At 35.9% G+C, this 243,793-nt stretch overlaps 1 protein-coding gene, 1 long non-coding RNA gene and 1 other non-coding gene across 3 annotated transcripts; all 3 read left to right on the top strand.

The window, feature by feature from the left end:
• The first annotated feature begins 673 nt into the window (after window positions 1-673).
• Window positions 674-46,581, top strand: LOC106506480 (uncharacterized). Its single transcript, XR_002339502.2, has 3 exons — window positions 674-902; window positions 40,657-40,721; window positions 43,451-46,581. It is a non-coding gene; the product is annotated as an uncharacterized LOC106506480 (long non-coding RNA).
• On the top strand, window positions 43,675-43,748 carry LOC146395532 (small nucleolar RNA SNORD28). Its single transcript, XR_014831632.1, has one exon. It is a non-coding gene; the product is annotated as a small nucleolar RNA SNORD28 (small nucleolar RNA).
• A 15,048-nt stretch (window positions 46,582-61,629) lies between the features above and the next one.
• On the top strand, window positions 61,630-167,093 carry EMB (embigin). Its single transcript, XM_021076596.2, has 10 exons — window positions 61,630-61,782; window positions 117,818-118,223; window positions 130,482-130,571; window positions 146,124-146,310; window positions 146,545-146,633; window positions 154,698-154,825; window positions 156,763-157,042; window positions 157,851-157,884; window positions 160,409-160,463; window positions 161,048-167,093. Exons 1-10 carry the CDS (start codon window positions 61,630-61,632, stop codon window positions 161,063-161,065), a joined length of 1,440 nt encoding a protein of 479 aa, XP_020932255.2. The 3' UTR covers window positions 161,066-167,093.
• The last annotated feature ends 76,700 nt before the right edge of the window (window positions 167,094-243,793 follow it).

Raw genomic sequence — 243,793 nt, 5'->3', positions numbered from 1 at the left:
TTACAAACCTAGAAGTATTCATGGCAAAGAATAAAATTAGTTTACACAAAATATTTCAAAACTACTTCTAGGAATTCCTTGGTGGACTAGTGGTTAAGGATTCGGTATTGTCACTGCTGTGGCTCCAGTTCCATCCCTGGCCCAGGAACTTCTGTATGCCATGGGCACAGCCAAAGAGAAAAAAAGAACAAGAAAAGAGTTCCTGTTGTGGAGCAGTGGAAACAATCTAACTAGCATCAATGAGGATGCATGTTCGATTCCTTGTCTTGCTCAGTGGGTTGGGGATGGGCGTTATTGTGAGCTGTGGTGTAGGTTGCAGATGTGGCTTGGATCCCAATGCTGTGGTGTAGGCAGGCAGCTATAGCTCCAATTTGACCCCTAGCCTGAGAACTTCCATATGCTGTAGGTGTGGCCCTAAAAAACAAACAACAACAACAACCCTCCCCAAAAAAACAAAAAAAAAAAGGAAAAAAAGAAAAAAAAATTTCTAAACAGCAAGAAAATCCTTAATCATTGTTAAATGATAAACAAATTGAGAAAAAAGAAAAAAGTATTAGAATCATATGTGGCAGATAAAGAGGTCATTTTTTTTTTTCTTTTTATGGCTCCACCTGTGGCATATAGAAGTTTCCAGTCCAGGGGTTGAATTAGAGCTGCAGCTGTGGTCTACACCACTGACACTGCAACACCAGATCCGGGTTACATCTGTGACCTATGCAGCAATTTGTGGCAATGACAGATCCTTAACCCACTGAGCAAGGCCAGGGATCAGGCCCACATCTACACAGAGACAACATCAGGTCCTTAACCTGCTGAGCCACAATAGGAACTTCAAGAGCTCATCTTTTAAACTTACAAATTAATAAGAAAATGGTGAAGATCCCAGTACACAGAAGATATGGGTAAGTTCACATATCCCCCACTTTTCTAAAGTTCTTTATGCCATTTTGCTCTTACAAAGGATCTATATTAGTACCTGCTTTTTCACTAATTGAAAGAAATCTAAAGAAGATTTTAACATTTATAAAAGGGGGGGCAAAAATCAGAGTCTCAGCATCAAACCACCAATTGCTTCAAACTCAGTCTGTGAGCATCCACAGTTTATCTTGATTTATTGTGTGTATCCATTAGCAAGATGTATCCTAAGATGCTTTTCTTTATGCCATATTGGCTTAGGAAAGGTTTCACAGGAGAAAGTTACTTTTGGATAGCTGATTTTCTATGTAAAACTTGTGTTACATAGAAACAACAGAGAAAGAGAAGCAAATTCCCATGAATGTGACAAAATATGCTCAACCTCAACCTTATTATGCCTGATAATTCAAGGCATTTAAATCCAAATAGCAGTGGACTGCCATTTTTCAACCAATAAACTGGCAAAACTTATACCTAATAATATCTAGGGTTGTTGACTACCTGGTGGAAAACCAGGGCTAGGATCATATACACTCTTGGAGTGTGATTAAATCTCTCTGGTGTACAATTTAGTGGCATGTACTGCTATAACTAGCAGTGTATATTCTCTTTGATAGAGCAAAGCCTAAGCTACATGTGCAATAATGTATGTGTAATGGTTGTTCATTGCAGTATTGTTTGCAAGGGCAAACTGAGAACAGTCTAAATAACTACTGACAAGACACTGGGTAAATAAATAAATGTACATCTGAATGATGCACTATATAGTAACTAAAAGCATGGGTAGAGATACATACTGTTGTGAAAAGAGCTCTAAGACAAGTTATTAAGTGATAAAATCAAGGTTCATGAATAGATAGTATGTATACTTGTATAATACACAACCCTTTAAAAAAGGAAATGTAACATAAAAAGATGACCAAGAAACGACTAATATCACAACCCTTTAAAAAATACAAAGATGACCAAGAAATGACTAATATCACAACCCTTTAAAAACGGAAATGCAACATACAAGGATGGCCAAGAAATGACCAACATCACCTACCTCTAGCAATAGTGTAGGTAGGGCAGAGGGAGACATTTAGTTTTCATTTTAACCCAATGAGTTATTTAAATCTAATGCCTTTGCACTTGTTATTTTTATGATAAATAATGAAACACAATATTTAGGTACATAAAGTGTAAGTTGAACATTAAAATAACTCTAAAAAGTTAGAAATGATTGAGTTGAGATTAGACTATAGGAAACTCATATGTCACAACTTTAAACTATATCCTCTAGCATCCCAATTCTTTTTGAGAACATTTAAAGTTGCCTCTTCTAGACTTTAAATTATTCTTTGGTATTTTATTTGGTTCTTTTCCTTTCCAAATTGCTAACTAACTCTCCTCTCTGGCAGGTTAAACTTTTTTTTCTTAAAAATTTTTTTCTTGGTGCATTTCATAGGGTTTTTGTACTGCATCTGGTTCTTCTTTGTCTGATGAGTCTTAATCCTTTTAGAAAGATTAGTCTGATAGAACTTTTCAAAATTTTTCTCAGTTCCTTGGCTTCTTGGTTTTTGGCTTATAATCAAAGATCAATTTCTGATTTGTGTTGTCCTAGAGAAGCTTAATGGAAGTTAGAACAAGATAAATAGGATACTAATTAAAAGTATAAACCTTGTGCAACCTTAATACAGAGACTCTAACCCAAAGACACTTCCAGTGGTTGATGTGGCCATTCATTCATTAAAATCAGCTATTTTTCTTTTGAATTGCATTACCTTTAATTCTGTAAATTGAATGTTATATAGCACCAGGCAAACTGCTGTGAGTAATTATAATACTCATTGCTGAGTGATGTGACTTCTTCAAAGCTAGGCTTTTTAGGGAAATTGCATGATTAGGTCTCTAGGTGTCTTGGCTTGTTCAGAGAATTATGTTGGCCCTCCAGGGAGCTAATGCATCTTTAATTATTTACAGGTTCACTCGAGACCCTATACAAACATAAGCACATTAGCTCAGTAGCTAAATAACAGTAACATGAAACATGGTAGACACATAGGAAAGATCTAGTAGAAGTAGGCAAACCCAGCTGCTGCCACTTTTAGGTCACATCCTGTAGCTTTCTCTGTCAGTATTTGGTTGACAATTGCAGACCTTGGTGCGTGTGTGCCAGTGCATATGTTAGGCCCTTCTGAAATGTAGGGGCCTTCTTAATTGCTATAGAGGAGACTGAAAAGCAAATGACATCTACTGTATACTGGATATCCTTTAGGTGAAAGGCAGATTTGTTTAAGGAAAATCATCTGCTGCTTTTAAAGTAGTGTTTAAAATTATGGGAGATCACCATGTGAAGACACAGACAAAGGGAGAAGTCTTTGTGATGATGGAGTCAGAGACTGGAATGGTGCACCTGTAAGCCAAGAAACTCAAAGGAGTGCTAGCAAACCCCAGAAGGTGGAAGATGCAAAGAAGGAGTGTCCCCTAGACCTGTCAGAGGGAGCCTGGCCCTGCCAACACCTAGATTTCAGATGCCCATCCTCTTAAACTGTGAGAAAATACATTTTTTAAGCCAAAATACATAAATGATAAATACAATTGGGAAAATATTTATACATCCCCGATGTAAAATATTTAGATGCACATTCTACCAATGTAAATAAAGTAGTTTTCTTTTCAACTCCTGCACCCATCTTTTTTTTTCACTCTTTAGGGAAAACAGTTGAATGTATGTCAGAGTGTGTGTATATATCCTAAATATTTATACACACAATATACATATCTTATGTATAATATACAATGCACACATGCATAAATAAACAAATAGACTATCCAAAACATAGGGGTCCGAAAATTGTTTAAAATAAGTTTGCTCTAGGACACATGGGAATGCGTAAAATTCAAAACCATCCAGTTCAAAACAACTTCATTTTGTCAGATTAACCCAGTTGGGGACTCTAGGCTCTGCTCCTCTGATTGCTGTTCTAGCAGTAACTTAATGGCAAAGTTTACTGAAATGGAAATACATGGGGTAACCTGTTGTTGGGAGCACACTTAGCAGCCTCCTAGGCATCCAGTGTTCCCCGCCCACACATATTCCCAGCCAGTGAATTTCCCGGCCATGACAACCTCCGAGGGGGATGACCCCTGTGCCAAGAACTCTTGGTCATGATAATTGGTGCAAGAAGGAGCATATGCTTTCAGCTAATCACATCAAAAGGGAGCACAGCTTTGTTATTCAGTGGTTGAGGGGAAAATAGCCTCTTTTTGATTGTGGCAGAGGAAGCACAAGGTAGTTGTCTTGTGATAACATGAAATTTCAAGCCAGAAAATAAAACAGGAGATGTAAATAAGGTAGAGAAGAGATACAGAGAGGACAAGAAACATTTATTTTGTGTCATTGCTAAACTGTGGCATTAAGCTATCTTTAAGTCTTTACTATTATCTAAATTCTCTTTATCGTACGAGCCAGTTTGGATTATGCTTTTTGTTACTTGCAATTAAAATTATTCAAATATATTAGAGCTAAAATGTTAGCTCATAATTGATCTATACTAGTATTTGCCAGAATGTTTAGGGAAATACTTGTTTGTTCACTCAGTAAGTAGACCATGTTCAAATACATTTGCAAAATATCGAGATGAATTTTTCACACTTTCAGAGATTCATGAAGTATAGGACATTTTAAGAAGTAATAAAAATTCTAATTATGATTATACCTACAGTATTTGTATTAATTAACCAAATATTTCCTTTTTCATGTAATATCCATTGAAGACCTATTAAAAATATTCCCTAGAATTAAAAATTCAGATTATCAGTATATTTGTATATTCTACTTTTCTCACAAGATTAGAGTCAACATATTTAGCCAGATCATTTGGACCTAAGCACTCCAGAACCTAAAAAATGTTAGTTTATAATTATACACACACACACACACACACACACACACACACAGGTGTATATACATACATGTATAATTTATGTATATTTTATATATATATATATATATCAACCTGTTTTCTATTTAGTCAAAAACCTAAGGTGTATTCAGTAACAAATTCAAGATCAGCCAGGCTTAAGATATCTTTGATCTTTACCTCAATTCAGCTTGTTGAATTTTGTTCATTTTATCTGATGTGACATAGATTATAGCTAAAATTAAAAAGATGATGTTTGCTGTGCATCTCATATTTATGTATCTTGGATTTTTTTAAATATTAGAGAAGCCTAATATGCCTGATTTTAACAGTAAATAAGTTTATCACAGAAATATTGGGGAGCTTGTGGAACTGTTGAAAAGGCTGGAAAACCAAACTAAAGTTAAGCAGCCAGGAAATGTGCCCCAAACCATGCTGCAGAACTGGTCCAGAGAGGAAACCACTGACACCCCCTCTAAGAACTAATGCTACTCTACTCGCAGACACCCGACACCAGCAACTGTGCCTGTTGTGCAATCTGAGACTGACTGTTAAACCACCATTATCACGCCCACTGTGCACCACACAACAGACACTTTAGCAGCTGCTGTGTTGCCTCCACTGGAAAGAGAGGAAGCTTAACTGAATCTGTTTCTTTTCTATGAGTTCCGAAGTCAAAATTCAGCACAGGCAAACAGATTGGTAGAACCTAAATCATACACTGGTACCCTGGCAGCAAGGGAGGCAGAGAAAGCATGCATTTGACATTTTAGCCCTAAACCGAAAGCTAGTTTCTTGCTCCTATCAAGACGGATAGGCTAGAGAATTCCTCCATCATAGGAACAAACTTCAAATAATAATAAATACTCATGCTTTGATTTGCTCAATATTAACATAAACTTCTATTTTTTCAATTAATCACAAAGGACCCATGCTTCCTCCTAACCTCATACAATGATTTCTCCCTCAAATAAACATCTCAACAAGGGAATAATCCAAAAACCTCATCATTCACAACACCTACTTTGAGGCCAAGAATTCTGGGTGACGTCCGTTCCTCTTCTAAGCCCATCATTATACTATCTTAATATTGTGTTATGCATGGTTTCAAATTACCCCCCAATCTACCATATATAAAAAAGAGGGAAAAGTGGAAAGGAAAAATGAGGGGAAAATTGTGATGAAGATATATAAATATATATAGGACAATACAGATAATAAAATGTGGGTGGAAATTAAAGCCTTTGTTTCTGGGGATGGTCACCAGGTCATTACTGGCTTCTATGACCATATGCCTTCAGCTAACATCTCTGCTAGTCAGGGTTTTACCTTGTAAGGTGACTGAAACTTCATTCCTGACAGAAACGTCCTTCATAGTCTATTTGCATGAGCTTGCTGTGGTCATTTTTATTTTATTTTAAAAAATTAACAGATTTTATTTTTAGAGTGATTTACCAAAAAATTGAGTTAGAAAGTACAGAGTTCCAAGAAAGTTTAGCATCTTGTATTGGTGTGATTCTTTTGCTAAAATTGAGGTCCCAACATTGATAGATTATTAACAAAAATCTGTAGTTTACAAGAGGGTCCAGTCTTTGTGTTGAAAGATCTATGAATTTCATCAAATGTACAATATCATGTATCGACTATTACCGTGTCATTCAGAGTAGTATTGGTACCCTAAAAATACCATGCCTCATGTATTCATCTCTCTCTCCCCAACTCCTGGCAACCACTGATATTTTTACTGTTTCTATATGGTTTGTCATATAGTTGGAATACTACAGTACAAAGCCTTTTCATACTGGCCTCTGTTTCCTTCATGTGTTTTTGTGGCTTGATAGCTCATCTAAAAAAAAAAAAAAAGTCACTGAATAATATTCATTGTGTTGACTTACCACATTTATTTATCCATCCATCTACTGAAGGATATACTGGATGCTTCCAGGTTTTGACAATTAGTCTTCATTAATTTTTGGCAAAATTAAGAGCCAGCCAAGAAGATCCCTTAGGTCCTTTCTACTTTTCTCAGAAATTACAATGTTAATTCCTCTCTAGAGTAAAAGTTTACTATCCTAGCCAACAATGGATCCACGTCCTAATTTTTTAGAGGCATGAGGAGTCCTAAAAGGCCACGTAGCAGTCTCTCATCCTCAAATTCAGTGGAATATTGCTATAGATTCTCTTGGGTCCTAATTCACCAGAACCTAGAATCTCAGAAATAGGAGACAAAAATTTGAAAAGGATCAATAGTTGTAAAGTGACATCCACAACCCAGATCAAAGGGTCTTGTATTTGCTCTATGGGAGATACCATACAAGCTCACACTTAGTTAGCAGTGCAGAACACACAACACAATCTCTAGTAACAGCCCAACCTTATGAGCCATTGTTTCTCAAGTGGCACTGGAACTGAGTCTTTAACAGAATATTCACCATTCTATAATAACTGTTATTTTGAAGTGATAGGGTAAATGGTGGGACAGGAAAGTTCAATGATATTTACTCTCTTCTTATAAAACAAGTTCCTTGAATACAAGCAATGTGGACTTGAATACTGTGGCAGCATACGAGGCTGTTTCGGCTCAAATACCCATATCATATTCCCAACTACTGATGGAAAAGACTAGTTAATTGGGTAGCATTCACTGCATGATAAGCAGTTCACATTGTCATGCTTGTTCCATTGATAGGACTTCAGTCTCTACAATGGCCTAGAATCAAATCAAGAGCTCTTTCTTCAAAGAACAAAAATGTTATTTTGCCAAAAAAAAAGAGATCATTTTGCTCTAAACCTGTGAACGTCTGAGGGGTAAACTAGAATGTGAGTATAAAGAACGTATTTAGGAGTTCCCGTTGTGGCGCAGCAGAAACAAATCCGACCAGGAACCACGAGGTTGCAAGTTCGATCCCTGGCCTCGCTCAGGAGGTTAAGGATCTGGCGTTACTGTAAGCTGTGGTATATAGGTCGAAGACATGGCTTGGATCTGGCGTTGCTGTGGCTGTGGCGTAGGCCAGCAGCTGTATCTCTGATTAGACCCCTAGCCTGGGAACCTCCATATGGCTTGGGTGAAGCCCTAAAAAAAAGCAAAAAAAAAAAAAGTAAAAAAAAGGAACATATTTATATTTCTAATAATGTATGTTTTAGTGTCATATTATGCAAGCACAGGCAACCAAAGGGTATTAAATAAATGGGAATGTCACTAGAAAACATTGTAAATAAATTAACATAATTCAATTATGTATAATACAAGAAAAGATATGCAATTCAGTATGAGGCTAACATAACCAGAAAGAACCACTGAAAAATAAAAACGGGGAGTTCACATTGTGGCTCAGTGGGTTAAGGATAGGGCATTGCTGCAAGATATGGTATAGGTTGCAGATATGGCTCAGATCTGGTGCTGCCGTGGCTGTGGTGTAGGTCAGCAGCTGTGACTTCAATCTGGCCCCTAGCCTGGGAACTTCAATATGCCACAGGTGAGGCCATGAAAAGAAGAGAAAAAGAGAAAGACAAATCCCTTTATTATAATACATAATTAATCATGTTAGATTATCCCAGTTAGCTTCTGCTTGGCTAAAAGCAATAGGAAACCTAATTAACACAGCAACATTTGGTTTTTACTTAACAAGCAATCTTAAGGTAGTTGGTTCCAGGCTTGGTTTGGTAGCTTAGCGGTATCTTAAAAATCAAAAGAGGAGTACCCGTTGTGGCGCAGTGGTTAACGAATCCGACTAGGAACCATGAGGTTGCGGGTTCGGTCCCTGCCCCTGCTCAGTGGGTTAATGATCCGGTGTTGCCGTGAGCTGTGGTGTAGGTTGCAGACGCGGCTCGGATCCCGTGTTGCTGTGGCTCTGGCGTAGGCCGGTGGCTACAGCTCCAATTCAACCCCTAGCCTGGGAACCTCCATATTTCGCGGGAGCGGCCCAAGAAATAGCAACAACAACAACAAAAAAAAAAACAAAAAAACATTAAAAAAAAAATCAAAAGAACTTATTTACAAAACAGAGACAAACTTATAGATTTCAAAACCAATCTTATGGTTACCATAGGTGTAACCATTGCAGAGAGGGAAGACTTGGGAGGGTGGGAATATCATATACACACTACTGTATAAAGTAGATGATTAATGAGAACCTACTGTACAGTACAGGAAAATCTACTCAATAGTTTGCAATAACCTACATGGGAAAAAAGAAAGGATATATTTATATGTATGGCTGATTCACTTTGCTATGGCTCTGAAAGTAATACAACATTTTAAGTCAACTATACTCCAATAAACTTAAATTAAAAAAAAACTAGTAAATTTCTATCCTTTAACTTTGCCTTCCTCAGGGCATTAAATGTCACCATCAGCCTCATCAACTCATAGTTGTAAATAGCTTTGTTGCTGTACCTACTTCAAAGTTTCCAAAGTAGGAATCTAGAGAAAAGGGGAAAAAAAAAAAGCCTTCTCCATTTTTTAATTAGAGGTGAAATCTTTCCCAGAAGTCTTCAATATGCTTTTTCTTCTATCTCAGAGGTCAGAAATAGATCACAGACCTGCCTCTAAAACAATCACAAGCCAAGAGAAAATGATATTACCTGTTGACTCATACTCCTTCATGATTCATCAATTGAGACCAGGATCTTAAAAGACAATAGGGATCTGTTTTCCAGGAGAAAAGGGGAATAACTGTTATATATGCAGCAAGAGATTCTGCCTCCATTATATTTTTTTGTGGATACAGTTTTCCTTATAACTATCTGAGAGTGGAGCGGGTCAGCTTCATTTTCTAGCTCTATAACCGATTTAATGATTTTGAAGTTATAATCAGAAATAATTTCACTAGTCTCTTTTCTAAAAGTTGGACTGATTGATGAGTTCATCTTTAATATAGCCACTATGAGTTAATCTATTATTTGCCCCCAAATCTTGCAGAGATGGGCACAGGGAAAGCATGACTTGGAAAATCTAATATATAATAAAAAGTTGAGGTCAAATACCTCCTCTAGTCTCTGGTCTTATAACAATAATAATGCCCACAAATGAGAACACCACACATAGAGGAAATAGCACATTAAAGAACACTCTAAGAAATACATTTTCATTATTATTTTTTGGTCAAAATTCTGAAATTGTGTGAGGGAACTTATACTGGGGTTCTCCAAAGAAACAGCACTAATAGGATATTATATTATCTAATATATATAATAAGGAAATGGCTGATATGATTATGGAGGCTGGTAAGTCCCAAGATTTGCAGGGTGAGTCAACCCTGTAGTTTTAGCTCAAAGGCTGGCAGGCTCAGGCACCAGGAAGAGTTGATGTTTCAGTGCAAGTGCGAAGGCGGAAAAAAAGCTGATGGCCCAATACAAAGGCAGGAAGAATCCTCTCTTACTCAAGGGAGGGTCAGCTTTTTTAATTCCATTCAGGCCTTCAACTGGTTAGATGAGACCCACTCACATTAGGGAGGGCAATCTGCTTCACTTAGTCTATGGGTTTAAATGTCAATCCCTCCCAAAAACATTCTCACAGAAACACGGAAAGCAATGTTTGAACAAGTATTTGGGCACCCTGAGGCCCAGTCAAGTTGACACAAAATTATTCATCCCAGACCTAGTGACTCTTCAACAAATTCTTGCAAACTTTAGAATAACCAGAGAAATTACACTGAAGGCTATTGAATGTGAACACATTCCTAATTTTTTTTCTGTGTTACAGTGTCTAGTTTGTGAAAATGACAATATTAAACGCAGTTGTTTGGCAATTTTCCCATCCTCCACTCTACTTATAGGCATATGTATTATGTCTACTATAAAAGAGAAATAAGATTTAGAGGTGAAGAAGTCAAAATGGGTCAGATTAGGAAAACAATGGAGAATAGGTATTCGCTGAGCAGCATGGACCAGAAAGGTGGATGGTGTCAACCCATGATTATAGGTAAATCTGAGCACAAGGGGAAACAGCTCAAAAGCTAAGGGAAACCTTAACATTCAGAAATAGTAAGAGCATGTTCATGCAGGTGGCAGACTAAATTCTACTGGTGTGTTACTTTCTTCATATGCTATCGACAGCCCCCAAATACCTCACAAGTCCCAAGAGAGGCCACTTTCAAACTCTGAATTGTGTCATAGTGGTATTGTGTTCAGGTAACCCTGATGCACCAAGAAAAATATGCACCGTGTTCAGTATACTCTGCTTATTTATCACTGAAGTTTAACACAAAAATCATTGAAATAAAAATGCATATCGCTTAAAGTACTTAACTAGCTATTCAGGCAATTTGGGTTTCTAAATCTATCCATTCTTTTGTTATTACACACACACACACACACACACACAAACACACATATTCTTTATCATTTTATTTCTAAGTAAAAGGTAAGCCCCAGAATCAGTATATATAATAGGATGTGTATGATCCTGATTTGTGCAATATTGAAACAGAGACTAGATAGAAATGTCATCTTTTTTCCATTTCATTTAATTTGGTATGGAAAAACACATGGTTTGTATCTAAATTGGCTTCAGTCACTAAGTACATTTCATCCAACAATATTTAGATATAATCTAAACCATCTTAAGTACTTTTTTGTGATGCAAGAGGATAGTAACTTCAATTTGAAAACATAAAATCTCAGGATCACAAAGTTTAAGTGTATTTCCCAGAATCTCATTTTCTAAAGTTATTAGAAAAAAAATAATGCTGATCAGAAGAAGAGAGGCTACTGCTTGACAATAAACTGGAAGTTTTTACACATTGCTGATCTGATTTTAATGAGGCAAGAAGAAAAGATTTGTAAGTAGTATTCCATAAAATGTTTAAAATGAAATTACAGTGTATCTTTTTATTTTTTAGAATTAGGAGAGTTAACTTTTTGAATGCTAACTGGCTCTGTACAATATTTTCAAGAAAGCTATATGGTGAAATGGAGTAGTTGAATGGCATGTTTTTGCTAGCTGGCTTCTAGTTCCTAGATTTCTTCAAACCTATTGTTTCCTCCTTTGTCTCAAAGAGAAGAAAGAAGAAACCTACATGGAATTGTTTAATCAGTTTCATTCAGCAAATGTAACTTCATCATAGGCATACCTTAAAAATCTTGGTCTGAGTCTCTAATATCCCTGTTATTAGTAAAGACTAATAATCATTTTGCTACTCGAAATATAGCCAGTGTTCCTTTTCATTAAGAAATGTGATCTTTGGAGTTCCCGTCGTGGCGCAGTGGTTAGCGAATCCGACTAGGAACCATGCGGTTGCAGGTTTGGTCCCTGCCCTTGCTCAGTGGGTTAATGATCTGGCATTGCCATGAGCTGCGGTGTAGGTTGCAGACGCGGCTGGGATCCCGCGTTGCTGTGGCTCTGGCTTTGGCGGGTGGTTACAGCTCCTATTCAACCCCTAGCCTGGGAACCTCCATATGCGGTGGGAGCGGCCCAAGAAATAGCAAAAAGACAAAAAAAAAAAAAAAAAAAAAAAAGAAAAGAAATGTGATCTTTTTGCTTGATTAATTATGTCACCTGCAACTTGTGAGGCAGGTAGAAGAATCTTCCCGTCTACCAGAGCAGTGCTTTCTGGCCTGAATTACACATACGAATTACCTGGGGATCCTGATAAATTCCAGATTTTGATTCAATGGCTCTGGGAAGGCATGAAATACTACCTTCTTAACAAGCCCCCAAATGAAGCTGATTCCAGGACACCTTTGTAAGCAGAAACTGGACAAGTTTGTAGACATGGTCAAACGTAAACAAGGATCTGAGAACTGTAGAAAAACTTAATGTAAAAAAGTGATATGTTTAGCCTGTTTAGAATAAAACCTAGGAGGGTCTCACAGACTCCCAACTTTACTCCACTTATGAGAAACACGACCTTAAGTTTCTCATTTTTTCATCAGTACATCAATTTTCTTACTCTCAAACTGGTATAATAATTTTCTTCCAAGAAGCTTAGTGTAACATTATTATTTTTATTATATTATTATTAAATTTTGGCTAAATGAAAGCAAGCAAGGGCTATGGTTGCTAATCTGGAAAAATGCATTAGCGAATAAAAGGACTGAAGAACTTATATGACTTTTAAAAAAAGTAGAATTGAATAAGAATAAAGAGGATCAAATTGAAATAAAGAATGAGTCAGTAGGGTATGGGCTATTAAACCCTTGATGGGATTTTCCAGGTATTGACACACTGGTAACTTGAATAAGAAGAATAGAAGAAAAGGTCAATTTGAATCCTTAAAGTGTTATGGGAGGCTGGGAGTAAGAAAATATATTATAGTGTCTGGCAAAATTTTTATATATCTTATGAAAGAAAAAAGAAAGACCAACTGACCAGAAGCAATAGGAAATAGAAGAAAGAGGTTTATCTGCAATTATTAAAACCAGAGAAAATTCCATAAGGCTATTTAAAGAAAGATTTATGAAATTTAGATTCAAAATATATTCTAATAAAGTATTACATATGATCAATTGTTCAAAATATATAACACTGACAAATTTCACAGGATATAAATATAAGAGAATAATTTAATATAAAGTGTAGGAATAGAGCAACTTAATTTTTCTTAGGAAACAGTTTTGGATGAAGAAAGTAGTGATTCAGGGTTTATGTTAATATAAAAAAATACAAAAATAATTTATGTTGTGTTTGAAAATAGATGATAAAGTACTGAGTAATTTAGTACTCTGGTACTCAAACAACTACAAAGGGAAATAACAAGAAGCCTTCTAAAACTTTGCTGGATTTATAGATATAAAAAGTGGTGATTTGTGTTGGTAGGAGTGCATGAAGTGAGTACTTTATATGCAGTTGATCAGAGTAAAAAAACGGTACCATTACTTCTAGCATGAAAATCAGAAATACATATCTTAACCCTCAAAAATTTTCATGTACTAATTACTCCCTAGGAAATAATCATTAATACATGTATAGATTGATATTGATTGCAACATACTTAAGATAGAGTTGAGTATCACTTTCACTTCCAAGAAACGGGAGGGGGGCAGATTACTTAAATATATGATAACAAACAGATACAGAAAATGCTGTGGAGTTATTTAAAAGCACATTTTAAAAAATATAATGGTAATAAATGATTGATATGTTTTTAAAAAGCAGGAAATATTCTTCTACCAGGAATATGCTAGACTAGATTTGCCAAACCTCATCCTGCTATATATCATATACACATACTAGATAAAATGTACATGTCCTTTAAAAATGCATATTGCTGGGAGTTCCTGTTGTGGCTGGGGGAAACAGACCTGACTAGTACCCACGGGGATGGGGATTTGATCCCTGGCCTCGCTCAGTGAGTTAAGGATCTGGCATTGCCATGAGCTGTGGTATAGGTCACAGACATGGCTCAGACCAGGTGTTGCTGTGGCTGTGGTGTAGGCTGGCAGCTGTAGCTCCTAGTCAGCCCCTAGCCTGGGAACGTCCATATGCTGCAGGTGCAGCCCCCAAAACAAAACAAAACAAAAATGCTATCCTTCCTTCTGAGACTGGCAAAAATAAATAAGCAAATGAAAACGTGTATTGCTGATTTGCAAAGGAATTAAGGTAAACCCAATAGGCTAAACATAAAGAGAATACAGGAATTTAAAAAGGTATGCAAGCATCACAACCAGAGATTTCCATAAGACAGTTCTGTCTCTGAAACACTGGGATTCAATTTCTATGACCATCTGGGATATGACAGACAAGGAGACAAAGCTTAGTGCCTGCTCAGTGTAGTGGTCTTATAGAGAAACCTGCTTAAAGCCAAACTCCAAAGGAATGTAATACCAGTGAAAGGGAAAATTAGGAAACACCTGCCTCTCAGAGGGTGCCAACTAGGAAATTTTTCTGCCCCAAACTTAGTGTTAGGTTGGGAAGAAAAATCTCAAGTCCATCTTCACATAAAATTGTAGTTTAAAATCTCATTATATGGAGTTCCCATTGTGGTGTAACAGGATTGGTGGTGTCTCTGGAGCCCTGGGATGCAGGTTCAATCCCTGGCCCTGTACCATGGGTTAAGGATCCAGCGTTGTTTCTGCTGTGGTGTAGGTTGCAGCTGCAATGTAGGTCACAGCTGTGGCTCAAATCTAATTCTTGCCTCAGGAACTCTGTATGCCATGCAGTGACCAAAAAAGAAAAAGAAAAAAAAAATCTCACTATCTACATAATATTTAAAAATGCAAACATTTTGAAAATTTATTTTATAGTTGTCCCTCATTGGTATTATATCCAAAAACCTAGCCAAAACTAAAGCAAAGAATTTTTGGAGAAATCCATATGTATCCTGGGTCTCAAAGAATTACCACTGAAAACATTCAAATAAACATAAGATTAAAACTATGACTATTGGGAGATCCTGCTGTGGTTCAGTGGTAATGAAGATGACTAGTATCCATGAGGATGTGGGTTCAATCCCTGGCCTTGCTCTGTGGGTTAAGGATCTGGTGTTGGTGTGAAAAGACTACCACAAAACTCATGAGGAAATAGGCATCATGAGTAGAAACATAAAATGATAAAGATTTCAGATATTATAACTATTATATAACCATAAAAACTATATTTAATAATTTTAAATAAATCAAGAAAAAAGGAAGTATGGCCAGGAATATAAATTAGAAACACACACACACACACACATATATATAATATCAAGCAGATTGGGAACTGAATTTAAGAGAACTTTTAGAAATTAAAAAAAAAATCAAGAAATTAAAAACTTCATGGACAGGTTAAATACTAGATCAGATACAGCCAAAGGTACAATAAGTGAATTAGAAGTTGTATGTAAAAAAAGTTATAAAGGATAAAGCACAAGAAGAAAAGGAAAATGGGTATGTGAAATAGAGACTGAGAAATAGTGTCAATATCTAATACAATCAACAAAAGAAAAATAGAATTAGGGAAAGGTTATATTCATGGAAATAATATCTGAGGACTTTTTAAAATTAATTTATTAATTTATTTTTTTGAAATTTTTATTTTTTTACAGAATAAAATACATACATTTAAACACAATTACATTCACACAGATTATTATATCATGGATCTTAAGAAACAGATTAAGTGACTCCCTCTGGAGAAGTGGAATGGAAAATATGCTGAGACAAACAGGAAATTTATTCTATACTTTATCCCATTTTGTATGGCTTTCATCTTTACTATTTAGTATTATCTATTACATTTCAATTTTTCTTTAACAATTAGCATTATATTAAAATTGTTATATTATGCAACTAAAATTTATAAAGAAGAAAGCCTTATATACCATTAAATATTTTATATAGCATAATAAAAAGAATAATTTAACTGGTAAGGATAACAAAAATAATACACCCTCTGAAAATAAGCAAAGTAGAAAATGCATAAATTGGTTAAAAAACAGTGTAACTATATAAATATGTCCTCACAATTTGTTACATCTTATTGATTCTTCAATATAGGCATTATGCCATTCTAGGTGATGTGATAAAGAAGACATTATAGACCTTACATTGTACCATGGAGAGAAATGTTTATTAATAATACAATTGTAGAACTATATTATTTAATTGTACTGTGGCATTATTTAATTATGATTATCATAAATTCTTTGATGGAGAGGAAATCAGAATCAGATCTAAGAAGACTTCAGCATTCCAAGAATGATGTCAAATGACCCCCTTCATGGTGGATTATGCACTTATTTACTATGAGATATATTTCTTCTTCAGAGATTCCTTGTTTGTGTATCAATTGTAGATTTTTGGTTCGCAGTTATTCTGGAGTTTTGATGTAAGAGTCTATAGGTATATGACATTGTTTTAAGTTGTTGTTCTCTTAATTGCAAGTTCATCTCCAGTGTCCTGCATTTGTACCTACCTCTTCTCATGATTTCTGATTTTGGTGGTATAATTGTGCGTGGATGATTTCGTATCTTTACTGTATAAATACCTTTACGGGTGAGCCTTGTCATTTGTGGAATTTTTGTTTCCTGTTGCTGTCTTTTCTTTTCTGCCTAGAGAAGTTCCTTTAGTATTTGTTGTAAGGCTGGTTTAGTGTTGCTGAATTCTCTCAACTTTTGCTTAGAAGTTCCTTTAGTATTTGTTGTAAGGCTGGTTTAGTGTTGCTGAATTCTCTCAACTTTTGCTTAGAAGTTCCTTTAGTATTTGTTGTAAGGCTGGTTTAGTGTTGCTGAATTCTCTCAACTTTTGCTTATCTGTGAAGGTTTTGATTTCTCCTTCAAATCTGAATGAGAGCCTTGCTGGGTAAAGTAATCTTGGCTGGAGGTTTTTTCCTTTCATCACGTTAAGTATATCATGACACTCCCTTCTGGCCTGCAGAGTTTCTGCTGAAAAACCTGCCAATAACCTTATTGGGGTTCCCTTGTATGTTACTTGTTTCTTTTCCCTAGCTGCTTTCAAGATTTTCTCTTTGTCTTTAATTTTGGTTAGTTTGATTAATATGTGTCTCGGTGTATTCCTCCTTGGGTTTATTTTATATGGTACTCGTTGTGCTTCCTGGATTTGAGTGATGGTTCCTTTCCCATGCTAGGGAAGTTTTGACTATCTGAGGATTTTTCATAATTCAAATTTATAAATGTTCAAGATGAAATAAAACATTTGGACATTTTCCTAACCCATTAATGATATTTAATTAGAAGTTAAAAATTCTTCACAAAAAAGAAAACCAACATGCCCAGACATTTTTACTGGTGAGTTCTGACAAATATTTTCAAGAATATTTTTTTCTTGGTCACACAAAAGGCAAAAAGTATTCCACAATGAAAAAAGAAGAAACACTTGTTAGTTCATTTAATGAGGTAACTACAATCTAGGAACTAACAGTATACAAGAAATGTACAATAAAAGAACATTATAACCAATTTCCCTCATAAACCTAAACACAAAAATTCTAAATTAGAAATTAGCAAATGAAGTTTAGCAATCTATGAAAAAAGATAACATAATATGAAAACTGGGTTTATTCTACGAATGCAAGGATTTTTAAAAAGGCTATAAATGTAATCCATCACATTAACAAGTGGAGGAAGAAAAGCAGATCATCATTTCAGGAGATGCAGAAAGTAAATTCAATAAAATTAAATAATTAACCTTAATGACTGTTTTAGCAAACTAGAAATAGAAGAGCTTTTAGTGTCTACTTATAAATCAGAAAACATTCTTGGTCTTTTGAGTAAAGGCAATTGAATGCAATAACTGATTACTCAGATGAAGGAAGCCAAACCAGACATGGTGAGTTAGCTACTTAAAAGCAGGAAACCAATAATTTCCCCAGGGCTAGAAGAATAGTGGGAGGTGTGTTTTCAGAGACAGGAGGTCAGAATCTCTGACAAATCCTAGAGTTAAGATCAGCATTGTCCACAGGGAAGTAGGTGCCATCTGTCAGGAGTTGTTTCTCCAGAAAAGAGACAAGCTTTGCTAGAGATACCACAGGAGACAGATACCCTGACTTCTCCCACTGCCTCCCACTGGAAAGCCTAGTGAGAAAGGGGAGGCCAAAGAAGCCTGGGAATGTATTTTCCTGAAATACAGGAGAGTAGAAGGGTAGAGCAGGAAAAAGAGGGACTAATTAAAGGAGGTGGGCTTCAAAGATATTTCAATTCTAGTTCTAAAACTTGGAGGTGGTGGAGTTCCCGCTGTGACACAACAGATTAAGAATCAGACTGCAGTGGCTTGGGTCTCTGCAGAGGCCTGGGTTCCATCCACAGCCTGGCACAATGGGTTCAAGGATCCAGCACTGCTGCAGATGCAGCTCAGATTCAATGCTGAGGGTGCGGCAATAAAAGCAAAACAAAACAGAACCAACAATAAAAAACCCTTGGATGTGATACATTTCTGTTTTATTATGAATGTGCATATTTTATACATATTATTTCATATGTATTCAGTATTTACTTACTTTTAAAAACAATGTACAAAATTGTATGTACAGTTTAATCTTATTGTTTTATGTACTTCTACATACAGTATTTACATAAATATGGAAATAGACATGGACTTTGAAAGAGAGAGAATGTGAATATGAGACAAAAAAGTACACCATATTACAGTTATATTACAGGAATTGAATTTGCAAAGAAAGAAGCAAATTGAGAAAGAAAATATCAATCATCCTTAGAGGCTATCCAAGAAATGCTCTGTAGTCTTTCAAAACCCAACTGCTACAAACTTAAGGAAGCATAACTGAATTGCAGTTTAACTCAGAAAGGGTATATACCTATTAACCACATTTATTCTGTTTCAGGAAATGATATCTTAACAGAATAGGGTTAATCTGCACAGATTCTGTAAAAAGGAAGCTTGAATAGAATTAAGCTATATATTTGTCCAATACTGTCTACAGGCAGAAGATAATTGGCTGACAGGAGTGAATCTTTGATTTTTTTTCTTTTGACATTAATAGGTACAACATAAATCAGAGAAAAAATATCGAAAGGGAGTGTGTTCAGATTTTAATAACGACCACTTCTGTCAATAATTTGTTTTATTTTTTACGTATTTTCTATATCTTTCCAATGCTTCTTAATGAGCATGCGTTATTTTAAAAATACAAAACCATCAATGATTAATGCACTAAAATGGAAATTTTAAAAAAAATTGTGACCTTTGTCATTGTCTTAGTCTGCTTGGGCTCCTATAAGAAATTACCACAGACCGAGTGGTTTGTAAAGAAGAGAAATTCATTTCTCACAGTTCTGGAAGAAATCCAAGATCAAGGCACTGGTAACTTTGGTATCTGGTAAGAGTCTACTTTCTAGTTCATAGCCAGCTGTCTTTTCAGGTATCCCTGCCTGGCAGAAAGGGTGAGGGAACTCCCTGGGTTCTCTTTCATAACGGCAACACCCCATTCCTAACGGCTCTGTCTTCAGGACCTAATCATCTCCCAAAGCCCCGCCTCCCTATAATATAACCTTGAGGCTTAGGATTTCAACATATAAATTTTGGAAGACATAATCAGTCAGACCATAGCAACCATGCTTATAAGCCAATAATGAAAGGGAGGGACAGAGGTAGAAAGCGAAGAAGGGTGATGGATCTCAGGAATTAGGGATTGTCTGGATATGGTAACTTTATTGCTAAAATCAAGACAGTACTGGACACAAGGAATTATTATTAGTAGTAGTATTTTGGCCATGGCTGCAGCATGCACAAGTTCCCAGGCCAGGGATCAAATGTCTTTGCTAATTAACTGAGAGCAAAGCCCTTACAGATTGTGACGCAAGAGATTCCTGGGTAGAGAAAAAAAGTAAATTGATAAAAGAAATTGATAGGAGGCCATGGAAAAAAAAATTCTAATCTCACTATTTTTCCTAGGACTGACCCTGTATTGCAGAGGGACAACATGTTTTCTAGAGCTAGTTTTCTATTAATGAAGTCTAACACAGAAACTTTCAAACCAAGTTTCAAAAAACAGAATATGTGTACAGATTGAGGTTGTACTTTATTTCCCCTTGTCTGTCATTATCTTGTAGTTAGGTGTATATTTGGGATTTCTTTGGGAAAGGCATATTACTATATTTGACAAGATTTTTTTCAAGTATCTTGGTCCTACAGAGTGGTTCTCAACCTTGGCTGCACATTAGTACCAATTGGGAGCATTTTTCTCTATGCCAATGCCCAGTCACACTTTGGACTTTGAGAGGGGGATGAGCATCATTATTTTTAAAGCTCTCAGACCTAAGAAACAGCAATCTTAAAACACCACAGTTCCTATAACAAACATAGATGCTAAGTTGATTTGTTACAACCGAGTTATCATTAGGTCAGATCAGTCTATAGGAATCAATCAGTGGTAAGGACTTGAAGTAATTTTTTTTTTCTTTTTCTTTTTAGGGCCACACTTTGCGGCATAGGGAAGTTCCATAGCTAGGGGTCGAATCTGAGCTACAGTTGCTAGCCTACACCACAGCCACAGCCACAGCCACACCAGATCTGAGCCGTATCTGTGACCTACACCGTAGCTCACCTGGCAACGCCGGATCCTTAACCCACTGAGCGAGGCCAGGGATGGAACCTGCATTCTCATGGATCCTAGTTGGGTTTGCTAATCGCTGAGCCATGAAGGGAACTCCGGACTTGAATTACATTTAAGAGAAGAAATATCATTAATGTAGAGTGGTGTTTGGTCCTGTTTGAGGCCAAGATATATGTATGGGCACGACAGAATCATGTTTAGAGCCTTTAAAAAAATGCTCTGGCCCCACTTTGTTCCAATTAAATCTAAATCTCTACCTGATTTTGTCCAGAGTATTAGTACAAAAGAAATAGTGATTCTGATGCTCAGCCAGGGTTCAGAACCAGCAGTTAAAGTAATCATTATGTGAAACGACTCTTTCAGAAGAGAAACTCTCCAGACTTAAAATTCAGAATAGATAAGGCAAAGCAATAAACAATCAAGCCAAAGTTCTCAAAAAACTGGTAGATAACAGGGTGTCAATTTCAATTAATTCAGCTATTTGGTTAAAATCAGCTGGAGTAAAATTTCACTTAAATTCCAGTTAGTCAAAGAGAATGAAAATTTTGAGTGTCCTTTTATAGAAACAATACTGTGGTTTTTTGAGTGCTGGACATGTTAGGTATGAAATACGTCCATTTGTTAAATGGCAAAGGTTTTGTTTTATTTTATTTATGTAATGTGAAATGTTTGGCCACCTGGAGTAGTGCCTGAAAGTGGATGTAAAATGGAAAATGTAGTCAGTGAGACTGATTAATAACCATGGGCAGAAAAATAGGCCAAGTGGAAAAACTTATTCATGTAATTGCTTCATTTTGCTGACTGCAAAAGAATTTGTTTTGGAAGTGATTTCAGCTATTTAACTTTGTAGATTGATAGATCAGAGAAAGGTCTTTAAAAATGACATTACACAATTTTGTTCATAACGTGAAAATAGTTTGACCTAAAAGATGTATGCCACTTTTTGTACCTACCTTTGTCAGGGAAAAAATAATTACTGTACAACATAAACAGTCTTTGTGAAAGGAAATAGGAAGATAGCAGAGTACTTTCCTGAAAATCATGGATTTAAAATGATTACATTTAAAAAAGACAAGGAGTTCCCGCTGTAGCTCAGCAGATTAAGAACCTGACATAGTGTCCTTGAGGCTGTGAGTTTGATACCTGGCCTTGCTCAGTGGGTTAAAGATCCGGTGTTGTAGGTTGCAGATGCGGCTCAGATCTGGTTGTGGCATAGGCCTGAGCTGCAGCTCCAATTTGACCCCTAGTCCAATAATTTCCATATGCTGCCGGTGAGGCCATAAGAACAAAAAATAAAAAAGACAACACTTATTTTTCTTTATACACAAAAATAGATGGGAAAAAACAGAAACTAATAATTTCATTTTCCTGATAACTCATGTTGACATAAAATATAATTCATGTACCTGAGAAGAAAATCCAAGAATTAAGGTAAAAATAAAACATAAAATTCTCCTCTAGCCTTTCACAGCCAGACATCTAGAATCTTCTCTGGAGATAATGACTGTTGACAATTTGAGTAGTGTCTTTCTAAAAATGATTTTAACATATATACAAGTTATAGAAAATATAACTATCCTTTAAAATCACAAAAAAAGGATGTTCAGAACCATGGCTTTGTGCTTTTTCCTGAGCTTTACTGACATATAATTGACAACGTTATATAAATTTAAGGTCTACTGTATGATGATTTAACATACATATACACAGGAAAATAATTACCTAGGTTTTGATGTTTTTGTTGAATAATTTATCTTCGAGATATTCCTTTGACAACTGCATTGTATGAATACTTCAGTTAAACAATCTGTTATCAACAACATTAATAACAAATCTTGGTTTATGTACTTTTGCAAGATTATTTGTGTGATTAAATTCCTGTCAGTGAAATTGCTGTAGAATATATTAATTTAACATGTTTTATTGCTGTGACAAAATAAATTCCAAAAATATATCCCCAGTTTATATTCCTACCAATGTTATATGAGGATGTCTAATACATCCTTGCTAACATTGAATATTATTGTATTTTTTAGTTTTCACTAATCTGATTGACCAACACTGAGCATCTCACTACTCCTGGCCATTGGTGTTTGTTCTTCTACCTGTTCATCTTGCTTGTATATTATTATTTTTTTCTCTCCAGAGACTGGCAAAGATTGAAATGACTGATTGTAGTGAAAATGATTGGAGAGAAAGAAACTCAAAGACAACTCAGTACAGTACTCTGAAAGGCAATTAGACCCAATATCTTTAAATTTAAATTGTTGTAAATTTTTGATAAAGCAAATTCTCTTTCTAGTAATTTTCCTACACAAATAATACATGAGAAAAATATCTTTATAAAGACTTTTTTTTTTTTTTTGGCTTCACCTGCAGCATTTGGAAGTTCTCAGGCCAGGGATTGAACCCTCACCATAGCAGTGACAGCAGTGACCCAATCCTCTGTAGTGACAATGCTGGATTCTCAATTGCCACACCACAATGGAACTCCCACAAAGATTATAATGGTTGTAATACATTGTTATTAGGAAAATTACAAGCAAACTAAATTCTCATCCACAGGCCTCAGAAAACATTTTCTGGCATATTACATATATTATACAATAAAATGTACCTGCTGTTTAAAAGAATGGATGTGTTTATATTGTCATGTGGAGACATTTATTTTATAGTACATACAATCAGAAAAGCATGGGGCCATTCAAAATAACATGTTCAATATGTACATTTTTGTAAAAAAATAATTTTATCCATAGGGAAAATATTTGGTTATTTTATATCTAAATGTTAAGAGTGATTACTTCTGGAATATAGGACTGCTGGTAATTTTCCCCTTTTTAAAAAATACATTTTTTGTACTTATTTTTTATGATAAGAACATCTTACCTTTATAACCAAAAATATCAGTGAAGTCATTTCCATTTTGAAAACTTAATTCCAGTTGGAAAATATTGTATCATTGTATTTGACATAGCAGTACTTTCTTATTCTTAGGTCTTGTGTAAGGTACTAGTAAAACTACATATTGTCAGATTTGCTTGGTTTTCTGCCATACAGTTGCAAATGAATTTAGACAGTACATACTACTAACTACTGCCCAGGTAATTGGCTTTTAATCTAAATCTTGATGCTCAAGAAGTATCAAACCAGCTTTAATAAAAAATATTCTGTTTCCTTGGATGGTATTCTCTACTTTTTATTATATTATTTATCAGCACCAGAATGTGATGACTGTTTCCCAGAGAATAAGAGAAAGATCAAGGAGAGTGAGAAATAATGAAACTAGATTCAGTTAATACTCTGGCTTGTCAGTAGCTTTCATGAAAGATTTGTTTGCTGAAGAAGTTGAACCCATTAGCTTAAAAGGGGATTAACTCTGTTAGCTCTAACAGAGCATGGACAATTAAAAGTTTATTGGAAATTAATTGAAAATAATGCAGTGTTGTGAGATGGGAGGACGATGATTTAAAGGAAGTTATACCAAGTGCTTTGAATTAGCTAAGGATAAACAAATGCAAACTACCATTTGATAAAGGTTATTATAAACTGATAAAATGATTCAAAATATAAGAATAGAAGATTGGGAAGAATGAGTGAATTTACAGAGACAAATAGCAAAGAGGTAAAAACACTAGAAAGAGGAACAGTGAGTGAGTGCATGAGTTGATGATATGGTTTCACAGGGGAAAGCCATTCATTTATGAAGAAATTTCAACCTTCAAAACACTACCATCTCACCAATAAGAATTTGATGAACTTTGCGTTTATGTGGGTTTTTTTTTTCTTCATTTTGTTTTGTTTCATTTTGAGGTTTGTTTTTTTTTTTTTTCTTTCTTCATTTTGTTTTGTTTCATTTTGATGGTTTTTTTGGCTTTTTTGCTGACGTTCTCACTTTATATTGTTTGCCTATGGAGCTTAAAGATTAAAGACAGGGTCAGTACCCAATTAAGACAGTTTGTGTTTTTTGTTTTGCCAGCAATATATTTTCAGATATATCAAATGTGAATACATTGAGATCATCAAGATGACATTATTCTACTCTTGTTCTGCATCCACATGTTTCACTCAAGATCTTAGAGAGCATATTAGACGGTGGTAAGCATCCTTGAAATACCAGCCAGTGTATGCTGTTGCTTTCTTTCTATGTGCCAGGAATTTTGTCAACCACTTTAACAGATAATACTCCTTCATATTATCACAACATTCCAAGAAGTAGGTATGATGATTTAGTCCAATTTAGATGTTACAGGAAATGAAACTTAGGAAAGTTAAGCAACTTGCCCACATTTATAAAACTAGGAGGCTGAAGAACTAGGAATTATATAGGAACTTTACAACTTCACAGCCACTGCTGTGTTCTCTTAGGAATGTTGATAATTAATTTACCAGGACTCCTGGCTTATAGACTATTGACATTTATTATAGTTTTACATATTTTCAGAATTTGAATTTTAAAGGAATAATGTTGATGTTCAATCTAATTAGTGAACAAGGAATTTCAAATTGAAGAAGAAACTATTTTTTTTAAGCCATCAGATTTCATTTTATTTTATTATTTTATTTATTTATTTTTGCTTTTTAGGGCTGTACCTGCGGCATATGGAGGTCCCAGGCTAGGGGTCAAATCAGAGCTATAGCTACTGGCCTTTGCCACAACCACAGACACTGCAACACCAGATCCGAGCTGTGTCTGCAGCCTATACCACAGCTCAGCTGGCAATGCTGGATCCTTAACCCAATGAGGGAGGCCAGGGATGGAACACATGTCTTCATGGATGCTAATTGGATTCCCTTCTGCTGTGCCACAATGGGAAGGCCTCGGATTATATTTTAAAAGTTCAGTGGGGGTGAAGAGTCTGGTATAGCAATATTATACATTGTTAGTGGAAATGTGAATTAGAAACATTTGTGAAGTAATCTGCAAAAATTTTTTTTTTTTAACTTTTGACCTTGCAATTCTACTTTTGGGATTTGAGCCCATGGAAATTAGAGCACCAATGTGAAAGAATATATATTCCAGAAAAGTTAGATGTTTTTTACTGCTTTATTTGCAGTAGCAAAATATATGGGACCATGGTGAATCTCTATCAAAAGGAGAATGATTAAATAACTTGTAGAATTTAGTTATAATACATATATATATTCCCACATACATATATACATGTATACATATATTATTTATATCTACATTTAAATATTATGCAGTTGTATAAGGTAACAGTTTTAATTTCCATTTATTTACCTGGGGAAATGTTCATACCCTATGACAAGTAAGAAAACCAAGCAATTTATGTAAGTTGAAGTGGCAAAGTCAAATTATATTTATAAAATTTATCACAGGAGTTCCCATTGTGGCTCAACAGTAATGAATCTGACCAATATCCATGAGGATGGGGGTTCAATTCCTGACCTTGCACACTGGGTTAAGGATCTGGCCTTGCCATGAGCTGTGGTGTAGGCTGCAGATGTGGCTCGGATCCTGCATTGTTGTGGCTGTGGCATAGGCCAGGAGCTGCAAGTATGATTTGACCCTTAGCCTGGGAACTTCCATATGTTGCAGGTGTGAACCTAAAAAGAAAAAAAAAAATCACAGATTTTATAAAGGGTAAAAATTTAAACATAAATTCCTTCAAATTCTTTGTGAATCATTTTACATGTAGATGTGTTTTTTTGACGTGTTTGTGGGAGAAGGTGAGCTCGATGTCTTACTCCTCCACCATCTTGATCCTTCCCCCAAATTCCTTAAAATTTTTAAAACAACATAGTGAATCATTTTGTGCAAACTATTTTTTTTTTTTCCAAGCCTGTGGCATGCAGAAGTTCTGGGACAAGGGATCCAATTTGTACCACAGTAGTGACAAGAGCGACAGCAAAGACAGCCCTGGATCCTTAATTTGCCAAGCCACCAGGGAACTCAGTATGCAGCCTATTTTTGTTGGCCCTGGGGGCACCGGTTCCAATTTGCCCTCTATGGTAGCCTGAGCTGGGGCAATGAAGAACTTGATAATACATCCCTGTTTTTGTATGATTAGGAAAAAATAAATGGGAAGTGATGGATTCTTTTACTCTGGAATTCTCAACAAAATTTCAAGGAAGCAAGAATAAAATCTTTACTGTATCATTTATGCCCTCCTCAGAGAAAAGGAAAAAATTCCAAATTTTTAGAATTCTTGAATAGCAAAAACAGAAAACAAAATAAAGTACCAGTGAGACTGGCATGGTCTGAAGCTTGTGGACTGGGCTGTAGATAATCACATGTGATGTTACTTAAGTCTAAATAACCCAGCCATTCTGATTTTGGGCCTCTGTGTCTTAAGACTCTTGGAACTTTGTTGTCAGACCACAGTTCTTCGATTTTGTGTTATGTCAGGGAGGCATTCTCTCTTGGATGCAAGTGTTAGGGAATCTGGCAGATAGTCTTTTTATACTGCCTTGTTTTCGGTTAAGTTTTATTTATTTTTTGGTCTATTTGTATTGAATTTTTTTTGTTATTTTGTTTTGTTCTGTTTTATTTTTTGCCTTTTTCCTTTTAGGAATGCACACGAGGCATATGGAAATTCCCAGGCTAGGGGTCAAGTTGATCCTGTAGCTAGGCCATAGCCACAGCAATGAAGGATCCGAGCCACATCTGCAAAGTACACTGCAGCTCATGGCAATGCTGGATCTTTAACCCACTGAGCAAAGCCAGAGATTGAATCCACATTCCCATGGATAGTAGTCAGGTTCAGGTTCGCTACCACTGAGCCACAACAGGAACATTTGTGTTGAAGATTTTGATACCTCCTAGCATCCTCTGAGGTTTTTTGTTTGTTTAATCAGCCGGGTTAATCAGCATTGCAGGGGAACTTGTGAGAAATGCAAATTCTCGGGCTTTGCCTATTGAAGCACTTATTGCCAACTGAGTGCCAAGGAATCTGTTTGTTTTTTGGGGTGTTTTTTTTTTTTTGGCACAAAAACATGAGTTCAAAATTGTTATGCTCACTGGAGTGAAGAGCCATACTTTGAAATGTGAGTCAGTGAATTTTCCTGTTCTGTGCTTTCTTCTGACATATGAATGAAATTGTAAAGCTTTTTGTGGGTATAAAATAAAAAGTAAGTTTTTCCCTATTCTTATTTTATGAAAACAAGTTAATTAGTCTTTAGAGTGGTCTGTTTTTAGGAGTTACTACTCTTTCATTTTTTTTTTTTCTTTCTCAGGAATCATTGGAAGATTTATTAGACACAAAAACTGGTCATTTTGGGGACACTGTAGGACAGTGGTTCTTAAAGTAGTCCCTGGTCCAAGGGGTTAATCAGCATTGCAGGGGAACTTATGAGAAATGCAAATTCTCGGCTTTGCCTATTGAAGCACTTATTGCCAACTGAGTGCCAAGGAATCTGTATTTTAAAAAACCTTCCTTCCAGATAATTCTCCTGCACACTCAGTGCTGAAGCAATAACTAATGAAGAGAGATTCGCTTGGCTTGTAAAATGGAGAGTTCTAACATTTGAGAGGGTTTTGCTTGGTTTACCTAAACCAAGCATTTGATGAGCCTGGATATATTTTGCAGAGGGAATTGTTGCTTTGACTTATCTAGAGTTCCATCTCCTTCTGAAAATTCTAAAGCATTTCAAGTATATAGTTTTCTCCTTTCTCTTAAAAGAATACAGGAAAATCTCACAGAAATTTAAAAATGAGTCAAAGCAAGATGGGAGGACTTTTGGTATGTCAACAATGAGGTATTACCAAATCTCAACAGTTATGTTCCTCTTTTGACCCACAGTCTGACTGGATAAGGACTATAAATAAACAGTACATAAAGGTACATAGTAAAATAGGGAGAAAATCATCGCTGGCCAAGAATTTTACAGTGACCTTCTGTTGGGTGATGTAAATAACTTTTGGACAAATTCTTAGATATTTTGCTATCTCAGGAGAAAATTAATAAATTAGGGAAAAAAATCTCAAATTTAATGAAGCTCCTGTTTTCATTGACTTATCTCACAGGTAACTTACCAAACTGTATGTACTTTAGAGGAAAAAGTACTTATATATTTAGTTCTGAGTTGAATTAATGGACTTCGTAGCTATGTGAGATGATAAGAAGCAAAGGAAGGCAAGTGATAAAAGGAACTGAATAATGCTAAAGACTTTGCTACTTTAAAACGAAACTGAAGTGTCTTTCTATTTAGTTAAGATAAAGTTTACTAACATTTCTAATCATGGGAAATTCTTGAATAAATGCATATGGTTTGATAGTTTGAGTGGAAATAAATTAAGTTTTCTTCCTGATTTTATTACAATGTTAGAATTAATGCTAGAATTTTTTTTATTTTATACTATACCCTAATTAATCAGAAGCCTCTAAATGCCCTTGTTGGTTTTATGGTCCAACATAAACGAATATAATAATTACTGTCTTTTAAAAAAGTTTTGTTCTTGGAACTTGAGATAGGGTTACAAATCATTATACCATTTAGGTAAAATCACACACTCCTGGAAAAAACTTTTTAAATTTCATATCCAACAAAATTTTAAAGTAATTATTGTTTCTCTGTAATGTTTCAGCTTAAATTAAATTTTAATATACTACTTAATTTTAAGAACTTGTATTAATATTGCATTGAGATAATTCACAAATAATCTCTGGATACACAAGCAAAAATTTTAATATATCAGCATACCTTATTGTTATGATATAGGGTGATGTCAGATAAGAGAATGAGTAGTGTGTACAAATGTCTTTAGCTCCTGTTGGTGCACATGTTAATTTTTACTACTTTAAGAAATTAAGTCAGTGTGAATATAGGCAAATGCATGCAAGATAATGTGTTTTCTTTATCAGGGCAAAAAGGAACAATTTTTTTTTATAAGTAAAATTGTTATGGTTCTGCCATAATGCCAAATTAAACTTTAAAATACAAATTTGAGAATGTGTAACAATTGGAAAATATCTGAGGGAAGTAAACTTTATTTATGTTACATAATGCTTGCATATAATGAGAATAAACGTGCAAATCAATGTTTAGTATTTTTTTGACTAAGTTGCTTTAATTTTAATGAGTTTATACATAAAATGTAAAAGGGCTTTCGAAGCTCTTATTGCAATATCTTATTTAGATGATCTAAGAAAAATAATAGTATTTGGGTTTTGTTTTTGATAGTGCGATAAGCCAATCTCTATACTAGCCTGCTCTTAGCAAGAACAGTAAAGTTATTGTCTTTCAGAGAGCAAGCTTCTTCATTTAGTTGAGACACTCAATGTTTTTGCTTTTGCTATGTATTTGAATAATTCTTTAACAAAATCTCATTTTTAATAATCATTTTGTCTTATTGCTTCTAATTATCAGTGTTTCTTACTCTTGTGCTTATCTTATGCCTTTAATTATTCATTGTCTTTAGGAGCTTACAACATATATTCATATTTACATCCTCTGATATTTCTTTTCAAATTTATTTATTTTTCCCCCCTAGGCTTGGAGTGTTAAAGAGTAAGCCTGAGTCAAGACAGTTGTGACTACTTATCGCACTGAAAGTCTAGTTATTTTTTCAGAAGCCTAGAGCAATTAGAGAGCTTGAGGTCACAAGTATACTTCACATTTAGCACCTCTGCTTTCTTTTTCAGTGCCTTGCTAGATTAGAAATAGCCCTTTGGACACCATTCTTTCACACTCAGGACAATACTGCCACCTGAGGAAATAGAAATTTGTAGCAACACATCTCTATAGTCTTAGAAAGTCTTTCAAGAGGTGCATAAACTAAGCACAGATGATAAATGATACAACATTTGTGGTAAAATAATCAAATTTCCATGTAAGAGTGGAGTGCAGAGTAGTGGACCAGCTTTAAATAACATGACCATTCCCCTTTGATGTCATTTTGGTTAAAAATGGAGTTGAGAAAGGCTTAATTACTTTGCCCTATTTGGAGAGAATTAAGCTGATTAATAGTATGATGCATTTAACTAGATATAGAAAATAGGAACATTTTCTGCATTTTTTATTGTACAGGTAACTACTAATGTTCAGATTGGTTTGGCATAATACAAATTATTTTCTGCCAGAAAGTAAACAATTTGTAAGTCAGAAAATTGTGTCAAATTCTGAAAGACACAAAGGATATCTTTAAGTTTACTATTTATGATTGTTGATTTGAAAATTAACTACTTAAAAACTTTGAGATTTATATACCAAGACTATGAGAATTCTGATACTTATGCAGTGTAACTTACTACATATTGAAAATTCATTCTTCATAAGGAATTGTTTTCAGAACTTCTTGTCTTCCTGTTCCCAGTAAGTAGCTTCATTTTGTGGTCACACAGAGGAACTGAGGTCTAATGTAATTCTTGTAGAATAGCGAACACACAGCTCCTATGACTAATCCCTGGGCAACAATTCTCATGTGAATAAAACAAAGGAACATTTTCTGACCTCTTCTGTTCTTTAACTTGTAAAGGTCATTGGATGCTACAGTCACAAAGCTGGGAACCCTCTGGGGACAAAGGGGAAGCTCTAGATTTCCTGGTCATTTGGGATAATTTGCTTTTCTCTTCATTTGCAGAATAACTGTCATCTGAAGACTCTTTTCTTTTTTTTTCAAAGAAGTGTCCCACCACCTGCTGCCTGTGTTCAGAGACCCACACATAAACACAGCCTAAAGTAGGGACACATTTACATGAACTTTCCCCCTCATTGATACTGGGAAAGCCCAGACCCACAGACCCTCTGGGGGAGTGTCTGGCTGCTATTGTCCAAGGTTTCTACTACCTCTGCTGGAAAATCACTGGTGGTGACACCTGGAACCAAACTTAGGGCTTTAGAAGAAGATGCATTTACTTAATTCTGCCCTTCACAGATGAACTCTCAGCTTAAGCTCCAGTACCTGATCCCTAGACAGACATTCAAGGGGAAAGTGGGCTCAGGGGTAAAAGAGCCTGGGGTGGAATTGCAGGGGACTAGGTGAGACTCTTGTCCTTTTAGAAGATGTGCTTTCCCAGTGTGGATCCATCGCAGCTGGGATGCTGAACTGAGTTGGGAGCCCACATGAGATTCCTGATGTCAGGGTCCTTCACCCTGCAAACTCTATTGTCGATACTCTTTTTGAGACCACTTTTCCAAAATTTAACCCTCCAACTCAAAATGGTAAAACTATCAAGATGTCTTTTCTGCATACAATATTTTTAGGTTTCCTAGATAACCATTGGACAGCCCCAAAGCTCTGCTTTCTAGCCATATGCAAGAAGAAATAAGAAATAAAGATCATATTTTTGCATTGTCCATATTCTTAATTAGCACAATATTTTAGTGGGAGTTGTTCTGCTTTTCAAGCTCACAATATAAGAAAACCTAATTTTGAATAGTCCTAGATTACTTAACTGCAATAATTATGCATGATTTATTACGGCTATGTTGCAATAATTATGTACTTTTCAGATTGGATAAAGACATATTTATGGTCATGTGCAAAGACTGGTACAATACATATCCACCAATTAATTTTTTTTAAAATAGTCATATCAACTGGTGCCAATGATAATATATATTTTATGGGGTGAATTTAAAGGGCCTATAGATATATCAGAATTCTCCAACTGTCCTTACAATGCTTGTTCCTTTATAGTATTCGCTGATAAAAGTTTTCTTAAATGAATATGTATTACACCTCAAAAGAGAATTTCATTCTCTTCCATTGTGATATTGCTTGCTACAACACCAAATAAGCCAGGCCTTTCAGTCTTGTTATCAACATCTCTTTTCTCTTTAAAACAAACCTAAAGGCCTCTAGAAGCAATATCAAAAGAACTTCAGTAAGAAATGCACCAGACACTGTAGATATTCTTGATACCACAGGAAATTGACTCATGGATGTTGCCCTCCCGAATGAGCTGACCTTCTCATAAACAATATTCTGACTATACCAAGTGAATGAGTCAGGATTTCCAAAACTTGTAATGTAGAAGCAGATGAATTCATGAAGGTAGACTGCATAGCTCAAGACAAGTAAAAGAAGTAATTGCTTGGGACTAAAGAGACTTAATAAAGCGATTTAATTGGGGTTAATTTAATTTTCTATTTTAATGAGCATGAAAGAAACCCCTTTTCTTTCTTCTGAATCTATTTCTAACCCTCGATTTAAGAGACTAAATGTGCAGAAACTAAATGGAGCATTCTGACTCTGAGTCCTCAATGTTGAGAAAAAAGTACCTTACGAAAGTTCTTCATACAGAATTGAAACTTGTAAGTTGCTAAGAAAAAAATACAAATAATGATTTTGTAAAAAATTATAATGTGCAACATTTGGCTTTGTCTATTAAAACATTCATAAATCGGTTATAATGGTTAAACCTTATACAAAATTACTTCTCCTCCCCCCAAATTACTTTTAATAAAGACCTTTATGTTTCATGATAGTGCAGTTATTTGTGTTGGTTCCATAAGAACTGGTCTTCTTTTCTACACGAATATCATTGGAAAAATCAAGTTTTTACTATTACTGTGCTACAAATTCCATTTAATTAGATGACAGATCCAATAATAAACACAAGTTCTATGTTTTGCATGCAGAAGTGATCCCTACAACATTCTTCAGGAACCTGACCTGATACTTGCTTATGAACTTGGGACTCTTAGCCCTAGAGGTCGGAAAGAATGTCACTTCTTGGCAGGGCAGAACAGTGAGAAATTTGGTTATCTTTTATAAAAAGGACACACTTAATATTACAAATATTGTAGATGAAATCAGGCGGGATGAATTGGATGGGCTAGTTTGCTCTCAACTGAGCTAATAAACATATAAAAATAAATGAAAATCATAGGGCTTTACAAACCTAATGACAGAAGTGAACTCTTGAATCATAGTATCATATTATTCAATTTAAAAAAAACAAAGAAGTAATTATCTATTGATCAATGTTTCTTGTTACATCTATGCAAATTAAATGGAGTCAAAGTAAAATATAAAATCAATAATACTGATTGAGAAAATTGTTAAGCAAATGCAGGTAGACAAATATGTCCTATAGGGGAGAAAACTTGACCACAAGGAGGACTGTAAAAGCAGAAGTGACACCTGGCACTGCCACTGTTGTAAGCACATGTATCACATCCCACCAGTGAAGAAAGAAAAAGAAAAAAACCCCCTCACACTTCACTATGATATAAATAATAAAAATAAAAGTCACTGTCTAGTTTTAGTCACTGAGTATTTCTTTAAAGTTGCTAACTTCTTGATGAAGACGACTCTATAGTTGACCTCTGCAATGCTATTGTTTAAAGAAATGTCATGAACTTTGTGAATATGGTAACCATGATAAAATTGGTTGATTTAGGGCATTCCCATTGGGGTTCAGTAGGTTATGAAGTCGACTGGAATCCACGAGGGTGTGGGTTCAATCCCTAGCCTCACTCAATGGGTTAAGGATCTGGTGTTGCCTTGAGCTGTGGTGTATGTCGCAGATGTGGCTCAGATCTGGCGTTGCTGTGGCTGTGGTATAGGCTGGCTCTGATTTAACACCTAGCCTGGGATCTTCCATATGCTGCAGATGCAGCCCTTAAAAGAAAAAAATAAAATCCTGATTTCTACCATGAATACACAAATGTGAGCTTGATAATCTTCATAATATTGTTTGTTTGCTTTAAAATACTCATTCTGTATTTTAATTTGTTGGGCTGGCTCTTCTGAAGTCTGACTTTCTCACATTTCTTTGCAAGTAAATGCCGCCTTCTATGTGTTTCCATATGCTTTTGTTTCTGAGCCTTCTTTTCATGCACCATACACACAAATCAGTAGGTGATGGAACCTGCAGCTATATTTGGGATTTTATGCTTCACTGTTCACTTTCAGAGGAAGAGAATATTTTTTTTCTAGTCTTCCTAACAAAGGACCTGAAATTCACCCAGAACCAATAAATGTCCTTTATATTTACCTTTACTTTTGGCAAGAAAGATTTAAATATTTCTAGCTCATTATTTCAGAACTCAATATTATTTCACTGCTAACCCTGATCTAATCTATGTTCTTATGTTGTCTTATGCCCCTATAATTGATTCAGTGACTCAGCAAGAGGCTTAATTTCTTAACAACTTGGGCCATGTGTTAGTTTTGTTATATCTCAGCCATTTTTCCCAGTAGTTTTGTACCACACCTCTGCCTGTCCACCTTCTATTTACTAACACAATTTCTAACACAATTCAAGTCAGTTTTACTCTTTGAAATACCTAATTTTAGGCCCTGCACAGATAGTTTGCCTGGGTTTGCACTGGTTTTTGGTTGTTAACATCCTTGGATTCTGAAAACATCATCTAAACTCTCCATCACCTCCAGCCAGGCCTATTCTCCCTGAGTCTGCTTTATAAGTACAGATTTCATTTCAAGTTCCAACTTCTTCACATCTAGTCCATTTCATGACAGTTAGAGAAGGTGTGCACTAATGTATGACAAATGGTAATTTAGGAGAGAAAACTGTTAATTCAGGGGGAGTTCAGGGAAAGCATTTTGAAGCAGAGTCAAGTAAGATCAGTTCTGATGATAGATAATTTATAGAGCATGTGGATGATGGAATGATGAAGTGGAAAATAAAGTAGCTATATACGGACATTCCAAGTAGAAACAGTGTATGCAAGAACACAAAGGCAAGGAATGAGAGGGCCTTGACAAAGACAGAGAAATAATTCAGATTGTTTGGATCATCAGTGGGGCGGGTGGTGCTGGGCTATGGAAATAGTGGTTAATGTAGCAGAGCATAAGCACTGTTGGGAAACGTGACACAAACTGGGTGACTCATGCACAAGGTGACCATTCAACAAGGGGTGTGGCTTCTCACTTATAAACAGGGCTGAATGTCACTGAATGTTAAGGTCATCCTTCAGTTAAAATCTTACTGAAATTATATTGACCTCTGATGACCTTCAGAGAGCACCAGCCAGATGGATTGATGGTAAGAGAAATCTGAAAGGGCAACAGAGCAAATCTGTGCATGAATCCCTACCATGTCATTTATCTATGGCTTCAGCTCCATCCAGTGATTTGTTTGTTCTCACTATGGTCAAAACCCTAGGTACAACCCTATTGGAACTATAAATCCAGTCATAATAAATGACAAAGGGCATTCAAGCAGAAGCAAGAAGCAAAATATTTTACAAGTGTAAAGATCAACGGCATTAGCCCTTGCCCTTCCAACAAGCTTCCCCAATATTTTCATGACGCAGCCCTGCCTGCCTTCCCTCTAGTTGAGTAGGCTTCTACTATTTGCTAGTTTCCCTAATGGTGATTACTTGAGTCTCTGGTCCCCAAACTGATTCATCCTGTTCATTGAGAGCTGTCATTTTTAGACTACTACTAATACATATAAAAGAAGCTGAGTTTTTATCAGGTAATAATAAATAATTGAGAAATTGTCTTAGGCAGAGTTTCCTTACCTGGGGATTAGTTAAGTACAATATGAGAAAGGCCCAAAGAAATAACAACTATATTACAAAGAATATAAAAATACTTGGAGCCCGGAAATCATAAGTTTACCAACTAATTCGGTGACTTGGCTGCTTTTTCTCACCTGAATGGTAATGGTCTTCTTTAAAAAAAGCTTTTAATTTACATCACAAGGGGAAAGAGCTGAGTACACATTAGAGAAAGCTGATAGCAATCATCTCAAGTTTCAGTTTCTATTTTCTGTAAATTAACTGTCGTTTTTGTAAACAACCTTTTAATGTCTTCATAAAAGTGTTTCTAATCCTACTGGTTTAGCTACTGTATCAAATAAATAGCCAATTCCATTGGGGAAGGATTAAAGCTCATAAGTGAGAATCAATATTTCATTTGGATAATGGCTACAAAAATCCCAACTGTCAAAATAAAAGCGAGATTAAAGCCATGATAATAACTCAGAAGACAGAGTGAGGCAGAAGTGTGAACTAAGGGAAATGACTCAACACATTCAGGAACATAAAACTGTGGCCTCAATTCCTTCTGACAGCTGTTGTGCTATCTGCCCGCTACCCACGTAAAGTGTATAAACAAAGCACATGAAGGGGACCAGGATGACGTGTGGTCAAATGCTTTCTGGGCAATGGATCTGTCTCAGTATTATCTTATTAGTCAGACTGCACTATGGGAATTTTTATTATTCCTGTAAAGCAGTGTGGTCTAAATGAATGGAGCACTGAACTCTCAGCCAGAGACTTGAGTTCTGTCTAGTTCAGGATATGTCACCAACTTGTTATGTGATTTTCAACAAATGGCTTCATTTCTCTCAACCACTTTTTTGGTAAAAATCCCCTGCTTTCCTTCAGGGGGCTGTGAGATGCTTGGTGAGATGGAGGCAACATGGTCTAAATGATACATGTGTCTAAAAGCAGCTGCTAAATTACTTAAACTGGGTAGAACAACACATTCTAGAGGAAGGTGGGCTGCATGAGAACATGTGGAAAGTGGGTACGCCATGGAAATTCCACATGGCCTATCAATTCTTCATTGATCCACACACCCTGAGCACCTGCATGTGGCAGGAACAATGCAAGATGCTAAGAATATCTAGGTGAAAAACGTCATTTCTGCTCCTATTGATTCTGCAGGCTTAAGGAACAGAACTGGTTTTATTTTCCTCCAGTCCCTTTGACATAGGCGAACTGAGACAAAAAAAAAAAAAAAAAAAAAAAAAAAAAAAAAAAAAAAAAGAAAGAAAGAAAAGAAAAAAGTCTGCATGTTTGGAAGAAAAGGACCTAACTAATTTCTAGAAAAAAAGAATTATGTTTAGAGTAGGATGGGGTACCCCAGAGAAGGAACAGAGAGACAGTGTGTGAAAAAGTTTAGAAAACGATGAGGTGTAACAGAAAGTACTGTGAGGTTATATGTAGGAGTTTCTGGGCTACTATGCTTCTGTTGTGAAGAGGACTTCCTTCATCCAGACTGTGTCATAGTTCTTTGCAAGAGGTTTTTGGTTGGTTTGTTGGGGGGAAGTATCCCCTTCCTTTACTCATCCACCTCCCTCCACCCCGAGTGATGTTTATTAAGATAATATTTTAAAAGGATATATATTCTGCACATCTCTCCTAGAGGATGAGAAAGCATTAAAGAAAAAACAATGCAAGATTTGGTGCTGTTACCTGAGGGCCTAGAGCAAGGAGGTGCAGTCACAAGGCAAAAATATCCCAAGGTAGTGGCTGATATGATTAGATGTAGTGGCTTTTAACTATATGCAAATGAGAAGATAGCTGTGAACGCCTACAGCAAAGGCAATAGTATTATGCAAATATAAACCTGGACTATAAAAATGTATGATGAATTGAGGTGTTATGAAGGGATTCTAGTATTAGACCTAGTATTAGACCAGAAACCAAGAAACATGAGCTTCTGATTTCTCATTAGAATGAAGGAGTTGCATTTACAATCCCCCGGGGTCCCTTTTAGGCTCTGTAGGTTCTGAGTAACTAGTCATAAAAAAGTAAGAGGGACACAAACAGTCCAGTTTCAAACCAAAAAATAAAATGGGAAATTAAATAAATTACTTCTGCCCTAACGATTGTTATTTTTTTTAAAGCCACATGATACTGTGTTGTACAATGAGTAGAGGCTCCAGAAATGAGACCAAAAACAAAGAAAATAGATTTCTGTTGATAGAGGTAGTGTGAAAACAGACAGACAACATGGCTGCAAATGAAACAAGATTCATAAAGAAAAAAGGGCCGATACCATGGCTTTTGTTTAGGAAAGAGGTTTTATCTACATCCAGCAGTAGAAAGGTAGAAATAGGAAGATAATATAGGGATAAATCAAAACGGAAAAGGCTCAAAGAAATGAGGTTAACAGGCCCAATGCAATGGACCCTAAGGCCTGGAAGAACAGTGGCAGGGAAATAATGATAGGACTTGAGACCAGCAGAAGCAGCAGAAAGCAAGAAATTGAAGGCAGTGGAAGGGAAAGAAAATTACTATTATTATCATTATTCAGTATTTTCCATGCAACCAAGATATTTTACATTCACCTCTTGAGAATGTGGTGTTTTCTTTTGAGAGGAGGCAATGAGATTTTCTAATGGCATATTCTTAAGGTAAATATGAAGTGTTATTTGAAGATAATTTCCCTTGCATCTAGAAGTTATTCAAAGGAGATTTTAGTTGCATCTCAGGGAAAAGAGAATAGAGTAGAATTAAGTAAAACAACTTCTGAAGCCAAATAATAGCAAAATACAAGCAATACAACAGGACATAAGATAAAAGTCCATGGATTGTATATATGCACTAACAGATTGGATTGCTACAAGAAAAGAGAGAAAACCAAAAAGAAAAGCAAGTAGCAAGTCAATAACAAATACCAATACATCTGGATAAAACTGTGATGGCTACACTGTATTTTCAGAAATGTTATCTCAATTGAACTTTAAAACTGCCTTGTGATGGAAGATGGCACCTTTCCTGATAATGTCAAAATTCATTTCTCAAAACTTGAAAAACTGGCAGTAGCACATTAAAGATGAACAAATTCCAACAGAAATAGGAATACACTTAAAGTAGAGGACATACCTTTAAAACATCTAAAAATTTTTGTTGGACAGATAGTACTTATTCATTATAGTAAAAAAAAAAAATTAGAAAATACTGAAAAGGAGAGATCACCTCTAAACTCACCACCCTTACTATGGGAATTTTCAAAAATTTATAAGACGGTGAATATAATGAATCCCCTTGTAGGACCACGCATGTTTAACAATTATCAACATTCTGACAATCTTGTTATCTATTGCCTCACTCTGTCCCAACACATACAGTGTGACAAGTGGTACTGAAATATTTTAAATCAAATTTCACCTATCAGAAAGTTCCCGTTGTGGCTCAGCCGGTTATGAACCCGACACAGTGTCTTTGAGGATGTAGGTTTGATTCCTGGCCTCGTTCAGTGGATTAAGGACCCGCATTGCTGCAGATCCAATGTTGCTATGGCTATGGTGTAGACTGGCAGCTGAAGCTTGGATTTGACCCCTAGTCCAGGAACTTCCATGTGCCGCAGGTGTGGCCTTAAAAAAAAAAATTGCCTATTATAAACTTCACCAGAAAATATTTCACTGTGCCTCTCGAACAGACAGGTTTAAAAATATATATATTGTCACAGCGCCATTGTCATACACAGCAAAATTAATTATTACTTAATATAATTTCTCTGATTTTCTCAAAAATGTATTTTAACAGTTGGGTTTTGTTTGTTTGGGAATGAGGATACGAATACGGATTTTGTGACAAGTCAAATTTTTAGGTCTATCATTGCTTCTCCTTCTACTTAGTTTTATGACTTTTATTGTTGAAGAAATTAGGTCTATTATTCTGAAGAATTTCCCATGTTTTGGATTTGGTTGATTGCATCCTTTGTGGTATCATTTGACTTTATGCTCTTGTTCTTTCCTTTAAATTGTTTTGCAACTTGGTAGTTACATCTAGTCTTGGTGTATAAATTTATTATATACACTTTATTTCTATAAAAATAAGATGTACTCCCTTTAGTTTTTGTAACTTGCTTTTATACTTCATATATCATATATATAAAAGAAAGCACTGGGGAGAAAACCATTGAGCCTTTTTGACTTTTAAAAATTTGGAGAATAATAAAATAATTTAAAAATATAATAAAGGTTTTAGGAGAAAAATTAAACAAAAGATAATAAAATAATTCTCAAAATTATAGAATTCAATGCAATGCTCTAGGAAACAGAAAACAAAAGGCAGGGAGAGTGAAAATCAGGGTAAGGGAGTTTAGTTGGCAAAAGAGGGAATATAAAGGAGAAAAGAAGCACTACACTGAAACTAGAAAATGTTACAGCTTTGAGGGTCCTGGATAGGATGTGTTGTTCTGGCTACCAAACATTCACTGTTGATTGTTCTAAAGCCTTGTCACATCCATTTCTCACATAGGGAGATCACAAAACACCCTAGCTTGGTGAATGAAGTTCAATTCCTAGAAGAACCACAGAAGGAAGGTACGTGAACTGCTGCCTCTCAGTTTCTCTGTCATCCTGGCTTCAGACATTCTGCAGGTTAGGGATCTCAACTTTCCTTTAGATTCTCAGCGAAGCCTGAGTAACTTTTCAAAAAATTCTTATAGTCTCCCTTCAGGGTAAATGGAAGTTGTATATGCATTGATGTCTGGGCACTGAAATTTTTCTCTTAACAGATTAATTCCAGCAAAAAGGATGGGGCAACTTATAAATGTTCACTCTGGTGTGGGGGAATCAAGATAGTGGGTCCTCTAATTGTTTAGAGAGAGGTTCTCTGTCCAAAAGAACAGATTCACTATTAAATCTTATTTCATAATGTCTATCACTTAGTACGTCCAATGTCATTCAGGCTCTCCCCACCCCCCTTCCCAAGAACTCAGCACCACTCGTTTACTTGCTGTTGGATGTCTTTGCCCTGGTTTGCCATGTAGGCCATTAGGCCACATTACATAGAAGTCTTCCTCATTTATATGTCACCATTGAGCACTCAAGGGCTGGAGTGAGTTGACATAGACACATGGCTGCTAGAACCTTTCACTCGATTTGAGAGTTACATAGGGTTAACTTGGGAAATAAGTTTGCTGACATCCCCACTACAAAATAGGAAGCAAAATGTATACCACCTCATCAATCTCACTCCAACTGCCAAGGTGCATCCTTACTCTGGAGAAAACTTAAGTTAACTGGAAGAAACATTTTGTAACAATGGAGTCACTGGAGAGATCCCTCCAGAGTGTGTTCTTATTCTTATTTTTCATACTTATTTCACATATTTTCTTTCTCCTTATTATCTCCAGTCTTACAGTAGAACTAAAAGATTCTTAACTAAGATAGCACATAAACACTTTTGCACTGGAGTTCCTGCTGTGGCGCAGCAGAAATGAATCCAAGTACTATCCATGAGGATGCAGGTTTGATCCCTGGCCTCGCTCAGTGGGTCTGGGATCTGGCGTTGCCGTGAGCTGTGGTGCAGGTTGACAGCTATAGCTCCTATTTGATTCCTAGCCTGGGAACTTTTTTATGCCTCAGGTGCAGCCTAAAAGGCAAAAATAAAAAAATAAATAAATAAAAATAAAAGCTTACCCCCCCCCCACTTTTGCACTAATACACAAAAATAGGTGAGGATATTATATATTATCTTGATCGCAATCTTCTGTGGATCACTCTGAGGCTGATTAGAAACTAGATCTGGTTAAATTAAGTAAACGAATGCATTTAAAAGGACGATGTTGCATAGCTCACACAGTAGAAGGGACAACAGAATAACCAAGACTTGAAAAAAAATAGAATTACGGCAGCTTTCAGCATTTCAGTTGGAAATCCAGAGACAGTTCCGTTTGAGTGCCACAACACAACACCACCATAGCATTCTATGCAAAGTTCAGATTCCCAGGAGAGAAAAAAAAATCTTGGTTTATTTACTACCTTTTAGGTAGGAGGGAGTGGTACACTGTGATTTATAGTCTAAAAGCACTGTATTACAGAAAGAAGGAAAAAGGGCTGCTAGGAAGATGACTGATATTCACACTACCCACAACTACTGGATCTGTAGAGAGAGACTGAGAGTGAGGCAATGTCATTAGCTGTACCTACTGCTTATTAAGTCTATCTTTATAAATGGACCTTAAATCTGAGAAAAGTCAAATGATGAAAGTAAGAATATGTGCATAAGACCTGAGTATTGTCATAGCAAGTATAAGGAGACATGATGGCAAAATTACCAGATGGAGCCAATATTTTTTTTTCTTTTTAGGGCCACACCTGCAGCATGTGGAAGTTCCCAGGCTAGGGTTCAAATTGGAGCTGCAGCTGTTGGCTGCCACGAGTTGCCAGCCTATGCCACAGCTAGAGCAACATTGGATCTGAGTCATATCTGCGACCTACATCACAGCTTCTGAACTCTGAGAAGGGGCCAGTATTTTAAAAGAATTATATATTTCAAATAAGAACCCAAAGGAGAAGATGTCACCTCAAAGTTCCTTAAAAAATGGCTGGAGATAAATCTTGTACAGTCCTTTGAAAATGGTATGTCAAGAAACTAACAAATAAAAATAAATGAAGAAAACCAGTAAAATGAAATATGAGGCATTAAAATGTATCATTAGAAACCAGATCAATAAATTAGATTAGAAATTTAATTAAATTTAATGAAGTGGAGAATTCTTATATCATTTGTTGTTGATGGAGGGCAGCCTCATTTGTTTTTTCGACCTAAATGTCTCTTTATCCACCCCAAATTTGACATTATTACTTAATACTGTTAGAGCAATGGAAAGTCATGTGTTTAGATTTGATTGTTGCTATAACAAATTGTCACAAACTTAGTGGCACAAAACCCAGCAATTTATTATGTTGTAGTTCTGTAGATCGGAAGTCTGACAAGGATCCCACTGGGAAAAAAAATCAAGGTGTTGGCAACGCTGTATTCCTTTCTGTAGGCTCTGTGTGTGAAGCCTCTCCCAGCTTTTAGAAGCCACTTACTTGTATTCCTTGGATTAAAGCCAGCAGTGGCTAGGCCTTCTAATGTCTCATTTCTCTGACCTTCTTCTGTCATCATATCCTTCTCAGACTGAAGCTGAGAAAGATTCTCTGCTCTTATAGACTCATGTGATTAGATTAGGGCCATCAAGATAATTTTCCTATTTTTAAGGCCAGCTGATTAGCAACCTTAATTCCATTTGCAACCTTAATTTTCTTTTGCATATTCACAGGTTCCAGGAGACGCAGACATGGACATCTTTTGGAGGCCATTATTCTGCCAACCACAACATGGAAAGAGTAGAAGGTAGAACCTTTTTAAGAAGCTGGGATATAATTGTTACTATTTTTCGATAAGAAGACGATACTATGGCCTATCAGGAGTATGGTGATATATACATTTTTTGCTCTTTCTAAATTTTTCTGTCATCAGTATTATCTTTAAGAAAAATAATGGGTCAGAAAATTGGATTGATATGATGATCATCTGTGAGGTACTACAGTTAATAGTATGTTAGAGTTCTAGTGGCAGTTTCTGTTAATGAACATTTTTTTAAAAGAAAGAAAAATAATAAACCTTGCATTTAAAACAGTAACAATATTAAGTATGTATATATAAATAAGAAACTTCACTGAGAAAAATAATATTTGAAAAAGATAGGCATACTAAGTCTTGAAATTCAGTTGTTTCAGAATTCATTTAGAAGTTAATGTTATTTTTTATAAAGTTACAATGGGAAGCATTTTTATTTTCATTTGGAATTTAACCACATTTTAACAAAATGCATTTGGTAAACAATCTAAACAACTTAAGACTATTTTGAAAAAAGATGAGATGGTGGGAAAGGATTTTTCCCATCGGCTATAAACGACATGCTTTGAAACTGCAACTCATAAAACTGAAGTAGATATATCAGAAATAGGTCATACCTAGAGCACTATTCTGAATCAAATACTACTGGTATATGTAAAACATGGTACCTGTTTGCAGAAGGAAGGCAAATAAATGTTTGTATTGGGTATTTGCCAAGGAGATCCAAGGTTTGATAGGGAAGAGAAACCTCAGAGTTCATTGAACTTGTTAAAAATTAAACACGATGGAAATTTACTCCTTCTTAGCCAAACTGTTATGCCTTTTAGAAAAGTTAATTTCTCATCATTGAAAGACATTTTTATTATTGAAAGTTGTCAGCTTTAGAAGTCGTGAAACTTCACTCAGATACTTATCTCACTATGTCTCAAAGGATTTTGATTTTTTTTAAAGATGTTTTTTCTAGTGTTCCCACTGTGGCACAACAGGATCAGCAGCATCTTGGGACCACTGGGACACAGGTTCGATCCCCAGCCTGGCACAGTGGGTTGCAGATCTGGAGTTGTCACAGCTGTGCCTTAGGTCACAACTGTGGTTCAGATCTGATCCTTGGCCTAAGAACTCCATATGCCAGGGGGCGGACAAAAAAGAAAAAAATAAAAGATATATTTTTTTTCTGAAATTTTTTATACCGCCAAAACTACATCTAGCATTTGGGAAATCTTATTTTAAAACTCCGTATATCCAAGAAACTCATTCAAACTCTCCAACTTTTATTTAACATCTATTAAATCTCAACCAGCCAGTCTACCACAGTCAAATAGGTGATTTGACAAAATCACATTTACTGACTTGCAAGCTTGGGTGCACTCTCCAGAAGAACCTCGGATAGCATTTTACATAGGGCAGAAGGGTGCCATCTTTTTAAGATTTAGGTTCCTACTGAAGGATTCTGAGGAAGCTTGCAAGAAAGGAAGACCAGTTCTGGGTTGGATGCTTTTTCTGCAGCAGGATTAGGAGAAGCAGGGATTACCTAGGGACTGGGTGCTATCATGAGGTAAGAATGGTACAGTAATTGAGTATCCCAGTTAATAGATGGGTGAGGATAGTAAGGCAGGTCTGGAAGCATTATTAGTAACAAAGCAGTGGTCATATAAAGAGGGGTCATGATGGCATTCTATAGCTATTTGACATTGGAGAAATTAATGTTTTCCTTCAACTTTTCAGTTGGCTTTATCTGTGTCTGTCTTCCCAACCAAATTGAAGGCAGGGCTACTTTTTTCTTTTTCAGCCCAAGCTGATTTTCAGTCCTTCTTCAGTTACAGACATATTTTACTCTTTCACAACTACAGAAGCAACCCCAGTTTAATTCTGTTAACAGCTTCTGAAAATAACTAATCTGTGATAACCAATTTTATTTTAACAATTCAACACAAAAACAGTGTGGATTTATGTGGTTGTTATTCAAAATTACGCTATGAAGACATGAATTCATGACTAGGAAAATTCAGTGTCAGTCTGTTTTAGAGTTTGGTGTCGAGCTTCAGCATAAAGGAGAGAGAAAATAAAACCACTGGAGACAAATTCTAACAGTAGATCAGATATGGAACCAGGCCATGGGTGGGTGAGGGAGAGGAGAAATCCTCTAAAAGTGTGAACAACTGAGCACATAGTACCATATTCTTCTTTCATTATCTTCTTTACATAGCTTTTTGCAGCCCAACACTGATATTCCAGTCACCATTTTCCAAATGCTTCCCCTCATGTCTTTCCTTCTTTTAGTCTTGAGGACCTTTGGAAAGGAGTCCTCCTAGTAAGTAGAAGACTCAGAGAAAGCAATGAATTCACCAGCTATGTTCTGTGCTCCTCTCTTCCATCCTTCCTTACCAACTTCCCCTTCCCAACCCTCTATCCCTCCCTCTTCTTTGCTCCAAGATACATTCCCACTTACTCCCCTCCCATGGGGAGAGATCAGTTGGAAATGAATACAGGCAAAGAAATATCAAGGGTATTCTATTCTACTACATAAGAAAGAAAGGGTTAGATTTGTGGATGAATATCTTTGAGGGGCTGCTGAAATTGGAACCAGGGCAATGCAGAATTGGCCTGTAAAAGTGTTTACATAACTACTAGATAAAGTCAACATAAAACTCCTAGGTAAGGAAAAAAAACATTAGCCCCAAGAGAAGGGTACAGAGAATAAGAATCTCTATATGTGCACAAACTGAAATTAAGCAGCAGAAAATTGGGATGGGCAAGAGAGGACTCATTATATTGACAAAGAATCTTATGAAATGTAAAGGGAAATTACAGAATTGTTCTCAGAAACATGAGCTCTTTGGAATTTCAGCATTTTGAAAGCATAGTTTTGTACAAGGTTTGGTAGACAAATGATCCTGAAATGTGAACTACATCCTAAAAAATGGAACAGAAAAAGCAGTGACAATTTGAGTCTACAGGAGTTATAATGTTGTGCTATTTAATATTTGTGGGGCCCTGTTGGTGTGGTGGTAAGAAGAAAGTCATGAAAGTTGAATTAAATCAGTGGTAAAAGATGTGCACCTTAACTATATTTTTGTTAGACATTATTAACATCTGTGATTTCTAGTAGTAACTTAAAGGGAAATTCATATTTCATATTGTGAAATAAGTTCTAAACACTTTTTCTATTGAGGGAAGGGCAGAAAACAAGTAGGATTGATTGACATATTAAAAATGAACTCGTTTAAATACCTGGTGCAGTGGAAATTTAGGGATTTGTCTTTTTGAGTTTGGATAAACACAATTTGAAAATGGTATTAAGGAAATAAGAATGCTATCTAATTTGTGGCATATTTGTATCTAGATAATATATTGAGCCCCTAACTGCAAAAGTTGAAACATTCTGGTTCAAAATATCTAACTACAAGATATTTTTCTTTAACATCCAAGAAATGTAATTAAAATCAATGACATATAGAAGAGTGTTAAGACATAAAAGAAAAAATATTTTTAGAGACTTGAAATGGTCATAGCATGAAGAAATACTATTTAATTGCCATAAAATGCAAATGTTTACATTAAGTAGAAAAAAAACCTTAGGTAACCTTTTCTGACATAGATACCCATACCCTTTTCTATGGGTATTTACAAATGAAATACAAATAACCTGATATATGACAAAGTGCTTGATAAGAGTCTATATGAGAGTAGGCATATGAGACTGTGACTCACTTGACTCAGGAAAACGGTAATATCATGTGATTCAAATTAGTATGTAATTTATAGTATTTACCCAGTGTTAACTGCAAACTGAATAATGTGTGATTTTCCTTTGAGGAGGAAACATTTTCATTAATGTTTATAATCACTCTTCCAAAGTTAATCATAAAGTAAAATAATATAGCATTGACTAATTTCATAAAGGTTGAGCGAAAAGAGAACAGAGGAGTAACTGTAGCAGGAATAAAATACAACACAGTTCTTCCTGATGGCTTTGCAACACATTATCCCTTGTGTATTACCATTTTCTTGTTTGTGACAGAAGCCTTAGGTATTCATGAAACATTTTACAACCACCCAAGTTGGTTGTGAGGTTAACCTCTTCATTAGCAAGTAATTTCTGATATGGAATTTTGATATTAATGATCTCTTTGGAAAACATGTCTCTGAAAAATTTTGAGAATGAAAACATCCTGCATAGAAATATCTGAAATGAGCAGCTATAGTGGCATCTCGGGAAGTTTGAAATCTTTTTGTCTAGAGTAGCCGAACAGCCTTTCAGCAGCATGTCCCAGGGGCTGTACTGAGGAGCTGAAACTTCCCTGGAGAATGTAATAAGGATAGATTGAATTTTTATTTTGGCTTAGGAAGCAACAAATGTTCCTTCTGGAGTTTCAAGAATTCAACTTAAAAACTCAGCCATTTCTGGAGAATAAGTACACTTTGGCAGGAGGTATACCTTGTAAATAAAGCAAAAATTTAAAAAACCCACTTTACCCTCCCTCCGCGCATATATTCACTGTCATCACAAATACCTAGGATATCTTTCTTTTCTTCTTTTTAAAAAATTCTTTTGTTTATTTTCATTGTGTTCATATCATTAAATGTACCACAGTGAGACTGTTTTCTCCCTGGTTTGTAATTCCCAAACTCCATTCTGCCACAAAATTTGGCCGAAAAATAGAATCCAGGGAGTTTTCTTGTGGCTCAGAGTGTTAAGGGTCCAGCATTGTGACTGTTGTGGCTCTAGTTGCTGCTGTGGCTCCGGTTACAATCCCGGCCCAGAAACATCTGTGTCATGGCTAAAATGATAAAAAATAAAAACATAGACATCCGGAGTTCCCGTCGTGGCGCAGTGGTTAACGAATCCGACTAGGAACCATGAGGTTGCGGGTTTGGTCCCTGCCCTTGCTCAGTGGGTTAACGATCCGGCGTTGCCCTGAGCTGTGGTGTAGGTTGCAGACGCGGCTCGGATCCCGCATTGCTGTGGCTCTGGTGTAGGCCGGTGGCTACAGCTCCGATTCAACCCCTAGCCTGGGAACCTCCATATGCCACGGGAGCGGCCCAAGAAATAGCAACAATAACAACAACAACAACAACAAAAAGACAAAAGACATAAAAAATTATAAAACAAACAAACAAACAAACATAGACATCCTGTTTAAAAGAAAAAAATAAAAGAAATTGGACCAAACGCATCATTCATAAATAATCACAGTGCTAAAAATCCTTTTACGTTTGAACTGTACATTATAGTTTTTCAAGCACTTAGCTGTAAAACTATCTCTTTTTACAAAATCCTTGGAAGTGTATGTGGCACTTTATCTTACACCCCTTTGACGGTGAGGAAACTGAGGCCCAGATTGGTTAGTGATGTGTTCAAAATTAAGAGCAATATTGTGATAAGTCAGTCAGTCACCTGGTACCTAGTCTCAAGTTCAGAACAACAGGCTATCCCACTATGCTCCTTCTGTGCCTAGGGCCTCTATGGCAGGGGTTTGGCTAGAAATTCTGGGCCCTTTACTAATGAATTTGAAAAGAACATGTTTACTCTGAAAAATTTAGGGGTCATCTGGGTGACAGAGTGAGAAGACAATTAAGGTATGCCTGACTCTGCCCGTCTCCCCATAGCCTTCTGTGCAGATCAGAGAAACACAGTCATTGATCTTCAACCATCTAAAACATTGATTTTGAGCAAGAGGTACTTCCTACAGGCATAGGAGATTTAGCTGAAACAAGGACTATAAATACGTATCTAGTAGCTGAGGAAAGAGCCTTGGTTAAATTATGTCTTTCAATTCTGTGATTTCTAAATTTGTCTCTTGGGAGCCCTCCAGGTTCTAGGGCACCTCTGGCTAAACCTATGCTCTAGGGTCCCTCTGGCTAAACTTATGCTCTAGGGTTGTTTTTGCTGTTGCTGTCATTTTCAAGGAAAAGAGAGGGACATTTTCGCAGCAATGCATGACCCAAAATAGCAATTCTCAATTCTGACATTTAAAACATGAACTCACACCTTGATCTCACTCCAAAGGTTCTGGTTTAATTGGGCCCAAGCAACAATATTTTTTATAGCCCTTGAGAGATTCTATTAAGACCGTGGGGCTTGAGAATCATTGTTCCCAGAAAATCGTAACAGACATATTTTAGAGGAGCTCCAGGGAAAAGAACAGAGGGCAATACAATACTACAGGCATTTAAAACTTTAAAAGAACACAGATTAAGAAAGCATACATACTGAGGAGATGTCAATTTTGAAAAGGGATTCAGAATTGTGATACATACAGGTTTTTAATTGGGTTGACTTGATTCTTCTATTCTTGGAAGCTAACACTTTACAAATTGTGCTGTGATAAAAGGGAGCTTTGACCACAGGTAAGAGGCATAAGAGAACCTTCAAAAAGGCAGAAGTGGGAGAGAAAGATCTGTAAGAAAGGGTGATGTTAGATTTTTACAATCTGAGTTGGGCCAAAAATAGGAGGTCAGGATTTGGAGATGTGTGATGAAAACGAGACCTGTGGTGAGAGCCTCCTAGCTCAAGATCAAGATATTGCTATGACTACTGCAACATATATCTTAATATTTCAGGTATATTTCTGAGTAGGTGAAATAATGACATTTCTTTTTTGTCTTAGAAAAGAAGGAGCAAAAGTCACTATTAATTTAACTGCTTTTTTCCTAGACAGCTTGCAGTGCTTGGCAGCAAGGCATAGTACAGCAATAGACCTGGAATCATACCCTGACTCAGACCATTTGTTGTAGTGAAGAAGAATTGTGCAGAATTGAACTGTGTGCAGCTCTTTCCTGTCTGCACCTCCTGGGTATTCCCTCTGTAAACAGAGGTGCCTACATGGCCTTGGAGGAATTCAGTAGAGCAGAGATGAGAAGAGAAAAAAGGTAATTTTAAATATGTTTTGATTTAAATCTAGACTTTTGAGAATACAACAGAAGGCTGTCACAGGAGCTGGGTACAGATGTCTGCTATAACCACTTATCTCTTCCCTGGGGTTTGTTATATGAAGGTGGCCAGGCTGGAGGAGGAGAAGTGGGGAAGAGAAGGAGTGGAGGCCTCCCTGTAGGAATTCTGGGGAGAAAGTCTCCTGGGTAAATAGTGATACACTTGCCATAACAGAGGAGGAGGCTCTGAAAAGCTTTTATTTCTTTTTTAATTTTTGTTTGTTTGTTTGTTTGGCCATGACACGCAGCAGTTTGATGTGAGTTCTGAATTCTCAGATCAGAAACTGAACCCTGGCTGCAGCAGCGAAAGCAATGAGTCCTAGCCACTAGACCACCAGGGAACTCCCTGAAGAGATTTTAAAGAGATTTACTTGGACCTTCCCACAGAGAATCTGGGGGGCTCTGGGAGTGACACCTAGATGTGTGCATGCATTTAAATGTCTCCCAGATGGTTTTGACATGCAACCAGTGTAATGGAAAGCATGTTGCCTGGCTGAGAGTAGGCACTCCATAAATGTTGGTCTTTCTTTCTACCCCCTCATTACTTTCATCATTACCCATGTGCCCTCATCGAGTCAAATCTATACTTGACTTGCAAAATGTCCACACTGGTTTCCAAAACTTTAATTTTACCAGATGAAAGTACTGCTTTTACTTTGTTATCACTATGACTGAAAGTGTTTACTATGACTGATGAGTTTACTCCCACTTTGAAAGTCAAGTCCTACATCTCTAGAATTTACTGTTTTCAACAAACTGATGTCAATATGCCTGTGCTACCATGACAAGCCCTTCAAGCTCTCTGTCTTAGGTGAATAAAGCTACATGAATCTAAGTATAATAGACACTGTCTCTTGTTTATTCAATTAATAGTTTCTATTATTTTTGAACTATCTTGTGTCAGCTGCTTGACATATGTAATCTCACCAATCCTCAAAGCACCCACAGAGAGTAGGATAGTGATGTTACTTTATCAAATCACGTTTTGTACATTTTTAAGAGAAGTGACTGTGCCTTGGGCCTTTTGGAGCCTTGTTCTTCAAAGTGTGGCCTGGGCCATCAACCTCAGGTATCACCCCTAGAATCTCAGAATTTCAGGCTCCACCCTATACCTCCTAGACCTGAAAGTTAGAAAGGGTGGTTTAACATTATCTTTGACTGGTTCACTAACACATTACAGTTTAGGAAGTACTGCAAGTGTAAGTGCTAAGGTAGTTTAGCAAACACTGTACACTCAGCTGTCTGTTGATTGAAGACAAATAATAGTCATTCTGGAAGGAAGACGAGGTGGCATCACTGTGGTGTATAAATGAAAAATATTCATTAGGTATATTTACTTTCCTATGAAGAAAAGCCATTGTGTTTTCTGTTTATCGTACCATCCCATTAAACACCCCACGAAGAATAAAACCACTAGCTTAATTCATTGACCCGTGATCTGTACAAACAACTTAAAGATCCATTAGATGAAGTCTGAGAAATTTCCAGATGAAGGATCACTACACTTGATTGGTTTCACAAATACTGTATTAAGGAAAGTCGTTGAAAACTAACATTATAACCTTTTAAAGAAAACCCCAGGGGAAAGCTTCATAGCAACCAAGCCTCGTTCTTATTTGGAGACTGTACTGAGACACAAACTTCATCAGGGAATTTTGCTCTTTCATTCACCTCATCAAACAGTAATATCAATCTCACAACAAAAATGCTCAACACAGCTTTTTACTCTGACCTTGGGAGACACTTTTTTGATAATAGTAAAGGTTATTTCTGTACTTATAGATGTCTATAGCATTAAATATATACATAGGGAGACAGGGAACCAAAAGCCTTGGGTCTAAAAATTAACTACATCAGAGTTCCCACTGTGGCACAGTAGGTTAAGAATCTGACTGCAGCAACTTGAGTCTCTGCAGAGGCATGAGTTCAATTCTGGGCCAGTGCAGCGAGTTAAAATGATCCAGCATTGCCATAGTTGTGGCATTAGGTCACAGCTGTGGCTCAGCTTCAATCTCTGGCCTGGGAACTTTCATGTGCCACAAGTGTGGTCATAAAAAATAAAAATTAAAATTAAAAAAATAAAAATTCACTACAGGTCATAGTACCTTGATAATTTCTTTTGAGATATTTGAAGGATAGATGCTATTTCTGAGTTTGACTAAAAATTACATTAAAATGGATATTTCAGAAGAATTTCTATTCATGTCATTATAGAATATCAGTAATATAACTAATTAAAATCATAATTAATAAAATCAATTACATAGAAATAAAAATGATATGACAAATATAAATATGATTATTTAATTTACCTGCTGTGGGCTGAATATTTGTGTCCTACCTTCATTATACAATAGGGTTAGTGCCCTTATAAGAAGAGACACTAGAGGGCTTGTTCTTTCTTTCTGCCATGTGAGGACACAGCTAGAAGGTGACCATCTGCAAGTCAGGAAAAAAGGTATCACCAGAAATTAAACCTGCTGGACCTTTATCTGGGGCTTTCAGCTTCCAAAATGGTGAGAAATAACATTTCTGTTGTTTAAGCCACCCAATCTATGGTATTTTGTTATGGCAGTCAAAGCAGCCCAGTTACCAATTTTCCCTTCTGTTAATCTCACAAAGAGAAAAAGTTAGCTCTTGGTAATGTGATTTATGGGGATCAAATATATGAACCCAAAGTTCTCTTAGAATCACCATAGTTTCCCAGAGTCCCTGTAAGTAGCCAGGTTCTTTACAGGGACATATTTCAGAGTCTCACTTATTGAATATACAATTTTTCTCAAGTTTACTTCTCTTGTTTCACCTCTCATGGAAGACTGAAAACTGTAAGAATAAAAAATATTAGAAGTTTGGTAACACTTCTAACAACATCCAGTGCTCTAGATATTGAGGGTCTTCTGTTTAGAAGGAAGAGACACAAAGTTAAAAATACAGCCCTAGTGCTTTATTTCAATATTAGATGTCCATCAAAAGTCATTAAGACCATATGAATGTGGGAGTTTCCATTGTAGCTTGGCAGAAACAAACCCAACTAGTATCCATGAGGATGTGGGTTCAATCGCTGGCCTTGCTCGGGGACACTCAGCAAGAGTGGCCTTGCTCAGGGATTCTCAGTGTGTTACAGATCTAGTGTTGCCATGAGCTGTGGTGTAGGTTGCAGATGTGGCTTGGATTAGGCATTGCTGTGGCTGTGGTGTAAGCCTGCAGCTGGGCTCCAATTCGACCCCTTGCCTGGGAATTTCCATATGCCACAGATGCAGCCATAAAAAAAGAAAAGAAAAAGACTATGAATGTGCAGAGATTACCCTTCGTTTGAAGAGGCAAAGATGAGATGTCTTTAGTAATGATTCCTTCTAACACTATAAAAACTCCATAAGGGACTATGTTCTCTGTACCACAGAGTTAGTCTAATGCCTGGCAAACACCATTGTTTTATATAGAATTTATACTTAGAGAAGGAATAGTGAAATAAACACAGTGATGAATCTAAGAGCTGAAAGATTTAGTTATCAGGAAAAATTACGTATACTTAGTGCAAATCTCAGTTCCTGTCTAATTGCATTTCTAAAGGAAATAGTTCATTGTTAGAATGTCAATACTGAAGAACTGTTGTACAAGATTTATATGCTATTATTTTTTTAAAAAAATTGAATGCGCATGGTACAAATGCGTACAGTATAAAATTCTAAAGTGTTCCTTCCGTAAAGTTCTCTAACCATCCAGTGGTTTCCCTAGCAGCAAATATAATTCTTTCTTTTTCATCATTTCTTAACTACTATTAAATGCGAGCATAATTTAATTTATTCAATTCAATATTGTTTAGGGGATGTTGCCCTGAAAACGCAGGTGTTCTTTTTTATAAGGTAAAGTTGTAATTAGAATAATTTGCATCCCACAGATGAAATGCTATCCAAAATTCAATGATCCAGAAGTGTTCTTTGAACATTAAAGCAAAAATTTGTATTGTTGTTTTTTATTACTCCCTGATGAAATTGGACTTGGCAGGAGTAGAGTCTGGAATAATGCCAAGTTTATTTCCAGAGTTTGCAATCAGATAGCAGACTATACCAGAGACCATGGAAACAGCATCGTGAATGATTACTGGGTCAGTGTTGGATATTTAACAGGGATTGTAGGCATAAAAGGAAACTAACACTTATTAACCAGTAATAACCAATATAATGTGGTAAAAGGATTCCTGAACCCCGGCTCAAGACACCTGAGACTGTTCCCTTCTTTTCTTTTTTTTTAAAAGAGTTGCTTTACCTTGGAAAATTGCCTTAGCTTCTCTGGGAAGTGTACCCTTACTTATAAAAATAAAATTTCAGGATTTCTTACAGAACCAATAATTGATAATTCTCAAAAGACTGGCCATAAGTTGTCTTAACCATTACCATATCTCTTTACTGACTACAAAGTGTCATGGAACCTAAAGTATTATTATAGTGGTTAAACAAAGAATTAATGAGGTTTTAAACTGATGTTGAACATGAGGACAGCCCTAAGTGGAAGATGTGTCAGAACCCCTTACTTCCAGGTAAACTCAAAAAATTTAGGATTTCTTGATTTAGGAGTTTAGGATTTCTGGATCTAGGTTTTCAGCAGAGCAGGCTGATTTTGATGTGTACATACTACTTTTCTGGCCTTTGTATGACTCTGTATCTGCATGTGTAGACTTTTTGGCCACAATCAACGGCAATAGAATCTTCTTGATATTATGCTCTAATATTGGGAAGTGAAGATTCAAAACAATTATATTAGATATATCTGGGATTTGAGCTCTGGAAACTCTCTGTTACTTTCTACTAAATATAGGGTTTCTCATCTAAATCTGTAGCAAATAGTAGTAACTTTAGAGTTAAGATTAAATGAGTGAATTCATTTTAAATGTTTAGCTCAGCACCTGGCATCAAACAAAAATTTAGTACATTCTTGTTATAGTTATTATGATAATGTTCTGATAGAAGACATTATTTTCTTTCTTTTATAAATGTGCTTGGAAGTTGCCCCACAAAATTGATTTTGGTTTTCAGCTGGGTGAGAATTCAATTATTGGAGACATGATGCAGAAGCTTTATATTCACATTCATATTTCCTTACCTTATTTAATTTTTTAGATAATGGCTTTACTGTGACAAAATTCATATACCATATAATTCACCTGTTTGAAATGTACAATTCAATGACTCATTATATTCAGAGTTGTGCAACCATTACTACAATCAATTTTAGAAAATGTTAATTACTCTAAGTCCCATACTCATTAGCAGTTACTCTCATTTATTTAATTTTGCTTGTAAAATTAGGGGAATGGTCATAAGATTGCTCTTGGAATAAATGAATGTTGAATAAACAGAGAAGTAGATGAGGGGAGAGTATATTATGCAAATAAGTTTGATAATATACAAATATTTTAGTAAAATGAATGCAATAAAATTCAATGAATCCTGTTTTAAATCTGTGGAGAAATACTCTCTGTGGAAAAGGGAACATAGAATTTCTTTTGACAAATGATGCCTTCATCACATTATCATTCTTTTTGGCAATTGTTATAAAAATATTTACTATTCTTGACCTAATAATGTTCTTCTGGGAATACATCCTTAGGAAATGATTCAAATTAGCAAAAAAAAAAAAAAAAAAAAAAAAAAAAAGGGAGTTCCCGTCCTGGCTCAGTGGTTAACAAATCCAACTAGGAACCAAGAGGTTGCGGGTTCGATCCCTGGCCTCGCTCAGTGGGTTAAGGATCCGGCATTGCCATGAGCTGTGGTATAGGTCACAGATGTGGCTTGGATCTGGTATTGCTGTGGCTCTGGCACAGGCCTGAGGCTATAGCTCTGATTAGACCCCTAGCCTGGAAACCTCCATGTGCTGTGGGTGCAGCCCTAAAAAAGACAATAAATAAATAAATAAATAAATAAAAAATTTTTTTTGATCTCAGAAATCCTGTGGTCTCCAAGACAACTTCATGTGTGGTCTCATAGTCCTATGGTTCTACAATAACTAGAAAAACTGATGTGTTGGCAAGAATGTGGAGCAACTGGAATGCTCATACAATGCTGGTTGACATGTAAAATGGTACAATTACTTTGGGAAATGCTTGAGTAGTTTCTTGTAAAATTAAACCCATACTTAACTTATGACCCAGAAACTCCAGAGTAAGTATTTATCCTAGAGAAATAAAAATATATGTCCACAAAAAATCTTGTACAAGATGTTGATAGCAGTTTTATTTATAATCTCTTCAAGCTGGAAACAACCGAAATATCTCTCAACACATAAATAAATGAACAAATCCATACAACAGAATACTACCTCGCAATATGGAGGAACAAGCTACTGATACCGATGACAACATGGATAAATCTCAGAAAATAGTATACTGAACCAAAAAAGCCAGCCACAAGCATAAATACTATATAATTAATTTATATCTCATTCTAGGACAGGCCAAACTAATATACGGCAATAGAAAGTTGGTAAGTAGGCTTGAGTTGGGGATTTGAACGAAGGATGGAGTTGATTGCAAAGTAGTTAAAGGAAAGTCTCTTAGGTGATGAAAATTTTCTATATTTGTATTGGTGGTTATATAAAAGCATACATTTGTCAAAACTCATTGGTCTTTATAATTAAAGCAAGCATTTTATTACATACAAATTTTATGTCAATAAAGTTGATTTTTTTAAAAAGCGTCCTTCAAATTCAAATAAATCTTCTAAACAGTTATTTGCAAATTTTCTAAATGGTTATTTGCTGGAAAATATTCATTTCAGTGTTCCCTAATACAGAAAAAGAAACATTAAGAAGTTGAAACAAGCTATGTAGCTAGCAGTGGAGTTATGGCAGAGTCAAATTTAGGTAACTTAGTGCTGAATAACACTATTCAGAGCAATTAACTTCTGATTTTATTAGAATATTTATTGGTATTTTATTAGAATATTTAATAATATTTATAATACTATTATTCAGACTACCATTATTCAGGGCAGTTAAAATTTTAATTATTAGGACCACATAGCAGCATAGCAAATGTTTGGGATATATAAATAAACATTTAACTAGAAAATTTAGACTAAAAAATGCTGATGTTGAGATTAATGGGAGTCATAAATCTAAGATCTACATTCTTGAAAAAAATCATACTTAACATTTTTAGCTGATTCTACACTTTACTGGTAATGTGCAAACAAAATAACCATAACAATAAAAAATAATATTGTCAGCTTAGGTAAAAGAATAGATGAAACATGTCTAGTTTAACTGATTATATTAAGTGATTACATTTCTGAAAGTTATTAGGTAAACTTAGGTAAAAGAATAGATGAAACATGTCTAGTTTAACTGATTATATTAAGTGATTACATTTCTGAAAGTTATTATCACTCTCTCTCAATAAGAATTCATAAAAGCCTTTGTGGAAATTTAGCATGCAAAAATCTTTCATTACTAGCATTACTATTAATATTATAAATACTATATTTGTTAAATAATTTCCTAGTCCATTATATTACTAAGTAAAACAAGCAGCATAAAGTATGGATCACTGTGCATTGTTCTTTACATAAATAATATTTTGTTAAAGTTTGGCAAACTCTTCAGATCATGCATTTTATTAATATATTAGTTTATTTTCAAGTTTAGCACCAGCCAAAAGTTGTAAAGAAATTCTTAATATATTACTATTCCTCAAGTTTTATAAATATATACTATAATAATGAAACTTTAGTAAAAATAAGCCAGCATCCCACAACAATGATCTATATTTTTCAAGCCTATTTGGTAAGGAGTAAAACAAAGGAAAGACAACAAGGATTTTTGCATACATTTTAGCACCGAAAAATACAGCAGCAATTCACCTGTTCAGTGTTCTTGGCATCCACAGAAAAATAATTGATACTGATTTCAGTTGCAATTGTACCTGTAATCTGTACTGTGTAAGCAATCCATGCTGTGCTTGCAAAGCAGCCATAGGTGAGACAGATAATATACACGATTTACATTTTGAAATTCAAGGGCAAGGATAAAGAATAACTGGGATTTGAGCTATTGAGGGTTGTCTCCAGAGTAGGCAGCAACGAAATAAGGTGAGGCTTAAGGCTGTTCTTTTACACTTGGTGAAGAGGGCAGCTTGATCGTGTCATTGCAGCAGCATTTAATCGTAAAAGTAGTCATTCAATAGACAGTGTCTAATATGGCAAGTCCCAGGATGAAAGAGAGAGAGAGAGATAGTATCTCTTCCCACAAACTAGAGTTTTCTTATGTTGTTTTATAAATGTAGCTACTGGTGTTTTTAGAATGGTTTATAGTTTAAAAAAACAGATGGCAGCAAGTTCTATTTGTTCTAATAAGTTGTCCGTAGAACTCAGGCACACTCGAAGTCCATACAATGTCTCATGTAATTAATTGCTTCACAACTGTAGAGTCACTATTGTCTGAATTAAACATCTATCCATAGTTACAAATTTCCCAGACAAAATCTTATACTTTGCTTTGATAAAACAGAGGAGAAAGAGAGTACTAGCCTTGAAGTATTTCATTTGTGGGTAAAGGAGAAAAATCTTGACAACGAAATGAAATAGTTGGAGCCAGAATGTGAGGGGACGATAGCAATGAATAGTAACAATGAAGCCAAGGAAGGAGTGGTCAACAGGTACAAAAGGTACAAGAAGTTTAAATAAAATGAGGTTAATAAAAATCTGTTGGGTTAATCATGGGGAATGAGGAGTGAAGGGGTGGGGAAGGAAAAGAAGGCGAATTTGGACAACTTAGAGTTTGGCTGTGAAAGGGTAGATGGAGAGAGATTTAAGGTCAGATTTTCAGTTGTGTGTGTGTGTGTGCACACGTGTGTTGACTGGTCTTAAATATGGAAAAGACATGAAGATATTTAAAAGCTGATGTGGTTGAGGCAAGGAAGAAGGATAATTGGTAGTGTCAATTTCCTAAGAAGGCAAAAGGTGAGATAATTCAGAGCATCAGTGAAAGGACTGGTCTTCAATAGGAAAAGTCAGTTCCTCCATTCTACTTTGAAGGAGGAGAAGATGAATGGAGAAGGAGATAAGATTTTTTGGATTTATTTTGGGGAAACAGAGGTAGGTCCAATTCAATAGCTACTTTTTTTGGAGCTGGGAGATATCATACTTAGATGTTTAGTATTAGACTTAATTTCCTACTTTTAAAATGGAATAGTTTGAGGATTAGCTGAAACAATGCATATGAGAGCACTACAGCATTAAGGGTTGCTTACAGTCTTTTTTTTTTTTTCCATTATAGCTCTATCCCTATAAATTTGGATACTATCACATTCTTTTGAAGAATTAGAAAAACTTTTTTTCCCTAAATTTTATGGTATTGCTTCCAAATCCTTTATCAGATAAATGACAATATTTATTATTGAGAGATATTGTGAGAGTAATAAATGTGTATAAAATATTTTCTTTTATTGAAAATTACAAAATAAATTCAACGGTTTATTTTACTATATGGGATGTAAGTGTGATATTCCTTATCACCGCATTCTCTTTCAGTGGTTTATTTTTAGGGTGGAAAGCTAATGATATCATGTGGAATGGCTAGGAGTAACTCCAATACACTAATCCCAAAGTCTATCAGATTTATGTGAAAATATCACAAGATAACCAATATCTTTATTTTGATGTTCTTCCATTTCAGCCCTCTCTTTTTTAATCTCCTTAGGACCCATATGCTTATTTGTTTTGCTGTGCTTGCTTCCACTTAGCAAATTTGGTCAATTCCAACATATGTGGTAAAAAAAAAATGATCTACTTCTTGCCAAATTATTTTTCAAGTTGTATTCACGTATGTCTGGAAGTTTTCTATAACCATGTTTTAGATTAAGCCTTCAAATACTGTGCTAATTCCCATCCCAAAGTCTTTTAAGGGCTACTTGCTTCTGTATAGGTTTAGCAATGCCACCCATTGCTATAATCTGTAGTTGTCCATTCCTGTTATCATTATATTTAAAAACAGACCACCCACAATTTTAACACTTCATTCAGGAATACGATTAAAACTAGATTAGAGACCCCCCCCCAAGTCTTTGGAATCATCAAATACAGTGTTTACTGTACTGAGAACTATTTGTGAAGCTTACTAGAAGCAAACTTTATGCCCTGCCATGTCCCATAGGTTCTTAAGATTGCAGTGCCTGTCAGCAGGCTTCCAGGAGCAGCATGTACCCTTCTTTGTGGGTTTTCTCTGGCAGATAGAGGCTGCTATGCTGGGGCAAGGTAGCTGCTGGCTGGAAGTCCTAGGAAATTTCCATCCCTTAGGAACATCTTTCAGTCACAACTGATAGGAGTTTGTATTTAAATACCCCAGCTCTCTTGCTCCTCCCTTGGGATAAGGCTGAGGTCATGCTCTACTTTGGGTCCCCAAACCTAAAGTAGTAACTTGCTTCATAACACCCTTGCCACTACGTTGTTATTACCTTACTGTCCTATTAGAGTTGTCTCCATTCCCTGTTTCATTTTCTCACTCGGCTACCAGTGTTTCCTGAGGTCATCTCCTATCTAAACTATTTACACTTGAATTCCTTTTTCAGGGGTTACTTATGAGGGGGACTCAGACCAAGATACTATCGCATGTTCTCACATATATTTTCCAATATAACAAACTTTCTAAATATGGTGGAGAGAACAGAACATAGAAAAGGAACATGTTGCCACTATTTTCAGAAAAATTAAACTTATGTCCAGTGTGAACATGATAGGACTCTTGAAAATATCTGAATTCACCTACATACATTACAAAACGACGGTTCTTCTATTTATTGGTGATTAGAATATATTTATTTTTCACCCATATATATTTAAAAAGTTACAACTATCATGCCAGGTATTCATTCATTCAATCAGAAATAGTTCTTGGACACCTACTCCTTCCTAAGTACAGTGCTAGGTTGTGAGGATAATATGGTGAGTAAAATCGATAAGGTCTATTTGTACTCATGTACTTCAGAGTGTAATGTATAACAGAGGTTATTAATTTTATCTTCACTCATTATTAAACTGTGACAAGTGGTACAAAAGAAAATATTGGGCCCTAGATGAGCATGTCACAGAGGGACTTGATCTAATCTGGGAGTCCAGGGAGTCAATTTTGAGTTCATACATAAAGCAAGATTTATGCAATGGAATGGATGGAAGGATGGATGGGCCCATTTCACATTTCAGCACAAAGCAGGCAACACAAAGGTGTCGACGACCTGTGGATTATGGAACTTTGGAAGATCTAGAACATGATCATTGCAGTTGGCACGAAGGGAGCATGGAGAACCATGAGCCTGGACCTTTCTTTCAGGCACCATTAGTGTTTTGTTAAGGAGTTTGGCCTTGGGTAACTGTTAGAGGATTTAAGCTGGGAAGTGAAATAAGATTTATATTTTTGTACAGTTGCTCCAGACAGTGTATTGGGAGACAAGCATAGATCACCTCAATGTCCAAGTAATTTGTGTTAAAGCCTAGAGCTCAAGTCCAAATCGTTAGAAATGTCAAACTATTTTAAAATACGTTGCATCAACCTGACTATTTAATAATACGTTGAGATTGCAAAGTGTTTCAAATGCTTACTTGAGGGTAGTTATAAAAGCATAAAATGAGTAGTCTGTCACAATGTCAGCACTATTCTTTATTTCAAATTCAAAGGCATCCTAATTTGCATTCAAGGTGTACACACACACACACACACATTTAGAGCCAGTAGGTTCTCTATTAACAAAAAATAAAGCAAAGTAAAAGCTCAATGGCAAAGCCTATTGATGCACAATGGCTTCCATACTTGCCACAGTTTCTGTGCTGCCTGTTCTTCATGCCAAGAACAATTCTGAGTAGGTGAAGTACGATGTCTTTCCCCTTACTTGTGAATTACAAAGCTATCCTTTTGTCCAAATTAAGATTGCATTCATTATAAGACAAATCCTGAACAACTGAAAGAAATTCTGTAATACAATTCCAGAATTTACATGAAATCATCAATTACTTCTCTATTTTCCCCTTCTTCCTCTTCTCCTTTTTGTTCTCCTCCCCCTCTTGCTTCATTCCCTGGGGACTTTCCTAGTGTCATTTTTCCACTGAGCCCCAAACTGTGGATCTAGCGAGGCTTTCAGAACTATTCTGAGGAGCTCTTTGCTTAACAAAATTGATGTGCTCATTTTCTCCTCTTAATCTTTGACCCACTCTCTCACTTTTATTCCTCTTGCCCAGAACAATTATGTCCTATTAAGGTGGGAGCTTCATGAGTCATTCCTCTCATAGATGTCAAAGAAAAACCATTTGGAAATTGAGAAATCCAATAAAGAAAATAACACAATCATAGTTACAAGCAATTATAAATACATTGTTACAAAGAAAAATGATTATTGATTAAAAACAAACAATGCTTTCAGAAATTTTACTCTTCTGGGCGGAAATCCACACTTTTTATGAATCAAAAGTGAAACTTCTTTATTACCAAATCTTTCCATCTGAAGCTCTTCAAACATTCAATAAATAAGAAAGTAGTCTCAATAATCACATTTATAATTTAAAAAATGGTGGAAACTTAAAATTTTAAGATCAGAGGGTCAGTGATACAATTGGAAGAGACTAATATGTTCTAATATATGACCAAAGCAATTATTTTTATTGCACATTGCAAATGAAGTTAGGAATTTTTGCTAAAAATGAAAATAGAGACATAAGCTATATTAAAGATTATAAGAGAACATGGAGTTCCCGTTGTGGCGCAGTGGTTAGTGACTCCGACTAGGAACCATGAGGTTGGAACCATGAGGTTGCAGGTTCGATCCCCGCACTTTCTCAGGGCTAAGAATCCAGGATTGCCATGAGCTGTGGTGTAGGTCGCAGACACGGCTCAGATCCACGTTGCTGTGGCTCTGGCGTAGGCTGGTGGTTACAGCTCCAGTTAGACCCCTAGCCTGGGAACCTCCATATGCCGCTGGAGCGGCCCTAGAAAAGGCAAAAAGACAACAACAAAAAGATTATAAGAGAACATAATAAAACACAAGTCAGAAATTTGAAAGCATACATGAAGAAACAGTTTTCTCAAGAGGCTAAGATAATCAAACCAAGGCAAAGATTAAAACAAAAAAGAAAACAAGCAAAACATCAGAAAACCTAATAGACTACTAGCACTTTAGCAGGTAATTTCATTGTAATGCCAACTAATAACTTTGTTCTGCTTAAGAAAAGATTAGATAGACTTCAAGGTCAAATGTTAGAAGAGACACATGCTTAAGGAAAGATTCTTCTGACCTATATTTTTTCTTTTTGCTCTTTTTTTTTTTAGGATTACACTACCTGCAGCATATGGAAGTTCCCAGAGCTGCAGCTGCCAGCCTACACCACAGCCACAGCAATGTGGGATCCCAGCTGTATCTGTGACCTATACCATGGTAAAGCTGGATCCTTAACCCACTGAGCAAGGCCAGGGATCGAACTCACCATCCTCATGGATACTGATAGGGTTTGTTACCACTGAGCCATGATGGGAACTCCCAGATTTTTCTGACTTATAATATAAATTATTTAGTACACTGAAGCTCAAAACTCTCTTTTAAATGTATGTAAATCTGATTTCAAACACAATAAAAATAAGCTATGCCATTAGACCAACTCTATAAATAATATTAAGTAAATTATTTCATTTTACTTTTTTAAGAATCTTAACTTCAGTCATATTGGGGATAAGAATTTTAATATTGATGATAAAATGAATCATATATTTTTAAATTAGTGGTTGTTGGCAATCAATTAATAGAATACAGCTTTTTTGGCTTACATGTGAAAGATATACCTTAATTCATGTTATATAATGTATAATGCTGGAAATTGTTATGTAAAAAAATGTATTTGAACAATATTTGCTTTAATAGTTTTTGTTTAAGTTGCATGGTCACAATGGTTTTGAAAATGTGCCATATTTAATTACTTTTGTTTTATTTAGTTATCTCAATTTTTCTAAGCTACACAGATACAAGTCTTGGCAATACACAGTATACAGACATGGGAGTGTTTTATGAGAAATGCAGTTGAATAGATTACTAAAATTTCGTAAATGTCTCATCTATGTCAATATAAAGGCAGCTAGATTATGGTAACTTTTTTCTTTTCCTGAAAACGACTATAATATTTAACTAATATAAAATAAAACCATAAATTATAATCTAGACAGTAAAGAAAGGAAGAAAATCTGTCAAAACACATTCAAAATTGTTACAGACATAAGTGGATATGTCTGGCTTAACAAGACTTAGAACTTCTTAAGCCTTTTTTACTTTTAGAAAGGAAAAAGATCTGGAATTCTTAAGTTTGAAAAGAATGATTAAAAAAAATAAGCATTAATTTAGCTAATCTCTTTGCCATGAGTTAGTCTGATTATCCATCTACATTCTTTATCCAATCAAACTGTATAAAATTTTAATAGGGAAAAAGAAATTTTACTGAGAGAGGAAAATAAATTTCACTAATTGAGGAAACTAAATTGAAGGGACTTAATAAATAAATGCTTTATTGGGTACTGTAATTAGCAATGATAACAGCAATACATAAAGCAAATTATGAGAGTAAAGTGATTTTTCTTCCTGCTAGGCTATAAAAGACGTTTTTCAAAGGGCACATTAATACCATTCCCTCCTTAATGTAAGCTTGGGCATGAGCCCAGGTACCATTTCTAGTATTTAACAAGGCGTTTATAGAAATACATCAGTAGTATTGCTCAAGGGGAGCTTTGCATTTCTAGTGAAAGGACTGAGTAGTCATTTACAACTTTTATTGAAATATTTTGGGCAACTTAGGAGAGCAATGAGGATATTCACTTAATTGCTCAGGAAAATTAATTCCAAATGAAAGAAATACATTTGCAATTCAAGAAGTTGAATAGAAATGCCAATTAATCACATTTTCTATTTAAGAAAAGATTAGATAGACTTTACTGTCAAGATGGTAAAAGGAATCCTGGTTAATATGCCTCTTCGTGTATACATTCTCTTTCTCCTTCTGTATACATGTACATACATATATACATATCTTCCTGCTGTGTATACATATATGTTATTATGTGTGTGTATATATGTGTATATATATAAACACAAAACTGAAAGATTGATAGATATATAGATAATGGTACAAATGTATAATTTTTAATATTATAACAAGAAAGTAAAGTGTTTAGATGTCTACCTGTCAGAAACCAAAAAGGGACATATAGCAATAAGCCAGATTAGAAATTATTAGGCCCAAGCAGTGGCTGTCACCTAGAAAATCCACAGTGGCCAAAGCCTTAGCACCTGCAGAGAGAGGAGCCAAGTTGGAATTATCTCTGAAGACAGAAGTTGGAATGCATTCAAAATGACAAAGGGAACTATTTCACAATGATAATAATCAACAATCAACCAAAATTTGACAACTGAAACTTGTGTGCATTGAACCAGAATTCTGCAATATATAAAGCAAGTCTGATATAATTACAGAGGTAAAAAAACCCTCAAATTTACAATTGTGGTAGGATATTTTAACTAATTAAGAAATTGATAGGTTAAGCAGAAAAAGTAGGTCTTGAAGTGCCCGAACCTGGTATTTTTTTAGTAAATAGATATATTCACAGATATATATGGTGAATATATCTACTCCCAGTAGAGAGATAAAGAGAATATATATATACACATATATACATACACACACACACACACACACACACACACACACACATATATATATATGCTGTGACTGTGGCATGTGGAAGTTCCCAGGCCAGGGATCAAACCTATGTCACAGCAGCAACCCCAGCCACTGCAGTGACAATGCTGGATCCTTAACCCACTGCACTATAAGGGTACTCCCAATAATGTACATTTTTAAGCACATATTTTGAACCTTTATAAAAATGAGTCATTAATTTGGACAAAGGTTTTAAGAGATTCAAAAGAATAACATTAAATAGTCCACAACTCTCTAGTCAAAATAAATTAAAAGATATCTATTATAACACAAAATTTTGGAAATAAAATAATACACTGCTAAATAAATAACAATGGTGATTTAAAAATATTTAAAATTAATAAATAGAAAAGACAATTTATGTTCCAACTGGGGGTCCTAAATTAATATTTGGATATAAATGTATAATTTTATATTCATTAATTAAAATATAAGACAAATTGAGATTAAATTTAGCAATTGTCTCAAATAGTTTGAAATGTCGTAAACCAAGGGAACATAAAGAAATACCAAAAGTTAAAGTAGACGCTAATAAAACAGAAGACGACAAGACACAGAAGCAATAACAATCAAAAATAAGAAACGATGATCAACAAAACTAAGAGATAATACACTGAAAAGAAAATAAACATTCTTATAATCATGGTAAAGAAAGCTAGAGAACATAATACATAAATATCAAAAGTGAAAGCATAAATGAAATTACAATTTTCTCAAACGATTAAATTATATGTGACAAAATAAGGCAAAAGAAAAAAGATTAAAAAAAACCCCAAACATGTAGAAAAGCCTCTTCATTTCTCTCAGAAGCAGATCCTCAAGACAAGTATTTGAGTGCAAGCAATTTATATAGAACTTGACCTTCCAAAGGATTAGCTGGGAAGTGGAGAAGCAAGACTGGGAAGAAAGTTCTTATGTAGGTTACCTCTGGGGGCAAATGGGGCTCAATCTCCCTGAAGACGGTGGAATGCTATGTGGAATACGCGTCAGACTTATTCTGTTTGAGGCGCAAAGAAACTAGGCTATTTATCCACACACTCTCATCTTTCACTTGTTGAGGGTTTCTCCCGGGGGCATTAGTTCCCTGGAACTGGTGGCCTGCTTTGCATGGAGCCGGAAAGTCCTCAGTCAGAGAATTTCAGGTGCTCCTAGTAAGAGCATGCACAGTGCAGATGAATTAAGGCAGGGCACCAACAGCTTGTGCTGAAGTGTCTACTCTTGTTATTTAAAGAATAAAAAAAAAAAAAAAACTTCAGCAGATGGCTAGGGGATAAGAGGGATGTGGTTCCCTCACCACAAGGCACCCAACTTGGGAACCCTCTCCATTGCTGAGGGCCAGAGAGTCTCCTCTCCCATTCCACCTATTAGCACTCAAAAGTTTTTTTTTTTTAATTTTTTTTTTTATTTGATGTGAGAATCAGTTCCAAGACAACTCATTTGATTTGGGGTAACCAGAACAGACTTTTTACAGGATGTGGAATACGAGCAGAGCAAGAGTTCAGTGGGTAGTAAGAAATGAAGAGGATATTCCAGGTAGAGAAGACTTGTATACAGAAAGTGAGCAGAAGGGCAGAGATGAGAAAGCTCAGTTCATGTTTTCATATAATGAGAGATCCAGGTTAAGTGGAGTAGAAAGGTTGATCCTGTGAGGGTTTTGTATGATACATTTCAGTGGCAGATTTAGCGAGATCTGGAATTTGATTTTAATGAACATTGTTAGCCACTTTAGTTAAGGAATTAACAAAGAGAACAGTCTTTTAGAAAGTTAAATCCATCAGGGAGGTCAGAGATCAGTGTGAGGACGCAGAGCTTCAGTGATTTTTGAAGTAATGTTAAATCTATAAACAGGAGTTCCCGTTGTGGCTCAGTGGTTAATGAATCTGACTAGGAACCATGAGGTTTTGGGTTCGATCCCTGGCCTCCATCAGTGGGTTAAGGATCCAGTGTTGCCATGAACTGTGGTGTTGGTTGCAGGCAAGGCTTGGATCCCGAGCTGCAGTGGCTGTGGTGTAGGCCTGTGGCATAGGCCAGCCGCTACAGCTCCGACTGGACCCCTTGTCTGGGAACATCCATATGCCGTGGGTGTGGCCATAGAAAAGACCAAAAAAAAAAAAAAAAATCAATAAACAAAGTGATAAGTGCCTATATTGAACTGGCTACAGTGCGGATGGATGGAAAAAAGAAAGGGGACAAATATGACTAGAGAGAGGATCACACAGAATTTTAGAATCTATTTTAGAACACCACCCACTTCCCCACCATTTTGAAGATCAGGTAACTGAAAAAGAGAGGGGAAGTGTCTTATCTGATGTCACAAGGCTAGTTAGTAGCTAAGACAAAAATAGATTTTGATCACTGGACTCTAGGCAAAGGCTATTTTTAGATTCAGAGGCTCCTTCCAACTATAGGCAAATGACTGAACTATGCTTGTTACATTTAGAATTTCCTGCATCCTTTCGGGTTTGAGGCTTAAGAAAGGAAATAAGAAATAACCAACAATCTTTTTTCTTATCTCACTAGAAAAAAAATTTCAAGCTTGGTAACTAGTTAAACATGAGGTTCAAAATCAAAGACTGAAAGACAAATGTATACTCTGAAGCCTTCATGACTGAGAAAATAAGATGGATTTTAACTGAGAAAGTGAAACTATTTTTGTAGAGATAAAGACATTTCCTCTGGGCTTGCTAAACTGAAGGTGACAACAGGATATACAAGTGCTTTTGATGAGCATCAAGATGGATAATACGATCAGGAGGATTTGAGACTCATCTGTATACAGGTGCTAACTTTATTTACATATTGACTGATTTCAGATGCGATTTTCGAAGTTATTTTATTTAGTCTAATTTCTCTTTTCTCTATCCTGAAAGACCTAGGATTGAATAGGAACTTCTTGTATAACTTTGCACAGTTTGATTAACATCTGATTTCCAGCTGCTACATACTAATACCTGCATCACATTTATAAATCTAAAGTCAAAGTTATTTTTATTTATTTTTACTTATTTATTTTTATTTAATTATAGTTGATTTACAATGTTGTATTAGTTTCAGGTATACAACTTCAGATTATTGTCAATTATAGGTTATTATAAGATATTGACTATTGTTCCTTGTGCTATACAAGAAGGCCTTGTTGTTTATCTATTTTATATGTAGCAGTATGTATCTGTAAATCTCATACTCCTGATTTTTCCCTCCCTCTTGCCTTTACCCTTTGGTAACCGTAAGTTTATTTTCTATGTCTGTGAGTCTGTTTCTGCTTTGGAAATACATTGAATTGTACTATTTTTTTTAGATTCCACATATAAGTCATATCATGTAATATTTAAACAAAGTTATTTTTAAAGGAAATTTCACAGAGTAAGACTTCACGGTGGAACATATAAGCAGAATATAATATCTGATTGCCTAATAATATCAAATAAATTCACTACCTTTTTTTAATGTCAAGCACAAATTATATTTCTTATTCTTTAGAGAATGTTTAGTAAGAATATCTTGGGAACTCCCATTGTGGCTCAGTGGTAACGAACCCAACTAATATCCATGAGGTCATGGGTTTGATTCCTGATCTCGCTCAGTGGGTTAATGATCCTGTGTTGTGGCTGTGGCATAGGTCTCAGATGCTGCTCAGATCTGGCATTGATGTGGCTGTGGCTTAGGCCAGCAGCTGCAGCTCTGATTCAACCCCTAGCCTGGGAACTTGCATATGCTGCAAGTGTGGCCCTAAAAAGCCAAAAAAAAAAAAAAAAAACAGTATCTTGAAAAACTATTTTTAAGTTTATCTAAATCTCTGCTCTATTAAACTGATTATGAATAGTATTTTTTGAATTGTTTTCTCTCTTTTGATGATTTTTTTTTAGAACAGTTTTTGGTTTAGAAAAAAATTTAGAGTGAGGTTCAGAGGTTTCCCATATACCTCTCATCCCCCCACAAATGGATAACCCCTCTCACTGTCAACATCACTCACCAAAATGGTACTTTTTTTTTTTTAACCAAGAATGAACCCATATTGACACACCATAATCACCCCAAACTTAAAGTTCCCATGATGGCTCAGCAAGTTAAGAAGCCAACATAGTGTCCGTGAGGATGCGGGTTCAATCCCAGTCTGGCTCAGTGGGTTAAGGATGATCTGGCATTGCCACAAGCTTCAGCATAGGTCACAGATACGGCTTGGATTCTGTGTTGCTGTGGCTGTGGCCTAGGCCTGCAGGTGCAGCTCCAATTCAACCCCCAGCCTGGAAACTTCCATATGCCTCAGATATAGCCCTGAAAAGAAAAAAAAAAATCACTCCAAACCCCGTAGTTTATTCTAGGGTTCACTCTTGGTATTATACATTCCATGGGTTTGGACAAATGTATAATGACATATACACTGTATCCATCATTGTGATATCATAGAATATTTTTTACTGCTCTAAAAATCCCCCAGGCTCTGCCTGTTCATCTCTCCCCTCCTCATTCCACATTTGGCAACCAATGATCTTTTTATTTCCTCCATGGTTTTATTTTTTTTCTAGAATGTCATAATAGAGTTGGAATCATACAGTATGTTGCCTTTTCAGACTGACTTCTTTCACTTAATAATATGAATTTAAGGTCTTTCTTTTTTTGAATACTTAGACCTTTATTTCATTTCCTGCTGCAGTCTCTAGGTTATATAATTGCTACCTATTTGTTCCAAGGCACATTAAGTTTTTATTGCTATTAGTGAAAGTTATTAGGCAGTAATTTGAATAGAGACCTAAACACAGTATGTGTTTGGAAAATGTTTGCTTTCTAATATATGTTAGCTTGAGTGATTTAAATTGGGAAACAAATAAACAAAAAACAAAATAATACGTCTTCTATATGCCAGGCACTCTACTAGCATTGCACTTAATCTGAAAACAGCTTACAAACTAGGTATTATTAGTCCCACTCTAAAGATAAAAAAGCTAGAGTAACTTGCCAATGTTAATATAATTACCAAGAGACAGAGCCTACAAATGAACCTAAGTCCTCATTCACATAATCATTCACAAGTTAGGAGACTAGGAAAAGTTGATCCTATATTTTAGCACAACACTTGGTGCTCACCCAGCTACCCACCTCTCCCTATTATCTTCCACTGGGCTTACCTTACTCACTGTGTGATTTGCCTAGTTTCTCAGCCAGCCCAGAAATAGCCCGATAGGCTTTGGATAATCCTGTTTATTTTGAGAATGTTATTCCAAAAAGTTTCAACATTGATATGCAGTCTCAGAAAGCCAAGAACTATACTGTGGCTCCTTGGAATCGCTATAGTTACACATCTAGGAAAGCTCATGAAGCCTCTTTATCTCCTAATAAATAGCTGAGTTGGAAAGGAGTCTAAGGATATCCCTAAATGTGAGTTACTGAGAGTTGCCTAAAGCTTCAACAGTAACTTTAGGGAATGCTTTCTGTAAATGTATATTAATTCTCATTAATGATCCTCCAAATAATGACTCATGGAGAACTGAGGTATTAATTCATTCAGCGGCAAATATTTATTCCACTCCCTATGTGGCCTTTGCACTGTGTAATGTTCCAGAGGTTCCCTGGAAAACAGGTGGACATGGTGTCTGCTGTCATGAAGAAAACAATACACAACTAAGTAAATAAATAAAATATAACTGCAGATTATGAGAAGTGGTAGAATAGGATGCTGTGATAAGAAGTGATATAAAAGGCTTTATTTTAGATTAGATGGTTAGGGAAGGTATCTCTGAGGATATGCCTTTTCAGCTGAGACCTGAAAGATGAGAAGGGTCCAATCTCACAAGTGGATAAGGAAGCAGAATTTCAAGCAGAGCTAATTGCAAGAGCAATGGGAGGTGGAGATTAAAACTGGCCTGTTCTAAGAACAGAGAGAAGGTGAGAGAAGCTGGAGCTTCCTGAGGAAGGATGATAAAAGTAAAAAGTGAAATAATTAATAGTTCTTATATCATGAATATAATTAAAATATTCTGGCATATTTGCAAACCACAAGACCCCTCTGTCTTCTAAACACCTCTCATTGTTTAAAAGTAAGAAGACAAATATCAATAAAAATGAACAAAATATGTGAACAGACTCTTTCCAAAAAGATAGAACATGGTTAACAAGCACATGAAACATCATTGCTCAGCAGAGGAACACAATTTAAAATTACAAGGAGATAACACTCCACACCAAAATGGCCCCAACCATAGAGATTAATGATGTCAAGTGTTGGGAAAGATATGGGACAACTGGAACTCTTGCACATTGCTTGTGGGTCCAACTACTTTAAAAAATAATAGGTAGTTTCTTATAAAGTTAAACATATGCTTACCTTGTGACACAGTAGACACAGTAATTCCACTGCTAGATTTTTACCCCAAATAAATGAAAAAATATATATCTATAGAAAAGCTTGCATACATATGCTCATAGCTGCTCCATTGGTAGTAGGCAAAATTTAGAAACCATGAAAAGGTCCATTAACATGCAGTGTATCAAGAAGTTCCTGTTGTAGCTCAGCAGAAATGAACCCAACTATTATCCATGAGGATGTAGGTTTCATCCCTGGCCTCGCTCAGCAGGTTAAGGATCCTGCGCTGCCCAGAGCTGTGGTGTAGGTCACAGACACAGCTCATATCCCATGTTGCTGTGGCTGTGGGGCTGGGGCTGTGGCATAGGCCAACAGCTACAGCTCTGATTCAACCCCTAGCCTAGGAACTTCCCTAAAAAGAAAAGAAGAAAAAACATGCAGTGTATCAATACAATGGCATATTCCTCTACAAGTAAAAGAAACAAACTACAAAAAGACACAACTACATGGATGAGACTCAAGAACATTATGCTGAGAGAAATAAGCTAGACGTACTATACACAAATGTGTGTTGTGTGTGTGTATGATGATTCTATTTATAAGAAATTCTAGAATGTACAAAATTATTCTGTGATGACAGAAAGTGAAAACTAATGAGACCCATGGTTGCCAGGACCTAAAAGTGGGGAAGTGTTGCCCAAAAGGGTCATGAGGGAACTATTTGGGGTGATGCAAATATCCTGAGTCTTGACTATGATGATGGTAATACGGGTAGAGATGATGGTAATATGGTTACGGTTTTTCAGAACTCATTGAACTGTACACTTTAAATAGGTACGTTTTATTTTATATAAACTATATCTCAAAGTTCACAAGAAAGAAGAAAACAGTGAATCAATTTGTTTTTGTTAACATTCATCATTATTATTTCTAAGATCTATTTTTCATGGTAAAGTAAACTAATCATATGTTTCCTGTATTTCTTTAAAAATACTCCTTTTTCATCATTTTATTATCCTCTACCAGTCTTAAGTTTAAAAATGATTAGTATTTTATATTACATGGTATAGAGCTATGAGAAAAATAGAATCTTCTGGACTAGATTAATTTCCTGGCACTAAGAACTTTGCATTTTTTTTTTAATTTGGGGTATTATTGTTAAAGAGTGGTGACTATGGATATTCAAGCAGAATTTTACAGGAAGATTTTAATTATCCTCATTGTATTTTTGTTTCTGCCCCTTTTGCTGAACTTCAATCTGCTCATTATTTTTTCTTATAGTTGATTTACAATGTTCTTTCAATTTCTGTTGTACAGCAAAGTGACCCAGTCGTTTTTTTCCATACTATCTTCCATCATGTTCTAAGCCAAGAGATTGGATATACGTCCCTGTACTGTACAGTAGAACCCCATAGCTTATCCATTCCAAATGTAACAGTTTGCATCTACCAACCCCAAACTCCTTATCCAGCCTACTCCCTCCCCTCTCCCTCTTGGCAACCAAGAGTCTGCTCTTCATGTCCGTGATCTGTTTCTGTTTTATAGTTAGGATCACTTGTGCCATATTTTAGATTCTACATATAAGTGACATCATACGGTATTTGATTTTCACTTACTATGAGAACCTCTAGTTGCATCCATGTTGCTGCAATGGCATTATTTTGTTCTTTTTATGGCTGAGTAGTATTCCATTGTATATATGCACCACATCTTTTTTAATCATACATTTTTCATCATAATATTTTAGATTTTATCATAGTATTTTAGATTTCTCACAGGTTTAAGATTAGATACGCCCCAAAGTTTGAAGTCTTAAAGCTTTCTGAAAAACAGAGCCTGAGTTATCAGTTACATCTTAAAACTTTCTGCAGAGGGTTAATGCCAGGGCAAGAAGAGTGAGGGAAAAGATGAGACAAGGAAGGACAGTGGTCCACTCCCAGCAGACACAGAAGGAAGCACAATATATTTCTCACAAGCAGTAAAGCAGTCTTTGAGGAAGGTCTTCAGGAACCCTTGCCTCTCAGAACAGTCTGAAAGAGCAGGAAAGGAGAGGAAATTATCTGCTGGCTTTTCCCATTTTCCTGACTCTAATTTGTCTAAGTTTGTCAGTAGGGTGTACACCCCCCCACTTCTGAGTTGTGCTATTAGGTCCTGGTAGAGCCCTGTCTCAGATCCCAGGGCACAAAACTTTTATATGAATCTGGGCACAAGGGGAAGAACCAGAGCTACTGTGAGTCCTATCAAGTTGGGCCCTAGTGCATGGGCTGCTGCATGAAGACTGTGCTAGACCAGCTGGCACCTGGGAGGGCTGAAACACCACAGTGCTGGCAGATGAAACATCAAGGTGACAATGGGGCATTCCAATGAGCAACCTGTCGAAGCCTAGAGGGGCAGATGTGAATGTGGGAATCTGGGAAGACACATAAAGTGGGTTCTATACTCTGGATTAGAAGACTCTAGAAGCCAATTGAGCATTTGTAACTGTAGAAAAACTTGTCCTTTAAGTTTGAGGGAAATTTGGTAGTGGTGGTAAGGAAAGACAGGAAATTTTTCCCTCTGGACTTTTTTGGCAAGGGAGTTTACTACTTCAAGCTAATAATATTTGGCAACTAATTGTACTTTTATCCTAAAAAAAATCAATATTTCTTATGAAGATACAGATTAAATTTCTTTTGATGGCATTACTATATTTTATTTCAACCATGAGCCCATCTGCACTATTTTATTAAATACAGTCAGACATTTCACACCATTCATCTACAAGGATCAATACTAAGGTTCTGGTTTGGTCACATCTGCAACTCAACCCTTAATTAAAAATGAAACAAAACAAAATAAAAAGAATCACTATAACATCATTTTTATATATGCAAGACATCAATTGATATAAATTTTAAGTCAAATAAAGCTGAACACCATCTACTGCAATGAATGTTCACCTTGGAGTTCCCTTCATGATGCAGCAGAAAAGAATCCAACTAGGAACCATAACGTTGCAGGTATGATACATAGCCTTGCTCAGTGGGTTAAGGATCTGGTGTTGCCCTGAGCCTTTGTGTAGGTCGCAGACGTGGCTCAGATCTGGCATTGCTGTGGCTGTGGCATAGGCTGGCAGCTGTAGCTCCGATTGGACCCCTAGCCTGGGAACCTCCATATGCCACAGGTGTGGCCCTAAAGATAAAGGACAAAAAAAAGTTCATCCTAAAGTTTAAATTAAGATTTAATTTTTATACATTAAAGATTTTAAATGTTAGGCTAAATCCATTTGAAAGTAAACAAATCCCACTTAATTTATAATTTTTGGAATATACATTTTACCATATAGAGTCATAAATATTTTTTTTAAAATATAGCTGTGTTAGAATTTGAGATAGCCAATTTAGTTATACAAGAAAAATTACATGGCCCTTGCTAAGAAGAAAAGTTCAGGCATTAGTAAAACCTGAATGGTGCTTCTTCATCCTATTTCACCTCATTTAGGGAAAGTACATTTGCATGTACTATCTCTGTTCTTTTACTTGTTTTTTTTTTCCCCTTCACCAAGAATGAACCAGAGAAAAATCTTGTTTCATTTTTTGTAATGCCAGAAAACTTTTTTTTTTTATCTCAAGGGGAAATTCTGGGGCACACATTAGTCATGGGTTGCCTTGGGAAAACATTCTACTAAATATTTTACAACAAATAATTATGATCAGTATGGATTATGTATTGTACACAGAATACTAGATAATTTACACAGGTGAGAAAAAAACCCACGGAAAATTGTATCAGAGAATTAAGGTCACAAAACCAGTCAGTGACCAAAGGAGGTCTAGAATTTTGAGAGCACGGAATCCTAACCACTAGACTACCAGGGACAGAATTTTGAAAATCTGTAACTAACTACACTTTTGTTTTCCCCAAATCCCTTCTTATTACAAGGGAATTTGGCCTGGATCTGATCTTAAAATTCAGTTGAAGAAGAAATATTCTCCCTAGCTTCATTCAGAATTATCCAACATATAATTTCAATTCTGAGGTTGGCAAATCAGGGTTTTCTAGGTCAGAGAATCAATCTCTTTGAGTCTCTTTAATCAATACTTTGGATAGTTTCAGAGAAACCAAATATTCTTGTTTGATTATAATTTGCGTTCTGCACCTTGGATCAATTTCTATAATTAAAAATTCTATCACAGACACTTTTCACTGGATACACATACACATTCACACATATTTGTGTGAACATGTGCACCAGCATATATGTCCACATGACATCACAAAGCTTGATAATGAAAAATCTGGTAGCTCTTCCTGAAATGAAATGTGGACGATGAATAACAGATTGAACTTGTATCATTATACTTACTCTAAATGAAATGACAGAGGTCTTTGGTTCCTAATTACTAATTCTAATTTTTTGTTCATGTATTACTCTGCAAGTTATAGTTTGAGATTGTGTAGAAAAATCCTTAATAATGTTAGCAGCATATTGTTAATCAAATATTGAGGAAAGTAATTTCCAGACTTTGAAGTAGAAAGACTAATGAGGGTTTTATGCACAAGATAGTAATAATCTGCAGACTAATGCTTAAATCACACAAATATATGTGACGCTACAAATATTTAGTCAATGGGTTTTTAACTTTTAATTATTAAAATGTATTATGGAATATATTATACATTCCAAAAAACAAAAAGTTAACAAAAATCGGAGTTCCCGTCGTGGCGCAGTGGTTAACGATCTGACTAGGAACCATGAGGTTGCGGGTTCGATCCCTACCCTTGCTCAGTGGGCTAATGATCCCGCGTTGCCGTGAGCTGTGGTGTAGGTTGCAGAGGTGGCTCGGATCCTGCATTGCTGTGGCTCTGGTGTAGGCTGGCAGCTACAGCTCCGATTAGACCCCTAGCCTAGGAACCTCCATATGCCGCGGGAGCGGCCCAAGAAATGGCAAAAAGACAAAAAAAAAAAAAAAAAAAAAATCTATATGCTTAGAAATAAAACGTTTGGATATAGTTAAAGCTGATTACAAATCTCTTTTTAATAGTATCACATTCCTTCAGCTTCTGAGGCTACTACTTTCATGAAATTGCTATTTATTACTACCAGGTATGGCATATTTTATATATATTATATTATATTATATTATATTATATTATATTATATTATATATATGCATGTATATGTACACATATAAAAGTTTTAAACTTATTTAAAAAGCATCATATATATTTTGAGAAATTTTTCAACATTAAATTTGTAAGATTCATCCATATGGATTTGCATAGCTTGGGTTTATGCCTTCTTTTTGCTATGTAAATTTCCTTTTATGGATCTATCAAAATTCATTTATGTATTTTACAATTAATGGACATTTCATATTTTTTCTATTACAAAAAGTAATGCAATTAGTTATTTTAATTAATAGCATAGGTGAATATTGATCTTGTGATTTGCCAAAATTCAGATGGCTTGTTTAAAGAAAAATTTCTACTTGCAGGTGTTTTACCATGATTTGTCATATTTTTAAAGCTTTGTTTTCATTTTTTCTTTATACAGCCATACCTGCGGCATACGGAAATTCCGGGGCTGGGGGTGGGACTGGAGCTTCAGCTGCTGGCCTACACCACAGCCACAGCAACATGGTATCCAAGCCACATCTCCAACCTATCCTGCAGCTTGTGGCAACACCAGATCCTTCACCCACTGAGCAAGGCCAGGGATCGAACCCGCATCCTCACGGATACTATGGCAAGTTGTTAACCCACTGAGCCACAATGAGAACTCTGCTATTTTTAAAATTTTAGCAGATTTATTTCCTTCTAGCACTTATACCTTCAAAATATGATTATTGTGTATAGATATTGCCTTGTATTCAATTTACATAAAGGAAAGAAATGGAATACTTAAAAACCAAATTAGGGAACAATTTTCTGGGAGCAAGGGAGAAGGAATTGTTTGTTTGGCTCGTTTAAAACAAACTGTGCCTAGAAAGTGCATAATGCATTTTGCTGAATAAATGAATAATGAATTTAGGAATATTATTAATCTTTTATAGCTTGAGAGTCCAATTTAAAATAGCCTCTGGTTTATTGTTTCCCAATTTCCTATTAAAATATGTATAAAGACAAAGCCCACATTACTATCAAATAGTGACGGTAACCCTACTTCTAGAATTTGAGAATACTTAATATGCATAAGTTGATACAACCGGTTAGAAAAATACAATGGCTGACCCTGTGCATCTACGATGGTACAACACTGCCTTCTGAAGGCAGCCTGAGAGCAGTGTGCTGGAGCCAGTTCATGGTGGTTTGAGATAATCAAGTGCTAAATTATTACAAATTCTGCAAACTGTTTGTTACAGGTAAAGCTTGAAACCAGCCACAGTGGGAGTATTTACATAATAGAAATCATCAAAGGCTGCAGATCAGCTCTATCTCCCCAGCTGGCTATGAAACATTTATCAACTCATCACTCCTCCTATCTATGCTCCCTTCCCCATCATTACTCTAGTCAGAATCCTAAATGGCTCTTGTTTTTTATCCAACTGGATACTGTAAATTTCAGAAAACAAAATGGGGAGAAGGAAAGCAAGGGAGCAGAATTTACAGAGGTACAGGGCGCCAATGGGACAGGAGCAGGTTAAATCCCTACAGTTAAAAGTACTGCACTGCAGGTCTGACATGGTTTGGGGAGGGGCATAATGGACAAATCAAATCAATCCAAAAACTGAGTTTCATTCACAAATCATACAGCTGCTTCTCAGGGAAGTGATAGGGTGGACGTTGGAAACCAACCACACTGTTTACTCCAGCTTGGCTTATCCTACTGAAATGGACTCATTCTATCTGGTCAATCTTATTCCTCATAATTCTGTCACGTGCACCAAAATTAGGTTATTTTTTACTAAATTCTTATCCTTCAAACTGTTTTCCTTAAATGGATTCCCCTTCCCCCTGTTTAGACTATCTGATCTCTCCCTCTCATAGAACTTTAGACTCAGGATCCATGCATTTCTTGTGTTACCTGACAGTACAGCCTTGTTTATAACTCTGTGTATTTTTAAAAAAGTTTTTTACACTGATATGTATTATTTTTATATCCCCACCCCCCTTTTTCTTTTTATGGCCACAGCTGCAGCATATGGAAATTCCTGTGTTGAACTGGAGCTGCAGCTGTTGGCCTATACCACAGCCACTGCAATGCCAGATCTGAGCCACATCTGCAGCCTACACGGCAGCTTGCTCCAACTCAGGATCCTTAACCTGCTGAGAGAGGTCAAGGATTGAACCTGCATCCTCCTGAATACTAGTCAGATACTTAACCTGCTGAACGACAATGGAAACTTCAATGCCCCCTTTTAGTTTATCTTTCTCTAGCTCAGTTTCTTGAGTCTCTCTAATCTTCCTATTGTGTCTGCTCAGTCTCTTTCATGGCAATTTGTTTCTGTGATTTCCATATGTGACAGTTTTTAGTTGTTAGTTTATTCTAGTGGGGCTTTTGTCCCCCCTTTCTTGTGAGAGTATACATGTGGCTCAGTTTTAAGGAACAGCTTTGCATTAGCTTTGCCAGGTGGCCTACTGCTAATCACTGTCTCAGGAACAATATGATGTATTAACAATATATGTTAATTTTACCCTCAAGTCCACCAATAGCCATAGGACTAGAATTTCACCTTATTTGGGGGTGTATTTTTCCCCCACAGAGCAGAGGCAGAGATAGATAAGGTTTCTTACTATCTCCCTGTGACATTGGGCAATTACAAAATTAAATCATCCACCAAATATGTAGACGTTTGAGGGTCTCAGCTCTGTCAGATCTGTCAGTTCCAAATTTTCTGTCATGCATAGACTCAAGGACACGTCCCTTGTCCCCAGTCTCACATGGGATGTAGAGCTTGAATTTTCTACTATAAAGTTCGCGGAGGAAAAGCATGTCACAGGACAGTTTCAGGTTCTACTCACATGCTTACTGTTTGTTTTTCAGTTTCCATTTTATTTCTCTGGTACCTACTAGTTTGCCTTTTTGTTAAAAACTTAGTTGTGCATTTAAAATAAATTTTATTTCAAAAATTGCACCTCACAAAATCAAATACCTCGGAATACACCTGACCAAGGAGGTAAAGGACCTATATGCCGAGAACTATAAAACTTTAATCAAAGAAATCAAAGAAGATGTAAAGAAATGGAAAGATATTCCATGTTCCTGGATTGGGAAAATCAATATTGTAAAAATGGCCATATTACCCAAAGCAATCTACAGATTCAATGCAATCCCTATCAAATTACCCATGACATTTTTCACAGAACTAGAACAAACAATCCAAACATTTATATGGAACCACAAAAGACCCAGAATCGCCAAAGCAATCCTGAGAAACAAAAAGCAAGCAGGAGGCATAACTCTCCCAGACTTCAAGAAATACTACAAAGCCACAGTCATCAAAATAGTGTGGTACTGGTACCAAAACAGACAGACAGACCAATGGAACAGAATAGAGAATCCGGAAATAAACCCTGACACCTATGGTCAATTAATCTTTGACAAGGGAGGCAAGAACATAAAATGGGAAAAAGAAAGTCTATTCAGCAAGCATTGCTGGGAAACCTGGACAGCTGCATGCAAAGCAATGAAACTAGAACACACCCTCACACCATGCACAAAAATAAACTCCAAATGGCTGAAAGACTTAAATAGACGACAGGACACCATCAAACTCCTAGAAGAAAACATAGGCAAAACACTCTCTGACATCAACATCATGAATATTTTCTCAGGCCAGTCTCCCAAAGCAATAGAAATTAGAGCAAAAATAAACCCATGGGACCTCATCAAACTGAAAAGCTTTTGCACAGCAAAGGAAACCAAAAAGAAAACAAAAAGACAACTCACAGAATGGGAGAAAATAGTTTCAAATGATGCAACTGACAAGGGCTTAATCTCTAGAATATATAAACAACTTATACAACCCAACAGCAAAAAAGCCAATCAATCAATGGAAAAATGGGCAAAAGACCTGAATAGATATTTCTCCAAAGAAGATATACAGATGGCCAACAAACACATGAAAAAATGCTCAACATCGCTGATTATAAGAGAAATGCAAATCAAAACTACCATGAGATACCACCTCACACCTGTCAGAATGGCCATCATTAATAAGTCCACAAGTAACAAGTGCTGGAGGGGCTGTGGAGAAAAGGGAACCCTCCTGCACTGTTGGTGGGAATGTAAACTGGTACAGCCACTATGGAGAACAGTCTGGAGATACCTTAGAAATCTATACATAGAACTTCCATATGACCCCGCAATCCCACTCTTGGGCATCTATCCAGACAAAACTCTACTTAAAAGAGACACGTGCACCCGCATGTTCATTGCAGCACTATTCACAATAGCCAGGACATGGAAACAGCCCAAATGTCCATCGACAGATGATTGGATTCGGAAGAAGTGGTATATATACACAATGGAATACTACTCAGCCATAAAAAAGAATGACATAATGCCATTTGCAGCAACATGGATGGAACTAGAGAGAATCTCATACTGAGTGAAATGAGCCAGAAAGACAAATACCATATGATATCACTTATAACTGGAATCTAATATCCAGCACAAATGAACATCTCCTCAGAAAAGAAAATCATGGACTTGGAGAAGAGACTTGTGGCTGCCTGATGGGAGGGGGAGGGATGGGGAGCTTGGGGTTATCAGACACAACTTAGAATAGATTTACAAGGAGATCCTGCTGAATAGCATTGAGAACTTTGTCTAGATACTCATGTTGCAACAGAAGAAAGGGTGGGGGAAAAAATGCAATTGTAATGTATACATGTAAGGATAACCTGACCCCCTTGCTGTACAGTGGGAAAATAAAAAAAAATATATTAAAAAAATTAAAAAAAATAAAGTAGTAAAAGCAAATTTAGATCTTTGAAAAAAAATAAAATAAATTTTATTTCAGATGATGTATCTAGGCAGTTATAGTGGTGGTAGGGGTTTCTAGTTATCTTAATCAGCTTTCCCACTAGAAATAGGAGGTGCATTTTACAGACCTTCATACTCAGAAAAAATTATTTGAGAAGTGAATTTATCCTTTAGCGAGAATAACAATTGCTAGTAAGCTCATTTTGGTAGAATTAGATATTGTTTTCTATGTTGACTACATACAACTTTTTTTTTTTAAAAAGGCACTACATAAAATTTTCCACTACAGATACATTCAGGGGATTTTTTCCCCCACAGAGCAGAGGCAGAGATAGATAATTTAGAATTCTTCCTAAATTTAATAAATAAATAAATTAATTAATTAAAAACTTCCTCCAAATGTAAAATATTACTAAGAATATCAGTAAAAGAGGGAAAATAAGACACATTGGAAGAATATGGCATTGTGGAATATGTGGGGAAGATATAAAAGAAATTTTTCTCAGCAAATGGGAGTTAATTCATACTCTGGCTAAAAACTGAGCTGTAAAGGTAGTTGTATAAATTGGACTGCAACAATTCTGATGTAATAGTCATATTTCAATTTATTTCACAAGCATTTGTGATGCATCTAGGATATGCTGTGGTGAGACCTGGGCAACCCAAACATAATTATTCTCAAGTATCTGACTATCTAGTGTGAGAACAGCACATATTAAAAAGAAATTAAAACCCAGAATAATGGTACGGTAATAACAGCATGTATGAGGGACAGAAGAAGTACAAGGAAGGAAGACTTCACTGAGGAGATGGCACAGTGGTAGGAACTTGAAAGACAAATAAGATTTGACATGCAAACTACCAAGGGAAGGACAATTTCAGACACAGAGAAAACACCTCACATGTTGATGTGCAGTGAATGGAAATGATGCTTAGGTGGGATCATCTATATTGAATAAGCATATATTAATATTGATTCACAGATTTAGAGGCAGAATCCCCAGTCATTAGTTGGAATATCTGAGTCCCTTACACGTTAGTTTGGTTCAGTTATTTATCAAGAAGAAACACATTTGAGAATGAAGCAGATATTTCATGTATAAGAAGAGCATCCCCTTAGGAAGTAGAATAAAATCCTAGAACTGGCTAGAGTATTCCACAGTCAAATGGGAAATGTGAGTTAACTTGGATGGAAGCCCGTTTGGGACCAGTACATATGCATGCCACATGTCAAGAGGGTTGATATGATCAGTACACAATCACAGGCTCCTTTTTTTCTCTAGACCTTTTGTATGTTTTGTAGTGTTTTGAGCAGAAGAAAGAGCCATGTTGAGCCGCATTACCTAGGTTCAAATCCAAGCTTCCCGGTTTGCCAGTTCCATGACTTTGGAGAAATTACTTAACCTCTGTGTGCCTTAATTTACTCATCTGCACAACAGGAATAATCTAGTAACTACTCTGGGTTCTTGTAAGGATTAAGTGCATTATTGTGCACACAAATATTTAAAAAAGTAACTGGAATTTGGTAGATATTAGCTATTTCTATTATTGCTGTGTAGATAGTCTGTTGATTTTGTCCCTCATTTTGTTACAAGACATCTGTTCAGGAGTTCCCAGGGTGGCTCAGTGGGTTAAGAACCTGACTAGCATCCATGAGGATTCAGGTTCGATTCCTGGCCTTGCTCAATGGGTTAAGGATCCTGCACTGCCACAAGCTGCAGTGTAGGTCACAGATGCAGCTTGGATGTGGCATTGCTGTAGCTATGATTTAGGCCGGTAGCTGCAGCTCTGATTACACCCCTAGCCTGGGAACTTCCGTATGCCACAGGTGCGGTCTTTAAAAGAAAAAACAAAAAACCAAAAAACCCGGCATCTGTTGAGAGTTCAATTGGGGGAAAAGAAAAAAAAACCTACATATCCGCAAATCAATATTATATGTATTATCTATGGGGTTCGGTCCAAAAGGACCTTAATCTTATCTACAATATTTTAAAATTTTTACACAGAGAATGAATGTATGTATTACTCTCTTGTGATACAAATTTACAATCATTACTACTCTCTATTTGTAGTTTTAGTTTAAAGCTAACTGTGATACAAGTTTTATCTTACCAAGGATATTTGTTTTATCTTTTGAGTTTTGTTCAGATCAATTATAGATATAATCCGTATTTTCCTTCTCCCATCTCAATTACATTTCCTATTCATTCGTCATTCATTCATTCACTCATTTCTTTAGCCTTCAGTCACTGAGTTCTATGTACAGACATTGCTTCTAATTATTTAAGATATGACTTATAGTTTGATGATCATAATTAGCAGATGGGCAAAAGAAAACAGAAATATAGTGTATACACACTTGAAGAATCTCAGCAGGAAATCAGTATTTCAGGAAAAATTATAAGGCTTGCAAGAAACACAAAATGATGATTATCACATGTGCATTCAGAATAGGTAAAATGCTGATGAAAGCACCACCCGGGCAATTTTAAATTTAGCTTGTAATGGAGGAGGGGATGTTTTTCAAATTTCAATATGTGATTTTTTTTTAAATAAAAATAAACTTAAATATAGCCAATCAAATATAAATCCTGAGTAGGATGTTATTTCTGTAATATATTGGAAAAAGATAAAAAAATTTTCTGTAACTCTAGGTAGAAGAAATGATCCATAGGTGACTAAATACAAAGCAATGAGGAAGAAAATAAAATTTATATTAAGGTTTTTTTGTGGTTGCTTTGTTTATTTTTTTGCCAATAAGAAACAAAAAAGATACTCTGAGGCTGAACTACATTAAAAACTTTTTTTAGTTGAAGCAACATTTCCTGATAACATCATATAAGTTTCATGTGTACAACGTTATATTCAGACTTCTGTGTACACTGCAAAATACTTGCCAGCAAAAGTCTACTTTCCATCCTTCAGCATACAGTTGACCCCTTTAACCATTTCGCCCTCCCCCGGCCCCCTTCCCCTCAATAGCCACTAATCTTGAACTTAATTTTTGTAAAAAAAATACTTGACTTAACCTGACAAAATGTTCTTTCCTTTTTTCTTTCTTTCCTGGCTTGCTTTCTCTTTTTAAAAATCGAAAAACACTTTTAGAAAGAATCTCCATTTCTCTATTCTGGCGGAAAATATGTAAGTTTTGGCATTTTGGCCAGTTTCATTTTGAAGTATCTTGATTTTACAAAAGTCTCATGATTTATTTCCATGCTGCTTTAAAGAAAATTTTCCCCTTCACTGAGTGTGAGAAAATTTATCAATATGCAAAGCCCCTGACCCCACACTTCCCAATATTCTAGTTGTTTCTCACACTCAACTAGCTTGTTTGTCCTTCCCCATCGTCATTTCGGATGTGCTCCCTCCTAGAAGATAGCTCTATATTAAGTTTACCAGCGCAGTTATTAGGCAACTCACGTAATAGCCGTCATGACTCCTTAAGTCACTCCAGCTCTTGTACCATTAATTTAAATGAACTGTTCATTTGTACTTGTTGCTCATAGACAGTGTCTTGGCTGAAGTAACAATAGCTAAATTCTTCTTACAGTAACTTTGTAAGTCTCTTTTTGAAACAATGCCATGTTTCTTTTGTGTTTTCTTTTCCATTCCCTGAATCTTTATGTCAGATAAAGAACAAGTATTTTATTTCTTCCCTAAATCTAATAGAGTCCAAAACCAAACAAAACAGAGATTTGGTCAGAATAAACTCCACCTGTAAAGGCCAATTTTTATTTGATTCTTACTCTAAAGATACTGACAAGCTCTTTGAAATGACTAGATTTGCTCTGAGGCTATAAGAACTATGTTTATTTTATTTGCTCAGGCAATTTCTTATCCTAAGAAAACATGCACTTGTTGTGTATCAAACCAGAAAGGAAATGGAGGAGGTCAAATGAGTTAAGGTCAAAGTTTGTTTTAAATGTGTACCTTAAAAATAGGCAGAAGTTTAATGATTTATTTTGTTTTGATTTTTAAATTCTCAGAATAGCCTTCTCTCTCAATCCTTTCTAGCTAAGGGCCTATTTTCCAATTTTCTGTGCATTCAGTAAAAGAAAAAAAAAAACCCACTATATATATACATATATATGTATACGTATATTTGTGTGTGTGTGTATATATATGTGTGTATATATATATGCACATTGTCCAAAGGTATTTGTGAGATATATTTAGCAGTTTTATAGGGAAGGTTATTATCATGACAAAAGAGAGACCTGAAAAAAGAAGTACGTTTAATATTGTAGAAGTACTTTTGGCAATTTCCTTTTTTTCAAGTTATTTGAATCTGTTGAGTGTGGAATGAGATGATTATAAAGCTATGAAAACAAATTTCTTGTGAGAATTTTTCCCTTGAAATGTGGGGGATACCACAAGATGATGTAAGACAAAAATGAAATTGAACATTTGGATATCCTGAAAATTAAGCTGAATTTAAGAACAGAAAGCATTTTAGAAAGATAAAATACATCTTTCTAAATTTTTAAAGTGGGGATCTACCTTCTCTTATCTCTATGCCTTTACTATGTATCTTACTACACATATTTTAATAGATCACAAATAGAAGAGTGTATCATTTCTTCTTTTAAAAATGACTTACCCACGTCAATTTTCCTCTATTCCTTTATTCTGTGATAACACTTAATGCCTGGAGAAGCACAAAGCATTATTGCTGCCTTCTGACTCCTTAGGTTTCACTCTTCAGTGCATCTAATAAACCAAGTTTGAACCTTCCAAAACACTATTTTTACAATAACACCCTTTGCTCAAGCATCATAAATGGTCCTCTACTGCTGCTTCAATGGGAAGAGAGCACTGATACAGGAATTTGATGTTGTTTAAAGTGGTTTTGTTTAAAAGATCAAAAAAGATAAATATCTCAAAGCAGTTTTACAATTGTGAAACACTGAACAAATAGAGTAGTATCCTATGTAAGTTTCAAATTTTCTCATAAATGGACTACTGCATATCTGTCTACCCTTATTTCCCATCACTGCATACTCTGCTCTAAGTAAACGGAACTCTCTGTCCCAACATGTCATATATATATCCCTATCTTTATTCCTGCTTGTTCATTCTCTTTGCTCACTTTCCCCCCTTTAATTCTATCTAACTGTCCAGGAAAACTCTTGATCTCATCCTGACCTCCTGTTTCATGTATCTTCGAGTCTCTACTGCATGGATTAGGTTTACAGCCAGATTATCAGACCCTGGAAGGCAGTTTGTGAACACACAGTAAGTATGCAATAAATAGCTCTCAGTGGGTTGGATTTGTGTCAATTCTTTCTCTTTCCTCTGAATGCTATGGCATTATTTGTTACTTTGAGAAGACAAAGGAACCTAATTAATGTCACTTGTGATGGTTAATTTTATGTGTCAAGCTGATTGGGCCACAGGGTGCCCAGGTATTTGGGGAAGCATTTTTTTTGTTTTTTTTTGGTTATTCTTGTGAAGGTGTTTGAATGAGATTAATATTTGGATCAGTAGACTGAGTAAAGCAGATTGCCCTTCTTAAAGTGGATAGGGCTCACCCAATCAGTTGAAGGTCGAAATAGAACAAAAAGGCTGAGTAAGAGGAAATCCTTCTCCTTGACTGCCTTTGAGTTGACATATCAGTTTTTCCTGCCTTCAGATTCAAACTAAAATACTGACTCTTCCTACTGCCTTAAGCAGTGGAACTAGGCTATCAGCTCTCCTGGGTCTCTAACTTGCTTACTCACCCTGCAGATCTTGGTTTCAGTCTCCATGATTGCATGAACAAATTCCTTATGATAATAAATTTGTATATGTACATATATATTTTGATTACTACAGTCACACTTGCTATAGCATGGCCCCTTTGGATGTTTCTTGTCAATGTGTTTTTCAAATACAGACTATTTACTCTTAAATCTCCATGCAAGCAAAACAAAACAAAACCAACCAACCAACCAAACAACAATACACCCAAACCAACCAAACAAAAAAGAATGAAAGAAAAATCAAAGGGCTAAAAGCACTACCATTAAGCTATACTCTAAGGAGAGAATATACAAGAACTTAAAAAAAATTACCATAAAACTAGCCATAAGCATGGATAACAATATTCTATCTAATTTAAATTCAAAAGAAAGAAATGCCTTAGGACACTCATTCACAAAGCCCAAGGAATAAATATTGAGTTTCAGTGAACATTTTAAGATATGAGCAGGTGGAGTTCCCACTGTGGCTCAGTGGAAATGAACCTGACCAGTATCCATGAGGACACAGGTTTGATCCTTGGCCTCGCTCAGTGGGTTAAGGATCTGGCCTTGCTGTGAGCTACGGTGTAGGTCACTGATATGGCTCAGATCCCACGTTGCTGTGACTGTGGTGTAGGCCAGCGGCTATAGCTCTGATTCGACCCCTAGCTTGGGAACCTCCATATACTATGGGTGTGGCCCTAAACAGACAAAAAACAAAAAAAGATATGTGTGGGTACTGAATATCAGTCTACTCTCTCTGAAGATACTTTGGGAGTATGTGCATAAAGTATACATTTAAACTTTTTAAAAAATGAAATACCACTCACTAGAAATCTTAAAATATGATCATTTCCATCCCACTAACTTGAATAGTTTAATATACATTCCCATCTTGATCTCAAGTGTTGTCCTTTTAGTGGCATTTTTGTACATGGACTGTAATAAAAATTGAAGCAGAGGCTCACTTTCTGAGGGGAACAATAGATTACAGATGTTAGTATTATTATTTTACTTTATCTCTATGGCACTGAGCCCTTGATTTATGTAGCTTCTCATGACCTTTGCACTGTATTTTGCAGTTTTGCCTTAGGTCATTGCACTGAACACAGGCTCCATAAAGTCAGTGCACTTTTTAGTTTAGCTCGCCTCATATTTTCAGCACTTAAAACTGTGGCCAGCCCATTGTAAAAGAGCAAAACATTTTATGGGTGAATAAGTGGCAAAATAGTGTGCAAAAAGAATTCAGCAGAGTTTGTTCAGGCAGATCTCCATTAAAAGATAGGATATGAGTAAAATCTTCATTTGTAAAATTTTGCTACCCTACCTAAACATTACAGGTGATATTAAGAATAAGAGTTCCTAAATATAGTTAAAGCTCTCTCTCTCTACACACACACACACAGAGATATGTATATCTGTATATATATATATATATATATATATATATATATATATATATCAGAAGCAAATTAATGGAATAAGTTACTGAAACTATTTTTTTTTTTTTTTGGTAATATAGAATCTCCTTAAGAACAGAACAACTCCTGTCACATGAGTGGACACCTAACTGCCTTCCCCTAACGACGTCCCTTTTCAGCAGGAAGCAGTCAGAGTGGTCATCGCCCCTTTTCCCCCCTGCAGTTAGAATCTCCAACTCTAGAGTGGGGGATTGAGGCAGAACAATAACTCAGGTAGTCAGTCTTGGAGGATGGGCTTTGATGCATTCTTTGATATGGCTATTGATTAATATTTGTGGCTTAAGGGCTCCAGGGAGTAACATGCCTTATTTACTATAGGGACTATACCTATGCCCAGATGGACATTAATCTCTAACCCCCTGTGACTCAGTCTACGGGAAGAGAAGGGCAAAGAAACCATGAGACTTACGGGATATTTCCACCCCACGATCCCTATTGGACAAATCTGATATAGGTAACTGGGTAAGGCCATTGGGACAAAACCACATCTTTCTGGACACCACATTGGTAATCCCCATCTTTAAGGGATAACAACCTCTATAGGACAATAGAGAGGGGGACTCTTTTTCTCCCTCCCAGTTGTCCTGGGACCTACTTGCTTTCCTGTAATAAAGACTTTGCTTGCTTGTTTAAAAAACAAAAAACAAACAAAAAACAGAACAACTCCTGTTAATTGTCAAATATAAAACATGTCATACTTGGCACCAGTAATTTAAGAGAATTCCCAACAATTCCAATGCCAATATTTTTTTAAAAGAACTTATACTCTTTTGTGGTAGAAACAAACAAAAGTTTCTGAAATTGTGTGGTTCCAGAGCAGAGAGGAAGAAAGCAACAAACTTTTAAAGTTCCTCATTGCCTATCTTTGGTATAAATTTGCAGGTTGCATAGCATGCATTTGTTAGCTGGATGGAAAAAAGTAAAGATTTTTCCTATTTCATAACTGTCAAACAAGTAAAATATGTAAAAATGTAAATGACTCAAAAATTCAATTAAAGTATAGAGAAGTATAGTAATTATAAAAAAATTAAAGTAAAACTGCATGAGGACATCTGGTGGTTAAATTTTTGAGGTATGGTATTTCCTTTTTTTTTGTTAAGCCACTGAGGTTGGAGGCTTTTGTTTTGTTTTGTTTTGTTTTGTAGGGCCACACTTGCAGCATATGGAGGTTCCCAGGCTAGGGGTCAAATTGGAGCTACAGCTGCTGGCCTACACCACAGCCACAGCAACACCGGATCTGAGCCATGTCTATGACCTACACCACAGCTCATGGCAATGCCAGATCCATAACCCACTGAGTGAGGCCAGGGATTGAACCTGCGTCCTCATGGATACCAGTCAGATTCGTTTCTGCTGAGCCATGATGGGAACTCTGAGGTATGGTATTTCTTAATGGTTGTCTTTGCTAAATTTTTTTAAACATAACTCCTGAAGAATAATGGAAAAATTCCAATTTTGCACTTCTTACCTATTCACATATTTTAACTTCTTGATTATCCAACTTCTTGGATGTCTTTATATGCTTTCTTATTTCATAGAGTGCAATTCTCTTGTCTTTGTTGTTTGCTTTTACTCCTCTTTTCTAGAGTTCCTCCCTCCCTTTCATTGTGTGTGTCTTGTACAGAAGAGATGTAGTTGTAACAGTTTTATTTTTGATTTATACACTACCTTCTATCATCTGGTACCTTCACTGATAAAGCGTTGAATGTACTAAGGTCTTAGTGGGGTGGGTTCTTATTCAATTAAAATAAAGATCTGTTTCCTCACTTAAGTTAAGGTGGAGGGGATCTTTAATCACAAACTATAACTGCCCATTCCTTCAAAAAAACAGCTTTCCTTATTTAAGAAGCATGGAAGCACCATCACTGAACTGCCCAGATCCCAAATGGGAATTTCAACTTTGGCTTCTTCCCTTTATTTCCTGTACTGTAGAGCCAAGTAATCCCCAAACCCCGTATATTATTTCCTAAATGACTCTTGAATATATCCATTTCTCTCCGTTTCCTGTCTTGTTTATTCCAATCCATTTTTCACCAAAAAAAGCCATGTTAGCTATTACTTAAAATCCCTGCATATTGCCCCTCCCTGTGTGATAAGGTATAAACTCTAACATATCCTAGAGGACCTTTTAGACTCCGGCTCCAGCCTTCTTCCTTCACCTTGGATTTCCTTATCACTTTCTTCCCTGCCCCCACAGCTCTACTCTCCAGCTATATTAAATTTCTTTTAGCTCCTTGAACCTATTCATTCATTTGTGCTGATGGATTCTTTTTCTTACTTCCTGGCATTTGCTCTTCTCTCTGTCTGGAGCACTCTTTTCTCTTCCTAACTCCTGCTTATCCTTCAGAATTCACCGTAGATGTTATTTCCATTGTCAAATCTTAACTGACTTTCCAACACAAGTTCTCTGAAGAACTCTGTTCTTGATTCCTTCACTGTGTTTATTCATTATTTTAAAGTGGGTGGTCCATCATACTACTATTTTTTTTAACAAGGAGGAATTTTTGTCCACTATTTCATCTCCAATACCTAGCATAGTACCCTGCTATGATACGCACTAATAAAACATGTTTGAATTGGTGAGTTCAGATATTTCCCTTTGGTTTATTATTTTGACTAGTTTGGGGACTTGCTTTTTGGAGAAGGGGCACTTCCTGTTCTTTTCTGTTTCTTCCAAGCTCTTATCAAAGATAAACTGATTTGTAATATACTCTTACTGATTTGTAATATACTATTGCATAGAGAAGAGAGTCTGGTGTAAACTGTGCTCAACTACAATTTGTAGAGAAGTGACTGGGCAGTTTAAAAGGAGAAGGAGTGAATTGGGGGGAGGAGTGAATGAGGGCTCAGGAGACTCAGGGAATTGAAAAGTCACAGAAAGCAGGTAGAAGGGTTGGTCCATGCCAAAGCCACCTGAGTTTGCTAATTGCCATTTATCCTCTATTGAAGTTAAGTTCTTATCCTCCATCAATGCTGGGAGACAGGGGCTCCCTCTTCAGGTCTTGGCTGGAACACACAGTAAATTTTGGGGACAGCTGCTAGTTTCTCTGGTTTTAAACTGTTAGAAACTATGTTTCTGTTTGTTTAAGTCATTAAAGGCCAAGGCTGAGGTCTACTCTAGAGGAGGACTTGGAGAAGGCTGGCTAGGGTTTGGTTGAGGAGACAACCTTTGTCTCTTTGAATACTTCTAAAAATCTCCTCTTTTTTTTTTTATTTTGCCTTTGCTAACTCTTCCACTCAATGGAATTAAAGTAAATTAAATTTATTAAATCTTAATATATAAACTTAATATGTATACTTAATCTTAATATATAAATTTAACACTGCTTCTTAGCTTACACTGATTATGTGTAGAATTTGGAAATTGGGAGGAAGTTGAACTGGTACCAAAAACTGATTCCTAATACTGGTTCTGCTGCCCAATAAAAGTTGCTCATGCATCTGGTTTATGCCTATTTCTGAAAAGTCCTTGTTAGTCATTCCTAGAGTGATTCTCATATCTCTTTTCTAAAGTGAGTAATCTGGCTTTCCATTTTTTCCTGCTCTGATCTTTCTTACTCTATGATAATGATTACAATCTCACATCTTACATTTCTGACAGTAGAAGGACATGTCTTTGTTATTTCACTAACTCAGAAAGGGCTGGTAATAAAACTTTCTTTATAGTAAGCATTTTTCTGCTCCAAGCTCAAAGAAGGAAGTTTTAGGGAGCATGAAATAAATGTTATCAGTCAAACTGAACAGTCTTGTTAAGCCAGAGGTTCTTTCTTTCTCTTATATTTATGGTCCCATCCTGATCAAGGACAAAATAATGCATGGCTAAATTAAGTAGCTTGAGATCATTTTTGAATATTTGATTCACTCATTAAATCATGTAGTTTACTACTAGTATAGTTCTTCTTCAATTCTCCTTTCTAACTCCATTTTCTGGTTTATAAATAAAAACACAAGGTCTTTCAAATAACTCAATTAATTTCTTACAGTTTAATACAGCCCTCTTTATGATACGTCTATTTGCTAAAATTGTATGGCCCAGGATGATATTTTAAAGCTCTATATAAGGAGCTGTGTTGTAATAGCACCTAAGATCTGTTCTTAAGTATGTTGGTTATGGGGGAGGTTATACCCATGAGGGGCATATGGGAAATGTCTGTAACGTTCTCTCAATCTTGTGGTTAATCTAAAAGTGTCCTAAAAATTTAAGTCTATAAAAAAGAAAAAGAAGAATGCTAGTTAGGTCTCGGTTATTATTTATACTCTGATAATGAGGAAAAGGGAAGTGAGGAAGGGACTGAGTAGTTGTTGTTTACACCAATTGACAGTAATCTCCTTCACCATAAAACAGTTAAGAACAATCTATTTTAAAGAGTAGAAGAGTGGTTGCCAGGAATTTTAAAGAATAGAAGAGTGGTTGCCGGGACTGGGGGATGGGGGAAGTGGAAAGATGTTGGTCAAAGGGTACAAACTTGTAGTTAGACGATAAATTCTAGGGATTTAATGTACACAGCATGGTGACTATAGTCAACAGTATTTTATTATATACTTAAATGTTTAAGAGAAGTAGATCTTAAATGTTCTAACCACACAAACACAAATGGTAATTATGTGAGATGATGGAGATTTTAATTAACCCTATTACGGCAATCATTTTATCATCTCAGTATGTTATGTATCAAATCACCACACATGTACTTCAAACTTACATGAAGCTATATTTCAATTATATTACAATAAAACCAGGAAAAAAATAACTTTTTATCTCTAAGTTCAGAGTGAGTGTAAGTTTTAATAAGGGAAGGAAGGTAAAGGAAAGAAGTTGACAGATTTTTCAAAGTAATCAGTATTTTCAAGTAAGTATTCCTATCATTATTTGATTATGCTTTCAATAGTTTACGGATGCTACCATTTTATCTTTGGAACATTTTTATCTTTGTAGATAAATGCTTACTTTTCAGGAAGCAGGGAAGTAATACTTTTAATGTAAAAATGCTTTGTTACTCTTAACAGGGCTTAAAATGGGGTGATAGCTCCTAGGTAATGTCAGAAAAAGGATGAGTTCTTGTTTCTAGAGAAAGGGATTACTTTGGGAGAAAGCTTTCTTAGAAAAATGAATTCAAAAAAGCATTCGAGAGAATATTTCTTTTGCAAAACAATTCCCAAACTCTTCCTTACCAAATCCATAAAATATGATTATAAATTGCATACAATTATACACATATAAGATTGTACTTAATATGATTCAAGTTAAATAAGATTGGGGAAACAACATAGATTTATATTCAAGAAAATGAATTTCATATAAAATCGAATTAAGAAGTCATATTAAAAACTACCAGTAGAGGGCAGAGAACAGGGGGAAAAGGATAAATGACAGGCTTCTAGAAACAAAATTTTTAAGTTCCTAGAACCTCTAAAAATGATTATAATAATAACAATAGTTCACATTTATGATGTGTTTACTGTGTGCTAGGCCAAATTAAATCTCATTTAATTTTACAACAATCCTACAAGGTGGGTACTTATCAATATCTAGTAGTCGGGAGAAACTGAGGTTAAATGATTAGTACAAGGTCATGTAGTAACTAAAATTTATCACTGGATTCAAATCCAGGCAATTTTCCTTCCGAGTCAGTACACATAATCACTACCTCTCCTCACAGATGACAATCTCTTTTTCTTGTGTGTACTTTATTACAAAGAAAAGTATATACAATTATCCTCCAAACTGTGAGAGAGAGAGAGCAAGAAGTTTCTTCCAGTATGATATATTTCCTAACTTGCTTCTACTTCATTATCTGGAGAGCTAGAAGTTTTTTGGCTGGTCTCATATGTACACCTTTGGAAATAAAAGTCTATAAAACGTGTTTTATTAATGCTGCAAACTGCCAGCACTATTAAGTTTTCTAGATAATGTGAAGTAATCAGCAGGACCTGTGTTGGTAACATCAGCAGTGTCAGGTGGGAGGTTAACCCCAGAGTGGAAGAGTAGCTGCATTAACCAAACACAGAAGAGTGATAGAGGACAGTGCTGGCGCTCTCCTGGTGGACCCCGAGTGACACCAGGTATAGGAAGATCAGTGATCCCAGCTTGTCCTTCAGCCATATTGGTACCAGGAGGAGGGTGCAAATTAAAGTAAAATGGTTGAGCCTTGACTGTTAAACCTCAGGCTCCCTGCACCACATCCCATTTCTAAACTGACTAGTTGATCCCCAGTTAGGGCCTGAGTTTCAAACCTGCCCTGGCACATATGAATTGTCAAGGTTAGCTGATTCTCCAATACAAGTGCACAGGAGAAAAAGTAGAAAACTGTTAAGTCAGTGCTATAAAATAAAGGAAAAAACTGAGACCCAAAGTCAGCAGGATTAATGGACTGGATAGAATAAGGGTCTAAAATATGCATGGTCAGTATTTTCAAGGAGATGCCATCCTACTTTCAATCAAAATTCAGTCAGACATTTTTGGAGGAATTTAGCAATTGTATTAAAAAATATACATGGAAGAATAAAGGTCCATGACTAATTTATTCATTTTTGTCTAAGGTAAAGCAAAGAATGAGAACACATCCTGATAGATATGAGACATAATATATGAGTTCCCATTGTGGCGGAGCAGGTTAAGAACCCGACATAGTGTCCATAAGAATATGATTCAATCCCTGGCCTCACTCAGTGGATTAAGGATCTGGTATTGCCACAAGCTGTGGCATAGGTCACAAATGTGGCTCAGATCTAGCATTGCTGTGGCTGTGGTGTAGGCCTGCAGCTGCAGCTCTGATTTGGCCTGAGAACTTGCATATGCTGCAGGTGTGGCCATAAAAATTAAAAAAAAGACATAGTATAAAGTCATGATAATGATACGATAATAATGAAACCAGTGTGGAATTAATCACAGATAGAAAGAGCAAAGAACATAATGGTGAGCTCAGAAATACACATACACACAGAGAAGCACATAATATATGAATTTTCTATATAACATTGAACTACAAATGAGTGCAAAAGTGATAGATTATTTGGTAGATGGCATTAGGAAACTAATATAATTCAAGAAAGTTAAGTTGGAACCATACTTCATATTATAGATAAGTAACCCCAGATGTATTAAACATCATAATGAAAAGTAAAATTACAAAAAAAATAAAGAAAAATTCCAGAGAATATATATGTTGCCTTGGGTTAGTGGAAAATCATATTGATTAAAATTCTAGGATGAAAAACCAGAAAGAAAAGGAGATTGAGAGAGAGAATTTAACGTAATCAAATTAAAAAGCTATTTTAATGAGGAAGAAACAAAGTTAATAAATAACTAAGAAACTACAAGATATTTGCAATGTGTGAAATAATCTAGGGATTGGCAACTAGAAAATGCAAGAAATTCTTGAAAAGCAACATGAAAAAGACAGGAAATCCAGTTAAAAAGTGGACAAAGGAGAATCATAAACAACTTCCATCCAGAGAAAACTACACAGCTAAAAATTCTGTAGAGAGTTGCTTACCTTTCCCTGTCAACAAAGATGGGCAATTTAAATCAACGAGATACGATTAGTTTGGCAAAATGTTGATAGCTGGATATCACCAAGTATCAGTAAAGCAGTGGGAAAGGAAGTGTAAACTTGTGTAGCCATTGTGGAGACCAAAGGGACCAGACAGAGTAGAACTAAAACTGTGTACTACTTATACTACTTACTTAGTCATTCTACTCCTGGGAGTTTCCCAGAGAACCTTCTACACAGATCTATAAGCAGACATGTATGAAGTTGTGTTCATTACAACATTGTTTTGAAAGCAAGAAATATGTTACAACTTTGCTGTTCTTATAAGGATAATAAAATTTAAAAAGATGATCAAAGCATACCAGGAATAACAGTGTGGTAGAAAGAAGCACTCAGATGTATTTGAAGAGCAGGGATAGATTTTTAAAATAATTTTAAATGAAAAAAGTAAAAAACCAGCCAAACCAACAGAATACAATCATTTAGTTACAGTCAGAACACCTATTTTCCCTCTACCTATCTTAGGTTCCTTGGCTGGGCCCTATAAATTAGACTAACAAAATGTAGATTAACAAGAGAAAAACAAACTGAAGTTTATTAATCAGTGCCTCGTGCATACATATGGGAGCACCCAGTGATGAGTAACTTGGAGGAAGTGGTTAGAACTTGGGTTTATATAGCATCTTAACAAAAGAACAATACATTTTTAGAGACATGACAAGAAAAAAAGAAAAGGACTTTGAGCTTCTAGGGGCACAAATTGTGGGAAGGCACATACATGGGGAAAATAATGGTAGATTAGGCCTGTTATAGCCAAGCCTGCTAAATAGATTCCTCTAGTGCTGTCTTCAGGCTAATTGTCTCCTGTGAGTAACTTCTTTTCTTCCTGGTCCAGAGGGCAGAGGACACCTTTATAAATGTATGCTCTGCTTTAAGTCAAATAGAGGGAAAGCAGAGAGATTTTCTTGTATTTGCTTCTTCTCAGTTATCTTCGGCTCAAAATAATCCTTATGCAAAGTGGCATATTTTGGAGTAGAATATTCTGCTACCCTTCAAAAGTACTTAAGACCATATGTCCACCAAAATGCTTGGGTGGTAAGTTGGGAAAGGTGATGGAGGCAGGACTCAAGAGCTAAAAGGAAAAAGTAAATACAAACCAAGAGAAAGTCTTTACATCCTGAGAATATTTTTCAGACTAAGATTAACTCAATTTTCTGCAACTGAGTTTTTATAAAGTAAGAAAAATACAGCACTTTGCACAAGGAAAATGGAAAACACTTGAAGGAGAATTTGATTTTTATATGTAACTAAATTCATGTTGCTATGTTTATAAATTATAGAATATTATCAATATATTTTGAAAAACTATTACTGTTGAGAAACTACTTTGAATAGTAAATTTTCTCTTGTAATTTAATAAAAAATTTTAAATTTGAGGTACTGGGCAGAAGGAGCCTTAGATTACGAGCCACGAGCAAGATGGTTTGTATGACTGTGGGAAGCCAGGGAACAAAGAAAATACTGTGAAGATGTTCTTTTCTACAGTGCAAATTTCTAGGTCGATATTCAACATCTAATTTATAAAAATTAACAAGAGGAAGTCAAGGGTAGAAAAAAAAGGGGTGGAAAAATTCATTAAAAAAAGGAAAACATTTCAAAATCCTTGAGTTTTAAAATAATCAACTGGTATTCTCACTGTCTCCATAGTTCACTGTGATGCAAACACTGGCATATACATATATATTATAATTTTATATATATTTCTAAATAGGTGGCTATACACACACACACACACACACACATAGAAGTTATATATAGGTACCTATATGGAAATGCATAAACATTGCTAACTGAATGTTTAAAACTACTAAAACAGTAATTTTGTATCCTCAGTGGTTTTTTTGTTTGTTTGTTTCTGTGAAGTAGAATCAGTCACATTCAAATGAATTGTGATTTCTAAGCCACTGAAAGTAAATGAAAACTGAAATCATGTTTTGGTCAATTTCTCATGGGAAACTAGTAGACATTGTCACCAGGGAAAATGAAACGTTTACTTCCCCTCCACCTAGTTTTATAATGCAATAGACACATTCAAGCTGCCCAAGAAAGTATAAAACATTTTTAGTCATTGTGCTATTTGTACGATTTTATTAAACTGTAATTTGTCTAAGATTGGATATTTTTATGAGTCTTTTATGGAGGTTGCTTATGTTTTTAAAGTTTCCCGTTAAATGATTTTTACAACCTTATAAGAACATATGCTTATGAAGAGATGGTATGCTTAACTCTACTGTGAAATAATGGAATTATAGAATATGTTCATAGTCCATTTCACAGTTAGTTAGTTCAAATTTAATTCTGCAATAATTCATACATACACAGGTAGATCCCATGTATGAAGAAAACATTAAGGCTCCATCTGATGCTGATGCCCTTTTGCTCCCACCACTACTATACTTACATTGTACCACGTGCCTCCTCTCTCTTAGTAACCACCGATCTGAATTTCACACTTACCATTCCTTTGCTTTTCTTAAAGTTTTATTGTAAGTATTATTTAATTTTGCATATTTTTTGACTTTAAATAAGTGGCATAATTTTAGGTAGCCCTATGACAGTGATGACTCATAAACATTTACTTAAATCTGTACATCTTTTGCTAAAAAAAATTTTTCTATATAGGCGTCTTCCACCCTATACTATATATTTCCCTTATTAAATGTGATTACATTGATTTTTGGATCCTCAACCTAGACTATTGACATTAATTAGCTTGGGTCTTGGTTCAACTTTCTAGCATATTAGATTTCCCACCTGAAGCTTTGCTTTCCCTCAAGTCTTGCTAAGAATATTTTCTCTGTTTTCATTCAAATGATAAAAATATTAAGAGGAGAGTTTCAAGGACATTGTAGAGACATACGCTACTATGAGCTTCACCTTAGTATGGCCTTCTGGTTCAGTTTATATGTTGCTTTGCTGTGTTACCAAAGTGTTCTCAGAAACATCCTTATCACACATTGCTGTAATTGTTTATTTACTTATCACTCTCAACAGCCAGACAGTAATATCCTTGGTGAAGGGACAAAGCCTAATTCAATTTTGTATTTTCTGTGCAATCACAATTCCTGGCACGAAATAGGCACTTGATAATTATTTACTGAATGTACAAGCTTAATTTAGAAGGATAAATAGGAATTCAAGAGATGAATAAGGTAGGAAAGCGTGTTTTAGGCAGTGGAAGCAATGAAGGACAGGGCAAATGGAGCAAAAACGGGAACTAGCTCAGTACTATTAAATTTCCTTTAAGGAATTCATGTAAAACCACTGAACGGCAAATAAGCCAACCATCAGATTGGGCCACAACTGAAGCATCGCCAGAAGTCTCAATAAAATACTACAGGAAAATGACAATAGGGACACTGACTCTTGAAAGAAATGTTCATATTTTAAAAGGCATTAAGGGGGGGGGTGTCTTTTCTAGTCTTTCATGTGTTTTTAAGCAGTTTGGTGTGACTTTTAAATGAGCTGGATAAACCATCATATTTTTCTCTTAAAAAAGAAACTCAGAGCTAAGATATTTGAATATTTGCTTTTGTTCTCTTAAGTGAAGATTTTTTGACACTTTGACTTCTACATTATTTCTTTGTTTCTCTCTTCCATCTTCCATCAATGATTTTTGTCCTTGTAATATGGTTGAAGGGAAAGAGGGAGGGGATGAAGAAGAAAGATGGAGGGAGAAAGGAAGAGAAGGAGGGTGGGAAAAGTCTTATAGATTTTCTTCCCAAAGATTCTGATTCAGTAGATCTGAATTGGACAGTATTGTGAAAGTATATTTTTAGATATTTCCAGAACTGATGATGATATGCAACTCGAGTTGGGAACCATCATCAAAGAGGTAAGGGATAATGAATTGATAGATAAAGGAGCACAACCACAAACATCATCTATAACACGAGTCTAGTGTAAGTTACTGATCCGCCATTAGAATATCAATGACACCTTCAGTCAGGATTGCATCAACAAATATCTGTCTGGGTTTTAGATCGCATTCTACTGCTCTCTTCCTGGATCACCTGTAAATCAAACACCAGGAAATTTTCTGACTTAATACATGTGCAACAGACTGGCTGTTTCCTCAAAAAAAAAATGTTGATATCTTATTTTTAGAATTTCTCAATATTTTATCTGCAATTAGAAAAATTTTATGGCAGCCAGAGTTTTTCAACAATATTTCTATTGACTTATTTCTCTCTGTACTAATTAGAGTATAGGCTTATAAATTCCATAATATAAATGAGAGAAATATAGCAACAAAGATTACCTATAAGAAAATGCAAATTGCAGAGACTGGGTGGGTATAGAGTGCTTATAGCAGGAAGGATCTGTTCAAAGGAAAAAAGATGACTTAAAATTGGAAGCTCAATTCTCACCTTAAGAATCACCTGGAATAGTATTCCAAAGTATTTCATAACAAAATACTGAAAATAGGAAAAACCTAAGCAAAACAACTGCACAGCATCAGAAGCTGTAATAAATTTCGAAGTCAGTGCTGTCATGAATATAATATAGAAGTATTAAAGGAGAGCATTATCTATTTAGAGTCTAGATTTTTACACCAAATTAATTACAACTGATTACAAGGTTAAAATTGGACTTTGCTGCAATGGTTGTATTTTGAGACACCTTTCTTTTCAGAGGTTTAAAATTATTTTCTAGTAAAATATCTTTAAAAATCAATAGGTTCACTGACGTGTAGTTTTCAAACTACAGTACATTTCTTTTTTCTCTTTTTTTACTATATAGTTTGCTTTGAGAAAAATGGGGATTGAAATAAGTTTAGGTTTGATCCTAGACTGAGAAAGTTGGAGTCTAGATGGAATAGCTACTGGTATTTGTCAGGATTATGTTGTTATTTCAATACCACTAATTAGTTCATATACAGAAAAGTTCTGATTATTTATAAGTTTTATACACATTTTCTTTCTTTCTTTTTTTTGATTGTGCTTGTGGCATACAGAAATTCCCAGTCCAGGGATAGAACATGTGCCTCAGCAACAATGCAAGCCACAGTAGTGACAGTGCCAGATCTTTAACCTGCTGAGCCACCAGGGAATTCCAACATTGTTTCATATTTTGAAGGGTATAAACATTGAATTTGCTTTTTCATGGGGAATTTGACTTTAGTCAAATATTCTGATTTCCTTAATAACACAATTTGGAGATATAAATTTATTAAATGGAAAATTTTGTCATATATATGAATTTGAAATACATGAATATATACAAACCTATATAGATTTTGTGTGTGTGATCTGAACCGAAGTTATGTATGTAAGACCATCTCGTTTGCTTCCATTCCCTGAGGGCACTACTTTTTTTCCCCCCATTTTTTAAAGTTTTATTGCAGTATAGTTGATTTACAATACTATGATAATTTCTGCTGTACAAACAACAAAGTGATTCAGTTATACATGTACACACATCCATTCTATTTCAGATTATCTTCCCCCATAGATTATCACACAATATTGGGTAGAGTTCCCTGTGCTCTACAGCAGGTCCCTGTTGGCCAGTCATTCCAGGCACCACTTTTTGTATTTGAGATTTTCTGAATATCCTTTACTACAGACAAAATAGAATTAAAGAAAATACTCTAGACAAAATAAGTGTTTTAGATGATTAATTATAATTTGGGCAATAAAGGATATTAAATAGATAACTAGAAATAATACTTAAAGTCTAATGGCATGTAATTATTATATGTACAATATTAATGAAATTCCTCATTAGATGAGAATATAGAGAAAAATACCATGTTATAGATCATTCTACATATGCAGTACAGAATGCAGCAGTAGAGCTATCAATGAATATATGAAATAGTGAAAGTTAAATATAATTTTCATAAAATGGTTTTTGCATTTACTCTCCTTGAAATTGGTAGTAGATAGATAAGGTATAGATTCTACCTAATAGAGAATAATCAGTACCTCTCTCCATGTATTACATATGTGCATGCATGCGCGCGTGCGCGCGCGCACACACACACACACACACACACACACACTCAAGTTAACTATGGATATTTAGGACCAGACTCTATTTGGAAGATTTGGGAAATTCAAATTTTAGAGAAAAATTTGGCTACTGCTGTCAAATAATAACTCCAGGAGTTCCCGTCATGGAGCAGTGGAAATGAATCCGACTAGGAACCATGAGGTTTCAGGCTTGATCCCTGGCCTTGCTCAGTGGGTTAAGGATCCAGCGTGGCCGTGAGCTGTGGTGTAAGTTGCAGACATGGCGAGGATCTGACATGGTGTATGTAAGCCGGCAGCAGCTCCTATTAGACCCCTAGCCTGGGAACCTCTATATGCCGCGAGTGCGGCCCTTAAAAAGCAAAACAAAACAAAAAACCCCAAACAATAACTGAATGCAGAGAATGCTAACTCAGTCATCAAATACTAACTCTAGGGAATGTATATAAATAAAGTTGGTGGAATGGCTGAAATTGTGGAAGAAAGTTAATTCACCCAAGGAATTTCTTTAGTAACGACAGATTGGCAAAGAGTCCATCTTCTCTTTTACTTTTCTCTTAAAGTTACCTGTCTCCCCATTGATAAATTTGAATTGATTAGAAAGGTGAAATTGGAAGGCAGATGTCTAGAATTTCAGTTCCTTGAGGAGAAATGCTACCTGATCGCAAACTATTTCACTTGGTTGAAATAGGAAACATAGGTAGTGTAAGGCCATTGGTAGGTACAATCATTTGTTTGAAAATACTCCAGAAATTGCAAAATACTGTAACTTTTATGATGAGAGGTAATTAAAAACAAAACTTTGCTATGTATTTATAGCTATTTCTGATAATATTTTAAAGTGAAAATGATTACTTAACTTTAAATATAAAACATTTTCTTTATGGTTTTAAAAGCTTTATTATATTAAATAATCTTTTAAAGTTTGAGGTATAGTTGATTTACAATAGACTCATCTATTCAGGAAAATAATTAATGAAATATAAGGTACATTTATTTTATACATTATTTTATACATTTATTTTATACATTATAATCTTTTAAAGACTAATCTACAAAGTAACCTTCACTAATAAATGCTGATGTGTGAAAGAATGCATGGCCTTCGAAATCAATACATGTAAACTATGAGTTCTCATCTATCACTTACACTGAGAATGACCTAGAAGCAAAGATAGAGCAATGCTTAGTTCCTTTGCATGTCAGTCTTTCCTTAACTTATCAGTAAGCTGAAGGTAGAGAGAAGGTAGAATGTGCATGTGTTAAAGGCAAATTAAAAAGAGCTGAATTTTTGTGCAGCATTTTCATCTACTTAGTAAGAACCAAATATATATTTATATATAAGCTAGGAAATGTGAATCATATAATTTCAGTGATTCTGCATATGAGTTAAACCTCATGTATTTGCATCTAATCTGGTATTGCACAATATAAAGATGAATGGGGGCATTTCCTGTTGGCCTAGTGGTTAAGGATCCAGCATTGCCACTGCTGTGGCATAAGTTCTATCCCTGGCCTGGGAATGTCTACATGTCATGGGGACAGCCAAAAAAAAAAAAAGAATGGTAAAATTCTTTTTAATAATTAAAAACAAATTTTTCTTTACTTAGGACAACATTACATAGAAAATAAAAAAAAAAAGACATGATAAGGAAGAGACTGCAGAAGAAGGTAAAAGCTTTACAGTTCAGTACTGAAAATGGAACTTCTTCCTGTTTTTTGAAAAAGGGCCCCACATGTGCATTTTGCATTGTGTTCTGCAAATTATGGCGCTCTCTCTGCCAGATCACTGAGGCCCTGGAGAGGATACTGCAACGGCAGGCGGTCAGAGATTCCGTCTTCCAGCTGCTGCAGCAGACACTCTGACCATCCTTCCTGGCTCCACCGTTGTGACGAGCCTCTACACAAAGATTCTCTTTGCCAGCTTGCTGGAGCCAACTCACTTGGACTCACACCACTGCCCCGGTCTACCCTGTTTACTTGCTACGCCAACCATGGGGCCAGCACTTCTCAAAAGTTTTATTCACAGCATTGCCAAGACAATAGAACTCTTTCCCTTGCCTAAGGATCCTGGGCTGAGCCACAAACAGACGGAGAATGTAATTCATCCTCTCAAAGGTCTGAAATATACTGAGAACCCACAGTACTAGCTCTACACCTGGCTTCTCCACAGACCCCATGATCTCATTGAACTTGCTGGCTACTTTTCAGGCTGTCACTTTGCCAGTGACTTTGCTGATGACTCTACCTGTCCTTTTTATTTCTGATCCATGCGGAAGCTCATTATAGAAGCCATGAACTGAGATCTCTGGTGTTTGGAACCTGGCAAAAAAGGTTGAGAAACTGCAATAGACTCTACTCTCTTACGCAGACTTTAAAACTAAGTCTAATCCATCTGTATGTTGTCTCAAATGCATACCATCCCACTTTTTTTTTTTTTTTTTTTTTTTTTTTTTTTAGTGGAGTCTTTATTTTTTGTACTGATTTGTTGGTACTCTTTTACTGTTAAGGATATTAATCCATTGTAGATGACAGACTGTACATATTTTCTCCTTATATCTGTTTCATTTTTATTTTGTGGAATTTTTCATCATGTATATATTACCTATTAAAAGCTATATTGTTAAAAGTTTTATTTTGCTCTTATTTTAATTGGAATTCCTACAGTATTCAGCAGTTAAATATATATTTTTGTTGTTGACAGAAACCCATAATTATACAAAGAAAGTTTCCTTCTATTCCTAACTTACTGAAAGTTTTTGGGTTATTACTGTTTTATTAGAAAAATGGATGCTGAATTTTTATCAAATACCTTTTGAGCACATATAGAGATAATTATATATTTTCTGTTAATATAAAACAGTAAATTAGATGAGTAGGTTTCCTAATGTTGAATTATTCTTGTATTTGAAAATATCCCCCATTTGAACTTGTGGTGTTACTGCTAAATTGCTATTGTGGTATATTGGTGGTACTGCTAGATATACAATGTTTACATTATTAGGCCTATATAAGTATATTTAACAGCTGATCATTTTAGCATATTATTTTTATTTTCCCTCCTTTTTTTTTGGTTGCACCCACAGCATGTGGAAGTTCCCTGGAGAGGGATCAAACCTGAGCCATAGCAGTGACCTAAGCCACAGCAGTGACAAAGTGACAATGCTGGATCCTTAACCACTAGGCAACCAGGGAACTCCTTTTTCTGTTTTTTTTTCTTGTGTGTGTTTGTATGTGTGTGTGTGTATGTGTGTGTATATCTATTGCTGTTGTCAGCAGTTGCCTCTAAGTACAATTTTCAACAAGATCAATCACATCAGGTAAACTTAGACATTTCAGTTATTTTCCTGAAGACAATCCTCCTGGAGACTGTCTTTTTCCTGTTTGAGCTGGTTGTACTCTGGGCTTAAAGCACAAAGTTCATTCTAGAGGCCCATTTTCCTTCTTACCAATTTTTCACCTTTTTTTTCTGGCTTGGGTGGATCTATTGTTGATGGCTCCCATCTTCCTCTTACTTGACTGACCGCAGAGGTAGGGGGAGGAGAACCCTCAACACGTGACTCTCCTCCAGTCTCAGTGGATTGTACTCTGTACCAGTGCCCATTTGTCATGCTAGGATCTCCCTTCAAGGTTGTCCTGATGATTTCTATGTCTGTACTTCCTCCTTTAATTTGATTTATTCTCTTGATTTTGAGGAGGACTTTCTTCAATAGCTTGCTAAGAAAAAAGTGTGCACAGGAGATAGAATTTTTTGAAACAGTTCATACCTCAACATGTTTTTATTTCATTTTCTATTTAATTGACATTTCAACAGGGCTTATAATTCTAGGTTGGAAATATTTTCTTTCAGAATTTTGGGGGTGTTTCTCTTTTGTTAAGAACATCAAAATCATTCTATTTTCTGACCATTTCCATATCCCTTCCCTTTCTATGGAACCTATAGCATTTTCTCTTTGTTCATTGTGTTCTGAAATTTCACAGTGATGTGTATTGGTGTGGGTCTGTTTTCATTCATTTGAATAGGAACATGGTAGAACCCTTCAGCCTGCATTTCTTTCCGTTTTAATTTTTAAATTATTTAATTTTTTATTTTTTCTTCTCTGTTTTATTTTTCTGATATTTGGATGTTGGGCCTCTTGCACTAATCATTTAATATTATCTTTTTTTTTTCTCTTCTTACAGCTATCTTTGTCTTTCTGCTCCACTTTCTGTGAGATTTTTCTTAATTTTATTTTCCAAAACTTCTTTCACTTATTCTATTATGTTTTAAAATCTGATCTTTTTCTTCCTAAATGTTCCTTTATATAATAACTTGTTCTTTTTTTTTACAGTGTAATATCATCTTTTAATATGAGGGGTTTTATAATTTTCTATTGAAATTTTTTCCTCTCTGTATATTTTTTACTTATAAATCATGTTTCTTCTGTTTTGTTTTCTCTTTCCATATTAAATATTTTCCTTGGGTGTTTGGTAATCTTTAGGTGTTCATTCTTATTTGAAATTGTGGGGACCAGAAATTTATTTAATCCCTCTGAGCACATGTTTGGGACTTTTTAGACTTTAAACTTTACTTGGAAGATTATCTTAAATAATATGTTTTGGGGGGGATCTTTGGGCTGGTCAAATACACTTGAAAATATTCTTTCAATCTTCTATCTGGAGAGCAAAGGTAATGGTCCATTAGTAAAGGGTTGTAAGCATTCAGCATTCAGTATATGTCTGGACACTGACCCTCCTGTTTTCAGCAAAGTACTATGTGGCCAAATTTCTGGGGGCAAAATCAACTAGTAGAGTTACAGTGAGCCCTGAGAAGTGTCCCACAGTTGATTTAATTGTCTACTATGGTCACCTTTGAATAAGGTGACTACAAATAAGTAATTTTGAATAATGGGCCCAACAAATTATGCATCCAGTCTTGAGTATCCACACCCTCAAGTCTGCAGATCTGAGGCCAAAGACCCTCGTTTTTATCCTCGCCAGTTGTCTCTGAGGATGGAAGATGGGCATTTGCTGAGGGATTTACAGTCCAAGTGGGGATCTAAGGATCTGACTGTTTCTAAACTGGACTTCACAGAATTCTCTGGTACTGCCTTTCAACTTCCTTCTCTCTCCCTCCAAAGGTATCTGTGCCTAAATCTAGCTTTCCGTGAGCACCAAGATCAGAGCCTGTTGGCAGCTGACTTTTCTCTGATACTCCTCTATGGGGCTAGCCACCCAAATCCAGATCACTTGTTGGCAAGCGATCTTTTATTCATCCACCAAAAAAGTTGCTCTTTATCAACAGTTGAGCACCCCTGGCCTTAGAATATCTCTGTGATAAGGGGAGGTACTGGAAGACCTGCACTTTTCTTTCTGCTGATCATACACTTTACACTTCACCAGTAAAACTGTTCCTTAACCCATTAGAGTGACTTGGTAGCAGCTTCAACAAAGCACAGCTCCAAATGCATTCATTCAGCACTGTGGGGGTGAAAAATTTGCCACCCCAAAAGTGTCTCTTTGGAATGAGGATGAATTGAAGCTGGTTACTTAAAAGAAGAAGAAGAAGAAGAAGAAGAAGACTCACAAGTCTTCCTTTTTACTTCCCCCTTAACTGCCTAACAGAATTTATATAAAGGGCCTGTTCCCAAAATAGAGCTATTGCTAGAGATATCTGCGAAGAATATGGGCTAGGTGTGCTGGACAGAGTCAGCATGGCCTAGAGAGCAGAGTCCTTCTGTTTCCCATTGTATCTGTTTGACCCAGCAAACTTATCTACCAAACATTTGCTTTTCCAACTTTATATCAATTGTCTTCTTCCTCTTTGAAGTCCCAAACTACTATTCCCAACATTCCTCTTTTGTCTTTATGTACTAAAAGTGAAGGTTTTAGCCATTCTGGGCTAGTTACTTAGTTTTTCTGGGTCTCTCTTGTATATATGTGGAGAGAGGTATTAAAATTTTATTTCAGTTTCTCCTGTTAATCTAGTGCCAATTTAATTCTTAAACCAGCCAGAAAAACCTAGGAGGGTAGAGAAAATTTTTTTTCCCTTCGTGACAACACAGACTAGAAAAAAAAAAAAGTTGTGAAATATGTAATAATAATAGCAACAACAACAAACATTCACATATTTTGTTTTATCATTAGCAATACTGTCAAGACTTTAATCTCACCTTTATAACATTGGCAGATAGGTATTGTTTCCCTATTTTACAGGAAAAGAGACTGAATCTTGGTGGTGTTAAATGATATTCTCAAATTTACAAAGGGATTAAGTGGTAGTGCTCAGTCTTAGAATCAGTGCTTCCAAATATCTTCTTAACCTGTGTGAACATGCAAGGCTACCTCTTCCACAGGCTGAGTTTCCTGTTTTTTTATATGGCATCCCCATTTTTGCTAATTTTTGTCACCGAGGAAAGCTAATCCTCCTACCTTTCCTTCTTGGTCAAGAGTTCCTTAACAAGTAATACTAAATTTATTAACTAAACACTTTCCTTAGCAACCATTAATCTGCCAGAATGACTACAAAGCTGCTTTGTAGCAGAACACAAATCAGGGTTATGATTTATTTATTTATTATGCCACATCTTCAAAACTATTTATAGAGTACCTAACAGGTTGTAAAAAGTGAGATAAAGTATGTTTTCTCTGCAGCAGTTTAATGAAAGAGAAATGAGGATGTACAAATAGCTACATATCCAGTTGTTGAGATAAACTAGTTTTATTTAGCTTGTCAATCTTATTTCTCAAAATTTTTAACAACACAGTTAAAAAAAATGTCATGGGAGATGATATATTGGCTCTACTTCAAGATAAAACTCTCTGCATGAAGTCAAATAGTTGGATAAAAATTGAGACTTTTAAATCATTTATAGTGGAAAATGTCCTGCACCATCCCCCCTCCTTTACCTCTCATTCCCACTGTAAGGTTGAAATCAAATTTTATAGATCAGGCTCTGACATTTTTATCTCTAAAATGTAACATGAACTGGATCTCTTGAGAATCAGACAAGGTATGAAATCTTTACTTCCATTTGGCTAAATAATCAGATTATTGGGCATATTCAGATGATTTAGTTTTCTTTTCTCATTCATGTGTTTGGTAATCTCTGTTCCCCATAGTTTTAATTAGACATTGTCAACTCCTTTAGCTAGCTTGAAACATGAGAAACAGTCAGGAATATTAAATAAATTAGAAAAGAATAAAGAATAAATTGAATATTAAATAAATAACAAATTAATAATCCATTTAAATGAATGGATACTTTACTGCTGCAGAAGCAGACACAAAATGAAATTCTAAAATTAAAGATGATTGGATATGACAGGAAGATGAGTCATAATTACTATTTATAAATACATCAAAAATTCAAACAAAAAGAGAAAGCAAAACATAGTAGAAGAAATCATAGATATTTTTATATTGTTTTTAAAACATTGAAGGATTTTCTAGGTATGACAAAGGTAGAAGCCATTTTTTTTTTTTTTTTTAGAAAGACTGGTTAATCTGACTACATAATACATAGTTTTTGGTGATAATGTCACAAGGCAAAAGGCATACTGGGAAAAGTTTTCACTGAAAATGATACCGACAGTGAGAAGTTACCCAGGTAGGTTTGGTTTATCCTGACGCCTCTTTTCCTGATCTGTAGGCAGCTGCCTTCTCTCTGTGTCCCCAACAGGGCCTTTTCTCTGTGCGCACATCCTTGGTATCTATTTCTCTTCTCATAAAAATGTCACAATGGATTATGTCTAAGATTAATCATAGTGGATTCTGAGTCCACCCATAAGATCCCATTTAACCTTCATTACCCATTTAAAGGCCGATACTGGGGGCTTAGAACTTCAACATTTGAATTCAGTCCACAATACTATGTTCTGGCAAAGGCATCCTCTTCCCTCCTTATCAACTAATCCCCAGTACCAAGTGATAACAGGGTATCAGGGCTTGGTCTTTGACTCTTCATCTTTACGTTGGGATGTCCAAAGTCACCTCAGTCACAGTGCTGAGTGAGTCCCATGGCAGATGGTCTGTATACCTTTAAGCCATTTCTAAACTAGGAGGCTAGCAATAACTTAGCAAAGGAACTGTAAGATGCAAAACTGTATTACAACAAATCTCTAATAAATGTATCCTTAACTCAACTTCCTCTTAGCAGGTTCCCCAGTCAGCCCACCATCTGACACATGGGAAAGTGTGATGCAAGAGAAGTTGCAGTAGAAATAAATGGTCATACTAAGTAGTCTCAGTTAAAATAGCTCACTTTAGCAAACTTTACAAATTAAAAAAACATGGAAAATGAACATATTACTAGCTTTGTCCCAGGCAAGACTTGCCTCTTCTGGGGTTGGATGGGGTGTCTGCATCTGATATGAGTATAAGGTATATTAAGTTGAAGGAGTATTGGCTTTTGTTTCAAAGAATAAGTATGAAGAAAGATTGCCTGTCATTAGTGGATAGGACTGGGGTGGAATATTGACATATTCAGGACTTATCATATTTTGAAAACCCTTCTATATTTGGGGAAATGTTCACATTATGAATCCTCCCTCCCAAGCATTGAGGCCAAAACTCAAATACTAGCTCTTTTGCAGCTAGCATTCAGGCATGTGCCCTAGCCTTTGACACAGCCAGGAGAGTGAGACTGACTGAGAGACGAGCAGGACAGCGCTCCCATTTGGCTGGTGTAGGCAGCAGCAGGAATTGCAAGAACAAGTTTCTGATGCCCAGACAGCACCAGTGATGGAGCAGAAGTGGATGTGGGGCACTAAGTCTCTGGCATTTCATGTCTGATGGGAGAGGCACCAGTGGTATCTATATCAGACCAGTATACTGCATGGTTTTTGGTGTTCCCAGAAGTTTATCCTTGAGTCCGTTTCTTCAACAATCCCAAGCAGTTCCTAATTAAGAGATTATTCTTTCCAGTTAAACCAGTCAGACTAGATTTTGTTGTTTGCAATATCTGTACATCACATTTTAACATATAAAAAACACGCATCTGGACTTATAAAAAAAGAAGTACAAATTAATTAAATTGTAAATGTATGTAGTTTTTCAACTGTTAGATTGGCAAAGATCAAAGATCTGATTTGCTGGCCTTAATATAGGGAAACAGGCCTTTTCTTTGTTGGCAAGAATGTAAACTAACATAATTTTGAAGGAAAAGAATGGTACAATATCTATCAAAGTTTAAAACACAAATACCTTTTAATAAAAAATATTATTTCCATGATTGTATTCTACATATATACCCTTGTATGAACCACTAAAAATATACAATGATATTAATTTTTTAGCTGCTTGTAAACTGAGGTATTAAAAACAATACAAATGTAGTCAAGTGAGACTTGGTAAATATATGATTGAACATGCATGGAACAGAATAATATCAAGCTGCTTAAAGGAGAAAGCTCTATAAGGAGAAATAGATATATTGCTTAGGTGGAAAAGCAATATTTGGGACAGTGGGCACAGAATGCCACCATCTATGCGAAAAGGCCTAAGCACACAGAAACATTCTGCATAGATTTAGAATATCCCTTGAGAATGTGGCACAGATAACTATCATTTCAGGGAGGGAATCTGGGTGAGGGACATGACAAGAGATGGTTACTTTTCAGAAAATACCCGTTGATTCTGAGGTTTTTTTACGGCAAAACTATTCCAAACATTAAAAAATAAAATACAAGAAAATTAATCAGATAAAGTTAGTAAGGCACATAAAATAGTCAGCTTCATGGGAAGTCTAAGTATTTCAGTATAGGTATAGTTTGGGTGGGGGGAGATGTTGAAAGATAAGTTAAAGAGTTATTTAAGGCCCTTAGATACTGGATAGTAACCTGACAGAAAAGGTAAGTAATTAAAGATAGGAGGTGGAAGTAGAATCCTGTTTGGAGACAGAATGAGAGTTCCAAGCACAGTGCAAGGCTTCTAATTTAAACCTACGAAGTCCTGGAACAGATAGGAATGCATTCAGCTGTTATGAATCCCAAATCAAAATAACAGTGCTGTAACCAACAGTTATCATTTGATACAGGTCTGGAGGGGGGCATCTCAGGGCTGGTGCAGTAGCTCAGAGATGTCACCAAGGACCCAAGTTTCTTTTTTCTTTCTTCTTTGCCATTCTTGGAAAAGTTGGCTAGTCATCACATCATTGCAAAGTTGCCACCACTGATGCTGGCATTACGGTTCTATTCAAGGGGGGTAAAGGTATGGGGCAAAAAGCCTTCTCCATTTAAGGCTTTCTCTTTTTGATGAGGGAAGCTATTCACAGCAGATGTGCTTTTGGATTTAATTAGCTAAGATCCCTTTAGACACAATATTATTAAGGGGAATGAGATTTTACTCATTGTTTTGGACCAATTATGATTTATCTCCTGGGGTGTAGTAGAGAACTTCTATCCCTGAGATCAAAGAATCTCCACATACTGCTTAAATAATTTAGCAATTTGTGTGTGTGTGTGTATACATACATGTACATATATACACACACGTTTGTGTTATATATATATATATACATTGTATATATATATCTGCATGTCTATATGTGTAATGCACATATGTAAATATACATACATACTAATGCATATATATATATTTATTTTTTTCCCTCCAGAGGAGAGCAAATGACTGTTAGACAGTCATAGGTCCCAACTTAGAAATGATATAAACCTCTGAGTAGCTTTGGAACTTTTTCATCTATCCTTCTTAATATTCAGAGATAACTAGAGTGGTTTTCTTTCCTTCCACATCCACTCCTGAACTTTTTAAAGCATAGATTCATTTTTTCTTACAATGTAACTAGAATCATATCTGATGGGCTGCCTTGTATTAGTTTATTACCATCAACTTAGTGACTTAACCCAAATTTATGATTTCACAATTTCCATAGGTCAGAAGAGACAGGCACAGTTAACTGTATCCTCTGTTCAGGGTCTCACCTAGCTGAAGTGCTGACTAGGGCTATGATCTCATCTGAGGCTTGGGACTTCTTCCAAGCTCACTGGTTGTTGGGAGAATTCAATTCCTTGGGGTTGCAGGACAGAGATGCTCAGCTCCTGGAGGATGCTGCTCCTCTGCCTCATGAGGAATGTCTCCCTCCAGCCTGCTAACACAGAGTCTTATCAAATGTAACCTAATCAATATAGTGAGCACCATCATATTCACAAACCTGCCCACATCCCAGGGTCACCTCGTGTGACCAAGAGTCAAGAATCTTGGGGGTCACTACAGAATTTTGCCTATCATACCTCATGACTTGCAATTGTACATGAGTTATGAGACTTATCTTCTACTAATTGGCAGTAGCAAATATCCACCTTTATTTTTAGTACTTTACATTTTACTATCTGATATAATATTTTTCTCCAGTAAAATTTCTTAAATATTATTTTCAATAACAGGAACCCACCTCACATTCCCACTCTCATTTTCACACTTTTCACTCAACCTTGGCTTAAGGAAAAACATATTTTTTTCTGGTATTATTTTACTATTATTAAAAGGGAAAACAGAGTTTTAGGGAAAACAGAAAAAATGTTTTTCCTATAGTGAGCCTTCAATAAGAAAAAAACAGAGCACACTAAAATAACTATTTTTTTAAAGACACTGAAGGAAATACAAAGACCTGTAGAACTATTTCCAGGTATTGAAAAGAGTTGTAACATAGTTGGGAAAGAAGGTATAATCACGTAACAAGTTGAATATCAATATAATTTTTAAATGGAGATTGAAATCAACAATGAAGATCAAATCACAAGGCTGTAAATTATTGTCAAATTAATCCTACAGACAGTATGAGTCCAGAAGAGAATGTTTGGATAATTTATTGGGGTGATACAAGCTACCCTTAACTTTGGTGGCTTAAAACAATAGTGTTCTTATACTTCACAATTGTGTGGGCCAGGAGTTCAGGTAGGGCTTGGCTGGGCAATTTTTCTGCTTCAAGCAGCATCATGTGTTACTCAGCTAGACTTGTCTGAGGCTCCAAGAAGGGTCTCTCACAAAATCAAGCACCCTAGTACCTTTTGACCCCTCTTTCTACATGGCATCTCATCCTTTCAGACCCGCTATATAGTTTGGGCTTCTCACAGCATGGTGATCTCAAGGTAGTCATACTTCTTTCCTGGCAACTGTCTTGTAAGAACAAGGAGGAAGGAAGTGGATACTGTTGTGGTCTGGATCCGGAAACTCACACAGTGTTACTTCAGCAATATTCAAAATGTCAACAAGAGTCACAGAGACCACCCTGCTCAAGGGGAGGAAAAAAAGGACCCTCTTTCTTCCTCAACACACCTCATAATAAGGACAGTGTCAAAGCAGATATGGCCAAATTTAATCCACCATGGAGGGAAAGTCTGAGCTGGACCAGAAAGATCAGAAAAAGCTGTACATGGAAAGTAGCATATAAACTGGTTTTAAAGGATATGGACTATTTGAAAAAATGGGGGAGTTCCCATTATGGCTCAGTAGAAATGAATCTGGTATCCATGAGGACGAAGTTTCGATCCCTGGTCTCGCTCAGTGGGTTAAGATCTGGTGTGGCCGTGAGCTGTGGTATAGGTTGCAGATGCTGCTCAGATCTAACGTTGCTATGGCTGTGGTATAGGTCAGTGGCTACATCTCCGATTCAGTCCCTAGCCTGGGAACCTCCATATGCCATGGTACGGTCCTAAAAAAGACCAAAAAAAAAAAAAGAAAGAAAGAAAAGAAAAGAAAATGGGCTAGGGATAAGGCTAAAAAATGTTAAATACATAAATATAAAAAAGTAGTAATGGGTAAAAGCCTTTCCAAATGTTTAGCAAAACAGGGATTATATTTCTTCCTCAATTAATTTTTTCTAACAACAAAACCAAAATGGGAATTAGCCTCAATATGGCAAGTGATTTTTTTTCCTGTTCATAAACATGTTGATTTACTGGAGAAGATGATTTTTCTTTAAAAGAGGTCAATTTATTTGGCGAGGTGAATTTGAGCTTAAGGACTTTATAGGACTAATTGGGGAAGGTCAGAGTTCACCTTGTTTTGAGAAGTGCTTACTGTTAAAACTCTCCTAAGGTATAGGGAAATGTTTGTAGTTAGTCTTGGGACGGGATGCAGGACAGCAAGAGGGGAGCGTGATTTAGCAACCAGTAATCAGGCAGTTTAGGTTTAGTGAGTCTGCTCAAGGTCCTAAGAGGGTCATGATGTAAAATGTTTAGTATTTCAGCGTCTCTCATAAGGCTTTGATCATAAAGCTTTAATCATTATTGCCATAATTATCTGACTGGGAGGTTTTCCTTAGACTTGTAGTTCATAGATAAATAGCTCTCTAGGGTGTGTATGTGTGTATGTGTGTACGTGTGTGCACGCATATGTATGCTCCTTGCAGTACTTGCATTGAACACAGTGCCTGGCACTTGGTAGATACTAAATATTGCTTAATGAATTGTATTACTCATGTTCTTTCAATACAAATTTAAATAATCTACATTTTCCCTCAAGTTTTGCCTATATAACATTAAACTAGAAACAGGAATATTTTCATAATACATAATTAAAATTAATCATTCCTTTCTGAGGTGATCATAGCTCTTGTTTAACACTTCAGTTTTCAAAATTTGTATCTAACATTTTCTTTCAATCTTTTTTGAACACTGATATATTTTGAATTTATGACTATCAAACCTGACATAGGACAAAGGAAGTGGGAACAAAGATCATGAGAAATGTTTACTCTAAAAGTAGCTTTTGGAGTTCCCACCTAGCTCAGTGGTTAAAAAAATCCGACTAGGAACCATGAGGTTGCAGGTTCCATCCCTGACCTCGCTCAGTGGGTTAAGGATCTGGTGTTGCAGTGAGCTGTGGTGTAGGTGGCAGATGCGGCTGGGATCCCCTGTTGCTGTGGCTCTGGTGTAGGCCGGCAGCTATAGCTCCGATTAGACCCCTAGCCTGGGAACCTCCATATGCTGCTGGTGCGGCCCTAGATAAAAAAGATAAAAAAATAAAAATATCTTTTAATGTGTTACTACATCCTGGAGAACCATCACATCTTACCACCCCTTTATGTTGTAATGTAGATTCTTCCTCCCCTCTCTGATAAGGCAAGTAACTTTCAGTTTTATTTTATTTGGTCGGGAACATTGAAAATTTCAAGTAAGTAAGGGATAGCATCATCTTAAACTGTCTTGGAGTCTGACTAAGGTCAACAGGCTTGTGCATTTTATATAGTACCTACTTTTCCACAGTTTTGTTTTTCAAGGTCTAGGTGGCTTCTCAAACACTGCTAGGCTAAGCAAACAAAAGAAGAAGAAAAACAACACCGTGGGGCCCTGGGATTCTGAAACCTTAATCTAGAAAGAACCAGTTGAGCCTTCAGAGACTTGAGCGGTTGTGTGTGCGCACGCAACAAGCGTACGGAACTGCTGGGCAGAGCAAAGACAGATTAGTGGAGGATGCTGGGCAGCTAGCTGGGTAGTTCCTTCTACCAGTGCAAATATAAGCCTCCTTATTTAACTAGGAATGGGCTGGCCTAGGGAAGCTGAAAAGTGTTCTCCATTCTCCCCTCTGTCCCACCAAAGTGAATAAGTGAACCTTACTTCAAATGAACTGTAAAGTGTAGCCTGCAGATATACCCTTTAAATATGTACATAGTACCAGAGGAGATGGGCTAGGCGTCACCTGTCCAGCGTCTTTAGCAATCTCCCTCCCAATCTCCTTTAGCAACCCCGGGGGGCGGAGGGGACGGAGGTGGGCGAGGACGCGGCAGGGTGCTGCCTGCTGCACATCCGGGCTTGCCTGCTGCGGGCTGCGCGCTGCATAATTGATGGAGGGCTGGGCGCAGTTCTGGGTCGGTCACCGGCGCTGCGAGTGTCTTGGGGTAGGAGGGCAGGACGGTCGGCCCCTCCCACTCCGCCTTTTCTCAAGTGTCCTGCTCCAACTCCTGGCAGCCGGCTAGTGTGCAGAGCGACTCCAGGCACCGACGGCGGTGCGCGAGGACCGCGCAGACCCGCGGGCGCCATGCGCTCTCTCCCTGGCCTGCGAGGGCCCCAGGCACCTTCCCTGCCGCTGCTCCTCCTGGGCCTCCTGGCCGCTGTGCGTCGGAGCTTGGAGGACGGCCATCCGTCAGGTGTGATGGTTGGAGGGCCAAGGAGTGGGCGGAGAACGCTGGAGAGGGGCGCGCGGGGATCGGGAAGCCGAGGAGCCGGTTTGCTGGCGACCGCGGGTGGGGAACGGTGGCTGCTTCTGCCCATTGGCCACGCTTGGGTTATCTAAACTGGACGGGAAACTGGTGCAGCTTGGAGCTCCTCCTCTCCAGGCCGTGCCTCTGGAATGAACAGCGCCCCGAGAAAACGGGGGCGTGGGTAGTGGGGCATTGTCTGGGTCTTCCTAGGAACAGGGCGCGAGGGTGGGGGCGGGAACTAAGCAGCGACTTGGCCTCTGCTTAAGTGGCAGGATTTCTGAAGGCCCCATTTCCCAAGGCCAGCTCCCTTCGTTTGAATAGTGATAGTGAGGATTAAATTTCACCTCCTTTCCTGGCAAGCTTTGAGGATGTTTTTTAGAGCTGACTTGAAATAACAAGACAACAACCAAACAAACAAAGCCCTGAGACTCCAGGCTAATGTGTATATATGTATCTTCCTTTAACCATGGTCTCTGAAAACAAAGAACATGTTTTGTTTTGGTTTCGATGGTAGTTTTGTTTAAGACACTCTGAACTAAGAGGGATTTATGGGCAAAACATTACCAAACCAACATCAGAATTGCCATTTTAGGTCCACTTCCTTATAATTACTTTTTATGATGAAAGTATTCTGTCTAATCTACTTACTAATGCAAGTTCCTGTGTTATAAATGTCCTAGTATCAGTGGCCAATTAGGATGATAGACTACCTCCCAAGGTGACAGATATTGCCCATCAGTAACTAAGAATGTTATCCTACACAAATTTTTAACTTTTCATAAGGATTAATTTTTAACCTTTCATAAGGATTAATTTTTATGAGTTTATAGCATATAGATTCTTATAAGATACTTTAAAGATGGAAAGATAGTCAAATAATAAGAATATTCATTTTTTAAACAAATGTTCTTTTAAAGGCTTAGCTGTTAACAACCTGAACAAAACATTTTGGTTCGCCTCAGTTTCTAAATTTCCTTTTCTCACCTTCTAGGCACCTTTCTCTTTTTCATTCATATCAATTATAAAGAATGGTCAAGGGCATTTTCTTCACCCTGAGGGTATCCCTGATTCAACTATGTTTCACATGACGATAGTGAAATTCTGACATCAGGGCATTCTAGGTGTGTCCTAGAACTCTGGTTCCCCACCTGGCTGTTGGAATTACTAGTGAGCATTAAAATTACTGATACCTGGATACTCTAGTCAAAAACTGATTCACTTGGCCTGGGATTCAGCCTGGACATGAGGAGTTTTATTAAAAGCTCCCATGTAATTTTAATCATGTGATCCTAAGTAGGTTGAAAATCACTGCTTTAAAATGATACAGCCTAGAGAGCGCACTGTTGGGTAGGTATTTATTTTGTTGGTATCACAGAGTCAGATTTAAATTGACACTTAGAGTGGGCTTCTCAAGGGGAAAAAAACGTAGGAAACAAATGAAAGTGGAATGAATTAACAAAGTTGTACTTAAATAGAATGATGTATGTATGGAGTGTAAGTCCTGTCCTTTTAGCTCCACGTAAGCTAAATTTATGGAATAATGTGACATATTAAAAGCATGACGTTAGCATCTCATTTTACGGCAGGATTAAAACTTGTGAGGCAATCTCATCTCATTTTATAGATGCTGTACTGATCTATGAATGTTCTTTTTTTTTTTTTTTTTTTTTTTTTTGTCTTTTTAGTGCCACACCTGTGGCATATGGAGGTTCCCAGGCTAGGGATTGAATCCAAGCTACAGCCACAGCAACTCCAGATCCGAGCCATGTCTGCAACCTACACTACAGCTCACGGCAATGCTGGATCCTTAACCCACTGAGTGAGGCCAGGGAACGAGCCTGCATCCTCATGGCTACTAGTCGGATTTGTTTCTCCTGGGCCACCACGGGGACTCCATGATCTATGAAGATTCATTTTCCTCTTTGCTAAAGACCATTGTGAAGTGTACTGGCTATTTTTTCACTTGGTGCTTTTGAACTACTCGGAGATATGTGTTCTATAAGGATTTGGGCCAAATTTTAATAATAAAAATGGTTATCCTATTTTATTGTAAATTTATCATATTTACCATGTAAAAACTGTGTGCCAGGCATTGCACTATGTAGTTTATAGCCCTACGGTTAACTTTTATTATTCCTGACTTTCATATGAGGAAATTGGAATTTAGGGAGGCTAAATAATCTGTCAAGTACACATGATTAATTAAGCAGTGGAGCAGGAAATTTAGCATTTTTCAGTCTGGCCCCAGATCTGACCCAATACTCATTTGTCTCTCAGAGATACTTGGGAATGTGTATGAAAGTTTGGAATCATGACAGAGAACAGAGTGAGTGGATACAAATGCTTAATTTGGGCTAAAGTGCACACTGGCTCAGTCTCAGTTCTGGAATGAAGTTAGGCACAAGGACTCACCTTAACTCTTTTAGGCTGTTTTAATTAAATAAGATAAGTAAAATATCTTTATGAATGAGAAATATTACATAAATAGGAATAAACACCATTATTATTACTCTGAAGGGGGAACAAATTGAAGGAATGGGTCATGCTTATCACTTGAAAAATGTCTGCAGTGGAGCCATTTGAATGATCATTTTTAACTTTTAGAGGATATTGCTTATATGTTCCCTTCATCAATCCCCTGTTTTTTTAAAGACTCCCCCCAACCCACATAGTAACTGCCCACTAATAAATATTTGTTGGAACAAATATTATTAGAGTACCCACATGTGTCTGACATTGCTAATCTCTAAGTAGAAAACTTCAGCAGTTTTTAAAGAAACAGATTAAATATAAGCCTATCTTTAATAGGGTTGTATCTGATGCATCAAAATTTTGACCCTAAATTATAACATTTAAAATTACATTATATATACATTTGTTAAGAATTGTCTCTTCCTGGTCTTCATCCCTACCTCTAACCCGTCTCCTTCCCTTCCTTCTGGGAATGGGTTCTATAGCATTAGGTGGGGAAATGCAGAGGCATCCCCCAGCCCCACCCCAATGAAGGGACCCAAAGAGCTCAGATCAGGAATTAGAAAGTGAGCCCAGTCAGGATGGCATCCAGGTAGGAGGGCAGCCCTGTGTAGAGTGTTACAGCCTAAGCATAAGAAGTGGGCCTTCCCGCAGAAGGGCGGCCTGGCACCAGGCCTCAGAGCTTCCCAGGGGGCTAAGAGCTTCTCTGCTGCAGTGACATGCAGTGTCTGATCCTGAGCACAGGATGAAGGTAAAGCATGCAGGAGACAGTGCAGGATGTTGGAACCTGAGTAGGTCAGGAAGACATCTCTTTGGGGCCAAGAGTGGCAGCTGCATTGGGAGATGAGTAATATGAGGAGGGATTGATCAAATAAACTAGTAAGGATAATAGAACCTAGGTTTTTCTCTAGAGAAGGGAACAGAGGAACAGGGCAAACTAAAATGAACCTAATGGTGTTGGACTGAAATTGGTAGTATTAATGTAAATTCATGACTTTAAATATTTGCCTATCTATCTTATGTCTGTATATATATCTATATAAGTAGATACATAGATATAAACATGTATATGTTTGAATATCTGTTATATATATATGTCATATATATTTATAAGTGCCCCTTGAACAACACAAGAGTTAATTTACGTATAATTTATAGTTAGCCCTCTTAGTGTGGTCCCTTTGTATCCAAGGATTTAACCCACTCTGTACTGTGTAGTAATGTAGTATTTACTATTGAAAAAAATCCACAAACAAGTGGACCTTTGAAGTTCAAACTCCCATTTTTCAAGAGCCTACTGTATATATGTATGTATATTATACCCATATATATGTATATGTTGCATATGTGTGTATGAATATGCATGCATGTATTCTTAGATCTGTCCACTGAGATGGAGCAATCATTTCCCAATAGTGATGGGCATACTTAGAACCCAAATCTTGATTCTAAATATATTTTTTTACTAATAATTAAGACTTGTAGAAATGGCTGATTTCAGGACTGGAGCAGCAAAAGGATAAGATAAGCCTGGAACACCTTGTACCAGAAAACAATGAAGTAGTCAAAGAATGTTGGGTGATATCAAAGGGATATAGAAGCCAGAGTGAAGGGGCTCCCACTGGAAAAATATGGGATAAATTGGGTATCAAAGTGAATAATAATATGAATGGACTAGTATCCATATCCACTGCATACTGTCCATTGAATTATATAGGTATTCATGAATACGTACTGAACTAAATTAATTAAATGAATTTAAAGTTTGATGAGGCACAAAATATCATGTACTTTCAAAGTAACTTCCCACATAATTGGCACTGATGTAAAGGGAAAAAAGAGTAAGTTTAAGTGGAGAAGCCTAGCAGGCACCACTTTAATCAAATGATCAAAGTGAAAATCATCAGTAAAGAGAGAAATAAAAATTGTGTGTTATCTGACAGGATGCAGTGAGAAGAACACAACATCATTTCTGTAATACTCCTGCCAAAGATGTCTACTCTGAATCTAATCGTTATACAACATATATCCTGAAACTGTCATAAATGTCAAGGACAAAAGCTGTTCAGAGTGAAGGAGAGTAGAGGGACATGGCAGCTCCTGGAAGCATGTGATCCTGAGCTGAAACTGGCTAAAAAGTACACTATACAGACTTTTGTTGAACTTAGATAAAGTGTAGGATGGTAGTGCATAAATGCTAATGCAGTTGTGGGGGTGATGTGGGTATGTCCTTTGTAGGAAATATACTGTAATGTTTCCAAGGTTGAACAGTCATTAAGTCAGCAGCTTATTTTCCAGTGGTTCAGGGAAAATACTCTTTATTTTGTACTTGAGACTTTTCTGTTAGTTTGAGATTGCTTGAAAAGCAACAAAGAATTTCAACTGTGAGAAAAAACTTGCGTTAACACAGACAAACCACAGGGATAGTTGAGAAACGATCATCAGTTTGTTAGGTACTATTTTCCAAAGGGTATTTGTCTTCAAACAGAGACAGGTTATAAGTGTTGAAGCTGTTTGTCCTAGATTATAATCTTTGCAAGTTACTTTTAAAGAGCTGGCCTCACATATTTCACAATATTAGGTGAGCCTTAGAAATAATCAACTTAGGACACACACATTGACGTAGAAGAAAAAAACCTCACAATGTTTTATTAAAAATAGACTTGCTACTCCTAGTAAAACATAATCACTATTCATGAATAAACATCCCAAATAATATATTGTTAGTATAGAAATAATAGATGTTATTTTTAAAAAGTGTTTCCTTTTTAATTGAAAATAACACTTTTCTGACATTTAAAAAGTTGTGGTTATATCATTACTAATGTATCCCTACTCCCAAGGTAGAATCCTTTTTACCATAGCCATATAACTACATAGTTCTGAGATCCTGAAAGGGAATTTAAATGTTTCATCTGATTGATCTTGAAGCCCAGAGTGCTTCTGTGATTTAGCCAAGAGCCTGGGGCTAGCTAATATCTGTAACTGGTTTCCTGGTTTGCATTTTAAAACTCCGCCCACCCTACTTGATGCCTCTTCCAAAAAGATCCTCAAAATAGGCCCCAGGCAGGAGGGTGTGGTTGACAAAGAAGGGCTGCAAGAAACGTTCATGCTCTTAAATATCTGCACTTAAGCTATACGAAACAGGACCTCAGGGCCGCAGGGACATTTGAAGATTTTTAAAAAACATCCTGTACAGGGTTGAAGATGTACCTGTTTTGAAATCAGGGTTTCTCAACCTTGGCATTACTAACATTTGGGGCTGGATAACTCTCTGTTGTGGGGGGATATCCTGTAGAATGATTAGCAGCATTGCTGGCCTCTACCTTTGTAGTGGGTGAGTTGTGTCCCCCCAAAAAATATGTTCAAGTCCTGACCCTTGGTACCTTTGAAATTGACCATATTTGAGAGTTGGGTCTTTGCAGAGGTACTCAAGGTAAAACGAGGTCATACTAGATTAGGACAGACCCTTAATCCAGTGATTGTGGTCTTTATGAGAGAAGGAAGAGGGAGGTTTGGATATAGAGACCCAGACACACAGAGGGAAGATGGCCACTTAAAGATGGAGCCAGAGGTTAGAGTGATAAAGCTGCAAGCCAGGGCATGCCAAGGATTGCTGGCAACCTCCAGAAGCTAGGAAGAGGCAAGGAAGAATTCTTACCTAGCATCTTTAGCGGGAGCAAGGCCCTCCAGCTTGATTTCAGGCTTCTAGCCTCTAGAACTATGAGAGAATAAACTTCACTTGTTTTAAATCAGCATATTTGTGGTAATTTGATAGAGCAACCCTTGGAAACTAATATACTCTACTAGACAGAAGTAGTAACCTCCAAGATGTGACAACCTGAATGTCTCCAGACATTGCTAAATGTCCCCTGGTGGTGGTGATGGCGTGGGGGTAAAACCACCCCTAGTTAAGAGCCACTGAACAAAATACAAGTCTTATCAAAGAGTGGATGAAACATTAAAAAAAAAAAAAAAATCCAGTCTCTAGAAAGAGCAGAAATCCTAGTCAAACCTTTGGGTTTTTATATTTTTAAGAGTTTTATTTGGTATAAGTTTCAATGTTAAAATATTTTAATGACCCATGTAGAGATAGTCTGAAACATGCGTTTCCCCAATGTCCCTCAAAATATATTTTCTTGTGAAAATCATATTTTGAAGGAAAGTTCAATTTGTATCTCTATATGACTAAGTTTTAAAAATAGTTTTATAAGGCTGTGTACAAATGCACGTTGTTTTTGTCATTAGGTTTTTTAATTGTTCTTTTCTTTTTTTTTTAAACTAGTCTAAAAATGGCCTTTTTGTCCAGCAGTTCCCATACTATGTAAAAAAAAAAAAAAAAGAAAAAAAGAAAAATACATATATATATGTGAGTTCTCTCTATCTGGACTGCTGCCTGTCCCTGACATAGAAAGTCTGACTTATAAATGTTCCCATCAGGAATTTATTTTCTTGCCAAAACTCCTCTCCTCTTCTCTTTTCTTTTCTTGACAAATTCTCTCTGGGGTTTAGGAATCAAGGTGGCCTTATTTCCCAGCTCTTTGTTTTACTACTGCAGTTATGAACAGGGGATAGGACTACTATATTTCTAGAACCCAGAAGTAGAACTCTAAATGGACCAAGCAGAACCCTGCAGGCAACTATAATGGTCAGCAAGGAGATGCTACAGACCCATGTTGACATCTTCTACTTTAAGAAGATGATGTCCTGTGTCAGTGTGGAGAGGTTACAGAAGACTAACATTTTCCATAGTTCCATAGAAATGGAATGATGTTCTGACAAGGAGGGATTTGTTAGCAGCTTTTGGCTACAAAGAGCTCTTTGAAAGAAAGAGATCTCTGCAGGAGGTACCCTTTTGTCTGCCATTAACCTCAAACCAGGTACCCTCATGCTCATCTCGGCCCTAGCACACCTTTCAAATCTTTTGATGTCTGGCCCTAGCACACCTTTCAAATCTTTTGATCGCAAAATACCTTGCCTAACCTGTTGGTTCTTTCCATAGATCAAAGAAGTAGAAATGAAGAATAAGTAATTAGCAGATGACCAGATCTTTTCCCTAACTTCCCCTTCAGTAATTTCGCAAACTGTGTGAACGAGATAGCATCTCAAGAAAGGTCGTGAGGAGTTGACAAGCCTGCATATGAGCCTGCGCACAGTGAGGGATGGCCACAACTCTGACCACCCCCCATCTCAATGATTAACTAAGATGATGTCCCTCTTTCCCTTTAAAACACTTTCATGGCTCAGCAGAATCTTTGGGACGCTGTTTTTGGGGAACACTAAATCCACCAAATCCCCAGACTGCCAAAATTCTGATTAAAAGCAACTTTCTACCAACTTTTATGAGTAGAGATTTTCAAGGAGTGATTTGGTAACATAAATGCATTATTTATAAGCAATATTGGTAATCAGATATTTTAATGCTGTAGTTCAACTATATCATGGCTTAAGTGGCTTCGCAATTTGGCATGGGATCTCATGATTATATATAGTACTGCTTCCATGGGGAAATGTATTTTGACTTCCAGAACTCTATTTTATAAATAATATACATTATCCATTCCCAGGTTATTGTGTTTCTGTAACTGGGTTACACATAATGCTACATATCAGAACACTAAAATTAAAATAATTTTAATTATACAAGTTGATAGCAATCAATACATTGGATGAGAAAGAAAGACAGGGAATGGTATTCACCCTATTAATAGCTTTTTCTTACACCTTTCTCTAAATGATGTCCATATCCTTCCAAGAATTTAAAATATAATAAGAGATTTTTGGGGAGGTTTAGAGAAAATGCTTATTCTTAAACAGAGGTAGAGTTGAACTTATTTTCTGACATAAGTAAAAGCAAATCTTAAAACCCAGTGCAGTTTTCTCATGTTGCTTATCCTCTTTTTTTCTTCCCATTTACTTCAGTTAAATAGGGCCCCAAAGTTAAATATGTGAAAATCCTACCTTAATATTAAGGTGAGGAGTTCCCCTTGTGGCTCAGTGACTAGTATCCATGAGGATGCAGGTTCAATCCCTGGCCTCGCTCAGTGGCTTAAGGACCCACTTGCGAGGGTTGCCATGAGCTGTGGTGTAGGTCTCAGACATGGCTTGGATCCTGTGTTGCTGTGGCCGTGGCATAGGTCGGCAGTTGCCGTTCTGATTCAACCCCTAGCCTGGGAACTCCCATATGCTGCAGGTGTAGCCCTAAAAAGCTAACAAACAAATAAACAAAAAATTGAGGCAAAATTTTAGCATGTTTATTTCATTTAAAATGTTAATAACATAAATTATAAACCTTTCTAGCAATGTCTACTTGAAAATGAAATTGGTGAAAGATACCTCAATAGAGACCATTTTGATATTTCACATGAAAAAATAATAGGTGAAAATCAGAATGTTACTCAGTTATTTGATGCAGCACCCTCATGCCCAATCTCCCAGTGAAGGGAGAAAAATCTTTGAATCTCTGGCACAAGTATTAGAAGCTACAGTTTTATGTTGGTGTTGTGGCCACCGTCTGTAAAGGAACGCTGAGTGGAACCTCTCAAGCAGTGATTAAGAGAGGAGTGAGTATGATAACTAGAGGAAGGCATATTATGATCTTGGCACCATCACTCAGTATTACCCAGCCTCCTGATCCCCCCTTCTTTTTCTATTAAATGAAACTCCAAGTCACGAGTCAGGGGCAGAACTTGGATCAGGATACAGACTCCTGCCTCTCCATTTTGTACTTCTTTTTGTGACTCAACTTAATCCTTTCAGGGAAGTATCCAAACCACATCTGCCTGAGTCTCCTGCCAATTTCCTTTAAACACCAACGTCAGCTGAGTCAGCCTCCTGCCAGCTGTCCTCCTACTGAATGCAATAAGGTTTACATTCTCACTTTTTTGATTAAAAAAATATCTTGGCTAAACAAAGATATATACTATTCTAACACCTCCTGCAGAATGCCCTGCTCTTGAGGCTTGGTTTTTCCTTTTCCTCCTATTCTTTCAACTTTCATAAGCTTAGATTTGGCCAAAGTTAAGGCTCGTCCCTTTTCTCTCCTTGTTCTAATGTAGGTCCCAGGTGGGCCCACCATACACATCCTGATGATGCAAAATGAGAAAATAACCCCATCCTTAGAGCTCATCTCCTTGGCATTATCTCCATCTCTATTCCACCTCCAAAGTCCCCCAGAAGATGTAGCTCATACTCTGTAGCTCACATGCCAACTTGTATACAATACACAGGCTAGTTATAGTCAATACTATGAATGGGTGCTACTCTGAAATTTTAATTATTCTCAGTCACAGATTGTGGGCCTAAACCGATATTATTATGATCTATATAGCTCTCCAGCTACATAGTTTACTTAGATTCATCTTCCTTTTCAGCATCCTTATTTAAGTAAAATAAGCACAAGAATGATGGCATTTTTTCCAGCTTATGTCACATGTACTACCATGGATACTGTACATAATAATAATAAAAATGATAATAACAATAACAATAATAAAAATGTGAGACCATTTCAAAAGGGTTATGGGCCTGTTTCAGGAATAAAGAGTGTGGTGAATTTTGACAGAATTTTGCTTTGCAGTAGGCTAGGCCAAGAAAAAGGTCTCCCTAGCAAAGGAAGCAAAGATATCAAAGTTTATGTTTGCAGCCTTCACAGACCAGGTTATATCGTAGAACAGTTCCTTGTTTCCCATCTGCACCTTCCGGCTTTCTGTCCAGAAGTGAACAGCATCTGCCTTGATCTTCCCGAGGTATTTTCTCTTTAATACAACCTCTAAGTGAGCTATGCCCAATAATTTAAAAAAAAAAAGATTTCATGCTGACGGGAAACTTTTTGGCAGTGGTGTGTGTGGGTGTGTGTGTGTGTGTGTGTTTGAGAGAGAGAGAATGTGAATGAATGGAATGAATGAATGAATATCAGGTGTAGGTAAAGGAGAAGTTTTGTATTCCCGAAAGCCCAGTGAGAAACTCAGGGCATATTTTCCTAAATAATCATTGTCAGAGGTAATGTGATTTAGGTATGTTACTCTTTAAAGGATTATTTTATGGGAAAATACATCCTGCTTTCCACAACGGAATTACAAGGGATCAAAACTTTGAAACATGGCTTACTGGAGAGCTAGGTTCTGTGAGGTAGATTGTTTATTAGGCAATATTGTGAGGTGAATGTAACAACCACTACACTATGGAAACACCTAATGAGGCAATATTGTAAGAGCTGTGTATAAGCTGAAGCAACAAAAGTGATCGCTTGCTTTAATAACATTTTTCACACATATAAGGAAAGAACTAGAAATCTAACCTTACACTAAGAATAATTTTCTGAGCAGAGTATTAAAAATCTGGAATAAAAACAGGCCCAGGTTTAACTTAAATTCAAAGAAAAGTTTTAAGAATGCAGCCAAAGTTTACAATAACAAACCTTCCTCCTTCTCTGACTTGATTAGGGTAGTATTCATGGCAGGTAAAGGCTGTGCCCAAAAGTCAAAGAAAGAGTAGCTAGTGTGGGAAAAAAAAAAAAAAAAGAAAGAAAAAAAAGAATCTTTGAGGAGAGTAGGACAGGTGGAAATGGAAACCGTGTTTCTTTGATCAAAGTTTTCAAAAGAAGAGGTAAGTGACAGAGGAAAACCCTAAGTCAGTTTGGTATGGGGCCTACTAGACTGTCACCATAGCTGGAAGGCAAAGAGCAGCACAGACTCTCACTGTATCCATTTCATCCTTTCTGTCCTCTAGTGCCTGGCACTTGCTCTCTCTCTTCATCCTTTTTTATGCCCTTTGTTATGGTCTCTCTGTCCCTTTTGTCTTCTCATCTTCTCTCAGATGCTCTATGTCTTTTTTTTTTTTTTTTTTTTTTTTTTGGTCTGGCACTCTTACCTGCTTTCTCAGTGTCTTCATGTATGTTTTATAAAGAAACGACAAATTGTAGGATACAAAAAGGAAAGGTGGAGTTCCCGTCATGGCACAGTGGTTAACGAATCCGACTAGGAACCATGAGGTTGTGGATTCGGTCCCTGTCCTTGCTCAGTGGGTTAACGATCCGGCGTTGCCATGAGCTGTGGTGTAGGTTGCAGACGCGGCTCAGATCCCGCGTTGCTGTGGCTCTGGCCTAGGCTGGTGGCTACAGCTCTGATTCAACCCCTAGCCTGGGAACCTCCATATGCCGCGGGAGCGGCCCAAGAAATAGCAAAAAAGACAAAAAAAAAAAAAAAAAAGGAAAGGTGTTTTTTTGGAGTTCCCCTTGTGGCTCAGGGGTAACAAACCCAAATAATATCCATGAGGATGTGGGTTCCATCCCTGGCTTTGCTTGGTGGGTTAAGGACCCAGCATTGCTCTGGCTGTGGTGTAGGTCAGCAGCTGCAGCTCTGATTCAATCCCTGTCTAGCCTGGGAACTTCCATATGCTACAGATACAGCCCTAAAAAGACCAAAAAAAAAAAAAAAAAAAAAAAAAAAAAAGTAAAGTTTTTTGTTTTTGTTTTTTTTTTTACGCCACTTGATGTAAATCCGTGGGGGTTTTTCAGTAAAAAAAGAACACAAAAGAATTGGAAATTTTGTTGTATTTAAGAGCTCTGTATATTTCTGCATGTCTGTGGAACATGAAAGACTTAGTTGATCAGAGCTTCCTGAAGACATTGTTTTTCATGAATAGTTTATTAATACCATTTTGGCTGCTGTGAACTAGTTTTTAGACAGTCATTTGATAATAACTGGTAATCACATGTTCTTTTTCTTATAGCTTCACCTTTTACAAGTCCACCTATTCAGGAAGAAATGATGACAAAATACTCGAACCTTTCCCTGGAGAGTCATAACATATCCCTGACTGGTAAATGTATCATGTTTCAAATAATATAATGTCCAAATAATTTTTTATTTTTAATTAAGCCATTGTATTTTGCCTCATAAAGTACTAATCCTTGATCAGAGTCTGGTGGGAGAAACACACCAGTATCTCACGCAGTTATAGTACGGTGTGACGGGAGTCTAATGTGATGAGGACAATGTGCTCTGTGTGCAGGGAAGAGGCAGCTGGTCCAGGCATGGGAGGGTTAAGAAAGGCTCTCCAGAAGGACACCTGGGAAGAAGGGAGGGTTCATCTCGATTTGCAGATACTCTTAAGTTTTCATCACATCTTACTGGCACATCCATTCAAATCATTCTGCACTGAGAGGAGATTTCATGTACCTACTGGAAGACCTTTCAGGAAAGAAATTAAAGATGCTATCTGTGACACTGACAGTGACAGTGCTATGGCAAACCTTGTAAAGAATCCTGAAGTAAAACTCAGTTCTGCTTTCTCTTTTCAGTTTTGTAGTTCAGTGTTTTAAAAGAAATCTCAGAGTTCCTTAATGAGTGTGAGTTTTAGTAACAATATTGAAGTATAGAATTTTAAGCCCGTTTATTGAGTCAATACGTTTTATCCTATTATATGTCCAGTCTTTAACTGCCCTCTAGTCTTAAGAACTGTTTCTCTTTCTGTTTCATATGAATAAAAGGTGTTGCCCTCCCCCCTTTCTGATACCAGTGGAATGTTGGCAGTGAGTTTTCTAATAAAAGATTATGTTTATGACTTTGTGTAACCCTTGTTTGTCCCCAAATGTCTTCATGCCAGTATTCGGAGGTTGTTCCTACTTGTAAAAAGTAATTACAACATTCCTGTGTTTCTACTTGTTCTTTTACCTATTGTGTGTTCTAGTTATTGGTTTCCTTTGTTCAGATGGAATGTTTCTTTGAGAGAGCTTTATGTGAGAACAGAATTTTGCAAATCCTTTCACTACCTTGATTATGCTGGCAGCAGCATACCCCTCACTTATCCGGTATAACTGGAGCCTGAGGAAAAAAGGATCAGGTGTCAAAAGAGAGAGAAAAAGTGGATTTTGTAGTAGATGTCAGGCTGGTTATTTACTTACCTGTTTGGTATTTACTTAGCCTATTTGGAGGGTCACTCCTAACCACTCCTTTATTCTGATCCTGCTATTAAAACCAGTATTCCTATAATGTTCATGAGAGTAGGCATTCACCATTGTCCATTACTCACCTTCTGCCTTGGCCTGATCAAACTGTAGTCAGGCTATTCTCTTCCTCTAGACCCCTTAATTTCGACTGGCTCCAAGTCTGAGAAAGCGGTAAATGCATGACCACAACCCAAGTGTGCTGTCTGCTTCCACTCACTGGACTACCTCATTTTTTTCTCAAAATGTCCTGCTAGCCCACTTACTCCTCCCTATAAAGGAAAAGGTTTTTTTTTTTTCTTGTCTTTTGTTCTTTTAGGGCCACAACCGCAGCATATGGAGGTTCCCAGGCTAGGGGTCTAATTCGAGCTGTAGCTGCTGGCCTACGCCAGAGTCACAGCAACACCAGATCTGAGCCTCGTCTACAACCTACAGCACAGCTCATGGCAATGCCAGATCCTTAACCCACTGAACAAGGCCAAGGATTGAACCCGCAACCTCATGGTTCCTAGTTGGATACATTTCTGCTGAACCACAACGGGAATTCCGGTAAAGGTTTTTTCTTTCTTTTTTTTTTTTTTTTTTTTTTTCCTGTTTGATTCTGAAATACTTGTAGAGCCAAAGCTTGGAGCATTTTTCCTATAGACTTTTGGAATAAAGACTCTCCTTAAGTCTGGATTTGTTTTTATTTGACAAAAGAAAAGATCTGACATTAATTTTGAAACACAGGATCTCTGAGGTGTGACCTAGATGTGACCCTTCTCATGTAGGTTATTGTTCTGGTTGTCTTGCCATCAGGAAGTTTGGTTTTAGGAACTGCGTTTATTGAAAAATAGAATTTAAATCTGAAGATGCATGTACACTTAATAGGAACCACAGGCTTTCTTCTTTCTTCTATCACTAGGATTTTTAATCTACTTCATAAATAGAATGTTTTCACATTTTGTCATATTGTTTACTTGAATTGTACTTAGCATTTGTGTTGTTACTTATTATTTTCTCTTTCCCTCTGGCCATTTTACAAGATGATCTGTTAGGATAAAATGTTTCTTATAGAGAGATCCAAATGTAGTACATTAGCTGCAGATTTGGGACCAACATGACAACATCTGGCCCAGTTCTTAGCACACTTACTCAAAGATGCATGAAACTGGGAAACAGATCACTTGCCTGGGAGAGTGGGGAAAAACATGACCTTTGATTCATGAAAGCCTAATTGTTTATTTGCTTTATGTTTTTAAAATGTTACTAATCATTTACTTAACAGACACATGGTATTGACTATGTACCAGGTATGTATTTCTAAATATAACCTAGTTTAAACCTTATAAGAACCCTAAGCAATGGGTGCTATTACTATTTGTAATTTGCTGCTAAGGAAAAAGAGGCACAAGGAGGATTAAGTGACTGACCATGGTCACAGGTGGTAAGTTGGGAGTTTGATTTTGAACCCAGACAGTCTGGCACCATTATACTGTGCAGCCTTTCTTAATGCCCAATTACTCATTTCTTTCAGCAATGTCATTAACACAATTTTTAGCAAACTTAAATTAGTTTTGAAACCATGTAAAAAGTTTCAAAAACAATGAAAACAAAGCTATTTTCATCACCCTTTGCTAAATTGGTTTGTCTTAGAATGTGCATCTGCTGAAATAATGAGTATATTTGTAAAAGTATAATTGACTAAGAATAAAGTGTTTTTTTCCAGTTGTCTGATAATACTGGGTTTCAAAAATTGATCTTTTAATAATGGGCTATTTTTATATCACTGTGTGAGGTTTTCCAATGTCAATATTTGGAGTTCATTGTATTATAGCAATTAGAGTGTTCATTATTTTATTTATTTTTTCTTTCTTTGTGCATATTACAGTGTTTGGTGTCCCCATCAGTATGTTATAGTTTAACCAAACAGGTTAAAAATCAAAACAGCAGCTGGCAGTTTACTTGACCACCCTGGTAATGTTGGCTTAGGCTCTCCCCAGCAGCACATTTTATTTACCATTTTGAGAGATGAACTGCTGTCCTGGCAAAGACCTGGTAAGACAAGGAGGTAGACAAAGCTGGCCTTGGAGCTACAGATCTGTACATTAAGGTACAGAGTAAATTTGGAAAGATTAAGGAAGATCAGGAAAGGTGGCCATGTTGCTTAGACCATCTAGGCAAGAATTCTGGGTTAGGACCACTCAGATTCCAGGTTCAAGTGTCTGGTCAATGAGATTGAGAAAAAGAAAAGAAGCAAGTGTCCCTTATATTTGGCTACTCAGACCTTTTGTTGCAGAGAAGATCCTAGAATGACTCCAGTGAGGTGCAAATGTTTATGATATTTCTCAGAAGCAGACTACCACTCATCAAATCTTATGTAGACTCTTGATGTACAGAGGAAAAAATGTGAAAACTAATACATGCAGAGAGTGAAAAAGGTGGAAGAGGGATCTACCATAGTGATGCCATTGGTGGTAGCTATTAGCAACTTTTGTTTCACACTAGGGTTTCCCAGCATAAATACTGACATTTTGGGTTGGATATCTTTAGCGTTGGGGGGAGTACATTTGGGACATTATAGGATGTGGAGCAGATCTCTGGCCTCTACCCACTAGATTTAAGTAGCATCCACCAAGCAGTGACACCTGAAAATGTCTCCAGATATTGCCACATCTCCCATGGGGGCAGAAATATCCTCAGTTGAAAATCCCTGCTCTACACGTAAAAAAAGAATAGCTGTATAACTCTTCCCTGTCCCTTCAACATAGGAAGACAGATGATTTGATAATCACATGATGATAACATTTAATAAACAAATCTCACCTAAAAGTTAGATGATCGTGCTGAGTAATAGGCATGGAACCTCCTCACATAAGTGGGACAAGGAACCTGATCAGTTATAATCTCGTGTTTTCCCTTCCCTTTTGTGGATGTTCAAATCCTACCAGTCTTTGAGAATCAAGTCAAAGCTTACCTCTTCAAAAAAGCACAAATAGAGAAGTACTGTTTCTGTTTCTCTGATAAGTATCTACCATTTTAAAATTATTTTAAAATAAATAATTAAAAAAAGAATGTATACATGTATGTGTAACTGGGTCACCTTGCTGTACAGTAGAAAACTGATGTAACACTGTAACCCAGCTATAATAGAAAAAATAAAAATCATCATAAAAAATAAATTCATTTTAAGAAATATTAAAATGTTATTTCCAGCAACACAGTAAATTAGGGAATCTGAAAATTCTCTTGCCACACAAAGGAAATCTAAAATATAGCAAACTTTCTTTTAAATATGTAGCTAAGTACTGTTAACAGATATAATTAACAAACCAATCTATAATAGGAATGGAAAAGAGTTTTACTTCAGCCAAATGGAGGATTATAGTCCAGGAGACAGATTCAAACAGCTCTTCCCATAATAGGGAAGGCTTATAAAGGCAAAAACCACAAAATTAACATAAGTTGTCAAGAATTCTAACTGGAGCTGGCAAGAAGTAAGGGTGCTTGTTAAACAAAGATTGGTTGGGGTGTGAAATGGCTGCATAATTAACAGTGGAGACCTTGAGACTCTAAGGCTACAGCTGGCAGCTGCTAGGCATTTTGAGAACTGCTGGTGGTATCCTTTTAATCTGATACAGTTCAGAAAATGTAAGTTCTCAGCGATGCAGGAACCATTTGCAACCATATGCATGATAGCCTCCCAGCTGCATTTTCTTTCTTTCTTTTCTTTTCTTTTTTCTTTTTCTTTCTTTCTTCTTTTTTTTTTCTTTTTGGTCTTTTTAGGGCTGCACCCATGACATATGGAAGTTTCCAGATTAGGGGTCGAATCAGAGCTGTAGTTGCTGGCCTAAACCATGGCCACAGCAACATGGGATCCAAAGCACATCTGCGACCTATGCCATAGCTCAGGGCAATGCCAGATCCTTAACCCAGTGAGCGAGGCCAGAGATCAAACCCGCAACCCCGTGGTTCCTAGTCGGATTCGTTAACCACTGAGTCACAGCGGGAACTCCAAAAGAAGAAATATTTGAAACATGAAAAACTTGAGTAAAAATATGATGCTATTTAGAAAAAAAAAAAACAACCACTTTTTGGGGGAGTATCTTCAAGGTACACTGTGAACTTACTCAGTGGTATATGTCAAGAATATCTCAATAAAACTAAAAGAAAGGGGGGAGAAAAGAGAAATCATGTTTGAGATACAGCCAAATAGAACTTCTGGGGATAAAGACAAAACTTGTCGGACTTGACTACTTAACTGCTTCTGTATCAGCTTGCTCTCTTTTGCAGTGGTAACCTCTGCTCCGTGTGTGTGTATGTATGTAACCAGAGAAATTATATATAGTATTGTTTTGTGTTCTTTTTTTAAATTTTATTTTATTATTTTTTATCTTTTTAGGGCCATAACCAGTGGCATACGGAGGTTCCCGGGCTAGGGGTTGAATCAGAGCTGCTGCCTATAACAGCCACAACAACCACGGATCTGAGCCTTGTCTGTGACCTACACCACAGCTCGAGGATTCTTTAACCCACCAAATGAGGCCAGGGATTAAACTCGCATCATCATGGATACTAGTCAGGTTTTTAACACGCTGAGCTACATGGGAAATCCGTTTTATATTCTTCAATATGGATGTAAACCCATATGTATCATTCTGAAAACTGCTTTTTTGTCATCCTTCAACATTAGTTCGTGGCATTCTTGCCATATGACCTATGGATCTAGCTTGTTTCCTTACTGTGTGCACAGTATAGATATACCAGCTTCCTTGGATATTTTTCTGTTAATGTTTAGTTTACTCATTTTTTTTCTCATAAAATTGTAAACCATGTAGCAGTAAACATTTCTACATGTCTTTTTGGACATGGTTGTATGTGTTCCTCTAGAACAAATACCACAAGTAGAACTGCTGAATTAGAAACTATGCACATTTTTAATAGATACTTGAAAATTGCCCTCCAGAGTATCTTGACAATTGGCCCCTTCCCCTACCTGCATATCTGAGTATAATTTTCCCTAGATCCTGACCAACCTTGATAGCGTTAAACTCTTTGCTATCATGAGTGTGAAAAGCTGTACCACTGTTGTTTTCATTTGCATTCCAGAGTGAGAAACATTTATATATGTGTGTACTTACTTGTTAGTATTCTTTATTCATTTTCCTATTGGGCTTATATATGGTTCAGTTTATTTAAATGAGACAGCTCTAAATTTTTAGTACCAATCTGCGCTTTGTATAAAAGTCGTAAATATTTTCACTTGTATTTAAATTTTCATTTTTTTTATTGTGTACAAATCTCATTTATATATTTTCTATTATTTTCATAAGAATTTTTAATAGGAATTTTTGAACCTTTAGTTTTTTAAAACCATTTAAAACATAGTTTCATGTATTCTGTATGATAGAGCACTAACTTATTATTTTATATAAATCCCAATGTCCTTTATTGAATCGTTCTTTTTCCAACTGCTTTGAAATACCACCCTAATCATCTTCCAAATTCCCATATGCTATTTTTTTTTTTTTTTTTTTTTTGGTCTTTCTTTTAGGGCCGCACCTGGAGCATATGGAGATTCCCAGGCGAGGGGTCTAATCGGAGCTGTAGCTGCTGGCCTACACCACAGCTCATGGCAATGCCAGATCCCTAACCCACTGAGCAAGGCAGGGATCGAACCCGCAATCTCATGGTTCCTAATCGGATTTGCTTCCGCTATGCCACGACGGGAGCTCCCCCATGTGCTATTTTACTTTTCTACTGCTTAAATGTTTTTCAAACTTTTTGCAGTGCTACCAAAGTAAGGAATAAACTTACCTCATAAACTGATGATACAAAGCATGCATGTACACACGTCAAGCAGCATCTACATCTAAGAGATGTGCTGTACTTTGATAATTTCTTACAATCTATTAAAAAACAAATCTAATGGTAGCTTAATCCACTAACAGTTTCCAACTTGCAATAGGAAAAAATTCTGCTTATTTTATTCCATTAATTTTATTGGTGTTTTCCAGCATCATTAACAAATTAATTTTTGAAACATCACATCTTTGTTCTTTAAAAAAAATAGCTTTTCCTATTTCCTAGAGTTTTACTCTTTCATATGGATTTCTTTTTGGAATCAAGTTCCATACAGGTATTTTCTGGATTTTGACTGATGTTTTCGCTCAATCTGTGTATTAACTTGGGGGAGAATTAGTATTGTTATGATACTGTATTGTCACCTGTGATTTAGATCTCATTTGCCTTAGGATATCTATTACAGTCAAAATTTCCTTTTTTTTAAAATAAAAATTGCACATAATTAAGATGTACAACATGATTATATATAAATGTGTTACTACTACAGTCAGGCGAATTAACATATCATCTTTTCACATAGCTGTTTTCTTGTGTGAAGAATGCACCCAAAATCTCTTAGCATATTTCTTGTGTTCAATACAGTATTATTAAGTATAGTCTTCATGCCTGTACAGTAGCCCCTAGTCTTATTCACTCTACACAACTGCAACTTTGTACCCTTTGATCAATATCTCCTTATCCCCGCCCCTCCTCAGTCCCTGGCAACACCAACATTCTCCTGCCTGCTTCTGTGAATTCAACTTTTTTTTTTGGATTTTGCATATAAGTAAAATTACATGGTATTTGTATTTGTCTTATTTTACTTAACATAATGTACATAATGTCAGGGTCCATCCATTTTATCATAAAAGTCAATTTCCTTCTTTCTCAAGGTAGAATAATACTCCTGTATGAGTGTATGCATGTCACATCTTCTTTAAGATTTCTTCTATTGGACATCTGGGTTGTTTTTATATCTTGGCTATTGTGAATAATACTGCTATGAATATGGGGGTACAAATCTTTCTTCCAGATCTTGATTTCATTTCCTTTTATTATATACCCAGAAATGGGATTGTTGGATCATATGGCAGTTCTTTTTTTTTGGCTGTACCCCTGACATATAGAAGTTCCCAGGCCAGAGGTTGAACCTGTGCCACAGAAGGGACCTGAGCCACACAGTGGCACTGGATCCTTAACCCACTGAGCCATCAGGGAACTCCTGGCAGTTCTATTTTAATTTTTTGAGGAACTTCTCTACTGTTTTCCATAATAGCTTTATCAACTTATATTTATACCAACAATGTACAGCAGTACTCCTTTTTCCACATCCTAACCAACGCTTATCTTGTGACTTTTTGATAACAGCCATATTAACAGGTATGCAGTGATAACTCATTGTGGTTTTGAATTGTATTTTTTCTGATGATTAGTGATGCTGAGCACCTTTTCATACATCTGTTGGCCATTTTTATGTCTTTTTTGAGAAATAGCTATTCAGTTCCTTTGCCCATATTTTAATTGAGTTTTTTGTTTTCTTGCTATTAAGTTGTTTGAGTTTCTTATATATTTTGATTAGTACCTCAAATCATGATTTTGATTAATAACTCCTTTTCAGATCATGGTTTGCAAATATTTTCTCCCTTCTGTACAGTGTTTTAATTTCCTTTGCTGTGTAGAAGCTTTCTAGTTTGATGTGGCCCCATGTGTTTATTTTTGCTTTTAGTGCCTGTGCTTTTGGGATCATATCCAAAAAAATCATTTCCCAGACCAATGTCAAGAAGCTTCTTCCTCTGTGTTTTCTTCTAACAGTTTTATGGTTAGGATGTAAGTAGAGTTCTGGAATATGCCAGGAACTTAAAGAGGACAAATACGAAGACACCCTGAAATAGTCTGGTTAAGATATTACTGCTAGCACTGGACTTTCAATGTCTCTAGAATAAAGGTACATGGTAGATTTGGGATAAAATCGTTGAATAAATGTAAGGCACATAGTAGGTGTTCAATAAATAAGCACTGAATGAATGTGTAAATGAACAAATGATGTCTATCACTGCTATAAACCTACTGTTGCTATTGTGATTAATTTTTCAATTCTGCCTAGGTCCTGAAGTCACCTTCTCTAACTTAAAAGTCCTAGGTAGGAGACTTGATTAGGCAAGTGTCACTCACAGGGGTAAGGAAAAGGAATATCTGGCTTTTCGGCTTCCATAGTGAGTAAGTGAGGGGGTTTTGCCTCTCACCAAAACTTGGAAAAGGTGTTCAGATTTTGGTTATCCAGATATAATAGTCCACTGCTATAGTGTTGGATTAACTCTGTGTTAATTATGTGGAAATATTACTAACCTATATGATTACTAAAACAGTTTAACTATTTGCTGTAGTTTCTCTATAACTAATATAAACAGTAGTTGCAGTACTATTTGTTCTATTTCTTTTGCTGAGAAAAATATATTTGATTATTGGATTATGAATAAATGCTATATCCTCAAATTAAATATTACATTGTTGAAACAAAAAGAAATAGACCTTTCTAAAATTTGAATGGAACCATAAATCTTTTTTCATTTTTCTTTAAAATGATCTTAGAAATTAGTTTAGAAAGTATAGAAATAACCATTATAACTGAAGTAGAAGAAAATAATGACTGACCAGTAGAACTTCTTTCGGCCAGCATCTTTTCTTGAGTAATTTAAGTACATCTTCCAGAATATTGATAAATGTTTGATGAATTATGTTCGGTTAACCTGTCTTAATTTGTGTAGAAATTGTCCCTTTTTCTAGTATTTCTCTCTTTATTTTGAGAATACCTGTATAAAATTCCCAAAGGTTTCACATAAGCTATGTTCATATAACACCATAGTTCATAAGTCTTCAGGAATTTCAGAGGGAGGACTTGGAGATTTTATATACTTTATATATGTACATATATGTGTATACATATAGACACACATGATTTTATTATATATTTTTATAATTTTTATACTCAAGTTGAACTTATATCCTTTTGGGTTTCTCTGTACACATTGGTGATTTTACTTTTTAAGCACATGAAATTCAGAAGCCACATGTTTTTTAGATTGTATCTCAGTATCACACTGGTCAGATGACATAAATCACCTGTTGAAGAACTAAATTTAAAAAGATGATTATAATTCTTTATTTGAATATGAGATTTAATTTGGGAGAGCAATATTCTTACATTATTTTACAAATCTGAATATGCAGTGTAAGATATATTTTATTGTTATACAGAGGAATTATTTTATAAAATCAATTCAACTCCATATGGTAGGAAGCATGACATTAATGGAGCAACAGCATGTTAAAAATAGGACTGATTGCCCCATTTTTATATAGGGGTGTTAGACTCATGTTAGAGTGGCTTTCTGGCTGTTTCTGTAAGGATTCTGCATTTTCCATCTATGTTTTAGGATGTAGAACTGATTTTTCTAGGGACCTTGTTGACTTATATGGCAATATGAAGGAGAGCCACATTTATCATGTCTCTCTCCGCTTCAATCAGAGTCGCCCCAGCTTACCAGTGCTATGTGTTGTAGTGTAGTTAACTCTTTTTAATAAGAGTTCCTACTTTTATAGCATTTGGGAAACACTGTCCTATGTACAAAATTTTAATTGACTTTTTCCGTTTTTTTTAATTTTTTATATAAGAACACAGTAGATTTTTATTTCAAGTGATATGACTCCTAAATGGACCAATTACGATCTAACTATTGCCATTTCTCTGAAGATAACAAATGACTTAAATAAAAGTCCATATACTTTTTTTCCCTTCTAGTTTTATTGCGGTATTACTAGCAGTTACATCATTATCTAAGTTTAAGGTGTACAGCATAATGATTTAACCTACATATCATGAAATTATTACCACAATAACTTTAGTGAATATCCATCATCTCATATGGATACAAAATTAAAGAAAAAGAAAAAAACTGTCCCTTGTGATGAGAACTCAGAACAACTTTCATATGTAACATACAGCAGTGTTGATTATATTTATCATGTTGTACATTACATCTCTGGTACTTATTTATCTTATAACTGGAATTCAGTACCTTTTGGCCATCATCCAGTTTCCTTTCCCCCAACTCCTCTCCTCTGGAAACCACAAATCTGACCTCCTGAGGCCCCTCTTTTCTCTATAGGTTGTTTTCCTTTCAAATGCCAAGCATGGGGGTACACCAGTCCAGTTCAGTCTTCTCCATGCAGTACCAACAAAGGCTGTAAGTTCTATGAACACAGACTGCAGAATGCAGACCTCTCTATATGTGTGGAATCACAGAGGGAGGACTTGGAGATTTTATATATTTTATAAAGTATGCCTTATTTCACTGGGCATGGGAGTTCATCCATGTTGTCACATAATGCCAAAGGAATTTCTTTCTTTTTTAAGGCTGAGTGATGTTCGATTGTTTGTATATACCACATTGGTTTCTGTCTGTTCATTCACTGATAGTTGATAAGGTTGTTTCCACATCTTAAACAACAGCATCTTGGCTATTGTGATATAAGAGGTATCCAGAATAGTCAAATTCACAGAAGCAGAGAATAGAGTGGTAGTTGCCTGGAGCTGAAGAGAGTGGGAAATGGGGACATATTAGTCAAATGTACTAAGTTTCACTTATGCAAGATGAATAAGTTCTAGAGATCTACTGCATAACATTGTGCCTACACATAAGAGTATAAGTCTCCTGTTAAGCGTCACTACCACAATTTTTTTTAAGTATTGTCACTATTATTTTTTTTTTTTGCAAATGAAAGGTATCTAATAAGAGCAGATAAATGATCTGAGTTTTACTTTTTATTGATTGATTGATTGATTGTCTTTTTAGGGCTGTACCCGTGGCATATGGAAGTTCCCAGGCTAGGGATTGAATCAGAGCTGTAGCCGCTAGTCTGCACCACAGCCACAGCAACTCAGGATCCAAGCCACGTCTGTGACCTACACCACAGCTCATAGCAACACCAGATCCACAGCCTGCTGAGCGAGGTCAGGGTTCGAACCCTCATCCTCATGGATGCTAGTCAGATTCGTTTCCACTGAGCCATCTCAGGAACTCCTGAGTTTTACTTTAGAAGGACAACTTATATGTTGTTACAGAAAACATGGAGAGGAAAAGAAACTTGTAGAGAAGAGAAGTTGGGAGGTCATTTGTTTGGTCCTAGTGAAAGATAATGAAGGTGTAGGGGAGGAAAAAGTTTTCTTTGACCCTCTTCGAGTCCCCGACTTAGATCTAAAAGTTAAACTAACAAAGATAAATCAACAGGAGAAAAGCATACAAATTGGTATGTTTTACATGCCACAGCATCCTTCATAAGGAAATGAAGACCCAAGGAAACAGTTAAATTTGAGTATTTTTATGCTAGGCTTGATGAAGAGTGGATAGTTGTGGGGGAATATGATAGATCAGAGAGTATGTGGTAAGTGTAATAAACTGGAGGAAATTTAACAAACCCTATTTATAGAATTCTTCTATGTGTCCCTTTGTCTTTAGGAGCTAAGGATGCTCCTTTCCCCCAGTTATAGGGAGGGTACCTCTCCCACGAGGGTTTTATGACCTGTTTCAGAGGAGAAGGGCAGGGGGAATGTCAGAGGGAGCTTCCTGCTTCTGTTTTTACAAAGTACTTCAGTTGAAAATATTCAGTAATACCAGGGTATGGCATTTTGGGGGTAGTGTGTCCTCAATCCCACTGAAGTGCTATAGGGTGGAGACAACTGGGCAAACCTGATTGACATTTAAGAGATAAGAATCAACTGGATTCTAAAGATGTGAATTCTTAGGGATCAGGGTAGGAGAAGGCTAATGCATCTCCCTAGGATATTCTGAGTTTGAAGAACCTTTGGGATATCTAGGTTTAGATGCTCAACAGACAACTGGAGATGTGGGGGGTCAAGAAGTTTTGAATGGAGCCAAAAAAAAAAAAAAGGTTTTACAAATAAAGGATATTAGAAATAATATTCGAATCCAACAGGGAGTGAGTAAAACCCCAAGGGAGCAAAGCCCCAAGGGAGATAGACATTCATAGGGTAGTTGGAAGAACTGGTGTGGCTATTAAAATGTTAGGATCATGAAATAGGAGCGGAGTAAAGGGAATTTCAAGGAGTCAGTAGTCTCCATCAACAGCTGATATTTCGGAGACATTAAGTAAAACAGGAGCTTTGCAAAGAGATCATTAGGTTAAACAGGTCTTTTTTAACCTAGGAGAAAGCACTTTCTATGTTTAAATATATGCTATATATAAATGAGAATGCTATATTTAAATGAGAGTGTGGGTGAGAACTGAAACTGTGTAGAAAACTCTTTTAAGAAATTTGCTAACAAAGTTTCTTTGACAGACAGGACCAAATTTTAAAGGTATCCTAACAGCTAAAGGTGAAGTGAGAAAAAAAACTACAGAAAACAGAAAGCTCAGGACCAAATACAGTAGACTTTGAATCATTTTCTCCTGTTCCTAGTACCTCATATAATTTCCGCACGTACATATGCTGAACCATATAAATTCCTTCAGTTTTACTGACTCAGTTTTTCCTCTTTATAAATGAATCTTGTTTAGGTCTTTCTACACCTACGGTTTTTGTTTTGTTTTGTTTTTTGGGCATAAAGTTCAATTCAGCAATTTTGGAATTACAGGAGGAGTTATTTCAAGCAAGTGCTCACAAAGCACTTCACACTATCTGAACTTCACTGTTTGCAAACTTTGCACCTGATCATTGCTTAAGGAATCATTTTTGTAAAGTTTTTTAAAATGTAATTAAAAGTGATGTTATGCTATTTTAAGTTATATTTTTTACTTTCTATATGTTGGTTCTCCATTCTATCCACTTTACATCTTCTTCTTCCTTTTTTTTTTTTTTGGCTGTGTCCATGATCCAGCCCTTGCCTCAGTGACAATACCAGATGCCCAAGCCATTGCACCACAAGTGAATTCCCTGTACTCACCTTTTAATAATACTATATTATTAAGCATGATATTTAATAATACTATATTATTAAGCATGTAATGCACTGCCATCTCCTAAACACAATCCTTTTCTTCCCATTAAAAGTAACCATCACTATTCTGATTTTTGTAGTGACATATCCTCGCTTTTTAAAATTGGAGTTCCCGGGAGTTCCCGTCGTGGCGCAGTGGTTAACGAATACAACTAGGAACCATGAGGTTGCGGGTTCGATCCCTGCCCTTGCTCAGTGGGTTAAGGATCCGGCGTTGCCGTGAGCTGTGGTGTAGGTCGCAGATGCAGCTTGGATCCCGCTTTGCTGTGGCTCTGGCGTAGGCTGGAGGCTATAGCTCCGTTTCGACCCCTAGCCTGGGAACCTCCATATGCCGCTGGAGTGGCCCAAGAAATGGCAAAAAGACCAAAAAAATAATAAAATAAAATAAAATAAAATTGGAGTTCCTGTCATGGCTCAGTGGTTAACGAACCTGACTAGTATTCATGAGGACACGGGTTTGATCCCTAGACTTGCTCAGTGGGTTAAAGATCAGGCTTTGCCATGAGCTATGGTGTAGGCTGCAGACGTGGCTCAGATCCCGAGTTGCTGTGGATGTGGCTGTGGCTGGCAGCTACAGAAAAAAAAAAAAAAGAAAAAAGAGACAAAAAAATTCTTTTATTACCTAGGTGTACATCCCTAAATATTCCAGTTTTTACTTTTTTTAAAAAAATGTTTTTTTTTTAGTGTCTTATTATCATTTTTTAGGTTTATCTCTCTCCCTTTTCTAATTTACTGCTGAAAAATCCAGTTCATTTATCTTGTATACTTTTCTCACAATCTGGATTTTGTTGTTTCTTTTATGTGGTGTAGTATAACATGAAAAATTTATGCTCCTCTATTATTTGATTACCAGTGATATACTTAGTGTAGGAAAAGCAGTGTGCTTGATTATTTTTCCTTTATTTACCACTGTTCAAAAAAAAAAAAAAAGTTAGCTCTATGTATTCTCCCTAAGTGGGATGTATATATATATCTATCTTAATACATTACCTTTGGCCTTGTACTGATATTTTAAATTCAGTGAAAATTCTGAATTGTAGGATGTTTATTTGAATTCTTCTGTTTCATAACTGTATCTTTATCCCATCTGTACAAGTTCTTAAGTATTAATAAGGCTGGGAATGATAGAATTAGTAAATCAGACCCCATTATACACAAAATATTCTATATTCTTGAAGTGACTACCAATAATATGATTACTGAAGAGTTAAAACAGTCATTCCTTACTCTTCCCACTAGTTTTTGTTTGTTTTTACAATGCTACTGTTTCTACACTGTCAGAGGTATTTCTTTAAACATTACTCTATCCCCTAAATCTTTGTCAGCTAGAGATTTTAAGCAGATTAAGATCACAGCCTTAGGCTTTTGTGATCCCATTATTGTAACAAAACCTTTCTTCAGCTGTGCCTAAGAAAGAATAATAAAAGGACCCAAATCTATGTTGACATAAGAATAATTCTTCAAAGGAATGTTACATTAGGAAACTGTTGATAGAACACTATTATTGATGATTTAAATTATATATTGGATTTCCCCTAAATATTAACTTTTACATGTTTTTTGTTTGTTTTCTTTCTTGGCTAACAGAACATTCCAATAAGCCAGTAGAAAAAAATATCACTTTAGAAAGACCTTCTAATATAGAACTCACATGCCAATTCACAACATCTAGGGATCTGAATTCAGTAAATGTGACTTGGAAAAAAGATGATGAACTACTTAAGAATAATTATCTCATCAATGTAACAGGAAGGCTCCTGTATACCCAATACATGTGAGTATACAAACTTTTAATCTGTATAGCTAGATAAAATTAGTTAAATTCTAAATATTTTTGCTAACTGAGCATTCTTTCCTTTGCTGTCGTTTGAATGTTATGCTAATATTCTAATTTGCATATTTACATAATTGTTTCTATTTTTAAATTTTGATTAATGGTTAAGTCTTTTCTTTCATTAAGAAGTGCTTTGAGAACTAAACCTATAGTAATAACTTAAATTATCTTTAGGTTCACCATCGTTAACAGCAAGCAAATGGGAAGTTACTCTTGTTTCTTTGAAGAGAAAAAGGAACAAAGGGGCACATTTAATTTCAAAGGTCAGTACTAATAATTTATAGAATAATGACTTCAGCATTATATTCTTACAATTCTAAATCCTCAAATTTTAAAATTGTAATTATAATACTAAGCATAATACAGCCGAAAGAAAATCATCATATACTTCCCATTGAATCAGAAGTGGTGACCTTGAAAATGGAGATTCCCAATTTCTTCTCAGTGCTGCCTCCTCCAGATTAAAAGTACAGGTTTGAGTTTGCAGGCTGCCAGGTTATTTCTGAGACTCTTGCATCTGTCTATTGAATTTATTTATTTGTTCAGCTCTCTAAAGTCAGAGCTTCTATAATATTCCTCTTGGTGTCTGGCTTATTATATTCCTAGACTGTGAGAATATACTTTAGTGTTCTGCATCAGTGGCTTCAGGACTTGGGATTTTAGATACCCATGAAATTTAGAAATAATAGGGAGATGCACAAAGGTTGCCTGCTTTTGATTTCGTCAAGTAAGGATGAACCTGAGAATCTAATCCACAGCTCTCTCCTGTGGGAAAAAAAAACAACTCAAAGTATTTTACCTATATCATCCTTAAACCAAAACTTTAAAGGTCTCAGTTTCATAATAAAGACTAGTTGTTCAAGTAGGGCAATTGTCTTCACAGAAATCCCACATTCTGTGATGGATTAGTGAATGTCACTGTCCCTGCTGGTATTGGGAAATGCAGTCTGTTGCCATATTAACTATTTTGGGCTTTGCTCCACATTAATTTCCCAGGGTACATGAGAAATTATTTTCTACTTTCCCTAAAAATTGTGAACTCTGTTTAGCTGCTCTAACAAAATATGGATACTGTCCCCAAGGTCCCATCAACAGCAGAATGGCCTGCTTTATCACTGCCATGATTTAAGATGGTTCCCTCCTTATTCCCTCCCCATATTCCCTCTCCACTCAGATTCATTTCCTTCATGTGGCTTTGTAAATGTTCCTACAGGATAAATATAATAACTCCTTCTATTTATGCGCTTTGGTCTCTGCAAAGGCAGAAACTATCATCTTTTGATTATTTTGATCATGTACATTCTCTTTTAACCTTCTTTCCTCTATTTGCCAAATTTAATCTAGTGAGGGACAGATATATCATATACATTTCATTCCCTTCTTTCTTTCTTTTCTTTTTTTTTTTTTTTTGTCTTTTTTTGTCTTTTTTTGTCTTTTCTAGGGCCGCACCAGTGGCATATGGAGGTCCCCGGGCTAGGAGTCTAATCAGAGCAGTAGCTGCCGGCCTACACCACAGCCACAGCAACGCCAGATCTGAGCCAAGTCTGTGACCCCACCACAGCTCATGGCAACGCTGGATCCCTAACTCACCGAGCAAGGCCGTGGATTGAAACTGCAACCTCATGGTTCCCAGTCGGATTCATTAACCACTGAGCCACAATGGGAATGCCCCTTTATTTCGTTTCATCACTTCCCTTTTTCTTTTTCTTTCTTTCTCCAGTCTTTTTTTCTCCCCATGCCACCCTAATGAGCTAACTTATGCTAAACACATGAGGACACACATGCCCACACACAAACACATAATCCTAGTAAACATTTTATTGAGGCTCTTTTAAATGTGTAAAGAAGGTCTTGAAGAAATACTTATCAAATCTTGAGGCTCAAAATGCTTCCAGGAGATTCAACTTTAAAACTGCTTTTTCCCTTCTTCTAAATAGCACTGTTTTCTAGAAGTATGCACTAGTCATGCCTGTTCAAATTATAAATATTGAATATATTACATTTTTTTGTTAGTAGTCTTATAACTAATTACTTAAATTATTATTTGGAAGTGATCATTCTGTCCTCTAATGTGAAGATTAGTGGAAGCATTTTAGTTTTCAATATACCAATACATTTAATGCCAAGAAGCCTTAAAGAAGGCCTCTTGATTCGTACCTATTTTGAGTAACTAGGTTGATGCTGGCTGGCGTCAGAAGTACTTATACAAGATCTAGGTTTGAAATCAAATGCTTGAGGAATTTAAAGAGCCACTGAATATTTACCTATTTGCTTTTCATAGTTTTCTCAAAGCAGTTTGGTTCAGTTTATTAGTTTTAGATGCCCCCTTAACAATGTCACTTTTACATTGTTACACTGTTTTAAAGATTTTCCATACAATTAATAAGTTGAACCCTTCTAGATTTTATTTGGTAAAACAATAATTCTCTTTGAGTATTGCTTGGAAGAATCATTTCATTTAAATATAATTTAAAGGCATCTGAGAAACAATTCATATTATAGTTATTATTTAATTACATATTATAAGGCTTTCTGAATGGTATATGTTTTTATAAATATCCTATTTTACTCTTTTTACACATGGATTGCTTATAGCTTTTGCTAAGAAGGATTATCTTACCAATTGAGTGTGGATGAAAATCCTATTTTATCCTCTATTTAAAATTGAGCTCCCCCCACCCCCCACCAAAAAAAAAAAGTCCTATTGTTGACTACAGATTCAACTAAAGTGCATGAGACTGAGTCCTTGGAGCCATTTATCAGCAAAGTCCTTCCTTCTGCCTTAGGGAAACAGGTTGATTTATTACTACAAGATTGTAAAAGGGCTTCAACATCACTGATTAGTAAGGTGCAAAAAATCTGCTGACTTTGGCTCTGGATGACAGTGTAGGAAAGACAGCAGGAGTCACACTGGAAGCTTGCAACTACTAATACGGTAGAGACTATCTTTCACCAAGAAAGATGAGTGATGATGTACAAAGTTTTTCAGTAGTGGGTCAAATATTCTGACGTAGATGCTGAAAATTTCTATAATAATCATCAATGTTAAAGATCTCGTAGTAAAAAGATGCAGAAATTTACTTGGTAGAGGAAAAGTAATATGACATAAAACTTCTTGGAAGACATGATGAGATTTGATAGTACCGTGTTCTATGAAACCTGCGTTGGCTCCACCCTCTCTGCTCTTTGGGAAGCATCCCAGGAGTCAAAGTTTGGCAGAGTAGAGTAATAGAATCAGTTGGAACTTCAACCTCAAACTCCAGTGGTCAAGCCTAGTTAGCTGTCTTTGACCTATATGGAAGAATCTTTTTCCTAATTTCATGACACCTAAAACCTCTGAGCCAAAAATGACATAGGCTGATATTTTCTAGTCCACAAATCTGCAAATATAAATCTCTAACCTTACAGCTTCACAGGGCTTCTACTTTTCACTGAGTGGATCCTAGACCTCATCTTGCTAGACACTAGTATGAATCAGCAATTTCACCATCTTCAAACCTGGATTCTTTCAACCCCAGAGTTCCAAAAGGTCAATAGGACATATTACAATGCTCTATCACTGTCCTCCTATTCACCAATATTTCTAAACATAGGCAGAAGCCCGGAAACAACCATTACCTGTGGAGTAGTTTGAACAAATTAATGTTCCCTGAGCACAGTGCATTTTGTAATTTAGATCCTTACTGCTGTTATCAGCTATATAAAGCATAATAGAGCAGTGGTTAATGTCACTTGGCCATTAATTTAGGGGATAGTCAAGAAAACAGAAGAGATGAAAAGAAAGTGGATTTTGGGTTTTGCTTCCCTGTGGTATGTCTCAGTCACTATCAGTTATTTGTAGTCTGTACCCCAACCTTAACACTTAATTGGGATGGTTTAATAGTGTACCCATGTGTTCCTCACTCTAAACCTCATAAAATACCCAAGATTTTTTTGAAAAGTGTCCTTCAGCTACCAGTTACACGTCCCAAGCCTCTGCCGCTTAGAGACTTACAGCAGAGGAGTGTATTTTCTGCCAGGTTTCCCCCCCTTAAAGGTTACTTTTCTTCCACTTTTGATTCTTAGCCTGTGGGTGAATTTCAATATTTTGATCATATTTTAACACATTTTCCTGCTGAAACATGATCTGATTAATTTCTAGGAAGAAACATGCTGAAATTGAGAAACAGGATAGGTATCTGGGAGATCAACAAGCTGGGAAAGCAGAAACTGTGCCCTTACCTAGTGTTCAGTGGGACCAGTTTCACAGTCTGCCTTCAAAGCAGTGTTTGTTTTAAGGTGAGCTCAGCATAGCTCTAGAAGTAATTGCATCAGATCCACACTATTAAAAAGCAGTGCCAAATATGTACATATTATACCTTTCCACATGGAACTCAAGATGGGTGGCTTGGCTCCATCTGAGGTTTGGAAGGAAACTTGTGGCTTCAGAAAATAAGCCCTACTTTAGCCAAGCTCAAATCTCTACTTAATCTGCAGGTTTTTATTTGCGGCCTCTCCTAAAGTAGGGTTGATCTTTCCAAGTGGGACTTTATCCCTCAAGTCCTTCTCTATTCTCATACTTCATTTAGTAATAAAACACCACCAGATGTTGAGGATATTGGAAAGAAGTATAATTAGAAACTGGTATTGAATTGATAGTGTTTTGTCAGGAGCCCTAAGGATAACTCCATTCTCACCTGGTCCAATCATTCCTCTTCACAATGAAATTTCAAATATGGACATATACACAATAAAGAGACACTGAAGAAAAGAAACATCTGTTATTTATTGGCCAGCTGTGGCCACAAACCTTGCTGAAATCCTTGAGTGGCTTCATTTTCCTCAGTTAGGTCTTACTGGCCTTAAACCAGAGCAGAGTCACTTATTCTTTTACAGTTTAAGCTCAATTTGGTACTTACCACTCTAAGTAGGAGTATATATCCTCCTGAGCCACAGAAAAGATGCTGAGCATGAGGGCGAGTTATTCGTAACTCCACATTCCCAGCCCAAGAAAACAGGGCCCAATCAGTGCTCTGGAACTGACCCATCCAGTACAATCTTCCCCTCTAGGACTGGAAAACTGGGGGGTTCATGAGAGGAGGGAATTTAATACCGAGGTCACCAGGGACTTCAGGCCAGACCACTGACCAGCATTCTGCTGCCTTTGCCTTCACTGTCTAGTAAGGAAAGAGGCTCTATCATAAGGAAGAATGAAACAAAATATGACGTTCCATGGTTCAACCTAATGTAGGCCTTTAACATTGTGACATTTAAATGTATTGTCTCCTTTCTTAGAAACTTAAAATATAGTTATGTTAATATCAGTACATGTGGTCAGCCTTTTCTCTTGGATCCTAGAGCTGCTTCCAGTTTTCTTATATTGGTTATTTTCCTCCATGAGACTGATGTCTGGTCTACGAATGGCCCTGAAGGGGTAGCCACAGACTAACAAAAGTAGCTTGATCTAATAGGGCAGAACACTTATGCAAAAGACCCTCTTTTCTTTTAAAAAATGTAGTATATAAAAATGTATTATTTAAAAATGTGTATTATTTAAGAATTTGGCTCATGATGTGGCATAGTATTAGTTGTTTTATTCTGCCTTTTCTTATTAAATCTAGTAAGTGGTGAATGGACCATTTCCTTTTTATTCTTAGGTTTATAATAACACATAAAGTTATTATTCTGTGTATCCTTTCTGCTCCATTTACCACACTGGAAACAATAATTTCTTTCTAACTTTTAACCACTTTCACTTCTTGTTATGGTAGGGAGCAGTAATTAGGTCCCCTGATTTAAATTGTTCTAATTTATGCTTAAATTGTAATCCTTATACAAACAAAATCTTACTCGCCTGCTTTAGCCAAGGACTTGAATGAGGGTTTCAAGCAGCAAAATTTGTTTTACAGCTTCCTGAAAAGTTTTTTATAAATGTTATTAAAGGATGGGTTGGTGCCATCACCAGCACCTCAAAGCTACTGCTTCCTCATTCTTCTGGGCCTTGTATCCTATGAATTCATCTTTTATTTTTCACCATTTTAATCTCTTTTAATTACCGTTCTCTGATGGGCTGGGTGTTCTGTAAAGACTCAGTTTGGACCATTTTCCTCACTGGGGGGTGTTGAATTCAAATGAATTTCCAGTTCTTTTATTCTAAGTCTCATTTCTTCTCTATTCCACATCGAGAGCTGGCCATTTTTACACATGACAATAACCCATGCTATTAAGCGGGTTGACGTAGAAAGGCTATGGGCATTACAAGTTGTAAAAAAGCTCACTTAAGAAAAGGAGTACCTACATGATCACAACAGAAGTTTAAATTTTGTGGTGTTTACAGCAAAATAATTTAGGTATTATGTTCTTGTACTTAATTCTTTACAGTAAAATTGTAAGGGAGGATATGACCTACCTATGTCCTCAACACTAGGAACATTGAAGCTATTAGGCTAATTCAGATATTTCCTGGCCCCAAATCTTTGTCACATCATTGTCACATTGTGCGGACTACTTCAATCACTCATGATCTGACCTTTGAAATGGACATGAATTAATCACATTTCCCTTATGGTTCCTCAGCCTAAAGGTGACTAACAGGGAGTATGGGACACTAGTAGCCCCTCAAAAGGAGTCCTCGGAATATCTTCTGATAAGGTCAACTCACCAATTTTTTCTGGCTGGGACAGCTTCAATCACACCAGTCACATGCGGTCACTTCTCCCATCCCTTAGGAAACCCTAGTAGTACTTCACTAGTGCTCATAAACTATTAAGTAGCATGGTTATAAATTCTGATTAGTAGTTCACATCTTTGGTTAATGTAAAGTTGTAGATCATTCAATTTTATCAAAACACATTTCTTTGATTATGAAAAGTATAAGAGCCATTGACTTACAGATTGCTCTGTCATCTTTCTTATGAATACTTGAACATTTACACTTTCACTGGTGATATGCCATCCTCATTTGCATCTCTTTGTAATTAGCAGTGCCTCATTCAGCACTGCTGGTCAGATATTACTGATGAAGGAGAGGGTGATATGTGCAATTGTATTTAGGTCCATTTTAAACAACAAGGAAAACTGAAGACTTCTCATAGTCATTATTGCAATCTCCTAAAGATTGAACCTCTAAAGAAATCCAACCCTATCCCCCCCATACAAGTGGTTATAGAAGTGAGAAATTCTCTAGTTATTACCAATTATTTCCCCCTTCCTCATCTTTACAATTCACACATCCAGGAAATGCCTATTTAGCTTTGGGTTGTAGAAAGTCAAGAACATTTAGAAAATGTATTTAATCTAGAAACCTAAATTTGCAATTAAAATTGATCTTTCTATTTTCCATCCTGATCCTCCCCAAAATAAAATTCAAAAATAGGATACCAAGCGACTATCAAACAATATCTATAAAATTTTTCAACACGTATTAAAAATTTAGACATAATTTCACACATTCTTTTTCTGTTGGCTAACCAAACAAAAAAGAAAAACAAAGTATGAAACCTGCTAAAGTTAGTAAAAGAAAAAAAAATCAGCAAAAGTCATCTTTGTTGATAAGTCTCCATCTCCAATGTGAATGTACATTGTATAATACATCCTGTGAGGTCGATCAGAAAGAACTGATTCCACCATGGAGACTACTGGTTGGCTTTTTATTACTTTGCTTATGTTCTTATGTTTTAATTTTCTTTCCCAGGTTACTCATAGCCTTAAAACATTTTTTTTTCCTAAATTTAGTGGTTATTTTTATTTTTTTACTGATGGCATTTATCAGTAAGAATATCACAATGAATAAAAAATTTATCACAATGATTGTTTTTTGTTTTTACAAAACCACATGAAGGTGTTTTTTTAATCTCACTTTCTTTCCTACTCTGTAATCTTTCTCTTACATTTCCTTTGTCCCTTTCTCAACTTCCCAGATTTTCCAGCTCTTCATAAATCCATGTCAACTAATGATTTTAACTCCTGAATATTTTGTCTCCTTACTCAAGTGCCATCAAAGGGTAAACTATGAAAACAAATGTGCAAAAGTAACTTAGTAGGTGGAAGGAACAGGCTTGAAAGCATGAAGTTTCTGATCTGAAGCATGTAATAGTTTATTATAAAACTTTTGTTACTAGGCTTATTAATAGAAGACCTTTCTTCTGTTTCTACATTACTGATAATTATATTGCACTATATACCCTACTACAACTATACATCCTAATTACTGTAAATTAGTTCATTTGTAGAAATATTACAGAAAGAAAATCTTATTAGTGGGAAAATGAAAGGAGAAAATGTCTCCAAATTGAATACATCCCTTCTATTCAAACTCAGTAACTTACATTTCTCTACATTTTCCTTAGTTCCTCAACTTAATGGAAAAAACAAACCATTGATCACATATGTGGGGGATTCAGTTGTCTTAATGTGTAAATGTAAAGACTGTTTGCCTTTAAATTGGACCTGGTACAGCAGTAATGGGAGTGTACAGGTAATACCATATTTTTTGACTTGAATAAAACAAAATAAAACTTTTGCTAAATAATAAAATTATAATATACTCAGAGTTCTTAGGACTATTTATATTTCTACTATCTTGTTCTTTAGTATATGGTCATGAACAGTGAATGGGAGTTGTCATTTGATGTTTTTAGCATGTTACATTACATATCTGAAAATACTCTTAATGTTTCATTAGCTATTACTTTGTTTTTAGACTTAGCAATTTATTTAAATTCTATACAAGGTAGTTACATTTCATTTTTGGTTGACAAGTTTAGACATAACCCCAACTAAAATGATTTCTTTTTCTTACCATTCCATGAAAGTAATTAGAAAAAAAAAGGAGTTTTCTCTTCCTGTTTCTGCCTCTGGAAACATTTATGATAGAATGCAATACAATGTTAGCATTGGAGAAAAGAATGAAAATTTGGTAATGTAAACTTAGGTTCTGGGTTCTTTAGTAAGTGTCATTGACCTCTTTTGGGCTTCCAGAGACCTTAGGGAAAACCAAATACTTTAAATTCCTATTAAAGAATTAATGGCTTTTCAAAGAGCTGCTATTAAGAACAACATGAGTATTAAGAAATCACTTCTGGCTCTCTTTCTGCCTTCCAAATAGTCTCTAATAGCAGGGAAAATTAGGATATTGCCCTTTAGGGGACACCCTTCTATTGCTCCGGGGCCAGTGAACAATGAAATTAAAGTCCTATAAAGGCAATTCTAGAAGGAACAGTATGAGACACTGTAGATCTTACAGTGAAATATTAAATTCCTTATTAGACAATATTGATGCTATCATAGGTTTTTTGACAACAGAGGAAGGACTTTAAAAGGGATTCAGTGATAACACTGGTTTGAGTTTTCAAAGAAATAGCTCTAAGTCACTTAGGAATAAACTTAAAGCATTAATATTTGTACTATCTTCTTATTGATGATTAGGATAATTAATCATTCTGTGTATGTAGATATATTTTAAAAGCATGTAAACTTATAAAAACAGCCATATTTTTTGAAATGCATAGCCTAATTTATACATATGTGATACTAGGCAAAAAATAGATTTAATCTAATTATGTTAAACTTTTAGAATGTAGTCTCCATTTGCTATACTCACAGAAACTTCATCAGATAACCTCTAAGAATATTTGAATGCAGATTAGCATTATTGATCAGTGCAGTTGAGTGATAGAGCAACAAAGACATCAAATGGCCTGAGAATAAAATAAAATTATTTAAATGGATTAAATAAATTAGTGCCAAAATAACTTAGTACAGATGTTAAAAGACTAAGGAAAACCCAAGGAATCTCAGAAACCAACTTGTCTGAGAGAGAAATTCAGCTATGAAGAGACAGAAGGTTTGCAGACCACATCAAACAGGCTCATGGGGATGTCTACCATTCCTTTACATCGGCTTGAAAAGGCCTGAAGATGTCATTCTCACTTCCAGTCTGAGGAACTCCCAATACCAGGAGCCAGTGATCTTCCTTTACAGGATTATCAGATTTAATAGCTTCATTAATAAATAGTTGATTTAATGAATGTATGCCTGCACTTGTGGAGGAGGAAGTATTTTGAACAACTATTCAGGGATTAGAATGTGAAACCTTAATAGCTGGAATTTTTCTTTATTTCTAATTGCCAGAGAATATTTATGCACAGTGACTTGCACACTGTAGTTTCAAACACTCAGTGCTAAGTACTTAAAGCAGAGCATACTTTTCTTTTGTTGGCTACCTCAGAGATTAAACTCTGATAAGACTTGAGCTCTGTTATGTACAACTTCTCACAAATTTTAATATGTCTTTTCTAGTAAGCATTTTTTTTTTTGGCAATATCTTATAGCTTTCACTCAAAACTAGATCATTCAGGACATGTATCTTTATGTAATATGATAGGAATGGATTTTAATGTCTCCTTATACTAGGTTCCTGTTGGTGTTCAAACAAACGATAAGTATGTGATCAATGGAAAAAACGCTAATGAAACAAGGCTCAAGATAATGCAACTTTCAGAGGAAGATCAGGGATCCTACTGGTGCCATGCAATATTCCAACTAGGCGAGAGTGAAGAACACATTGAACTTGTCGTGCTGAGTTATTTGGTACCCCTCAAAGCATTTCTTGCGATAGCTGCTGAGGTTGTTCTTTTAGTGGCTATTATTCTACTTTGTGAAATGTATACCCAAAAGAGAAAGAAGCCATCAGGTAGGATTTCTTTTTTTAGATAACATTCTCATGTTATGATTTAATACATTACAGTGACTCTAGAGTTTTTGGGAAAAATCTAACTTTTGTTATTTGTGGTGGTATTTATGTTAATATCAATGGTTACAGTGAGCTACGAGTTTATATTGATCTTCCTGTTTCAACTTCTTAAAAATTTTTAGTGTTAAAACATGCCCTTTTTTTCCCCTTTGATGTTACTGGTACCAACACATCAATTAAGTAATACGTACTTCGGTACTGGAATGTTAGGAAATTCTGTAGAAGTTTATATAAAAGATCTCAAAAACAATTATTCTTTCACTTAACTCATTTTTTAACTCATTTTTTAAAAGTTTTATCAAATATTCTGGAGTTATATCCAGAATATCAAATATTCTGTCAGTTTTTTGTTTTCATAGCCTGTGCCTGATGGATTACAGGCTGAGAAACCAGTCATCCCCTAAGAAAATTCATCCTACATTCTTTTTTCCCTGATTTTATACTAAATTGTTAATAACCTAAATAATTACAAATCAGTCGATCCTGTTTTGGCAAACCCAGGCACAAAACTATGCTTGTTCAAAACTCCAGATAGTTTTGCAGTCGGGCGAGCAGGGAAGGAGGTGGACATGCTGGAGGCGCAGCCGTCTAAAGGAGCACGCCTCTCTCTGTCTCTCTCATTTCAGAGCAGGAAAACAGCACAGGCATTTGGGGGTGTTGAATTCAGGGGAAAGCTGATTTGAACATTTATGCTCCATTAAGAATAATAAACCAATCTTACTGGTTCAATTTTTCTTTTGTTACACAGATGATGGGAAAGAATTTGAACAAATTGAACAGCTGTAAGTATTATTTTTTTACAGTTTAATTTTCACTTAAGTAAAATACAGTTAAATATGAAATTAAATGTCTGCAGTTAGAGAAAAAAGAGTACAAAGTATGTGTGTTATCTTCTGTATATGTCCATGCTGTGGTAAAGAGTGGCATCTGGCATTCATCTGCTTGCAGTAGAATCCCCCTCCACCACTTACTTTCACTTGTCTGTGCTTCACTTTCCTCCTCAAAAAATGGGTTTAATAATGTTACTTACCACGTAAGTTTTTTGGATTAAATGACTTCCTGTATGTAAAAATGCTTAGCACAGGCTTGGATGCACAGAAGGCACTCAGTAAGCAAAAGAAAGTATTATTTGAGCAAAGTAATGATTCTCAACCCATCTATATTTTTGATTTTAAGGATGCTCTTTAAAAATACAGTTACTCAGGGAGTTCCCATTGTGGTTCAACGGATTATGAACCTGACTAGTATCCACGAGAATGTGGTTTGGATACCTGGCCTCGCCCAGTGGGTTAAGGATCCACTGCCGTGAGCTGTGGTGTGGGTCGCAGATGTGGCTCGGATCTGGTGTTGCTATGGCTGTGGTGTAGGCTAGCAGCTGCAGCTCCAATTCAAGCCCTAGCCTGGGAACTTCTATATGCTACAGGTGCAGCCGTGAAGAGCTAAAACAAAAACAAAAACAAAAAAACAGTTACTCAGATCTAACTAGATCTCTCAGATCAAAATGTCTGGAATTGGTGCCTGGTCATCTGTATTTCAGTGTCTATCACTGATTCTGATTCTCTATCATATTGAAAATTACTGAGATAGAATTCTATTATTATTTTTGAAAGAACATACACCGTGCCACTATTTCTCTTACAGTATCCTTTGTTTAGAGTTGAGCTGAACATGAAAAAAACTGGGAAGAAAATTATTAGGGATATCGTTTGGTTTGGTGAAGGTGGGAGTTGTTGGTTCTACCAAGCCAGAGAATTGAAAGTAGAGCCCACTGCAGGAGGTGCCCCCAAATGGGCTTAAAGTCCAAGTAACAGAACCAAGGGCTGTGGGCCAGAACATGAGATGATATTAAAGTATCCAAAAGAAACCTGGGAAATAGGTGCTCTGAACAACTCTTACCAACCCATGACACTTGAAGTTTATCTTCATTAGTCAACAGGGGCTTGCTCTGAGGTGTGAGTGCTATAGCCACAGTTCATGAGCCAGAGGGAGGCAGACAGTTGTCATGTAGATATTCATAAACATTAAATAGTTACTCATGGCAGGCAAAATATACCAACAGGATATGAGCTTCTAAATTAAGGGTATAAAATAATTGTATCAAGAGTTCCGTAACTCAAGAAAGGAAAAAAGTATTGTTTTAGAATCAGAGATTCTCATGATTGTAGGGGATTTGAACCTCTTTATGGAGAACGTGGACATCTTATTTATATTGATTTGAATGTTTTATCTTTCTGGTTCCCATGTATTGATTACCTTTCCTGTTCTTGGTTTCCTATAAAAAACATGACAGTCATTCAGATATTTGAAACAGTTACAACACCGCCTGGATTCTTTTGTTCTCTCAGCTCAGTCTCCCCAGTGCTTCCATCCATTCCCCTGCAGTCACATTTCTCATCTTTAGGTTATTTCAATGTCTTCAGATTTAACACAAGAATCAAGGGTAACTACACTCATTTAGAGCAACCTTTTACCAATGCTTTTTCAGAATTTTTAGCTAGAGGATAAATTTTTCTTTACAGGGAATATTATTTATCAATACATTTTATACATGATGTTTATATATGTTTTTATATACCAGAGATTCATGGAGTTTCTTGGTGAAAAATGACTTTTAAAAATAATTCTAAGTGTATTACATCAAGACAAGCTAGTCATTTTAAACAGTTCAACGAGGAGCTCACTCATTTATCTGAACCACCCAGATATTTAACCCACACAATCTCACCTACTTACCCCCTCCCCCAAATTTTGAGATAATTGATTAGGTGGCTGAATTTATTATCTGGGTACTAACTTAATGAGCTCCAGCCCGCTCATAAGGTCTAGAAGGATATTAATTATGTATCCTTGTAACTTAGTTTAGTCTTTCTTGTCTTAAGAATCGAGCCCGCATTGTGGCCTTACTCTGGTGCATACTGGATAGATAAAGAACCACATTTAACCTCTAATTCAGTGTAACGAGCATGTTCAATTACAGAACCTATATCTCACATATTGGATGAGCTCCTGATTGGCTATTATCATGCATGTGTCAAAGCAACATATAAATTATGGCCACATACTCATGATTGGGGAGAAGTAGTTCTCTCTCTGCATAAAATAAACAAGGCTTTATCACTGTGATCTGTGGCAATAGTTGCTCTCCAAGCAATGGCATGTTATCAAAGTCAACATTATGAGTAAAATATTTTTCAGAAGAATGAATTCTGTCTTCATTGACCTTTTACATTTTAACCTGATGGTCATGTGATAGGTGGTGTATGCAATGTAATCATACAGTAATTTTCTTTTTTGTTTTCCATACAGGAAATCCGATGATAGCAATGGTATAGAAAATAATGCCACCAGGCACAGAAAGAATGTAAGCTGCTTCCAAATGATATTCCAAATAAAAGCTAAAATTCAATATGCATAAGCTATCTATTAATTCATCTACCATTTTTAGTTTCACAAAAGACCTAGTCATTCACTATGTGCTTGGATATGTTTTTCTTACATTATAGGGGAATATACAGTTATATACAAATAAATGGCATATTTTTTCTATCATAGAACATGTAACAACCAACCTAAAAGTAAATCTACTGCACTGCAGATATATATATATATATATATTTTTTTTTTTTTTTTGTCACCACAGGCTAGTTTCTTTTACAACTTTTATACAGTCTTATTATTATCCTATATTATTCTCATAGATTCCCATATACTTGGTACTGTGAATGAACTGGTATTAGTTTACTTTCTTTCCTGATTAGAATCAAAATTTTCATAGTTCATCAACTGTTTTTTTCCCCTGAGTATTCAGAATAAGAACTGTTGGGTTTGGCAGTAGTTTGTATCACCTCTTCCCAGAAATTTTTGCTTTGCTAAAGTGGGACAATGAATTATTACAGAATAATCAGGATATGCTAATTATGCTTCATTATGTTTTATGTAACTCAGGAATCTGTGAGCCAGTGAATGCGAAACATCATGTCAAGAGCCATGGAGACATGGGAAGATGTACAAAGAGTCTGGATTTCAGCTTTGTTTATGCTTCCTGTTAAGAACACCTGGAATTTTATTTTTAAAAAGATGATAAGTTTATGCAAAATGCTCAGCAGTAGCTTTGTAAATAATAATATGCTATTTCAGATCTAAAGATGTATTTTCATTCTGTAATTATTTTACATTAAAGCAAGGTAAATTGTATTAAATATGTTCTATGAGCTGTAACCCAGGATAACTAATTTTATTCTGGTTCTCAAGGGACACAAAGAACAGACACCAGCAAAACTAAATAGTACACAGAACTACTGTCACTTAAGACCTGTTAATAACCAAAGAATTCATTAAAGACAAAGCTTTTGCCATTTGTCTTAAAAAGTTTTTTCTCAATCATGTTTACTATGTATAGAAGTATTTGTTACACTTTTCATGTAAAGTTCATCCTTCAGTCATATTGGAAAAAAAAAATGTCCTCAATGGGAAATGAGTACTTTCTGCCTTTGTTGGTGATGGTTACTCTACAATCTCCACAAGAAAAAATACTTTCCCCCCAAAATACTGGTTTAAAGCAAGGAAATAAAAAACCATACTCTTGCCCAAATCTCCATCACCACAAAAGCAGATTTCTCAATCTTATCTCACTCATCGCCACTGCTTTTCCCACACCAGGTTAAAGTGATTGTTAGTCTTTATGAAGAGCCTTTTTTTTTTTTTTTGCTTTTTAGGGCTGCACCTGTGACATATGGAAGTTCCCAGGCTCGGAGCTGCAGCTGCCAGCCTACGCTGAGCCACAGCAATGCCATATCGAGCCGTGTCTGCAACTGACACCACAGCTCATGACAATGCTGGATCCCTGACCCATTGAGTGAGGCCAGGAATCAAACCCACAATCTCATGGATACTAGTCATATTTGTTTCCACTGCACCACAATGGGAACTCTCTGGAGAGCATTTTTTTAAAGCCATGGGTTTGGGATTAATTAAGTTATAACTGGTGTTGATGTTGTAGGGTGTGGGTCCATACAGTCACAATATAGCACTGCTATAGGCATGCTTCTGTGCTTCACGGTTTCCTAGTGTCCATGACTGTCTAAATTTCTAAAAATGTGTTATCAGTGTTTTATGATACTAATGACTTTGTATGAAGTCCAGAAGTACCAAAGTACCTCCATATTGTTGCAAATGTCTTAGACTTTTCTTAAAAAAATAGAATACTTCACTTCTATCGCATATATAACTGAACTATTTTACAAAAATCACTGTAACCAAATCCAAAGACATCTGATAGACATGAAAAGTCATCAGTGGCTTTGTATGGAATATTAATATCATACGGCAGGACTGGGTTAGGTTGAAGAAGATGATGTGAAACTTGCTGGGGGTTCTTGGTGCTGGTGAGTCCATTGTCCACCTGCTCACAGTACAGCAAGGTTCAGAACAATCATAGGCAGAGGGAAGAGTGTAGGATGGCAAAGAACCCATAATCTTGGTGACTAGAGGATTAAAGCTTGGAAAAGAGGAGTTCCATTATTTGAAAAAAATACTTCATAGAAATTTACACAATGCTCTGGCTGAGAAAATTCTAATTAAATTCTTGTAGTTAAAAGTATACTGTATATGACATCTTAACTAATATTAAAAATATTACTAGTATGAATAAGACACATAAAGTGTGACCTGGAGTTTACTCATTATTTTGTTGCAGTGATGTTCTCTGTAAATCATGTTATCTATACATACAGGTTTTGTTGAAGAGATATATCCTTTAAGTAATGGCAGATTTCATCTTATTCTTCTTTTTTGTCTTTTGACCTTTTTTAGGGCTACACCCATGGCATATGGAGGTTCCCAGGCCAGGGGTCTAATTGGAGCTGTTCCTGCCAGCCTATGCCAGAGCCACAGCGATGCCAGATCTGAGCCACATCTGTGACCTACACCACAGCTCACAGCAATGCTGGATCCTTAATCTACTGAGCGAGGCCAGGGATCGAACCCATAACTTCATGGTTCCTAGTAGGATTGTTTCCGCTGTGCCCCAACGGGTGCTCTCACCTTATTCTTTTCTTTGAACCATAAGCCATGGTTTAAGAATTTGATTAGATGATCTTGGCTGGTATATGTATGATGACAGAAAACCAATCAGTTGACTTAATTAATCTAAATAATTTGAATTCAGTGAAAAATTAATTCAGATCTGCTAAGTTCAATTCAAAACAGTATATTTATGACTGGATACATACAAAACAAAAACAATTTGTATTTCATATGCAATATGCATTCTCTTTTGCCACCACTATTTAGGCTAAAATAGTTTTCAAGCAAGAAAAATTGCTGCCCCAAAGTAAAAATAATCTGACATATTTTTAGAGTAAGTTGGATTTTTAAGTGTAAATTCTTGCTATTTTTCCTGGCAAAGACAATTAGTTCACTTCAGTACCTTTAAGCAGAAAAGGTACTCAGAAAATTGAAGTTGAATTTTGGCTTTTCAGAGTCTCTTTAGAGGACTTCCAGAAAATCACTTGACCATTGTTAGGTTAAAAACAGAATGCTTCTATTAACTAATCTCACATAGATGAATGGATTAAGTAAAAATGACCGATTGTAAACTGACTGAAAATACAAAGCAAGCAGAAAAGCTGTAAGTAGGACCACAACTCCATGTTTACATCTCAGACATCTTGGGAAAGACTTTAAATCTTTCCAGCTAACAGGGTTTTGCCACATATTAAGTAGATTTAATGATGTCCTAAAATTCCGATATTTTCATACTCAGTCCATGCTCTAATGTAAATCTTCTCTTTATAGTCTTTTTCCTCAGCATCTAGTTACCTAGGCCCAAACCTGGAACTCATTGTTTGGTTTTCTTCTCCTTTATTAACTAACCCTTATTGGTAATGAATCTCTGTTATTTTGGCCTTTTTAATTAGAGCATTAATCCACCCAATGCCTCCTCCACCCAATGCTCAACAGCTACAACAGCTAAGGTCTTGATTTTCCTACCACAGTCTCATCTTTGGTTAATTTTTTTTTTTTTTTTTTTGCACTGCTGCTGGGCTGTATTATAAAACACAAATCTCATTATGTAACTCAATGTGGCAACTTCCATGCCAAACTTTTGTAGTCTCACCTCTGCCATATCTTAACATTGCCGTTTTCCATACTGATAATCTTTCTCCACTGTCTTGACTTAGCCTTGACATAGAGTCTGTGCAGAATGCTGCCCCTGTGCTCCTCCTTTTAATGAACTCAAGTTTAGCTTTCAGGACTTTAATCTGATATTACAACCTGGCCGATCCATCATACCCTGTTAAGTGTGTATCATCTTATATGCTCAAATAACCCCACATTTCTTTGTGTTTATTATCATCTACTATAAATATGCATTTATATGTCTCCTTCCTGGACTCTTTTATTTTTGTGTTTCAGACCTACCGCAGAGAGAGTACCTTGTAGGTGTGATGAAGTGTGTGGGGAATGGATAAATATATAGGTAAAATCAAATTTCATAAATTCAGATTTATTTTTAGAAAAACTAAATTGTGACATCAGAATTAAAATATTTTAACAGAGATAAGTAAGCCTTTATAACTTTAGTGTTTGCCTCTCCTTCTTTGAAAAACAAATAGTAATAGAATAAAAAGTCATGCCAGATTTTACTGTGTAATAATCTAATGAGAAAAGGAGTTTTGATTCCTAAACCAGTATACAGAGTATGTTGCTTTCAAATTATCTAAATTCTTATTGTCCATTATTTTTCACGAGTATTTCAAATGTTAATCTTGTTTTTATCTTTATCCTTTATTTTAATAAGATAATGTATTGACTTTATAAAGAATCCTAGCACTTGTAGTTTTTTGCATGTTACTGTAGTGAGTGTTGGTATCAGTGTCTACTTCACTTTCTCAATGTCTTCCTGCAAATACCTCATAGTACCTTAGAATATCCCAGAATTCAATTCAAATATTTATCTTGAACAAATCCATTTTTTAGAACACTTTCATTCTTTAGTTTTGATCACTGAAAATTTGTCTTTAACCAAATTCGTCAAAAGAAAAAAATGTAGTTCTGCCCACTTATTCCCTTGCTCTTCATCTTTGAGACATATAAATAGATTTAAGCAAAATTATTTATTGAATATTTTCTTCTTTACAGAAATTAATTTTCTCCAAGTTATACAATGAATTAGGGAGTTAGTTCACACTAGCATTTTTAGGTGGGAGCGAGTTCAAGTGTGTGTTCCAGTATTAATTAAAAGGCACACTGACCTATTATAGTCTGCTCTGAATGAATAGTTACTGAATGAATGAAAAATAGATGAATAACTCAGTTATTTTGGAATCTTAAATTATACATATTTATGTAATATCTACTTTGATTTTGATTAGTTAACTGAATTTATATTACTCTAGTATAGAGTAAAAGAAAACTGGAACTATCTATGTGCATTTCTTTCGCATGATATTTGGGAATATACTTACTGTGTATCTGGAAGGTCATTTACATGATCAGTTTAACAACCAAGGTCTTTACTGAGGATATATCATACCATTAAAGAGTAAAAACTCACACTTGATTGCTTAGCATGTGATAGGTACTGTGATACCTTGAAATGTGTTATCTCACTTAATTCCCACATCATCTTATGCTATAGAAACTATTATCATCTACTTTTTTATAGATGAGGAAACTACATATTTAGAGATTAAGTGTTTGGAGCTGGGATTAATATCGAGGGAATTCCTCTCACAAGTCTAAGTTTAACAACTATGTTGAACAGTTTGGCCTGCTACTTAGGTGCTTCTTAGAAAAATGAGGCTATTATCTACTGTCTTTTTAAAAAATTTCATTCCTTTAGATGGTCAGTTAAGTAAGCTCCATAATATTATTCTTAAGGCTTATAGAACCTATGCTATGACATACTTGTTCCCTGCTGTGTGCTGGGGAGTCAATATACTTTTATTTTGAGAGTCTTTCTTTTTTTCCCTCATTTTACTTCTCAATAACCAGTGTGACCATAAAATTTATCATCCAAACACTGAGAATGAAAGAAGGTGCTGCTTATAATTTTACCAGGACAGACAGAAAACAAACTATCAGTCACATTTTTCAGCCTGCTGGTAGGAGCTAAGTACGTTATAGATGATCTAGCCTAGGCACAACAGTAACATCTGTAAATCTGAATAATAAACAGATTTACTTTCAGGGAAAAAACTATCTCTTTAGCAAATGCCAGATGAATCGCACTATGGAAATGTGTCTATAATGAGACAATTTAGTAAGCTTAAAAATTTATTACTTTCCTAAATTCATGTGATGAAAAAATGGTATGAGCATTCAAAAATGTGATTCAAAAGTTATAAGAGAAGCCAGGAAAGAAAGTCCTGTTTTTGATGGCCGGTGAGATGAACTGGATAATTCTTTGGATTTGCTTACCTTCATGATTAACTGTGTGTTAATGATAATATATATGTGTATCTCAATGAATCAGTAATGTCTAGCCTTTACAATGAAATTTACTTATGAAATCAGTGAAGATCACTCATAACTGATATTGTCAAAATTACTTTTAATTATATGATTAACCTGTAACATCTATATTTTTTCCATTTTCATTTCCTAAATGGAGGAATGCTAGGGAAACATGTTTAGGGGATTGGCTAAAATCTGTATATTATTTTGGTGTGTTATCTATTATGTTTAAGAACTTTTCATAAAAATTGATTTTGCTGTTCAATTTGTAATTTACTTCAGAAAATAACACATATTCTTATTTTTCTAAAGTTTATTTGATAAACAAATGAAATTTAAATTTATTATATATGTAATAACTATAATGCTATGTAATGCTATAAAAAAATCAAAAAATATGATTACATGAACTGCATTTGTGTCTCTTTAAGACAGAAATTTGACCATAAACTTAACTTAAAAAAAAAAAAAATCAAGGACCATAGATTCATTATGACATATTTCCTAATAAATGTAATGTTTTCTTTTTTTAGCATGTGTCTAAATTTTCATTAATATCTTTCTGTATCATGTATATAGCACAGAAAGTGTTTATTAGAATATTTAAATGTTTTGTTGCATTGACTAAAAAGATATGCCTAATGTGTAATTAAATCCAATAAAATATACTTGGGGTTAAAAATTTAAGTAAGTATTAAAAATACATTATCAAAAATTTTTAGTAATCATTTAAATGTGAATTTACAGGTAACATAATAGAAAACACTGATATTTTTAATTTGCTCCTACACACAGGAAAGTCAAGTTTCATAAAACAATTCATGCTTCTTGAGTCCAACAAAAAAGTGTGTTTAGAGCTGGAATTCTGTATTTTGACATATTAAATAAATAGGAAGTAGAAAGGAACTTTTGAAACATACCAAGATATATTTGGAAAATTTAAAAAACAACTATAGCCTTGACATAAATGGACATTTAAAATGAAGTTAACGTATTGAATATATTTGCTTGTTGTCCTGGGTAATTTGTTTCAACACTGTAATGTCATTGTCAGTTCATTTAGAAAAAACGGTTATAAAATATATTTCAAAATTTGTGTTCTATAAAAATGTCTACTACTACAAAAGAGAATCACTATTCCAAATAGAGCATTTTAATGATCCTAACAGTGAAGGAAAAAAGAAAAACATACGAGGGAGGATAATAGCATATTTCATTATGTTTTGACTCTTACATTAATTGAAATAATTAAATATGTGTATATATATATATGAAGGAAATTATAATATTTAATATATACAATGTGTGTGTATGTATAATTTATATGAAGTGTTTGTGTTGAAAGCATGTGAGGCCAATTTAAAGGGAGTAAGTAATTATATTTGGGCAGTGACTTAATTAAAAATACAACGGTTGGGGAGATCCACTTCTGGAAAGCTGGAGTAGACATAGTTCCTCCTTTTCCTCCCCCTAAGTACTGCTAACAACCTTGGGCCTTATTAAACAAACAGTAGATAATTCTGAAAAGTTAAAAGTAGAATGCAGACCTACTAGGAACTTTGAGACACAAGGTATGATATACCAATGAGGTTCCTATTTCTTTCTGCTTCATATATCCTAGACTAGTGCTAGAGAAACCAATGGCCTGGAGATACCAATGGGTTCAGATACAGAAAGCTCCCCTCTCTTTAGCCAAAGAATCAGGCAAGGACCAATCTAGCAGGGCAGAAAAACATTTAGATAATAACTTCTATACCAGTCCCACCACCACAACCAGCAGAAAAGGTTGGGTGAGGGAGACTTTTATCCCACCTGGTACCCCTCCCATTCTTAGTGCAAGCCTAAATTCACACTTCCATCCTCCTCCCCTGGATGTCAATGGAGGCAAAATAAAGAACCTGTAATTCCAACTCTACCTGTTAGTAACCAGGTGAAGTACATATACCCTTTCCCATCAAAGTGTCCCATAATACATAAAATATCTAGTTTCCAATAAAAACTTTACTTCTTATACCATAAATCATGAAAATTTCTACTTGAATAAGAAAAAACAATCAACAGATGCCAATATCAAGGTGAAAACAGAATTACCTGATGATGATTTTAAAGCAGCCAGCATCAAAATGCTTCAGTGAGCATTTATGAACAAATGAAGTAATAAAAAGCAAATAAAAAGTATCAGAAAATAAATAGAAGACATAGGAAGACCCAAATAGAAATTTTAGAGCTGAAAACTGTAACGACTGAAATAAAAAAAATGAAACTCAATGGATAAGCTCAACAGAGGATGGAAGTGATAGAAAGAACAAATTAGTAGACAGATTGAAGACAGAACAAAAGAAACTGCCCAATCTACAACATAGATAATCTAGACTAAAAACATGGACAGAGCCTCAGGGGCCTGAGGGATAACAAAAAAGATAAACATTAGTGCCATTGGAGTCCCAGTAGAAGAGAAACAGTAGGACTGAAGTACTCCAAGAAATAATGGTTGTAACTTTTTCCAAATTTGGCAGATGCCATAAAGCTACAGATTCAAGAAGCTGCACAAATTACAAACCATAAATGCAAAGAAATCTATGCCAAGACACATTGTAATCAACGCTGTGAAAATGAAAAGTAAAGAAATAATCTTGAAAGCAGCAATACTGAAACACTTATCTACTGGGAGAAAAAAAATCCAATGACAGTGGGTTTGTCAAAAATCATAAAGGACAGAAGTGTCAGAGTGTTTTGCAAATGCTCAAAGTACTGTAAATCCAGAGTTCTACATATGGTGAAATGATCCTTTAATAATGAACTGGAAATCAAGACATTTTCAATGAGGGACTAAGAAACTAAGGAACTTTGTCACCAGCAGATCTACCCTTAAAAATTGGCTAAAGAAAGTTCTTTAAAGACAAAAGCAATGATAAAAGAAGAACTTCTTGAACATCACAAATACAGAAAATAACAATGGAAAGAGTAAAAGTATAGATCAATGCAACATACTTTGTTCTCTTGATTTTTCTCTATTATTTTTTAGTGTTAAAGCAAACATTACAACATTGTCTCATTTGGTTATCAGTGTAATAGAAAGGAGACATTTAATATAATTATGTTATGAATGGGGAGTAAAGGGACATAAAAGTAGATAAGGTTTCTACATTTTGCTTAAACTGGTAAAATATTGACCTCAGTAAATTGACTACTTCTGAGCCTCCCTCATGAAGGAGCAATCTCAGGGTTGTGCCTCTTCTCCCAATTCTGCAAAGTCAGCACGGCTGATCTTCCATTTTGTGGTCCTCTGGGGAGCTAGAATTTCTCAGCTGGACTCCAGAACTCTCACAAAGGAGCAGATGCAGATTCAGGGGTGAACTGGCCTTCAGTGGTGGTGTGGTACACCAGCCCCTCACTCACAGAGAGAGATTGGGTGTCCCCACCAACCAGCCCTTCACCAAGCTCTGGTGTGGAGATCTGCAACAATAAGGCCAGCATTTAGCCTGGCCCAGAGGTATCAGAGTCCTGCCTGGCCATCCTCACTGCTGTTTCTGCCCACTTGACCTCCCATATCAGCCCCGTACCTGTATCTGTTCGGATATCCACCCAAGAAGAAAGAGATATTCCTAGAGGGCTTTGAATAAAGCTTAGGCAGAATGTGCTTCTGTAGCTCTCCATATCCTCAAGGAGCCAGCTCTGACCTGGACTTTGGACATGACTGGCCCACTAGGCTTCTGACCTGTCATCAGCCTACTCTTGCTAGAGGCAAACCCATGGCTCCTAAACCTCTCCGCTCATGCCTCCACACATACTGCGAGGGCACAGAGGGCTACCTAGCTGGGATCAGAGTGGTGGCCTGGCCTGGATTTGCCTATCCTTGGCCTCCCTTGTTACCTTTGGTTTCCTCCAGGTAAATGACCATAGGCATCTCAAGTGAGACCTGATCCAGCGCCTGTAGCGTCGAAACTGGCTGTTCCTGCTGTCTTCCCCAAGGCCACACAACACATGTTCACTTGAGGGTCTCCAACAAAGTGAGATGTAGGGAGCTTGTCTAGAATGTGGGTGCCTGGTTACCTAGGTTGCAAGTCATGTTGGCCTTTCTTGCCAGGGAAGTGAAGTCACTTCCTGAGGTCTCCTTACCCAGGCTTCCTTCTTATACAAAGCTGCTCAAGGACACCTCTGGGATGCTGACTGCTCAGCCCCCACCCCAGGCCAAGTGCAAGCACAGTGACACCCACACAGCCCACCCCCAAATCTCCTGGGAGGTCTGGGCCACCATGGCCCCAATTCTGAGGATCCAGCTGGGTTCAAACCCAGCTTCTCCTCCTCACCAGCGATGTGACCCTGGTCAAGCCACATACCTCTCAGAATATTCCCATCCTCTATCTGCACAGTGGGGTCATTCTGGCCTTTACTTCCTGGGGAAGCCGTTAGGTACATAGACCTTTAACAACTAACAGTGCCTATAAAACCAGTGGGCTGGTATCTCATGGCGTCCCTGCACAGGCGTAGCAAAGGAAAGATGCCATAAATGGCTGGTGTAATACAAAATACAACTGAGACAGGCCTAGGTCTGCTCTGGGATCTAGGGAAAGTCATTTCCCCTCCTGCTTGTTTCCTAGTCTCACCATGGAAGGGTTGAAATTTGATAAAATACAGAGATCACCCTCTGGCATACAACCAAAAAAATAAAAAAGAGGAAGTAACATTTCCTAATAGTTTTTACAAAATAAGTTATCTTTACACTAACATCAACAGAGGAGAATGGTGGTAACCAGGGGCTGGGGCAGAGAAGGAAAAAAGGAGTTATTATTTAGAGGGTAAGGAGTTTTAGTCCCGCAACATGAAAAAGTTCAAGAGGTCTGTTTAATAACATTGTGAATATACCTAATATTACTGAACTATACACTTAAAAATGGTAAAGATGGTGAATTTTATGTACTTTTTTTCAATCACAATTTAAAAAAAAAAAAGAAAGGATAAAAAAAGACCAATAAATCCTTTAGTAGAGAAGTAGGAGAAAATCTTTGAACCTAGGATTTGGTAAAGAGTACATAGGAACGACATCAAAAGAACAATCCATAAAAGGAAAAAAAATTAGTAAATTTTACTCCACCAAAATTTGATCTTTTACACTGCAAAGGATATTTATAAAAGGATGAAACGACAAACTATACACTGGGTGAAAATATTTGCAAATCACATATCTGACAAAGGACTAGGTTAGGACATATAAAGAACCCTCAAAACTCGATGCTAACACAAAACAATCCAGCTAAAAAATGAGCAAAAAACATGAAGAAACATTTCGGCAAAGAGAGTATATAGAGGGCAAATAAGTATATACAAAACATTCAACATTACTAGTTATTATAAAAATACAAATTAAGATCACAGTGAGCGATCACTAAATACATATGAGAATAGCTTTCTTAAAAAAAGCAATATTGACAATACCTAATGCTAACAAGGATGCACAGAAATGAGATCTCTCATATATTGCTTGTGGGAGTGTACAGACATTTTGAAAGACGGTTTAGCAGTTTCTTTAAAATAATAAATATGACCAACCCAGCAATCACATTTCTAGGTTTTTATCTCAGAGAAATGAAAACTTAGGTTTTTCACACACAAAAAAATATATAACTGTACATGATTGTACACAGCAGCTTTAATTGCAGTAGACTCAAACTGGAAGCAACCAAACTGTTTTGATGGGTAATTATTTCAGCAAATTGTGCTACATCCATACCATGGAATATTGATCAGCAATAAAAGTGAACAAATTATTGATATATGCAACAATTTAGATGGATTTCAAGGACATTATGCTGAGTGAAAAAAAACATCTCAAAAAAAAAGTATGATTCCAATTCCACGACATCTGTGAAATGGAAAGATTATAAAGACTGAGACCAAATTAGTGTTTACGAAGGAATAGGAATGCTAGGGGGTGGATGTGACTATAAAGAGGTAGTATTAAGAATATCTGTGGAGTTCCCTTCCCGGATCAGTGGACACAAATCTGACTAGTATCCATAAGCAGGCAGGTTCGATCCCTGGCCCCACTCAGTGGGTTAAGGATCCAGTGTTACTGTGAGCTGTTGTGTAGGTTGCAGATGTGGCTCGGATCTAGTGTTGGCTGTGGCTATGGTGTAGGCCAATGGCTACAGCTCCAATTCAATCCCTAGACTGGAGGTCACCATATGCCACGGGTGTGGCCCTAAAAAGACAAAAAAAATTTTTTTTTAAAAAAGAATATCATTGTGATGATACATTAGTTTTGTATCTTGGTGATTACATGCACCTGCATATGTGATAAAAAAAGCATAGTGCTATACATATATGATATACCAATCTTGATTTCCTTCTTCTGATATTGTGCTATAATTATTTAAACTGTAATCTGTGGGAGAAATGGGATCAAGGCTAAATGGGACCTCTCTGTACTATCTGTGGAATTCCCTATGAATCTAAAATTTTTTCAAAATAAAATGTTTAAAAATGTTTGAAACAACTGAGTAGCCTAAGCATTAAATTATTAGAATTAGAAAAGAATATGGTAGAGCACTTTTCCTTTTTTATTTTAAATTCACATAGAAAATCAGTCTAAAAGGTCAGTTAAAACCATTGACAAAAACAAAGTATAGGGTTAGTTACAAGCCCAGGTGTTCACATTATATCATGTCAAAAAGAAGAGAAAATTATTTTTTATTCTTATTTGAACAACAACAAATGTTTATAAATTCCTTCCCATTACTGAATTATTGATAGTATTTATGTGCCAACTTGAGAAAGATCATGTGAGGATAAGAATCTTTTCTGTGCTATTGGGCTGATAAAAAAAAAAAATGTTGCCTGCCATTCCAGTAAACAAAGAATGTTGCTTGCCATCAAGCCCTCAGCCACAGCAGCTGCCCCTAAGGGTGCACTGAGGGGAGTTCAGGTTGGAGAAAAATAGGATATTGGACCTCGGTAGTTAAAAAGCACACCTAAGAACTAATTTCATTGAGCCCAGACTCTTGCATCTTCCCATACACAGAAAAGCACTACAATGTCTGATTCTAGTCATGAGAAGTAATCTTTTGATATTCTACCACATTTGTTTTTCAGCAAAAATTCCTATATATCCTGGCTCCTCCTTTACCTCTTTGAAACGGTTCCTCAGAACTATCTCAGAGCCTTCATCCAGGGCTATCATCCTCAATAATGTCCCTGAATAAAACACAGCTCACAACTTTCAGGTTGTGCATTTTTCTTCAATTGGCAGTAGTTATATAAGAGATGGAAATTGTATACAATCTTTTCATTGTTCCTAACCACAGCTACAAGACTCACTTCAGTTTTCTGCTAACAAGAACAACAAAAAGCTGTTTTATTTTGGAAATGAATACATAATCAGGTTGAGTCAAAACCTTGCCCATTTATAAAAGCATATTTGCATACACAAAATACCAGAGTGTGTATATATATAATATTCATGTCACCACCCTATCCCAACTATATTTATTCACATATGTGTTTCTTCGAGTAGGGGTTCTGCAGCCATTAGAGCATTACTATGTGGAGCAGAAGATAAAGGTGATCAATCAGGGTTCACAGTGACTGAAGTGACAGGAGACAGTTTGTGGCCAAGACAGCACTGGGCAGCACGAGTTCACAAATCAGACAGATATCTGCTTCTGACGACACTGTTCTAGGTCAGGTAGCTCAGGAAGCATTGAACTCTATGCTCTAAGAAATATTCTATGTTTTTAAAACTTCTGAAATTCCAAAAATAATATCAAATGATATTCTAATTTTTCTCTCAGTGATGCCCTGAAGGTTCCTGAGTTGGTGCAAACAAAAAATTTTTAGTTAAATACAAAAAAAGTTTAGTTTAAAACACTATACAAAATAAGTATATTTTATCTAAAGAGAAATCAAAGTTTTGTGCTTTTTAAAGTGTTATTAAAGTGTGCAAAGAAGTGACAGAAACAATAAAAATTTCTATGGGGAAAAAAAACACAAGTAAGAAAATTAGTCCTCAGTCATGGAAATCATATTTCTGTTTTCACACCTACTAAGAAGTGCCTTGCTATTTTCTATGGTATTGCTTTGAGCTTAACAACTCATGGTTGAAAGTATAGTTTGAGTTGATGATGCAAAAACGTGTCCATTAAAATCAGTTGTAGAAAGAAATGATGATGATCCTTTGTGAAACGGCAGTAGATACTGCATCATTTTGGGCACTCAATCTGGTTTTAAACCATGTGAAAATAAATATATCTGTCATTCTTACCTGTTTTGTTTTGCTTTTTTTTTTTTTTTTTCGGTCTTTTTGTCTTTTCTAGGGCTGCGCTCATGACACATGGAGGTTCCCAGGCTAGGGGTCTAATCAGAGCTGTAGCTGCTGGCCTTCGCCAGAGCCACAGCAACACGGGATCCGAGCCACGTCTATGACCTGCACCACTGGCAACGCTGGATCCTTAACCCACTGAGCGAGATCAGGGATCGAACCCTCAACCTCATGGTTCCTAGTCAGATTCATTAATGACTGAGCCACAATGGGAACTCCTTACTTTTCTGTTTTAAGCATAGAAATTTGCCAAAGTACTAATCTTTCCTATGTGTCCCTAGCATTGTGCACACAGACTAAATGGGCCCCAATTACTATAATAATATATTTCAGAAAAGCAATCATTCTCCATAGGATTGACCTTACGCTAGAAACTTGTCAGCCCAAATGAGAGTTAATAAAAGACAGGGGCTGAAAGTCCTTGCACTGGGCTGATCCAAGAAAGAATGGTGCCAAATGAATAGACTATGATACAGCTGAATTTAAGCAAAATCCTGGGAACTGTGGCAAAATGGTTTATTTTCATGAGCTTTGAACCACTGAGATCACAGATAAGAATTTACATGTTCATTGTCTATCACTTTTCCTTTTACACTACACATAATGTTTAGTAAGTTATATCCGGCAAAACTGTTGCTAACCAGCATCTAGTGAGGGAGAAAGTTGGGCATCAACCAGCATTCTCCTTTGCTTTAGCCTCAGAAACCCCAAAAATTTACCTTTAGTTAAGGAAGTTAAGGTATTTAAGAGATCATAATTCAAAGCTAGCTTGTGTATCTGGAGCTAAATCATAGTTGTGCTGAGAGGAAAGCATCCATTTATTTCCATGTCTCTTCCCAAGCAATTTTCTACCTCAATCCTAGTTTTGAGCATCTTGAAAGGCAGAATAGGAATTGCAAGAATGTGGGAATTAAATTCTTGAATTTAAATTGTATAGAGCATTCTTTTCACTTCATTTCATATCCTCTTCTGTGACAATACCGAGAGCATTATGGCAATGTGTTACTAAAATTCTCCTTGCTCATTTTTTTAAGTATATGTTTGTATGAGGCCCTTAGCACCACTTAAGATTCAACTAACAGTGTTATGACAAATATTTTATATATAATATTTCATTCAAATCATAGGAATGACTCTAAGTGCTATTAGAAAGGCTTGTTTATGCCTTCCACAAGCAATTCTTGAGGATTTACTTTGCTTAGCAGTATGCTAGCCACTGGGAATACATGGATGAAAGACGCAGATCCTAAAGAATTTACAGGCTAGTGCTGGGCAAGAAAATAAGCAGCAACTTTCAGTCCAACGTGAAAAAAGCTCTCTTCTTTGTTGAATACTTTCTACAATAGAAACTGAAAAGAACATTCAAAAGAGACCTTACCTAGGTAGCCTTCATTAAAATAGTGATCTTCCCAAAGGCCTTAGTGCAGAAATGAACACTTTTTCAAAAATTCTCAATTTTAACAATTTGACAGTTTTTCAGAGTCCGAGCTCTTATATGCCAGGTCCCTCTGGTTTGTTCCTCCAACTTCCTTCTAAGGCTATGACGCTGCTGTCTCAGCTGTACTGCCTGGGTTTTAATTGCCACTATTTTGAGCACAGCCCTACCTAGGCTGAGGCAGGCACTCTGAATTTTGGAAGAGGCCTCTTCTTTCTCTCTTCTTCATTCTAAGATGTGGAATAGTTCCATGTTCTTTATTCATCATGACATAGAACATATACAGTGTTACTGAAGGCTTGACCACACTGGAAGGAAGTACAGCATAAAAAATAATTTGTAATTATTCCATGGTTGCAGCCCTATACTAAAAAGTTCTAACCTGACTTCATTCCTGTTTAAATCCAATCTGCCTCAACCAATAGGGAAACCTCAGTGTCTCTCTCAGAGCCCAGGACTCATGTTCAAAACACTTAAGGATAAAAGCTTTTCATGATTTCATAATTCTCTGCCTGTGGTACACTGCTGGAGGCTCATTTTCTTCCTCAGAATTGACATATTTCTAATATGATTGACTATGTGATAATTTATTGAGAGAAAATTCCACTCTTGACCATAAAGCAATCATAGCCAAACAAGCCAATAGTAGTATAAGGTCAGTATGTTTTCAGAATCTTGAATTGTATAATGCAAGATAATATCTTGCCAAAAACAGTAAAGTTCAGATGGGATACAAAGAACTCACTATATCTACATTTTGGTCTCTTCCTATCGAATTTTTTAAAAGACTAAATTTAGGGTCTAATCTCACTTTTCCTCCTGTTTTCTGAGTGTACAAATGAAGCCAACAACACAATAATTTACCCAACAGAACTTTGAAGGCTCTACGAGACCTTTAACAAACTCAACCATCAAAAACATGACCAGTGCCATATCACTTTACTAGCCTAACTAACCTGGGCATAATAGATAGGATGACAGTATAAGAATGGTAAAAAGGTAGATGCATGTATAATCAATTATTCATATGTTCATACATTCAAGAAATACATATTGTACAACAGTGGCTAGAATGGTTTCTGGTCTGAGAGATAGATTGGCAAACAAATTGAAGTGCTTACCTCATCGAATTGAGCATCTAGTTGTGGAGGATAAACAAAAAGGCAAATTAAAAAATTATAATATGGGGTTCCCGTCGCGGCGCAGTGGTTAACGAATCTGACTAGGAACTATGGGGTTTCAGGTTTGATCCCTGCCCTTGTTCAGTGGGTTGATGATCCGGCGTTGCCCTGAGCTGTGGTGTAGGTTGCAGACTCAGCTCGGATCCCGCATTGCTGTAGCTGTGGCGTAGGCCGGCGGCTACAGCTCCAATTGGACCCCTAGCCTGGGAACCTCCATATGCCGCGGGAGCGGCCCAAGAAATGGCAAAAAGACAAAAAAAACCCAATAATAATATACATTAACTAGGATTAATAAATGCCATAAAGAAAAAATAAAGCAGATGAAGAAAGACTAATTTGTGCTTTTATTTAAGATACTGGTTAGAAGTCTTTTCTGGAGGAAGTCCAAGCAGAGACCAGACTAAAATGATGTATATACCTGGCGAGTACATGACAGTCTGAGGGACAGAAAGCACATAGTCTCTAAGATAAGAATGTGCTTGATGTGTCCAAGGAGCAACAAGCAGTCAGTACAGCTGGAACAGACTAAATGAGGATGAAAGATAGGAAATAAGGGATAAAATTAGCCAAGTAACATGTAGGCCATGGAAAGGATTTTAATTTTATTCTCAATCATGTGAAAAGTTAGAATTAGGTACAGCTGCAAATGATGAAATATTTATATTTAGACTAGCTTAAGAAAGAAGATTACTTCTCTTTTCATAGAAAGAAATCAAGATATATGCATCAAAAATTTCAAAAAATTGTCAAGGATACAGCTTCTTCTGTCTTGCTCTTCAATCATTCTCAGAATGTGGTTTTAGCCTTAGGACTTGAGATGGCTGAAGGAACTCTAGCTATCAACTCCACATGATCCATCATCAGAAAGTTCTTGGGAGCAGGAGTTCCTACTGTGGCACAATGGATTAGGAATCCAACTGCAGCAGCTCGGGTCATGGCAGAAGTGAGGGCTCGATCCCCAACCCAGCGCAGTGGGTTAAAGGATCGTGCACTGTTGCGTGTAGGTTGCAGGAACTTTATGCCGTGGGTGAGGCCATAAAGAATAAAAGGAAAAAGAAAAAAAGAAAGTACAAGGGAGCAAATAAAATCTTCGGTTTATAAAGTTGTATTCCAGAAAGTGTTTGAGAAATTTTTTTTTCCCTTTTAGAGCCACACCTGCGTTATACGGAAGTTCCCAGGCTAGGGGCCAAATTGGAGCTGCAGTTGCAGACTTATGACACAGCCACAGCAACATGGAATCCAAGCCACGTCTGCAATCTACACCACAGCTCACAGCAACACTGGATCCTCAACCCACTGAGCAAGGTTAGGGATCAAACCTGCATCCTCATGAATACTAGTTGGGTCCATAAACCGCAAAGCCACAAAGGGAACTCCTGAGAAATTTTTTTTTATTGAAGTATCATTGATTTACAATGTTGTATTACACAGCAAAGTGATTCAGTTAGACATATACACATATATGTATATACATATACATATATACACACACACATACATATTTTTTCATATTCTTTTCCAGTATGGTTTATTTTACAGTATCCTGAATATAGCTAACTGTGCTATACATTAGATCCTTGTTAGTTACCTATTTTATATACAATAATATATATCTGTTAATCCCAAACTCGTAATTTTTTTCCTCTGGTACCCATAAGTTTGTTATTTATGTATGAGTCTATATCTGCTTCATAAATAAATTCATCTGTGTCATATTTTAGTTTTCACATGTAAGTGATACCATATGGTACTTGTCTTTCTCTTCCTGACTTCACTTAGTTTGGTGATCTCTAGGTCCATCTATGTTGCTGTAAATGGCATTATTTCTTTTTTTTTTTTTTTTTATGGCCGAGTAGTAGTATTTCATTGTACAGCATACCACATCTTCTTTATCCATTCATCTGTTGATGGACATTTAAGTTCCTTCCATTTCTTGGCTACATTTTAAATAGTGCTGCTATGAACACTGGGGTGCATATATATTTTCAAATTAGAGTTTTATCTGGATATATGCCCAGGAGTAGGATTGCCAGATCAAATGGCAGTTCTATTTTCAGTCTTCTAAGGAACTTTTATACCATAGTGGCTGCACCAATTTACATTCCCACCAAAAGAGCAGGAGGGTTAGCTTTTCTCCACACCCTTTCTAGCATGTTTTATTTGTAGGCTTTTTAATGATGGCCATTCCAATTGGTGTGAGGTGATACTTCATTGTAGTTTTGACTTGCATTTTTCTAGTAATTAGCAATGTCGAGCATCTTTCCATGTACCCATTAGCCATCTGTATGTCTCCTTTGGAGAAATATCTATTTAGGTCTTCTGCTCACTTTTTGATTGAGTTGTTTGCTTGTTTTTGTTATTGAATTGTATGAGGTGTTGACGTATTTTAGAAATTAAGCCCCTCTTGGTTGCATGGGTTGCAAATATCTTCTCCTAGTCCGTAGATTGTCTTTTCATTTTATTTATGGTTTTCTTTGCTGTGCAAAAGCTTGTAAGTTTGATTAGGTCCCATTTGTTTACTTTTGCTTTTATTTCTATTACCTTGTGGGACTGATCTAAGAAAACATTTGTAAGATTTTTGTCTGAGAATGTGTTACCTATGTTCTCTTCTAGGAGTCTTAGAGTGTCAAGACATTTATGATTACATTCCATTGAATCTAACTTAGTCTTATGGCCACACCTAGTTCTGAGAGAAAGTAGAAGATATAGTGTTAATTCTAGATATTTGTGAATACATCAAGGGTTAAGCCCTCAAAGAAGAATGGTAAATGGATATTGGTGGAAATGAGTAGACGCCAACATAAGAGCTGTTGGATAGTGTTGAGCAGAAGCATGATATGATCTGATTTACATTATTTATTTATTTATTGTCTTTTTAGGGTGGCATCCATGGCATATGGAGGTTCCCAGGCTAGAGACTGAATCAGAGCTATAGCTGCCGGTCTATGCCACAGTCACAGCAATGTAGGATCCGAGCCACGTCTGCGACCTCCAGCACAGCTCACAGCAACGCCAGATCCTTAACCCATTGAGCAGGGCCAGAGATCAAACCTGCAACCTCATGGTTCCTAGTCGGATTAGTTAACCACTGAGCCGTGATGGGAACTCCCTGATTTACATTATTAAAAAATTGCTTTGACTGCTGTGTGACAAATTGAGGATGCAAGAGTTGAAGCAAAGAGACCAATTGAAAATCTACAGTAGTCATCTAAATTCTATTAAAGCCACATTAGTTATGGTTTAAAAGTATGTAGTTGTAGGGTCTACTTTGGAACAAGCCAAATACCAGTTGTTGGTGTCACTTTGCTGAGTTTATCTTTCCTTAACTATTCAGTTAATATTTGCTTCAGGACTTCCTGTTGTGGCTCAGTGGGTTAAGAACCTGACTAGTATCCATGAGAATGCAGGTTCGATCCCTGGTCTCGCTTAGTAGGTAAAGGATCTGGTATTGTAACAGCTTGGATTTGGCATTGCCGTGGCTATGGTGCTAGCCTGGGAACTTCCATATGCTGCAGATGTGGCCATAAAAAAAAAATTGCTTAAAAAAACCCCACAAAGTTAATTGACAATATAGAAGTCTTTTTCTGAATCCCTATTTGAATGAAGTACACATCAAATCTCATTGACATAAAATTCTATCTGTATATTAAACATATAAACTAGTACAAAATTATAATAAAACAAATTAATATATGTTTGGTGATGTTAGCATTGTTTTAGTGAAATTACTGAAGTCAATGTTAGTTACAGGAGGGCATAATCTCAGTGCAAAACATTTTACAATCTTCCTCTTGCCAGTCTACATGGATTAGAATGTGAAATATTACTTCTCTTTCCAGTGAGAGTCCATACAATAGTTGAAAGACGTAAAGAGAAAGATAGAGGGGAGAGAGGGAGAGGGAATGGGAGAGAGAGGAGGAGGGAGGGAGGAAGGAAGGAATGAGGGAGGGAAGGAAAAAGGGAGGAAGGGAGGGAGGGAGGAGGGGGAAAAAAAAGGAAAAACAAAGAAAAAAGTAAGTCATTCTTATGGAGAGCCACGGCTAAAAGGCAGCAAGAAATATAATCGGATAGGGTTACTTATATTTTGATTGTTTTCCTGTTATTTCTCATATTAACCATACCTACTAAATGTTTTTTAATAATGTATGAATTTTTTTCACTGAGGAGAGAAAGATTATGCTCTGTTTCTGAGCAGACACATCTTCCAACTTGGCTAGGAAAATACAGTTTATGTTTTGCGTGCTGGAGGGCAAGGTAGATGGAGAGAAAAATATGAAAAGAAAAAGAAGCTAGGAAACAAGTCATTATTTTTTTCATCAGCTAAAGAGGATTAAATTTAATTTCCAAAAGGACTTAATGTTTGGTATCTTGATACCAAGGCCAGCTATCTGTGCAGTGGTCTGATTTGAAGAGTATTAGACAAATTCCATCAATTATAAATACTTCCTTCACTACAGTGAAATCATTTATTTGGCATAGTACCACTTAGAAAGTCAGCGACATATAAAAAGGAGGGCACTAAAAATCAGTTTTATAAAGAAAAGTATGGTGGGTGATATGCGGCCTGCTGTAAATGTTTGTATATAACCCAAAGAACACCCAAGTTTATGAATCCATAAATAGGTATAAGTCCCCATGGTTATAAACTCGACAATATCAAAATGTCTTTTTACAAAAGCATGGCTTCCTAAAATTTTTTGAAATGGGCATCCAAACTCTTGATTATGCTTCATATAAATTGAGTCAAGAATAGAAAGTATTTTATGCTGTGAAGAAAAACTCAAGCATTTAATAGTTTAAAATTTTATATACCTTTAAAATGTCTCTTTGGAAGAATATAAAATATTGTAGGAGCTGAAACCTGATAATCATTACATTTATCAAGGAAAAGTTCACCGCATGTTATCAAAATGCTAAGCGGCAGTTCAATTTTAATGAATCATTGATGATTAATTTAGTTGAATTTATTCCTTTTATAGAGAAAGAGAAAAAATATTCTCTTGCTTGTATGTTGCTTCTAGTCATATAATCACAGAGTAAATATTTAATTACAACTAAATAAAAAGGTAGAAACCCAATGGACAAATAATACTTTTAACTAGTGAATAATTAATCGAGAAATTTTTCAGGGAAAAGAAAGCATAGACAAAGTATAAAGATGGGAAACACAAGGCAAAATCAAGGAATGCTAAACATTGTGACACTAATTATTAAAAGGGAGGATAGATGTAGGAGGCTGAAAGTTAAGTGTTGGTTGATGAACCTACAAAAGTATATTGGATCCATGATGTGAAAAATCTGGAATAAAATCTTAAGGAATTAATTAAGAATTTATTGATTAAACACAATTATTATTCATTAAATGACATGCCTTGACTTTGGATAATCAAGGTGATGGTGGCCACCTAAATTAAACACATCTTTCAAAACTGTACAACATGAATGACAATGAAAACTACACACATCTGAAGCCTTCCGTGTAAATAGAAAACATAGAACAGTACGACTTCAACTTACCAGTAAGTAGAAAAATAAGCATCATTTTGTAGTGGAGCTATTTCTTCAGTTCCTACCAAACCTTTGCAAAGAATAAAGGGTAGATGAGAGACGGCAACAGAGGACCCAAGACTGAACTAAAATCACCACCAGAAAAAAGAAAGTCTACACCAACTGCTAAAATATTGCAAAAGGACCCTGGTATATTTAGAGCATTGGCTATTGATAAGGGACTTGAAAGTATGCAATTTGGAAAGTTATTTCTTTTGGGGAGTAGAGGATACAAAGGAAGAGAGAAGTGGTCTTTGTGCAGAGTAAAGGAACAAGTAGGGAGATATTTGAAAGACAAAAGAAAGAAAATAATGAATTCAAACACAAACACCATCTTCCAAATGCTATCAATTAAAAAAACTATTTTCCTACAGTGACAGAGGGGTAAAGAAGAGTCATTCTTCAACAAAGAATATTCTAAACCACTCTAAACCAGTACATTTGCTCATGAAATGAAAGAAAAAAGCAGTTTTGATCACAAAGCTAAAAAGAAGACCACAAATGAGAATAAAACTATTTTAGCTGATGAAAGCTTCCAATATATATACACAGAGAGAGCAGATGGAAACTAGCTAATATTCTGAAATCAAATATTCTCAAACATTTGGTGATATAACATAGTCTCTGTAATAGTGAATTAAAGATTTAAAAGAACAGAAATGGGAGTTCCTGTCGTGGCTCAGTAGTTAATGAACCCAACTAGTAACCATGAGGTTGCAGGTTCAACCCCTGGCCTCGCTCAGTGGGTTAAGGATCCAGCATTACCGTGAGCTGTGGTGTAGGTTGCAGACTCAGCTCAGATCTGGCATTGCTGTGGCTGTGGCGTAGTTCGGCGGCTACAGCTCTGATTAGACCCCTAGCCTGGGAACCTCCATATGCTGCGGGTGAGGCCCTAAAAAGACAAAAGACAAAAAATAAATAAATAAATAAATAAATAAAATAAAAGAACAGAAATGTACCAAAACATTATAATATATAAATTATAATATGTAACAATAAGTTATTATAATATATATTATAATAAAATAATTAAATGGTAGTTGATTGCTCTCAAAATAGAAACAGAAGAAAAAGGGAAAATAATAAATGAAGAATTAGTTAAAAGATGTCTGAGAAACAAAAGTAGGAAAAACATCGAAGAGAATAAATACTGAAATAAAGGAGAACAATTCATCAGAGAGGTGATGGTTGAAATGGACAAGCAGGGAGTTCCCACTGTGGCTCAGTGGAAATGAACCCAACTAGTATCCATGAGGATTCAGGTTTGATCCCTGGCCTTGCTCAGTGGATTAAGGATCTGGCGCTGCCATGAGCTGTGGCAAGGTCACAGATGTGGCTTGGATCCCAAGTTGCTGTGGCTGTGGCATAGCAGCTGCAGCTGCACTTCTGTTTCAACCCCTGGCCTGGGAACCTCCATATGCTTCAAGTGTAGCCCTAAAAAGGAAAAGAAAGAAAGAACAGAAGGAAGGAAAGTAGGAAGGAAGGGAGAAAGAAGGGGACAAATAAAGATGATCCACATAAAGATAACTGAAATTACTGAAGAAAAAAAAACTGGAAAAATATTAATATCTTATATTTATTTATTGGACAAAAACTTTCCAGAAATAAAACAGACATAATCTGCAGGACTTCTCAGTTAGTTATCTATGAAAACTGGTCCAGAATAATCAAGCCATAGACATATTTCAGTACACTACTGAAATTATCATTATCATATTGAGGCTGCAGATGAAAAATTTCAAACATTCAAGGCATTAAGGATTACTTCTTAAATAATCTAAGAGAGCATGAACTTTATCTAAATAAGAGGTGATTAAGGAAACTCTGGCAAAAGAACTGATGGTTAGCATTTAATATTTTAAATTAATGATCTAAAACTGAAAAAAAATGCAGAATGGAGGGTTAAATAATAAAATAATAATATATTTTTAGCTGGTAGGAATAATATAGCTAAAAGTAGGAGGAGGGAGTGGAAAGAGGAAAACAGAATAAATCCATTAATTGTTATATAAACAATAGGTATAGTTAAAGAATACCATTGCAAACTAACTAGAAAGTAAAGTATTAAATAAGAAAACCAGAACAAAGGGGCACTTGAAGAATTATAAAGATAACCATTAGGACAAAAATTCAAAGTTATTTATTTTTTAAAAATGAACATTTAAAAAAAAAAAGAACATCACTTAGAGAAAGCAAATATAATAGACACAGTAATTGTAACATAAATATTTGGACAGAGTAGAAACCAAACGTATCAGACTTTTAAATAAACATGCATGGGATTAATTCACCTATTGAAAGAAAGAGATTTTCAGTTTAACTGACAAAGCAAGAGTCAACTCTATGATCTATCCAAGAGTACACCCAAACAAAGGATTTAGAAAGGTTAAAAACAAAGGGATAGAAAAAGGTGTACCAGGCAAGGGAAACAACAGGAAAGGATGAGTTGTGATTTTGACACCAGACAAATAGCACTTTAGTTAACATGTGTTAAACATGATGAAGAAAGGTATTATTTTACCTCAAAGCCATAAGTTAAAATTAAAATATAATAATTATGAGTATCTATGAAGCAAATTACTAACTTTATAAAGCAGACACTATAGACAATGTAAGTCTGCTTACACTGATGGAAACAAACTTTTAAAAATAAGAGACCTTTATACACCTCTCTATGTTTAAAAGGACAAATAGTAAGTATATAAAAGAAGTGTACAACACAATTAACTAGGTAGATCTTACAGTCAGATATTGATTTCTACATCCTGATAAAAGAGAATAGACTAATAACATTTTACGACAATGCAATAAAGCTAGAAATTAGTAATAAGGTATAAAACCAAGAATCTTTACATCAAGGATAAAAGTCTTCTATTAAACAACTGATTATTTTTAAATTGGGGTTTTATTATTATTTAGGTATAACAAGGTCAACAGATCAGATACTGAAAAGATAGTTTGTTATACTCACAGATCCCAAAAGGAAGGGGCATGCCTTGCTTTGAAGGAGGTCACATAAGGGTTAATTAGAAGTCAAAGCCAAAAATACATATATATAGGTAAGAACTTTTACTGTGATCTCTGTTGGAAGGAACATGTGTGGCTGTTTCAGGGTAAAGAGGTTTAGGATTGTCTAGTGCAAATAATTTCAGCAGATCCTGAAGAAAAGGGGCTGTCTCTAGCAGTCTGGAACCTGGCACTGGGGTGTTCAGGGCAGGTAGATAGTGGCCCAGACTGAGAGCCTGAAAAAAAGGCGATGAGCATGGGGTTTGGATTGGTTGGTTTGTACATGAAAGGCATGCTGCTCCAGATAAATTGTTCACTACCTCTAGAAATTAGCCTTGAGAGGGAAGGGCAGTCTCTCCAGAGTCAGTAAAGCTCCAAGATATCAAAGGATCAAAAATACATAATAAAAGGAGTTCCCATCGTGGCGTAGTGGTTAATGAATCTGACTAGGAACGATGAGGTTGTGGGTTCGATCCCTGGCCTTGCTCAGTGGGCCGATGATCCAGCGTTGCCATGAGCTGTGGTGTAGGTTGCAGACTCAGCTCGGATCTGGCGTTGCTGTGGCTGTGGCGTAGGCCGGCGGCTACAGCTCCAATTGGACCCCTGGCCTGGGAACCTCCATATGCTGTGGGAGTGGCCCTAGAAAAGACAAAAAAAAAAAAAAAAAACAAAAAAACAAAAAAATACATAATAAAAGACACAATTTATATACTGGTGAAAGAGGAAATACAAACTAAAATTAAAGAACTTTTAAAATTAAGTATTAAAAAAAAATCCCACTATAGCTGGTACAATAAGGTAAGAAAGTAATAGAAATTCTTACAGGTGGAAAGGAAGAAATAAAAGTGTTCCTATTTACTGACGGCATTATTTGTTTATGTAAAATATTGCAAGAGTATGAAAAAGAAATTCCTAGAACTAAAAAGTGAACTCAGGTTACAAGATACAAAGTTAGCAGACAAAAATTAATTCACATACTAAGAATGAAACCAAAAAACACGTCACATACACTCGCTCCAAATAAAGTATAATTCTTAAGCATAAATCTGAAAAACTGTATAATATATGTAAGGTGAAAATTACAAAATATTGATGAAAAAGATGAAAAGACCTAAATAAATGAAGAAGTAAATTATGTTCATTGACTGGATCCTCAATGTAACAAAAAGGTCAATTCTCACCAAATTGATCGGTAACATAATATCTATATTAAAAAAATCCCAGCAAGGTTTTTTTTTTGCAGACATAGATAAGTATATTCTAAAATTTATCTGGAAAGTCACTGGACTTAGAATGGTGAAAAAAATTTTGAAAAAAAAAAAAAAAAGATCTAAGTGAGAGGAGTGATTCTACCTGGTATTAAAGCCTTCTATATAGCTAAAGTAATCAACACTGTGTGGTACTGGTGGAAGAACAGACATAATTTTGCAAGCTTAGTTTAGAAAAGATGTAATAGCAATTCAATGGAGGAAGGACAGACTTTTCAACAAACTGTGCTGGAACAACTGAGCATCCATAGGGGAAAAAATAAACTTCAGTCTAAATCTCATAGCTCATACAAAAATTAACCAAAATGGATCATGAACTTAAATGTAAAATGCAACTCTATCAAATTTTAGAAAAAAAATAGAAAAAAAACTTTAAGATGAAAAATTCTTAGATTTTACACCAGAAGTATGATCCATAGAAGTAATGGATCTTAACAATGTTCTAAATTTTTGTTCTACCCCCCAAAAAAGTTTTGCTTTACAAAACCTTTGCTCTAGCCTGTGAAGAGGATAAAATGACAATCTGGAAATTTGGAGAAAATATTTGCAAACCACATGTGAAAAAGACTTGTAGTTAGAATATATAAAATAAAACTCTCAAACCCAACTCTTAAATAATAAAAAATCCAATTAGAAAATTGGCAAAACACATAACAGACATTTCACTGAAGAGAATATACAGATGGCAAATAAGCATGTGAAAAGATGTTCAACATCATTTGCCAGTAGGTAAATGCAAATTAAAACCACATTGAGATAGTGCTACGCATGTACCAGAATGACTAAAATAAAATAAAAAAACAGTTATAACATCAAGTGCTAATGAGGATGCAGAGAAAAAAGACCACTCATATATTGCTGGTGAGAATGTAAAATGGTACACTCTGGACAAGAATATGGCAGGTTTTCATAAAATCAAATTTGTAATTACTATATAACTCAGTAATTAAACTCTTGGACATGTATCCAAGGGAAACAAAAACTTATGTCCACACAAAATCCCGTACATGAATGTTTATAAGAAGTTTTATTTATAACAGCTAAATTTTGGAAACAATTTAGATGACCTTCAATAGGTGAATGGCTACTACTCTGCCATAATAACAAAAAGAATGAGCTACTGTTATAAACATCATCTTGGATGGATTTTAAAGTATCACACTAGTGAAAAAAAGCCAGTCTCAAAAGACTACATGTTGTTTGATTCCATTTACACAGCATTCTTCAAATAACAAAATTATAAAGATGAGGAAGAGATTTATTTTTTGCCAGAGGTTAGGCTAATAAAGGGGTCTTTGTAACAACTGTTCTGTATCTTGACTGTGATGAGTGGTCACACAAATCTATACAGGTGATAAAAAGGCACAGAATTAAATACACACAAATAAATTCATGAAAAACTGGGAAAATCTGATTAAGGTTGATAGTATGCAAATGGTTACCACTGGAGGAAGGCGAATGAAATAATCTCTGTATTTTTTTAAACTGTATGTAAATCTACAATTATATTAAAATAAAATGTTAAAAACAATCACTACATCTCAGAATTTATGAAGGATCATTGAAAAATGTATAACCTTAAACACTTGTATTAATAAAAATGAAAGAATGAAAATTAATATAACGCCCAACTTAAAAATCTAGGAAAAAACCACCAACAAGCAATGCAAATGCATAAAACATTGGTTTATATAGAGAACTAATAAATATAAAAATGGAAATTAAATAAGACATAAAATTGAAAACATTTTATCTAATATATAGCTCAAAATCCTGTTGTTTTTAAATTAAATCACTAACAGATTTAACTAGTAAAATGGAAGACAACACCAATAATAAGAGAAAAATGGAAGAAAACAGAACACGTAATAAACGACGAAGATGAAATGAGACATTGAAAAAAAAACATATGAAACTGCTGACACTTCCTAAAAATAAACATGAAAACCTAGATTAAATAGATACTGTTTCTATAAGATAGCGAGTTATGAAGAAGAAACAGAAAATTTTCTAGTACTCTACAAAAAAATAACTAGTCAGATATTTTCTCAAGAAATTTCACTTTTTCAAGCATTCACTTTTTCAAGCATTCAAGAGAGCCAGCATTAAAGCCCAGAGCCCTGCCGAATCCACCTCCCCACAGCATTTCGTGGGAGATGGGATTAAGATGGTGGAATAGAAGGACTGGAGCTCAACTTCTCTCCTAAAAAACAACAAAATTCACAACTAAAGGCTGAGCAATCTTCACCCAAAGGGAACGGAAACCTTAAAAAAGATATCCTACTCCAGAAGAAAAAGAGGACGCCACATCAAGAGGTAGGAGGGGCGATTTCACGATATAAATAACCCCATACCTCCTGGGTGGGAAGCTCCACAGACTGGAAACTAACTGGTTCACAGAGACTCACCTACAGGAGTGAGAGTTCTGAGCCCCACATCAAACTCTCACGTATGGGGATCTGGCATTGGGAGAAAGAGCCCCTGGAGCATCTGGCACTGAAGGCCAGTGGGGCTTGTGCGCAGGAGCTCCACGGGGACTGGGGGAAACGGAGACACCATTCTTAAAAGGCGCCCACAGACTTTCACATACACTGGGTCCCAGGGCAAAGCAAAATCTCCATAGGAATCTGGGTCAAACCTGACTGTAGTTCTTGGAGGACATCATGGGAAAACAGGGGTGAATGTGGCTTGTTGTGAGGGAGAGACATTGAAGGCAAAGCTCTCGGGAATATTCAGCAACCATGCCTTTCTCTGGAGGTAGCCATGTTGGGAAAATCTGGCCCCACCCATCAGTCAGTGCTGAGAAGCCCCAGGGCAAAAAACAATCCAGGTGGCATCACAGCCCCACCCCTCAGTAAACAGGCTACCTAAAGACCCCTCAGGTACACAGCCACCTCTAATCCCATCCAGAGACTAAGCCCCACCCACAAGAGGGATTAGAATCAGCTCCACCTACCAGTGGGCAGGCATCAGTCCCTCCCATCAGGAAGCCTATAGCAAGCCCCCATACTGACTTCAGCCACAGGGGTGCAGACATCAGAAATAAGAGAGGCTACAACTCTATTATCTGTAAAATGGTCGCCACACCAAAAACCTATAAAAATGAAAAGACAGAGAACTATAACTCAGATGAGGGAGAAAGGAAAAACCCCAGAAAATCAGCTAAGCAATGAGGAGATTCTCAGCATCCAGGAAAAAGACTTTAGATTATTGATGCTGAAGATGATGCAAGACGTTGGAAATAAACTGGAGGCAAAGGTGGATAACTTACAGGAAACACTGACCAAAGAGATACAAGATATAAAACTTAAGAAGAGATGCAAAATACAATAACTGAAATAAAAAATTCACTAGAAGCAGCTATCAGCAGAATACAGGAGGCACAAGAACAAATAAGCGAGGTGGAGGACAGATTAGTAGAAATTATGAATGCAGAACAGAAAAGAGAAAAATGACTGAAAAGAAATGAAGAAAGTCTCAGAGAACTCTGGAACAACGTTAAATGCACCAACATCCGTGTTATAGGGGTGCTAGAAGGAGAAGAGAGAGAGAAGGGGACAGAAACGATATTCCAAGAGATAATAGCTGAAAACTTCCCTAACATGGGAAAGGAATGACCCACTCAAATCCAGGAAGCACAACAAGTACTATATAAAATAAACCCAAGGAGGAATACACTGAGACACATATTAATCAAACTGACCAAAATTAAAGACAAAGAGAAAATCTTGAAGACAACCAGGGAAAAAAAACAAATAACATACAAGGGAACCCCAATAAGGTTATCAGCAGATTTTTCAGCAGAAACTCTGCAGGCCAGAAGGGAGTGGCATGATATACTTAATGTGATGAAAGGAAAAAAACCTCCAGCCAAGATTATTTACCCAGCAAGGCTCTCATTCAGATTTGAAGGAGAAAGCAAAACCTTCACAAATAAGCAAAAGCTGAGAGAATTCAGCAACACTAAACCAGCCTTACAACAAATACTAAAGGAACTTCTCTAGGCAGAAAAGACAGCAACAGGAAACACAAATTCCGCACATGACAAGGCTCACCAGTAAAGGTACATATACAGTAAAGATACGAAATCATCCATGCACAACTATGCCACCAAAATCAGAAATCATGAGATGAAGTGGGTACAAATGCAAGACACTGGAGATGATCTTGCAATTAAGAGAAGAGAAAAACAACTTAAAACAATCTCATATACATATAGATTCTTACATCAAAATTTCAGAATAATTGCAAACCAAAAATCTACAGTTGATACACAAACAAAGAAAAATCAACTCAAATACAACACTAAAGATAGTCATCAAACCAGAAGAGGAGAGAACAAGAGAAGAAGGGAAGAAAAAAGAGCAACAAAAACATATCCAAAGCAATTAATAAAATGGCAATAAGAACATACATATCAATAATTACCTTAAATGTTAACGGACTAAACGCCCCAACCAAAAGACATAGACTGGCTGAATGGATACAAAAACAAGACCCATATATATGCTGTCTTCAGGAGACCCACTTCACTTCTAGGGACACATACAAATTGAAAGTGAGAGGATGGAAGAAAATATTTCATGCAAACGGGGATCAAAAGAAAGCTGGAGTAGCAATACTCATATCAGACAAAATAGACTTTAAAATGAAGAATATTTTAAGGGACAAAGAAGGTCATTACATAAAGATCAAAGGATCAATCCAAGAAGAATATATAACAATTTTAAATGTCTACATACCCAACATAGGTTCACCACAATATATAAGGCAACTGCTAACAACCTTAAAAGGAGAAATCGACAATAACACAATCATAGTGGGGGACTTTGACACCCCAGTTACAGCAATGGACAGATCAACCAGACAGAAAATCAATAAGGAAACATAGGCCCTGAATGATGCATTAAACCAGATGGACTTAATAGATATATATAGACATTCCATCCAAAAGCAACAGAATACACATTCTTCTCAAGTGCGCATGGAACATTCTCTAAGATTGATCGCATCCTGGGCTACAAGTCCAACCTCGGTAACTTTAAGAAAATTGAAATCACATCAAGCATCTTTTCTGACCACAACACTATACCACTGGAAATCAATAACAAAAAAAACCTGAAAAAAAAAACCACAAACACATGGAGACTAAACAACATGCTACTAAACAACCAATGGATCACTGAAGAAATCAAAGAGGAAATTAAAAAATAACTAGAAGCAAGTGACAATGAAGATACGACACTCCAAAATTTATGGGATGTAGCAAAAGCCGTTCTAAGAGGAAAGTTTACAGCAATACAAGCCTACCTCAGGAAATAAGAAAAAGCCCAAATCAACAAGCTAACTTTACATCTAAAGCAGGTAGAGAGAGCACAGACAAGATCTAAAGTTAGTAGAAGGAAAGAAATCATAAAGATCAGAGCAGAAATCAATGAAATAGAAACAAAGAAAACGATAGAAAAGATCAATGAAATGAAAAGATGGTTCTTTGAAAAGATCAACAAAATTGATAAACCCTTAGCCAGACTTATCAAGCAAAAAAGAGAGAAGACTCAAATCAATAAAATTAGAAATGAAAAAGAAGTAACAACAGACATCACAGAAATTCAAAGGATCATAAGAGACTACTATATGCAACTATACGCCAATAAAACAGAAAACCTAGAAGAAATGGACAAATTCTTAGAAAAGTACAATCTTCCAAGACTAAACCAAGATGAAATAGAAAATATGAATGGACCAATCACAAGACCTGAAATTGAAAACATGATTTAAAAACTTCCAACAAACAAAAGTCCAGGACCAGATGGCTTCACAGGCGAATTCTATCAAACATTTAGAGAAGAGCTAACACCTACTCTTCTGAAACTATTTCAAAAAATTGCAGAAGGGATACTCCCAAACTCATTCTATGAGGCCACCATCACGCTGATACCAAAACCAGACAAAGATACCACAAAAAAAGAAAACTACAGGCCAATTTCACTGATGAACATACATACAAAAATCCTCAACAAAATACTAGCAAACCACATCCAACAATCCATTAAAAGGATTGTACATCATGATCAAGTGGGATTTATCCCAAGGATGCAAGGGTCCTTCAATATGGGCAAATCCATCAGTCTGATACACCACATTTACAAAATGAAGAATAAAAACCATATGATCCTCTCAATAGATGCGGAAAAAGCCTTTGACAAAATCCAACACCCATTTCTGATAAAAAACCCTTGAGAAAGTGGGCATAACAGGAACCTACCTCAACATAATAAAGGCCATATATGACAAACCCACAGCGAACATTATTCTCAATGGTGAAAAGCTGAAAGAATTCCCACTGAGATCAGGAACTAGACAAGGATGTCTGCTCTTGCCACTACACTTCAACATAGTTTTGGAAGTCCTAGCCACGGCAATCAGAGAAGTCAAAGAAATAAAAGGAATCCAAATTGGAAAGGAAGAAGTAAAACTATCACTATCTGAAGATGACATGATACTATACCTAAAGAATCCTAAAAACTCTACCAGAAAAATGTTAGACCTCATCCATGAATTTGGCAAAGTCACAGGATACAAAATTAATACACAGAAATTGATGGCATTTCTATATACTAATAATGAAAGAGCAGAAAGAGAATTTAGGGAAGCAATCCTATTTACCATCACATCCAAAAGAATAAAATACCTAGGAGTAAACCTACCTAAAGAGACAAAAGACCTGTACTCTGAGAACTATAAGCCACTGATGAAAGAAATCAAAGATGACACAAATAGATGGAAAGATATACCATGCTCGTGGATTGGAAGAGTTAATATTATCAAAATGACTATACTACCCAAGGCAATCTACAGATTCAATGCAATCCCTATCAAATTACCAAGGACATTCTTCACAGAACTTGAACAAAATATTTTAAAGTTTGTTTGGAAGCACAAAAGACCCAGAATAGCCAAAGACATCCTGAAAAAGAAAAACGGAGCTGGAGGAATCAGGCTCCCTGACTTTGGACTATACTACAAAGCAACAATCCTCAAAACGGTATGGTACTGGCATAAAGACAGAAATATAGATCAGTGGAACAGGATAGAAAGCCCAGAGTTCAACCCACATACCTACAGCCAACTCATCTATGACAAAGGAGGCAAGAATATACAGCAGAGAAAGGACAGCTTGTTCAATAAGTGGTGCTGGGAAAACTGGACAGCCACATGGGGAAGAAGGAAATTAGAACACTCCCTAACACCATACACAAAAATAAACTCAAAATGGATTAAAGACCTAGATATAAGACCAGACACTATAAAACTCTTAGAGGAAAACATAGGCCAAACACTCTCTGACATAAAAAACGACAGCAACATCTTCTCAGATCCGCCTCTTAGAGTATTGACAATAAAAACAAAAATAAACAAATGGGACCTAGTCAAACTTCAAAGTTTCTGCACAGCAAAGGAAACCCTAAACAAAACGAAAAGACAACCCACAGAATGGGAGAAAATCTTTGCAAGTGAATCGACTGACAAGTGATTCATCTCCAAAATTTATAAACAGCTTATGCAGCTCCATACCAAACAACCCCATCAAAAAATGGGCAGAAGATCTAAACAGACAGTTCTCCAAAGAAGACATACAGATGGCCAAAAAAACACATGAAAAGGTGTTCAACATCACTCATCATTAGAGAAACGCAAATCAAAACCACTCTGAGGTATCACCTTACACCAGCCAGAATGGCCATCATCAAAAAGTACAAACAATAAGTGCTGGAGAGGGTGTGTAGAAAAAGGAACACCAGTACACTGTTGCTGGGACTGTAAATTGGTGCAGCCACTGTGGAAAAACAGTATGGAGATTCCTCAGAAAACTAAAAATAGAACTACCATTTGATCCAGCAATCCCACTCCTGGGCATCTATCCAAAGAAAACCACGACTTGCAAAGACACATGAACTCTGATGTTCATTGCAGCACTATTTGCAACAGCCAAGACATGGAAACAACCTAAATGTCCATCGACAGAAGAATGGATCAAGAAGATGTGGTACATATACACAATGGAATATTACTCAGCCATTAAAAGAACAAAATACCAGCATTTTTAGCAACATGGATGGACCTAGAAATTATCATGCTAAGTGAAGTCTGTCATACAATGAGACACCAACATCTAATGCTTTCACTGACATATGGAATCTGAAAAAAGGACAGACTGAACTTCTTTCCAGAACAGATGCTGACTCACAGACATTGACAAACTTATGGTCTCTGGAGGAGAGAGTTTGGGGAGTGGGGGGACGTGCTTGGGTTATGGGATGAAAATCCTGTGAAATTGGATTCATATGATCATTATACAACTACAGATGTGATAAATTCATTTGAGTAATAAAAACAAAGAAAAAAGAAATTTCTATAAAACCTTTAAAAACAAGATTTTCCCAATGCTACATGAAATTTAATTCTTTTTTATTTTTTTTATTTTTATTTTTTTTTGTCTTTTTGCTATTTCTTGGGCCACTCCCGCGGCATATGGAGGTTCCCAGGCTAGGGGTCTAATCGGAGCTGTAGCCACTGGCCTACGCCAGAGCCACAACAACGTGGGATCCGAGCCGCGCCTGCAACCTACACCACAGCTCACAGCAACGCCGGATCGTTAACCCACTGAGCAAGTGCAGGGACCGAACCCACAACCTCATGGTTCCTAGTTGGATTCGTTAACCACTGCGCCACGACGGGAACTCCCTTTAATTCTTTTTTAGATGAAAGTATAACAATGATGTTTAAATCTGATGAGGTCAGTACAACAAAGTAAAATTGTAGTCCAATGTCACTTATAAATATTATCCCAAATATATTAAATAAAATGTTGGTAAAGAGAATCTAATACCATGTTAATAAATTAATATATAATACATAAATGAGATTTATTTCAGGAAATCAAGGTGAGTTCCATATTTCAAAATGTAATAATATAAAATACTTAGTAATCCTACTTCTGGCAATTAACTTTGAAGACATAGTTCCAAAAAGACCAAAACTTTTATGTTTAAATTGAATTACAACATTATTTGTAATTGAAAAATATTAGCAACAATCTAAAATACTCTAACATAAGTGATTAGTTAAATAAACTGTGGGGTACCTACACAATGAGGAACCATGCAGCTAGATAAAAGAATGAGCAAGCTTTCTAGGAAGTGATGTGGAGGGATTTCCGAAATATATACTAAAATTAAAAGAGTAAAGAGAAAAGGATTAATGGTAGTGGCTATCTTTGTGTAAGAAAAAAAGGGGAAATAAGAAAATATAATAATATGTTTAATATAACAAAAAGAAACACAGGAAGAAATGCCAGAAACTAGTGAGACTGATTACTTACAGTGAATGGGTGGGATCAGGATGGGAAAACTGAGGGTGTACAAATGAGGAAAAGGAATGTGGCAAAGAGTGATAGTTTTCCAAATATATAATTTGTATAATTTGGACTTTTTGGAATGTTGTTTTCCATTACAGAGTAAATGAGTGAATGAGTAAGTAAAATAACACATAAAATCAACAGAGATTGAAAGCGCTAAAATGTAATAACAGAAACATGTCAATCTAAGTGTATTTCAAATACATACCATAAAGCACACTGAAAGGAACAAAAAAAGAACACTCGTAACCTTTGAATAAATAACTGAACTACATACCTTAAAATGAAAAAGACGGCTAAACCAATGTCGAACTCTAGTTACTAGTTTTCCTCCTTCAGACCCTCAATGGGATGGGTTGGCAGTTTTGAAACTACTTTTACTATATTCTAGTATTGACCAAATAAGTAAATATATTGACAGTAATCAGATTCACATATCTGTGTTTAAAAGGTCAGAGTTAAAACTTTAATATGTCCCCAAATCCCCTTTGTGGATTAAAGGAATTTTTCTCCTGGCTGCTGGGAATTCTGCAGGCTGACAACCCTCAACTCTCAGCTATCTATGGGAATTGCCCTTGGCTAAATAGAACCGCCTAGACAATTATGGAGTGCAGATCCAAACACACAGTTTACTACTTTACATAACTTTTTGATTCTCAGTTTAAATACTGTGCATGAAAAATATTAATCTAGGGTTGGCAATCTATGACTCAAGAGCCAAATCCAGACTACCATCTATTTTTGTAGATGTTATTTTGTTATTGGGAAGTTCCTGCTGTGGTGCAGGGGAAATGAATCTGACTAGGAACCATGAGGTTGCGGGTTCGATCCCCAGCCTCGCTCAGTGGGTTGAGGATCCGGCATTGCCGTGAGCTGTGGTGTAGGTTGAAGACACAGCTCCAATCTGGTGTTGCTGTGGCTCTGGCGTAGGCCGGCAGCAACAGCTCCAATTAGACCCCTAGTGTGGGAACCTCCATATGCTGTGCATGCAGCCCTAAAAAGGACAAAAAGACCAAAGGAAAAAAAAAAGTTACTGGTCTACATGATGTCCAATTGTTTATATATTGTCCATGTCATCTTCCCTCTATATCTGCACAGCTGAGTAGTTGCAAGAGAGACCATATGGCTTGCAAAGCCTGAAATATTTGCTATCTGGCCCTGTCCAAAAAAGCTGACCCCTGTTTAACTGCAATATTATAAATTTAGTTGTTGTAAAATATGCATCATGGTAAAAGGACTTACAGCACTTAGGTCAACTACATTTTATCATCTTCTCTATAATTAACAAGAAGGAATTCATTCAACATGTATTTTATGTTTAGTGAAGCCAACATTTTCTAACATTTCTTGTATAAAATATTGGTCTCTATAGATTTTTTTTTTAAAGTTTCCACAGTTAAATAATTTTGAGACATTGTATACCACCTTCCTCTCCTGGAAAGTCCCCATACTCATTGTCATGATGAAGGTCCTAAGCAGCCAGACTTCCCATACTTTCCATTTTCTTTGTTAAAACATGTCTCTATGACCTGTGATTTTTTTTTTTGTCTTTTTAGGGCCACACCCATGGCATATGGAGGTTCCCAGGCTAGGGGTCTAATCAGAGCTGTTGCTATCGGCCTACACCAGAGCCACAGCAATGCCAGATCCAAGCCGCGTCTGCAAACCTACACCACAGCTCACGGCAACGTGGGATCCTTAATCCACTGAGCAAGGCCAGGGATTGAACCTGCAACCTCATGGTTCCTAGTCGGATTCGTTTCCGCTGTGCCACGACAGGAACTCCTGATTTTTTTTTTTTTTTTTAAAGCATATAATAGTCCAAACAGGAAAAAAATTATAGCCTGTAATCTCACTTTAATACTAGTGAAATTAAAAAAAAATTAAAAACAACAGTAAAAACTACAGATATACAAGGATAGATGACTAAGCAGTATGGAAAGTTACAGGATTAAAAAATAAAAATCTCCTTATTCCACTTTCTCCTCATTCTACCTCTCAAAGGTAGTCACTATTAAACATTTTTTTCTGAGCCCTTCCAGTTTTTTCAAAAAGAAAATCGAGGTGAGTCTTCTTGTACATTCTTCTTGTTGTTTTATACAAAAGGGAGATCATCTGATACACCATGTTTTGCACCATGAATTTACATCTGAATATGTACTTTGGAGAGATTTAACTCTTCGCATTCATTTTTATTTTCTATTTTGGTAGGTATTCCCAAAGTCATTTAATCAATCTTCTGTAGATGAAACGTGTTTTGGATTTTTTTTTGTATTTGGTGTTTTGTTGTTGTTATGTATTTTTGCAAATACAAAAATGCTAATGTTAAATCCCTGTATACATATTTTGATAAAATTTGTGATTCTACAGAGCAAAATCTTGACAATGGGATTTTTAGGTAAAAATTTTTAATATAATTAAATCATCATTAATATATAACAGTATAAAAGTTGCACTGTTATATACTCAACAATGAATGATGTAATTCTTTCTCCATAATCCTACCACCAACTAAAATCCTTTTATTTGAGAAATACCTTTAAATGTCTCATATTTAAAGATAAATATTGAGGAAATACAGTGCTATGTTATAATTGCTCCTCTTTTTGTGAAATAAAGCACATGAATAGTGATATAAAAAATAGAATATGAATTAAGAAGCACATATTTACTACTATTTACTACTTTATTATTTATTGTTTTAAGGATATTATTTATTCCATGATATTTAGAAAGTTGAAATTTATAAAGATGTATCATTGAGTTCAAGAAACTTAACTAACATTGATTTCACCTGATTATTAAAAAAGTTATCATTATGTGATTATTAAATTTATTAGTAATAACTCCTAAGAATTCCTTCTAAAAATTAGATGGCTCAAATACCAGAGAAAGTATATTGGTGTCTTGTAAATGTTATTTTTATAATTGCCTACATTTGTTTGCTAGAGTCAAATGGCCAGGGATTTGAAACATATCTCATGACTTCCATTTGTTTTCCTGTTTCTATTTCTTAGGTAATAATCCTATTGGGTATTTTAGATTTCTCTCAGGAATATCAGATTCACATTAACAACAGGCTAACCATGAGCGGTCAGAGCCATGAAAAGAATCAGGAGAAGGGTTAGGATTTACATTAGAAAGACTCCACAGGTTTTCCACCTGCATTTCTTTCTTGTGTGTCTCCTTTATTACTCACATAGAACACTTTCCTCTGACAACTTCTGTTCACCAAATATGTGGGGTTTTCTCCCCCTCACACTAAGCAATTTTCTGTGACACTAGCTAGGTGTCTTACAGCTTAACTAAATTATGTCAAACTGAAGATGGTACCAGATCTCACAGGTTAAAAGCTAGTCCCACAAGACAGCTCCAGCCCTACCTCAGGTGATAATTGAACGTAGTAGGTCTGTAGGTTACCCATAACTTCTGTCCAATTTGGCTACAAATCAAAGGTTCCCATGACTCCCTCCCTAGGTTCAATTAACTTGCTAAAGAATCTGAGAGAACCCAAGGAAATACTTACATTTACCAGTTTATTAAAGAATATGATAAAGGATACAAATGAACAGCCAGATGAAGACCTGTCTGTCTCTCTGTCTTTCTGTTTATCTATCTAGGCCCTATCCAAGGGTTCCCCAAGATCACCAAGAGCTGCAAAAAAAAGTGTTCCAGCTGGGAAAAAGGAAGAGGGCCAGGATTTCAGGAATGAACATAACATTTTCCCTGAACAAGAAAACTAGACTAAGCAACACTCATTCCTTTCAAATGAAATTGAAAAAACAAAAACAAAAAACAAGAAGCCTTGGATAGTTTAAGACATTATTGAAAATGATGGGATAGGAGGATGTGGAGTTCACCTCTTCCCACAAATATATCAGAAATACATCTACAGATGGAGTAGTCCTCACAGAAAAACAGAGCTGGAGGAAACTGGTTCCTTGATTTCACACTTTACTAAAAGCTACAGTCATCAAAACTGTATGGTACTGGCATAAAAACGGAAATGCAGATCATTGGAACCACATAGAAAGCCCAAAAATAAATCCACGCACCTGTGGTCAGTTAATCTATAGCAAAGGAGCAAGAATATACAATAGAAAAAAGAGAGCCTCTTCAATAAGTCATGCTGGGAAAATTGGACAGCTATATGTAAAAGAGTGAAATTAGAACACTGACACCATAAACAAAAATAAACCTAAAATGGATTAAAGACCAAGAAGACCAGATACTATAAAACTCTTAGAGGGAAACATAGAACACTCCGACATAAACTGCAGCAGTATCTTCTGTGACTCACCTCCTAGAGTAATGAAAAATAAAAACAAAAGATAAACAAATGGGCCTAATTAATCTTAAAGGCTTTTGAACAGCAAAGGAAACCATAAACAAAACAAAAAAAACAACCCCTAGAATGGGAGAAAATCTTCACAAATCTTTACAAACAATTGACAAAGGGGGCTTAATCTCCAAAAATATATAAGCAAAATATACAAGCTTTGTACCAAAAAAAACAAAGAAACCATTTAAAAATGGTCAGAAGATCTAAAAAGACATTTCTCCAAAGTAAACTATACTCCAATAAAATTTATTGAAAAAAAAAAAAAAGAAGAAGAAGAGGAACCTTTTTGCTTTGACTTTTGACAGTTGGAAATATGGAATTTTCCAACACTTTCTGTGAATTCTTAACTCTGGCTCCATGAAATGTCAGGAATTAGTTTAGAAAAGCAAGAGCAGCCATGGCCATTTAAACAAATTGTGTCACAAAATCATAAAAAGGGAAGCAACAATAAGAAACTATCTGGTTCTTATCACCTTTAGTAAAGAGAGTATCTTAACTTTCTAAATCAGACAAAAGCCACATTTTCGAAGGCTGTGACAGGCAAGATTTACAATCTCCTTTACATGTAAATTCTTATTGTGTCATTACAATTGACTATATTACACAAATAAATGCATTTAGTACCCAATGCCAAAAAGCCTTAATTTTTTTAAGAGACTGGCTGTCTCTCTAGAGGAAGACCATAGAAGGTTGTTTTATGAAAACAACTATAATCCTGTGAGATAATAGAAAATGTCACTGAACCAAACTTGGGAATCCACAAGTCCCCAGGCAGTAAGCTGGGTAGTGGTGAAAGAAAGTGCAGTGTTTATTGTAAGGCTCCAGACAGGGAGTCAGGGCAGCTAATACTTAAAAAGCCAAACTCCTTGATCGGTTTCAGGTAGGCATTTTTAAAGACAAAGCATGCGAGCACAATCACAAGGTTTGTGTTCAGCTCATGCACAGTTCTCTGATTGGTGGATTGTGAGAGAACAGGGAGATGTCACAGGGGTTAATAGTACTAATCCTCAAGCTCCAGTAGGCTTGGGGCTCTGTGCTCATGATCGTCAAGTACTTAATTTCTTCCATTTGGTTGATGTTTTAGCATCTGTAAAACAACTCAGGAAATGTGCACCAGATACTGTTATACAGGCCCTTAAGAGAGAAACTAAAGCTGAGGACATGGGGAGAGGGGTCTGTCCCAGGAAGGCCCCATAGGGTCCTGCTTATTTATAGAAATACCCATAGAACTGGCCTCTGTTCCTAGTTCCTTGACAGAGCTCCTAAAATCCTTGTAATTTCCTACGTGATAAGAACACTCAGAGCATCTTTTGTTTTAATGAGGTGACCTTTATTGTGGTGAGCAGTATGAGCTTGGATTCAGTAACCTTAGTAATAACGAAGCATCTAGATTAAATAACTTGCACAAAATTGGCCAACTAGTAAGAGACAAAGCTGAAATTAAAGCACAAGTCTATTTTCCACTTCAGTGCTCTTTTGCCTCAATATGCTGGCTGTTTAATTACAACAGGATTTATTCTGCAATTGTTTATTGAGTGCAGACTATATGCTTGATAATCTGTTTGGTTTTGAAGCAGATATAAAAGATGTAAAACATACCCTGAGCTTCTCATGTATTTATAATCTAGTTAACATCTAGATAATTGAGAAATAATGTAAACTAAAGGAATATTGAGAGAAGGAAGACAGTGTGACTCAGAAAGGTCAAAGGTCAATTGTGAAAGAAGATCCAAAAGGTGGGTAGGGTATGAATTATTAGAGTGAAAGGCAAAGGGAAGGTACTTGAGATAAAAGGTACTCTTTGAAGAATATCTTACTTGGAGTTGTGGGCATATTAGTAAATAAGATAAAACTAGATAACTGAAACTGAATGCAGTAGACATTTGTTCATTTCCTGACATTTATTTTTCCTTCTGCTGTCCAAAGTACTCTTTCCTGTTTTCAGCTATGAGGCTTGGATGGGATAACTTCACTCAAATTGCTTAAACTAATAAATCTGTACTACTTCCTATCCTAAATGATTAGTACAAAGTTGGGCAAATTAAAGTCAGTGATACCACTTTTATGTGGTATCTAAAAAAATACAACTAAGGAATATAACAAAAAAGAGACATACTCACAATATAGAGAACAAACTAGTGGTTACTGGTGGGAGGGGGAGGGGCAACATAAGGGTAGGGTTTAAGAGGTACAAACTATTATATATAAAATAAGCTATAAGAATATATTGTACAACACAGGAAATATAGTCAATATTTTATGATAACTATAGAGTATAACATTTAAAATTATGGATCACTATATTGTATACCTGTTAATTATGCAATATTGTACATCAACTGTATCTCAAAAAATATGATAGAAATACTCAGTTACACACAAAAAATAGTGAGACGAAAAGATATCTCTTTCTTTTTATAGGAGGTGAGGTCTACAACTTTGATAACCATTTTCCTATCATGAGGGAAGGGTCCAGATATTCCAGAGACAACTAGGTCAAGTCTGAGAATCAACATGCCACTTAAGAAGGCAAGAGGAAGAAAAAGGAAAAAAGAATGTTATTGGTGATATAGTTTGTGCTGGATCAAGCCTTACCTGAAGATGTCATTGCTACTTTCTACAAAAAAAAAAAAAAAAATCTCACCTTTTGTTTAAATCATGAAGGAAGGGAGAGAAAGAGAAAGGGAGAGAATTAATTGAACATATAAGTCCAAAAATAAAATGTTTGGTAGATTTATAAGGTCATAAACAAGATCTGTTCATGAAGGATACCAAAATTTAGCTTTGTAGAATATCTATTCTTAGGAGGTATTAAAGGAGTTAGGGTGGGAGAAGAAAATATAGTTCATGTAATAGGAGTTAAGAGTGACAAAAATCTCTATCAGAGGTCAATGGCAGATCTCGTTTTTGAGTACTGCATCAGCCAGGATGAGATGCTTCTGGAGCCTAAAGATTTGAGATCTACTGCCACTCTAGTCAAATGAGATTAAGACTACTGACCCTTATTTTCTAAGATCTTCCTGTGCATGTTGTGGTTTTTGGCCAGCACAGGCATCTCAAATATGCAGAACTTTGGTTCCTATTCCAGACCTATGATTCAACATTTACGTGTTAATGAACTGCCCAGGTAAATGAAAGTGGAGTGTAAATTAGCTCTGCCCCTAACCTATACTCAAGGGTGACACTATCCCTTGAAATGACTATCTTTTATTACCAGATTATCCTTATAATCTCTTTTCTTTCTTTTTCTAGGTGGGTATTGTTTTTATTTTCAGAGCCTGCAACAGTTGGTTAGCAATGCTAGCTAAGTTGGTACAAACTGAAGCCTATGCCACCTCCCTTTTCAGTCACTCAATCAACAGAATCCTGACAAGGAAGATTAAAGACCAGTTCAGATGTGTCTCAATGTGAGGGAAGATGCCTTCTTTTTCTCCTCTCCTCCCCACATTAACTTCCCCATTTTGAAAAGCAGACCTTCCTCGACCTCTTTTTCCTAAGTAAAAATCCTACTCTTCCCTCCAGATCAATCATCTCTTCCTATATACCATGTTGCATTTATATGAATGGTAAAATTCATTCATTCATTTGTTCATTCATGCTTCAGGCCATCTGGATTTGATGAAGAATCAAAATAGGATACAGCTCTTTAACAGTGGGTGCGAATGTCCAGAGCTACCACCTGTGTCCCATGTCTTGTTTTGATAATGACATTCTGATAGTACCATCCTCTTTCCCTTTCTCCATCATGCCTTTTCCATGTTTCTATTTTAAGAATACAGTGACAAAGGGGAGCAAATAAATGTCAGTAGAGAAAAGGAAGTAAAGAAAACATAGTCATTGTCCATATACCTCTGTATTTATAGAATTGGTCTGTTGTATTCAATCAAATCAGGTCTCTGGGGATAAGAGACAAGAGATAAGCCTATAGAACAAGAGAATCTACCTACATTTTCTTCCATAGTCATTCCTCTCCCCACACATCCTTACTTCTTAAATGGAAACTTTGAATTTTATCATTTTGGTGACTCTCTCCCTCGGTCTGTGGGAAATTCAACTGTCACCCTCACATGATGTGCTTGAAATGATTCACACATCCTTGGGGTGTTTGGTTGGGAGACCCAGACAGTATCATGAAGCACAGACTCCCAGAGAGCTGTGAGTATGCTGTGACTAAGTGATCACTTAGTCAGGTTTTGAAAAAAAATGAGAAAAATAAAATTAATTCAGTGAGCTGTTCAGAAAACATTTACTAAACCTAGAGTATTATCTTTCATTCTGATATTATGCCTTTCCTATATTTTGCTGTTAGAATATCTTTTATTGTATAAAATGATGGCTAGAAAAGGTAGTTTTAGAGAGCTTTAAACAAATTTTCCTTGGCTAAATAATCAACCCTGAGTCTAAATATCTATATATAAATTGGGCATTTGTTATGAGATCTGTAGGAAGTGGAGGGCCCTATCCATTGGTCCTTGTCTGGGAAACTGTTTTCTTCCTATCAAGTCATGTTTAGCCTAACCTTCCAACTGCAAGGATATAAATCAAACAGCAAACATTTGGAGGAAATTACAGGGCACAGCCCAGCAGAGAAGGAAGTCATTCATAAGGTGGTGGGTAATAGGTTTTTCATATGACAAGAAAAATCTCCCAAAGTATATATTTTGTAGATCTGAGTAGTAATTATAAGACAAATAGATAACTAAGTTGTAGACATGCTGTTGTTAGGACAGCATGCCTGAATATAGCTCTATTCTTCAAAAAACCAGCAAGGTCAAATAACAGGATCAGCAAATGCAACTCTGGGACAAGGAAAAAAAGACTTGTACAGTCTCTTAGTTACAGCTCCTAAGTGTATGTGTGTTTCAATGCCTTGGTAAGGATGGAAGTTAACTTGAGAACATTTAAGATGACCCAGGAGGCAATTTGGGACCTCAGAATGCATTAAGGTCATCATTATGAACACTTACTATCATGGTACTAACCTTACCTAGCTGCAAAACACTGTCTTTTACAACTTTAGGTTTGGATAGGTGATTTATTTTAGTGGATTCCCAGAACATTAGACTTGGAAAACGTACAATTCACTGTCCTTATTTTAAGGATAAGGCAGTTGACAGAGAGTTTAAAAATTTTTCCTGTGGTCAAAGGTCTAGAAAAAGGCAAAACTGGGACTTCAGTTTATGTCTCCTGATTCTAATATAAAAAAGTTTTATTATACTGAAGTGGTTCTAATACATTCCAAAATGAACATTCAAAAGCAAACGAACATTTCAATCAAAATTATTAACAATGAATATAAAATTGTTAAAGGTAAATGCTCTAAAATTAAATTACCAGTAAATCTGGATTCTGCTAGATTTGTCAACTACAGCATCACATAAACATGTGGCCTCTTTTAAGTACATAATGCAGAATTTACCATTTATTTATTTAGTAAATATGTCTTAAGGCCTTAGACAAAGGTAAAATCTAGGATATCACAGTAGAAAATGTATCCCGATCTAAAAGAATTATTACTTCAAAGATTATTTTCAAAGTAGAACTTTAATATAGTCCTCATTTGTTCAATTATTAATTCTTTCAACAAATATTTTCTGACAATGAACTCTTCTAGGTATTGTTGTTGGCATTGTTCTAGGCACTATGTATACAACAGTAAACAAAATAGACAAAGTTTCTTTCTCTCTTATGGCTTACATTCCAGATGGGGAGGCAAAAAATAAATTAAAAAAATATTAATTGTATGGAAAGTTAGAAAGCAATGAATGTTATGGAAAATTATATTGCTGATAAGACGGGTGTTTAGAAGAGCTAGGAGATTTGTCATTTTAAATGGGATGATCATGCAGTTATCAATGAGAGAGTGCTATTTAGTAAAAATTTGAGGGGAGTGAAGAGCTGTATAAAGATCTTTCCAGGCATGGAAAACAGTTAGTACAATGTTCTGAGATAGGGGTATACTTGGAATATTTAGAAAACAGCAAAGGAGCCAGTGTGACTACATAATAGTGAACAGGAAGAGCAAGGATGAGAACCAAGAGATCACATGGTAAAATTATTAAAAATCACTGATAAAGAGAAAAATATTTAAAACCTTCTCCTTCTCTGAGGTAGACTGAAGAACTTACATTTGAAGAAATAAAAATAAAGATGAAAGTGTATTTTTCTTAGGAAACAACACAAGGAAGAATATCAAATACTTAAGGAAAAAAAAAATGGTTTGGAAAACAGAAGAGGAGGCATGGTTTCCACCTCATTTTATGAGATCAAGATTACCTTAATATTTACAATACACAAGGATATTACAGTAAAAACCCCAACAAACTATGGACCAATATCTCTCATGAATACCCATGCCAAAAGTCTTAACACAATTTTAACAAATCAAATCCAACAACATAATAAAAGAATAACATATCATGACCAAATAGGATTTAGCTTAGAAATGCAAGGTTTGATTAACGTTAAAAAAAAAAAATGTAGGGAGTTCCTGTTGTGGAGCAATGGAAATAAATCCAACTAGTATCCACAAGGATGTGGGTTTGATCCCCGGCCTTACTCAATGGGTGGGAGGTCCGGCATTGCCATGAGCTGTGGCATAGGTCATAGATGTGGCTCAGATCCCACCTTGGTGTGGCTGTGGCATAGGGCAGCAGCTATAGCTCTGATTTACCCCTAGCCTGGGAATTTCCATATGCTGCAGGTGCGGCCTTAAAAAGAAGAAAAAAGTAATTTACCTTAGTAACAAACTAAAAAAGTATATGAACATTTTGATAGATGCAGGAAAAAGCATTTTTTAAAAAGTCCAAGAATCACTTCTAATTGAACCCCCCCTTGAAACTAAGAATAAAAAGGAAAATCCTTAATGATAAATTGTATCAGTTAAAACCACAACTAACATTGTACTTAATAATGAGAAACTAAACACTTTTTCTCTAAGATCATGAATAAGGATTTCTAGTCTCAGTACTTCTATTCAACATCGAGTCAGAGCAATGAAAAAAATAAAAGGTGCTCAAATTGGAAAGGAAAATGTAAAACTCTTTGTAGGCAGTATGATAGTCAATATAGATAATCCTATGGGATCAACAAAATAACCAACCAACCAACCAACCAACCAAGCAAAACACCCCAGAAAAATTAATTCATGAGTTTAGCAAGTCTGCAGGATATAAGATTATATATTTGTTTTTTTAAGACTGCACCCATGGCACATGCGGGTTCCCAGGTTAGGGGTTGAATTGGAGTTGCAGCCACTGGCCTATGCCACAGCCACAGCAATGCCTTATCAGAACTACCTCTGCAACCTATACCACAGCTCACGGCATCATCGCTGGACCCTTAACTCACTGAGTGAGGCCAGGGAGCGAACCTGCGTCCTCATGGATACTAGTCAGATTCGTTTCTGCTGAGCCTCATTGGGAACTCCTAACACATAAAAATTAATTGTACTTTTCTATACCATCAAAGACCACAAATAATACATATTGGAAGTACCCCACAGATTTCTCATATTAATGATCCAGAGCATGAAACATCTCCAACATAAAAATCATAATTTTGTTAATATGTTAGAAATGCAATGAGTGGAAGAAGAAAAATGGAATTCATCCCTCCATTTTTATTTACTTTCTATTAATGAAGGTTTCCTTGAATATTCCTTCTGAAAGTCACATTTTTCTTTGACCTCCATCATTCAATGGTTAATTTCTGATGTGCATTAGAAACGTGTGCCTGCAACTCTTCTCTATAAACAAATGCCTTTTTTTTTTTTTTTTTGTCTTTTTGCCTTTTCTAGGGCCGCTCCTGCAGCATATGGAGATGCCCAGGCCAGGGGTCTAATCAGAGCTGTAGCCGCTGGCCACGGCCACGGCCACGGCCACAGCCACAGCCACAGCTATGCAAAACAAATGGTATTTTCAGTGCAAGAAGTGAGACAGCTGTGTCTCATTCCTTCTTATGCTTAAGTCAGTATTTCATACAAATGAGAACCCAATGAATAGTTTAGAAATATTTGATATTACAATATTGGTATCACAACAAAAATCTCTATCACACCTAACTTTGCTTTAGAATTGGAATATATTCAATATTAGCTTTAAATGCCCAAAAGAACATTCATCTTGGAAACTACCTTCAATCTCTGACATATAAGAATGTCTCATTTTTTTAAATACAGAAAATTTTCCATGATAAGTAATTAATTTCAGTATAATTCTGAATCAAGCAAAATTGGAAACAGGAAGAACTTAAATCAAAAAGTGTATGATTAAATAAATTGGTATATACTCAAAGCATACATGAAAAATAGAGATGCTAATGATTATGTAGGGGTAGAAAATTCAAAGTAGATAGTGATGAGTGCAAAAGTCAAAACACTTGTCATTATAATTACAATGCTGGTAAGCTTAACATAGCACATAGAAACTGGTAATAAAAATGCTTGAGTTTTACTTTCTATTTTCATGGTGGGGCACTAGTTCTTCATTTCAAAAATAATCAATTTTGTAATAAAATTACTTTATAAAAATTTATATGGATATTTATATTTGAACTTAAAGTTCAAATGTTATATAATAGTTTTGAAATAAAATTTAAGTAATATTGAGGTTTAAGTCTTTCTTAAAATTTCTATTTAAAATATTGAACCATCATTACAAGAGTCAAAAATATGAAATGATAAATTTATTAAGAAAAGTAGTATACGAAATATGTATGAAAAAGACCAATTATCTATACCTCAGAAAGAAACACTGGGACCGGATTCTCCTTGCTTTGTAAACTGAAATTAAGATTTAAATTCAAAGGGTAATAACTGTGTCACTTCATAGGCAGCCAGCAGGTGTCATACTCACACTGTCTTTTGCAGTATCACAGATTTCCTACTGAAGCAAGCAGTAGGAGTTTTAAGACATTTTTGAGATATTCAATAAAGTAATTTGAAAATAAGGTGAAAATACACAGTACTGTTCTTAGAGTTGTGAAAAGGAATAATTTTGTTTGCTTGTTTTCTTTTTAGGGCTGCACATGCGGCATATGTAAGTTTCCAGGCTAGGGCCTACGCCACAGTCACAGCAACTCCAGATCTGAGCCTCCTCTGCAACCTACACTGCAGCTCAGGGAAAGGCTGGATTCTTTACCCACTGAACGAGGTCAGGGATTGAACCCACATCCCCCACCCTGGATAGTAGCCTGGTTTGTTTCCTCTGAGCCACAGTGAAAACTCCGGGAAAAGGAATATTTAAAACATGCTTCTATATCTAGAACTATAATGTAACTTCTTTATTTACTGATTGTGATATGGCAAGATCTGGAAAGTAATTTGGCATTACTTATAGTTGAGCTAAAAAATTCATACTGTTTTTAAGAGAGTTAAAAAAACAAGGCAAACAGGCATAAATATTAACATGATTTCATAATGTTTCAGGTGGAAATAGTAGTATAACTGATCATTACAAATATATGTGAATATATAATGTATATATAATGAAATGGGTACGATGATACACATTAAAGGATCACAATTTTAAAATATATATATATTAAAGAGTATCACATTTTTAACAGTGATTATTTCTGGATGATGATGTATTTAAATGTTTTTATATATGTTAAATATTTAAGTAGCACAGATATCAACAATCCTCTAATGACCTTAGAAGGTAGATGCGATATTTATTAAACTCAAGCACAGAGCAGATAAATGCCTTGCTCAGCTCATAAGCAGAGGAGCTGGGATTTGAAATCAAGGAATCAGATTCCATATTATACCTCCTTTGCTAAACACAGAAATGCCATTTGGATGGAAGATGACATTTTAAAGCAATAATTATTTTGAAAATTAGATGGATACACATCTTAGTCCATGGAACTTAGATGTAATGAAATATAATATTTCTGTCTTTAACACTGTTTTAGATCTAGTGGGTTCTTCTGTTGTTCTCAGGCCATTCTTGACATCATAGGAGTTGCTTGGCTGCCTCCATGTCCCACCAGCTCAGGGAACTCTTTGATTTAGTCTACAGTCCTTTCTGTCCACGCACAGAAGATATGTTATTTTTTTTTCCTGGGGTCTTGCTGCTTCTGGGGTATTTTATTTAAGTAACCCTGTTATTCTCAGATCCCACGAATTTATACGTGGTGTTGATTCTTTCTCAGGCCTCTCCGGGCTATTGAATACCTGTTCTCTGTCTTCCAGATCCTCTGATTTCTTTTACCTAATGTATTCCTCTACTGAGGAGATGAGCATTAAAAACAAACAAGCAAATTAAAAAAACAAAACAAAAAACTAAGTAGTTTGAACATGGTAAAAGGCAAAAAGGAGGGTATGGAAGAAAACATCAGGAAAAAATACCAATTAAGATTTTATAAGTACTTTCCAACACATCAAGAAATATTAAAAGAAGAAAACTAAATTTTAAAAGCCAAATGTATACCTATTACATCAGTGAATGTGTTTTTATAGATCTCATATTGCATTATTAACTCAGATGGAATGCCCTGCAACTTCTAAGATGAATGGGAATAATTTTACTTGTGGATCAGTTTAAGACTAGCTACATGAAGATTGTCATTTTCAAATTTCTCTTCTCTTTCTTTGTTTCATAAAAGAGAGAGCAAGAGCAAGGGAAAGAAAAAGAGAAAGACACTCATGATTACTCCAGGACAAATTATCATTTTTCATGCTGCTGCTATTTTCTAGCTCTCCACTGTCTGGAGCCATTGCTTTATACTTCAGTGGGTCTCATTGCTGAGCTTTGTTTTTTTAATTTTTGAATGCTTTTTCAATATTTACATCTTCTTAGCAGCTTATCAGATATGCATTCTCCAGCTCTCATTAGCATGTGTCTGCAGTGGCATCACTCTTTCATAACATTGAAAGGATAAACAGATTGAAGGGCTAAACTGGATGGCTTTGCCTCACTGTTAGATACTAAGTTGTGTAGGGTGCTAGCTAAATTATTTAAGAAGTTGCCATCTGTGAAAGAAATATAGGCATTCTGAAGCTTGGGCAATAGCTTTCTATTATCGGTGGAATTGAATTATGGCACTTTGCCTGGAAATCAACATATGGGTACAGCCAAAGTTTTGTTGTTGTTTATGTTCATTTGCTTGCTTGTCCTTTGATGTGAGGCAACCAAATACGGTCAATGAACTGTGGAATGAAAGGTAGATGTGTTGTTAAAATAGATGTGCAGGACTCTTGTAGCCACCTATTTCTTGCTGCAGTAAGTTTTCATATCTGCCGAGATGAGGATGTACTATGCATAAGTATAGCCTTTTGGAATATATTTCCCTATATATGAAGAATGCTGATTTTGGAATTAACAAGGAAGATTTTTTTTATAAGAGAGACCATGGGTAAAAGTACTGTTTGTTCTTCATACCTTTCAGAAATGTTTGTCCATTAGATGGAAATTTGCATATTCCATAAAATGAAATTTCTGACAAAAAAATGACTGCCATCAATGACTCAAAGGCTCTTAGAATTTTTTACCTGATAAATAAAGCTTTGAAAAGAACTGGCCACTTATCGAAAATGTAATTTAAAAAGTACCTTAATTGTGAAATCATATGGAAAGGCTTCCAATTAAATATATTTAGTTCTGAACACTAAAAACTTCTAGATTATTCAAGTAGCCATCAGCTGTCTAGCCATATGGTTTTTACTTTCCTGTGAATGCATGTAAACAACGCAACTTTTATGTAAAAATTACATTAAATATTAGAAGTATATTTGTGTGCATTTTATATTTTATTTCAAAATTGCTGGAGTTTTTGGTAAGCTTCATTGATTTTGGTAAAGATTAAACTTTTCCTTTCTGAAATTGAATCTTAGACTCAAACTAATTTGAAGTTAACTTTTGGATTTTGAGTGACAATAATTATTTCAAGTATGTAAAATTTACCTAAAATTATAATACCAACAATACTATATGGTTTTTTGGTTACAATATATTTTGTCCAAATGTTTCTAATGAAAAATAGTTGTGCATGAAAAGAAAGTCTTAATAATGGTCAAAACAACCAAAATCAAAAACATATAGTACTGGGAATTGGAAGGCAGCCAGAAGTGAAGGAAAGGAAAAAAAAAAAAAGGAAGGGAAATACTCATTTCATGAAGGTTGACCAAATTTTCTGAGTCAATGTTTCAAGCTTCTCATAAAATCAGAAAAAAATGGACCCTTGAATGTCTATAGCCCACATGAAATGCAGCTATGCAGCTTAAGCATAGCTTTTCACACATATCTTTTCTGTGGGAAAAATAAGTGTGTGGGATAATGGGCCAGGATTATCGATTTTTAGCCAGGGAAGACAGACTCAGTGAAGATTTTGATATAGCCCATTCTTCCTTTCTTCTGATAATACAAGACTGGACTCTTAAATCTTTCTATGAAGGCTAGATTATTTGAATATTTACTAGTTCTTTTTTACATGCACAAAGGTTTTGGTTTTGGTTTTGTTTTTAACACATAATTGGTTTTTATTTTCTTCCTTCCTTTCCCTTTCTGTCTTTTCTTACCCTGTCTCCCTTTTTTGTAAGGGTAGGGCCTGTGGATGCCAAAGAAGAAATAGCACTTTTTTTTTTTTTTGAGAAAGAACTTACTTTTCATGTCTCAAAACATGAAAAAACATCTGCTCTTTCCTCTGGAAAGCTATCTTATTGATTCTACTTAATTCCCACTTTCACGACTTCTTCAATTACTGGATAAACATCAGATATTTTTGCATAACACATAATCAGAGGATTGTCTGATTGGTCTTGAACTTCATAAAATAAAAAACAGTGATTTGTATTACTCTATGTGTCCTTTAAAACATTTAAAATAATTCCGTATTTTAAAAAATCTCTACAGAATTCACAGTATGATCAACAGACAATTGATGGAAATCTCTTTTTTATAAGATCAAGAGGTAGCTCCTAACTAGACAGATAATAACTGAGTTTTGAGACTCTAAGATAAATGGCTTAACACTACAGTGTGAACTAAAAGAATCTGCTCTTTATTTGCATGTATCTACAGATGTCTGCCCCTGCCCCATCTTCTTTAACTGTACACAACGGTCACTTCTGAAATGTTAAGGAAACTTTGTCACAAGAACAAGTTGTCTTAACTACCTAAGTTTGTTTCCCCAAGGTCTGTGATCTTGAGCCTAATTTTGCCTTTTCTCCTTTTTGTATTCCCAAACTTTCTGCAATGGAACCACCATGCAGAAATGCATTGATATGTAACCACCTTATCAATACTATTCTCTATTTTTGTGGATTGAACACTGATTTATGAAAGCAGTATCTGCTGAGATGAGTAAGCTTTTATTTATAAAAAAAAAAAAAATTCTTCCACAGGTTAGTTTCCAGAAATAGTAATGCATTTCTATTCTTTTCTCCACTCTTTCTTCTGTTCCTTTTTCTTACATTTATGGTTCAACCAGAGGGAAATCAGAAGCTCAGTCAATACAACATGCTCTTTGATTGCAAAGACTTGCCCTAACTAAGCACTGGTTTCTCTTTAGATTGTGGCCCAGGCCTGGCCAGTACAAAACACTTAATAAATGTTTGAATGAATGACTACATATAAATGGATGAGGAACAAAAGAAGCTAATTGGTTCATGAGGGAATTGAACTTGTAACCTGTGTTTCATTAGTACGTCTTTATATCCAAATGTTATTGTCTGAATTCTATATTTTTCATAAAGCAGTTTTAGCTGCAACAGTTTGGATTTCCCAAATATAACTATTTTTCCTTTTTTACCATTTAGTAAAAAAAAAATGTGGAAATACTTTAAAATAAAAGTTGAGCTCAGACAAGAGAACTAACTGTGCTTGTCAGGCTGCACAATCAAGTCTGTGCATGAATTCTGACAGAGCAAGAGCTCTCTTGGGCCCCCAAATTGTTGAAGGACATGGATTGCAGCTTATGCACACAGTCTTCTGGGGATAAAATCAGCCACAGACAATGTCACACTGTGCAGGAATGTCCCTTGTCATTGAAGGATGCATCAGAGTGAGCTCAACTGTTGAAAACTTATTTGCTCAATTTTAAGCCACAAAGTATTAGTGTCTACCTGTCTTGTACCTCATTCAAAGTCTCCTCTTCCACAATAGCACCAACAGTAAAAAAAAAAAAAAAAAAAAATCCCCAGTCTGAGATATGGAAGGTTCCTAGAATCTGAATTTATCATGTTATCTAGAAAAAAAGTTTGGACAATAGTATCTTATTCAATAATTATTTCACCTAGAAAGAATAAATTACCACATGAATTTAACATTTTCTGAGTAAGTGTGAAGGTTTCTTCTAGTTACAATGTTTTATGATTCTAAGAAGGATATTCTTTAATAGTTGAATAATGAGTCATTAGTGTTTCCTGAGTATATTCTATGTGCTAGACACTGTTAAATAACATGTCTTATTCCAGTTCATTCTCAGAAAATGTCTGTTAGGAATGCAGTGCTTCATGCCCGTTGACAGGTGGGAAAGTGGAGTTCTGAAGAGTAAAAGGTAGAACTGATCTTTGAACCCAGGCCATTTGACTCGAAGGCCCAAGAGTTAGGCCCTCTGTACTACTAGCCAAAACACTGAAAGCTCTTGTTTGTTATTACAAGAATCTGCCTGAAATAATTTTATTTATGAAGTGTATAGATTTAATGGAAATTTTAAAGATAGCATTTCTAAACTAAGAGGGACAATTGTAACAATTTTAATCTTCATAGATTCCATCCTCCCTGACGAATCCTGAAAACATGAGAAAAAATGGAGAGGATAAAAAAGGAATTAACAAAGAATCAACAAACACCATCCATGAAGGGTAATAGCACATTAAAAAAAAAAAAATCAGCAAATGAACAAAAACCAAAACTCTCAGAAAGAATGAAATATTTCTGAGCAGAATAGAAAAGCACAGCATCTTATAGTTCCTCAAGGTCCTTACACCCATTGGAAGCCCAGAAGCCCTCCTACTGAAGGGAGAATTTTCACTAATATTTTTAACTTGGGGCAAAGCAGAATGATGATCCCCATCTACCCCCACAGAGCACACTTGCTGAAGAAGCACAGTGGAGACCCCTACTGGTAGAAGTGAAGATAAAGGAAGTAACAGCATTTGGAATTGAAGTCCCAGTGCTACATTCTGAGCTGGGGAAATGATATATCAGAAATACCAGTTGTATTTCTCCCATAGGATTGGCCTACTCCTCCACTCTACCCCGATTCTAAACTTGGAGGAGTACAGAGTTTCCAGATAAAATACTTATACAATAAACAATTACTCATTGTTTATCTGAAATTAAAATTTAACTGAGTAGCTTATATTTTTATTTGCTACAGGAGGTATGGTTAAACATGAATTTAAGATAAACAATGACTATTATTCAGAACATACCAAAAATTGCATGGAACATACTTATATTAAAAAGATACTGCCTTATCTGAAGTTCAACTTTAACTGTGCCTCCACTATTTTTCTTTACTAGGTCTGGCAACTCTAGTAAGATAGAATCCCTAGTATAGGACAAATAAGTAAATCTTAAGATTAAAAAAACAAACAAACATCAAAACAGAGGCCACGTAGTCTAACAAACACAAGCTGGAAAATACCAGATTGACAAATATAGAACTCAGACTGAAGAACATACTATAAATGGATATACAATAGAAAATAAAGCCTGAGATATGTAATAATATAATGCTAAGAAATAAGACAGTAAATTACAAACACTGTGATCCAAAAGGATAAGATATTAAGAGTGGATAAATCTGGGTGGTAATTATTACTTTTTTCCTAGGTGTTGTTCTATGTGTTTTTTTAAAAATAAAGAAATCCTAAGTATACATATATAATCTCAGTTATCACTTAGAACTAGAAAACTAGAAGAAATGGGAAGAAGGCTTATGACATATTACAAATTGTTTCATTTCACGCGGAGAAATGAATCAGGCTGTTTGCAGGGAAAGAAACAATAATGCACACATTGGGCACAGAGATAAAAACAAGGCAAGAAGGAGGAATTTAAAAAAAGGAGTAAGAGAGAGTCGAAAAAAATTTCTTCTGCCTAAAGTTCATTTTAGACATTTGACAGAAAGACAGCCTTGCATTCTAAGATTATTTCATGGAACAATCCTCATTTAGTACATTGTATGAGGACTGGTTAAATTTCCACTTGATCATCGTTTATTTTTGGAACTTGTTTGCTGATTATAGGAAAACAGGGAGAGTTACAATTTTCTTATCCCAATTTTCCACTTTCCCTAACAATGGTGACCGTTCTCAGAGTAAGAAATGATAGACTTGTACCTGGGGACTGTCAGTGATGCACGATGATCTGGTATTTCTAGACACCCCACTCTCTACTGTTTTTCTTAACTACTTTCCCCAGATCTTCAACAAAGCTCGAATATCTCATTCTGAAGTCCTGGTTATGTTATCCAAGCTATACTTAACCTAAAATGGCTAAACAGATTACTAAATTAAATCTAAGTAGATAAATGGGAATTTGGGGGCTAGAGAAAGGGTGTTTTGTTTTTGCTGCTGCTACAATTATATAAAACTGCAAAAAATAATAGTAACAATTATAATGCTGATGAATAACGGTGATGAAACTGTAATTGTTTATATGTTTATCTACTTTTCATACAGAAGTACAATTCATGAGTCTGTTTTCTTTTTAAGATTACCTAATTTACATGTATGAAAATATTTATAACAATCATAATTACAGTAATTTTTACTTCAGCTATAAATCTTAGGAACCTCGCCCACATTCCACGGGAATAATAATCTCAGCATGTATTCATTCCAGCCACCTGCATCACCTCGAAATAAATTTCCCGACTCCTGGCTTTAACTGCATCTGGTCAATTACACGAGACAAGTCAAAGCAATTTCCCCACGACTGCATTCATTAACCAGAAGACCTCTCACCTGCTATCTCAAAGCAAGAAGCTAAACAGTGACCAAACCAAGGAACACCTGCTGCATCCGGCGCTTCTGTGACTTTACCCAGAACCGTCATTCTGAAGTATGACTCAAGCTACCTAGCAAACCAACCTTATCCTCACGGAAATTTCCCCCAACCCAATGATCAGAATCACAATGCTACTATAGTCTTAGGGGCCGACAAAGAGAGTGGGACTCGGTTCCACTAGAGATGCAAGGGTGGGAAAAACTGGGGCCTGGTTTAGGGAGGGAACAGCACATGCACCTACCGGAGTCTGTAGTTTTCCAGAAGTCCAGGGCACCAGGTCAAAGTCCCAGGATACAGGCATGGGCTACAGGGGGGCCAGTTCTGTGTCTGGCAAGGTCAAAGGCTGCAGCAAGCCAAATTCATGTTTCCATTATCTTGGAGGTCAGTAGTTCCTCCTGGCAGCCGTGAAGTGTCTAGAATTTGTCGCAGGAGATTATCATTGCTCCTCAAGCCTTTCCGCTGAAGGACAGCCTCGAGGCATTGCTCTTTCTGACCCAGCACTCTGCAGTGAGAAGCTGGCATCTTTACCCAGGCCGCTTCATCAGGAAAAGTTCTCTTTTTAACACCGTGGTAAGATGCCTGACGGCGGGGCCGAGGCCTGGTGGGGTGGTGTGGAGAGTGGAGTGGAGCTTCCCAACAAAGCAAAAAGGAACCCGCAGATGGAGCCAGCAAGATCGTCTTGTGGCTTGGGGATGTTGGAGGAGTAAAGTGCACGTCCTGTGGCGGGATAGGGAGAGGAAGAGCTTAGATGCGCTCAGCATCAGGGGAGGCTCTGAGAAAGGCAGCATCGTCCCTCAGGCGTTGCTACCAACCTTTCTCCCAGAGACAGCGCGATTTCGTGGGGTCTCGCGAGACTGCGAGGTCTGCCACGCAGTCCTAGAACCGTCTCGGCGCTCGAGTGTCTGAGGCTTCTTGTGTCACAGTCTTCCTTAGGGAATATGGCCGGTGACACCTATCCAGCAACTCCAGTGCTCTTTGATCCCAGCCCCTCCAGCAAGGTGCTGGGGCGGGGAGGGAGGGGGCAGGCTCTAGTCCTAAGGCTGTGCAGGGCCGGAACCACCTGAGGCCAGAAGGGGAAATAAACTGTGCCTGCAAGTGCTTTAACGCCTTAGCTTTCTAGGGAACCTATGGCCCAGGGCAGCGACTCAGGATTCTGGTGGGAAACCCTGGGGCCCCAGTTCCAAGTTTGTTGTCCCAAAAAGTTGAGCACTAACCGCAGTTCCTCTATCCTGTAGGGCACTTGATCCTCCTCTCCGCAGCTGCAGCATGTCTAGAATTTGTCCGAGGAGACCATCCACAGGTGAGTTAAAAGAAAGAATACCTGAAATTTTTTATAATGATTATCATATCACACCTGCTAAAATAGCAGGGGAGAGAGATACGGATTGTCAGCTAGCAGTGTTACTTTGGAAAGCCCCTCCTTTTCATGATTCTATACAATGCTGCCTATTTGAAATATTATTTTAAAATAGCCATTATTTGTAGACTATTAATTATTTGCTTGGTCTTTTTTTTTGGGGGGGGGGGCATACCCATGGCATATAGGGGTTCCCAGGCTATGGATCCAATCGGAGCTGTAGCCACTGACCTACCAGAGCCACAGCAATGCTGGATACCAAACCCACTGATTGAGGCCAGGGGTTGGAACCCACCTCCTCATGGATACTAGTGGAGTTGATTAACCACTGAGCCATTACGGGAGGAACTCCTGTTTATTCTTTATTTAGGTATTTTTGCCTAGATTTTTTTTTTTTTGGAAAAATTAAGTAAAAAAAGATTTTCCTCTTTATGTCAATGGAGGGCAAATGCTGTACTTGGTTATTTATATTTCCTGTGATTGGTATCAATATTCTAGCACATAGGAAAGTAAAGTATATAGTCAAAATAGAACAGTATTCTGAGAAGTGTAAGTCAGTATTTCATTCTTGGAATAAGTTTAGTTAATGTCTAATAGTCGTATTTTCTGAACAAGTTTCAGTTTTGGGTAGGGAGATAACAAAATTTTATTGACCCAGGTGGGGTCATCCATCCACCCATTGGTCAGAGGAGAATCGAACCCCTTAATTTACAGTCTTAATAAGGATGTACTCAGTAAGGAAAGGTTATTTCTTATTTATTTATTTATTTATTTATTTGTCTTTTTGCTATTTCTTGGTCTGCTCCCGCGGCATATGGAGATTCCCAGGCTAGGGGTCGAATCGGAGCCATAGCCACCAGCCTACACCAGAGCCACAGCAACGCGTGATCCGAGCCTCGTCTGCCACCTGCACCACAGCTCAGGGCAACGCCGGATCGTTAACCCACTGAGCAAGGGCAGGGACCGAACCCACAACCTCAGGGTTCCTAGTTGTATTCGTTAACCACTGCGCCACGACGGGAACTCCAGGAAAGGTTATTTCTTAAAGCAAAACTAAGATATTTTTATCAGTTTTTATTTTTATTTATTTTTTTATTGTCCTGGACAAAGTGGTTTCCACTGAGGATAGATGGTCATTAGTGTCTAAATAGCTTTGGTGTCTTAACATTCTAAAACTGTTTTTTTTTCTACTCACTGGTACTTTATTGACTCCCATTCATTCTTCATTCGAAGGTGCTAGAAACTTCTCCAAGTTCAAATATTTTATCTTAGATGACAGTAATCAAGGTCAGTTTTTATAATGTGATGTAATGAATTGCATTTGTGTTGTAAATTTTTTCATCTATTAAAAGATAAACTGAGACACGTTAAAGTTTTTCAAGAATTTGAGCAAATGTCAGTTTAAATTGAGTGGTGGCAAGCCAAAAGTGTTTTGCTGACAGGACCCAGGAGAAAGACTTTTATAGAGCAGATGTGGTAGCAAAGCAAGAGAATTGATTGTTTGTAGCTTAAGTTGTGGCCTACTTGGGAAAGCCTAGTTTCCTGTTTGTGATAAGTTGTTTATAAATTTCATTTTCTCAGATACAAATGTGTTTACAGGAATTGCCTCTGGCTTAGATTTTGGTTTGCTTACACAGGCTACATTGGAGTCACCTGGGTCTAATGGTATCCTTGTTTAATTAGGTTAACACTTCTTAATATCATTAACCAACTGAAGAAATGAGAATAGGTAGTAGCATCTTTAAATACTTATGTCTAGGAATATATTAGAACTATGTGATGCACTGGAAAGAGTAAGAGTTGTTTGATTACTAAGAGTTCAGTAGGCTTCTCTGCTACCTGAATTTTGATATACTGTAAAGAAAGAAGTCTCTTTTATGAACTCATTCTCTCCTGTGTTTTTTATTCTACCTATGTGATGATGAATCCTACGTCTGTATCTAGGGTAGACTTCTCTCCTTTTGAGCATTAAGTCTGTTTGACCTACTGCTTACATGACAATCCTGCCTAGACATCTTTCTTCCCCAGCTTTCTCTTTTTCCTGTTGTCTAAATCTTAATGGCTAAACTACTGTTTGTCAGGCACTGTTAAAGGTTTTATAGTGTCAGTACTTAAGGAATTTATAATGTGGGAGAAAATACAGAAAAATAAACAATAAAGTCTAAAGTTTAGAGAGAGGTTGCTATGTGATCTGTGCTGTTTTAAGTATCCCATAGGTATCCCATTTAATTCATAGGATAATCCTTTGAAGTAGGGGCTCTTACTAAACTGACATTGTAGATAAAGACATTTATTTGCAGATATGATAGCTAATTTGCTCATGGTCATACACCTAGTAAGTAGTAGAGCCTGGAATGGAACTCAGGGACTTTATGTTTTCCAAAGGTGAACCTTATACCTAGTTATGACAGTTAGTAGGTTGTGCCTCTTCACTTTATCGTGTATCCTCTAGAACTAATTTCCTATCTTTCCACTTAATATGGCATTATTGACACATAAAGTGAGGAAACTCACTGTAAAAACACAATATTGATCTCTCTTTTTTCTCCATGATTGTTTCACAAGGTAGAAGGAACCAGGAGCTTAGGTCTCCAAATGACTGTTATGTGTAGAGCTGCCCCGTACTGAAGAGTGATGTGAGTGAGGGCTGTGTGTGAGCTTACATGCTTAACAGTATACAGCACTGTTTATGATGAATAATACAAAGAGATAAAAGTATTTTCTCTTACGGCTGAAAATCACAGAATATTCACCATTTATTCCAAGAATTTGGAAGTAAAAGAAATAAAAGGAAGGCAGTAATAATGTCAAATTAATATTATGTTTCGAAAGGGCAACATTTGAGCGGTGGGAGTTAGGAGAAGGTTTACTAGCAAAGTTGATATCAGTTATATAAAACATTAAATAAATTCCCAGTGAAGGCTGAGTATTTTATAGAAGAGTTCTTTGTCTTGCAAATTAATATCCACCTCCCTACTCCTTTGAGGCAGACGTCTTAAAGGTAAATTTTAGTGAAAACAAATGCAGGTAAGAATAAAAAGTAATCTTTTTATGGTAGTTTATATCTGATAGATGCTATTTTCTTGATGAAACTGTGTTTAAATTAATCTTCTAAGAGTAAATGAGGTATTGGGAATTTTACAATTGATTGTAGAATTTAGTAAATTACACATTCAAGTAAACTATTGGACCTATAAATCACTGAAAGAAATGCATAATTTTATAACTTTACAAAATATATTTTGTGAACAAAATTTAATCTATGGTATTGGATTAAATTCCTGCAATGACATTACCCGGATAAATCTATTCATTGAACACATTTGTCAGTACAATTATTTTTCTTTGAGTGCATGCATGCAGAGAATTATTCTCATTCTCTTAATAGAATAGCTCAGCCAAATGTCAGAAATTGGATTGAGAGTGGGAAGAATAAGATTTTAGTTTTTTTTTGCTTCTTCTAGATGATAAATGAATTTTCACAACCCTATCCACTGTACCTTTAAAGGTTGCCATCTTTAAAAAACTTATTTTCTGAAAAGGACTAGGAGACAATAGAAGATGCTCAGACAGTTGCTTCCTATTTTTCCCTAGGGGAAAAGTAACTAGATACTGTACCTGCCTTTTACATCTGGCACAGCCTGTAGTTTAGCAGTTTATATTTAATTTATCTGTACACTGCTCAGTAGAGCTTAGTATTAAAAAAAAAAATGTAACATTAGGTTAACACGATCGCTTATAAAAGTAGTTCTAAAGAAAGACTCTGAATTCCATTTGGATTTCCATCTGAGATTTTTAATGCTGATGCACCAGCAGATGTTTACATGAACACTTGAAATTGTTCTTTGACACCGTCTTAGACTAAGATACACCTTTCTTTGGGTTTTGCATACTCCAAGGAAAATGGCAAAATGTAAGGAACTGTCAGATGCAAAGATCAGCAAGGCTATAAAAGGACAAACAACCCAAAGTACCAAATATTTCCTCTCTGATTGGAAATTTTGCATAGAGCATGAAAGATGAAAATGAGAGCAAGGGCTACACTGAAAATAATTGCAAAGTTTTAAAATAAAAAGGAAATGTGAATTTCGTGAGACTATATTTTTGTCTTTATTTCTCAGATGCCCTTTACTTGACAATGCCCTGTTATCATGCAGTCCTTAAGCAAATGATATTGGCACTCCAGCATTTTTGAAGATACTCTCCTAAGGTGGTTGGAAAACTATTGAAAGAAAATTTTTAGAACAGTTTGTATATAGAATGAAAACACTTTGGTCGTTAACATTTCTGTCGGGTATTTGTATTAACTTACTTTGTTCAAAGCAGTAGTTCCTCTGCATATACATCCTTGCATACTTTTTTTCATGTATTTCTAAATTCTTTGATGGGAAATAAATTCAACCTTATCCAGAATGTGTTTTTTATGATATAGGCTAGATATGTTAGAACACTGTGATGAAGATTTGAAATGATTGTTTTAATTAGAGAAAACAAACTTTAAAAGTGAAGCAGTCTTTAAAAAATTCCTTATATCACGTGGAAATAACAAATGAGAAATTTTTGGCTCATACTCTTTTTTAAAAAATTATTTTTAGTTTTTCCTTTATAGTTGGTTTATGGTGTTCTGTCAGTTTTCTACTGTAGAGCAAAGTGACCCAGTCTCTCTCTCTCTCTCTCTTTCACACACACACACACACACACACACACACACACACACACACACACACTCTTCTTCTCACGTTATCCTCTATCATGTTCCATCGCAAGTGACTAGATAGAGTTCCCTGTGCTTTACAGCAGGATCTCATTGCTTATCCACTCCAAATCAGTCTCATAGCTCATACTCTTTTAATTAGCAAATGTAGATAGTTTCTTTTGTATTTTGCTTAATTTTAGGGCAGTAGGCCTCTACTCCAACCCCTGGAGATTAATCATGATTTGTTGAATTAAGATAATCTCCAAATTATTCACTAGTAAATGAATATTACAATCAAGGTACAGTGGTGAATGAGTGATTGAGTTCTGACCAATGAAATGTAAAAAGAAGTTTGCTAAAGTAGGCGGTCTCTGGAAGAACTTTGATTTCTTGATAAGAAGGATAGATGGGACTTCCTTCTTAACCCCTTCTTTCAAACTTAAGCAAGATCTTAATGCCTGAAGTCTGGGTGGCCATAGTTTGGTCAAGAGGCAACAAGCAGGAGGATAAAAAGTCAGCAGTCTGGGAGTTTCCTGTTATGGCTTAGTGGAAATGAATCTGACTAGCATCTGTGAGAACTCAGGTTCCATCCCTGGCCTTGCTCACTGGGTTAAAGATCCAGTGCTGCTGTTAGCTGTAGCATAGGTTGCAGATGCGACCTTGGATCTTGGACCTTGGATGGACTGCAGATGTGGCTTGGATCCCACGTTGCTGTGGCTGTGGTGTAGGCCTGCAGCTACAGCTCCAATTTGACCCCTAGCCTGGGAACTTCCATATCCCTCAGGCTCAGCTCTGAGAAAAAAATAAAAGGTTAACAGGCTAAGGATAATGACCTGAAAATAGAAAGTTCTTGTGTTTTGACAGCATTCTCAAGCTAATTGTATAAGAAATTGCTTATTTGGGGACTTTCTTAGATTTGAGAAATAAACCTTTTGATTAAGTCAATATTAATTTATCTTCCTATTTTTTGAGGCTGAGAATATCCCTGACTAATACAAGTATCTTCAATTGATCCTACTATATTTTAATTTCATTTAATTTTTTAAATTAGCATGCAATAAAATTAGCTTTTGAGGGGTGCAGCTCTATGAATTTTATAGCTTTATGAATTTTATAAATTTGTATAAGTACTACCACAACCAGGATACAGAATAGCTCCATGAATCCCCAGATTGCCCTCTTGCTATCCCTTTGTAGTAACACCCTGCCCCTACTTCTTCTAAACTTTGGCACTCAATAATTTGTGCCCTGTCATTATAGATGTCTTTTTGGGACTATCATAAAAATGGAATTGTGCGAATTTTTGAGATGGGCCTAATTCACTCACCATAATGTTTTTGAGAATCTTTCAAAACATTCTATGTATTGAGTTTGTTCTTTTTTTACTGTTGAGTCTAATTGCATAGTTTGTTTAATCATTTACCTGTTAAAGGACATTGGGTTCCCAGTTTTGGAGGATTATAAGTGGTGCCATTGAAAACACTTGTGAAATATTTTTATGTGAACATATGTCTTCATTACTCTAGGGTGAGTACTTAGAAGTGCTGAGTTGTATGGTAATATATACATATTTCACTTTGTAAGAAACTGTCAAACCATTTTCCAGAGTGGCTGTTTTGTTTTGCATTCTCACAGCAATGAATGAAAGTTCTAGTTGTTCCACATCCAAACCAGTGCTTGATATTGTCAGAAATTTAACTTTTTTTTTCTTTTTACAGCAACACTTGCAGCATATGGAAGTTGCTGGGCTAGGGGTTGAATTGGAGCTGCAGCTGCAGGCCTATGCCACGTCCATGGCAACACCAAAGCCAAGCTGTATCTGTGATCTGTGCCACAGCTTCTGGCAATGCCAGATCCTTAACCCACTGAGTTAGGCCAGGGATCAAACCTGCATCCTCGACAGTTACTAGGTTCTTAACCTATTAAGCCACAGTGAGAACTCCAGGAATTTAAAATTTTAAATCTTTTAATATGTAATAATCACCATGGACCACTTCATTTATTTAGGCCATCTTTAATTTTTCAAAAGTGTTTAGTATTCTGATGATTTATTAGATTCATACTTAATAATTTCATATTTTTGGAGATATGGTGAATGATATTGTTTTTAATTTGGTATTATGATTGTTCCAATTTCTAGTTGCTGATACATAGAAATATGATTGATGTATGTTTTCCTTATATTGTGTGAATTACTTTATGCACTAATTAGTTCTAGGAGTTTAAAAAAATATATTATGATTTTTTACATAGACAATCATGTTATCAGTGAATGGGAAGAATCTTATTTCTTCCTTTCCAACTGTATATCTTTAATTTCTACTTCTTGTCTTACTGGACTGGTTAGGACTTCTAGAAAGATGTTTAATAGGGAAGTTTCCATTTTGTCTCAGTGGTAACGAGCCTGACTAGTATCCATGAGGATGTGGGTTTGATCCCTGGCCTTGCTCAGTAGGTTAAGTATCCAGTGTTGCCATAAGCTGTGGTGTGGGTCGCTGATGTCCTTGGATCCTATGTTGGCTGTGGCTGTGGTGTAAGGCTGACAGCTGTAGCTTTGATTTGACCCCTAGCCAGGGAACTTTGATATGCCACAGGTGCGGACCTAAAAAAAAAAAAAGATGTTTAATAGGAATGGTGTCTTGTTCTCCATGTTAAGGGAAAATCATTCAGTTTTTTGCCTTTAAGTCAGATCGCTATAGAGATTTTTGTAAATACTTAAAAAATAAGATTGAAGAAATTCCTTTCTATTCTGGGTTAGTTGAGAGGGTTTTGTTTTGTTTGTCTTTTTGCCTTTTCTAGGGCCACTTCCCCCAACATATGGAGGTTCCCAGGCTAGGGGTTCAATCGGAGCTGTAGCCACCAGCCTATGCCAGAGCCACAGCAACACAGGATCGGAGTCATGTCTGCAACCTGCAGCACAGCTCACGGCAATGCCGGATCCTTAACCCACTTAGCAAGGCCAGGGATCGAACCTGCAACCTCGTGGTTTCTAGTCGGATTCGTTAACCACTGCGCTACGATGGGAACTCTGAAGAGTTTTTTTTATAATGAATAAGTTTTGAGTTTTGTCAAAGCATCTTCTTCATGAGTATATTTTCTTTACTGTTAATGTGTAAACTATACTGATTGATTTTCAAATATTGAACCAGACTTTGCATTCTAAATGTAATTCTCCGCTTAGTTGTGGTTTACTATTCTTTTTATATTTTGCTGGATTTAATTTGTGAATATTTTGCTGAGGATTTTTTTTTCTTCTTTATTCATAAGGAATATTGGTATGTAGTTGTCCCTTCTTATCCTATCTATGCTCAGTTTTAGCGTCAGGTTAATGCTGGGATTCATAAAATGTGTTGGGAAGTGTTCTCTACTTGTCTATTTTCAGGAAAATGTTTTCTGGAATTGGCGTTATTTCTTCCTTAAATGTTTGGTAGAAATCACCAGTAAAACAATCTAGTAGATTACTTTTTAGGAAGATTTTAAACTGTTGATTTGATTTCTTTAGCAGTTATAAAACTATTCAGATTATTTATTTCATACTAGATTAGTTTTGTGAGTTTACATTTTTCAAGGAATCAGTCCATTTTCCTAAGCTGTTGAATTTATGTGACTAGACTTGCTTATTCTATTCCATAAATGCCATTATAATGTTTACATATGCTATAGAGATATCCTTTCTCTTATTCTCCATATTGGAATTTTGTGTCTTCTCTCTTTTTTTCTCTGTGAGTCTTTACTAGAACTCTGTGACATTTATTGATCTTTTCAAATAATGTTTTTAACTTCATTGATTTTACACTATTGTTTTTGTTTTTTATTTCATTGATTTCTATTATAATTTTATTATTTACTTTCTTCTACTTTCTTTGCCTTTATATAACTCATCTTTTTCTGGTCTTTTAGTATGGAAGCTTAAGTTAATGATATTTTTCTTTTCTATTATAAATATTTAATACAGTAGATTTCCCTTTAAGTATTGCCTTACCTACATCTGATGAATTTTGCTAATGTGTAGATTCATTTCCATTTAGTTCAAATTATTTCCTAATTTCCCTTAAGGCTGCTCTTGGAACCATAGATTATTTAAAAATAGGTTGTTTAGTTGCCAAATGTTTGATATTTTAACCTCGTATCTTTATGTTATTGATTTTAGTTTAATTACATAAGATTTGCTTTATGGTTCAGAATATATTCTATTTTAGCGATTGTTCTATGTGCATTTGAAAACAATGGGTTTTATGCCTTTATTGGAAGGAATGTTCTATAGATGTCAATTTACATCCTAAGAGTTGACATATTTTTATCAGTACTGTATTTCTTATTTTCTGTTTGCTAGTTCTATTAATCACCAAGAAAGTAGTGTTGAAATCTTCAACTGTTTCAGTGATACTGTCTAATTTCTCATTTTAGTTTTGCCAGTTTTGATTTATGTGTTTGAAGGTTTGTGGCGAGATGAACACACATTTGGGATTGTTAAGTCTTCTGAGTTGATTCTTTTATCATCATGTAATAACCCTCTTTATTTCTAATGCTTTTCTTTGTTGTGAAGTCTGCTTTGTTTGATATTAATATAATCATCCCAGCTTTCTTTTGATTAGTTTTTGCATTGTATATATTTTTCCATCCTATTGCTTTCAATTCACCTGTAACATTATATTTGAAGTGAGATGCTTAGAATGTAGCATAGAATGGTGTCACTTTGTTTCATACCCTTAATATAATTATTGATACATTTGGAATTAGGGCTTCCATTTTATTATTTTTTCTGATAGTTTCTTTCATTTTTAGTTTCTGTATCTTTCTTTGCTTTTATTTGAGCATTTCTTTACCATTTTATGTGTTGTATTTACTATATTATATTTACTCTGTTGCTTTGAATGGATCTTGTTAATTGGTTGCTCTAGGGTTTAAAAATAACATATTTAAATTGTTATAGATATTTAGGGATCAATATTTTACCACCTCGTGTGATGTAGAAATATTATCACTGTGTAGGTTCTTTTACCCTTCCCTTTTATTTTGCGTTTGTCTTATGTAATATATATACATGTATTGAAAACATCATTAAGTATGTATTTTTTGAGTTTTACAGAACTCAGGAAGGAGAAGAAAAGTCTAATATATTAGCCCAGGTATTAACTGTTTATGTTGCTTCTCTTTCATTCCAAATATTCAAAACTTCCTCCAGGTATCATTTTCCTTTGACTGAAGTGCTTCCTTTAGTAATTATTTTTAAAGCTCTGTAAGCTCTGAAATTTCTAAGTTTTTCTTCATTTGTAAATCTCTCTATTTCACCTTCTTAGCTGTAGGATAGTTTTACTAACTATAGAATTCTCTCTTGCCAATTCCTTTCTTTTAGCACTTAAATGTCATTCCACTTCCTTCTGGCTTTCATTGTTTCTCGTGAAAAATCCTTAATTTTTTCAAATCATTATTCTATTAGAAGTGATGTAACATTTTCTTGTGACTTCTTTCAAAATTGCTTTTTCATCTTTGGTTTTCAACAGTTTGATTGTGATATTTTTGAAGTTTTACCAAATTTGAGATGTTTCCATCTATTATTTCTTTAAATATATTTTTCTGCACTATATTTTCCCCTTTTCTGAGACTTTTAAGACAAAAATATTAGACTTTTGGTGTTTCTCCATAGTTTCATGAGTCTCTGACATGAAATCATTTTTAAATAATTTCTCTCTGTTAAGGAGAATGCATAATTTCTTTTGATCTCTTTTAAAGTTTATTTACTGTATTCTCTGTCAACTCCATCTTATTATTGAGCCCACCAAATAACATTTAAAAATTTTGGTTAATGAAGTCAAATTTTAATTTGATTTTTCCGTATAACCTGTTTCTTTGTAATGTTTTTCTATCTTTCCATTCATTTAAGTGTTTTGGTCTTTATTTTTTTCAAGATTTAAGAAAATCGCTTCATTAAAGTCTTTGTCAAACAAGTCCTGCATCTCTGTCAACTTGGCCTTGGAATATGTTGATTGTCTTTGTCCTTGCAAATTGAGATTTTCCTGGCTTTTCATATTCAAGTCATTTTGGATTGTATTTATTTATTGTATTATGAGACATTGAGCCTTTTTAAAGTCTATAGGAAATGTTCACATTTTGCTTTTAGCAGGAAAAACACCCAGTGCCACTCAGACCGCAAGTTCCAATTTGGTCTTCTTTTGATTGTGATTACAATATCAGTTCTGTATTCAAAGTCTTTTCAGTGCAGTTTGTATCTACTCTGTGTGTGCACCACCCAGTGGCCAGTCTGAGATCTAGACAGTTTTCAAGTCTATGGTACATGGTTTAGGGACAAAATTATATATGCATAGGTTTGTGGTGAGTTCAGTAGTTTGTAAACTCATTTGTAGGGATTATTTCTCAATCATCTCCTGCTTTGTAATCTCATTGGTACTTTCTGATTCCCTGGGAATCCTCTGGCTTCAAATATTGGATTTTATTTATCCTGTACTTCCACTCATTACCATTTAATGTGATCATGTCTATATCCAAACAATGGAAGAATAGAGAGATATAAAAATCGGATGGTATACTCCCCACATTTTGGGTCCATGGTTTCATTTATCAGAGGGGATATTCCCTCCCTCCTATAGTTTTATACCCTTATGAGTAATCATAGTCTGGGGCAAAAGACAACAATGAAAAGGAAACAGAGAGCTATCCACTTCTCTCTCTCAACATCATGAGACCCTTTTCTTAGTCCTCGCACCAAACCTGAAGGCTTTTCCACATCTTCCTATTTATGCTGATACCCACTTGCAGATTTGGGGCTTTGTTGAAACCAGGTCAGAGAATACTGGGGTCCTGAGATTGCTGCTCCATCCATTATGTTTAGGATTTATAGATTCCTTCAGTAGGAGAGGCAAGATGGAGGGCATTTGCAATATCTTACCTGGAATTAGAAAATAATCTCAATATGTTTTATTATATTTCTTTAATTTTTAAAAAACCTGTCGTTCTGTGTTTAGTACTCTCTCTGAGACTGGTCAAAGCTAACAAGTAAACCTGTCATCCAACAGGCAGTCACCCTGTAAATGCCAACCAGGAATCAGAAATTCATATTTAGAGAGAAGACAAGGTTGGTGGTAAATCTGATTTAGAAATTAATCATTATACCCTTTTCCCATCCCTGCTTCTTTAAAGGTATCACTATGTGTATCATTATATTTTAATAACAGCTACGAAGACTGGTATTTACCATGTAAGTGCTTTTCTTCCTTTATATAATTTTATCTTTATTTATTAAAAGTATATAATTGAATGTATTATTTGAGATGGAAAAATTGGATATTGAGAAATTTAATAATATATCCAATATCACATGGCTGAAAAACAGTGTCCTGTCAGGATTCAAACACAAGTTGTTTGACCCCAATATTTATTCTCTTGAACATTCTGTGCTGTTCACCTCACATGTAATTCATGCTATTCAATGAGAATAATCAAGCTACATATTACTAAAACTGAAGTGCAGTGTTTTCTGCTAAATTCGTAGCTTTAGGTAATTAAATCTACTCAGTTAATAAGGAATTTCTGCATTTCTATAATAACAAAATATTGGAGTGCTTCCTTATAAAAATGTTATAAAAATTGTCATTACATTCTACACATAGATTGTGCCAGTCAATTCTTGCTGTATAACAAGCTCTTGATATCTTTTTCATACCTTCTCCAACTTATTTTTTTACAGTAATTATATTGAACTACTTTCAGGCATTATGTCCTGTGGTATCCATCATATCGACAAAAAAAGATATAAAGATAAAGCAACAAAGATAACTAATACAACCTAGTGTGTTATAGTACAATTTGACACACTATCTATTAATGACAGTGTGTCAAATGGCTATATAGTCATTGAAGTTTGTTTAGCCACTGATGTGTTCAGCATAATGTAATTAGAGGGTATTACCTTTGTCAAAAATCCACCTTCCTCAAGAAACCATTAGCTGGAAGAAAGGAAAACTTGCCTTTCCATATAATATCCATGTAATATCTTTCTGTCTCTGTCTTTGTCTGTCTCTCTCTCACACACACATGTAAACAAATATCTAAGATATTACTGTGATTATTAGCACAGACATATATTCAGTGTGCTTGGGTTGAAATCCATTCTACACATCTACTAGCTAGGTGATCTTTGGTAAAGTATTTATCTTAATGAACATTAGTATTTTCATCTACAAAGTGGCTTTGATGATAATATTATCTTTCTCAAGTTTTAAGCATTAAATAATATATGACATAAAAAACATTTGGCCATGTGCCTGGATATTGTGTAATCTTTCTAAATTTCATTATCTATTTATGTGCATTTTTCTCTGAATTTTTTATGTTGCATCTGTGTTTTTATCATCATTGGAGCATTGCATTAGTTCCATGAAGGCAAATAATTATACACAGAGCAATGAAGTATGATGGTTGATTGGATAACGGGAAAAAATTTTGTTATTTCTTGGGGGTTTGTCTAAGTCTGTGGACCAAAATCAAGTGTGTCAGAAAGTGCCAGGGAGATGTGTGAGGCAGGCTAGAGTGTAAAATGTGAAGTGATACCAACTACAGCAAACTGGTACATACATGCCCCTTGTAAAGGCGGTCAGTTTCACAAATACATCAGCCTGTAGGTATCCCACCTATGAGCCTTGAGTTTGCAGCCCTTGATTTTGGGGCAGTGGGAAATCCCTGATTTATAAAATCGAGGCTATCAGCATGATATTTGGGAAAAAAAAGATAGTAAAAGAAGGAAAAAATAAAAATTATATATTCAAAATTTATTTACTAGAAGTGGGATCAAAAACTAGATACTTATTATTGTAAAGAGCTATTGCCCTGTAATAATGAAACATGAAGTCAGATTAAAATTTCATATATTTTTGAGACTTTTAGAAGTCCCACAATAATCTAAACCTTCTTTAAAATACCTTCCATTTAAATTTAGAAGGAAGTCATGTCAACTTTATTTTAAAACATTTAATTCAATTATCACCCCTTTTTAGCTTTACAAGATTGTCAGTTAATGAACAGTATTTTACTGAACACCTTATTTGTAGACACTGTTCTAGTTTCTGAGCACACAACAATGGTAAAGTTAGAACTCCTGACCTCATGATACTTACAAGAAGAATTCTATTAAAGAAATAATTACAAGGAGTTCCCGTTGTGGCTCAGTGGTTAATGAATCCGACTAGGACCCATGAGGTTGTGGGTTTGATCCCTGGCCTTGCTCAGTGGGTTAACGATCTGGCATTGCCATGAGCTGTGGTGTAGGTCGTAGACGCGGCTCAGATACCGAGTTGGTGGGGCTCTGGCATAGGCCGGCGGCTACAACTCTGATTCGACCCCTAGCCTGGGAACCTCCGTATGCCACGGGAATGGCCCAAGAAATGGCAAAAAGACAAAAATAAAAAAAAAATTAAAAAAAAGAAATAATTACAAGAGTTATGTATGACATGTACATGTACAGGATGATTTGGTAGTCTATAATATGAAAGTTGGAAGGGATGTTAAAGACTGTATCTACACCCCAAATCTCTGCTAAGTGTTTTTTGGCCTGTTGTTGAACTGTCATGATGGGAAGTCCATAGTCATTTATCTAGTCCATATGTTGCTGAAAAAAATGAACAATTTTTAGGTGTTAAACTTGGAGTGCCCCACTTTCATTGTATTTGAGTATATTGCTGAGATAGATGACAAAATGCCTGAAAAAAAATCTGTATGTCACCATATGCTATAGCTCTTAAATTCATTGACCTTGTGGAAATAAATTTTCGATGCTATAGGAAATTATATTGCTCTGTCAATATTTTAGGGGTGGGCTTTCTTCTGTGTGGCTGATCTCTAAACCATATATCTGAGAATCAAATTTCTTTTCTAAATCATTTATTCCTTGTAGCAATTTACCCATACCTTATTCTTTTTTTTTCTTTTCTTTTTTTAGGGCCGTACCCAAGGCATATGGAAGTTCCTTGGCTAGCAGTCAAATCTGAGCCACAGCTGCCAGCCTATGCCACAGTCACAGCAACATAAGATCTGAACCATGTCTGCGACCTACAGCACAGCTCACGGCAACACCAGATCCTTAATCCACTGAGCAAGGCCAGGGATTGAACCCTCATCCTCATGGATACTAGTTGGATTCATTTTCATAAGCCACGACAGGAACTCCCCCATGCCTTATTCTTTAGATAAAAAGATTCTGATTTTCTTATTCTCTTACTTTCCTAATGCCGCAGTGGTAGGACTGCAATGTCAGATTCAAATTTGTTATTTCCCTCTTGATTGTCTCAGTCAGAGATTAATAAAGTATATAGTGTTCGCATGTAGTAACCTTGTGGAGGAATTTGTCCTGTAGCCCCAAATAGCAGTCATTTGTTGTTCGGAGTGAGTCATTAATTTCATCTGACAGATTGAAGATGGTATGGGAATTTAGGTGCAGCCTGCAGACCACCTGTCTCAGATGACTTAATCAATGATATCATTCTACTTTCTACTGTCCAGTCACATTTAGTCTAATCTCTGACCAGTGCATGCCAGCTGCAGAAGATATTTTTCCAGATGACCTGAATCATGACTAAAAACATTTGTATCTGAGGTTTCCATCTGTCCTGCATGATAAATAGAGCTTGAAGCTGATTAAAATTTTATAATCTGTGTTCACAGTTACTTGAGGGAAATGACCAAAAAGTCATAATTCATTTAAGAGGATCTCTTTCTTATGTGTTTTACATTGTTTTTCTCTCTCTTAAAAAATTTGCAACTTTGTATTGAGGAAGAGTCCCAATAAATAAGATACTCATTTTTATTCATATACCTTTTCACTTTATTGCAGTTATGCTAGCTGAATTGTGTCCTAGTTTTAAGCTATTTCTCTAGGTATTGCGTTATTTGTTTAATAGCCTCTCCTAAAATGATGATGTTGTTAAGAATAATGGACACTTCAGCGGCACTCAGGACTGCTGAGGTTTACGTGCTAATTAGGCTTCATGATTAACTGACTTCTCTGATCAACATAAATGAATCTGGGAAAGGAAAAGATAGATCTGATTTCTCTCTTTTTAGAAAATAAACCATTACGGAAAAAATTTTAAGGTTTTTGAAAACATACATAAACTTCCCATAAATAGAACAGATGTGTTAATAATAAGAATTAAAGAGAAGGGGAGCATGAAACTAAATGTTATTATTATTTATATTATTACAAATTGGCCATTGATGTCTGGTAGTAAAGGGATCATTAATTAATCTTGAAATCAACTGCTATTTAGTGAGGACCCACTATATTTAAGGCAGTGGGAATAAGAGAGAGACACTCCCTGCACTAAAGATTCATAGAATGAAGTTGAGAATACAGATATTTATCAGTTTAAGAAGAGTCAGTTTATCAGTTTAGGATATGTGAACAGAGTAATGAAACTAACACCAGAGAATCAAGGAGAAGCCTCTCTGAGGGAACAATGGCTAGACTGAGATTGAAGGGTAAATAGGAGATCACATGCCTAGCAACTCTCCTTGTCTCATGTGTTCAGAGATAGTACCTTTCTACATCACAGGTGCCATTCTTTCCCACCCAAGTCAGAAAACTCTGGTTCAGGATCTGGGACAAGATTACAGAGTAGGAAGATCCTGAGCTCATCTCCTCCCACAGACACACTAAAATTACAACTGCTTACAGAGCATCTATCTCTGAGAATGACCTGAAGACAAGCAGAAAGGAGTTTCTACAACTTAATATATAGAGAGCCACAACAAAATGGGTGGGAAGGATGGAGATGTGACCTAGTCAGGATCCATACTGCAGTACTGTAAACCACAAGTGGGAGGGAAATCACAACTGCAGAGGTTCTTCTTGAGGAGTGAGAAGTCTAATCCCCACATCCAGCTCCCCAGCCCAAGAATCCTGTTCCAGGAAGATAAGCCCTTAAAATGTTGGGCTTTGAAAACCAGAAGGGCTTATGTTCAGGACAGCTGAAGGGCTGTGGGAAACTGAGACTCCACTTTTAAAGGACACATGCAGAAGCTCACTTATTCTGAGTTCTAGCTAGAGGCAGCAGTTTGAAAAGTGTCACTTGCTGATCTTGGAGAGCCCTCAGAGAGGCAGAGGTAGCTAGAGCTCCCCCTGGAAACTGAGATGCTAGCAACAGCCATTTTTGTGATCTCATTCTATCTTGCAGACAACTGTACTGGGAGCATGCTATTTTGGAATCCTTCCCTAGACTATTAACTCCAGGAGCTTGCCTCACCTACCAGTGTGCCTGCAGTGGTTATACACCACCAGGTATCACAACCAGTCATGTTGGGAGCCTGTCCTGCCCACTGGCACACTTGCAGTGGCTGGGAACTAGGGGTCTCTCCCCACTAGCAGCAGTAACACACCACTGTTCCTTATAACCAGCCAGACTAGGGCCTACCTCACTTCCAGTATGCCTGTAGCAATCACACACTGCTGGGCCTTTCAGCCAGTTTGGCTAGGGGTCAGCCCTGTATACCAGTGTGCCTGCATTAGTAAGCACCACCACAATGAAAGGTGCATGTAGCCCATGTAGGGACCACCCTTTAAGCATCTGTCTTTGGGGGCCATAAGGGATCAGTCCTCCTGGGTCCCAGAGGACATCCACTATAGAAAGCCACTTCTCCAAGGTTGAGAGATGTAATAGACTTATCTAATACAAAAAATAAACACAGAGAATTAGGCAAAATAAGACAGATGAATATGTTTCAAATGGAAGAGCTAGACAAAACCTTAGAAAAAGAACTAAACAAAATGGAGATAAGCAACCCACCCAATAAAAAGTTTGAGATAATTATCATAAATATGCTCATATAACTTGGGAGGAAAATGAATGAACAAAGTGAGAACTTCAGCAAAGAGATATAAAACATAAAAGACTCAGAGCCGAAGAATACATCTGAAATAAAAAAATACACTACACAGGGAATAATCAAAAATACACAGGAAATCATCTGTAGATTAGATGGTGTAGAAGAATGGATTAGTTATCTAGAAGACAGAGTAGTAGAAATAACCCAGGCTGAGCAGGAAAAAAAAAATGGAATTAAGAAAACTGAAGTTTGTTTAAGAAAATTTTGGAACAACATCAAGTTTACTAACACTCACATTATAGGGGTCTTTGAAGGAGAAGAGAGAAAGGGACAGAGAACATTTTTGAAGAAATAATAGCTGAAAACACTATTAACCTTGGGAAGCAAACAGACATTTAGGTCCAGGAAATACAGAGTCCCAAACAAAGTGAACCTAGAGGTCCACACCAAGACACATTACAATTAAAAAGGGAAAAAATATAGAGATTCTTAATAGTAGCAAGGGAAGAACAACTCATTATATTCAAGAAGGCTCCCAGAAGACAATAAACTGATTTTGCAGTAGAAACCTTGCAGGTTAGAAGAGAGTGGCATAATATATTCAAATTAATGATAGGAGGAAATCTGCAACCAAGAATACTCAGCAAGACTATCATTCAGAATTTTACAGACAAGCAAAAGCTAAAGGAGTTCATCACCACTAAATTGGCCTTACAAGAAATGTTAAAAGGATTATTCTCAGTGGAGAAGAAATAGCTACAACTAGAAATAAGAAAATTATGAAAGAAAAATATCTCACTGGTAAAGGCAAACATATAGTAAAGGTAATGGATCAACCACTTACAAATTTAGTAAGAAGGTTAAAAGACAAAAATAGTAAAATCACCTATATCTACAATAGATACTTTGTGAAATAAAAACATGTAAAATATGACGTAAAAAACATAACACTTGGGGGTGAATAAAAATGTAGGGCTTTTAGAATGTTTTTAACTTAAGAGCTCATTCATTTAAGATAGCTACATGCATAGATCATATTAAACTTCATGGTAACCGTAAACTAAAAACCTGCAATAGATATGCAAAAACTAAAGTGAAAGGAATCCAAACATAACATTAGAGATAGTTGTCAAATCACTAGGGAAGAGAGCAAGAGAAGAACAGCGTAGAGAACTACAAAAACAACCAGAAAATAATTCACAAAATGGCAATAAATATGCATGTATCAATAATTACTTTAAATGTAAATGGACTAAATGCTCCAACCAGAAGACATAGGATGGTTGAATAGATATAAACAGTATCCATATCTATATCTATATCTATATATTCTACTGATAAGAGACTCACTTCAGATCTTAAGATACTAACATTCTGAAAGTTAAGGTGTGGGAAAAGATATTCCATGTAAATAGAAATGAAAAGAAAGTTGGGGTAGCAATATTTATATCAGAAAAAATAGACTTTAAAATGAGAATGTAGCAATAGCCAAAAAGGGTGTAATATAATGATAAAGGGATCAGTATAACAAGAGGATATAACACTTGTAAATATCTATGTACTCAACATAGGAGCTCCTAAATACATAAAGTATATATTAACAGACATAAAGAGAGAGGTAGACAGTAACCCAATAATAGTAGGGGACTTTAATACCCCACTTACATCAATGGAGAGATCATCCAGACTGAAAATAATAAGTAAAACTTGGCTTTAAGTAATATATGAAATCAGATAGACTTAATAGAAACATATGGAACAATCCATTCAAAGAGTAGAACATCATTCTTTTCAAATGCACATGGAACATTCTCCAGGATAGATCACATTTTAGGCCACAAAACAAGTTTCACTAAATTTAAGAGAATGAAATCATATCAAGCATCTTTCCTGATCACAATGGTCTAAAACTAGAAATTAGTCACAAGAAGGAAAATGGAAAAAACACAAGTGAAGGCTAAGCAACATACTATTAAACAATCAATGGGTCAACAGAGAAATCAAAGAAAAAATAAAAAATACCTTGAGACAAATGAAAACAGAAATACAGCATACCAAAATTTATGGGATATAGCAAAAAGCAGTTCTAAGAGGAAAGTTTATAGCAACAAAGGCCTACTTCAAAGAACAAGAAAAATCTCACAAAATCTAACATTATGCTAAAAGAACTGGGAAAAGAAGAACAACAGAACACAGAACTAGTAAAAGGAAGGTAACAATAAAAATCAGGAAGTGGATAAATGAAATAGAGACTACAAAACCAGTCTTTTCTAGACCAATAAAATTTCTGGTTGGTTCTTTGAAAGATAAACAAAGTCAACAAATCTTTTGCCAGATTCACCAAGAAAAAACAGAGAGAGCCCAAATAAATAAAATTATAAATGGAATAGGAGAATTACACCTGACACCACAGAAATACAAAGGATTTTAAGAGACTGCTTTGAACACTGCCAACAAATTATACAATGAATAAATTCCTAGAATCACATAGCTTTCCAAGATTGAATCAGTAAGAAATAGAAAATCTGAACAGACTAATTTCTAGTAGTTAACTGAATCAGTAATTAAAAGAAATCTCCCATCAAACTAGTCCAGAGCCAGACAGCTTCACAGGAAAATTCTACCAAACATTAAAAGAAGTGTTAATACTTAAACTCCTCAAACTATTCCAAAACATTGAAGAGGAAAAGTTACAATTAATTTTATGAGGCCATATTACCATGATATCGGAACCAGGCAAAGATACTACAAAAAAATGAAAACAACAGGCTAATATTTCTGATGAGCATATGCAGAAATCCTCAACAAGATACTAACAAACTGAATTCAACAATATATTAAAAGGATCATACACCATGATCAAGTGAGATTTATCCCAGGGAATCAGGGACAATTCTATATCTGCAAATCAATTAGTGTAACACAACCCATTAACAAGTTGAAAGATAAAAATCATATGATCACTTCAATAGATGCAGAAAAGGCATTTGACAAAATTCAGCATTCATTTATGATCAGAACTCTCAATGAACTAGAGGAAACATACCTCAATATAATAAAGGCTATATGTGATAAACCCACAATTATCATCATACCCAATGAAGAAAAGCAGAAAGTGTTTCCTCTAAGAATAGGAACAAGACAAGAATGCCCACTCTTGCTATTTTTATTCACAATGGTATTGAATGTCCAGCCACAGCAATCAGATCAAGGAAAATAAATTTAAAAAGCATCCAAATAAGAAAGGAAAAAGTAAAACTCTGTTTGCAGATGACGTGATACTGTATATAGAAAATCCTAAAGATACCATCAAACCACCAAAAACTATCAGAACTAAAAATGAATTCAATAAAATTTCAGAATAAAAAATTAATATGTAGAAATCAGTTGATTTTCGATATACTAATAAGATATTAGAGAAATTAAGATAGCAGTTCCATTTATAATAAATGGTTGGGACAGCATAGGGAATACAGTCAACAATAATTTAAAACTTTGTATGGTGACAGATGGTTACTAGACTTACTGTGGAGGTCATTTCATAATGTATATGTGTTAAACAAACAAATTGTGCACCTGAAACAGATATTGTCAAGTATACTTAAACTGGAAGAAAAAAATGGAAATGAAAGTTCTGATTCAGATTTCTAGTCACAGTTCCTACCTTATGCTATCTGACTACTATGGGTGCTGAAACCTTACAGTTTTCTGTTGGTACAATTATGGCATTCAATTTTCAGTTCAGGTGCTATTAATCTAAAGATGACCTTGCCCGAAGCTAGGAAAATCATTGTTTTTCCCTTGAATTTTTCTTAGTTTCATTCAAAGTACAAGTTCTTTTTCTTATGTGATCTCAAGGCATGGCCACTAATACCTGTACCACGTGTTTCCCCTAGTAATGAAGAAATTCTTGAAAAAAATCAATAGTATTCAGTAACTTGAGAGTGTATAGTCCTCCATTTCTGCTGGAGGCCTCAGTGTTATCCTCAGGAATGTGATCTCCATATAGAAACCTTTTGGTTGTGTATAGGTCCTGCTTCTCCAGCTGTGTATGCTTGGATATACAAAGCTGGAAATAAGCATTATTATCTTTAAAAGCATTGATTTCATTCAAAGATTTATGAAAAGGGTTAATAATTCAACTTGTAAGTAGATACCACCATTTTTATTTTAAAAGAAACATCGATATATTAAGGAGTAGAATAGGAAATTTGCAAGCATTTTAAAGGTTATACTGGCACTTTAAATATTTAAAATTTTAGATGGCACCTTTGGGTTATGCTGCAGTCTCCTTGAGGGCTGTATTAAATTTTCTAGGCCAGGAACTCAATGGAAAACTTAGCAGAATTATCTTAGGGGCTTCTTGATTTAAAAAATAATCTGAGTGTTTGTATCTTTCACTCAACATCCTTGTTTTAATTAGGTAAAGACTTCTCTGTTTCTTCTCTGACAATGGCAACATTTTCTTTGTTTTCTTCTGGTGATACGACTAAAGGCTAGTACCGGAGAAACCTAGAGTCTTAAATAGTTACTGTGGGCTATAGGGATAACTTAAGCAATTTTCCATTTTTAATTGGTAGTCTAATTTAAGTTAGGAAAAAAGCCTAGCAGATGTTATAATTCCTCCCAAGGATCTAGTGTAAAAATGCTTACTAAGGATTTTAATATAATCAATCATTTCAATGGGATCTTGTCATTATTTGCTGTTGACGTCTGGTATCAAGTGACTCCTAGCAATTTAGGAGAATTCTTTGTTCATAGATTTCAATAAATACCTATTCAGTGTTTGTTCATAGGTTTTAATGAATGAAAAAATGAAAATTTTTCTTCAATTATCTTTGAAGAAAAAATTTTAATTAATACACAGGTAAAATGTTCTCCAAAGTTAATAATCTTGTAATAATGTGAGCCATTTTCCTTAAATTATTTTCCCTTCAGTTTATTTTTAATCCTTAAATGATGCATATCTATGTGTTAACACTTTCCAGTATTTAATTTCTGTTGGCATGCTTTCTCTGGCTCAATTGTTTAGACTAGGCCCATTTAATCAGAGAAATCAGCCATGATTTTCTTCAAATTGTTGGGAAGCTTTAAGGTCATTTCTATATGACCCTGACCAAGAAGTTGTTTTGTCCAGGAGTTCGAATAACTACCTAGTTGATAAGTCATGGATCAACGAACATGCCATGCTCTTTCTTACCAACTTTTAAAAAATTGAGATATAATTGACCTCTAGCGTTGGTAGCTTCAGATGAATGCAATAATGATTCCATATTTGTATATATTGTGAAATGATCACAACAAGTCAAGATAACCACAACTTTTTAAACTTTCACGGGATTCACACTGCCTCCAGAAAAATGTTTCAACTCTTAAGCAGAATGTTCTTTTTATCAGATCCCCAGTTTTGCATGACTTTCCAGATTCATCCCTCACTCTTTCCATGTCATACTCAGTGGCCTGGTCAACTTGAGTGTGCTATTTCTTTACCCTTTTATGCTATTTCAGGCTTCTGTGGTGATGCCCATCACTTGCTTCTGCCAACAATGTCTTCCCTGCTCATGTATTTTTTAAGACCCGCTATAAGCATCAGTCTCTGGAAATCTTTATTTGACATATGTAGGCAGAATTATTTTTATCCCCTTTTGTGACTTCAAATGTCTTGCTACCTATTGCTAGTACTACATTCATTGCAAATTATAATAATTAGGTATATTTTCATACTTTTAATTAGACATTAGACCACGAACCAGGGACTTTGTTTTATTTTTGTGATCGCAGAATCCCTGTTTTTGGCAGTAATATGATTAATTTTTTCCAACATTTTCTTGTGAACATATGCAAATTTTATGTAATTAGAAAATATGTGAAATTGATATAATCAGCACATATATCCACAACCTACATTCAATAATTTTTACGTTTGCTCCATTTTCTTTGCAAATCGCACTGTTGTAGGAGGGTTATTTTATACTTTGTTGGGAAAAATAAGCATTTAGTTTTTCTCATGGTACATCTGTACATTGGTTGAGATTGTGTGGCTCAAATTAAACAAATATAGATTTCATTTATACAAATATTTGAAAAGTTATCATCTATAACTTTTTATCTATAGATGTATATTTTTTATTGGACCCATTAGCAAATAAGTTGCAGCTATCTTGACACGACTATAAATACTTCAATAGGTATTTCCTAAAAATAAAGGAAAGGCTTTTCCCTACAAATCTTAGTATCATTATTACACCTAATAAAGCAACATAATTCCCTAATATCATCTAACACCCACTTCATAATTTAAAATTTCCTCGGTTGTTCCACAAATGTCTTGATGACTTGATGACCAGCTTGTTAACTCAATTTTTGATCAGATAAATCAATCCTGAAACCCAATGTTGGCACAGCTTGAATTTTTTTTTTTTTGAAAAGAAGTGTGGAATGCATATTTGATATTTGAAATTCTGTTTTTCAAAATGTCAGATTAAAGCTGATAGCTATGGTAATTGGCATGACGCATGTAGGATTTAGATTATAATTGAAAGAGCTTAATTAAAGCAGAGTGATGGAGCTGCATTACCACTTATTGCAGCAATAGAAAAACCTTTGAAAGCAACCTTAATAGGAGAGGATGGCATGAATCAATGCTGCTGCTCTTGTGAAGACATGGAGGGCAGTGGAAGTTCATCACCTAGAGACATTGTTAAGCTAAATCATTCTTATTTGATGCTGACCATAAAATTTCTCAGTTGTGTCTAAATTGTGGCAGTACATGCAGACTCTCAGGTCATTTTCTACCATTAGCTCACCTAAAATTGCTTACTGCAGTCCTACATTCTAGATCATTGCCAACTACCGATGACTGAAGAA

The sequence above is a fragment of the Sus scrofa genome, chromosome 16 (genome assembly GCF_054392235.1).
Source record: "Sus scrofa isolate SSC_HxYL_T2T_F1_AM1 chromosome 16, Sscrofa_HxYL_maternal_Yorkshire_Landrace_v2.0, whole genome shotgun sequence".
NCBI lineage: Eukaryota > Metazoa > Chordata > Mammalia > Artiodactyla > Suidae > Sus > Sus scrofa.
Note: the sequence above shows the minus strand (reverse complement) of the source record. Positions and strands in the feature narration are given on the sequence as shown.

What these genes read in the sequence shown, in the direction of transcription:
- EMB (XM_021076596.2), top strand. Translation starts at nt 61,630, where the DNA reads ATGGATGGGCCCATTTCACATTTCAGCACAAAGCAGGCAACACAAAGG. An exon ending in GGAGGACGGCCATCCGTCAG is followed by an intron (nt 118,224 to 130,481) that starts GTGTGATGGTTG and finishes TTTTTCTTATAG; the next exon opens with CTTCACCTTTTACAAGTCCA. An exon ending in AAAGAGAAAGAAGCCATCAG is followed by an intron (nt 157,043 to 157,850) that starts GTAGGATTTCTT and finishes TTTGTTACACAG; the next exon opens with ATGATGGGAAAGAATTTGAA.